This window comes from Malaclemys terrapin, chromosome 3, assembly GCF_027887155.1.
Source record: "Malaclemys terrapin pileata isolate rMalTer1 chromosome 3, rMalTer1.hap1, whole genome shotgun sequence".
Taxonomy (NCBI): domain Eukaryota; kingdom Metazoa; phylum Chordata; order Testudines; family Emydidae; genus Malaclemys; species Malaclemys terrapin.
The window spans coordinates 48,142,885-48,431,242 of record NC_071507.1 but is presented as its reverse complement, the minus strand read 5'-3'; the positions used below and the strand labels follow the sequence as shown (position 1 = coordinate 48,431,242).

Genomic DNA, 288,358 nt, shown 5'->3' with positions numbered 1-288,358 from the left:
ATGTGTTACTGGTTATTCTGCTTGTACATTATAAATGTGATCAAGTCATCATCACGTGTACCTAAGGTAATTTTACATGTAGCGTTTTGAAGAGATTATTAACAATTATAAAGTAAAACATTCAAAGACAGGTTAGAGGGGTCCAGATGGCTCAGGGAATTGGTAACATGGGACACCACCTTTTTGGTTTCACTTTCCGCTTTGCCGTTACTGGTAAACACCCTCATGCTTTGAAAGTAGCTTTTTATGCTTTAAATCTAAGTTCTTCTGCCCCTGGCAGTTTGCCTGAAAAGATAATAAAAGTAGGATCCTGGTTCACTGCTTCATTAGTCTAATATCGTACTAATGTACCTCAGTGAATTGCACCTGGTGTACAGGAGATTAGTCACCAGGACCCAGGAATAGGGGCTAGGAATATGGTTTCTCTTAATAGTACACAAGGACACAGTGTTGCCAGCTCCTGTCATTTTATAACAACATTTAAAGATTTTCTTAAAGCTCCAGCTCCTGGAGTCCTGTGACTACAAGAGAATTTCAGCTTTCATTCAAAAACACCTACTAAGTTTCTAGCCCTTGGGATTGTAGTGAAAAGCTATAAAATGTGACCTGAGGGCACCCTAAAGGCTCAAAATGCAGAAGGCAAATAAAAATAACCCAACACTTATTAATTTTTAAAACTTTCCTGATTTTTAAGCCAATCTCATGATTTGTGGGGGCCTGACTCATGGTTTTTGAATGCTTGGGGTTGGCAATTCTCAGAACATTGCAAATGTGCTGGCTTATTAGTCAGTCTGATACACTTCTTTGTTGACCAATAATTATTTCATATGTCACAAATGGTTATATGAAATTTCTAGTGTAAAAATGGCAGAAATCTAAAGCCCTGATTCAAGCAGGAGGCCCTACAGGGATTTCTGGATCTATCTTGCCAGGCAAACATGGGAGGACCTACATTTTCCATGCAATTCAGGCATATTTCCCATTAGAGTTAATGGGTATTTATGTGCATGCACAGAATGAAGAGTAGACCTCACAGTACTCATCCGTAACATTTAAAAAGCAAAATAAGAATTGAACTAAGCATTGTGCATCATGTAGCATTGTTACAAGCTGCAGTGCTTTATGATACTTCTGTTTCCTGACCAGTTACCAGGGAATCATAGAAATGTAGGTTTGGAAGGGACCTCGAGTGGTCATAAAACCCACCCCTCTGCCCTGAGGCAGAAACAAGTAAACCTAGACCAGTGGTTTTCAACCTTTTTTCATTTGCGGACCCCCTAAAAATTTTGAATAGAGGTACTGGCCCCCTTGGAAAACTTAGACATAGTCTGCGGATCCCCGTGGGTCTGCAGACCGCAGGTTTAAAACTACTGACCTAGACCATCCCTGACAGGTATTATGTTTTTCACAAGATTTGTATAATATTCCCTGGCCAAGTACCACCCCTGCTTTAATTGGAAAAGACATCTGAAAAACTGATATGGAAAAACTGCATTTGACCTTGTTCCCTTGCTTCATGTCAACAATTTCAACCACATCTGCTCTTGCATTGCAAAAATATTGGCATATTCCACTGAGCTCTGCACTGACAGCTGCAGGCACTCTCTCTCTCTGTACAGAATAACTCCACTCCCAAACACTCAGGAAGCAGTGAGTACAAACCTTTCATTGCAAGCTCATTTAACATTAAAGAACTGTAAAGAGAATTCAGAATAAGTTTCCACTGAAGTTCACTTTAGTGCTAGATCCTCAAAGGGAAGAACCTAATATCTCTACTGTCAGACATTCTACTGACACAGGGAGAGTACAGTGACTGTCAGCAGACCAGGAAAAGATGAGGGGAAAATCCAGGCAACCTTGACTCTGCTTTTCCATTCCCTCTCTCAGGAGAATCTCCACCAATCCCTTTTTGTATTTAGAACAGGGTCTCTCTCTCTCTCTCTCACTCATTCTCTCTGACTGTTTTTGTTCCAAAAAGCTTGCATTTTATTGTTTGGATAATAGGCAGGTTAAGGTATCTGGACATCAAAAAAAAAAAAAAGAAACTCTAACATCTGCAAAACACTCAGAGCTTGGTATGTGAGCAAGTCAGTGGAGCTGCTAACATACTTGTACGTGCCACTGGTTCTAACAAGCATTAATGTACTGCAAAGCATAGGGGTGCAATCTGGCCAGGAGTCCAGAGATCTGGGTTCTGTTCTGGGCTGTCTCACAGATTTCCTGTGGACCTAAGGTAAATTACTTCCTCTCTTTGCCTCAGAGTCTTCTTTTGTAAAAGAGGTATATATATAATTGCCTACTTAATAGGGGAATTGTGAGGCTAAGTTAATGAATGTATATAGAGTATATTGACATCTATGAGTGAAAGCCTCAAAAGAGAATATTATTATTATGTGAATACTGCCAAAAAACCCTGAAAATATTCACTTGACTTTCTAGATGGATTCCCTGTGAATGGGTTCACATCCCATGAATGTTCTAGTGAGCAAGCACACTGGTAGGAATGTTCACCAAAGAACTCACTTTAAACAAATATTTCATATTCATGGAAAGGGAATAATGAATTTGTAGTTCACACTGAAGACCTGATTGCAAGATGCATGTTCATCCAAAGGAGGCACAGAAACATACCATATGACCTAAATACCTTGAAATTCAGCTATCAATGCTCACAATTAGCTGCTTGTGAACAAGCTAGTGATGAAGTGGAGAATTATGTTTAGAAAGCATTTTCAGCTAACAAATATATTATAAAATCTGTTGTCTGTTTATGGGCGAGTTAACAGAAAAAGATGTATTAATCTTTTAAAATTAATTATGCTGAATGATTTGTTCAGCTCTGATATCGATTTACAACTAAAGTACTTAACTCAAAACCTAATTTTTTATTCACCATATTCTTGTTGCCCTCATAAAATTTTCTTTTTACAATGAAGTGTGTTTATCACTATGGCACAGAACAGACAAGCTGCTGTAATCCTCTTGTTTTAAAACAAAATATTATAAAAGCTTATATTTATGTTTCCAGACTTCATGGCTAACCTTGGTTAATAACTTTGATATATGATAATCCTTAATCTATTCCTACTGCCATGGAGAAGTATTCAAAATTAAATAAGGTGGATATTCAAACCCCCTGCTGCTACTCAGGGGACTCCTCCCATGTACTGGGACCAATGCCAGCAGCTTCTGCATGCAACAGGAAGCAAAGACAGGGGCTGCACATTTACAAATGTAATCTTAAAAAGAATAGATGTAATAATAAGTAGGGGGGTTAGTAGACCTTAAGTTTAAACATGGTAAGATCTACACTGGGTGTGAGAGCCCCCTTTTTAACTTGGCCACCTGTACTCTGAGTCATTGCAAGCAAATCCGGAAACCCTGTGCCTTGCTGTTTGAATCATAATTTAGAATAGTTAATTCTATTAGCTCCTGATGGAGCTTTTGTTTACAACCCTGCTTTCTCTTTGACCACCCAGATATCCCATCCATATGCAATCAGCCTTTTTTTCCATCTTAGTTAGCCATGTCCCATAATACATATAAGCAAAATCCTATTTCACACGCCACATTTTGATTCTTTTCAGAATCATGCACACAGAATAAGAGGCTATTATAGTGATGGTAAGAAGCACTACCATGTGCACTGAAATCCTGCCTTTGTTTTACCTTCTATATTCTACCTGTTGGTGACTTTGCATTTTATGAAGCAAAACCAACTCAGAAAAAATGTTTGCATCATTAAACATATCATAAAGGCTTGTACAAGGTCAAGTCTATGGTTAGACTGTGTCACTTTCCAACATGTCTGCACCGGGGAGGAAGCACCCCCCCACGCTCCCGCTCTACCCTGGTGTGTGATAACGTAGGACCTACCAGAATCTTTGGCCCACGTGCAGAAGGGAGACCTGAAATTCCCCCACTGCAAGCAAGAGGGCCTGGAGTAGGCAGGAAGGTACAGGAAGCAGATGGAGCCATGATTGCCCGCATCCCACGCGCTGGTCAGTGGAGCTGATTGAGGAGAAGGGCAGATAATCATACACAACAAAAAGGAGTGAAGTAGCTTACTTCTTCCTCCTCCCCAGCATGAGAGGGGAATACGTGGAGGAATTGTGCCTCTTTGAGTTACAGTTTCTTCTTGGGTGCTGCTCCTCATGTGAGGTATCTATAAACTAGGCCATCATCAGGGCCAAGTTGAAAAGCTTAATCTAGCCCAAATTTGGGGTCAAAGAACAGAAATTCAATTGAGTGGGAGCCAGGGGCGGCTCCAGGCACCAGCACAGCAAGCGCGTGCCTGGGACAGCAAGCGCGTGCCTGGGGCGGCAAGCCATGGGGGGCGGCCTGCCGGTCGCTGTGGGGGCAGCAGTCAGGCTGCCTTTGGCAGCATGTCTGCAGGAGGTCCGCCAGTCCTGTGGCTTCTGCAGCAATTCAGCGGCAGGAACGCCGAAGGCGCGGGACCGGCGGACCTCCCGCAGAAACGCTGCCGAATCCGCATTACCAGCAGACCTCCCGCAGGCGCGCCGCCGCCGAAAGCTGCCTGACTGCCATGCTTGGGGCAGCCAAATACATAGAGCTGCCCCTGGTGGGAGCAGAAGGTCAGAGGCCATGCCATGATCCTTCAGAAAATGTGTGATTTTTTTTTAAATGAAAATTGATGGAGTAGCTGATCTTTGGTATTAACATCATAACCTGATCTTCTCAGTGCTCCCTTTGTCTCCTCGCACTTCCAATGCCAGGCCTTTTGAAATGGTGCACTCTATGCATGAACCATGTCCCTGGTCCTCCACTTCTAGTGACAGATTCTTCATCCTTTTCATCTCTCCTGAACATGCTCTGCTTTTCGTTAACCTTCCAGTCCTGATCTTCCCTCTAGTGCTGACTACTCCTACTTTGGTATTTGAACCATATTGATTTCTCTTATAAGTGACTCCATGATTTCTCTTATAAGTACAATCCCTCTGTTGCATTTTTTCCTTGTTTTGCTGTTCATCACTCTCCTTGACCTTGGTAGCTGCTGTCTTATTTGTTTCGTCCTTGAGTAAACAGTCAGGAACCCTCAATGCCCTGGCTATGCAGCAGCGTTAGTCATTTTCAATGGACTGATATTAATGACATCATTACAGTATCATGTTTTGCTGTCTAGTCTACTCCTTAAGATGTATAACTGTGGGGGGATATTGGATACCACAGCAGCAGATGTGACTGGAAACAAAAGGGTATTTAGACTCAGGGATTGAAGATACAAGTTATTGCCAATTGGCCACATGGAACTATATACATTTATACGTGGTATACATTTATACATTTATGGTATTCGACACATATCTAAAGTGGCTGTTAACAATGCAAAATACTAAATAATTGTCTAACGTTTATTTTTAATAACAAACAGTACTGGTTAGTAGCAGGGGAAAAGGGGGAAAAAAGAGGGGCTTACTTGGGCACATAGATGTTTGTATCCAAACTCTGGTCCACACCAAATAAATAGTCTCTGTGCATAGCTTAATTGGTTAATGCAGGAAGTTAACAAGTAAAGTACCACTGATAATGTTGAAATAAAGCCTCTCTGTTCCTGTTCTCTCAGTATCCACAGAGGAAGGATGTTCTTGTGTGTTAGATACTGACCTAAGACTTGGAAACTTAGGTTCAGTTCCTGGCTCTTTCACAGACTTCAGCAAGTCACTGTCTATGTGCCTCAGTTTCCCCATGTGTAGAGTGGGGACAATAACTTTTTCACCTGTCAATGCATTTGGGGCCAAACTGTGGCACAGGGGCATTGTGCCCTTATGCCTCTGTACTTGCTGTCTGCCTCAGAGGTAAGCAGCACAGAAGAGGAAGCAGGCTCCACAAAGTCTCTATATGCTTCTCTCATGCGGGTGGGGATAGAGGACAGGGAATGAGAGGCACCTTGACAGTGCGTCCCCTATCATAAATGCATCAGCCTGAAAAGCTGCACTGGGAAACACAGTGCTGCCAGCTCTTGTGATTGTATTGTGTGTCATGTACTTTTCTGCATGTTTTTAAAAGTCCCAGATCCTGGAAATGTGATTAAGTGAGAATCTCAGCTTTTTTTGTGGGTGAAAACTTGAAAACATGACTCAAATGCACCGTGGCTTATTTTAAGCCAATCGCATGATATCTTGGGCCCGACTCGTGATTTTTGAGCATTTGGGTCTGGCAATACTGAGAATATAAACTGTGCTGGGCATACATTTGTCATGGCTTACTCCCTTCCTGGACCAGTGGGGGAACCAGGAAGGAGAAAGTGACTGAGTTCAAGTCTTCCTCCCAGACTGTGGCTTGGGCAGCACCACAGGGAATTGCCACTAACTGGGATCCTGGCAAAGCCACGGTTGAGCCCTTACTTTGTAAGCTATTTGGAGCAGGGACAATAAGATGAAGCTGGCACTCTCTGGAGGGGGCTGTCGCTGTTCAGGGCAATGGCACCTGTATTTCCCCTCAGTCGTCCAGCAGAGACAACCCATACCTGCAAATAGCTGGGGGTAGGAGGGCAGAGTGAGGGCAGAGGCTTCAGCAGATGTTACTGAGCATGCTCAGTCTGTGTGACCATGCTCAGTACAAGCCAATCAACAACTTGGGGGTGGGGGCATGTGACCCCCACATGTCCTCCTCACGTGTCACCTCTGCTGCACTCTCAGGCTTCCAGCTCCCCAGCCATTGCTTCTCTTTGGGGGAGATCCAAATCTCTCTCCCTTCTGATAGGGATTTTCCCAGGCTGGACAGTCCCCTGCCATCATTGTGTCATTCCCAGAACTGAGAGATTACCTTAGAATACATGCTTGCTTTCTCTTCAGAGACTGATAGTGTAATAGCTACAGATATGAGTTACTGCGCAGCTCTTTCTGAGTTAGCCTACTTTACTCTTAAGGTAAAAACAGTACAGAAAAAAACATATTAAAAACAAAAAAACCTGCATGCATGCTAATAAGCTTACCAGAGTTCATCCCAATGCTCACATGGGTTCTGGAAAGTGCAGTCTTTTAACCAATGCACCTCCTAAGGGACATCAGAGTTTCAGCTCACTCATAACATGTTCATTTCCCTTTTTATAAGGTTCAAGGGTCTTTGAACTGGAGTTTCCAAAAGCAGATAGTATACAAGGGGTCTCGCTCCCCAGGGCATATCTTCAAAAGGCTGGCTTTGAAGGAGGAGAATTTGCATTCCCCTCACCTTAAAGTATTCCCTAAAGAAGTCCACTTCACACATACTATTCTAAAAAGACATTTGAACTTCCTCATACCTTCCAGAGATTGCATTAAACTTGTCTTTCTGCTAAAGCACTTCTGTACAATCACACAATAAACATTTGCATTTGTAATACAATGAACTCCAAAGGACTTAATCCTAATTTAAGTTTATCTTAATTCCATAAGGTTTGTTCAGGATATTGTCAGCCCATCACAGGAGCTTCTTCGCAGATGGGGCCGCTGATGAACAGCTTGCTGCAGATCTTTTAACTACAACTGTTTAACATTAGTTAGTGGCTTTTAAATTTTGCTCATGCCCATGCTGAACAAGTGCACAGAACATCTGCACAATGTCTGTTAAAAGTGTTCCAAGACCACATTTACTAACAATCCTATATTGTTCTCGGTAAATATATATCAGTCCAGATTTTTTCCATGGTTCATCAATCCTGTTCCAGTAGTGAGGAAATTGTGACCTTTCATTGATTCAGGCTGGAATATATAGTCAGAGTATTGAATGGTTATATTTGCTTTGGAAAAGTAATCCTATTGTTCATTTATGTTACAGCTTAAACTAACAGTCAAAGTGGATGTCATCTGGATAAAATGATAGGAAGCTACATTGTCTGATGTAAATAAATGGCTCTGTGCTCAGTGTCTGAACTGGATTGGGGTTGGAAAGATGGAATATAGCCCTTGTGGTTAGGGTATTCTTCCTGTGAATATATTTTTAGAAAATGTAAGTGTGATTGGGTGCAATCAGGTGCATCCCAAAGGCAAATAATTTGTTCTTCAAAAGGACCTTTATGCACGGAGATACACTTTATTTCTGACAGCAGAGGTTATCTGTATCCAGAAAGGGGATAGACCTGCACAAGAGATTGAAAAATCTTTGCCACAATCACCATCAGCAGCTTCACTTTGAACACTGCTCTGAATTTAATGGATTTAGCCAACAATAGAAATATCATCAGAAAACCTGTTCCCACCGGAGCAAAATGCTGCAACGTGCTAAGGTCATTGAAACCTATGGGCCCAATCCTACAAAGTGCTCAGCATCTCATATCATATTGAATTGATTAGGAATCTAGCCAAAAGCTGCAGTTCTAGGAATGGATAATGCCCATTTTATAGGTTAGAGGAGTCCAGGAAAGTCTGCTCAACCTAGAATTATCTAATAGAAGTGGCTGAATCGCTCAATATAATTACCTTGAAAATCCATCTCATTTGTGATCTTAATGACATTTCAGTGTCATAATGAGGGACAATTGAAAAATCAACAGAGGTTAATGTAAAGGACTGGGCCTTGGGCAAACTAGATTCAGTTCCTGGCTCTTCCATAGACTTCCTGTGTGGCCTTGGGCAAGCCATTTAATCTCTCTGAGCCTCCATTCCTGATCTGCAAAATGAGGATACTACTACTTCCTTTCTCTGTTTTGATGGTAAGTTCCTTAGAGCAGAGGCATAACTGGACTATGTGTTTGTACTGCACAATGGAGCCTTGATCTCAGCTGAGGACTATGAACATTAAGATAATCAAAATACTAAATATTAATAAGTGGTATAGAGATGGTTACCAGTCTATATAGATTTGCAGTTACCAGTGGCTGTGCATCTTGCCCTCATGTGATTTTCCAAAACTGAGCTCAGGGTAGGGAACAATTTTGGCTGAAATTCAATAGAAACAGGTCGTGCTACCACCTGCAAGGTCAGTATTAGCTGCTGGGTTTTCTGAAGCTCTTGGTCTTTTCACGGTTCTTTCAATAAGAGGAGGAGGGCTTTTGATAGTGTTCAGCAGTATCACCTTGAAGCTGGTCTTCTCAGGTCAGCTGCGCTGCCCTTGAACATTGTGTGTTTCTGAATGGGTGGACCAAGATGGATCTAGTCTTAATAATATCTATCACTGAACAGCCAAAAAATAGCCCAATAGTATAGGCCAAATATATTCAAAGTGACCTCAATCTAGCCTTCACTGATGCACATGCAAATCACTCGCATAGCTAATTTTCATGGACTCTCTTGTGTACACAAATGATCACATTTACACATCCAAAACTCACATGCACACTGTTTACACATACAAATGGGATCTTTTAAATTTACTCTTTCATGGAAGCTCAAGTGATAGTGCAGAATAAAAAGTGCATGTGCACAAATGGAGGCCAGAAGTTTGGCTCTGGATTTATTTTGGGAGTTACTCTTAGAGGTCCTGGAATAACTGTGCCTGGAGTAACTCCATGATAGTGTGGATTCATTGGAGCTGCACTGCCACAGAGCCATGGAGATCCTAGCCAGGGTCCAGAGCAGAGGCACAGGACAAGGTGCTGACCTCCCACAGCTTGTAGTGGATCTGCTAGATTTGGGGCAAGCTATGAGGCCTATGTAGCAGTGGCAAGCCCAGGACCCCACAGAGGCTATGTCAGAGGGATCTTCATGGAGCTTTCCTCCCCCTCACATGGATTTCCATGGGAGCAAATGATCTAGGACAGTGCAGTAAGGGCTGCTGTCTCAATTGTACAGACGGGGCAATGATAGCGAGATTAAACAACTTGCCCAAAGCTACACAGAGACAGAGCAGTCAGGAATCTGACTCCCAGGTCCATGCCCCAGCCAATCTACTGATTTGCTCTGCTCTCCTTTTAATTCCAAGGTCCAGTCACAGTTATATTTTTCATGTTAGTCTGGAGTGGGTTTCTAATACAAAGATCCGGTTGCTTTCTAGCTAGCAGAATGGATGATAAGCATGACAGGATCCTATCGTAGCAAGGCTTTGGCATTGTACTAACTAGAAATGAAATTGTGATCCACACTATCCAAACATAGTTCATTTGCCAGCAATGGATGTGCCAACTCCTTAACAGGGAAATAAATGATCAGTGGAAATCACTAGTGAGCATACACTACTCATCATAATAAACTAGCACTATAGGCCAGCCTCTGGCCTCAGTTAAACCAGTGGGAAACCAGGATAATTCCACTGAAGCTAGCTTGGATTTAATACTCAAATGAATTTAACTCAAGGTTGGCACAGGGAAGACACAAAGGTGGCTCTCAGCCTTTTGTAACTCCTACCCCAATCCTGGGCCCTGTCCCTGGCATAGGTTAGAGCAGCTTCATGGTTTCTCTAACTTTCATGGTGGTAGCAGTGGTATGGACTGTTCCATTGGCTCAGGGTATCTGGAATGTAGCACACTTCACCCATGGGTCTCATTCCCTCCACAGCCTGGTCTATCTCAGATCCCCCCTGTGTGGAGGAATGGGGAGCAGGTAGCATAAAACCGGCTATGCCAATTTTACGTCACTCATGGATTCCCTTTTAGAGCAGCTTTAAGTTGCCTCTGTGTTGCTGGAGTGATATACCCTGGGATAAGGATCTGGCCCCTGGATTTATTCTGGTGTAACTGAGGCCAGAATCTGCCCTCTACTAAAGGTTTTCTTAAAATTAAGATGTCCGGAGGATCTTGAAAAGCAGATCCATGATCATATACAAACACATGCACGAACACACTCACACACACACACCTACACAAGGTGTCTTGTAAACAGACCGTTATGGATAGATTCAATATATGCCTGAGGTTCATTCATGAACTTTTACAATTGAATGTTATAAAATATCATTCGGATAGCCCCTGCTCCAGCAAAGTGCTGCGTGCCCTCAGCTCTCCTCAAAGCCTTCGGGAATGAAGGACACAACCAGGGCCAGCTCTGGCTTTTTGGCCGCCCCAAGCAAAAAAAAAAAAAAAAAAAAACAGGGCAGCCAGAACGGAAAAGCAAAAAACAAAACAAAAAACACCTGCGGCGCGGCCGGAGCGCGGGTTCAGGGGGACTGGCTGGGGGGGGGGGGGGAGAGAGAGGAGGAGGGAGCGGGCGGGAGAGAGAGAGAAGGGGGCGGCCAGGGCTACAGCAGGGGCGCTGCCACGTGGCCCCTCCCGCTGCGCCGCCTCCTGCCGCCTGCCACGAGGGCTCCGCTCCGGTTGGCAGGGAGGGAAGAAAGAGGACTGCTCTGCAGGGCGCTCTGGTTCTCCGCGCCACCGCCCCCTACAGGGCAGCCAGAGCGGAACAACAACCAAAAAAAAGCGGCTGGGCCGCCTAGGATTGGGCGGAATGCCGCCTCGAACAATTTGCCGCCCCAAGCACCAGCTTGCTCAGCTGGTGCCTGGAGCCGGCCCTGGACACAACACCTTGCTGGATTAGGCCCTAGTCACAAAAAACAATGTATACATTTTCTCATGCATTTTAGAACCTTGCTTGTTTCACAATTTTTTATGAATTTAGCAGGTTGTCTCATCCCTGCTATCATAAGCCATGTCATTCCCTTGCCAGCTGTAATGAGACTGAATTCATTGCTTGCTGTGGGCTACACAGTAAACAAGAACACCAAGATCAAAAGAATCAGGTATGCAGGTGGTGGCTTTGTCCTTGCAATAGAAAGGATGTAATGAGCCATGCTGCTTTATTAAGGAGCTCTTATATATGAAAGGAGTTTCACTCTTATACGCAGTAATATGCAGAAACCATTTCGCTCCGTAAGAGCTCCTTAATAGTGAAGCATGGCTCACTGCACAATCTAGGGTGAAGCACAGAACTTTTTTAATAGTGTAAAGCAACAATACACAGCATCTTAGGGAAGAAAGTGAAGAATGTGTGTTTGCAAGAGGATGGATAAATGAAAGACGTGACTTGAGAAATGTATACAGGCACAATATGGAGGTACATTGATTTTCAATTCTCAGCCTCCTAAATCTGGAGACTTTGTGTGTAAGGAGGAATCATGGTCATTCTGATGTTATTTTATTTTCCTTTACCATTGGAGGAAAGCAATGGTACCCCTATGACCTCTACAGATTTGAGGTAGAGTTGCCATTCTAGAATTGCTTGATGTGTCTTCTGATCCTTTGTTACTCTTTCTCCTTTGGGACTGGATTTCAAAGATAACATTTGCAAGGACTTGTCTTTAAGTACATTTCATGCAAGATTTCCATATTTGACCAACACTAGGCATGGTTAAAAATTATCATATCCTCTAGCTTCAGATGCAAAAACAGCAAACACAGCCAAGAGAGAGCAGAAGTTAGTCTCATGAGACTAAGAGGTCATGCAGTGAAGTTGTCCCAATGTTAGCATATAAATGAAGGCAGCAGAGCTTAATATCTCACCCATCTACGCTTGATTGCAACGATACAAGTGTCACCCACTTGGATGGGAGCTGCTGGAAGCGGTGTGGGACGAGGGACGTACTGGCCGCCGCTTCCAGCAGCTCCTATTGGCCTGGCACAGCGAACCACGGCCACTGGGATCCGCGATTGGCCGAACCTGCGGACGTGGCCGGTAAACAAATCGGCCCAGCCCACCAGGGGCTTTCCCTGCACAAGCAGTGGAACAAGTTTGGGAACCACTGATCTAGGATGTTTTACAGTATCATCTGATTTCCTCTTTCATAGGCATTACAAAGACAAACTGTGACAGGAAAAAATGGTAAATTATTCCTAACACAATATAGGGTTTTGGGGTATGTTTGCCTTTGGGGAGCTGGTTTTGGAAAGGGTAATATTTACTATACATTTTTCCAGACGAATACACCACAGCAAGAGCATGGTGACTTTTTTGACGGAACAAATGAGAATCATACGATATTTAAGAGGATACAGGAATAGGCTCTAAATCTGCTAACTGCAGTAATTCCTTAAACACAGAAGAGCAGAAATTCTGATTTGTAGCAGGAAGGGTAGTGACCAGTTGGCCTAGTGGTCAGCTCGTGGCTTTTCAGGTTCTGCCTGTCTAATCATCCCTGAGGGAGTCCAAGCTATGGCCTCAATCACTAATTGCTCCCCCCAAGCTCATCACTACAAAGGAGCCGTGGGGCAGGTTGGGGGACCAGGCCCACCCACTCCACCAGGTCCCAACCCAGAGTCCTAGGGGTCTCTCAAAGTGCCCAGTCCAGTTACTGAACAACATCAAATTATGTTACCCTCTAGAACACTTCCTATCAGACTGGAGTGCCTCAATTTGGGGCATGATCGCAGTCTTAGCAGCCTCTCTTCAGTCTTTCAGTCTCCAGTTCAGTTAGTCACTCTCTCTCTCAGGGTTTTCAACTCTTAAAGGGAGAGGGAACCCAAATTCCTGCTGTTAGAGCAGCCTTCACAAAGCTGTTGCCACTCCCTGCACAGCTCTCCATATCCACCTTCCTTCCTAGCACCACATGCAGCTCATTCCCCCTTCTCCAGGGCTACCAGTGTCTTCTTAAACTGTTCCTCCACGGGGGACGTGCTTTGCTCTTCTTTCGGGGTGGGGCCTCCCTAGCCCAGTACTGCTCTACTCCCTGCCCTGGTTCAGTGTGGGGCCTGTAGATCCCATCACAGAGTGTGAGACTAATAAAATGGTTTAATCTAATTCAACGAGGTGTATCAAATATATGTTTTCAGTAAAAGGATTATGGAACCATGTCCTGGAGAAAATACCCAGCTGTTTCAAGAACATGTATGATGAGAGTATGACTAATTGTTATGGCAGGGCCCCTTAAAAACTTGCCAATTGCTGTTGATAACTAAGTACATATTTACTACTCAGCAACCTCACACTGTTCATTATTCATCGTGCAGTAGTCCCTGCAGTCAGTACTAGGCAATACTGCAGTAACCAGAGCGATTGAGCTTAGGCAAAATTGGCCATGTTTTTAAAAGTCACCACTATTCAATTTTTTTTAATATATTGGAGAGAATGAATTTAAATACTTTTTTTTTTATAGTCTCTTTGTTAAGGCGGTTTGCTTTGGAGGACTAAGTGCAGTGCTGGGCATCCGCAGAGCAGTAGTTCTAATCCAGATTCCTCCGTTGACTCCCTGTGTGGGGGTGATTAATGTTTCCATTTCCCCCTCTGCAAAATAGGAACAACCATATGGGGTGTTGCAAAGAATAATTAGTTAAGCTCCGATTCAGCAAGGTACTTAAGCTTGTAACTTACTTTAAGTTCTGATGTCAGTGGGGCTATTCACATGTGTGGGTGTCTTGCTGATTTGGGGCCTTAACATCTGACCAGCGCTTTGAACGTACCAAGCACTATATAAATGGTGGGTAGTATTACTACAACCAGTAGCACTGTCAGCCATAACTGACAACGGCAAACATGAGCAGCAGGCACAGTTGGGAACTAGCAATATTTGACACACAAGTCCTATTAAGCAAAGCTGCCATCCTGAATCCACCTCAGCGTTCTTGCACTGTTATTTATGAGTTCCTACAGTGTGTTACAGCTTTTTGATAATATAAAAATGAAATTTAAAAAACTAGAAAAATTTAAAACATCTTAATTAAACTTGAGATATATGGTTCTGATAAGCCTGGCATGTAGCCATTACATTTCAAGATTCTCAAATGGCATAATCTAATTAATTTTTTGTAAAGAACAAAGAAGTCATAAACATACAGTAATTTGAAACATTTAGTACTCTGCCAGCTGGCACCATCTCTTTTCCACTTCTCGGTACTGTAATTTCACTTCCATTTGTGCAGCGCCTGAAATCTCCCCACTCCACTACTAAGCTGTATTATGTTACACTGTATTCAGCTGAGGTATTTTTTAATGAACTAATTACATGTTAGTTAATAATAGAACATTGCTTTAAGTAGTCAACTGCCGAATATAATTCTGTAGGATCTACTGTCGTCTGGGATCTTACAGGAATGGTTGGGAACCGGTTTCAACCGAGAAAGCATTATGATTAGCCTTTAATATGTTATAAATAAATAAAAAAGGACTCAGCAAAACAGCCTGACATTTTATCTTTTCACTGCTGGATCATGCACTGGGAATTGATGTCTTCCCATCCTTGTTAAGCCCATTATTGTCTCAAGCCATTCAAAGAATAATGGAGAGTATTTATTGAGACGTGCCACTCGAAATGCATAATGGGTCCTTCATCTCTCTGATGGCCAAGATATTCCTGCCTCAGTGTTGCAGATCCAGTCTGTGTGCTCATTTCCTGAGCAGTATTCTTGTGCCCAGTATACCCAGCTGCCCCAAGGATCAGGCCCTCTACACGGTTCTCCTGAACCAGGCTACATGATGTCATGCAAATGTTTCAAAATGCTTTGCTCCACACTGCCCATCCAGGAATCATCTGGTTGATGTGGTAGCCAACAACACAGATAGCTCAGCATATTTCTAGTTGTTGAGAGGCAATGCAGAAGAATCTTACAGCTTTAGAACTAGCTTTGCCATTCAAAAATAGTATAATTTCCAAGGACACATTCCCTTAACAGTTAATGTATATCTTATTTTAACCACTTAGCTTAGCTTTGAGTTAATAGGGAACAAGTGAGATAAATATAAATTTTCTTATGATATATTGATATTTTACTATGAGATTATATACCAAGGGTCAACTCCTCAGCTGATGCAAATCAGCATAACTCCATGGAAGACAAAGGTTCTACACTGGTTGATACCAGTGGAGGATCTGGCCCTTTGTCTTTATAGCAGGGTGTGTGTATATACACACTTATACACTTGCCCCCGTATTCTCCCTTCCATATACATGCGTAACTAGCCATAACACTAATGAAAGGCACACATTAAGAGGTTTTGCTTTTGCATTAGTGTATAAAGATTGCCATCAAAGATTTTCTATGCTTGAAGACCAGGATACAGTTACAAAGCAATTCTCTGTCTGGTACTGCCAGCAGCACTGTAAATCACACATATACGCCCCATGTCTAACATACTCAGATCCAGAGGAGGCAAACAGTCATGCCAAGCAGTAAGAAGGAAGGGGAAAAGCCTGGCCAGACGACAGACAACAGAAATGGAAAACAGAAAGCCAGAAGGAACCCCTTACAAACCAGGCGCTGTTCTCCAAAGAAATCCGGAGCCTTAACCCTTAGTATACCAGAAGCTGGATAATAAAAAACCCTAGCAATTCGTAATGAAAATATGATAATGCCTCTTTTGAGCAAGGAGCATATTTTAATGCTGACAATGCCTTTTCAAAATGTTGCACACAAGAGAGAAATATATAGGGCATGATTCTGATCTCACATTGGTGTTAATCAGGAAGGACTTCAAAAGCAATTGAGTAATGCCAGTGTAAAAGTGATGCATAGTAAGTGAAATCAGGGCTAGGCCACAGCTTTTCTAGTCATTAATCCTGTAGAATTTATCTGAACTAAGTTTATCTAACTCCTTTGTAGTTGAAATTCTACTGACTATAGAACTGCAACATACAGGTGACTGGTAATATGATGTAATCTTCAAATTCAGCCTAGCATGATAGTGATTAAATGTTGTGACCATCTGATGGCTGTTTCGTAGTTTAAGTGAAGTGAGTTAGTGAGATGAGCCAATTCCTTTTCTAGTGTGCCAGTACTGACAATGTTTAGTGGTTTCAGTCCAGTTCCTTGTGGCCTGATCTCCACATCAAAACCCACCATCACACTTGGCACTTACTGATACCTTTAAAAATCTGGGACTTCATCAAGAAGTGTATCTAGGAGTTACTCTACTCAAAGAGGTGGAGAGCCCTCTCCACGAGGTCTCCATGAAAGAAATCACAAAGAAGTATTACCGAGTATAACCAAGCAAGCATAGAGTGTGGTTCCCATGTTTATACAAATAAGCATATGAGAACACTCTAATCAACCACCATCCTCTAACTAATCTGTCTCTCCAAAAACCTTATTTCTAATGTACCCATCAATGTGGTATCTGATGCGTGATCCTGCTCCCATTGAAGTGAACAGCAAAAATCCCGTTGACTTCAATTGTGCAGGATCAAAGCCTGAGTGCCCCATGCACAGCTCCCCACACAAAACACTACTAGCTCAGTAGCAAACTTTTTTCAAATTCAAAGGGTTTTTTTTTGTCAAAATGGCCATTTTTTAAACTGAAATTTGTCATGAAAACTTGTCAACATAACCCATGTTTTTAGTTTTTGCAAAAAAAATATGTTTAATCAAAATGGTTGTTGAAATGGTTACCAGATTTCTTTATTTACTGAAAACCCAGTTGTTACAAAAGAAAAATTTTCAAAATCATCATCAAAATGGTTATAAACATTGTTGGTTTTCCAAAAGCCCATCTTTAGGTAAATCAGAAATCCTAATAATCATTTTGATGATTGATTTAAACAATTATAAAAGTATCACCTCAAAAAAATGCCAACAGATCCCCAGAATGCATCCATTTTAAACCCTGCAACTTAGAAAGAAATTTTGAAATGATTCCAGATATGTATGGGGTTTTTTGCCCAGCTTCTGGAAACAGATACAAAAGGTTACATTTTTGGGGGTGTTCACAGCCAGAATACCAACAAATATTAACACTTAGTTTTCCACCACACACAGCTGAGGATCATTAGGCCTTTTTTCAGGGCTGAGAACAAATCTGAATCTATATAGTTTAATAGCACTGAAGCTTTTAGGTAATCAAGCCCAGCAACTTACTAAAAAACTGCTTGCTTTTCTTTTGTGCGGGTCTTCCTGCATGGAAAAATGAACATAAAAGCTCAGTGACCCTATGCCACTAACTGAGGGTGAAGGAGTGAGCAGGTTGTATGTTTTATCTCAAGACCAATGATGCGCTCCTGTAAAATACGTTTCCATTTCAGAAACTAAAAGATATAATTAATGAACATTCTGATTTTTTCCAAATGCCAAAACACTTCCCCTCACTTACTTGGTCCTTTTTAGAAAAAGGCACTGTAGACAATAACATTTCTGCCTGGCTTGTAATGAGGTCTTTGGTATAGTGACTGTGATTCTTGTCCTGCTGGGCAACATTATACCCCCAAGTGCTGGACAACGTGACGTTATTGGCTCTAATCTTTTCTTTTTTTTCCAGTTCTCCAGATTCCTTTGCCCTGTTCTCTGGTTCCCAGAGGTAGGCATTTCTGTAATTTCAATTCACTTCCAAATATCTTTACAAAATGCAAAGGACTCTTGGCTTGGATTTCATACATAATCCCATGCCAAAAACCTGTTTGCATTTTTTCCCTTTTATATCCTAATTCTAAACTTAGTTTTCCTTTTACATTCTACAGTACCAGGCAATCCTGGGGTGGGGGTGGGGGGAGAACTGTTATTCACTGCAGATTTAACCCCATGTGAAATTCATTGTGTGAACTTTATAGCTGCCCACCATGCTGAACAAAATGGCTCTGCAGTTGGGGTCCCCCCCCCCAACATTATTTAAACAAAATCTTTCTTACTTTTAAAAAAAAAAATCATATTCATGTTGCCTAGCCTCTCTTGCAGCCCCTAAACCAGTCAGCAATCCCAGTGCATTTGAAATACCAAACATGCATATGGAATTTACATTTGATATATATTAGAACTACTAAACACAGTTATTATAATCAGTTCAATTGTTAATACATGCCTTCCACCTGTTGCTGCTTATAGTGTGCTCAAGTGGCATCAAGTGCAAAAGTTACGGTGCTATTTATATAGAGCCTTCTTAGAGATGCACAAGGTGCAAGATAAATTAACAAGAACCTTCTTTCATCTCTTTTGTTAGGCACTACAGAGGTCTCGTCTCCTCTCTAGATGCACATGCAACTACCATTGATATTACTGGAAATAACACGGTCCTGGTTAAGAGTGACTAGATTCCAGAGAGATCAGTTCAGGAAGCCTTTTGACCCTTCAGTTTGAGGAAGGGAAAAGTAGAAACACTCTTATCAGCAACTTTGCTAGTTCTAACTTTTACATTGAAGAGGCCTGCTGAATGCCAATGGGGAATGGACAGAGGGAATTATTCTAAAGTACCACATGAAATTATGTTAAGGGCATAACTGGAAGCCCGCTGAAGTTAATGGAATAACTCTCATTGCCTTCAATGGGCTTTGGATCAGACCCTTAACACAAGAAGTATTTTCCAAGTATAAAATACATTTTAGGCAGGGATGAGCCCAAGGCACAAAGGGTGAAATCCTGACCCCATTGAAACCAATGGGAGTTTTGCCATTGGTATCATTGGTGCTAGGATTTCACCCAAAGTTTATGAAATCTGAGGATATTCAGATCCAGAGCTTTAGTTCAGGCCATAACTAAGATCTTCATCCACCTAAACAAGGCTTGATACACGTACATTCTCTAAAGGACCGTACAACCAGTTTTATAAATGAAAATGGCAATTTTAAAAATTGATCATTTGTCTCACAGTTATAAGACAAGGGAAATACAGTCTGTGGAAAAAAGTTTGTCACTTAAATAAACATTTATGGAAAGCATTTATAGGAATTGGCTTTTGTTAAATTTAATATTGCAACCCTTTAGCTCAACAATGTAGATCGAGGTGTTTGTGGGTTGGTTTGGGTTTCTTTTCTTTTCTTTCTGTTGTTGAGGTTTTTAATAAAAGCATCTAGTGTTATTAATGTTTAAAGATGGTTAAAAGATCCATATTACCAATGTGGTGCTAAATACGGAAATAGATACACTGAAGGTTATAATAGGATTCAGGAGCTTCTTTGGTTCATTGTTCATTCTGGAACCATAGGAGTGATTAAAAAAAAATCATCGAAAAACATTACAACTTATTTGTAACAGTCCTGTAGAGCATGTCAAATTTCAGCCCAAAGCTATGAGCATCTCACACCCTACTGCTCCCATAAAATAGGAGCTATTATGAAGATGTGAACAGAACACTAACTATGCTGGTAAGAGTTGCTGCAACTCTCTATTGTAATAACTCATGGAGTACAAGTCTTGTCAATATGATCCTGAGTACCAATTTCCATGAAGCAGCAACAGGCCAGCTAGACCTATTGGGCCAGAGCCTCAGTTGTCAGATTAAAATATCTATATATGCACCAAAAAAAGTGGGCGATTACATGTTTTAAACCCTCTGTAGGCACCAATGCCTAATTGTTGTTCAGTAGTGATATATCATAGCAATAAATAGAGAGATAAAATATTAAAAATCAGTGCTCGGTTATGCCTGCAAACCAATACATAACTGCAGGTACTAATGGGTACTTGACATATAAGCGTTGGATTAGGAGCTACTATAAAGTGGGTGCATAACTGGCTGGAAAACTGTTCCCAAAGAGTAGTTATCAGTGGTTCACAGTTAAACTGGAAGGGCATAATGAGTGGGGTCCCGCAGGGATCAGTTCTGGGTCCAGTTCTGTTCAATATCTTCATCAATGATTTAGATAATGGTATAGAGAGTACACTTATAAAGTTTGCGGATGATACCAAGCTGGGAAGGGTTGCAAGTGCTTTGGAGGATAGGATTCAAAATGATCTAGACAAACTGGAGAAATGGTCTGAAGTAAATAGAATGAAATTCAATAAGGACTAATGCAAAGTACTTCACTTAGGGGAACAATCAGTTGCACACACACAAAATGGAAAGTGACTGCCTAGGAAGGAGAACTGCAGAAAGGGATCTGGGGTCATAGCGGATTACAAGCTAAATAGGAGTCCGCAGTGTAACGTTGTTTACAAAAAAAAGAGCAAAGATCATTCTGGGATGTATTAGCAGGAGTGTTGTAAGCAAGACACAAAATGTAATTCTTCTGTTCCGCTTCACACTGATTAGGCCTCAGCTGGAGTATTGTGTCCAGTTCTGGGTGCCACATTTCAAGAAAGATGTGGAGAAATTGGAGAAAGTACAAAGAAAAGCAACAAAAATGAGTAAAGTTAAAAAAAAACATGACCTATGAGGGAAGACTGAAAAAACTGGGTTTGTTTAGTGTGGAGAAGAGAAGACTGAGGGGAGACATGATAATAGTTTTCAAGTACATAAAAGCTGTTACAAGGAGAAGGGAGAAAAATTAACCTCTGAGTCTAGAACAACAATCAATGAGCTGAAACTGCAGCAAGAGTGGTTGAGGCTGGACATTAGGAAAAACTTCCTAACTGTCAGGGTGGTTAACCACTGGAATAAATTGACTAGGGAGGTTGTAGAATCTCTGTAATTGGAGACTTTTAAGAGCAGGTTAGACAAACACCTGTCAGGGATGGTCTAGATAATACTTAGTCCTGCCATGAGTGCAGGGGATTGGACTAGAAGACCTCTTGAGGTCCCTTCCAGTCCTCTGATTCTATGATTAGAGATACAAATGCATGTTTTGCACACATACAATTGCATGTTTGTGCATATTTTGTAGCTGTAATATAGGAACTGACTTTTAAAGATTCAGTCTAGGCAAATTCAAATTTAATCTAGTCAGAATGATGTGGGGTCGACTTGCGTTCATGGAGGGATGGACGAGGACAAGCCGGACAAAGTAATCTACTCACATAGAGTCATGCTTGAATTTTCTGGGTTTTACCTTAGTTTTCAAATGGACAAAATGAGACACGAGAACCATGCCTTACCAAATCCCATGAACTTTCACTTCCTAACACTGCTGCCTAAACCACACCTTTCATTAAGTTGTGGCATCTGTCTGCTTATCTTTGTATATAGTCTATGGTTAGCATAAAGCCCCTGATCTAGCAGGACACTTATGCACAGGCTTACCTTTAAGCAAGTGAATAATCCCATTTGCTAGCTCAGTGCCATAATGCCTATCATTATGGACCTAAGTACATACAATCTTCCAGGCTGGTCAAAAATGTTCTATCTAATCTGTTTTTGGATGGAAAATTAGGTTTTCTGCTAAACAAAGTTTTCCACACAAGTGTCTGCATTCCATGAAAATATTCAAACATTTTGTTGAAAAACTGAAAAGGTTTTAATAAAATTTTCTTCAGGGAAAAAATATCTGACCAGCTATTTCCATGGCTGAATAAACTCAGCTTGACAAGTTCTTTTTCATGCAGGGACATGTTTTTGAAGTCACAGGGAATTATAGACAGATGGGAGATACAGGTTGCTGCATGAAGATTGTTCAACATGCAGCAATAAACAATAAAATCAACACCACAAACTTATTTTTTTAATGGCCCTGCTCTTTGAAGTGTAATGGGTGTAGCCTGTGTGATTTGCTGTCTTGTTTTCCTATTGAAAACAGCTAATGAGGTAAGCTAATGAGGATGGTCTCAATTGTCCTTTGAAGCACAGGTCCTTAACAGCCAAGAGCACATTAGGGTGAGGAAGAGGAGTAGCTTTATTCCTCTCAGAAACATACAAAGGCTGAGCTCCATCAGACAAGGAAGTGAAATTATAGGGCTCCTCATCAGCAACTAGCCCCCCTTCATCAATACACAGGGTAGGCTGCTGGCCTGGCTCTCCAGCCCAGGAAAGACCTAGTGCCAGGCCCACATCTGTTTCAGCCCCTTTTCTTAATGCTTCAGCTTTATTAGTGGTACCACCAAGCTTCAGCAAAGCCCCCAGACAGTAGAGTAGCTAGGGGAAGAGCAGGGGGAGTGGCTGCTCCCCCACTGAGCACAAGTGGCACCTTGTCAATTTCCTGGCGCCTTTGTACTCACCCAGGGGAGCGATAAAAAAAAAAAAGGCGCCACCTGCTGCAGCGCTTTTATTTTATTCACCCGGCAGCGCTCCGGGTCTTCGGCGGCACTTCAGCGGCAGGACCCTCACTCGCTCCGGGTCTTCGGCGGCACTTCAGCGGCAGGACCTTCACTCGCTCCGGGTCTTCGGCGGCACTTCAGCGACAGGACCTTCACTCGCTCCGGGTCTTCGGCGGCACTTCAGCGGCAGGACCCTCACTCGCTCCGGGTCTTCGGCGGCACTTCAGCGGCAGGACCCTCACTCGCTCCGGGTCTTCGGCGGCACTTCAGCGGCAGGACCCTCACTCGTTCCGGGTCTTCGGCGGCACTTCAGCGGCAGGACCCTCACTCGTTCCGGGTCTTCGGCGGCACTTCAGCGGCGGGACCCTCACTCGCTCCGGTTCTTCGGCGGCACTTCAGCGGTGGGACCCTCACTCGCTCCGGGTCTTCGGCGGCACTTCAGCGGTGGGACCCTCACTCGCTCCGGGTCTTCGGCGGCACTTCGGCGGTAGGACCCTCACTGGCTCCGGGTCCTCGGTGGCATTTTGGCAGCGGGACTTTCAATGCCACCGAAGACACCCGGAGCAAGTGAAGGGGCCGCCGCCGAAGACCCAGAGTGCCACCGGGTGAGTAAAAGCGCCGCACCAGGTGGCGCCTTTTTTTTTTAATTGCTCCTCCTGTTTCCTCCACCTGGCTACATGACTGCCCCCAGACAAACAGTTCAACATGAATCCAAGAGCTAAACTACATCCTTTCCTCTGACCCTGGGGCTTCCCACCAGAGCCGCCCTGCTCCAGGCCCTACTGCAGCTGCCAACATGCTTCCTACAGCTCCTCTCCCAAGCTGAGCTCTTCCAGCCCTTATAGGAATCAGGAGCTCATCAGGCAATCACCGGACCCTTTGCAAACTATCAGGCCCCAACCTGTTTGTAACAGGGCTCCACCTTAGAATAGCACAGTCTGGCCACAGTCCCTCTGGCCCTTAAAGGGGCAGCTCAGCCTGTTACACCTGGCCTCCCTTAATACACTCTCTCTGGCAACCATGTCTGTAACAGCAGGTTCATTTTGTTCCTCAGTCATTTAAATCATCTCCCCAGCCTACAGCACTAGCAAGGAGGTGTTTATTGACTAAAGAAATACAACCACCCAGAAACACCAAAAGGTTTTTAGTATCTTCTGCTCACGTAAGAAATTATAAATTGCGAGTGCCCTGTCTCTGGTTTACTTCAGCCTGGCTGCAGTTTGAAGGAATGCCATGCACGGAAACCACAAGAGGCTTACAGAGTGGAGTAATTGCTGCATCCACATTCTTGGAACTGTCTGATAAGAGAAGAGAGCGTTCCTATGGCTCGATGGCTGGCCGGAGTATGTTGTGAGAGCATGCAGCTTAAATGTGAGTCATAGGCCAGCATAGCGTCCTCAGTGCTTGCACACTGACATCAAGGCCTAAGAACTCCAGGCCTCCCCTGAATGAGCTCAACTGCATTTAAGGAGATTCTGGCAATCAGGCTAAAAAAAGCACATTAGACATGTACAAGGAAGCAGCATACACAATTCCTCTGTTATCTCTGGCATCACCAAAACTATGGAGACGAGATGTATGTTCCCAGGGTGCCAATAAATGAAAGAAGTGGCCTATGAGATTTGTTAGATGCCCTTTGGTGAAATTAAACGATTTTCTGGGTAAAGTCCATTTCTCCTATGCTATTTCAAAAGAGAATGTCTGACATTACAGTTAGACCTTGAATTAGATGCCTATGAAAAGGTCATGTTTCGGATTTGCTGGATAATACAATGACATGGATTTGGAAAGGTTCGATTGAACTGTGATGACATGTGGCTGTTGGGGTTTTTCCTGGTATTACACTTTCCACATGTCTGGAAGTGCACCCCAACACTCTGGAAGCCACTCATTTTATCCCCAAAATATTTTCCAATCACTCCTGCCCACCAGGTACCGGTCATCTCCATCCCATTCACTTACCTCTGATGGAAGTGAAGTCAACCTTCCCCAGAGACAAAATGCATCCACTTCTGTCTCAGCACAGCAGGCCTCCATCAGCAGAGTATTGAACTGAGTCACTCTCCAGACCCCACAGTGCATTCCTTGTCACTCCTGGGCCAGCCATTTTAAAGCCCAGGCAAACTAGTTTTTGATATCCAGTGTTAATGTTTCATATCCTCTTTAATCTCCTCTGATTTTCTTTTCCCCTCCCATTATTGTTAACCCAACAGGGTTACCATCTCAAATGCAGTTTGACACATAAACAGTTTTTCTATATGATAACAATCTCGCTACTTCATACTAATGCCTGGGAGATCTATGGTGAATTACTGAAACGTCTTGTGGTTAAGATACTGGACTGGAACTCTGGTGATCTGCATTCAATTCTTGCCTCTGTGACCTTGAGCAAGCCTCTTAGTCTCTCTCTGTGCCTCAGTTCCCCATAGGTAAAATACTTCTGTTCTCCCACTCTCTGTCTCTCATGTCTGTTTAGAAGATAAATCATTTGGGGGCAGATACTGTTTCTTATTATGTGCCTGTATATAGTACCTAGAACAGTGGAGCCCTAATCTTGGTTAGGGTAATTTATCACTAGTATAATAAATAATACTAAATAACCATAATCTGTGAACCAGCAAATGAACAAACAACAAAAAAACAAAGATACTGTATCAGAACAATGTAGTCTGCTAACATATTTAACAATTCTAGATTGGTTTTAATTATTCATGACAACTCAGAGTGTACTCATAAATTACCATGGTAAGGTCTATAGTCTAAGAACAATTACATCTCAGTGACAAAAGACTTCCCTGAAGCATCCGCTAACAAACCTTTGCTGAAAAATGAGCAGAGATTAAATGTGTGTATCTGACATTGTGAAAATGACCAAGGTTCTTAAAGGAACAGATTAAATGGATTCTTTATGTAACTGATGTGGGGGTAAGAAGTAGGGCAGGAGACACAATACTAAAATAACCAGACTACATAAGCTTTACTGAACAGCTGGTTAGGAGCACTCAGGAGCATTGCAGATTTAAGAACAGATGGGGGAATGTGAGGTTGAAAAAAATGGAAATTCCTTGTAAACATTTTGGAAGATATTGGAATTATTATTTGTTGAGTGATGAAATGCATTGTTTTAGTGCTAGATTTATGGTTTTCACCTGCTGTAGCATATGGCAAGCAACGTGAAGTACAACATTCGTACCATGATATTGTTCATATCAACAGCACAATGATCCAAGAATATATAAGCTTACGTTCCCTTTTTGATTCCCTTGCAATATAGGGGCTATTCCCCCCTTAATGTTTAAGCTGAGCACATGTAACTATTTTTTAAAACTTTTATATTAGAACTGATTCAGATTAAAGAAGGAAAATCAAGTTTTTCCTCAATGGTGCAAATCCCAGAACAACAGATGCCATGCACAGATGCCATCTTTCTTTAGCAATTTTTTGGCCTGCAACTTGTGATTATTTGTAGGTTCTCCAATGTCTCATTGTAACAGTACTATCACACTTCTAATCTGTATATGAATATTTGTACTTTCCTAGCTAGTGACTTGTGAATCTCCCTCTTAGTGCTTGCCTACATGGCAAGTTGTTGTGTGGCAAGCCGGGTGTGAATCTACAGCACCTCAGCTTGCTGTGCAGGAACATCCCATGAGGGCACTGCTACAATGCACTGAAAGTCCCAGAGTGAGTCTTAGCTTACTATGCTTAGAGTGTAAGACGATACGGTCAATTCTAAATTCAATATCTATCTAGGATGTAACTGTTACTTTAGTACCTAAGCAAAATAGCACAATTGAGTAAGCCACATTTCACATCTGAACTCAATTTGTCAAAATTTAGGGTGATGGCTATAATGTTATTTTATTTTTTTTACTTTATTTCACCTGCTTTATATTTCATATATAACATTTGGCACGGTTATTCTTATTAGACCTTTTTTTTTGGTTTTCATCTGAGGAGCCCAATGTGCTTTATATACATTGATGAATTAAACCTCGCAACAGTAAGTAATTATTATCATCTCAATTTTACAGATAGTAAAAATGAAGCATTTAGAAGTTAAGGCCCTAAATCAGCGAGGTGAAACATGTGTAACTTTAAGCTGGTGAGTAATCCCAGTGAAGTCCATGGGACTACTTGTGTAATTAAAGCTATGCATAGGCTCAAGTATCTTGCTGAATCTAGGCCTAAGTAACTTCCCAAGATCAGACAGAAAGCCTATGGTAGATCTGGGGAAAGATCTTCTGACACCCAGTCTTGGGCTGTTTCTACAAGACCATCCTCTCTCTCCTTTAGAGGTCGTTGCTTTATGTTAAATACTTAGATCATAGCACTGTGTCGTTCAAATGGAATTCTGATACCCAATATGCAAGAGTTCCTTGAAAACTGTATATCCTGTACAATATTAAACGTCTGTATTTTGTTTGGTTCAGTTTCTCACACAAGTGTGAAAAGGAATTTGAAGTGATAAATCACTGTCGGTCAGTCTTTACCTAAAGTGCTAACCACATCCCTGAATCAACAATATATTTTCCTTCCTTTCCACAGATGGGTTGACCCTGTAGACTTGCATTATTACACCTAGAAATTGCAACCGTGTTCCCTGCTTGCATCACTAACTGCTATTGACTGCTTAGCCTCAGAACAACTTCTCAGTTGACTTGCAGTCACACAGCTGGGAGTTTTTTACTTCTCTAATAGAGCTTGCTTTTATGAAAAAAATCCTGTTAATATAATCATAACAGTTAAGGTAAACTATTAAAACACTTTCTAATTATTTCCTTCCCGTTTCCTATGGCTTTGCTCTTAATAACATGGATTTTTATTATTGTTACTTGGTTTCAGACTCATTTATTTTCGGTAATAGGTCTGCTCTATTTTCTTGAACTGTGATTATGGGTGACTTGCATGTTACTTGTCGGTTGTTGACTTGTGATGATATGGACAGAAATGATACAGGCAAACAAACCTTTAAAATGTCTTCTTTAATGATGCCACATTTCCACACTAGTTCTGAAATTGAATGTTTCTGCCATACAGATAATCAGTCTCCAGAGAAATGCCATTTTAAAAATGTGTGAATGAGTGCCTCAGAGGAATCAGGGCCAAATACTGATTCATCAGACTACTTCCTGCAGCTCCCAGGGGTTCCACATAGGTTTCCTAGATAAGCACTGGCTCTCCTGATCCCTATATACAAATATTGGGCTGTTCTGCATGTCAGATTTAATGGGGTGATAGCAAAATGTGGAAAAGTAGTAGGAATTTCTCAGGGGAAAAGCTCTTTCATGGGAATGATGATGGTTCAGGAGCAGACTGGGGAATCTTAGGAGGAGAGTGCCTGCTTCCAGGTAGTGGGGCATATACCATTAACATCTACAGCTGGAGGATACCTATAGTTAGGAATGTAGTTGGCCCCCAGCAGCCTCCTCCCTGAGATCTCTACTACTACAATGGAGATTGGTCAATCATTGCCTTCCTCAGAGGTTCTTTGTCCCCAGAGTGCAGAGATAGCAGGATGGATTACTAGTAGTAGCCACTGTCAGCTCCCTGCTACAACACCGCCTGGTATTACATCACTTCATATGTAGCCGGTTAATGCTTTTTCCTTCATGGTTTATTCTGTTGGACAGATCGTTAGCTGGTGTAAATCTGTGTAGTTCCATTGACTTCAATAACCAATTATATCCATCTCAAGATCTGGCTCTGTATGCCTGTTACTGTTTACCTGTTATAGTTCTGCCTGAATTCACTATTTACTCTTTGTTTTCTAATTTTAAGATGGTACCCATAGTTCTGGAATACTTCACCAGACAGGATTGTGTATTTCTATTCTTTCTGTCACTCCCTTTCTTAAAATGGATCACTTTCAGTGAGTCTTCTCAAAGCTTCCTTTCCATTGAGAATGCATCTTACGTCCTTAACCATTCCTTACAGTCTACAGACAGGATCTCATCTTTCTTCCCCTTTCCAAGGCAATAATGTCCTTCCTGTAGCACAATGACCAGTGCGCGAGACAGGGTGCAACAAATGGCTAATACAGAAACAGTATTGCTTTTGCCTTCTTTCCTCTAACTAATACACCCTGGCATCTTGTTTGCCTTTTTTTGTTTTGTTTTACTACAGCTGTGCTGCTGGATTCAATTATTTTCCCACAATAATTCCCAGGTCTTTTTCCAGAGCATTGTGCTGGATGACTATTTAATTTAGCACGTACAATATTCACTGCATCAGTTTCTTGCTTGCAGACAAATTACTTTTTATGTGCTCATATTGAACTGTATTTACCACCTGCTGGCTCAGATCATCTGAAATGATCCAAATCCTCTTTGAGTTCAGTTGCACTGTTCCTCATGTTTTGATTTGCTTCTGCTGTTAGCATTATATTCAGCTCTAAAGACCCTTATTTATACATGTTAGTCACCTTAAAAATCACCTCTTTTCCAATAGCCTTTCCCCCTGGACAAAGTGGGAGCTTCCATGTAGAACACTGAAATGAACTCTACCGTCACAAGACAAATTTAAAAATGAGGAGTCAGTCACACATAGCCTCCTTCCCCTTTGAAAAATTAAAACAGAATGGGACAGATCTTCAAAAGTGCTTAGTACCTGCAATTAGGGCTGGATTTTCAAATGCTCTCAGCTCCCGTGCAGACATTTAAATGAAGGGAGGACAATTAAGAACAATGGGAGTTGCTGGCTTATTGAGGTGCTTAATAGGGAGTTTTGGGCGCTGAACTCTTTTGAAAACCTGGCCCAATGTTCCTGACACCCTGTACCTATAGTCCATGAAGAGAATTGTTGTGTGTATGTTGGCTATCATGTACACAGTATATTTTAGAATAACAATGTAATAGTAATATAGCACCTATCCTCATGAAGGACTATGTAGCTGGACAAATATTTTCATCCACCACTGAAATACAGTTACCTGGGAGTCTGCAACTATTTAACACTGCACCTCGCCTGTCCACAACATTTTACAATTAAATGGTATCCTATCCGACTGAAGCTGTAGGGAGAATTTTAGGGGGTCAAAATGTTTCTTAAATGGAATTAGTCCAGAACACAAGAAGTAAGACTCCCAGTCCCCTTAGAACCTCAGGTGAGCAGGTTCGACCCAAGCTCAAAATGTTGGTTTTATCTCAAAACCAAAAGACAAAAGACAGCTAAAGCTTCTAAAGCAGCAGTGATAAGCATTAGAATTACAAGTAGAATCTCTACATTCCCTTACATGGGAGAATTTTGCCATAATTTACTTAAAATCAAGTGGCCAATAAAATAATGGAACCATGGGCAAAGGTGAAGAAGAGTTATGAAGAAATAGAAAGCTGTGACTTTTAATATCCCAGTCCATGTTAGACCTTTTCTGGCAATGCTGAAGAAAATGTTTCCTACATATTTTCAGCCTTATTATGGAAAGGCAGACAGTGCTTGATCACATGGGTGAGTTTTCAACCAAATAAGAGTCAGAAATGTAAAAGAAAAATACCCTGGGAAAGTTTGCTCATATGTATGAGAGAATATAGTGCATTCCCCTGTCCAGCCTATAATTAAGATGAAAGGCATATTTCCATATAATTTGCCATTTAGTGGCATGGTTTTCATTCCATGTGGACTGCATCATCTCAATTCTTCTACTGAAACAAAAAAAATCCATCTTAATAGTTTAATAGGATGAGTTATTTCAGTTTAGACTATTTTAAACTCACATGAAACAAAACATTTTTAATTACAGCTCCTTTGTAGGAATTAACATATACAGGGCCAGGTTCTGCAAAGCAGTGCGGCCACTTAGTTTCACATCAGCAGTGTTATTTGGCCCTGGTTGGGGAGGGCTCTTACACCACTTCCCCTCCCTACCACTGGCATTCTAGGGGGGGAAGGGTATAGCAGGGAAAAGGGGGCATATGCCTATCCTTGGCTACATTTTCAGTTCTCTGTGGCCATTTGTAGCTCAGCATCAGGATATGTCTACAGTGCAATCTGATGTGTGAGTGCAGCCTGGGTAGCACTAGCGCAGCTAAAAATAGCAGTGTATTGGCAGCTATGTGGGCAGTACAAGCCCACCAAGAACCCTGGATATATACATTGCTATCCCACACTGCAGTCAGTGCCGTCACAGCTAACCTGCTATTTTTAGCTGTGCTGGTGTGGGGAAAGCTAGTGGAGGTATGTTTACCCATGCTGCAATCACACTTCACATTATAGTGTAGACAAACCATTAGAGTAGCCTAGAAGATTCTCTACTGTGGGCCAGTGGAAATAGCCCTGTGCAAAGGCTGCAGCAGGAGCAGTGGAATGCCATGCTGAGCTGTAAGCCATTGTTGCACACACCCCTGACCTAAGCCATGTGTGGTTAGCTGCACCTGGCTCACAATCTCCAGACTGATCAAAGTGAGTATGAATCAGTTCTTTGAGGTTATAAATATATTCAAAAAGGTGAATGGGTGAATAACAAAGATTCAAAGGCTTGGTTGAAAAGCTTAGAGGCCTGATTCTGATCTCATTTTTATCAGATGCATATTGGTGTAATTCCACTGACTTTGTAGGAGAAGTAAGACCTAAACACTTAACCAAATCATAAGTGGTCTAGAAATCTCCCGTAAACAACCTTTTTCATGAATATTTCCTAATTCCAGCAGTGCCAAAAAATGCCACAAGAACAGTCATTCTCATGATAAGGCAGCACTTCCATATTTTGTCTATGTTGGAATGAAGAACTGCAGAGGATACACAAGCATGAACAATTTTAGTTTTTAAGTCAAGAACTTGTTTAAACTCCAATTAAGAACGAGTTTTAGTTCAGTTCAAGTTTTAGGCAAGGATGGGTGCTGGTTCTTGTCTTGTACAAATCTATTTGGCCATCCCTGTTACAGTCACAAAGATAAGGAGATGCATGAATAAAATCAGATGTCTGGCCTTAGATCTATGGGAAATGGAAGGATCAAGGCACATCTGGAAAAAACTACAGCCACTCCAACACAAGTACTTCTATGAAGCTATGACATTTTACACCACGGAACTGAACCAAACCCTGCTGAAGCCAATGGGAAGACTCCCATGGTCTTCAATGGACTTCGGTGGGTTTAGGATCAGGCTTCCGAAGAGGAGTTAGCCTACTGTCCTTTGCTGGGAAATGAAGCAGTATTTTGAGAATGGGAGGTGGGGGAAGAAAATAATCTCTTTCACAGAAGCAGAACACTCAGTGTGGATTTCTTTGCCTGTACAAGCGGGTGTTTCTGAAGCTTTAATGCTCCATTTTGGCTTGGCAATGTATCCCCAGCTAAAAAGATTCTCATACTTTAGCTCTTTACTTGATATTTCTCCATCATTTCCAGAACTTTGCCATTGCTCTGTGTGCTGATGCCGCATTCTCAGAGTCGAGCTATCACCACAAGGGGAAAATGTCACTTCAGTATTGACAGAACAGAAATGTTTATTTAGGGCTAGATCATCAACTTACAGTATACCCTGAGTAAGGGAGTCACGTGGCGCTGCTCCGCTGTAAGAGCAGACCAGAAAATAAATCCTCCCCTTCTCCTTTCTGGATGTGGGGAAGGATGAAGTTACTTCACACCTGGGCACAGAGCAGTTTGCTCCCTCTTGTGTACCCAGACAGACATTCTGGTTGACAAGAACCCTCCTGCTCCTCACCTCTTTCCCCGCCCTCCATGCCTGCACTTGCTTGGAGTGAGAAGTCTTATGCAAGTAACCCCTGCTCTCTTCCCCTGGCCAGAGTAACAATCTGAGCAGAATCAAGCAGGAGAGAAGTTGAAGGGAAGGAAACCTTTAACCATGTGGCCAAGTAGAGGCTGTGACAATCTACATGAAAGGGCATTGTCCCACATGTTGTCACTCCAATACACCTTGCCACTCTGGCACACAGGACCTGATTTTGTTTCCACACCAGTTTCATACCAGTGTAATCCCAATGATCTCCTTGGCATTATTCTTGATTTACAGTGATTTAAGTGAACTTCAATCCAAGAGTCATTCTTCCATGGAAGCTGGTGTATTAGTTCGTTTTGTTTAGATTTCACAGCATTTCAGTATCAGTGCCAGGCAAACCTCAAAAGTTTCAGCCTTCATACTCAGTTTAGTAAGTATCCAAAAGTTTGGATGTTTAGCCGAACCACATCTGAACTATCCAAAGTAACCTCTTGAGTGTGCTCAGTTGGGCTGGAAATGTTGTGAGAACAGACTGTCTCATGACATTTCCAGCCCTCCAGCTTCCTGTCATGGCAATCAAAACAGCCTTCTGCATGGTATATCAACAATTCTTGTTTTAAATGGAAAACAGAAGTGGGGATAAAACACCTTAGATGGTTCAGAACTTTAGAACTCTCCTGCTTGAGATCAATTCTAGAAAAGGTTAACAGTTTAGGGTTCAAAGGACCTTATATTTTCCAAACCTGTACATCTAATAAGACAGAACAAGACAGACAACTAAATAATGTAAAATAATGGTAAAAAGGAGATAAATTGGGTGTTCCTAGCTAGCCTTTCCTATAATGCACCATCTAGGAGACATTCAATGAAACTGAAAGACAGCAAAATTAAAACAAATTAAAAGAAAACATTCTTTTTAACACATAATTAGCTCACGTAACTCGTGGCCATTAAAATATCATTGAGGACAAAAGAATTTAAGAAATGATTGCCCATTTACATAGATAATGAAACCATCCACAGTGACATTGGACAGGATTATATTAATAAATTTGGAAGGGATATAAACTCAACTGCCTCCTGACATAAACCAGCCTCTAACTGAATGGGGTTAGGAAGAAATTTCTTATAGGCAGGTTATTCCAAAATGGCCCACTTTGAGATCATTGCCCATTCATCTGAAACTTCTGGTACTAGTCAATGTTGGAGAAAGGCTACTCAACTAGATGGACTACTGGATTTTTACTGGTCTGATTTCCTAATACCTAACACTCTTATAAGTGCTCAACAACTTGAGTACCTACCTGGGGAATACAAATTTGATAACTGAGGGGCATTCAGTCTAGCAGATGTATAACAAAGGTATAACAAAATCCACTGGCAGGAAGCTGAAACTAGACAAATTTAGACTAGAAGTAAGGTGCAAATTTTTCACAGTGAGGGTAATTACCCATTGGAACAACTTGCCCTGGGCTGTGGTGGATTCTCCATTACTGAAAAAATTGTAATCAGGCTTGGATGTTTTTCTAAATGATATATTTTAGCTCAAACAGGAATTAATTCAGAGAAGTCTATAGCCTTTGTTATGCAAGAAGTCAGATTAGATGAGCAAAGTGGCCCCTTCTAGTCTTAGAATATGTCACTCTTCAGAGTTTTGCAAAACATTAACTGTTTAATCTTCACAATGGTCCTGGGGCATAGGTAAGTATTACTATGCCCATTTTAGAGTTGGGGGAAATTAGATAAAATACTTAAAGTGATTTATGCAATGGCACACAGTGAGAGCTTGTCTGTGCAGTGCATTAATCCACACGAGAGAGGTGTAAATTCTAGTGCATACTAGCATGTCATGCAGCTACTGGCCTGTGTGGACCCTGCTGGCATGCGCTAATGCATTCCCTAGTGCTCATTAATATAGTCCCATTTCCAGTGTTAACGTGCACTAGGGAACTTTTAGTGTGTGCCGGCTGGCTCCACACAGGCCAGTTTGTGCAAGACACATTAGCGCACACTAGAACTTACACCCCTAAGGTTCAGACTAATGCACAATGTAAACAAGCCCTAAGTCAATAAAAGGTCAGGCTTACAATTCAGGAATGCCAGGTTCCCAGACATATATGTACTTCATTACACCTTGTTGCCTCTTTTCTATGTTCATTTTGGGATAAACGTATATCAAAAATTATTCTCAAAGGGTTAATCTAATTGAAAACTACAGCTGGTTGGAAAATAGAATTTACATTCCATGGGAAATGCCAACATTTCAAAATTTGTTTTCATTCCAAATCAGGACAAAAAGGCAAAATTTTGAAGTTTCCTGCAGAATGAAAATTCCCAATTTTTTTTATTCAAAACCATTGAAACATTTTGTTTTTATAATGTCAAACCATTTCATTTCAATAATGTCAAAATGTTTCATTTCAATAAGATAAAACTGTTTTAATAATATTGAAACATTATAATATAATATTAAATATTATGTTCTATATTTGTGAGGCAGGAATAATAATGGTAATAATACCTAGCTCTTGTGGAGCATTTCCCATCATTAGATCTCAAAGCACTTTCCAAACGAGATCAGTAACATAAGAGAAAAAATATAATTCAAAATATTTCAACATTGTCAAAGTGAAATGTTTCTACAGCATTATCGAAATGAAATAAGAAAGTCAAAACCATTCATTTTCACTTTTTTCTTGTCAAAAATTTAGTCAAATTCAATGCGCTCTCACAATATGTTTCCATTTCAATGAAATTGTATTTTTGGACAGAAAGCTGTTCCATCAAAAAAAAAAATTTGACCAGCTCAATTGAAAATTTAAATGTTCTTTAATATATGGTAGTATAATTAATACAATCCAATCAAGGAAAATTACATTGCTATTAGTACAGTAGTATTAATAAAGTGGAGATTTTATCTAATGAAAGAAAAGAAATGAAAACTATAATTAAAAGTAGGTTCAGGTTTTTCTGAGGAAAAACAGCATGGTTGGCTTTAACATAGAAATTGGAAGTGGCAGCTCATCAGCCCAGGCAAGTCAGGCACAGACTAACCAAGAATTCCCAAAAGCTACAAAATAAAATTTTCATGTTCTTTTTATTTAACCGATAAATATATACTAATTAAGGTACAAATTGTGATTTGATTTAAATATCACAGCTCATTCTCTCCAGTAGGGGAAATGCAACACCAAAAAGTTTGAAAAATGTGCTGTGCAAGGCTCAAATCTTGATATAGCTAATAGTGCCCCATGAAGCTGCCTTGTTACCCTGGCAATTTACCACACCCTGGAGTCAAATTATAAGGCTGTTGCTGTGGTAACCACGGACTGGTGAGGCCACAGCAGTTAAGCCTGAGCTGCAAGGGGTTTGCAGGGGGCAGGGATGGGCCTACTCCCTGTGCCTTCCCAGTTCCCTCCCCCACAGGAGGAGCCCATACCTGTAGCCCCAGCTCCCAGGTCTGCCTGCTGCTTCTTCACTATAAATAACGTATGCTTTTAATAGCTATTACATTTCACATTGGGCAGTGGTGGAAATAATTATTTTGTGATTTGTGCCTCGCCTGTCAAAAAAGTCAACAGTGACCGCAGGATATGGGTAAAGTTTTACGGGGTAAACCAAGGAATTGGACCAGCACATGGTATTGTCTGTTTCTTGCTGGCAGTAAACCAGAAATATTCTCAGAAAATAGGATAATAGGAATTTGTTTGGCAGCGCTGCATGTAAAGATGCAAGTTTCTATCAGGATATCAACTGATGCTCTAAGTGCTTTTCTTAGATAAGATTGAGATTCCAGGGTCCCTCTATTAATATGGAAAGAGTGTAAAGTGACGACACAAGAAAAATCCAAGTTGTAGCAAATTACTTCAGAAAATCTCATAGATGGTAGTGAACTATGGAAAGATAATGCGTCCTCCACTTTGATTATTCAAATGGACTATGAACAAGAGAATCTGACACCCTTACTCGTGTTTAGTAGTCCTTAAATAAATGTTTGTAATAATAACAGTTATAATAATAATAATAATAATAACTTATTATTATATAGTAATAATCAAGAACCTGACAGCCACTCATGTTTAGAGCTACCTTACTCCACAAACACTCCCATTGACTATATCAGGGATGGGCAAACTATGGCCCGGGGGCCGCATCCGGCCCTTCAGACATTTTAATCTGGCCCTTGAGCTACTGCTGGGGAACGAGGTCAGGGGCTTGCTCTATGCGGCTCTGCTCCATATGCTGCCCCCGCCCCAAGCACCACCCCCACAGCTCCTGTTGGCCAGCAAATGGGGCCAATGGGAGCTGCAGGGGCAGCGCCTGCGGACAGGGCAGTGTGCAGAGCCACCTGGCCGTGCCGATGCATAGGAGACAGAGGGGGGACATGCCGCTGCTTCCAGGAGCTGCTTGAGGTATGCGCTGCCTGGAGCTTGCACCCCTGACCTCCTCCTGTGTCCCAGCCCTGATCCCCCTCCTGCCCGCCTGCACCCCAGAGCCTACACCCCCACCTGGAGCTCTCACCCACTCCAGCACCCCAACCCCCAATTTCATGAGCATTCATGGCTCACCATATAATTTCCATACCCAGATGTGGCCTTTGGGCCAAAAAGTTTGGCCACCCTTGGGCTATATGGGGCTATAGAGATGCTATAGATACTGCCATCCTTACCTCTTCCAACTGCATTCTATTGTACTGCATAAGAAGGACTAGAATATGCCAGCTCCTCCTCTCCTCCCCACCTGCTGTTGTATCGTGGCTGCTGGAGAGAGAAGTAAAGAACAAGGCAACTGCCACAAAGAGAATTTGCTTGTTTAAAGAAATAAAGGAGAGGTCATTTAATAGATGGGGTTTAGCCCCATTTGCCCCTCAAATGCCTCTTGAAAGGAAGGATGGTTCAGGTTTGGTCATTAACACAGGACTTGAGAAACTTGGGTTCAATTTGCTGCTCTGCCACAGACTTCTTGTGTGACTTTGGGGAAGACACATAGTCTTCCCATGCCTCAGTTCCTCACATGTAAAATTGGGATAATCATAGTACTTCCCTATCTCATGGGATTTTGTGAGGTAAAATTGACAATTGTGATGTGATCAGATGCTATGGTAATGGAGGGGCCATATACATATCTAAGATAGATAGTTCCTTCTCTTTGTGTATGGTCTTTGCTCAAGATACTATGTCTTGACACGGACAATCTAATTATTGACTAGGTTTGAAACTTCCATTTTTGGATACAGTTATTGAGAAGGTTGTGGCCAGATAAATCTCACAATATCTAGACACCTGAACTTGCAAATAGCAGAGGTGCTTGATCTGGAGGCCCCATGGTTTACAGGAGAATGAGCTTCTGAAAGCTTTTAGCTCTGGCTTTTGAATTCATTCCCAATGCTGGTTCAAAGTTATCTGAATAAGTTCACTTTCAGGGCATGCTGAAAAGCCCAACTATTTTCTCTGGCATTTGTGGATGGTTAAGTGTTCCAAATAGATTAGATGTTTTGGAAGAGACGTCCCTGTGAAAAGGATGAAATAGTCTTTGAGTTATTGGCTAGTTTATTGTTACGGGCCTCAGTTACTCGCTGAAGTCACATTTAGCTTGTATTTATTGATTGACAGAGCTTTTTAAAAAAAAGTTTGGTATGGAACTATATAAAGCAATAAATAACACGAATATATAAAGTACATTTAATAGCACTGCCATTACAGAGGCCATTTTACATACCCTTAACCAGGAGCTCTCTATGGCTCCAAAAGAACTTAATTTCCTACTCATCCTGTCATAACTTCCTGCCATCTATCAATCCTTATTGTCCTTTAACTTCAATTTTCCATTTGATTCTTCTCACTGGTGATGTGACTTGAGGAAGTCCTTCATTCCCCAGAATTTAAGTTTAAATATTTTGTTTTCTGTTAAACAACTGTGTCCAGAGGATGACATTTAAATAGATTGATCAGAGAAGTAAATGCCACTGCATGTTTTTATATTTTACATCTCACAGTAAGACTAGTTTGTCTTTGAAAACAAACTCCAGGCTGGATAATCTCAGAAATTGATATATGAACCTCTATGCTGAAGGAAGTGCTGCTTTAGGTCTGAATTTATTTTTGAGGGTAGTTGGATGGAATTAAGTGATGTAATATCAATATCCACAAGGGTAAATTTGCACTCTTTAAATCTACTGCTGTTTAGCATTAGTAAGGGGGGGAAATTGGAATCAATGGAGTTACACCAGGAATTAATTTCTCACTGTACGTCTGTTGTGGTGATGGGAATCTTTGTTTAAATATTTCAGAATGATCAGTCTATAAATTAAAAGACAGTACAATTGCTCCAATTCCAAAGTTTAAAGGGCCTGGATGTTGTTCAAAGTTGATTTTTATTACAAAGGCTCCATAGTTAAGGTTTAGTTGAGATTTGAAATTGAAGCAGGGACTAAACCTCTTTGCTGTGTCTGATAATACAGTATAGCCACACCAAAATTACAGCGCTTATTCTTTGAGTACTGAATGCATTTTTCTGAGAATTTACAAGTAAATCTGCTAATTAGTTATGAGTTATAAATATTTTAAAGGATCTCTTTTATGAAAGCGTTTTAACATTTCTCACCTCTTTTCAGACTTTGCTATAAAACAGATTCCTGATTACCAAGCAATGAAAATAGGCCACTTTTACATGTAGATTAAGTCACCAATCGGAATTTAACAGAGAAAATATTTTTCATCAGTAGGACTGCTTTACAACTCAGGCATTGAAGTGGTTCACTATGTAACTATATGGCATCATAGAACTACATAGCTTTATGCGGCTAATTGGGATTATACAGCTACGTGTCACTATGCATCTTCCACTACTTGATGTTGAATCAAAATGGTAAAGATTCAGAGTCATTAGCCTAACTGAACTGACTTTATTAGAATGAGGCAACATTGTGCTCCCTAAAGCTTCTCTTTCTCAATCTTTCTTTCTTTCTCTCTCTGCTTCTCTGTAAAATTTCCACCTACCATCTTTACCAGCCTTTTCCTGCCGGATGTCATGTTACAGATATAAAGAAACAGTATATCTATTGTCACATGTAGCACTTTGAAATTTGACGGCACCATGCAACTACGTGGTGTCATGGGGAGAATGGACCCTTTAAGGGGAATCAGGGCCCAGTTTGCCCACAGCTGCCTTCTGAAGACCCACCTGGAGGTAACTGACTGCTCCAAGTGGCTGCTTAATGGTAAATTAGTAAATGAGCACCAGGAGCTAGTAAAAAAGAAGCTCTGAAGGAGAGTTGATCAGGAGAGCTCACCAGAATAGGGAGCCAGGAAGGTATGTTCCTGGAGCAGTGAGCCTAGAGTGTGTCCTCCAACAGACAGGTAACCCTCCAGAAAGCCCATCGGAGCAGGGGGTCTAGGAGTTTCTCCTAAAGAGAGGAGATTCCTAACGGGAAAGCTGCAGAAGGCAAGCCTCCAGGAAGGCCTAGTTTCTGCAAAGGAATCTTCCGAACAGTGGCAGGAAACCCAGTGTGTTAGGAATTATGTACCGCCCTGGGAATATACTGTAGTTGACAGATATCTTCAGAACCCTGACTCCAAAGAAGTATTCTACTTCCAGGTAGTGGAAAGAGACCTGACTCCAGGGGAAAGGACCTGAGTTGAGAGAAACCTGCTGGTAAAGGCCCTGGACAGAGACAAACAGTGGACTCAGGAGGGACAGATAAACTAAGACTGGCTCTGTCTCCCAGCTAGGATGCTGGGATGAAGGTTTCTGTTATATTTTGTGTTGGTCCTTTTAGTTTGGCACCTGAAGGTCTGTATGGAGTTGTTTATGTGTGGGTGAAGGAAATCAAGGTAGGGTTCGACTGCAGTGCTACTCCTGACCACAAAGTGGTGTTCCAGGACAACCTGCCCTATAACACGTGGTTTATGCAACTACTGTCATGAGACGTACAATTGGGGACATAATTCAAAACTTCTAATATCAAATACATACATCAAATAATAAAATGTTATATCCTGAAATGTGTGCATCATAGTGAAACTGGCATATCTCACAGTCCAATATGTAAATTACTAGAGCATGTGAGAACATCTTGCATTTTTTCATTAAAATATGCTGTTTAATCGAAGCCAACATGTTTCATGATAACACATTGATTTTCATTACGCTTTCCCCTGTTTATCCTTAGTATGGCAAAGTCCATAATGTTGGCCAGATGCCTTTTCTTAAGCATTTACTAGGCAATGTTTTTGTTCTGCTTGCATAGATATATCATGTAGGCAGCAGCTCTGTACCTATGAAATTATTCAATATGAGACTCAAACCGGGGGGAAGTGGGGGAGGGAGAACGAAGTTTTTAATGCCACAGCATCTAAGAAAGGCACCACAACTAAAAGTAAACATTTCTCCAAGATCTCACTGCTTATATGTTCAGTTAACTAGTCCTTATAGAGTGTCTGTAATATGATCTGCTAATTCTCAAGAATATTAAACTAAGCTAAAATAAACCAATTTCCACCCAAAAGACAAAGTTTCGCCAAAATTATAACCATCAGAAAACTCCTTTTTAGAAATTAAACGCCAGTGCTACCTTAAGTATTGACTCGGGCCATAATTTTTCTAAACATTCATTTCAAGAAAATACCAGCATTTAAAGAGTTAACGAACTTATTTTCCTTTGGAAGTGCTGTGCCTTTCTACCCAAACCACAGAGCTGCTCCTCATTCCAGATTCCCCCTCATCAGTTCATTCTAGATAATGGATATACGTTTGTGCAATGGACACTTTTCATAAGAGTGCTGAAGCAATGAACGGTGTCCTTTGCCTTTAAGGCTCTATAACCAAGTTTGGTTTAAATAACTCATTTCTTTATCTGAAACACTGATCTGAGCAAGTAGTGGCTATCTGTCCTCTAGCAGAGCTCAGTAGTAAAAATAATATGCTGGTGTAAAGATAAAGGGGCTCAGGAAAAGGGATGTGCAAACACAAGTTTGTAGTTTTATTGAGATTTCAGTGAGTCGAAGAGTATTTAGAAATCACAATCTGTTTTCAGTCATAAGTGTCTTGTAAAAGTGGAACAAATGCATGTTAACCACATGCATATGCAGTTGATGATTCTCTGGTGCGCTCTCTCCATGAAAGAATGGAAAACAAACCTGAAGAAGCTAAAATAAGAGATAGTGAAACATGTCACTGGGGGAAAAAATAGCACTACAGCATGCCTAGGCTTAATTTGTCAATTATGCTGAACAGCTGCTTTTCAGTAGCTTTGTCTATCTGATTACATCTGAGAATTTTAAGGAGGATGGATATTTATTATGAAAACACATTTAAAAGGGTCTTCTTTGGGAATATAAAGCTTCATGTTACAAAAAAATGGCTGCACTCTACTCTGTTTAGAATGTTGCTTTAACATGGGGGGTATCTTTCGAACTAAAAGTGCCCAGACCCCAAGAATGCTGATTACAGAATATATTGTACAGACTTGTTAGCAACATTCTCATATGAGTAACTCTGGCCTAATGTGATATTTACTGCAAAACGACATTTCATTTCTGATGTTCATGCAGGAAATAAATAATAAGGTCCCTGATTCACGCATGTGACACAAGGTGTAGAGAAAGTGAAAGGACACCTGGGGCCTGATCCAGTGCCCACTGAAGTCAATGGGAACTTTTCCAGTAACACCAGTGGATCAGGCTCCTTGAGTGCCCCGTGCAAGGGGATGGTACGGCCTGTGCCACACACCCCATGGAGCTTGGAGAGGGATTTTGGCTTCTGGAAGCACAATCCATGCCCAGCCTCCCCAAGGGCTGTGCTAATCCACCACCTACTCAAAGCTGTGGCTACATGACACAGTCTAGACCTTAGTAATATAGGGCCAGAATTTCACCTGGTATAAATCGACATAACTCCACTGAAAACAATGGAACTATGCCAATCTCCATTAGCTGAGGATCTGACTCATAATATATTTTTATGACACAGAAAGTCTAGAGGGTTTGGAGCAGTTAAAAATGTTATGAACAAAATCAAAGAGATCTAAATCCAGAGAGCTGTCTTGAAAAATATTTCTATAACTGTTTAACCACTGATCTCACTTTGTGTCTGTACGGAAAAAAAATCCTGTCTTTCTGTCTACCCATCCATATAGTCATTCATCAGCAGTTCTGAAGAAAACAACTGTACCCGAAATATCTAGACACTCAGCACTCCGGCTGAAGTTCAGTGGTGACAGTATAATGGCATTTTAATGAGCTCCTAAAATATTTGTAAAATATATAATTAAGCTAATTCATTTATGCATTTCTGTGCACATCCCTAGCATTTGGAGCTTGGCCCTATGTTCATTGAAGTCAATTGCAAAGCTCCTATTAACTTTAAATTGTTCAGGATCTGGTGATCATGTAGCTAAGCAGACTAGGTCAGATAGTACAAAGCGTGATTAGCAATCATTTTCACAATTGAATATGCAAGTTCTCAGGGCATTTCCTGAGGATCAAGTACTAGCTGGAAGGAGCTGATACCATAAACTGCAGCATATTCTTCATCCATTTACCTCAAGAGGTCATAATACCCAGTAAATGCCCTGTGCTGGGGTCATTATTGATAATAGAAGAAAGTCAAGGAAAGTGTGGGCCCCTTACTGAATGAGGGAAGCAACCTAGTGACAGAGGATGTGGAAAAAGCTAATGTACTCAATGCTTTTTTTGCCTCTGTCTTCAGGAACAAGGTCAGCTCCCAGATTGCTACACTGGGCAGTACAGCATGGGCAGGAGGTGACCAGCCCTCTGTGGAGAAAGAAGTAGTTCAGGACTATTTAGAAAAGCTGGATGAGCACACGTCCATGGGGCCGGATGCGCTGCATCCGAGGGTGCTAAAGGAGTTGGTGGATGTGATTGCAGAGCCATTGGCCATTATCTTTGAAAACTCATGGCGATCGGGGGAGATCTCGTATGACTGGAAAAAGGCTAATGTAGTGCCCATCTTTAAAAAAGGGAAGGAGGAGGATCTGGGGAACTACAGGCCAGTCAACCTCACCCTGGAAAAATCATGGAGCAGGTCCCCAAGGAATCAATTCTGAAGCACTTAGAGGAGAGGAAAGTGATCAGGAATAGTCAGCATGGATTCACCAAGGGCAAGTCATGCCTGACTAACCTAATTGCCTTCTATGATGAAATAATTGGCTCTGTGGAAGAGGGGAAAGCAGTGGACATGTTATTCCTTGACTTTAGCAAAGCTTTTGATATGGTCTCCAACAGTATTCTTGCCAGCAAGTTAAAGAAGTATGGGCTGGATGAATGGACTATAAGATGGATAGAAAGCTGGCTAGATCGTCGGGCTCAACGGGTAGTGATCAATGACTCCATGTCTAGTTGGCAGCTGGTATCAACCGGAGTGCCTCAGGGGTCAGTCCTGGGGCCAGTTTTGTTCAATAACTTCATTAATGATCTGGAGGATGGCATGGACAGCACCATCAGCAAGTTTGCAGATGACACTACACTGGGAGGAGTGGTAAATACACTGGAGGGTAGGTATAGGATACAGAGGTACCTAGACAAATTAGAGGATTGGGCCAAAAGAAATCTGATGAGGTTCAACAAGGACAAGAGCAGAGTCCTGCACTTAGGACGGAAGACTCCCATGCACTATTACAGACTAGGGACCAAGTGGCTAGGCAGCAGTTCTGCAGAAAAGGACCTAGGGGTTACAGTGGATGAGAAGCTGGATATGAGTCAACAATGTGCCCTTGTTGCCAAGAAGGCTAACGGCATTTTGGGCTGTATAAGTAGGAGCACTGCCAGCAGATCGAGGGACGTGATCATTCCCCTCTATTCGACATTGGTGAGGCCTCATCTGAAGTACTGTGTCCAGTTTTGGGCCCCACACTACAAGAAGGATGTGGAAAAATTGGAAAGAGTCCAGCAGAGGGCAACAAAAATGATTGGGGGCTGGAGCACATGACTTATGAGGAGAGGCTGAGGGAACTGGGATTGTTTAGTCTGCAGAAGAGAAGAATGAGGGGGGATTTGATAGCTGCTTTCAACTACCTGAAAGGGCGTTCCAAAGAGGATGGATCTAGACTGTTCTCAGTGGTACCAGATGACAGAACAAGGAGTAATGGTCTCAAGTTGCAGTGGGGGAGGCTTAGGTTGGATATTAGGAAAAACTTTTTCACTAGGAGGGTGGTGAAGCACTGGAATGGGTTACCTAGGGAGGTGGTGTAATCTCCTTCCTTAGAGGTTTTTAAGGTCAGGCTTGACAAAGGTCCCTTCCAACCCTGATATTCTATGATTCCATGAATATGAACTGAACACACATGTAAATACAGATGCAAATGTTTTGTTGATGTTGTTTATGTCATTTCTGTTGGTCTACAAAAGGCATTTCGGGGCAGGCGGAATACACTGTAGATATGCCAGCAAGTCTTCTTGGGTCATCTGGCAATAATTCATTTAGTTTCTATGTACAGTATTACAATGGGGGGAAGGAGGAGTGGATAGCAGATTTTAGAGCAGCTCAGAAAGGAAAAGCCAGCAGCAGCAACGCCTTGGTACCCTAAGCAACACAAACAACAACAATTGATGAATCTAAGCTAAGCAGGATTTGGATTGTCCAGTGCACTCTCCTGATGTTATTTTTGCACAACAGCCTTAAATACACAAGCAGCAGAAAGGTACTCAAGCAGCATGGGGAGGAAGAGTAGTAACCACTGTTGGTAACCTAAGGGATATAGAGAATTCGTCCTCCCAGGGCGAGGGCTTCAGCTCACCACACCCAGCATCAAGTGTATTGAAACCAACAACAGAAGTCATAAACAACAAAAGAGAACAGTAATAATAAAATAAGAATAGTTTGGCAACTTTCACTTAGATTCTATACACCACGTTACCATGTCAAGCAAACACAATTGTTAAAGTAACTGGTGACAAGAAGTGAGCAAACAACTCACAACACAGCACTTACCTGATTAATGTAGCCCCTTTTTTCTGCTGGTGGCATTTCCAACCACAGATGACAGCTTCCTCGATTTTTTTTTTTTTTTACTGTTTGAATTATTTCTATTTTTGTATTATCATTATTCTAGGAATCAACATACTTGCAAGCCAAGCCATATTGTTCAGCCACCACTGGGCAGATCAGACGTGGTATTATTTCAGTTTCCTAACAAGTACTTCCATTGCAGTTAATTGCACATGCAAATAATGTAAAGTTTGCCTGCCATGAATATTCACCCGTGTGACTTTGGAATACTCTTCTGTCAGTATTTGTGGCCATAAGAACCAGTTGCTTAGATAATCACAGCAAACTATCACAAAAGATATGCAAGGATTGATTGAAAAATTCAAGTGACTGTGACCTCAGCTTAACAGAGTACTTAAGTATGTGTTCAACTTTAATCACATGCTTAAATATTTTGCTGAATAGGGATGGGACTACTCATATTCTTAAAGTTAAGGACATGACTATGTGCTTGTTAAATTGAAGCCTATTTCAAGAGCATATTTTGCTATATTCACCCACATCTACTTATTACAGTTACAATTTCTGTATACTCAGATTTTTATTTTATTTTATTTTTTTAGTTTGGTGGAAAGTAGTGACAGCCCATATAAGAGTTCTTTTGTTTAAAATGCTCTTAGTAGTTACTAGATTGCATGTCCTGCCTTCATGATCAGGCAATGAGCATTTGTTCTGATGTGATGTGATGTTTGTGATTTCCTGTCCTGCTCTGGCGCTTCAGTGAGAGAAGTAATATTTTGGAACTAAGATGAACTGGAATTTTGCCTCACCCACTCATGCAATTTCAGGTCCAGTGAGTTGATTTAATCTCTCACTCTAATAAAAAACAGTTGTTATTATTCTGATTCTCTTCTGGATTTTTAGGCCATATCTACAGCAGTGTAACAACCAAGTTTTAAAAGCTACGCTAAAATACAATTGAAAGTCCATCGGGGACAAGTGGATTTCTAATGTTGTTTGGCCAGCAAAACAAAAACAGTTTTGAAATCTTGTTTCTTATCTATTCAAGGCCTTACATATTATTTCAGCATATAACATATAGTACATAAGAACGGCCATACTGGATCAAACCAAAGGTCCATCAAGCCCAGTATGCGGTCTACTGACAGTGGCCAATGCCAGGTGCCCCAGAGGGAGTGAACCTAACAGGTAATGATCAAATGATCTCTCTCCTACCATCCATCTCCACCCTCTGAAAAACAGACGCTAGGGACACCATTCCTTACCATCCTGGCTAATAGCCATTAATGGACTTAACCTCCATGAATTTATCTAGATCTCTTTTAAACCCTGTTATAGTCCTAGCCTTCACAACCTCCTCAGGTAAGGAGTTCCACAGGTTGACTGGGTGCTGTGTGAAGAAGAACTTCTTTTTATTTGTTTTAAACCTGCTGCCCATTAATTTCATTTGGTGGCCCGTAGTTCTTACATTATGGGAACAAGTAAATAACTTTTCCTTATTCACTTTCTCCACACCACTCATGACTTTATATACCTCTATCATATCCCCCCTTAGTCTCCTCTTTTCCAAGCTGAAAAGTCCTAGCCTCTTTAATCTCTCCCGTTCCAAACCGCTAATCATTTTAGTTGCCCTTTTCTGAACTTTTTCTAATGCCAATATATCTTTTTTGAGATGAGGAGACCACACCTGTACGCAGTATTCAAGATGCGGGTGTACCATGGATTTATATGAGGGCAATAAGATATTCTCTGTCTTATTCTCTATCCCTTTTTTAATGATTCCTAACATCCTGTTTGCTTTTTTGACTGCCGCTTTACACTGCGTGGACGTCTTCAGAGAACTATTCACGATGACTCCAAGATCTCCTTCCTGATTAGTTGTAGTTAAATTAGCCCCCATCATATTGTATGTGTAGTTGGGGTTATTTCTTCCAATGTGCATTACTTTACATTTATCCACATTCAATTTCATTTGCCATTTTGTTGCCCAATCACTTAGTTTTGTGAGATCTTTTTGAAGTTCTTCGCAGTCTGCTTTGGTCTTAACTATCTTGAGCAGTTTAGTGTCATCTGCAGACTTTGCCACCTCACTGTTTACCCCTTTCTCCAGATCATTTATGAATAAGTTGAATAGGATTGGTCCTAGGACTGACCCTTCCCCAAGTTACCCCTCTCCATTCTGAAAATTTACCATTTATTCCTATTCTTTGTTCCCTGTCTTTTAACCAGTGCTCAATCTGTGAAAGGATCTTCCCTCTTATCCCATGACAACTTAATTTATGTAAGAGCCTTTGGTGAGGGACCTTGTCAAAGGCTTTCTAGAAATCTAAGTACACTATGTCCACTGGATCCCCCTTGTCCACATGTTTGTTGACCCCTTCAAAGAACTCTAATAGATTAGTAAGACATGATTTCCCTTTATAGAAACCATGTTGAGTTTTTCCCAAGTTATGTTCTTCTATGTGTCTGACAATTTTATTCTTTACTATTGTTTCAACTAATTTGTCCGGTACTGATGTTAGACTTACCGGTCTGTAATTGCCAGGATCACCTCTGGAGCCCTTTTTAAATATTGGCATTACATTAGCTATCTTCCAGTCATTGGGTACAGAAGCTGATTTAAAGGACAGGTTACAAACCATAGTTAATAGTTCCGCAATTTCACATTTGAGTTCTTTCAGTACTCTTGGGTGAATGCCACTCTGGTCCCGGTGACTTATTACTGTTAAGTTTATCAATTAATTCCAAAACGTCTTCTCGTGACACTTCAATCTGTGACAATTCCTCTGATTTGTCACCTACAAAGGACGCCTCAGGTTTGGGACTCTCCCTAACACCCTCAGCCGTGAAGACTGAAGCAAAAAATTCATTTAGTTTCTCCGCAATGACTTTATCGTCTTTAAGTGCTCCTTTTGTATCTCAAGCATCCAGGGGCCCCACTAGTTGTTTAGCAGGCTTCCTGCTTCCGATGTACTTAAAAAACATTTTGTTATTACCTTTTGAGTTTTTGGCTAGCTGTTCTTCAAACTCCTTTTTGGCATTTCTTATTAAATTTTTACACTTAATTTGGCAGTGTTCATGCTCTTTTCTATTTACCTCACTAGGATTTGACTTCCACTTTTTAAAAGATGTCTTTTTATCTCTCACTGCTTCTTTTACATGGTTGTTAACCCACAGTGGCTCTTTTTGAGTTCTTTTACTGTGTTTTTTTTAATTTGGGGTATACATTTAAGTTGGGCCTCTATTATGGTGTCTTTGAAAAGTGTCCATGCAGCTTGCAGGGATTTCACTCTAGTCACTGTACCTTTTAATTTCTGTTTAACAAAACCTCATTTTTGCATAGTTCCCCTTTCTGAAATTAAATGCCACAGTGTTGGGCTGTTGAGGTGTTCTTCCCACCACAGGAATGTTAAATGTTTTTTTTTTTTTAAATTAATGGAGGTATCCTATCTCCTAGACCTGGAAGGGACCTTGAAAGGTCATCGAGTCCAGCCCCCTGCCTTCACTAGCAGGACCAAGTACTGATTTTTGCCCTAGATCCCTAAGTGGCCCCCTCAAGGATTGAGCTCACAACCCTAGGTTTAGCAGGCCAATGCTTAAACCACTGAGCTATCCCTAGCCACTATTTCCAAGTGGTCCTGTTATGGTTACCTCTTGGACCAGATCCTGCTCTCCACTCAGGACTAAATCGAGAATTGCCTCTCCCCTTGTGGGTTCCTGTACCAGCTGCTCCAAGAAGTAGTCTTTTAAAGTATTGAGAAATTTTGCCTCTGCATTTCATCCTGAGGTGACATGTACCCAGCCAATATGGGGATAATTGAAATCCCCCACTATTATCGAATTCTTTATTTTGGTAGCCTCTCTAATCTCCCTTAGCATTTCATTCAGTACAACTACAAGTAACTCACAATGCAAATGCATTGTTTACTGAATAATCAGTACATTATATTAGAAGAGAGTTAGAAATATGTAACAGAGAGCATTTGCTATTTTGAAATAACAAACAAAACAAATTGGCAACTGGCAGCACTCTAGAGGGTCTGGTTCTAGGGTGCCAGCTACAAAAGCCCCCCTTCAATATTAGCAAAACTTGTTTTAATGAACACTGTAATAAATTTGCAGTCACGGCAGCTGAAGCAAAAAAGATCAAGCAAGAATAAAATTAGTAGCAGCAGGCTTAGTGCCAGCACCTAGGCCAGACTACATAAAATGGATGATGCAATGATGAAAGGCAAATCCTCATTCCATTTCTAAGCCTACAGGAGAAATGAGCAATGTCATCAATATCATCACTATATTCTCCCTCCACAACAGCTGCACTAGCACCGCTGCTAATCACTGGATTTTACCAGGCTGGCTTAGGAGAGGTACAGTATGAGAAAACGGATCCCTGTGGCTCTGAGCCTAGAGTCGCTTGCCAAAACTCGAGCTGTTAATGTGGGGTTTCAGTGCAATTACAAATACTTGCAATGCATTGTGGGGACATATGATACTATTACTGCACCTGTCCCTGCATCAAATATTCTCTCTTTGGTATCTGTCCCTCTCTCACCCTCCTTGGTGTTTTTATAGGGCCTGTTTGTTTGTGGGTTTGTTTATTTGTGGGTTTTTTGCTTCTTTTGTTTGGTTTGTTTCTTCCCTAACCCTTGGAAACCTTATAAATGCTAATAAGAAGAAGAAATAATGCTCTGAGATCAAGATGACTGTAGTCACGTTGAATAGTACCTCACACCACGAAAGCCCCAATGAGGTAAATGATAGTTGTGGAATAAGGCACTTCTCAACATGAGTAAGACAATCTGTCTAGATAAAATAAAATTATTATTATTATTAATAATAATAATAATAATAATAATTAATATAAGGTGTAGGTTGAATTATTAAGTAATATGATCATTATCCAACCTAGATTTTGGTGCACTAAACCCTCTCTTTTTTGATGCAACTCATGCCAGGACTGCCTGTGAAAATAAAATTACAGTATCAATCAATTGGCTTTTTGTAAATACCTGTTGTCACAGCTGACTGTTCTGGGAGTTTCCACTTGTCCCTTTACTCTTCCTAGGCTCTTCCTGACTTTGTCTGTTACACCTTTACCCTTTCCTCTTTCAAATCTTTCCAGAAAACACATTTGTCTCCACTAGCCCCTTTAAACCTTTGCTCTCATCCCTTGACCAAATGTTGTTTATAGTAGGAAGGAAACAGGGAAAATACATCAATCTATCAAAAATTGTGTATCTAACAGGACATACAATAAAAAGCAGATATACATGATAGTGTAATTTGTCTTCTTTCTTTGTCTGCCTGTGTTCCATTTAGGCCATAGGTTCTACTGGGACCCTTTTTTCTTACTTCCTGTAAAGCACCCTAGCATGCTTTTGGCACTACATAAATAATTGTACTATTATCATTATTATTATAACATTCCTATTATTGTACAGGATGCTACTGAATCCAGGGGGTGACCTACTAGGTCTTTTTGTTGCTAACGTTTATAGTTGTTTGCCCAACACTAGTGAGCTCCTTTCCTCTTTGTGCATCTCTGTAGAGCTATCCACATGGAAAGCAACCTAACATTCTACCTCTATTTTCAATAATCATATCAATAATCATGAATCAGGTGGTCAAATTCTCAACTAGTGGAGCACCACTGGCTTCAACAGAATGATTCTAAGTAGAGAATTTGGCCCAGTATATTTTGAATGACATTTATAACTTAAAGATTGCAACAATGTGATAAATTCTGGGGTAACCCTGCAAATGTAACTAGCAGGAGCTAAAGACCCTAGTTTTAGTCTGTACATTTAAACTAGCTGTGTCCTTGATAATTGAATGATTTAAACATTTAAGTGAAAAATCAATTTTATATTAATATTATAAACAGTTGTTTGCCTGCTTGTGTTACTCAAATTCTATCTAAGCAATGCTTTAAGCAATCTAAATCTGTTGTTGGAGACTTGGCACCAAATAAGCTTTACCAATGAATACAGCATTAATCATAAACTATACATATCAAATTGTTTCCATAGCATTTTACAAAACCCTCAGGAGTAATCACAATATACAATTCTAGTCAGCCTATAGGAGGAAAATGTTAAATACAAAGTTCCAGTAACAAGCAGCTTACCTCTTTTTCATCCTTTTAATGAAAATTTAAAAGGTTTTTTTACGTTATTGCTATAACAATTGCTAGAAAAACAATTTCAAGAACAGTTGTACAGCTTTAACTTAACATATATCAATACTTCTAATATGGGTCAATTTAAAATTTCTTTCTTGAAAAAAAATTGAATGCATTGATGAGTATAAAGCACATTCTGACTAGTGCCTGTTGTATGAGGTTATCTCACTAGGTGACTTTAATGCTGTTTTAGATGAACTGTACAGTAAAATATTATAAAGAAAAAGAATTATAATCAAATAATTCAGTACAATTCCACTTTGTTAACTTTATCATTCGTGCCCTTTTCTTCCTTATGTCTCTCCTGCCAGTCTGCATGTCTTAAAAGTCCATTTGCTTCAGAACATAACTGATAACAAAAAAGAATACTCATCTCTTAATCAGCTGTTGGAAATTCAGAACTACAGATCCCTTGAGCCAGATACCACCACACATACTCAGGATCAGCAGTACCTTATTCCGGGACTAGTACCACTGATTTCAATGGAACAACTTGTGGAGTAAGATATTATTCAACCCCGGTACAGGTGGCAGAGTCTGGGCTTTATATAACGACAGTATATAATATATATCACATTTTCATATACACTTAGCTGCTAATGGAAAAGATTTTATCTTTCCCCCTATGGTTTGAAAGGCAGCCTAATATTTAAGTTTTTCATGAAAAAAACAATGAAATTGCAATTAAGGTCCTTTCTCCCTGAACCTCAAGGTCAGCTTTACACTCTGAATAGTTAAATCATCCTTGGCACTAGGCTGAACTTGGCAGAGGTTCTATAATGAGAAATCCAGATTACTAGTATAATTTGTAATGTGAGTGCCCAGCACTTAATCTAGTACCGTTTGTTTTTGTATTGAATAGCAACGCCTTAAAAGCGGTCAGTAGGGATGCCTATACTTTTAACTGCTTTGACACTAGATACTTTCCTAATCTTTAATTGCACCTTTTAATAATCTGTTCGGTTCAATAAACAAGCAATTACAGAGTCTTCCCAATTCAGTTCTGTTTGTTGTATTAATGGGAGGGATACAGTTCAACTGGCTTCTTATATTGGTTAGTAAAAATGCATGAGTTTTCCCTTAAGGCCCTAAAACACATTTCATTGAAGAAAATAGAAACACAAGAGCAGGGCCTCTCCCCTCTCACTCTCATTCTCCTTTAGATTTGCAATGGTTGCCTAATGCATACGTTCAAAAATACAAGTCACATTCTGATACTCTTATTCTGGTTTAATAAAACTTTACTCTGCAAATAACTTTGGTGACCTCAATGGAACAAATTGTGGAGTAAGGTACTGTTGAATGTAAGGACTTCAGAACCTGGTACTACATCTTTGGGGCCAGATTCTGATTCCCTTACTTGTGGTTTTTCCCTTGCTCCACCTGTAGTCCCATTAAAATGAATAGACTCTAGCATGGTTTTTCCACAAACTCTGTTTTTGTCCCAGCACACAATAGATTCACAGATTTCAAGACCAGAAGGGACCATTGTGATCATCTAGTCTGACCTCCTGTATAACAGGCCAGAGAACATCCCCCAGATCATTCCTACAGTATATCTTTTAGAAAAATACTCAAACTTGATTTAAAAATTGCCAGTGATGGCGAATCCACTGCAGCTCATGGTAAATTGATCCAATGATTAATTACCCTCACTGTTCAAAATGTACACCTTATTTCCAGGCTAAATTTGTTTAGCTGCACCTTCCAACCATTGGATCCTTTTATACCTTTCTCTGCTAGATGGACGAACCCGTTATCAAATATTTGTTCCCAATCTGGGTACTTACAGATTGTAATCAAGTCACCCCTTAACCTTCTCTTTGTTAAGCTACATAGATGGAGCTCTTTGAATCTATTACTATAAGAATTGTTTTCTAATCCTTTAATCACCCCCCTGGCTCTTCCCTGAACCCTCTCCAATTTATCAACATCCTTCTTGAATTGTGGGAACCAGACTAGGACACAGTATTCCAGCAATGGTCGCAGCAGTGCCAAATACAGAGGTAAAATAACCTCCCTACTCATTCTTGGGATTTGCATTAGCCCTTTTGGCCAGAGCATCACACTGGGAGCTCATGTTCAGCTGATTATCCACAACCCCCACATCTTTTTCAGAGTCACTGCTTGCCAGGTTAGAGTATCCCATGCTGTAAATGCCATATTAAAACATCTATTGTTTGCTTATGCCCAGTTTACCAAGTGATCCAGATTGCTCTGAATCAGTTATTTACAAGTGCTAGGGGCTGTGTGTTGGACCAGTCCGAGAGGAAGAAGCATTCCAGTCTCCCTCCCAGTCCCCACACTACTCTGGGAAGGGAGAACGCTTTGACAGGTCTACAGCCATCACACACTTCTCTATCAGGTATCAGGTGTCTTGTGTCTGATGAAGTGGGCATTCACCCACGAAAGCTTATGCCCCAATACTTCTGTTAGTCTTAAAGGTGCCACAGGACCCTCTGTTGCTTTTTACACTTCTCTCTGAGGAAGCATAATTATAACACCAGGAATGGGGGGGGGGAGGGCGCCGAAGCCTTGGTTCTACCCGTTCCCTGAGCTTCTTACCCACCTGTGTGTGGACACAACAAAGCGGCTTTGCCAAGCCTGTGTCACCCATCGTGCTGTGGTTAGCTGGTGCAGGGGTGTGCATAGGCGTGGGAACTAGGGAGTGCGGGTGGTGCTGCAGCTCTCCTGGCCCGCGACCAGGGCTTCACTCCTGGCCCCACACCCGGGGCCCTGGCTGCTGTTCTCATGCCCGGGGCTCTGCTCCCAGACACGTGTCCAGGGTCCTGGCTGCCAGCCCTGCACCGGTGCTCTGTTCCTGGCCCCGCACCCACCCCCAGGTGTGGCCCCAGCCTCGGCCCCCTTACTCCTGTTTGTGTCCCCTCCTCCCGGAGCCACAGCTTTGGGGGTTGGGGAGACATGAACAGGGTAAGGGGGGGCACGAGATTGGGGACCACTGCTTTACAGTTTCCTTAGCTGGCCTTCAGCACCCCCACTATAAAAAGTGTTCCAGCGCCACTGGGGGTGTGTGGGGCTGCCTGCTCCCTCTTCCAACACCGCACTACTGTGAGTCCTGGGCCACAATTCATCCCATGCGGGGGACTAGTCATGTAAAATAAAAAAAGCACCACTCAGGTGAAATAACATAGAGCCAATCCTTGAAAGTCCTTCCCACCTCCTGCAAATTACTGAGCGGAGGTACATCTTCCAGAATGGAGCCCTTAATCTAGACAAGTCTCTACTCTGCACAGTACTTTCCCATTGCCATTTGCTTACAATGGGTGACATGTCTATCTCATTAGATAGAAAACATTTTGAAAGACCTGATGCTGCATCACCATGTCCTGTGGTGTCTGTGATTCACTTTTATATTAAATGTAAAAAATTGCTTTTAATGCTACATACTGTGGTTAGACAAGGGGAGGAAATGAAAAAGTGAGGGGTCACATAGAACCATTAACTCACCCACATCACAGACAGCTAAGAGTTTGATGTATCTTGCTGTTATCTATATCTTTATTTGGGTCTCATGCACCACCGCCATATTGTTAGTGCTTAAAAACTAAAATAATGTCTAATTAATATTTTGATAACAACAACAGACTGTTAATGTATGTCTAAAATGCATAGCAGAAGCATTTCCCTCACATCTTTGTGCCTTGCACATTCTTAGCACACTACTTGTACCTAATGAATGAATTCATGAGTAATGCACTAAGTATATGTCTCAAATGTGAAGTCCTTGCAATGTGGATTCCCTAGGAATTGCATGTGCTTGTGGCTTAGTATAGAGCCACTGCAGTACAATCCTCGCTCCCGTGTGGCCTTGGGCATGCCACCTCATCTCTCTGGGCCTCAGTTTCCTATCTGTAAAATGAGGATAATACTTCCTGTCTCCCATTCCATGTGACTCTTGTCTCTTTAGATTGTAAGCTTTTCCAAACACATACTATCTCTTAGAATGTCTAACACAATGGGTTCCTGTAGTGAGTCGGTGTGGCTCCCCTCCTGCCCAGAAGAGGGAGCCCACGTGCCGGCACCAGAGTGGGTGGGACCACCACCGCCTGTCCCCGCCCCCCGGAAGTCAAGGGGCGGGACAGGAAGTATAAAGGCCGGCCGCCAGAGCTCAGTTGGCGGCCAGCCACCACAGGGAGCAGACGTGCGGCCGGGAGCTCCCGGCCAGGAGACCGTCGAAGACCCTAGCTGGCCTGAGCTACCCCGGGCCCGCTACGAGGAGGAGCCGCCGGAGCCCGTTCACGCCCGCCACTGGGAGAACCCCTGGGAACCGAACCCCGCTAACCCTGAGGGTGAGACTGGACCCGAACCCCTCAGCCCCTGCTGCTATCCAGAGGAGCCGCCTGAGGACCATTGGCCGGACTTCCCGGCAGAGCTACCAGACTTGCCGCCGAGCCCGGGCAGAGAGGAGCCCATGCAGGTGGACTGGCCCGATCCCGGCGCAACGACCGAGGTAGGCTGTGAGGGGGATCACGGAAGTAGCCCGGGGGTAGCCGACCCCGGTCCGGCTGCATCTGAGTGTGAGCCTATGTCAGTGTGTTGCGGCCTGGAAACCCCACTGACCAGCAGCGGCAGCAACCGCTGTTAGGGCCCCGGGCTGGAACGCAGTGGAGTGGGTGGGCCTGCGTTCCCCCCTGCCACCCTCCGTACGGGTGGCAGGCTTCCCCCTCACCCAATGCTCGGCTACAGAAGCCTGGGCCTTGAACTATTTGCCTGCTCAGCCCCTGCAACAAGGGCCTGAGCCTAACTGTGTTTGCCCCGCCCTGATCCAGGGCCTGGCCTCTGAACGATTTGCTCGCTCAGCTCCTGCAACAAGGGCCTGAGCTAACTGTGTTTGCCCCGCCCTGATCCAGGGCCTGGGCTCTGAACTATTTGCTCGCTCAGCTCCCTGCAACAAGGGCCTGAGCTAACTGTTTGCCCCGCCCTGATCCAGGGCCTGGGCTCTGAACTATTTGCTCGCTCAGCTCCCTGCAACAAGGGCCTGAGCTTAACTGTGTTTGCCCCGCCCTGATCCAGGGCCTGGCCTCTGAACTATTTGCTCGCTCAGCCCCTGCAAACAAGGGCCTGAGCTTAACTGTGTTTGCCCCGCCCTGATCCAGGGCCTGGGCTCTGAACTATTTGCTCGCTCAGCCCCTGCAAACAAGGGCCTGAGCTTAACTGTGTTTGCCCCGCCCTGATCCAGGGCCTGGGCTTTGAACTGTTTGCTCGCTCAGCCCCTGCAACAAGGGCCTGAGCCTAACTGTGTTTGCCCCGCCCTGATCCAGGGCCTGGGCTTTGAACTATCTACCCGCTCAGCCCCTGCAACAAGGGCCTGAGCCTAACTGTGTTTGCCCCGCCCTGATCCAGGGCCTGGGCTTTGAACTATTTACCCGCTCAGCCCCTGCCATAAGGACCTGAGCCTAACTGTGTTTGCCCCGCCCTGATCCAGGGCCTGGGCTCTGAACTATTTGCCCGCTCAGCCCAGCAAGCAAGGGTCTGAGCTAACTGTGTTTGCCCCGCCCTGATCCAGGGCCTGGGCTCCTGAGCTTTAACTGTGGTTGCTCCGACTCTGCACCAAAGAGCCGGAGTTTCAGGACTAACTGACTGCTTATTCCCAGAGTAGTGAGTCGGTGTGGCTCCCCTCCTGCCCGGAAGGGTCGAGCCCCGGCTAGGACCTACTACATTTGGCGCCCAACGTGGGGCACGAGCCCCTGCCCCTGTGAGAAGGGGCTAGAGGGGGAGTGGCCGTTGCCCCCCCCCCATTCTAAGGAATGGATATGGAGCGGCTGTTTCAGCTGCTCGCGGAGAGCCAGGAGCGGCAGCAGACGGCCCAGCTGCAGCAGCAACAGCAACAGCAGGCCGCTCAGCTCGCACAGCAACAGCAGCGAGATGCCGCCCAACTCCAGTTGCAGCAGGAGCAGCACACAGCCCAGCTCGAGCAACAGCAACAGCTGGTGCGGCAGTTGGGAGTCCAGCTGCAGCAGCTGCTGGTCACGCTCCCTCGCCCCGCACCGGGGCCGGCAGGGGAGGCTGCGGAGATGCCGCGGTTAGCTGCCCCCCTTCGCTTGACTAAGATGAGCCCAGACGACGACCCGGAGGCATTCCTGGTCACGTTCGAGCGGGTAGCCCTCGTCGCCGGGTGGCCCAGGGACCAGTGGGCTACCCTCTTAGCCCCCTACCTGACGGGGGCGGCCCAGGTGGCCTATCGGGGATTGGCGGCTGAGGAAGCACGGGACTACGACCTGGTGAAGGCCGCGATATTGGACGCCCTCGACGTCAGTCCCGAGACCTTCCGGCAAAGGTTTCGGGGCCAGACTTACCCCACCGGGGCCCGACCGCGGGTAGTGGCCCAAACCTTAAAAGAGGCTTGCCGACGGTGGCTACAGCCCGGCACCCGGACGGCGGAGGAGGTAACCGAGCAGGTGGTGTTGGAGCAGTTCGTGCACACCCTACCCTCCCGAGGGCGCGCCTGGGTGCTTCGCCACCGGCCGACGACGCTGGCCCAGGCAGTGTCACTAATGGAGGACTTCCTAGCCGCCGAAGATGCGGTAGGACCCACCTTCCGCCGCCCCGGGCCCGAACCAGCCCGCGGCGAAAAGAAAGGGGAACCCCTGAGCGGACCACGACCCCCCGCACCGAGGCCCGAACCCCGCCGCGAGACCCGGACCCGGCACGCGGACCCGGCTCCTCGGACCGGACCAGTGGCCCCGGGCCAGGGGCCCCCAAGGGCTCGACGAAGCCCCCCCCGGAGCCCAAGCCGGGAAGGCCCCCGGAGCAGACGACCTGAACTTGGACCCTGCTTCAGTTGTGGGAAGATGGGACACCTCCGGCGAGACTGTCCGGAGATGGATTGCAGCTATGGGCAAGTGTGGGCGGGCCACACTCGAGCCAGGCCAGCCATGAACCCCAAGCTGACCGTCCCGGCAGCCGTCGGAGGACGGACTACGCGGGCCTTGATCGATTCGGGTTGTGGCCAGACGTTGGTCCGTAAGGACCTGGTACCGCCGGGTGATAACCGCCTCGGATGTATTCATCTACAATGCATCCATGGGGATGTCCGACCATACCCCAGCGCCCGGGTCCCCCTAACCATCGCGGGGATCACCCGACACCTGGTGGTTGGGGTAGCTCCCCATCTTGCATACCCTGTGATCCTCGGTCGGGACTGGCCGGCCTTTGAGGAAGTCCTACGGTCCACGCCGGCCCTGGAGGCTGATCGGTTGGGGTCCTCCTCCGAGACCCCCGAGCAGGGTCCAGCGACCGAGATAGACAACACGGACGCAGCGGGACCGCCGCCGGAGCCGGCCCCTCAGCCCCGCTTCGATACCGATTTCTGTCGGGACCAGCGAGAGGATCCCACCCTTAGCCGCTTCTACGAGCAGCTCGCGGCAGTAGACGGGAAGGTTGTGGACCCCCAGCGGGCCACCCTGTGGCCCCATTTTGAGCTACGCCGGGACCGGCTCTACCGCCTGGACCGTGACCCCCGCACCCAGGAACCACAAACCCAACTGTTAGTGCCCCTGTGTCACCGGCGGGCGGTAATGAAGTTGGCCCACGATGTGCCAGCCGCCGGGCACCTGGGGCGAGAGAAGACCCTCGCTCGAATCCTGGCGCGCTTCTTTTGGCCAGGAATCTCTCAGGAGGTGAAAGAATATTGCGCCTCCTGCCCAGAGTGTCAGAGGGTCGCCCCGCCCGGGATCCCCAAGGCACCCCTGGTCCCCATGCCAGTGATGGAGACGCCCTTTGAACGGGTCGCCATGGACCTCGTGGGCCCCCTCCCGAAAAGTGCCGCGGGGTTTCAATACATCCTGGTCTTGGTGGACTATGCCTCTCGGTTCCCCGAAGCCATCCCCCTGCGAAGTATTACCGCCCGGTCTATCGCGGGGGAATTGCTGAAAATCTTCGCCCGAGTAGGACTGCCTAGAGAGATACTGACCGACCAAGGAACGAACTTCACGTCCCAATTGTTGCGACAGGTCTGTGCCCTCTTAGGCATCAAACAACTCCGGACGTCCGTGTACCACCCGCAGACGGACGGGTTGGTGGAGCGGTTTAACCGCACTTTGAAAAGCATGTTGCGGAAATTCCCCGCAGAGGACCTCCGCCACTGGGACCAATTCCTTCCACCCTTGCTGCTAGCCATCCGAGAAGTCCCGCAGACCTCAACAAAATTTTCCCCTTTCGAGCTGCTGTACGGACGCAGACCGCGGGGCCTCTTAGACCTGATGAGAGAGACCTGGGAACAGTCAGCGTCCCCAGCCCAGGGCCTCCTGAAATATGTCATCCAGTTACAGGAGTACCTTGCCCAGGCCGGAGCCCTGGCCCGCGAAAATTTAAAGACGGCGCAGGAACGGCAGAAACGGACCTACGATCAGGGAGCCCAAGTCCGGGAGTTCCAACCAGGAGACCGTGTCCTACTCCTCCTCCCGTCTAGTGAGTCAAAATTGTTAGCCCGGTGGCAGGGACCTTACGAAGTCGTGCGTAAGGTCGGTCCCGTCACCTACGAGGTGCGGCAACCGGACAAGCGGAAGGAAACCCAGCGGTATCACGTCAACCTGCTGAAACGGTGGCAGGACCGGGAGGGCCTCTTAATCAACCCATGCCCGCCCGAGCCGGAATTGGGACCCCAGGTACCCTCGACGGATGACCCCCCGGCACCCCAATTAGGACAATCGCTCACGGAAGAGCAATGTAAACAGACTAACTGCCTGCTGCAAACCTTCAAGCGAACCTTCACGGCCGTACCGGGCCACACGTCCCTGGTCAAACACTCCATCCAGACCGAGCCGGGAAAGGTGGTTCGAGAGACGACCCGGCCCCTGCCCTATCGGATGCGGGGTGCGGTCGAGGAGGAAGTAAGAGCCATGCTGGCTCTGGGCGTCATCGAACCGTCCCAGAGCGAGTGGCGTAGTCCGGTGGTCCTGGTGCCCAAGCCGGACGGTACCCGCCGCTTCTGCATCGACTTTCGGAGGGTAAACGCCATCTCGCGCTTCGATGCCTACCCGATGCCCCGTGTAGACGAGTTACTGGGCCGCCTGGGGGAGGCCCAGTATATTACCACCTTAGATCTTAGCAAAGGCTACTGGCAGATCCCCCTCGAGGAGACCTCAAAAGAGAAGACCGCCTTTGCCACTCCAACGGGGCTGTACCAATTCACACGGATGCCATTTGGTCTCCATGGAGCCCCAGCCACCTTCCAGCGGCTGATGGACCAACTTCTGCAGCCCCATCAGGACTATGCGGCGGCGTACATAGACGACGTGGTCATCTATAGCCGCAGCTGGGAGGATCATCTGCCCCGGGTTGCGGCGGTCCTAAGGTCCCTACGACAGGCGGGCCTGACCGCCAACCCCAAAAAGTGCCGGATTGCCTGGCAAGAGACCAACTATCTCGGCTATACCGTCGGGGGCGGGCAGGTCAAGCCCCTCGTCGGGAAAGTCCAGGCCCTCCTGGACTGTCCCACCCCATCAACCAAACGGCACGTTCGGCAGTTCCTGGGCCTCGTTGGGTATTACAGACGGTTCATCCCCCAGTTCGCGACCATCGCAGCACCCTTAACTGGGCTTCTGACGAAGGACAGCCCCCGGCAGGTACGATGGTCCCCCGAATGTGAAGCGGCCTTCCGGACACTGCAGAAGTGCCTCTGCCAGGAGCCGGTTCTCTATAGCCCAGACTTTAAACGCCCATTCATCCTGCAGACCGACGCCTCCGGCGTAGGATTAGGGGCAGTCCTGTCCCAAGAAGTGGAGGGAAAGGACCACCCCGTAGTATATCTCAGCCGGAAGCTGTTCCCCCGGGAGAGGAATTACGCCGTGGTGGAAAAAGAGGCCCTCGCGGTGAAGTGGGCCTGCGATGCCCTGCGCTTCTACCTCCTCGGGGCCCCGTTCACCCTCGTCACAGACCACGCCCCCCTCCGGTGGCTAATGCGAATGAAAGATAATAATGCCCGCATTATGCGGTGGTACCTCGCCTTACAACCCTACGCATTTACGGTCCAGCATCGAGCAGGTAAGGACCATACGAATGCGGACTTCCTATCCCGCATGGGGGAGATGGCAGGACCTGGCCCCGACAGGCGGGAGCCAGTCTTAAGGGGGGGGGTGTGTAGTGAGTCGGTGTGGCTCCCCTCCTGCCCAGAAGAGGGAGCCCACGTGCCGGCACCAGAGTGGGTGGGACCACCACCGCCTGTCCCCGCCCCCCGGAAGTCAAGGGGCGGGACAGGAAGTATAAAGGCCGGCCGCCAGAGCTCAGTTGGCGGCCAGCCACCACAGGGAGCAGACGTGCGGCCGGGAGCTCCCGGCCAGGAGACCGTCGAAGACCCTAGCTGGCCTGAGCTACCCCGGGCCCGCTACGAGGAGGAGCCGCCGGAGCCCGTTCACGCCCGCCACTGGGAGAACCCCTGGGAACCGAACCCCGCTAACCCTGAGGGTGAGACTGGACCCGAACCCCTCAGCCCCTGCTGCTATCCAGAGGAGCCGCCTGAGGACCATTGGCCGGACTTCCCGGCAGAGCTACCAGACTTGCCGCCGAGCCCGGGCAGAGAGGAGCCCATGCAGGTGGACTGGCCCGATCCCGGCGCAACGACCGAGGTAGGCTGTGAGGGGGATCACGGAAGTAGCCCGGGGGTAGCCGACCCCGGTCCGGCTGCATCTGAGTGTGAGCCTATGTCAGTGTGTTGCGGCCTGGAAACCCCACTGACCAGCAGCGGCAGCAACCGCTGTTAGGGCCCCGGGCTGGAACGCAGTGGAGTGGGTGGGCCTGCGTTCCCCCCTGCCACCCTCCGTACGGGTGGCAGGCTTCCCCCTCACCCAACGCTCGGCTACAGAAGCCTGGGCCTTGAACTATTTGCCTGCTCAGCCCCTGCAACAAGGGCCTGAGCCTAACTGTGTTTGCCCCGCCCTGATCCAGGGCCTGGCCTCTGAACGATTTGCTCGCTCAGCTCCTGCAACAAGGGCCTGAGCTAACTGTGTTTGCCCCGCCCTGATCCAGGGCCTGGGCTCTGAACTATTTGCTCGCTCAGCTCCCTGCAACAAGGGCCTGAGCCTAACTGTGTTTGCCCCGCCCTGATCCAGGGCCTGGGCTCTGAACGATTTGCTCGCTCAGCTCCTGCAACAAGGGCCTGAGCTAACTGTGTTTGCCCCGCCCTGATCCAGGGCCTGGGCTCTGAACTATTTGCTCGCTCAGCTCCCTGCAACAAGGGCCTGAGCTAACTGTTTGCCCCGCCCTGATCCAGGGCCTGGGCTCTGAACTATTTGCTCGCTCAGCTCCCTGCAACAAGGGCCTGAGCTTAACTGTGTTTGCCCCGCCCTGATCCAGGGCCTGGCCTCTGAACTATTTGCTCGCTCAGCCCCTGCAAACAAGGGCCTGAGCTTAACTGTGTTTGCCCCGCCCTGATCCAGGGCCTGGGCTTTGAACTGTTTGCTCGCTCAGCCCCTGCAACAAGGGCCTGAGCCTAACTGTGTTTGCCCCGCCCTGATCCAGGGCCTGGGCTTTGAACTATCTACCCGCTCAGCCCCTGCAACAAGGGCCTGAGCCTAACTGTGTTTGCCCCGCCCTGATCCAGGGCCTGGGCTTTGAACTATTTACCCGCTCAGCCCCTGCCATAAGGACCTGAGCCTAACTGTGTTTGCCCCGCCCTGATCCAGGGCCTGGGCTCTGAACTATTTGCCCGCTCAGCCCAGCAAGCAAGGGTCTGAGCTAACTGTGTTTGCCCCGCCCTGATCCAGGGCCTGGGCTCCTGAGCTTTAACTGTGGTTGCTCCGACTCTGCACCAAAGAGCCGGAGTTTCAGGACTAACTGACTGCTTATTCCCAGAGTAGTGAGTCGGTGTGGCTCCCCTCCTGCCCGGAAGGGTCGAGCCCCGGCTAGGACCTACTACAGTTCCCAATCCCAGTTTGGGCCTCTAGATATTACACTTAATAAATAGCTTAATGATGGATAGATAGTGCCACTGCTAAAGCCTTTCAAGGATGCCGATGACTGTGGTGCAGAAAGTAATGTCCATGAGGACAGAATATAAGGTGGAGCAGCCAATTCAGAGGACCCAGGTGGTGGCCTTCAGACCCCACAGCTCATGCTGCTTACTGTACATTAAAGAAGAAACGGATCTTGAGGACTATAAGCTAACAAGAGAGATAGAAAGAGAGGCCTTGTATTTTAAGGGTAGGTCTACACTGCAACTGGACATCCACGGCTGGCCAGTGCCAGCTGACTTGGGCTCACAGGGCTTGCGCTAAGGGGCCATTTAATTGAGGTGTAGACATTCAGGCGCAGGCTGGAGTCTGAGCTCTGGTACCCTCTCCCCGGGCAGGGTCCCAGAGCCCGGCTCCAGCCCAAGCACAAACATCTATACTGCAGTTAAAGCCCTTCAAGCCCAAGTCAGCTGGCACGGGCCAGCCCATGGGTTTTTAATTGCAGTGTAGACGTATCCTAAGACGCACTGCTGAATGACAGGGCGCTGAATGACAGGGCGCACTGCTGAATGACAGTGCCATCCATTCTAGGGAACAGTAAAAACACAACAGAACTGAGAAGGACTCGGTAGTAACAACACCACAGAATGAGAAGAGGAAAAGGAAAACATTTAAGAATTCAAGACCAGTGCTGAGAGACATTTTTTTGATGGAACTTCTTTTTGCTGAAAAAGGCAGATTCAGGTTGACCGAAACATTTAACAAATTCATGTCAAATTCACCAAATTCTTTCTGTCAAAAAAAAATCCAGAAAAAAAGAAAGTGTGTCATTTTTATATTTTCTAAATGAAACATCTTGATTTTTTTTATTCAAAATTATGTTTCGTTTCCAATTTTACTTCAATTTTATTTTGTAGAGCAGGAAAAAGAACTTAACATGAAAAGTTACATTGTATTTTGAGTTAAGGAAATGTTTTATTCAACCCAAAATGATTTTTTTTTTTTTTTTTTTAGTTTTGTTGATTAGGCCACAAAGCTGAATAATCAGCTATTTGCACAGCTCTACTGAAGTCATTAATGTTCTGCTCAACGTGGCAATGCAGACAGTGAGCAAGGTTCTCTTCTGTGCCAGCTATGGAGGCATCAGAGACCTGATCCTGAGGGCTGGTTTGTGCCAGCCCTGGTGATGCTTAGAACACTTTCTAGGCTGCTCTAAGCTGCCCTCTTTCTGTAGTACTGGGCCATATGCCACTAACGAAATGGCATACATCTAGCTCCACTCCTCCACATCTCCCCAATTCTGCATGCTCCCTCCCTCCCCAGACACAACACACACACCCTACCATGAGGGCAGGTGGGGTAGCGGGCAGCTAGAGCAGGACCCAGATCCAGCACATTTATACCAGCAAGGAGTTCCCCTACACCAAGGGAATTTTCTGCTGCCCATCTGCAGCCAGCATCACAATAGAGAATCTGGCCCACTGTTTGCTAGCCTGATCCCAAACAAGATGCATTAGAAGCTTATAGTAAAGACAGTGTGGTTTTAGAAGTGATGACGCTATATATTCTTGATACCACAATTCTCTCCCTGAGACAGATGGTCCAAAAGTGCTGGAAGCACGTAAAAGATCTGTACATGTGTTTTATGGACCCTAAGTACACATACAACTAAGTGTAAAGAGATGGTGTTGTTGAATTATTGACCTCTGTGGAGTAGCTGGAAAGGTAACCACACTGCAGAAGCAGATGGTCTATGCATGCAAGCCCACATTCAGGCTTGCTGAACTGTCACACTTCTCAAATTTTGTGACCACTTTAACTTTTTTCCCTAACTTGACTTTGCAGAAATATTCTATGGAAATATTACTGTGCTTGCGCAGCTCAGGTGTTAGGAAGCTTTTTCATCCTGTAACAACAGGTCTTTTATTGTTTGGAAACAAACACAACCTCTTTAAGTGCTCTGGGTTTAAAGTTTCAAAGTTCAACTGGTTTTGAGGTATCCCTGCAAAAATATCCTGGGTAGAATATTTTTTACTATGGGAAAAATCTATTTTGTTATGTTTCATTCCATTGTAAGTCTGAGATTGCTGAAAGGATTTTGCTCATATATTTTTTGAAAGATTTCACCCTTGGGTAGATATCCAGGCCTTGGTCTTATTACCCCAGATCAGCCTTATGACTATTGTCTGATGTATGGGGCAGAGGAGGGTACAAGGCCCTGGCCTCAGCCAGACATATGACATACCCACTCTAGGGCAATGAGGACCAGAGCCTCCCCCTTGAACTTTAGTAAATCAACCAGCCAAATTATAGCGGTCTCTTCTGCAGAAGAGGTTGAGGGAAAGGAGGTCCCTTTCTTCCCTTCTCCTCCTTGCCCACTGATTCTAAATCAGCCATAAATTGACTGTATATATTTTCTGAAAACCAAGACTGAAACTGAGATCACACAGTAATGTAGTCACACTTACATAGCCTGGAATGCTCCCGGTCACGCAAAGTGGTAGAGTCCATTAATTCCTCCCTCCAGGGCAACTCTGTGGCCACCTGAAGACCAGTGGGTCCTGGGTTCTTTGCTCCTTGTCTCCTTGCCTCAGAGAACAACTGAGCAGCAGTAACTTCCTGCTACTGAAAGCCAACTCCCACTCCCTGACATGTATCAGAGGGGTAGCCGTGTTAGTCTGAATCTGTAAAAAGTAACAGAGGGTCCTGTGGCACCTTTAAGACTAACAGAAGTATTGGGAGCAAAAGCTTTCGTGGGTAAGAAGTGAGGTTCTTATCCACAAAAGCTTATGTTCCTAATATCCCTGACATGGTGCCTCTCTGGGTTTGGGACATGTAAGTGGGCTGTCCCAGCCATGCGCAGAGTATCCTGGGCCTGTAAATTGCCTGGGCATGGCAGTCAGAATCCCATGGCAGTAACTCTTCCTTTACTTCCCTGGCTCAGTCCCCACAGGCTGTCTGCATCTCATACACCCAGGTTACTAGATGAGTGGGGTCCTGCATGTCTGTCTTCTTTCTGGAGCTTTGATAGGCTCCCTGTTCAGTGTCACTGGGCAAACTTTTTCACTTTATCATCGCTCCCAGCTGCTGCTTCTGATCTGATGCCTGTGGGATATTAAAAATGGCAGGAGGGGAGGAATCTAATTCTGTGATTTCCCTGTTCTGACTCACCTACTTGCATTACTTCATATTTCCCTTGCTAACCAGCCTAGGAGCTGGTTATGCTGCTGAATGTCAGTTGGGGCTTCTTCCACATCAGGGAAATTCATATCACAGGACTTATTTGCAGTGTTGTAGCTGTGTTGGTCTCAGGATATTAGAGAGACAAGGTGTGTGAGGTAATATCTTTTATTGGCCCAATTCCTGTTGGTGAGAGATACAAGCTTTCGAGCTTACACAGACCTGAAGAAGAGCTCTGTGTAAGCTGGAATGCTTGTCTCTTTCATCAAAAGAAGTTGATCCAATAACAGATATTAGCTCACCTTGTCTCTCACTACTATCATGGGACTTGTCAGCAATTTTTGCTCCCTTCAGCTGCCCGAGCAGAACTGCTGATTGTAGCCCCTTGCCTTTTGAAATAAGCTGGAAAAGTTGGACACCACTAGTCTATAGTTTTAGCTTGTGTCATGCATGGATACTGCTCAGCACCGGAAGACATGTCATAGTTTTAGACTTCCATTTGGCTTCTAACCCCTTGCTCATATTGTTAATTTAATAAAATGTCTCTAGCTATAAAGGCCCTGTTTTTAACATCTTTCTTTCTGTGTGGCCAAGCTGAAAGCTTGTGGTAGTACAGTGAAATGCTCACATTGCCCCTATTGCTGTAGAATTGAATAGTATTTTTTTTAAATGTTGAGACTATTTTGCCAACAAAAATTTCATTCTGGTGAAATCCTGAGTGTAAGGCCTTTGGGACAAGAGTGTCATTTATAATGTGTGTCTTCAGCACTTCATACCCTGGGGCCCAAACCTGGTTGTGGCTTTTCGGCACTACTCTAAAACATTTAATAATAGCTCACTATCTGAATAACCAGGCTCTGCATTGGGGATCTCTGTTAGGCTAAGTGGGGAAGGATCATCCATTCTAAGCCACAGAACTGTTTTGTTCCCACTACTCCTTAGGGGCAATTGTAGGGTGATCAGACAGCAAATGTGAAAAATCGGGACAGGGGTGGGGGGTAATAGGATCCTATATAAGAAAAAGACCCAAAAATCGTGACTGTCCGTATAAAATAGGGACATCTGGTCACCCTAGGTAATTACTACTGGATCTGCATCATTCCAGATCCACCAGCCATGTCCTTGCTCTGTCTAATCCCATGCCTGCAGGGGTACAGGATGCCTCCGCAGAGCACCAAGGCACACAGTGGTGCCTGGTGTTTCAGGATTCTGGCTTCTTTCTGTCCATGCGGTGGAACTGCCACTGCTGTCAAGGGCCTCCATGGCTGCAGAAGGTGGAGGATGTGATTTGTCTTGAAAAATTCCATATTGTTAATATCAAAAATTAACAAATTTACTTAAACCAAGTATTGCTACTTCCCTAATGTACCCTATGTTGGGTATGTGCCCCATAGGCCCCTTTCACTGACTATCCGAATCCCTGGTCACATCATGATGGAAAGAGCAGGGCTGCTACTCCCTCCCACATAGACAGGCAGGAGTGAGCAGGTATGTATAAGGAAGGAGCAAAATCTCAACTTCATTTCCAACATGTCCCATCTGGAAGAGCAGAATCAGTCTGGAGGGAGAAATAATGTGCTGCTAGCCAAGGGCGTTAGCAGATTACTTCCCCGTGGAGTAAGGGGGAACCACCAATTAACTGTGACTCTCAGAGTGACAATTCACTGCTCATGCTGCCCCTCTCTCAGGTTACTTTTTAGATCTTATTGAAAAGTGATATTGTTTCTACCAGACATGATCCCTTTTTTTTTTTTTTACCCAATTTCATCTACACTACAAGGTCTTCATCTGTGAACTATGTCTTCAGAGAGATCTATCTCAGGGGCAACCTCCAGTCCCATTCCTGACTGTGTAGCCCACCTTCCCTCCACTTCATAATCATACAACAGCCCCATGTCAACTATAACTGTTTATATGAAAAAAGTAATCATAAGGAAATATTTCATAGGTTTTTAGCCTTCTTTTAATATGAATTACCAGCTGGCAATGGGAAAACCAGCATCATGTGACCAACCAGTTCTGTGCAGATCACTTGTGGTTCATGGTCCTCAGCTGGGAATTGCTACTCTAAAATACCCTTAATTCACCCCTGATACCTACGCGCTGTAATTTATGTCCTATGTTAGAGGGTCTCCCAGCACAACAGTAAAAATATTAATATAGGTTAACAGAAATAAGATTACACATATTTGGTGTATCATGTCCAGTGTAGTACTGATATATACTAGTCCTTAAGAAGCTCCCTAATGGGGATTTTTGAAACCACCTATATGGGTTAGAAAATAGGGGAGGAATTATTAAGGGTAGTACAATGTAGTTAGAACCAGGAGTGTGGGTATGAAATGGAACAAAGTAAAATGTAGGCTGGATATCAAGAAAAATTCTGAACAGTAAGGTCTATTAGAGCTGTGGAACAGCCTCCCAGGGGAAGTGGTGGAAGCCCCATTGCCTGAGTCATTTAAAACTAGACTGGAGAAAACATTCAAGAATAACCCTGAATTGGCAGGGACCAATCCTACATTGGCAAGGAGGCGGAAAAGATGATCTAATAGGTCTTTTCCATCTCTAACTTCTATGATTCAACCAAGGTATGTTGCTGACTATTATGTATCGGGGCAAGTCCAGACCATTAACTTCAAGTTCCACTTCAAAGGGCAATGCTTGAAATTTCAGTTTGGCTGAGATTGACATTGTCATTTTAACAGACAGTGGAGGTTTTATGTTCCGAGAGTATTAGCTGGTTTTTAAGGCCTAGAAGACAAAACTGCAATGGATTAACAATGAATTTAGAAAATGTTTTTTAAATGACATGGTATTTTTCGCAAAAAGAAGAACAGGAGTACTTGTGGCACCTTAGAGACTAACAAATTTATTAGAGCATAAGCTTTCGTGGACTACAGCCCACTTCTTCGGATGCATATAGAATGGAACATATAATGAGGAGATATATATACACACATACAGAGAGCATAAACAGGTGGGAGTTGTCTTACCAACTCTGAGAGGCCAATTAATTAAGAGAAAAAAAACTTTTGAAGTGATAATCAAGCTAGCCGAGTACAGACAGTGTGATAAGAAGTGTGAGAGTACTTACAAGGGGAGATAGAGTCAACGTTTGTAATGGCTCAGCCATTCCCAGTCCTTATTCAAACCGGAGTTGATTGTGTCTAGTTTGCATATCAATTCTAGCTCTGCAGTCTCTCTTTGGAGTCTGTTTTTGAAGTTTTTCTGTTGTAATATAGCCACCCGCAGGTCTGTCACTGAATGACCAGACAGGTTAAAGTGTTCTCCCACTGGTTTTTGAGTATTTTGATTCCTGATGTCAGATTTGTGTCCATTAATTCTTTTGCGTAGAGACTGTCCGGTTTGGCCAATGTACATGGCAGAGGGGCATTTCTGGCACATGATGGCATATATCACATTGGTAGATATGCAGGTGAACGAGCCCCTGATGGTATGGCTGATGTGATTAGGTCCTATGATGATGTCACTTGAATAGATATGTGGACAGAGTTGGCATCGGGGTTTGTTACAAGGATAGGTTCCTGGGTTAGTGGTTTTGTTCAGTGATGTGTGGTTGCTGGTGAGTATTTGCTTTAGGTTGGGGGGTTGTCTGTAAGCGAGGACAGGTCTGTCTCCCAAGATCTGTGAGAGTAAAGGATCATCTTTCAGGATAGGTTGTAGATCTCTGATGATGCGCTGGAGAGGTTTTAGTTGGGGGCTGAAGGTGACACTTATCACACTGTCTGTACTCGGCTAGCTTGATTATCACTTCAAAAGTTTTTTTTCTCTTAATTAATTGGCCTCTCAGAGTTGGTAAGACAACTCCCACCTGTTTATGCTCTCTGTATGTGTGTATATATATCTCCTCATTATATGTTCCATTCTATATGCATCCGAAGAAGTGGGCTGTAGTCCACGAAAGCTTATGCTCTTATAAATTTGTTAGTCTCTAAGGTGCCACAAGTACTCCTGTTCTTCTTTTTGCGGATACAGACTAACACGGCTGTTACTCTGAAACATGGTATTTTTCATGACTTGTTCCCTGCTATTTTTTCTTTCCCTATGTGGAGCTAAGGAAGAAAAAGAATTAGAACCTGTTCAAAATGCCTCTGTTTAGCTCCATATACTGTGCCCATGACTGTAGCATCTGACCGCCTGGAGGGTTACGTTCCCGACATTGCATTGTCTAGAATCTTAGTTAGTAGATCAGGCTTAAATCTTGCAATTGGATCAGTGTGGGTATGCTTTGGAGTTCATGGCGAGCCACATTTACTTCAACTTAGACTACACCGACAGTCCTGCTAGTTTAATATACTCAGTGAGCCCAATCCTCAGCTAGTGTAAATCGCTGTAGTTCCACTCACTGAGGATCTGGGCTCAACATGCTTACAGCATACTGTACTGCAATGTGCATTTAAAACACACGGGCCTCTAGTCTGCTAAGTCCACTTTGCACTGCTCGTGTAGCACAGTGTGAATGTAAACTGGCCAGAATGGCCAGCAGACATTTTCCCCTCTCTAGGAGAGCTGTCCACTGCAGAGGCTCTTTAGCTGCTTCCTGATGCCTCTGCTCCCTGACTCTCCAATGCATTCATGTGGGGAGGAGAATCTAGTCAATTCATATTGTTTAAGCTACTATGAATATTATGAGAAATGAGCCATTTTAAATATTTTTATTAGGCCATGGGCCTATGCCCAGTACCCTGGATTGGAATGCCCCTGAACTTTAGGGGTGGGAGAAAATCATAAATGACACACTAATATTCAGCTAATAGAAACTTTTTGCAGAAATGTATCATTTTCATTTAAAATTTTGTTGGGAAAGAGAGCGAGGGAGACCTCCAGAATAGCCAACACCTCAGTGGTAAGGGCAATCACCCAGGACATAGGACATTTAATCTCAAGTCCCTTCTCTGCCTAATTTGGAATGCCCCAACCACCAGGTTATAGAATCAGTCTCTCTCTCTCTCTCTCTCTGACCAATGAATATGTAGTTATTTATATAAAGTAGCACAGTTCTCTCTCTCTCGTTCTCTCTCACACACACATATATGTTTTCATGAAGTATTTTAAAAGGTTTGATTTTTGTTCCAATGCAGAACGAAAACAAATGTCAAAACCTCAAATTTTTTCACAAAACAGAATACTTGTTTTCCAGCCAGCCCTATTCAAAGGCTGGAAGTTGAAGCTAGGCAAATCAAGACTAGAAATAAGTCACATATTTTTAATAGTGAGGGGAATTAACCACTGGAACAATTAACCCAGGGTTGTGGTGGATTCTTGCTCACTGGCAATTTTTAAATCAAGGCTGGATGCGTTTCTAAAAGACATGCCCTAGTTTAGACAGGAATTAATCCATGGAAGTCCAGTGGCCATTCTTATGCAGGAGGTCAGACTAGAGGATCATATTGGTCCCTTCTGGCCTTAGAATCTTTATGAAAGAAATGGGGGTGGGGTGGAGGAAGGGACATTTGGTTCCTCTATTTCCAAGTCTCTGCCAAAGTGTTGTCCTGATGCTGGTCCCTTCAGCATAAACTATTGGTTTACATCAATTTACATTTTCAAGGCCACCTTTGCAAATAAAAGGGATAGAAACTTACTTTGTGTTAACATGAAAGCTAAGTTTCTTCTTTGTATTTTTAATTCCAAGTCACGGACACCAACTTCCTGGTTGCAAAAGTTACCTCTGCTCTCTGTGAAACTGATTTTCACAGGTTCCTAACTTTCAGAACCAGCACATTGCCTAGTTAATCAAGTTACTGGTAGGGCTAGATTCAATTTTTCCCTCCTTTCTACGATGCAAATCACTGATTTTTGGAATAAGTTTATGTATTTGAGGCAACCTCCCACTATTTAATTCTGATCCAATAGAATTCTGTCATCCTCTAAATCAGTGGTTCTCAACCAGGGGTCTGAGGTCCCCTGCGGGGCAGCAAGCAGGTTTCAAGGGGGCCTCCAAGCAGGGCCAGCATTAGACTCATTGGGGCCCAGGGCAGAAAGCCGAAGCCCTGCCGCATGGGATTGAAGCCCAGATCCTGAGCCCCACCACCCAAAGCCGAAGCCGGAGCCTTAGCCCTGGTCTACACTATGAGTTTAGGTCGAATTTAGCAGCATTAGATCGATTTAACCCTGCACCCGTCCATACGACGAAGCCTTTTTGTCGAGGGCTCTTAAAGGGCTCTTAAAATCGATTTCTGTACTCCTCCCTGACGAGGGGATTAGCGCTGAAATCAACATCGCCAGGTCGAATTTGGGGTAGTGTGGATGCAATTCGACGGTATTGGCCTCCAGGAGCTATGGCAGAGTGACCGCTCTGGACAGCACTTTGAACTCAGATGCACAAGCTAGGTACACAGGAAAAGCCACAGGAATTTTTGAATTTCATTTCCTGTTTGGCCAGCGTGGCGAACTCAGCAGCACGGGTGACCATGCAGTCCCCCAGAATGTTTCTACGCTCCCCCTATCATCTCCATCCCTGAGGTTATCACAGATTAGAAGGCGAAAAAAACCACACTCCCGATGACATGTTTTCTGAGCTCCCACACTGATAGAGCACAGCATAATGCATGGAGGCATTCAGTGGCAGAGGCCAGGAAAGAATTGCTGTGTTTGCTTAACAGCAAAAGTACCTGCCTGAGCCAGGTCACTGTGTCAGCCTTGGGCAGGGGCATGACCGCTTTGTGAGCAGGAAGACCATAGATATAGACATTGGATTAGGTAGCTTCTGTAGCTAGAGAAAACATTCCTGTGCATTTAGCAAAGTCTGTGGCAAAAAAAAGAGAAGCCCTGTAGTGTAGTGGTTATCACAGTCACCTAATGCACAAAACATCCCTGGTTCGAAACCGGGTGGAAACAGGTCACTGTTTCTTTTTCTGACTCCCCTCCTGCATTTTTAGTCTTAGAACAGACCACGCTGTGAAATTTTACTTTGAATTATATCAATTATGAGTTAAATAATATGGAAGCTCTCTCTAAGTTATAGTCCCGGGTTCCTTACCTTTTCAGTTGCTCTGATAAATTAACATTTTTGTTAGGGGCGGGGGGAAATTTTCATGAAGCTTTTTATAAAGACTAAATGCTATCTAGGACTCTGAAATAATCTTAATGTGGCCCATAGAGTGCAATCCTTCATTCTGGATTTGTCATTCCACAAGTTGAACTGCTACTTACTACTGTCCAGGCTTCATTAGCCATGGGAGCAAGGGGCAGGCTGGGGTAGGTGTGACCGCACAGTGCTACCAGCTGGGAGAGCAGCCTGAGGCAGAAGTCACCAGCTCGCATGATATTCCAGGCTGGACTGAATCTCCATGAGACGAAACTTAAAGAAGAGAATGACCTGGAGTCACTCCGATTCGGTGTTCTAAGAGGAGGATATCCATGTCTGTCCAGGCACCCCTGATCGACCTCACCGAGGTCTGCCAGCTGAGCAGGGCTGAGCGGGACCCCGGCTGGCAGGAGCTGGCGGATGGAGCCCCAGACCAGCAGCGGGCTGAACCGCTCAGCCCGCTGCTGGTCTGGGGCTCCATCTGCCGGCCCTGCTTCCAATCATCCAGGCAGGCAGCGGGCTGAGCGGGTCCAGTGGATGGGACCCTGGAAAAAAAGCGTGAAACGATTGTCTGCCATTGCTTTCACAGAAGGGGGGGGCTGATGACATGTGCCCAAAACCACCCGCGACAAAGTTTTTGCCCCATCAGGCATTGGGAGCTTAGCCCAGAATTCCAATGGGCAGCAGAGACTGCGGGAGCTTGGGATAGATACCCACAGTTCACCGCTCTGTAAGTCGATGCTAGCCGACTTAATGCGCTTAGTGTAGACATACGCAATAGACTGTATAAAATCGAATTCTAAAAAATCTACTTCTATAAAATCGACCTAATTTTGTAGTATAGACATACCCTTAGCAGTGTAGCTCTGGGAGGGGGGGGTCCTGCGGCATGAGGCCCCAGGCAACTGCCCTGCTACTACCCCCTAACGCCAGCCCCGGCTTTTATATGCAGAAAACCTGTTATTGTGACACAGGTGGGCTGTGGAGTTTGTATAGCATGTTGGGGGGTGGGGGGCAGATCAGAAAGAAAAAGGTTGAGAACCCCTGCTCTAAATCATGCAGCTCTTCAGATTCACGTCTTCCACATTTGTTAAATCACCTTAGGAAACAGGACATGGATTTGGCCAAAACTGGAAGGAGTTAGCACAATCCACAAGTTCATCAAACTGTCGGAAACAGGATTATCTGGATCAGATTTCTTGAGTGAAATTTATTCCATAATCCATACCCTTGCTAGAATAATAGTGCCCGTGAAGACAGATAGTAACTAAGCAGCTGTCTGGCTCTGGTAACATGCTTTTACGAAAGCTTTTCAAAAAAGTATATTTCATTGTCTGCAAAAACTTTTGAAGAAAACAAAAAAATTTCATTTTCATCAGTTTTTCCCAAGACTTTTTTACATTTTTATCAACGACAAAAAAGAAAATCTGAATCTTAAAATTTTTTTATCCAAAACTGAAAATTGTTTAGGTTATTGACAAAAACCCATGAAACTTCAACAAAAACAGAAATTTTGTCACAAAAAAATCCATTGAATCAAAAAGCTATTTTTCATTCCCCCGAAAAACATTTTTTGGATGAAGAACTATGGACCAGTTCTTTCTGCTAAATCAAAGTGCCAAGTGCAAAGTGGAACATTCAGGATGACCTGTGGATGTATAGGACACTCTGAGTAGGACTCTGTGTCCATAAACTAATGCGTGATATCTACCCTGCTCCCCATGTAGTAGTGGTTCCCAAAGGGGATTATAGGCATCCAAGAGCGGGCCTGGGAATGCCATGAAAGGCTAAATGAGATGTTTCATTTGAGATGGACAGGGGGTTGGACAGCTCAAAATACTGCACATTTCTGTCCGTCTGTAGTTGGACTGCTGTTTACAAGGTTATTAATGGCCTTTTATAGATCTTATTAATTTATTATTTATTAAGCAACAGCCACAGGCCCAGCATTGTACAAGGAACTGAATACAGACTACCCTTTACCTTCAAGAGCTAACAGCCTAAACAGTCTTTCTCCTGCTTGTTCTTACAGAGTTCTGACATCTGGAATGTGACCCTGAGGTGGCTCCCAGACCACAGAACCAACCCGGGGTCATTTAATTGTAAACACAGCAACTGACTGGGTTGATGTGCAACGTTAATAGTTTATTGTTCAAATGGCTGACCGCTAGTTAATGCTGCCGACATTTATTAGGAATGTTTTATTTATTTATTTATCATTCCTGGTATGTTCCAGTAGAACAAAGAGTAGTCAACTGATGCTGCGACTGCTGTGGGGACTGCTAGAACCTGGGGAAGAGAAATGGGGGCAGAGAAGTAACTCTCGGAACAGAAGTAAGGTATCATGGCATGCCTCTGGCAATAAGACTGCCTGGCACTAAGGTAACCTACCACACTTTTTTCAAACCTCTGGGCTGTGCATTCACACACAGTCTGGGTCTGCAATCTTGGACACACTTTTGTCAAGCCTATCTGCATCTCATCCTATTTTCAATCTCTGCACGGCTGCTGAGGATAGGTATTACTCGGGTGGCACAGAAAAATATGCACTTTACAAGTGCATTGCATATGTGTAACTGTTTCTTTAAATTTGGCCCATAGTTAGGAGAACTGCTTTTCCTTTAGGAAGCAATCCAAATATAATTGAGTTTAAAATATTTTTTTCAATTATTAGCAAATAATCAATATGAACAGTTGGCAGATAACCCACATGCTGAAAAATGTTAGTCTGGACTATTTGGTGAATACATACAAGGAATTAATATATTTGAAGAAATTCAGATTGATTTGCAAACAGTTCTCAAAAAGAAGACAGGGCTAATGTGTGTATGGGTGCTCCCGTGCACATATAAATATATGCACATGCACACACATGGCTATCATCTGGGTTTCCATATTCATGCTTTTTGCAAATATGGTCTTGAATACCTACATATGTGCTCATATATGGATGGGTCCGCATAGGCTTTGTTCTGTTTGTCCAATCCAGAGCTGACTCCCTCGTCATTTTGTTTCACTAAGCATAACCATCACCAATTTAGCAACCATGATCGACAAATACTAAAGAAAAAATTAAGTAAATATCAACTGAAAGTTCAGCTTAGCCAACATGTCTATGATATATGCCCAATTCTGCCCTCACCCCTGTGGAATCAATGGGTGCTGTGGGGTTGCATGGGTGTGATGACAGAATGTAGTGAGCTTTCTAACTTGGTCTCCTTTTGTATTTTCCCTGCCCTTCTGCTTAACCAATAACCCAAGCCTCAATATTCCCTTTGTCTCCTAAGCACAGAGATATCTCTGCACCTTCTTCCATGCTAATCCTTATGCAGTGGAACACACTCACTGAATCTATCTACAAAGCCAACTCACTCACTACATTTAATGGCCTCTTAAAACATCTCTGCTGCTATTTCATGTAAGAGAAGTCAGGAGAGGGAAGGTCAGACCATAAAAAAGAAAAAACTAAGTAACATAACCATCAATATATGGGAAAGCCTCGCCCACTAACCACATGCTGGCAACCTCCATCACCCTCTGTTTCTCCTCCCGCTCTTTTTTTTAGCCTCTCTATTCAGCTCAGTTGTTGGGTAGACTGCATGGTCTTTAGTACAGTGCTCTCTTTTTATTTGTTTTAAGGGTGTCTGGCACAAACCTAGGCACTCAATAAATGAAGCAGAGGAGGAAGATGGAGCCTTTCACAGAGAAAATGTATATTCCATATCTTGTGCTTGAAGACCCCATAGGGCACCATGTGAAGTGTCATGGCTTATAGCAGGGGTAGGCAACCTGTGGCACGCGAGCTGATTTTCAGTGGCACTCACACTGCCCGGGTCCTGGAGGCTCTGCATTTTAATTTAATTTTAAATGAAGCTTCTTAAACATTTTAAAAACCTTATTTACTTTACATACAACAATAGTTTAGTTATATATTATAGACTTATAGAAAGAGACCTTCTAAAAACATTAAAATGTATTACTGGCACACGAAACCTTAAATTAGAGTGAATAAATAAAGACTCGGCACACCACTTCTGAAAGGTTGCTGACCCCTGGCTTATAGGCAAAATTTAAGAAGTCAGCACAAGCTTTTCTGGACAGCAACTGCAATGCTACGGAAAAATGACCTCTTCCCCCCCACCCCCCCCAACAGATTTTATTAATTATTATTAAGGCAGGAAATTGCAAAAACTGTCAGCACTGGTATTGACACCAGTGGGAACAGAGTTAGGCCAGCATTCAACCCTAATGCAAATCTCACTCTAAGTAACCAAACAGAAATAGGACACGTAGTCTATCACCTGATACAATTCAACATCATTTTCAAATGAATCAAATTCAAGTCCAAACTAGGAAATGTTAATCCGGAACACGGCATACTGTCAGATCACTCTTCAGTGCTAGGTCTTGGTTTGACTTTAGGCACTGGGTCAAGACTGCTAATGCTGTCACATCCAGTTTTTCCTCCTTTCTATAAAACAAGAGCTCCCCGAAGTATAAAATACCACCTTCTGCTAGGCCTGATGTTAGAAATTGTGGCTGTCAATGTTAGAGTTCTAACTTATAGCTTCTGCATGCACTGGGATTAACACACTAGCACTTTGCCTGCAAACAACGCTGATTCTTCAGTGAACTGCATTCAGGGATGAAAGAAGAGTGTAAATAAATGAAATAACTCCTACATCTGGTGGATGGGAAGGGGAAGTCAAGTGTGCATGCATATGACCAGCATCTTTCCAACAATACCACAACACATCCCATGAGGTCTGATTCTGATCTCGCACCATTGTAGCTCCATGGACTATAATATAGTTATTCCTGATTTACATTGGTGTAAATGAAATCAGAATCAGCCCCATAACATGCCTTCTGAAAAATGTTCACGGGAAGTCTTTGTTGCTCAGTGTGATTTTTATCTGAATAATGAAATTATAAATGTACAGGGTTGGATCTCCTCATTTTTAAATGTGATGTTTCATGTTCATTGAAAACTGAATGGTGGTTTTCACACCACTAATTTACAATGGTAGAACCTTTATTAAAATAAAAATATTTCATTGTTCAACAAGAATGTAAATAATTAATTAGCAACTTGGCAAACATTCAGTGTTTGTAGGATCTATTTTATAAAATATTTTATTGCTGAACATGTGTCTAAAGCCTTAGCAATGTGTTTGGCTTTGGTCTCTGGAAGCTGAGAAGCAAAAATCTTAAAGCCAGAAATGTCCCCAGAGCATGCAGAAAAGTACAAGTTTGCATCTATATTCCTGCTGTAGGTCTTCGGAGTTCTTTTTCAGAGGAGTGGAAAAATGTTTCAGTGGCTGTTTTATGATTCGTTGTGATTTGTATATGAGCAAATCTCACATTTCTACTGTCAGATATTCCCATGTTTTACCACATTTCACTTAAATGATTTTCAAGTTGCATTAACTCTTAGAGTGGACAAGAATAAATGTTAGTACAATAAAGTTTTAACGCTGAAATCATAGACATCACAGGCTATTACCTTTCTTTTGTGTTTACTAATGAGATGAAGGGTGAGGAGGAGAGTAAGTAATACTTAAAGTGCATTTTAGGCACAGTTTTTGGAGAATGTCTGAAGACGTGCATACACTGTACTGTGTGTACTAGACCTTTTGGCTCAAACTATAGCCAACATGGCTTCCCAATAGGTACAGTTCCCATACAGCTGTGTGTAGGGCCCACATTTCAACTGTGTGTAGGGCCCAGACTTTAAAAAGCAAGCAGGCTTCCAGTAGCTAAGAAGACACATGGCTGGTGAGTATCTCTGGGGCACTTCTATCTTATTGATATTGATTAACTCTGGGGAGCAAAAGAGGAGCACTGTCTGTGCTGTACTGTACTGGGAAGTGCCGTTGAATTTGGTAGGACTCTGGGCTGGCTGCTGTGTTTTGGAACAACAGTTAGGTGTGTTCGCTCCTGCTTTGTAGCAGGGGCTCCTTTGAAATGAGAGCAGTGCAGCTAGTGATTGGATAAGGCAGTGACTAGGGGGGTTGAGTCACCCACTCCAGCTGTGTGAGAGGTCCGGGCTTTAAAAATCATGCAGGCATCTAGTAACTGGTGAGATGCCTGTTACAGGCATCTAGGAGACTATGGGAGTTAGCCTGCTGAGTTCACCAGCAAACCCAAGCCCCCCACCATTCACACCCTACATACTACTGTAATAATCTTTGTACCAAATATCCCACATGAAGTATCATTTGAAAACTAATATCTCACTGATCATTAATATTCTTGTGTGATGTCTGTACGCAGTGGGTATTAAGAGTTATGGATGTATGCTAGAGTTATGACTAAAGTGTGTTTAAGCCAGGCGTGTAGGGGGGGAGTTGGTAAATGGATCTGCACCAGACAAAGGAATGTGTTTACCATACCAGGCAGTTACTTCAAAGTATTTTGAAAGACAATGAGAATGGATTTACATATCACGTAAACAGATCCATCGAGCAAACAAGGGGTGGAGGCAAACCTCGCACTAACAAGTGGGGGAGAAGACAACAAGGCATCTACACCTAGCAGGAGAAAGAAGCTAGGTCTGAGTTTTACTTTTCAAAGAATACATCGCAAAAGGTTTACTGATCTGTAAAGACAGAGGATGGAACCTCAAGTGATAACCAATTGAATCAACTGGATTATATATTACATTGCTGTATTATCAAAAGTATATAGAGCAGTGGTTCTCAACTGTGGGCATATGGGCCTCAATGTGTTACCTGGGCTGCGGGGGCTGGATGGCAGGGAAACAGCAGCCCCAACCCCAATCGTCACCGCAAAGAGCGGCTGCCCTGGACCCCAGAGCTCATGGAGCCTGGCAGCTGCCTCATACCCCACAGGGCCAGCCAGCTGCCCCGGACTCCAGAGCTCACGTGGCCGGCCGGGTGCCCCGACCCTGCGGGGCCTACCGGCAGCCCCGACCCCTGACCCTGTGGGGCCCATCAGCAGCCCCAACACTGGAGTCCCACCGCTAGGTGGCGGGGCAGCCCAGCTGGACCCTTCCACACCAGGCAGCTGGGAACCCGGGGGACCCCCAGCACGCAGGCTAGCCTTTAGCGCACAGCTGAACTGGGCTGCAGTTGTGTGCTAATTGGGCCACATGCAGGGCACAGGTTGAGAACCACTGATATAGAGTGAGGTCTTATCAGAAAGCTAATGACATAGTGGTGATTAATATAATTGTGAATTGTACATACTAACACTGTGAGGAAATATGGATACTGATATCAAGACAAGTCAGAATAGAAGGCAACTATTTACCTGCCTCCTATATAAATTAAGCCTTATGGAATCAAAACAATGGAAACACCATTTACATACAGGGGGATGGGAAGCTCAGGGGAAGGTACGAACAGCATGAGGTCATCTTGCCTCTTGAAACAAAGTCATTGAGCTTTAGAAGATATAAGCAAAGAGAAATACAAAAGAATAGCACAAGCACGTAGGAACAAAATCAGAAAGACATGAAATGAATTACACATAGCAAGGGGCATAAAAGGCAATAACAAGAGGATCTTTAAATACATTAGGAGCAAGAGAAAGATAAAGGGAAGTGTAAATCCTCTACTTAGACTAGGTCTACACTGGGGGAGGGGGTCAACTTAAGATACTCAATTTCAGTTACGTGAATAGCGTAGCTGAAGTTGAGTATTTTAGGTCGACTTACCTGGCTGTGAGGATGGCGGCGACTCGACCGCTGCTGCGCCGCCGTCGACTCCGCTTCCGCCTCGTGCCACGGTGGATTTCCGGAGTCGACAGCAGAGCGATCAGGGATCGATTTTATCGCATCTTCACTAGATAAGTCAATCCCCAATAGATCGATTGCTACTCGCCGATCCGGTGGGTAGTGAAGACGTGCCCTAAAAGCGGGATGGAAAACTAATAACTGATGACAAGAAAGCTTAGGTGTTTAATGCCTATTTTGTGTAAGCCTTCACTAAAAAGGTTAATGGCAACCCGATATTCAACACAATTAATATTAACAGCAAGGGGGAAGGAATGCAAGCCAAAATAGGAAAAGAACAGGTTAAAGAATATTTAGCTAAGTTAGATGTATGCAAGTTGGCATGCCTTGATGAAATTCATCCTAGGGTACTTGAGGAACTAGCTGAGACAATCTCAGAACTATTAGCAATTTTCTTTGAGAACTCCAAGAGGATGGGTGAGATCCAGAAGACTGAAGAAGGGCAAACATACACCTATCTTTAAAAGGGGGAACAAAGAGGACCCCGGATATTGTAGACCAGTCAGACTAACTTTGATATCTGGGAAGATACAAGAAACATTTATTCCATGATCAGTTTTCAAGTACTTACAGGATAATAGGGTTATAAGGAATAGTCCTCACGGATCTGTCAAGAACAAATCATGCCAGACCAACCTAATTTCCTTCTTTGACAGGGTTATTGGTCTAGTTGATGGGGGGAAGAAATAGATCTGATATATCTTGATTTTAGTAAGGCTTTGATACAGTTCTACGTAACATTCTCATAAGTGAAGTAAAGCAATGTGGTCTAGCTGAAATTACTATAAGGTGGGTGCACATACATTTGAAAGACTGTATTCAAAGAGTTATTATCAATGGTTTGCTGTCCAACTGGGACGATGTATCTTGTGGGGTCTCGCAGGGGTCACTCTTGCATTCGGTACAATTCAATATTTTCATTAATGATTTGGAGAATGGAATGGACCGGATGCTTACAAAATTTGCGGATGACACCAAGCTGGGAGGGGTTGCAAGCACTTTGGATGACAGGATAAGAATTCAAAATGACCTTGAAAAATTAGAGAATTGGTCTGAATTCAGCAAGACGAAACTCAATAAAGACCAGTGCAAAGCACCTTACTTAGGAAGGAAAAATTAAATGCACAACTACAAAATGAGGGATAACTGGCTAGGTGGTAGTACTGCTGGAAAGGATCGGGGGGCGATAGTTTAAAGGTTAGCCATGTTAGTCTGTATCCCCAAAAACAATAAGGAGTCTAGTGGCACCTTAAAGACTAACAGATCTGTTAGTCTTTAAGGTGCTACCGGACTCCTTGTTGTTTTTGTGGGGGCTATAGTGGATCACAAATTGAATATGAGTCAACAGTGTGATGCAGTTGCTAAAAAGGCTAATAATAATTCCCAGATGCATTAACAGGGGTGTTGTATGTAAGAAACGGGAGATAATTGTCCTGCTCTACTTGGCACTGGTGGGGCGTCAGCTGGAGTACTGTGTCCAATCCTGGGCACCACATCAGACTGTAGAAAAGAGGTGGACAATTTGGAAGGAGACCATAGGAGAGCAATAAAAATTATAAAAGTTTAGAAAACCTGACCTATGAGGAAAGATTAAACATCTGGGCATAATTAGTCTTGAGAAAAGAAGACTGAGGGGAGAGCTGATAACAGTTTTCAAATATATTAAGGGCTGTCAGAAAAAGGACAATGATCAATTGCTCTCAGTGTTAATTGAAGGTAGGACAAGAAGTAATGGGCTTAATCTGCAGCAAGGAAGGGTTAGGTTAGATATTAGGAAAAAATTCTAATTATAAAGGTAGTTAAGCTCTGGAATAGACTTTCAAGAGAGATTGTGGAATCGCCCATCACTAGACATTTTTAAAAACAGGTTGTACAAATACCTGTCAGGGATGGTCTAGGTTCACTTGGTCCAGCCAAAGCCTGGGGGGCTGGACTTGATGATTTCTCAAGGTCCCTTCCAGCCCTACATTTCTATGATTTTATGAGATAATGTCTTCAGGAAGCTTCGGAAACACAGTGGAGATACCGATGATTGCTATGAAGGTTTGCTAGAACCATTTATTTTTAACTTACTGTGTCCAAATAACTCAGCTTCTAAAATGAAACCAAGATATGATCATATCTTAATTATTCTTAATATTGGTACCCAGCACTTTCTTAGGTGCTGTTAAACAATATAATAGTAATGCATAATTATAATTAATGCACATACAGGCCCTATGGTGATTGCATATTAAAAGTTTCTTCCCCTTAGAAAGATCCCAGTGGTTTGAGACATTTTACACTGGGGAACATCTGTAGAACTGGTAAAAATCTTCATCTTAAACAAAATGTTTCAAGTACACCCCCTGTTTTAGAAAGTCAAGATAGAGACATAGGCTCAAGGTTCTGGAGCAGCAGCATACTCTGGTGGGTTGTACGCTGGAAGCCAGGAGACATATTGTTTATTATTTGTATTGCTGTAGTGCCAAGGAAACCCAATCATGGATCAAGACCTCATTGTGCTAGGCACTATATAAACAAGACCTGGTTCTATTCCCAGCTTTGTTCCAGCCCTACTGTGTTATGTTGGGCAGGTCACTTCACCTCTGTTTCCCATTCCACCATTTGTCTACCTAATCTATTTAGACTGTAGGCTTGGTGTGAGAAGGGCTGTCTCTCATTATACAGAGCCTATCATAATGGGGTCCCAGTGTTAATGGGTGATTCTAGCTGCTACTATAATACAAGTAACTAAAGCTGATCAAAAAATGTTGTTGAAATATTTTTTGATAAAAAGATGGGACCAAAATGAAACTTTAATGTCAATTTTTTCCATTTTTCAAAGAAAAAACAAATATATTTCAATACGTTTAGGTTTCAATTTTGTTTTCAGTTTCAGATTTTTTGAGTGCTTGGGGGTAGCCATATTGCTTACATCCATAGATTCTGAGACCAGAAGGGACCATTGTGATCATTTAGTCAGACCTTCTGTATAATGCAGGTCATAGAACTTCCCCAAAATAATTCCTAGAGAACATCCAAGGAGTATTCCTGTAAACTTGCAACTTGTAGTCTCATCAGAAAAAGTTTATTTGACAGATTCTATTTTCCATAAACCCACATTGATTGGCATTAACGATTTCAGGATCTCCTTTAATCTCTCTCATGCCCACACCAAACATCCACATCAGGGTATCAAAAGTGTGATGTCTGCCTTCTTGAGAGGAGATGTTAATGAAGTCTCTATAATTAACAAGCAAACTTCTAGCTAATAACATATGTGCCTATCATGACCCTTAGCACTCTATTCTGTGTTTCATCCTTTTCCATTTCTGCTTTTTTCTGTCTCTCTTGTGTTGGATGACAAGCTATCTGGGACAAGGTCTCTGTCTTCCTCTGTGCTCAGAAAGGACATACCACATTTTGGGTACTCCCATAATATACATAATTAATAATCCTGTCAGATGGGCCTTGGCTTTGTGGACCACAAGTATAGAAGTAGCAAAGTTTGTGTGCTGGGGTTGTTGGCATCCCGCAACAGATGTTCTTGCAGCAGCTGAGAAGGAACAAGTAACAAAACAAAGAGACATTATAGTTTTGCACCACGTGTTCTCAGACAATAGAGCCTGGAGGCTTCACGTCTCCAGATACTGACATGCATTTAAGCAAAGCATTCCAAAGGATGCATTACATACAACTGCATGTCAGGCAGGATGATGATACCCAACAGAAAACTTTCCTTCCCTCAAAGCTAAAATAATTAGCTCTCTGTTGTTCATGAAAATGAAACTCTTGAGGTGTGAAATGGCAGGTGGGTGGTGGTTATAGTATCAAGCACAATGTATTACAACTCTTTTTGGATTAGAAAAAAAAGGCCCTAGAAAAACCTTGGGTCTGTGGCAATGTCTTCTGCGCAGCTTATGGCTATCACTTGTAATAGTGGATCATGTATGATACCGGAGGCCCCTTTCTCTTCCTGTGGTAGCTAGGGCATAGGCTCCCCAGTGGTGGAGTTTGAGTGGGCACAAGTTGTCCTTTATTTGTGCTACAACTGGAAACCACGAAGAGGAGATTACCTTTTACAATCTGTTGAAGATAGTCAGATGAAATTTTATAATAGCTCATGAAGTACATTTCACAGAGAAAGCACTCCTTAAGCTCTCTGGGACAGGGATTGTCTCAAGCACAATGAGGCTTTGGCTCCCAGATTGGGATCCCTATGTACTACAATAATTTAGACCTGCCTGCAGAGCTGGTATTGACTGACAGTAGTTTCTTAAGGTTTTGGACCTAACATCATTAGAAAGTCTTCTTACAAGGCCCATGAAAATATAGAAAGTACCATGCCAAGCCTAGATCCCCTAGAAGCAGATTGTTCAAGCTGTTCTTTGGTGTCAAGTAAATTGCTGAAAATGAGTCTATGCTTTATTGTCATGGGGCAGCAGAAGCAGAAGATGGAACAGTGGAAGATAGAGCAGCAAAGGGACTGGCGATATGGCACCCAGAGAACCAGGAGTGGTCTTCATTGGGGTCAAAAATATGTCATTGTCGGGTGTGATTTCATGCTTGGAGGAGGCTATGTACCTGCAAACAACTGCTAACCATCATCAGACTTTTCTCTATTTTTTCCAAATCAGCTACCAAGAAACACTCCCTGCCAGATGGGAAAAGTAAATCTTAGGCTGAGATAGGAGAGTTGTGTTAGCTTCCACTAGCTTGAGTAACTACTTCCATATCTGAGGTCCCTTCATTCAGTTGCCCTGTTGGTAGGGACACAGAGACGGTAATGAAGCAAATAAATAAATAAAAACTCACTGCATATGGCCTAGGTCTGGGAGGAAGTTATGCATTTGATAGTAAGGATGATGCACTAGCAGAAGAGGCATAACTACAGAGCACCGATGAATGTGCCTTCTGTTGTTTCCTGTAAGGGCAAGGACAGCCTTCACAACTGTTTGTTGTGCTAGTGAACTGCCCCTAATTTTTTATGGAAAAACGTCCATAGAGATATATCCTGTGTCCCCTTGGCACACTTCAGACCTATATAGAATAAAGTTAGGCGAGCTGGATGTAAGCCCTATGACCCAAAGTGTGTAAGTGCCTGTGATCTTAGCAACGGCAGGCATATGCTCAAATCCTGCATTTCTCATTAAGGCTGGTCTCCTTTTCTGATACCATCAGGCAACAGCCTCTGAGTAAACTCTCTCCTCTTGTGTCCTTTTCCTCTCAGAATGTGATCAGTTTCACCAATCTTACATCATCACTGTGGGATTTCTCATAAATACCTACAGTACGGCCATGCGCAAAGGAGTGGAGTGGAGTTCTGCAGAAGGCAGAGTGGTCTTGACAAAGTCTGGAAATTCTGTGCTTTGGACCAGGGCTGGGACATTTTCTGTTGCTTCCTGGATGAGAATTTGGCTCTGTCGGAGCCCAGCTGTGGAAGTGTGCATCAGTGCAGAGCCTCTTGCAAATCACAGAAATCTGATTATAGTATGAGCGGGTCCCTGACACAGTTTTTAAACACAAAATCAGGCTGCAAGTCATTCCCCCAAACAGACATTTTGTTAAGAAAGGAACCCCCTGTCATATAAATCATATATAAAGGCACATACTGGGTCATATCTCATTTAATATTTCTTTACAAATACTGCTAATATAATTAAATATATTTTTACTAAACCCATGCATCTAAGAGCCCAGTTTGCTTTAAGGAGATGAAGCATAATTCCCCTTTAAGAGAAGGAAGAGCTTCCCCTCACAGTAAAACTCTGAGCTCATTAGATACCCCCATGATTATAGACTTGAAAAATTCACAGACAGATGAGTTCTGAAGGAAATCTTATCCAGGCTCATGGCTGGAATGATGGTTACTATCACATTATGCCTTCAAGCTGTAGGAGGGGGAGAAGTTAAAACAGAGGAAATGGGAAGATTCTCTCTGTCAAAACCGTGAAGAATACCCACTAGCCCCAGAGGGAAATGGTATTTAAATAGTTAAACATTTCTGGTTAAGTTAAGAAAGCATTCTGTCTTTCTTCCATCATGCATATTTCAGTAATCATGAATCATAATGTTGTGGAACTATAAATCTGGCATTCCTTCTCTAGGTACCAAGTGCCCATATATGTGTGTTTACATGGCACTCCCAGCTTGTCAAAGGTTCTCAAATGTTTTCCTACACTTCAGCTCAGTGACAGCACAATTGGTGAATTGAAAAGCAGACTATAACTAGCAATGGCGTGTGTAATATTTTTTTATGATTGCCCGCTATTAAAATAGGATCTTAAGAAAGCACGACAACACTAACAATCATAATTACCAATTTGGTTAGACACACTACAAATGTCGGACTGGAAAGAGAGATCATTTCCAGGTGCAAAAGGGAATTGCTTGTCTCACTTCATCGGATTGTCAGGCAACTCGGTGAAGAAAATTGAGATTACACGTGCTTCGAAAATGCTGCAACTGAAACGAGAGGCCAGGAGAGGATTTCTAAAATAATAAGTCTGAAAGTCCCTGCAAATCTACATTTTCCAACTGTTGTGAGAAGATGGCAATGGCAAGCACTCATGGCTATGTTGAGTCTTTTGCTCTTTACACAACCAGAGTAACAGGAAGGAACCCCGGGGGCACAATGGGGTCTAAATACCCTGGTTACTAACATGCAAGGCCCAGCCACATATACACACTGCTGTTCTGGCAGGGCTCACATGGCTTCTGAAACACAACGTAGTGAGGGCCACTAGAGGGCTCACAAACTATTTAAAGGGATACTACTCAACTTGGATACTCTGCAGGCTATTACAAGACTTGTGCATGGGACTATTATTTTACCATGGCAGTTCCTAGAGAAAGATACAAAAGCCAGGGCAATATAAAAACATAATAAAAGGGACACAAGGATGTAGTAACAGAGTGAAAGTTCTCAATGGCATATTATTCATAATACCGTTTTATTTATTTAGATTTATTGAATAATACAAATGTACGTGAGTGCCTATAACAACTCTCACTGTCCTAATGCTCTCTCAGATTCAAGATACCTCATAATTCTAGTAAGTAGAATTTTCCTCCCAGTTGCTTTAAGTTAATTTCTTATCATGATTAGGTGCTGTGTGGTGATTCCTTCACAGTTGTTTAGGGACATGTTTGCCTAAACAAAAGAGTCAGCGTGGTCTATTGGATAGGGCTCTGGACTAGGTGTCAGGAGATCTGGATTCTATTCACTGACTCACTAGGAATGTCATTTCTTTTCTTTGTGCCTTTTCTTCCTCTGCTACCCTTTGTCTTGTCTTTTTCGAATGTCTACTCTTTGGGACAAGGGATGAATCATATTATGTGTTTGTACAGTTCCAAGTTCAATTAGACCCCTAGGCACTACTATGATTAGGACCCCACCAAATTCACGGCTGTGAAAAACATGTCACGGATCGTGAAATCTAAATAGTGGAGGAAAGGGGGAGGGGCAGGGCTGGGGACATCCCAGCTGGGGGATTCTACCGTACATTGGGCTCCAGTCCAGGATGTGACTTCCTCTTCCCCTGCATGGCCACTCTCAAGGGAGAGTTCAGACCCACCTCCAGGTACCTCCCCCTGCTACAGGAAGCTCCACCATAGGCACTGACTCCAGGGCTGGAGCACCCACAGCGAAAAATTAGTGGGTCTTAGCACCCACCGGCAGCCAAGCTCCCTCCTCCCCCCACCCCTCCCAGCGCCTCTTCCCCACTGGCAGCCCTGCTGATCACTCCTCCCTCTCCCTCCCAGTGCCTCCTGCCCACCGCAAACAGCTGTTTCGCAGCATGTAGGTCGGCTCTGGGAGGGAGGGGAGGAGTGGGGATGGGGCTTGCTCAGAGGAGGGGGTGGAAAGAGACGGAGAAGAGGCAGGGTGGGGTGTGGAGAAGGGGTGGAGTGGGAGTGTGGGTAGAGCCTGGGGCAGAGGAGGGGGGCGAGCACCTCCGTGGATAGAGAGAAAGTCGGCACCTATGAGCTCAGCAGCTGAAGGCAGCACAGAAGTGAGGGTGGCAATCCCTCGACCCCCATACAACAGCTTTGCGACTCCCCATGACTCCCTTTTGGGTCAGGGCCCCCACAATTACAACACCATGAAATTTCAGATGTAAACATCTGAAACCGTGAAATTGACTAATTAAAAAAACCCTATGGCCATGAAATAGGCGAAAATGGACCATGAATTTGGTAGGACCATAACCATAATACAAGCAATAAAAATTATAACAACACTGTGGGGCTCATAGCTCTCTCTAAAAGTAGAAAGGGATTAGCTTAGCCTGAACTAGAGAATCTCATGTAATAATCATGGCCCACTCACTGACTTCCTGTGATTGTCACAAGTTGAAACTGAGTTCCATCAACTAAAGAGTTCTTATTAAGCTTAGCAGATGTAGGCGGGAGTCAGTCATTGAGATAACTGGGACGTTACCTATTCAGGGCTTTGTAGGTGAGGAAGAAGACTCTTGAAATGGATCCTGACTTCAGCTGGCAGATAATGTAGAGTGTGGAAACCACTTGTAAGCGATGAGTTCCTGCCACTCGGCTCTGCTTAGCGTCTTATTTTAAGGCAAAGTTGATTGGTGTCTGAATATTTTATAACATTAATACAATACAAAAACAACCTGTGGCACGTTCCAGTACCTCAAACAGCTGAAAGATTATCATGCTGTCAGATAATTGGATGATTATCATTTTATTACATAAGGCATCATGGTTTATGTAATGCAGTAAATCACATACAAACAAGATAAGTAAAATTAGACATCTACTGACAAACATACTTGGCATCAATTTCATTTGTAACTTATGGTATTAGCTTTAATTTACAGTCATAAAGCCTAGGTTTCTTAGCCAGTATTTATACTTTGTCCGAAGTAAGTTACTTCCTCTGTTGACAGAATAGATGGATATGCAAAAATATTCAGGGCAGACTACAGAATTTGTGCCCTATATTGTTGCAAGAATATCTTAATCCCCTTTCAACTCCTATTTCTTTAAACATCTGTCATACAAAAATCCTAAGCCAAAATTCCACATAATGTTGGAAATTCTTTGCTTGAAACATACTCAAAAACATGCCAGTTCCCACTGAAAATCATTCTAGACTTAGGAGGTTTTAAGTGAATTTGCCTACATGTAATCAGTGACTGGCCTAAGTCTATTTCTAATGAAAATAGGTTGTGATATGAAGATTAGCTGACTTTCAGAAACCCCTTTCAGAGGGTTTCTAATAAAGAACCTACAGTGGAGTTTTATGTTCAGAAAACTGTGTTTTGGGTCCAAATTAAATCCATTATCTTCAAACTCCTTGTAAAGATTTTCTGAATATGTATGGAAATAGACATATGTATACATATACAAATATACGTATGTATGGATGTATTTTCATCAGAAGTCATCGTAATATTGTAATGAGATGAGTGGTGTGTTTGTGCACCACTTTCCTCTACTGGATACAATTCGAATGGCTCCCCTTTGTGTCATAAGGCCCATACTGCTGACAGCGAATGGAGACTTTCCTTCAATTCCAGCACTAGAGGCCTTAGTTTTTGGAGCAGGATAATCTGAATTCTTTCCCATGTGTTGCTGTGAAGTTGTTATGGTGGATAGCACAATGGCCACTGTGAAATTCCTAGGTACTCAGAGAGGACACTGTACCCTTACTCTTATGAAAAGAGTCATGATCTGCTTAATAACCATTACTGATCAGGACCTAGGATTTACATCTCATCCCCAGCACCTCTCGCAGTATAGTGGCCCCTAATGCCATGCTGGCGCTCATTCAACATTGACTCAGAGAGACGAGTGCCACTTCATGAATCACCAACCAACAACTTCCTGCAGTACCTCCCTATAGGACTCTCAGCCAAGTACTGAACCACCATGATCCACCTTGGGTAACTAGCAGCTATGGCTGCAAGCCATATTATTCTGAACACTGTAGCCGCTACCAGCTTATTTTATGTAAGCCATCAGACAGCTGACATTCATCTACTGCTTTTGAATATGGTCTTTTAATACCTTAAATAATTTAATGACATGCAGAATAATATGAGGCAATCGGCTCTTATAACAAAATGTATATACGGCCCAATTAGTAGGAAAAGTATGTAATTATTATTTTATTAACCACTAAGCTACTTAACCATTTTAAAAACTACTTATAACTCATGAAGAAAGGGTTAATAGTGCAAAACAATTATTTATTAAATGTTATTTGGCTATTTTCCCCCTCATCTTTCGCTAGAATGCCAATCCCTTCAATTGTCTGGCAGATTCTAGACATAGCTCTCTGTGTATATTGTTTTGCACTCTTTAAATATTATAAATTAGCTGTTATGTGCTTAGGCCTTGCAAAAGAATCTATTTGAAAGACAGCCTGGCAACATGAAATGTGATTTGTGAAAAAAAGTTATGAATATTATGATTTTAAACCAGAGACTTCTGGCTTTTCTTTAAAGTCAGATAATCATAACTGACCTGATTGGAAGGATAAATACCATTTGCACTGTTAGTTTGTATGCAACATGCCACCCACTGAAATCAAAGAATGCTATTATACAAATCTATAAGCACAAATCTGAAGTTACATTACAGATTTAGGGTCCAATCTTTAAACTGTTACTTATGTGCAATCTATGCTTGTCTGAGTAGCCCCATTGGCTTAAATAGGACCAGTTGCATGAGTTAGTGTTGTTGGACCAGACCCTAATAAAACAGCCAAAGCATAGCAGTCTTGGACTATAGTGAATATTGAGCAATCTTCTCTTTATTGATTTCTGAGTGCTGTTCATGGACAATATACTATAACAACTTATTATGTTGTGCCTTTCATAAGCATCCTAGGGCAGACTGATTTTGCCATCATATTGGAGGATCTCAAAGCCCCTAACAAACTTTATACATATGTACAGATCACATCACCCACCACTGAAATGCAACTGGAAATACAGATAGTTAAAAAATGGGATGAAAATTTGCCTTGGGATCTTGTAATAATCACAAAAGGTCAAGATCTTAATTTTACATCTCAACCAAGAGATATATTTCCCCTATTTATGCCATTTTGTTGCATGCTTTCAGCATACTTTTTCTAAGGGCATGTTATAGGAGATTAAGTGCTTATTGTATGATTCATGAAACAAAGTGATTTGTGAGTACACAAAGCAGAGATGAGAGGGTGGCCTAAAGGCTGGGACTCTGGTGAATGAAAGAAAAATGGAATCCGCCTCTACCTACCATATGGATTCCTGCAGCTCCCCCAAGCTGTCCCACTGGCTAAAGATTAAAGATAACTACATGGAGGCTGTCTTTGCAGAGCTCATCTCAAATGTTGTTTACGTCTGGCTGTCAGAGATATAGCCGTATCAGACACGGACACAATAGTGTCCAGCTCACTGGCGCCCACAGAATTTCATATAATTCAGAGGTATATACCACTGCATATAATTTTTTGACTTGGAGGCATCATATGGCCTGTGAAGGCAGCAGGGAGTGTGCATATATCTCTATATTTTTACAACATTATTATGAAAATCAAAACTGTTTCTGGACAGTGTAAAAAGTTTCACTTGAAAACCAAAAGTTATTGAATCTAGGCTTTTGGGCTACAGTTCCAAAAACAAGGCGAAAGGTTTCACTGTCGCTCATACATTTTAACTAATGATAAGAAATCCTCCACAGGGTCAGTGTTCAGATCAGATGGGACAAAAGCTGAGAAGTTCACATGCTTATTCCAACTTTATCCAAATGATCTACCGATATATGCTTGATTTGCAAAACTGGGGCGGAAATCTCATAAGAACAGTGTTTCCTTTAGGATTTCTGGTACAATAGCTGCAAAATAAATACTACTAAACTTCTCATAGTATTTTGGGACTTCTGCTTTTATGGAAAGATTTGACTTGGATGGTGGCGGGATCAGGCCCTTCAGTGATCATCGAGTTGCACAAAATGAAAAATTATTTCAGAAAAATTATTCACTCAACTTTTTTTGAACCTCAAATCGTTTCAAGGTAGGGGTAAGACTTGGGCATATTAGCATGAAGGGCAAATGACCTTTCTTGTCTTCCATAACTTCTCCATGCCAAGGCAGACTATAATCCCCCAATAGATGAGCTAGTTGGTTTTCATTTTATGAATATCAGTTCACCCATCCCTAATTTTAACTTCCTTTCACATTAGAAGAAAGACCCTTTTTGCCAGCACTCTGTGTCATATGGGAGAACAGAGCAGTATTAGACTTAAACCAGGGCCGACGGTGGCTTTAATTCTGGTAGTTCCAGAAGGAGCACATGGGAAAGCAGGGCTAGGTAAATGTGGCCCTTCACCTTATCCCCAGTTATAGAAACTGAATGTCAGCCTGGAGGAGGGGTGAAGATCAAACCACTACAAACTATTTTATTATATGAAGAAGGAACCAATCCCTTTGGTATATAAACATCATTGTTTTCTTCCCAACTCAAAGGTGCTCTGATTATGAGCACTTCCTTTCTCCTCAATTGTGCTGTTCTTGCAGTGTATGGTCAGCCATCTTGGCAGCACAACTGTAAAACATTTTCAATCACCAGCTTTTATAGCTCCCTGACATCCTTTGACTGGACCAAGCATGAAGAGTCATTCCCCCAAACGACGAGCGATTGCACCACTCATACTGGCTAACCATTATCTGCCTTGCTACAATCCGGAGATGGTTTTTACAGTGACCAAGTCACTACAAACCGCCAGCTGTTGTCCTGCTTTTCTTCATCCCTTCTTCTGGCTGCCAGATAGTAAGAGTGATCCATCAACAACCAGTTCAAATAATGGCTTTAGTTTAGTTCCAGCACAGCTAGCTGCTTCCCCTAGTGGCTCTTAGGTTTCTTCACTTGAAGAGCAAGCCCAAAGCCGAACCAGTCTTTCTTGCTCACTGTGATGAGAGATAGACTATATGAGGAATGAGAAAGGAAAAAATAGATTCTCCTCATGGAGACAGGCTTTTTGTATTGCTACACAGTTCTCTTGCCAAGTGGGGAACTGCTCTGTGGTACTAGTTTAGCTTTCTCCTGAGGCACAAATCTCTCCAGGTGCTTCTCTGGGGTTCAGTACAAATCCCATGCAGGGGCCTATGCAAATGCCACAAGCTAGCTCTTTGCTGGCCAAGTGACTGCTTCCCTCGGGTCACAGTTCTCTTAATGATTGGATCAAAATCAGCCACAGGGCAAGGGACACGAGACTGGGTGGTGTGTGCTATGTACATTCATTAAAATATATACAAATATGTTAATTGAGCTGAAGAACAGTGAACATTATAGTGATTCAGGGAGCAGCAGGGGCCCAGATTTTCAATTATTTGTAGCACTATATTCGTGTGCATGCACATCTGCTTAGGTTGCGCATTAACAAGCGTGAGTGATGTGAGCACGGATGTGCATGTGTGCAAATCCCAGTTTGTGCATATGCCCATAGATAGACAGACATGTATCTACTCATATTAGCACGCAAATACGTGCCTTACCTCTCAGGATAGGTCTACACAGCAGCTGGGAAGGTGCCTTTCAGGGCAGGTAGATAGACATGGGCTCGAGCTACCATACTAAAAATAGCAGCGTGACTATGGCAGCAAGGGCAGCAGCTCAGACTAGCTACCTGGGTTGGGTGTGTTTGTACTTGGGTGGCTAGCCTGGGCCACTGGCCATGCTGCCCCAGCCACACGGCTATTTTTAGTTCACTACCTTCAGCAGAGCTGGCTCTTGTCTGTCTAGGTGGGCTGGGAAGCACCCTCCCAGCTGCTGTGTAGACATATCCCGAGAGGCAAGGCATGTATTAGACAGACACAAGCATGCAAGCTCTGGGCACATGCACAAACTGGGATTTGCACACAAGCACATCTGGCACAAGAAATCCTTGCCTTAAAGCTTTCTGAAAGCCAATCCTTTCATGAACAGACAAACATGCTGTACTTGCAAGACGGGGCCTATTAATAGTTTGTGAGGTATTAAATAAGGGGAATAATGGGTTAGTAACAGACCAGCCTCTAGATTTTTTAAGATGTACTGTATGATCATTATGAAATTTTAGCCACAACTATTTTCTTTTTGGATACCAACAGAGACCTAGTGACTGAGCTACATTTATTCTCTGTTTGTCAGTTCATATAACCGAGCAAACAGGAAAACATCAATGCTCCTTTCACTCTGGTTCTAAACAAAGATGAATTGCAACTGTTTGTGTGTCCTGACTGGGACACCTTGGTGCAATGAAATACCTCAAAGGAGGTATCTGATACTATCTCAGTATCCAAATAATGTCCTATACTGTCTGCATCCCGGGTTCAATCCCGCAAGGAACTGAACGCTCCTGGGAAGTGCTGAGTGTCCTAAGTTACCCCTGATGTTAGTGGCGGTTGACGGTATGCAGAGCCTCATAGGTAAAGCTGCAAGTCTTTCACAGAGGTCACGGAAGTCACGGATTCCCTGACTTTCCGGGACCTCCATGACTTCTGCAGTGGCTGGTGCGGCTGACCCCACGGCTGCCCAAGCAGCTGGAGCAGCCTTAGGGCCAGCCGCACTGGCCGCTGCTTGGGTGGCCCCAGGCAGCTGGTCCCGGTGCAGTCTGGGAGCAGCAGCAGCGCCACGGGCCGTGGCCCCCTCGGCAGTGGCAGCAGGGCCCCAGGCCACTACCCCCTGGCCAGAGCAGCAGCAGCAGCTGTGGCCTGGGAACTCCGGGCTGCCCCCACCCTAGCAGCGTCAGGGCCCAGAGTAGCATCCCCCTATGATCAGTAGCATCCCTGGAAGCCTCCCACCCCCAACCCCCAGCACCTAAGATTTAGTTAGGGGTATTTTTAGTAAAAGTCATGGACAGGTCACCAGCCCCTGACTTTTTGGTTATTGCCTGTGACCTGTCCATGACTTTTACTAAAAATACCCATGATTAAATCATAGCCTTAATTATAGGATGCTGTATATATAAAGCAGCTGTGGGGGAGGTTGTAATATAATAAGGGGTAAAAGGTTCGAGGAAATTCCAGTCTTTGTACAGTAGGAACAGATCAAACTCTTCTATGTGTTATCTTTTTCTAAGCTTTTTGGCTAGGATTAGAGGTGGTATAGGCTAAGAGTAGATATGTCCTCCCTCCTGCACTTCCTTAAGTCCTACTAGACACATTTTTCCATCTCTGAGATGGGAGATGGGAGGGTTCCAGAGGTGGGCTGCAGTCTGAGCTTGTCTAAACAGCCCCTTACCCTGATGCCCACAAGCCCGAGTCAGTTGGCATGGGCCAGCCACGGGTGTCCCCTGAGTCATACTCTAGCCCTACGAGTTGCTTTAGGTGAAAACTGGAGATTGGTATTCCTTTAAAAAATAAATACATTCAAATAAATTCTGTAAAGTATAGTTATTTCCCTGGGTGTGAATGTGATTCCCAGTGTTGCTGGACAAACAAAAAAACCAAATTCTGAAACATAAATATAAGCAAAAACTACTCCACATGACCTTGCACACAGAAAAATCCAAACCTCTCAATAATCCAACATGCAGGGCAAATCCTGATAAACAGAACTGGGAGCTAGGATTCCACCATCCATTAGCATTAAAGCCAAAGCACTTGATTCTTTCGTGCTGAGCTCTGTGAAGAGATAACTGACATCATTTTCTTTGTGTCTTCACAGTTGTTGTAACCTCATTATTCTTTGAATTATCTTGGCTGTTAGTCATTTTTTAGGTTTAGTTGGTGCCATCTCGTCTGTAAAGCTGTGTCATCAAAATTACAATGCAGAGAAAGGTCGCAGCACAAAAAATAAGTCAGTCTCCATCTTCTAGCACTAGTAGAACTCCTTTTGTTTCCTGAATTATTCATTATTTCTTCTTCTTTTCAGTTCTCGGTAATTGTCTGATATCATCCTGCTCGTGCAACTCAGCAATAACAGTCTATGAATGCTAGAAAAGTTTATTTTCTTCTCCTTTCATGCCAATTGCTTTTACCAGTTCCATTGGAATTCTATAATTGGGGTGAGATAACATGCCAGCACAGTACAAAACAGCTAATCTCTGCAAGCATAATACCCAAGAAGACTAGAATCATATGGTTTATTGCTAGAAGTCAATATTCAGCACAAAACTGACAGAAGATTTAACTAAGTGATCTCCCTCTCCCTCTCTTCCCTTGGAAAAGAAATGCCTGGTTCATACAAAAATAATGGTAATAAAACAATTTGCGCTGCATTGTTGAAAAAGGTCTGCTTGTTCTTCTGAAATAATGGTGCTTTCTCCTGCCTGGACTCTCACTGCTCTGTTTGACGTACTCTAGGGGTTAGCCAGAAATATAGGATTGTATTTGTCAAAATGCAAATGCTAAAATTGCACAAATGGTCAGTCTCTCACAGGCCCTAAAGCTACTGTGAAAGTTAGTAAGTCAGAATAAAAAAGGTTTCCAATGACAGGCATCATTTCCATATTTATGCTGGTCGGCATTAAATATCATCATTTGCCAGCAAAAATTATACAGTGGTATGAGAGAAATCACAGCTTCCCACTCTACTTCGAATAAAAAATAGCTGAGGTATCTCAGCTACACCCATGTCATAAATATGAACAATACTGACCACTGCATGATCATCTAGGGCTACATCGCACGTTTGCTCGGCGTCCTTTGGAATGGGCTGTGCGTAGCTGCACTGCTACTGGAAGAGTCCCCGGAAAGAACTGTGTCTCAGAAAGGCAATTCCAGCCCTGCTGTCCCTTTGTTTCCAAATGTTGCTCCTTTGTTAGATAGAAATAATAATACACATCTCTCAGGGGTGGTAATTCGTTAAGATCTGTGCTGTGTTTTCAGACCATCAGGTGGAAGGAACTATAAAAGTGCAAAGTAAGCCACTGACAGGGTGAGATTCAGGAAAGCACATATGCGTGTGCTTGGACTTAAGCATATGCTTAAAGCTAATTGATTTTAATGAGGCTCATACTTAAGCACTCTTTCTAAATAGAGATGTAGCTGACCCAGCACTCTGATCACATAAGCATTAATTCATTCTCCCAGAAAAGGCCTGATGGAGAAGTGGGGTACTTGATTACCTAATCAGACTAGGGCAGGGGAGCTGATGAGCTAAGGAGCTAAGGCCAGGTCTACACAGACATATATTGGTATAACTACTTCATTCAGGGATGTACAAAATCCACATCCCTGAGCAATGGAGTTATTCCGACCTAACCCCTGGTGTAGACAGCACTATATTGATTGGAGAATGTATAGACCTGCCCAATTATCCCATTTGCTGAGAGTGTAACTAAAAAGCACTGGAAGGAAGTGCAAGGGGGAAGGCTAGCAGGCTAGAGGAAATAAGAGCTCAGGGTGGTGAGATGTCTCCCCAGAGAAAAGGCTTAGGACTAGGGATGGGATCGCAATGCTGCATGGCATTGTGATGGCAGTCTGGGGGAGGTGACAAATAAAAGTCACAAAGGTGCTAACAAAAAGCATCCAAGACCATTTATGTGGGACCTCAGGACAGGAGAGCAGCCTGCTCTGTTACAGGATGGTTTCCTGAATTGAGGACTTACCTACTCGTCTTGCAGAATAGAATTTAATTGATATAGTGTAGTTTAAACCATTTTACATTAGAGAATTAGCTACTGGTTAGATGCACTCCCAACCTTGTAAAGCTCTTTTTGACATTACTTGAATTTCCTCTTTGTATCTACTACTCTGGATTATATTTAATCTCTTTTCATACACTTTAAAGGCTCTGTGGTCAAGTTTAGCCCTGGAGTAAATGGGTGCAACTCTGCTAACTTCACAGCAATTCTGAAATTGACAATTTTTTCCGGCACATAGGTTACCATATTTCCTGTTATTTTATGACATTGATATTTCACTGACATTTTCTCCTGTGCCCATAACATTTTCCATCTGGGGTACTTTTCTAATCCTTTTGTGAACCCCTGGATTTAAATGTCAATCTGCAGTGCTCGTTCTTGGAGACAGAAGATCTTAAGTTTACATCTCGGTCAAGAAACCTATGCTATATGATTTGCTAAAAAAACATATACATCACTGTAGGATGGGGAGGGTTCTACTGCTAAAGTTACCTTCTTATGAAATCATTATCAAATCACTGAACTCCTTACAGCTGAAATCCTTGAAAATTAAGATAGTGATTTTTCCATGTAAAAGATGAAAGAGCAGCTATCACTGGGGTTCTCTTTTGGGGTTAAGAACAGGAACCAGCTACGCCTGTTAGGGGGAAGGAGGGAAACCAGTGTAGACATATTTTTTAACAGCTGAAAAAGTACAAAGCTTATGTTTTTTGTCTCTTCTCCCAAAGGAACAGTGAAGGCTATCCAGCCAGAGTCCATGAAACAAGAACAAAGGCTGAGGCATCATGTGGATAAAGTTACAGACTGATTATAATTCATGTGATGCTATTTTATTACTGATGGAACAAAATGGGAATAATTTCTTTGTGTGGACATTATTTCCTGTGGCTTTATGATACTAGGGTTATTTTCCCCTGAAACAACATGGTAGTTTAATTTGCTTCACATATCATAGGAATCTCTATTTGAAATGTCCTTTAAAATAAGTTATTTATCCTTCTGGATTAAATTTCTTCTTTTTCTTCTCGGTTAGAATATTCCAGTTATTTTGCCATTAAGCTGCAGGACTTTTATGTCATCCCGGGAAAGTTTATTTGGAAAAATATCCTAAGGGTGGTAGATTTATTAGCCAGATATGTTTTAGGGAATTCAGCTAAAGATGAGCCAAGCCAGTTCTTTCTCAAGGATTCAGGTCTTTCTGAATGAGTGAGGCAGTGGAGAGTGAAGGCAGAGAGGCCCCCAGGTTAGGGAGGATGTTTTGTGCTTGAAAGTACAATTTACCATCACTGTGTAAATGCCCTGTTATCTCAGAAAGCTGCAGTGTTGGGAACACCTACTGCCATTGTAGTCATATAAATAATAATATGCTGTACTTACATGGGGCTTTTCACCCTGAAAGATTCCTCTACGCATTTTGGAAACTCTGGGCCTGATTCTGCACACCAGTTTTACAATACTAACTCCATTGCCCTCAGTAAATTAATTCTTAATATACACCAAAGAACAAGAGAGAAGAATAGGTCCCCAGCCTGCACCTCACTCTCTACCTCTCTCATAGTCAACACTAAGGGACATCTTAAGGCCGCAGCTCAGTAAAGCACTTACCCATATGCTTTACAGCATTTGGCCCCCAGAATGTAACTTCTATCCCTCAACTGCTTTGAAGTAACCATATGATAGCCCATGCAGTTATGTTCAACCTGGAACCGAGACTATGTCTATTGGGTAACCAGGTTTCGCTAGTCACTTGGGTAATCACTTAATATGTGCAGACAGATGTTCACACAGAGGAATCACATCCCCCACTACTGAGATGATACCACCTCCAGGGAAGAGGCAGCAGCTGACACTTACGGTGACTAAACTGACACATTCACACCAGAATGGGCAAATCTTTCATTGAAGCCAGTTGAGTTGTGCCCATTTACACCAGCAGATAATTTGTCCCACTGAGTGGCTATTTGTAGCTAAGGTCTCCAAAGGGAATGGAACCTTAGGAGGTGTATGACAACCCTATAAACTTGCTTAACTTTACAAATCCCATATTACCACAAAGTCTCAGACATTGCTGACTCAGCAGGAATGGGGGTGTGGCTGGAGAGAGGGCATGGAGCATAACAGGAGAGTCAGAGGTCTAGGAACAGGATGGATATTTTGCGATTTAAAGTGCTACTCAATGACAGGATAAGGTATCTCGTTTTTCTGAGCAGTCCTTAAAGTAGCTATTTGGGGCTGGGTTTAGCTCTTTTTAATGTTCGTACAGTACCTAGCACACTGGGTACTGTCAGAAACAAATAATAATCATTGTTACTTTTCTCTTAAAACTATAAGCAATGGTCACAGAGCCAGTTCAGCTGAGAAATGAAAAGGCCTCCTGAAGCTGCAGCAACTAGTCTAAATTCAGGAAATTTTCCCAAATTCTGTCTTTTATTGCAGGACAGTAGAAATATATATTTTTTCCTCTGAGACTTTAAATTGTCTCCTGAAGAATATTGTTAACAGAAGGAAAGCATCTGGTGAATGACTTACAGTAAAGCAGCATAATTTGGCTTGTACAGTACGCTAAAAGATTTTCTGAGTTTTTCAATGGAGTGGGAATAGAAATATATTAAAATTGTAATAATGATTTATAAATTAGCAAAGACTGTCATCACACTCTTTTTATAGCTAATCTAAATGGCAGCCACAGTGGAGTCAATTTGTCTCACGTTCTCCCTCTCAGTAAAATCAGGCACAGACACTTTGTTGGATATCCAGGGTGCTTTTATCTTTGCCTACAGAGACCCCCGAGGAATGAAAACAGGAAGAAGGTGTGGCAAGGGGATTTGTATCCCTGGCCTTTTGGAAGGACTTGACGTTGGAGAGCTCCCTTCAAGCGTGGCATTTTAGCCAGTTCTTTTTTCTGTTTAATAGGACATTAGAGTAGGAAAAAAGCTTTAATGTGGCCCAAATCCTGACCCCAAACAGCAGCAGAATGATTTTTACATCTCTCCCAGCCACGGCCAGCGATGAATTTTTCTAACCATAAAATGAACGACGGGAGTCCAAGAATGGATCTCTGCCATGATTGTCTTCAATTTTTTTTTTTAAAAAGGGAAAGATTAGAAAGGACAAACCTCAATACACACAAGTGAATGGATAGGAATGGCAATAAATGTTTGCAGAATCAAACGCTAAATCACTATGGTAGCCACTTCCTCAGACTTGCTGTCCAAAATGCTTGTGATGACATCTGGGGTGAAGAAGATGTTGCCGGGGGGCGGGGGAGGTGTCATTAAATGTCCAGGCCTATTGAGTGGATGCTTTTAAAAATGGAAGCTTAGCCTTTTGCCTAGTAGTGGGCAACCTGCGGCCCACATGTGGCCCATCAGGGTATCTGATTGTGGGCCGCGAGCCATTTTGCTGATGTTGACCGTCCCCAGGCATGGCCCCCCACAGCTCCCAGTGGCCGTGGTTTGTTGTTCCCAGCCCATGGGAGCTGTGGGAAGCAGCTGATTAACATAGTTTGAGCATCTGTATGAATGTGCTCACACTTTGAGATTCAGTTGAGATATACTGACAGCTTGACAGGAATCTAAAGGCTGCATTCAAGTTTGCATAACATGATATATAACACTTATGCAGTGCTTTTCATCTGGCCCATCACTTCCCGCAGCTCCCATTGACTGGGAATGGCAAACTGCGGCCACTGGGAGCTGCGGGGGGCCAGGCCTGCAGACGGTCAATATCAGCAAAATGTCTCAGGGCCCACAATAGATTACCCTGATGGGCCGCAGGTTGCCCACCACTGCTTTTGCCCCTCCACAGTGACTGTGCTACCATGGTATCTACTTAGATTGTAAGCTGTTTGAGGCAGGGACTGTCCTTTTGTTCTTTGTTTGTACAGCACCTGGCACAGTGGGGTCCTGGTCCATGACTAGGCTGCAAGGCATGATAGTAATACAAATGATGCATAATAATGTTCTGAGGTGATTCTCCAGGTACATGGAGTTAGTAAATATTGAGTTTTTAAATGGGGACCACTATAAGTTGTTATATCTTGAACAAACAAGTGTGTTGTCTGAGCCCAAGTCCCCCTTTTACATTACTTAATCCTCTCCTCATTTTGGGAAGAGTCAGATTGAAATCCACAGGATGAAACAGGCAGATCAAAGGGATGGATAAAAATGAGCACATATGCATCCATGTGTTGTGTCCATGTGCTCATGACTGCAAGCAACTCCAGAAGCCTGGTTGACTGGGGTTTGTTTTCAGCAGTTCACGCAGCTAAAGAGCAAAGCTGCATTTTGGGAAGAAAGCTGCCAGATTTCACCCCCACCCTCCCCAAAATCAATGAGATTCAAAACACTGTCATCTTCAGGTAAAAGTGAGGACCTATTAGCATTGTCAGTATCTCTTTCAATCAAGATATGCCCAATGGTTGCAGTATGGTTGTAGGCATGTTGGTCCCAAGGTATTAGAGACTAGATGGGTAAGGTAATATCTTTTATTGGACCAACTTCTGGTGGTGGAAGACAAACTTTTGAGCTTGCACAGGAAGTTGGTCCAATAAAAGATATTACCTCCCTGATCTTGTGTCTTTAAGATATGCCCAAGGCATTTTTAAATGTATGCCTAGCTATACCACATTAACAAACATGTCTTGAAATATCAAAGAAAGAAAAAAGAACAGGAGCACTTGTGGCACCTTAGAGACTAACAAATTTATTAGAGCATAAGCTTTCGTGGACTACAGCCCACTTCTTCGGATGCATATAGAATGGAACATATATTGAGGAGATATATATACACACATACAGAGAGCATAAACAGGTGGGAGTTGTCTTACCAACTCTGAGAGGCCAATTAAGTGAGAGAAAAAAACTTTTGAAGTGATAATCAAGTTAGCCCAGTACAGACAGGTTGATAAGAAGTGTGAGAATACTTACAAGGGGAGATAGATTCAATGTTTGTAATGGCTCAGCCATTCCCAGTCCTTATTCAATCCTTTGTTGATTGTGTCTAGTTTGCATATCAATTCTAGCTCAGCAGTCTCTCGTTGGAGTCTGTTTTTGAAGTTTTTCTGTTGTAATATAGCCACCCGCAGGTCTGTCACTGAATGACCAGACAGGTTAAAGTGTTCTCCCACTGGTTTTTGAGTATTATGATTCCTGATGTCAGATTTGTGTCCATTAATTCTTTTGCGTAGAGACTGTCCGGTTTGGCCAATGTACATGGCAGAGGGGCATTGCTGGCACATGATGGCATATATCACATTGGTAGATATGCAGGTGAACGAGCCCCTGATGGTATGGCTGATGTGATTAGGTCCTATGATGATGTCACTTGAATAGATATTTGGACAGAGTTGGCATCGGGGTTTGTTACAAGAAAGAAAGAAAGAAAGACGCCACATTTTTCCATCTTACCCCTAGTAGGAGCTACAGCTCTTGTAATCAGCTATTTTCTATTCCATGATCTAACTATGACACAACTGAAGATGGTTTAAGTGTCCCACAGATCTGTACTTCGTTCATAACCTCTTCCCACATTGTAACAATTTGTTACAGGAGTGTAAATCTGATACTGCTGGCTTGCAAACAAAGTGTTAGACAATCTGCAAACATGAGCTCATCACTCCAGGCAAGGTGAAAAGGGTCTCTGATGTGGTATCCCATTGCTGGCCCCCAGATAGGAGTCGAAACTCCAAAAGGAAACCAATTTTTAACGTGGTGTCTGTTTTCATTTTGTTATCCTTTGTTCCATCTCTGACTCTTTCACACTTTGATATCTAGCCACTCGCTCTTTTTTTTTTTTTTGTTATGATTCAGTCTTCAAGCATTTATTGTTAAACAGCTGTGTCTCACAACAGTGCTGTCCCTGTGTTAAATTTCTTAGGGGAGCACTTTCATTCCCTTATTCCCCATATGCCATCTCCACCTTTTTTAGCCCTGGTAGTTTTGCTGTAAAAGATTTTAAAACAAACAAACAAAAACAGCCCACCACACCAACCCACAAACAAAATAAACCCACTTTTATGGCTTCTGTGAACAGACAAATTAGGACAGATTAGAGCACATGCAGGCCCTCCTGCCCAGGGCTCCTGTGCAGAAGGCAGCTATATCTTGGCTGTTTGCCCTTTTAGGGAGTCGGCGAAAAGAAGGGGGATCGCTTCTGAACACCCCAAAAGCATGTGTCTGGACAGGCTGGGAGCAGCTACCCCTGGAGTACAGCACTGGTGGAGGTGTGGTAATGGTTCTAGCCACTCTAGTTGTAGGTAGTATACTTGCTTCTTGGTAGGCAATATGCTGCAAGCCACCATGCAGTTGGCATCCCTACACGTCCCTTCTTAACATGGCTCAGGCTCCTTGAGTTGTAAATGAGCCCTCAGTATTCTAACTAAACTGAAAACAACATTTGACACCATACTTTTGCACCACGTATTTTAGCCTAGAATGCTATCAATAACCATGACATCCCTCTGCCATTGTAGGAATAGACCAACTGTCTCCCATAAGCAAAAAAACTAGGAGCTGTGCAAATCTTGTGAATTCTGTTAATGAGGCCTCTTGCAAACCATTGACCCAATTTTGCGCTCGACCTTTGCTTTGTATTTCAGATAACGCAAGGTGAAATGCAACCCAAACCTCTGTAGTATCCATCCTAAAACTGTAAATCTGTCCATTGTTCCTTAAAACTCAGTGCAGTTGGGGAGAGAGGTTCACAAAAACTGAGTGATTCCCAAGGTGGGTTTGGGGTTTCTAATGAAACCCTCAATCTAGCTAGCAAGCAAGCACGCACACACACAAAAACAACTTACCCTCACTTGGGGTTTTGATCTCAAAAATTTCAATAAGCTCTAGAATTGACCTGAGCCTTCAAGCAAAATTTGAACTGAGCTTCAGTTGAGATTTGAAAATAAACATTTGTTTTACATCTAAACTAGTTAGAGTCCTTTTCATTTGCCTTTGCAATTCCTGGTTCCAGACTGGTCTGGAAACAGAGGCACCAAAATACTACAAGAAAGTTTATTCTCATAGTATTTCCAGCACCGATAGAAGGAGACAGACACTACAGTCTGTATTAACCAAACCCTGGGTGAGCAATAGTCCTGGCTATCTGAAGATTGGTTACATTCACTGGGGATTACACTGGACCCTCTTCAGTGCAACCAAGGTTTGCCAAAGTGCAGCCACAGCTGGCTGGACTGTAAGGAAGCCAGCTAGCAAGGTATCTGCTTCACTGTGCTCCAGGTTCTTCATACTCACAGTGGACCATCACCACCATGGCAAGCTGGAATAGAGGAGCACACCAGTGTCATTTAAGTTCATCTCCTGCAATGAATGACACAAGGAGCTCGGGTTATCTGCATTTTAACTTGTCTGAATTTTAGCAAGGTTTCAAATGTCCTGCACCAAGACCTTTGGATAATCAGAGTTGCATGGTGCCAGAAATACTACAAGAAATACCTTGTAAGGATGAGATCTCCAGGCCAGTTGTTAGAGCCAAAAGACTTGGATAGCAGACCTACAGTGGTCACCATCATAAAGTCACCATTCATCAACAGTTGGAACACAGTGGTATCTTATGTGCAAACACTGATTCCCTGTACTTGGAATAGAAAACAGCTATGGTAACTGTATGGTACCTGTTGACTTTTGAAGGGTGACTACTGCAACATTAGTAAGTGACATTGCAACAGGGTGATGTGTCCCCCTTAAGGGCAGTGAGACCCCAGAGTCAGTCAAACCTGCATCATTCCTTCGCGGAAGGATAAACGGGTCAAGATGGGATGGGGGGAGGAGTCAGTTACCTGAGCCCTGTGACTACCTGCTGAGGATTATAAAGGAGTTCTGTTAGCTCAGTCAAGGGGGAGCCTTGAATCAGGAGAGACCTGCAGGGTGGGACTCGTGGGGCAGAACAAGGATAATGATGAGCTGAGGCAGTCTGCCAGGATTGGAGCACAACCCCAAACAACAGGTCTGTGGAGACCCTGCCCCAAGGGAAGAAGGAATTTGAGCCCAAGGACCAGGCTAGGAAGAGACCAGGTCTCATCAGAGAGACTGGAGTGAGACCATCAGAGCTCCCCTACACAGAAGAAACTGGGGTAGCTGAGAGAGAAATGGAACCCAAAGCTCTGAAACAAGGATTAATTGGAAGCACTGAGGAAAGAAGGGTTTGATCCTGGAAAGGCCTGATGAACTGTATTTGTTTTGTGAGAACTTAATAAATTAGATCACAAGAGAGGAAATGTTATTTCAAAACTCCCATGAAGTATGAACAGATTTGGGAATGGAGTAGAAGTGTCTATAGTTCCATTCCATGGGGTGGCATGTTCTGGGACCCCACCCTGCAACAGGCATTGAACAAACACAGTTTGAACAAAATTATTTCGATAATAAGAAATTTCTAGTATTTCCACTAGCAAATAAAACAACTAACTAAAATTTCAGGGCAGTTCACAGGATTTGTCTGTCTTGCAGTCCACTTGCCTCAAACAAGAACCAATTTTTACAACCCACCACATATCCAAGTGCAGAATATCCTCTCACTGAATCACCTCAGTTGTGACTTTCACACTTGCTGTCTCCTTGACTGAAAACTTAATCCTTATGCCCTTGGGAAGTGTCTCATTTTATATCAGTACTTCTTGTGCTTGCAATTACCTACCTTGGACTGTTTTTCACATTTCAGTCTGTCATCTTTCTAGCCCTCTTTAGTGCCTGATATTTTATACCTCCTCCTCCAGTCACCTTTTTTTAGTTCTGGTCTCATGAACATTTGAACTTATGAACATAAACAAATTTAAACACTTGTGTCTCTAGTCTATATGGTCCTTTTCCTTTTCTTTTTAATTTAGTTCAATTTCAACCAAAATTTGATGTAAAATTTTAGAAACTTATTTTTCCATCTCGTTTTCCATCTCATTTCAGACCCGAGTGCTGATCCTTATTAATGAGGTGCCTTTTTATAGCGCAAATATTTTTTCAGTGTATCATTCAAAACAAAGTCAAGAATAACTTCCAGGGCTGGCCTGGTTGCAAAGGAACAGGACAGTATGTCAGTCATGTTAGGGATCCAAGCTCTGTATCAGAGGAGCTTCTTTACTCACCCGGGGCACAATCCTATAAGGCAGTTGTTCTCAACCAGGGATATGTGAACTGTGGGTATGCAGAGGTCTTCCAGGGGGCACATCAGCTCATCTAGATATTTGCCTAGTTTTACAACAGGCTACATAAAAAGCACTAGTGAAGTCAGTACAAACTAAAATTTCATTCAGACAATGACTTGTTTTTACTGTTCTATATACGATACACTTAAATATAAGTACAATATTAAATTCCAATTGATTTATTTTGTAATTACACAGTAAAAATGAGAAAGTTAGCAATGTTTCACTAATTTGTTCTGTGACACTTTTGTATTTTTATGTCTGATTTTGTAAGAAAGTAGTTTTTACGTGAGGTGAAACTTGGGGTCCGCAAGACAAATCAGATTCCTGAAAGAGGTACAGTAGTCTGGAAAGGTTGAGAGCCACTGCTATAAGGGACTAAACAGGAGCTGGGGGCATTCAGCAGCACATCTTAAGTTCAGGATCCAGGTTATTACAGGTCTATGAGTACTACAAAGGCAGCATACTCAGCCCCAATGATATCTTACTGGTCTCAGTTCAGATCACAGTAGACCAGTGTCCACATCAGAAAACTTTGCAACTATGGCAGTACAGCAGCTAAGCAATGAACAGGCCTTGAAGTGAACAATTCTCTGATCCCTGAGGTGTGGGCTCAGCTTTCAGCACATTGGTAGGTCAGTGTAAGGTAGTTTGCTGTGTGTGTTTGAAAGAAAAAAAGAGAGACAGCTGTAGAGCCGGTACCTTTTGGCAGCTCTAAGTTCACACACAAAATATTTTTCAAAATGCGATAAAGAGAAATACTTTTCATTGGTTTAAACGTCTCACTTTTCTTTTTAACAGCCTCTTAGGGGATTTGTGAAAATGTTTACATGAAATATTGGGCGACAATTACTAGGTGGAGTAACCATCAAGTAGGAACAGGCAGCGGCTATTACAGTGTCTCTCTGCAGCCCTAACTCATGTTGAATAATACTTACGCTCATGAGAGTTAGTCTCTTTGAAGCCAATGTGAATCCAAAGTACACTGAATATACTGAGGGCCGAGATGATGTGTCGTGTATCAGCATTGTGGAATCAGCACCCAGCACGTGCATTCAAGCGTACCTTCAATTTGAAGCCCAAAACAAATATAATTGGTTCACTTTAAACATCATTTGTGAGCATCTAGTTTGCAGGCTTTGTTTGCCCGTCCTTTCTCAATGCACCGAAATTTTAAACATTTTCATAGCTTTCAGGGGTGCTAATTAAAGCATTTAGCAGCTTTCCAGTTTGGGCAGTGGGAATCTGATGTAAAAGAAAATTAGAGCATTCACACACACACATGCATGCTTGTTCATTGTAGCTATAAAATATAGCTGCAGGGACTGGCAAGAGTACCAGCCTCTTACTCTTCGATACAAGTTATTCAGCAAAAAAAATTAGACAATGAATTCTAGTTTGGAAGGGGTTTTAATTAGGTTCGTTTGTTTTCTCCTTCCAATACCACATTTGGCTACCTTTTTCCTGGTTTGTGATGCTGGTCATTCAAAGGAGTTTTTGAAATGGATTAAAAGCTGATTTGAAACAAAATCTTTTTTTCAGTCTCCCTGGGTCACAGTCCACACACATGGTCTCCCCCCGCCCCCCTATCAGCACCTGTTGTGTGGTGAGCCAGGGTCTCTCTGTTACAGAATGAATCAATTTAAATATCAGTGACAAGGCTGTGGCCAGAAAGGAGATGGCATGTGGGGGTATTTTATTTTCCAGCGTGGGCTGATGTTCCAGTCTGGGATTCTAAAGAATACATAGTGGCTTATTATTTTTACTCCAGAGAAAGGAGCTTTTTGATCACGGGAAGCTGAGTCACCCCTTGTTAGTTTTATTAGGTTTGCTGGAAGTGAATGTTGATGCTTGATCTTTTGCTGACCTCTTATTTTGATTTTCTATCAAGCCCCATCCCAATGTATTTCCTTTAATCACGGCTTTTTGATATGCAGGGGAACTGAATACTTCTTCATTTGGCCTTACATGATGTCATAGGCAAAAAGCAATACAAATCCCACGAGGTTCCCCTCCATTTGAAATGGTTCACTTAGAGGATGAGACTCAGCCCTAGAGCTGTTTCCAGGTTCTGAGTTATTTTCAGTTTTTTTTCCCACAGCCATCATAAGAAAAATAGACCATGGGTCAGGTAATGTAAGCAGCAGACGACAAAACTGTTGCCAAAAAAATGTAACCACCCAATAGGCTCGAAAGGAAAAAATTCATTAAAGTGACACATGTTAATAGTATTGAATTCAAAACACTTGTTTTGACATCCAGATGTTGGAAAGCACCATATCCTGATTAACAAAAATATTCTCTGGTCTTTCAGTTCTTCCTTCCTTATTTTGATTACACGTCAAGTTTTGGAGAAATTCTTTCCCACTACTGTCCACTGATCACATCCCCAAAGTATTTCAAAATTTTAACTTGGTTCCTATAAGGAAAAAATGGAAAGCATAAACCACAAATATTTATGTTAATGTCACTGTTTATTATTGGAAGCTTAGTTCAGTCTGCTACAGTGCTACAGCAGCATACCAGCAGATATGCAATCCAACTCCTCAAGGCATTCAACAACACACACACACACACACACACACACACACACACACACACACACACACACACACACAACTGTTATAACATGGAAATAAAGTGACAGTATGCCAAACATTAAAAACTTCAAATACAATTTGTTTAAATGGAGAGTTTTGAAAAAGAATATAAATATTACAGACTGAAAGCAAGTCAGAAATGCATCCAGTTCAGCCTTGTAGATCAACCATTCATTGGGAATAAATGTTAAAAAATGAAACCTGCAAGTTCTTAACAGTGAAGCCTCAAAATGCCCCTATATACTAGAAACATATTCTTCTTATTCCTCTTTTACAACTGGGTAATTATTTGTAAGATGGGGGATAATAGCACTGATTTCCCTTGTAAAGCACTTTGAGATCTGCAGATGAAAGGTGCTACATGAGAACTAGCTATTAAAACAACAACGGTAATAAGTAAATATAGCCATTATATGCCTTACCCAAGGTCACACGGGGAATGTGGCAGTGTCAAGAATAGAACTCAAATCTCTTGTGTCCAGTTTTGTGCCTTAACCACTTCCCTATTTAATGGATGGTTACAGTATACATATCCTGTATTGCCAAAGCTGCTCAGTTTGTCAGCATCTGAATGTTTATTGCCTACTTCGGTGTCTTATTTTGTTCAATGGGAAACAGATCTAAGCAACCGTATTACAAATATTGGGCAAGATTATGCCCTGACCTAACTTGACTGTGCAGTGTGAGAGGAGGAAGCAATGACTTTCCCCTGCCCTGCAAACCAATATAAAGGCAGAGAGAATCACGGTCTCTTTGCTTGAAGGAGCACAGGGCCAGCTCTTCAGAGGGGAGACAGCAGGAGCTGAGAGTAGGCAGGGCTCTGGCTCTACCCCATCCTGGGCTCCATGCAGCAGAGGAGAACACTACTTAAAAGGAAGTAGTAAATTCCTCCCCAATCTTTCTCCCAGCAGGCTCTGTGCCTCTGAAGGGTGCCTCAGTGGCAGAATGCCTGCTGGTCCTCTTCCTGGGATGGAATGGATCTGTTATGCCCCCCAACACAGAGCAGTGTATAAAATGCTTAGCCTAGCCTCGTCCATCTGGAAAAGGGAACCGTTTTCCTGCATGGGAAGGAAGACAGAGCTCGTCTACGAGGATGGAGTTTCAAAACATAACACAAATAAAATATAACATTATTCCAGAACTTCTAGATTCTCATTCTAAAGACTGGTTATAAAAATTCTTCCTGATCGGAACAAAATGTTAGCATTTCCCTCTGCTCTGATTACAGCTCACTTCCCTTTTAAGACCTCTTACACTGCCATGAACTATTTGTATAAGAAAGCTTATGTTTGAACTGGAATTGGCACAAATACTCACCCATTGGATATTCCTTTTCTGCAGTAATCTGATCTCTTTCAGTGCTTCACAAATCACACTATCCACTGAGGACAGAAGCCTGTGTTTTCTTATTCTCCAAAGAGAATAAAAAATCGTCAATAACCCTGACAGCTTCCTGTAGTGCAGCTCTCACAGCTTATTCCAGATGAGCTGAGCAGTAAATTTGCCATAAAAATGTTATGATGTATGTATCTCCCACAGTATTCAGAGATTAGTTAGTGAGTTATATACCTTCATCTGCAATTAGCTCACAGTCAGATGGCCTACACCACTTTGAGACATGATAATGGTAAAGGTAAATTGAAGAAAAGACGGACCAATAAGCAGCAAAGCCCATGAAAATTTCTGCGTGAATGGCTATTTTGTAGTATCTTTCCAAGGTAATCTTTAGGATCACATGACCTTGCACCTTTCTCCACCTAACTGAGCATAAGTCATGACTTATAATGGCGCCTTATTACAAGGTTTCAGCCAGTTACACATTGAAAATGAATTTAGCTGGCGAGCTGGCAGAACGGTGGGGTGGGGTGTCATCTAGTCATTATAACAAGAGGCTGGAAGCCTCAGTTCTATTCCTAGCTTGCTACTTTGTGACCTTAAGTACTCAATTAACCCCTCTATATCACCCCTGCTTCCTTATCCTGGAAAATAGACACTAATCCTCTGCCCACGCCACCCCAATTACAATAATGGATGAAAAGTACTATTGAAATATACCATTATTATTGACCAGCAGGCCGTTCCATAACTGTTGTAAATAGTCCTAACTCCATTGATTTGGGCAGTTGACACCAGCTGAAGTTCTTCTCACTGAGTAACTGCTGCTGGGTTTTTTGTTTTGTTTTGTTTTGGTTTGGGTTTTTTTTTTTTTTTAAGTCTATTACGTCATTGCTAGTTTTTAGAACTAGGGACAAGAGAACTCTCAAGAGTTCTGGAATTTCTCAAAAAATGGATGTTTCTCAACCCTCCCTCTCCTTCCCCTTCTGAAAAGGTTTTAGAAATGTGGAATGTTGTGGGAAATTACTCAAAATGTCATAAAAATGTACATGGAAAAAAAACCTTCTCTAACTTACAGTTTCCTTGGCTAGAGTGATGTCCCAGGGTTGGATCCAGCCTTTCTCTAGCTTTCTCTTTCCAGGACCACGTCTCTCATTCATTCTTTGCTTCCAGGATCCTATCTCTCACCCACACACAGCATATAAATATACAGACACATTCAGTACACACACACACACCCTTTCGGTGCAGCAGGATGACCCCAAAGCCTGTCTTTTCCTTCTCTGTTTTAAAAGGCCCATGCTGTTCTTAATCACAGCATCTCCATTCTCCTATCTTTGTTCTCCAGACAAGTATTGATAGACCAACACACAGTTTATTTGCTGGATCTGTTGTTCTTTTCCCTGGCATCCCTATCCTATGAATAGCAAGAAGGACACTGCCTGAAAGGAACTGCTGTTACAGTTGTGTGGCATTTTACAAAGCTGCTTTGCAGTGAGTTCTCCCCACCTCCCACACTATTAGAGCTGATCACCATTTTTTAAAGAGAAACCTTTTCTTTGAAAAAATGGCCATTTTTGTCCAAAACTTGCCCCTTTTTTTTTTGAAGAAAAACAAAACAAAACAAAACAAAACCTTGCCTTTTTCAAAGTATGTCATTTTTCATAAATTTGTTGGCAACTTTATTTATCAAAATGTTTATTGAAATCATCATCATCACCACTACTTCTCTTTTTTGTTTGTTTGTTTGATTACCAAAATCATTTTTCGGCAAAATATTTACTGGAAACCCACTTTTTCCACAAGTGAAAAATGTTGATAATCACTTTGCAAGTGGTCTTGATCGTGTTTTCCATAAACATTTCTACTAAATAAAATTGTGAATATATTGAAAGAAAAATAAAATAGGGATTGTTTAAAAATCCCTTTGAAAGGGAAACAACTGCCACATTTCAAACTCTAGCCACTATCTAGTCAAGGAGTCTCAAATGTACAGCACTAGATTTAGCTATATCAGAGAGCAACTCTCTCTCCACTTTTCCCATCTCTCCCTTCCATTATCCCCTTTGACACTGAATTATTATTTTCTCTTGCCTTCTCCAGACAAGAGGACTCATTAAAAATTAAAAGGCAAACTGGAATGATTATTTCTAGTACACGCAAGTGTTCCACCCCTGATCCTGCTCTTATTAAAGTCAGTGGCATAACTCACCTTGAGTTCAATGTACAGGCCTTTCAAGAGTACGTACACAAGCATCAGTTCAGCAGAGCATTTAAGCATTTACTCAGCTTTAAGGATGTAAGTAGTCTCACTGAAGCTGATAGACTACTTGCATGCTTAAAGTTAGGCATGTGCATAAGTGCTTTGGTGGGCTGAGCCATAAATCAGGATACCTTAGATAGTTACCTTAAAAGAAAACACTGCATCCACTGAAAATAACTTTCCAAGCTTTAGAAATATTTGTTTCAGTTGCTCCCAAGCAAAACGGTGCACCCCTCACTGGGTGAAAGTCACCCTGCGTATAAGAACTATGCACCACTGAAGACCCTGCTGAGCCCTAGTTTTGACAGTTTATGTGGGACTTAAGTAATGCACCAGTCCCATGCTGGCCTTTTGCACAGGAATGAATTTCACCCAGGGAGAGCTTCCGCTTTGCCAATACAGTGTTTCAAAGCGCAAATTCCACTCTGATGTTGTCTGAGTCCCAGGAAACAGAGCTCAATATCTGAGAAAGGCAACAGGCACTCGATGAATGATAAGATAGGGTACGTTCTATTGTTTATATTGATTAGCATTTCGGATGATCGAAACACTGTGTCAATGAGCACAATCATTGCTAGACCCCCTCACAATGACTTTGAAAATCTCCAGCCTTCGTGAGAACAGAAAGGCAGCCCTAACCGCTCAGAACTAGAATAGTTTTTTCCAGGTTGACAGCCAGCACTGACCTATCCTGTTTTCCAGGATAGTTGTTCTTTAGATGAACGACAGTTCCCCAGTGACACTGGGGAGGATACGAGCAGCAGCAGCACGGAGAGCGGACTGTAGTATGTCTAGTCTCATCATCCATATCATGGCTCTGATGTATTTATAAAGGTATAACACTACAGCTTAAGAGCAAGACCAAAACACTACCAATCACACTGCTCGGCTGCAGCAAGCTGTCGCCAGACAAGCGGGAGCCAGTGAGAGCTTGGCTGAACACGGTGTGGGGAGAAAGCCCGATTCTCAACACATGGGATCTGGCTAGAGTTCAGACAATTGGGTATAGCGTGCAGGCTTTGAGGGTCAAGGGTCACTTCCTCTGCTGCCTCCAATATTCTTTGCAATGTTTTTAAATGGATAAATCCATCATAAAGGGACATGTGAATGGGGAAAATCCATCCATCACCACATAGTGTACAGTCAACAGCTTCTACAAAGGGTTTATTTTTCACATGAAATGTGACAAAGCGACCAGGAAGAGACTGTATTCAGCGCTCATCAATATTGGCGTTTTTTTTTTTTGTTTTTCCCCCCTCCTCCTCTAAACCTATGTGAAAATGTCCCCATTGAAGTAAATGTTCAGTGGGACAGGGGTAGACTCCTAGATGGAGACTCACAGGAGGTATATTTTACACTCTGGGACTGGATTGTCAATATAAGGACCTGCCCCTAGGAGGAACTGAGTGCCCTCCATTCACACTAGACAAAAGTGTTCTCTAACTTACACTAGAGTAAACCAAGGGTAACTACATTGGGCAAGACCATTGGCTATGGCTGAGGAACATTTGGCATAGCTGAGGCATGAAGGTGCCCTTTGCACTCCCCAATCCCAGGGCCTCTCTGCATTAGCCTCATTCCTGGGCACAGGTTATAACAGTTGGCAATCAGTGCGGTGTGGGGGAAGCCCTTACTGTGGCATCTTGGTATCCAACACTTTTCCTGTACAAGGGAGATCCAGTCAGGGCCAGATTCACCTGGTTTAGGGCCACTGTGGCCTAGTGCCAAGGCACAAAGCAACTGGAGTGTAGTCCAGGAGCAGATGCATTGATTTCAGGGGAGTTAGTCCAGATTTACCTGTGTAATTGAGAGCAGAAGTTGGCCCATGGACTTCAGAAGGTGTGGTAGGCACTTGGGCCCTAGCGGTAAACAGCACCTTACAAGGTCAGACCCCAAAAGTCCTGTATCTACCCTGTAACAGAATGAGGCTGGGATTTTGAAATGAGCCTAAGGCATCCAAATCCTATCACCTTCCAATGGTTGCTGGAAGCCCTTAGGCACCTTTGAAATCCCAGCCTAGAAGAACATGTGCAGACATTGTGGGGCAGTTTCAACAAGTTGTCCGCAGAGTATGGAAATTAAATAAATGCCCAGACTGTTGCTTGGAGCCATGCTACCATTGCTAGGTTACACTGTTTCCTATGTGCTGTGGTGCTCACATGTTGTGCAAACACCACTTCTCAGAAATCATTTTTTGGTCGCTCATGTGACTAAAATGCTTTTTAAAAAATCTTGTTGAGGTGAGGGTGCATCTATGAGATTTTTTTCTCCTTAGCTTTGCTACAGCTCAGTCTACACAACCAAGGGTTTGCTGGTTTACTATGACCCTGCCTGGGGTGTGATGACAGGTAATCAAAGCCAAGATATTCCCACAAAAATTTCAGGTTTGACAAATCTTTTCTGTCAAAACTCTCTTTCACTGGAAGATTCCCAACCAGCTCTAGTCAATAGGATATTTTCCTATGGGTCAAATTCCTGAAGCCCTAGAAAGGGCTGATGAATGTCCTGTATGCAGTCGTTCTAGCATGCATGCGGAGCAGCAGGATTTGGGAAGATCACACAGGGAGTGTGCAGCCCATCCATGTCACAAAGCACTGTTCTTTAAGGACTTCCTGCATCTCAGGCTTCAGCAGGGAGGTTTGGGAGGCAATGGCTACGTGGAGCCACTGGACATTTCCCCTGTGGAAGGGGAAAAGAATGTATGCAGCAACCAAAGAGGTCACTACAGTTCTAAATGTGTAGCAGTGGCTGTGGGGTTGCTCCATGGCCTGGAGGAGGATTCCATTCCCTCCTTCCCCGGAGACCCATAGCCAGTTTAGCTGGACTTGACACTGGAGACGGCATTTGAGAATAGTTTGGTGGAGCTAAGCTGCTCATTGTTGACTGTTATTAGCAGCACAGCGGGAGCGCACAGAGGCCCCAGTCAGGGATCAGGGCTCTACTGTGCTAGGTGCTGTATATACATGGAATAAACAAACAAACAATCCCCGTCCCAAAGACTTGGCAATCTAAGGATAGATTGGAAAGCATATTTACATTGACATGCTTTCAAGTTTGTGTAAACAGATGGCTGCCCAGGTGCCCAGGAAGGTGTGATGCTTGTGCAAAGCTCCAAACCTTTTGTCCATGGAAGGACTGATCACATCCAATAATCTAATCTCAGTTGAAATGCATGCAGGATCTTGTTAAGCCGAACATGATCGGACATTGTAGTGTGGGACAAGACACAAAAATATACTCAGAAATACTCCTGTACCCTGTACACAAGGGTAGCAACTCTCAAATGCTGGGCAAATCTAAAAAGATAGGTAAAACATATCTGATTATACAGGCATATTTTGGAAAAAGCAACTAACGGAATTGCTAAAATAGTCTAAGTGCCAATATTTAAACTATACCCAGATTATTTTGCTTTCAACATTAATGACATCGGAGAAGCCAGCAACACCAATTATCATTCATACCATAGCCTAACCAATCAGTGAACACACTTGCCCTGCATGAAAAACAATGTTCCGTATGCAATAAAATGATCTCTAAAGTAAATGTAGGCAAAAATTACATTAGTCTATTTGCATGTTCGAGATACTTGCTCCACATGACACAACCTGCACTGTTAAGTTGGTTATTAGTACTCTGGCACTTGAATTTTACAGAGGTTAGCAGGCAATCCCATGAATAATTAAGCAAAGACCTATTCTTCCACTCAGCTTTAAATGGTGACTATATTCCAAAGCTGAAAGTGTGGAAATGCATTTAGATACGATTTGCAGAAAGAATTACAAGAAATCTCACTGCACACATAAGGAATATGTTGACAAGGAAGAATAGCTAACCATTAGTCTGAGTAAACTATTACATAACAGCTAAGCTATAATAAAACCCCGATTCCAAATCAAATAAGTCTCCCAGACTGCTTAAAAATGAGTCACCAACACCTTTATAAACATACAAAATACTTGACAAGGAAGTCTCTGATAATTTTTTAGTAATTATGTCTGTGAATTGTTCTCTGTTGACATCACTATTAGAAATAGTTTCCCATAAGTTTGTATTGCCTGTTAACATCTGCTCATTAATCACTAAATCTTTGAATATTTCCTTCATTACAAATTTATTAGAGAGTTTACATGATTTTGAAACTGGCTGTTCAGAGATTTTTAATTAGCACAAATAATGGTACAGGACAATAGTTAGTTTTTTCATGTTCTTTAGAGGGGGATGGGTTTTTTTGAGTAGATTCGACATGGTTTGAATAGCTTCATATCAGAACATGAGTTCACAAAACAAAGACAACACAACTTCTGTTTGTCTCAGATATATGTAGGGAACAAAAAGCTATTGGATTTTTACTTTTTTTTGGTTGAAAGACATTTTAAAGCCATGTGTATAATTTATCTATGTCTTGGATGAGATTTTCAAAGTTTTGCCCTAGTGTATGATTCAGAAGGAAATCCAGAGCCAAACTTGAATGTCGAACAGTGGTTTCTTAATATGGTCTGGCCAAACTGATGCAACTGATAAAGAAGTAAAATGAGCCAGACGATGAGTGCAATAAAGAGAATAATCAGGACCTGAGAAAATCTCATCATGGGAGATGTGGATTTGAGGAACGTGTGGCCTGTTACAGCACAATGCCTGGGAAGCAGGAAGGTCCTGTGTTCAAATGAAGACAAGTATCACCTCAGGCAAGTCACTTGACTTTTTTGTGCCTCAATCAGTCCAGCTGTAAGACTGGATTCCATTGAAAACCAGATATTGCCTCTGAATTGAGCTATGCTGAATAAATAAGTCACAAGAAAAATGGTGTATTTGAAAAATGTTTTAGCCAGGGATTACCATAGGCTGCTACTAGCGACAGACAGAGCGTTAGAGGCTGTGGTGGTTGTAGATATTTCAGCCACCGATGAAATATGTAAATTATTTTGCTTCCTATGTAAATATTAGGAGGGAAATAAAGAATGAATTGCATGGTAATTTGAAGTACCAAAAAAAAAAAGCTATGTTGAAAAGATGCAAAGTAACATGATGCAAGGTAGAAATAAAATACGCTTTTAAATTAAGAAATTATTACAGTGATACTAGTGAGTTGCATTGACTAAGAGCTCTTACGATACAGAAGTAAATGAAATACCGTACAGTCTGTCCACAATATGCAGGACTAGAGTGACTCATTAACACTATAAAGAAATTTTTTCAACAAACGCCCACTGAAGGCTCACACTGCACTGACCTGTCTGTGAAGAGGCAGATGCCAGCCTGTTCAGAAAGATCAAAAGGAATCACTGGAAAGAATCTGTGAGGAGCCATATGCAAAACAATACTAACCGTGCCAAGAGCTAGGACCACACCCTGGTGTGCCTTAGTGCAATTAGAGTACATTTAAATCTCTGTACAAAAGACAGCTTGTGTTATATGCTGATATTCCACTTGGCTTTGCATTTCATTGTCCACTTTCAGAGTTCACCCTAAAAGCTATGGGATGACAGCCGCCATTTTATGACTTTTTCTGCAGAGAAATGCAATAGGAGGATTATTGCTTTCCTGCAGGTAGAACTTTGGGTCTTTACACTGCAATTTATGTTCTTTCTGTACAAACTGCTCAATCTCCCTGTGTTCTAAACTCCACTGGTGGCATCATGGCGGAGTCACGGCCATCCTCCTTACCACAGTTCAGTTTGGCACTGAAATAGACACTCAAATGATGCAGCAGCTACAAGTCAGTAACAAACTCTTGTAGAAAGATTTCAACCCATGACTTTATAGGCAAATTATTTAGATGAACAAATTGTACCATGCAGAGCTATAGAGAATACCAAATATGTAACCATCCGGTTTTTAAAATAATGAGTGAAATCCTGGCCTTATAAAATCCAAGGGCAAAACTACCATTGGCTTCAATAGGGCTAGAATTTTACCCAATGTGTTGTGTTGGCTAGATAGTGCTCGGCTATAATGCACCCTAATGGTGGGGTGGGGGGAAGAAGGGAACAAGGACCTCCCTCCCTTTCCCCACAAACTCCTTGGATAGACATGCTAGACCTGCCAGGAACACAGCACCAGGTTGGGGTGGGGGGGGGGGGGGGGAAGGGGAAGGGTCACCTGACTAGGTGATCCTTCTGGGGAGCAATTTTGCAGGAAGGGATGGGAGTAGATGGTACTGGCTGGCTGCAAGGTAGAGGGGGCATGGTGTGCCCTTTAAATAGCTGTAGACGTTTATGCCCACCCTCTCCAGAGCAAGAGGGAATCTCCTGGAGAACTGAGCCTCAGAAGAGTGGCTGTGAGGCACAGGAACTGCCTGGGGCAGCGATGCTTATGCACCACCTTTTGCTGAGGGCTGTGCCTCAGGGCTCAATCTTGCCCTGTGATGGAACTCAGATATAACACTTACAGAAGGGACAAACTGCAGGGGGAAGAAAAAGCACTGAATGCTCCTGCTCCCCCTGAACTCAATGGGAGTTTTGTCACAAAGCAAATGGGAACAGAACTGGGCTCTTACAAATGTACTTTTCAAGCACCGGCATTTACTCAAGACCAGATTCTGCCTCCCTAGTTCATGCTGAATAATACCTTACTCTCAGAGTAGCACTTCTGACTAGCCTTTATTGTCAGTCAGCCACTGTTCAATGTGAATCTGGCCTATGCAGTTTTCACCTTTCTTCCTCCCCACCCCCACTTCACCTCTCCTTACTTTCAAAGTAGTTTTGGCGCAGTAAGCAAAATAGCTGTGGCTCCATCCAGGATAGGTTGCTACACCTTGGCTTAGGACTGACTACTCTTTGCACCTCAGTTACACAAGCAGGTTTGGTTTGAAAGCCTTCTGTCGAAATGAAGAGGGAGGTTTGCCCTTTTTATTTCCTGCAAAATGCTAGGAATGTTTGAAAGCTACAGTAACCAACGAAACAGAATAGGAAATGAGAGAGACGTTTATCCTCTTAGAAACAGCTTTATTCCCTTCAGATTTCCAAAGGAGCATAGACATATTGTGTCTGTTTTGGCACCAAAAGATATTAAAACAACTTCTTCAAACATCAGGATTTTTTCTGCCTTTTATAAGGGTTGCAACCACTGGACATCAGAGCAAGAACACAGAGTTCAGCTTTAAAGACATTTTACTGCAGCTATCAGCAGGAAGCTAACATGTTTAAAGTTCTCTCAGAATATACGGATTAATCAGGAAGAATATAAAGCCACATCTCCCTCCAAAAACCTATTTTCTCTGAGTAAAAAAGTCCACACCTCATAATAGCCTGTCTTCTAATAGCCACCGTCAAAGCTGTTGAAAATTACTGAGTAGCTCTAAGATGAGCATAAAGGCCACTTGTGCTCCCTTTTGTCAGGGATAGTTACTTTTCAGCTTTGGAAAACAGAACTTTAGTTATGACAGTGGTTTAGTAGATTAATAAAACCAGTCACTAGAAGTCTGATTCAAAGCCTACTAAGGTCAGTGGGAGTCATACCACTGACTTCAATGGGCTTTGGATAGGGCCTAGCTCAGGGGTAGTCATTAGGCAGACTGGGGATCAAAGCTAGACTACCAGATGCTTTTGAACAGATTGCAAAATCTAGGAGCTGTATCTGGGGATTAGCTCTCATCCAGACTGATGCCCCCTCCTTCAGTTGCTTGCCCTGTCTCTCTCCCTTTGGGCTTGATTACTCCCTCTCCAAGGCTTAGTCCTCCAGCCAGGTCCCTATAGTTCCCCCCTTCTAGAGAATCAAAGTCCCACTGGATGAATTCTTTCAGGCAGCCTTCTGATCCACTTCCCAGACTGTGCTGTTTCCCCAGTGGAAGATAGGGGAACCCAGGCCCACCTTCTACTGCAGGTTCCAGCCCAGGGACCCTATACCTCAGCAACTAGTCTACCCTACCACTGTTCTCCTACATTCTTTCCTACCCTCCTTTCTCCATCTTCTGGCCCAGCCCTGGAACCTCCTCTATTCCCTGTAGGTACTTTACTCTTTCTCAGCTTCTTATTATTCCTAGGTAGCATCCCAGAATTTACTTCCCCTCTCCCCACCACTTCTTTGCCCCGCCCCTCCAGGAAGTGACTGTAGAGTTCCTCCCTGTAGCCCTTTCTTCTCAACACTTTATGGTTTTATACCAGCTCAGCCTGCCCCTGCCCAGCTGGGCTTCATCATCAATTAGAGCTCATCAGCCCTCATTCTCCTCCAGGTGTTAATTGGCCCTTTCTTGGGGTTAATTGGCCCTTTCTACCTACTCAGGCTTTGTGTAGGGGTGGACACCTCATCACAGGGATGGATAACCTTGTGAGCAGCAGTAACAACTGTAATTACAATTTAGGCCCTGTAGCGAGGCGGTGGGATACCCCACAGCCCCGCTGAGGGCCGAACCTCCCCTACTACCAATGTGGGCGGAGCCACCGGGTCCGGCGCCCACCCCTCCGAGGTCACGGCCCCGACCCAGAAGTATAAAAGCCCGCCTGCAGAGCTCAGTGGAGCCTGGTCTGGCGGAGAGAGCAGACGTCCCTGGCCGAGCTCCCGCTTGGGAAACAGCCGCAGGCCGCGAGCAGCCTGCTGACTCACCGGGCCGGTCGAGCCTACCTCTCGCCAGGTACCCTGAGGAGGACTGGCCAAGCCTGCCCCGTGCCAGCTACCCCGAGAAGGAGCCAAGCCTGCCCTTCGCTACCTACCCAGAGGAGCCAATGCTGGTGGAGAGCACCGACGACACTAAGACGGCCCAGGTACCGTACGAGGGGGAGTGTGGAAGTAGCCCGGTCTGACCCCAGTCTGGCTGCTGCACTGCCAGAGCCGATGTCAGTGTGTTGCGGCCAGAATCCCCACTGACAGCAGCGAACGTCCGTCGCTGCTAGGGCCCCGGGCTGGGATGCAGTGGAGTGGGAGGGCCTGCATCCCCCCTGCCACCCACTCCTTGGGTGGCAGACTCCCCCTTTTACCCCTGACCTAGGGCCTGGGCTGCCACAAACTGACCCAGACCCTGCTTAAAGGCCTGGGTACCTGATTGACAATTGGCTTGCTGCCCGGCCCTGACTTAGAGCCTGGGCTGCTACAAACTGACTCAGCCCCTGCCCAAGGGCCTGGGTTTCTGATTGCCTATTTAATTGCTGTCCCGCCATGACCTAGGGCCTGGCCGGCTATAGACTTTGCCTCAGCCCTTGCTTAAGGGCCTGGGTTCTGACCTCTTGGCTCCGCACCTGCTTACGGGCCTGAGCCCTAACTGTGTGTCTCTTGTCCCAGACTGCCGCTGGACCCGGACGGACGGCGACTGTAGCGAGGCGGTGGAATACCCCACAGCCCCGCTGAGGGCTGAACCTCGGCCAACTCTACGACACGTGGTACCAGAAGTGGGGACCTCTTGCCCAGAATGTGGGCACGAGCCCTAGACCCCTGTGAGAAGGGGTCCGGGGGGGAGCGGTCCCCCACAGGAGACATGGATTTAACTAAGCTTTTCATGCTCCTGACGGAGAGCCAGGAGCAACAGCAGGCGGCCCAGCTTCAGCAGCAGCAGGCTGCCCAGCTCCAACAGCACCAGCAGCTCGTCCAGCAGCTGGGAGCCCAGCAGCAACAGTTGATACAGGACCTGACGGTGCAAAACCGGGAGTTCCAGCAACAGTGTTTACAGCAGTTGGCAACCACTCTGCCCCAGCCCGCAGGGCCCCAGCCAGGAGACCCGGACGGGGCTCCCCGTTTCACCCTGCCTGTAAGACTGACTAAGATGGGACCACAGGATGACCCTGAGGCCTTCCTAGTGACCTTCGAAAGAGGCGCACACGTTGCCGGGTGGGCGCCAGACCAGTGGGCTACCCTCCTGGCACCATACCTGATGGGGACGGCGCAAACGGTCTACCGGGGGTTGTCCACGGGGGATGCACGAGACTATGTCCGGGTAAAGGCGGCCATTTTAGACGCCTTAGACATCAGCCCCAAAACCTTCCGGCAGCGGTTCCGGGCCCTGTCCTACACCCCGGGCACCTGACCCCGGCTGGTAGCCCAGGAGCTGAGAGACCTGTGTCGGCAATGGCTACAACCTGACAGGCGGAACCCCGAGGAGCTCACCGAGCAAATCCTGCTGGAACAGTTGGTCCACATCCTCCCGTCACGGGGGAGGGCTTGGGTCCTCCGCCACTGGCCTCCCACTGTAGCGGCTGCCGTCACCCTCATGGAGGACTTCCTGGCGGCGGAAACCTCGGTCGGGCTGGGTATGCGGGGCCACCCTCCAGGGCTCGATTGCCCTAACCCCGAGAGACGGGCGAGCCCCTGAGTCAAACCACGGAATCCCCCGCAGAGTCAGGAGCCCCGGTATAGACGTCCTGAGGGTCCCCCTCAGCCTGCCCCAATGGGGCCCGAGATTGGGACTGGCCGTGGCCCGCGAAGTCCCCCTAGGAACCAGGGGGAGGCTCAGCCCGACCCAGGCGACCCGAAATCGGACCCTGTTTCTCTGTGGAAAGCATGGGCATCTCCAACGCGACTGCACTGACATGGACTGCAGCTTTTTTTTATTCATTTGCGCCGGAGAGAACCGTGCCCGACCACCGCAGGCTGCCAAGGTCACCATGCCCGTCGTTGTCGGAGACTGCCAGACGCAGTCCCTGGTTGACTCTGGCTGTGGACAAACCCTAGTCCACCAAAGCCTGGGCTTCCCTGAAGACCCCCAGCTGGGGAACATCCTATTGCAGTGCATCCATGGGGACGTTCGACCGTACGCCAGTGCCCGAGTCCCACTGACCGTCGACAGAGTCATGCGGACCATGGTGGTTGGCCTGGCCCCGCAACTCGCCTACCCTGTGATCTTGGGGCAAGACTGGCTAGAGTTCCCGTGCATGCTGGGCTGCCATGCGCAGGAGAGCCCCGATATCACCCCAGCCTTGGAGGGGGACTGCCGCGAGGATCCCGCCGAGGAGGCTGAAGAAGCGGGACATCGGAGCCAGGGGGGCGTGCCTAAAGACCTCCCACTAATATCGACCGATGACCCTCAGATCGGTACGGACTTCTGCCGAGACCAGAGGGAGGATCCCACCCTGGGGCGGGCGTATGAACAGTTGGCAGCCGTAGACGATGCTCTGATTGATCCCGTCTGGGCCAAGGTCTGGCCCCAGTTCGAGCTACGATACAACCGCCTCTATCGGGTGGACCGAGATGCCTGTACTGGGGAGGTCCAGAGACAACTGATGGTGCCTCGCTGTCACCGACGAGCGGTGATGAAGCTCGCCCACAACGTCCCCGCGGCCAGGCACCTGGGTCAAGAAAAGAGCCTCGCCTGGATTCTGTCCTGGTTTTTCTGGTCTGGGGTGCACCAAGAAGTACGAAATTATTGTAGCTCCTGTCCGGAGTGCCAGCTCGCTGCTTCCCCGCGGACGGCCCCGGCCCCACTAGTCCCCATGCCCATTATGGAGACCCCGTTCGAGCGGGTGGCCATGGACTTGGTGGGACCCCTCCCGAAGAGCTGGGCCGGGTTTCTTTACGTCCTGGTCATAGTGGACTACGTGACCTGCTTCCCCGAAGCTGTCCCGCTCCGGAGCATCACCGCAAGGATCATTGCCGAAGAACTCCTCAAGGTCTTTGCCCGCGTGGGCTTGCCCCAGGAGATCCTCACCGACCAGGGTACCAACTTTACCTCTCGGTTACAGCAGCAGGTCTGCAGACTCCTTGGGATTAAGCAGCTGCGCACCTCGGTATACCACCCGCAAACCAACGGCCTGGTCGAGCGGTTCAACCGCACCCTGAAAGACATGTTGCGCAAGTTCTCCCCTGAGGACCTGCGCCGATGGGACCAGTTGATCCCACCATTACTCTTGGCTGTCCACGAAGTACCCCAGGCCTCCACCAAATTCTCTCTCTTCGAGCTGTTGTATGGCTGTCGTCCAAGGGGACTGCTGGATCTCATGAAAGAGACCTGGGAACAAGCCCTGTCACCCACTCAGGGCCTGCTCCAGTATGTCCTCCAGCTGCAGGGACGCCTAGCACAAGCTGGAACTCTCGCTCGAGAGAATCTGAAGGCCGCGCAGGAAGCTCAGGCCCAAACATATAACTGAGAGGCCCGACTCCGCGAGTTCCAACTTGGCGACCGGGTTCTACTTCTCTTACCCTCCAGTGAATCCAAACTACTGGCTCGGTGGCAGGGGCCATATGAGGTGATCCGGAAGATCGGGCCGGTCACCTACGAGATCAACCAGCCAGATCGCCGGAAAAAAGTCCAGCGGTACCACGTCAACCTCCTGAAACCCTGGCAGGAACGGGAAGGCCTCTTAATCAATCCCTGTCCCCCAGAGCCTGAGTTAGGGCCCCGGGTTACACCGACTGAAAACGTCACCACGCCTCAGCTTGAAGAGTCCTTAACAGTCGAACAACGGAAACAGACCGGGTACCTCCTGCAGGTGTTCCGTGGGATGTTCACCGCCCAGCCAGGCTACACGACCCTTGTGTATCATACTATTCAGACGGAGCCGGGGGTGGTGATCCGAGAGTCAACTAGGCCCCTACCCTATCGTATGTGGCAGGTCGTCGAGGAGGAAGTCCGAGCGATGCTAGAGCTGGGGGTCATTGAACCATCCCAAAGCGAGTGGCGCAGCCCAGTAGTCCTGGTTCCCAAACCAGACGGCACACAGCGCTTTTGCATCGATTTCCATCGTGTGAATTCCATCTCGAAGTTTGACGCCTACCCAATGCCTCGGGTAGATGAGCTGCTGGACCGTTTAGGCAAGGCCTGCTGCTTCACGACCCTTGACCTAAGCAAAGCGTACTGGCAGATTCCCCTTGACCCCACGTCACAGGAGAAAACTGCTTTCGCCACCGCCACGGGCCTCTACCAATTCACTCGGATGCCCTTCGGTCTCCATGGTGCCCCCGTGACGTTCCAGAGGCTCATAGACCGCCTCCTTCTTCCTCACCACGAGTACGCGGCCGCATACCTGGACGATGTCGTCATCTATAGCGACCGGTGGGAGAACCACTTAAAGCGGGTAGCGGCTGTCCTGAGGTCCTTACGAGCCGCAGGGTTAACCGCCAACCCAAAGAAATGTCGTATCGGGTGGCAGGAGACCACCTACCTGGGCTACACGGTTGGAGGGGGACAAGTGAAACCCCTTGTGGGAAAGGTCCAAGCCCTAGCGGCGTGCCCACCACCCACTACGAAGCGCCATGTACGCCAATTTCTGGGACTTGTGGGCTATTACCTGAGGTTCATCCCCGATTTTGCCTCCATTGCAGCCCCCTTAACAGAGCTCCTTGTCAAAACCAGTCCCAGACGAGTGGAATGGATCCCGGAGTGCGACAGCGCCTTCCGGGCTCTCAAAGACTGTCTCTGCCGCGAACCCGTCCTGTACAGCCCCGACTTTGACCAAGGGTTCGTCCTACAGACCGACATCTCGGAGGTAGGACTAGGGGCAGTCCTGTCTCAGGAGGTGGATGGGGAGGAGCACCCAGTTATATATCTCAGCTGGAAATTATTCCCACGAGAGAGACACTATGCTGTAATAGAGAAGGAGGCCCTAGCAGTAAAATGGGCCTGTGACGCCCTTCGTTATTACATCCTAGGGGCCCCCTTCATTCTAGTTACTGACCACACCATGCTTTGGTGGTTGGCCCGGATGAAGAATAATAGTATGAGGTTAACGCGGTGGTACCTGACGTTACAACCCTATGCTTATACCATCCGCCATAGGGCTGGTAAGGACCACGCGAACGCGGACTTCTTGTCCCACCTGGGAGAGTTGGACGGGTCTGGCCCCGAGGGATGGGAGCCAGCCTTGAGGGGGGGAGGGGGGGTTGGAGGCAGTGGGATACCCCACAGCCCCGCTGAGGGCCAAACCTCCCCTACTACCAATGTGGGCGGAGCCACCAGGTCCGGCGCCCGCCCCTCCGAGGTCACGGCCCCAACCCGGAAGTATAAAAGCCCGCCTGCAGAGCTCAGTGGAGCCCAGGCTGGCGGAGAGAGCGGATGTCCCTGGCCGAGCTCCCGCTTGGGAAACAGCCGCAGGCCGCAAGCGGCCTGCTGACTCACCGGGCCGGTCAAGCCTACCTCTCGCCAGCTACCCCGAGGAGGACTGGCCAAGCCTGCCCCCGTGCCATGTACCCCGAGGAGGACTGGCCAAGCCTGCCCCCGTGCCATGTACCCTGAGGAGGACTGGCCAAGCCTGCCCCGTGCCAGCTACCCCGAGGAGGAGCTGAGCCTGCCCTTCGCTACCTACCCAGAGGAGTCAATGCTGGTGGAGAGCACTGACGACACTAAGACGGCCCAGGCACCGTACGAGGGAGAGTGTGGAAGTAGCCATGGGGCAGCCGACCCCAGTCTGGCTGCTACACTGCCAGAGCCGATGTCAGTGTGTTGCGGCCAGGATCCCCACTGACAGCAGCGAACGTCCGTTGCTGCTAGGGACCCGGGCTGGGATGCAGTGGAGTGGGAGGGCCTGCGTCCCCCCTGCCACCCACTCCTTGGGTGACAGACTCCCCCTTTTACCCCTGACCTAGGGCCTGGGCTGCCACAAACTGACTCAGCCCCTACCCAAGGGCCTGGGTTTCTGATTGCCTATTTAATTGCTGCCCCGCCCTGACCTACGGCCTGGCCTGCTATAGACTTTGCCTCAGCCCTTGCTTAAGGGCCTGGGTTCCAACCTCTTGGCTCAGCCCCTGCTTATAGGCCTGAGCCCTAACTGTGTGTCTCTTGTCCCAGACTGCCGCCGGACTCGGACGGACGGCGGACTGTAGCGAGGCGGTGGGATACCCCACAGCCGCGCTGAGGGCCGAACCTCGGCCAACTCTACTACACGCCCAAAACCTGTGTAAAATTAAGCCCAAGTTTTTGCAGCATCAGAGTTTTAGATTACAAATTCCTTGGGATAGGAACATGTATTTATAATTATCTGTAAATCATCATGCACATGGTGCTAGAGAAATATAATAAAGATATTGTGTTAATGCTCTCAGCCAGGGGTTCTCAAACTTCATTGCACCGCAACCCCCTTTTGACAAAAAAAATTATTTCACCGTCAGGAGGGGAGACCGAAGCTTGAGCCCGCCCAAGCCCCACTGCCCTGGGTGGGAGGGGCCAAAGCCAGAGCCCCACCGCTCTGGGCAGGGGGGCTAAAACAGAAGCTCAAGGGCTTCAGCCCCAGGCAAGGGGCCTGCCTTCAGCACTGGGCCCCAGAAAGTCTAAGCCAGCCCTGGCAACCCCATTCAAAGAGGATCACGATCCACTTTGGAGTCCTGAACCACAGTTTGAGAACTGCTGCTCTCAGCAAAAGTTAAAGACCCAAAGGAGAGTGGCAGTGGTCTGCCAACCTCAGGGTGAATCCCTCTCCTAGGGCATGGGGGGTTTCACTTAGTGAACAAAGATGCAATTTACCCCACCCTCTGGCACTTTTTCTGAATTTAGCCCAATGTGGAGAATCTAGAACCAGTTCTCAAGGTGAACAAAGCGCAATACTATCATCTGAAGTTGGGGGTTTAATGCAGATGCACTTCTTTATATGTCAAAAGGTGGGCAACCATTTTCTGTACCTTTTGAAATGTGGAGAGATGGGATGAGGGTTGCTGTACAGAAGTGTGATGCAATACAAACTGGGACCAGATCCATAGCCCACTGAAGCTGATGGAAAGACTCCCAATGAGTTTTGGATCTGGTCCTTGACTTGTAACTGAACTCCCTGGAGAAGAAAGAACCCATCTTCAGCAGCCGAAAATGTAAAATAGCCTTGAGGTAAGTGCTGGCCTAAACAATGCTGAGACTTTGTTATTATTATTATTTATTATTGAAAGGACCATTTTCACAGCAGCTAAGGCCAGCTACAAATGATGACTCACTTGCACCACTGATCTACACAAATAGCATGTGCTAAGATTACCATCTGGTATAACAATCTACATCACAAGGCTCCACATTTCCTGTTACCCAGGGTAAGTAAATTTCAAGCGTGAGGGAAAATTTTAGCAAGTACCTTTGCAGAGAGAATAATGTGTCTTACACAGAGGGGGGAAAAGAAAGGGAAATTATGAGGTAAATGTTATTCCCCTCCTTCTGCCCCCTCACCGCATAAGAAGAAAAACATATTAAGTTTGCAGTTCTCATTTCTATCGTATTTAAAAAGTCAAATCTATGTAATGAATACCTGCCTGGAGGGATTCCAACAGGATGTGGACAGGCTTTCTGGACACTGTTTGAAATGGATGGTGAACATTTCATTCTCCCTTTTTTTTAACGGTGGGATCATATCATATACAACAATGATATAAGGTGCTTTAGACCCTGAAAAAATGTGATTATGTCCTACTCTCTTTCACAAGGCTAGACTATGCCTCTATGGCACAGCCTGCCCCAAGGGGCTGAGGAGCCCCCCTGTAGCTGAGCCATCCTTTAAATGGGTGCAGCGTCTGCTCCTTGCAGCACCCCAACACCTTACACATCCTCAGTCTGTCTCTGTGTACATGTTGGATGGCAGCTCTAGATGTGGGTGATAGACAGAGAGTTATAAGTACATAGGTGTAGCTATAGATGATACAGATAGGGCCAGCTGGTGTAATTCAGCATACCTCCATTCACTTTAATAGCTCTGCACTGATTAATGGTAGCAGAGGACCTGGGCCTATCTAGATCTGCATCACCAATATTATACACATCTAAGTAAACCGGTGCAGCTATAGATATAAAAGGCATTGTTTATAATTAGAGCCAACATGCAGTGCACTTTTGGGGTCACCCTGAATTCTGGCAAAGCGTCTCAAAGTCCCACAAAACTGTCCTTTTGTTTCCTTCTGTGATACATTCCCCACCACCTCCAGAGAGCAGGGTCCTTTTGGGGAACAGAATCCAGGGCCAACAGTGGTTGGAAAGCTTTGACTAGGCAGTTTTATGAGCTGCCTAGAAGTTACACCATTAAACCTCTCCTCACTCTCAGCAAGGAACACTTCTGCACGTTAGGCCCAGCACTTGCCACCTCTAGCAGGTGCACCGATGGTATCTGGCCAGTTGTCTGGCCAGCTTCTTTCAGCTAAAAGACAGGAACCAGCTCCTCACCTAATCAAACCAGTGTTTTCTACTGGACCAGTGCTTTGACATTTGGCAGGAGCTGGAGAGAAGACCTGGATTTGTGAAGAGAAGCAGAGAGTCTCCCAGACAAAAGAGGTAAATAATAAAAATAAAAAAGAACAAGTTACTGAATGCCAGACAAGGGACTCGTTGGTCTCAGGAGGTCAATGACATATTCCACTGTGTTGCAACAAGGGAGATAATATAGCTCAATATAGACAAGCCTCTGCAAAGACCATAGAGCTTCTTCCTCCATTCACATCTTACCCAGAATCTGATGTTAAAAGAGAACTGTTGTTTGTTGGTCTAAGGGCTGCCATGGCTGCTTTGAAGTCTGGTGTGCCTGATGGAAACATCAGAATGAGGCCAGCAGCTGTGAGAAAGCAGCATTTCATCACAATCAGAGGTCTCTCACCTTAGTGCATTCTTCCGCGCAGTCCTTGGTATCTGAAACTGCCCTTCATCCTAGAGTGCTAGTTGCCTAGATACTCCTCCTTCAAATTCCTCCTCCTCCAAACTCATTTCTTCATGCAGTCCCAAACCATTAGCCCACCTCAGCGAAAATGCTGGCACCCAACCATGTTGTGAAGAGAGAAAATGAATGTATACAGGCAGATCCGCAATTGGTGTAAATTGTCATAGCTCCATTGAAGTTTCAATACTCCAAGGCAATTTCATTCCTGAAATCAGTGGACAGTTTGCACTAGTTGAGGATCTACCCAGTCCCAAGTTAGAACCTTGCTCTTGGTTTCTTCATGCAGTTTATTCTGTCCATCTATTTTGAAGTGAAAACTTCTTAAGGTGAGGTGCCTATCTTCCTCTGTGCTTTGTACAGTGCAAAGTACTTTGTCAATGCTTAGCAAATAATAAATAACTAATAGCCTCGGTGTGCCTCATGGGCTGATATTTAGAAGGTCATGGAGTCGAAATCCTGTCTAACCTACTTGTTGGCCACTTTAATCAACTCTATTGTAGATGTGCATCTAACAATGTTAGCATCAGTCTGAAAATGTTATATATACATACACAGAGACAAACATAGCTGCTCTATAACACTGGGGAGAGATTTCTCTCACTACCCAATACTTCGCTACTCTCACTTCCCAGCTACTCAGGCCAGATGCTAGGTGCAAGATGTGGGCCTTAAAGAAAATAGTAAATCAGTGAGTGAATGTGGAAAAAGAATAGGCTAGTTCACTGGTGGGCAACCTGCAGCCTGCGGACCGCACACAGCCCATCAGGGTAATCCGCTGGCAGGCCGCAAGACAGTTTGTTGACATTGACCGTCTGCAGGCATGGCTGCCTACAGCTCCCAGTGGCTGCAGTTCACCGTTCCTGGCCAATGGGAGCCTGCAGATGGTCAATGTAAACAAACTGTCTCGTGGCCCGTCAGTGGATTACCTTGACGGGCAGCAGGTTGCCCACCACTGGGCTAGATTGTAGAGGGACATACTATTTCCACCCTCTGAGTTAAGACCATCTTTAAGAAGATTTAAATGGGCCCAGGAGGCAGCAAGATATGCAGAACGTTACACTGTTTTCCTGTGATATTTATCAGCTACTAAATTTATGCTGAAATACAAGAACAAGATTATTGACCCAGAAGTTAATATGGGCTGAGGCTAAGCTAAGGTCATTCTTATTTGTTGGGCTGGCTCAGTAAGGCCTAAATCAGCATTCATTGTGGGGATGGTGCAAATCAAGAGTTACTCCACAGACATTACTGGAGTTACACTGGTGTAACTGATGGAGAATCAGGCCCAAATCATAGTCCACAAAACATTTTGACATATTTTGTCCATTTTGAAAGTTCTTTACTTTTTGAGCTTTTGCTTTAAGTCACTGATACCCAAACTTTCCTTTTTCAACTTTAAAGGATTAGGCATTGAATGCAACAGCTTCCAAGAAGTTCAATTATGTTTACCTATAGGGATGCTACCAATGTTAGGCCCAGATTTTGACCTTCTTTTGTCTTATATCTTTGTAACAGCCATATAATTCATTGGTATGACATAAAAAAACCCACATACAGTTTCACTGATGATTTTTCCTAAACTCTCTTCAGAACACAAGAACCACCTGAAGGCCAGGAGCCCAGCACGTCTTATCAGCCCTACAATAACAACACACTGTGCCCGAGCTCAAAGCTCATGAGTCACTCTACAACAAACCCGCCATTGTGCAGAGCCCGAGAACCCATGAGCAACCTGCTGACAAACCACCAGTGACAGAATGAAAAAAACACCACTGAGTCAAACAAAATTCCATTTCAAGCTTCTAAGCAAATATTTTATATTTAAAAAGCAGGGGGTGAGGGGAAGGAATGCTCTGAAATTCTGTACATAAGTTCTGAAATATAATATTTCCCTGGCACATTTTTATTGTTTCTCAGCAAAATAAATAAATAAAATAAAATTTACAACCGCCCCCAACTGTCTCACAATCTTCCAGGCTCTGGCAAGACAAAGTATGACCGGACTCACAGCACTGCTCCCACATTGTATATATCACCAGTACATCAAGCACTTTTTTATCTTATATGTCCATGTAATATTTCAGTCAAGAGCCTTTGGGATGGAGGGGCCAATTGATTGTGTTGTTTATTTTTGCTAAGCTATCTTTCTGACTTGATTCATCCAGGGTTAGGGCCATGAAATTATTACTTTAGGGCCTGATCCTGTACCATTGGAGTCAACAGGAGTCTTACCACCCACATTAGTAGGAGCATACCCATGGACCTGTCTGTTATAGCTGTCCCCCTGCTGCATTCGTTTTCCCCCTCTCCTTTCTGTTTGTCCTGTGTGGCCGCCCCTCCCGGCCATTGTGCTAACTAAAATCACAGCCCTATTCCTAGGAATGGCTTGTACAGACTAACTGGAGCCATTGCTCTGCCTAGGGAGGGGGCTTCTTGCTTCTTTGTTTGGTTCCTTTGTTCAGACCCGCGCTCGGTGTGGGGGGCGCTGCCCAGAATTGCAAGACCTGAAGTGGCCAACTAATTAAGCATATGAGTCATACCTGTGGCCCAGAACATGCCCAGGCATGCCTATGCTTCCCTGCAGCCTTTCCTTGCCTTCTCTCCTCCCCTGTATCAAGAGGAGCCAATCAAAAGTACTGGTGGGAAACTGCCTGAGTTTGCCTTTAAAGCCGGACATTTTCTGATCAGACCTCGGAGAAGGTCCTTGCTTTGCCACCTGGTCTGATCAGCTAGGGGTCTTTGGGGGGCCCTCTCCCCGCTCTCGTTTGTTTTTGAGCGTACCCTTGTTTTTAAACTCCCCTCCCATGAACAACAAATTTGTGCCTGGAGATCTCCTGATTATTGTAAGCGAATCGAGTCCTCTCTCCATCCTCCGATGCTACTGCCGTTCCTGTCTCTGTGCTTGCTGCTGTCCTGGGGATTGGTAAGAACTCCCTCTTGCAAACTCCCCCTGTCCTAGCTGCTGGCCTTGTTACCCCAGCAGACAGACCCAAGCTAACTCCTTGGTCTGTATCTGTAATCTGTTTCTTGCTCCGCAGCGCCTTTGCTGCTGGAAATAAGTCTGTGCCGCTGCTAGGCTGTGCCTTCCTGGACTGTATCCTGGGCTGCCGGCTTGCAGCCACCCCAGTGCTGCAGCCACCACTAGTTAACCCCCCCCCCCCGCCCCCGGGGCTGTACCCTGGGCACACACCACTCTGCCCTCCAGAACTGCTCCCCCTCCCGATCAAAGAAGTGGCATAGTGTAAGGTGCACCTATTAGAATCAGGTTCTTAGTCTAGATAAGTTGTAATTTCATTTTGCATAGCTGTGATTAAGTTAGCTTTAAAGAATTGTTTGTATTGTGCTCTGTAAATTAGGTTTTAAAAAAATTGTTGCATTGTGTTCTGTTACTTGCTAATTTGTGTAGTCTTGGTTAAGTTAGATCATAGATAAGATTTTACTGTGTTCTGTATAATTGTGGTTAAGTCTGTCTTCCCGCTGCCCTAAACCCTCCCCCCTGAGCTTGCCTGTGTCTCCCCCCGAGCTCCCCAGTCACTCATTGCAGTCTCTCTGCTGTTTAAACTTGCAGCCTGTCTGCTCTCTGTGACGCCCTGAGTTTAAATCTCCCTCCGCAGCGCCTCTGTCTTTGGTCTCTGCTCCACTACGTGCTCCTCTTCCCCCATCCCCCAACCTCACTCCTCTACCACTGCCTTTCTCTCTCTCTCTCTCTCTCTTTTTATCCCTTCCCCCACGTGTTCACCCCACTCCTACTGCTGCCAAACCTCAATTGTATTACTGAAGTCTAGCATAAAACCCCATTGGTTACACTTTTTCTCTCTAACACACCTCACATTTTACATTTACCCCACTGTGACATATTTTTACCTAGAGTTGTTGGTTATTTAACACATTTTAGCCATAACTGTTAGTTGGTTATATGCTGCTGTGACACACCCTTTACATAGGAACTGTTAGCTACCTGTTACATTTATACTTCAGTGTTAATTGGTTACCAACTGTATTGGACCCCACTGTGTTGTACCCCACTATTGAAACCCCCTATACTATTTACTAAAAGAAACCCCTCCCCAATTGTCTACCTTAAACCCCGTACCCCTCACTATTGAATTTTCCCTGTTTTTGCATTTTCTTAATAAAGTTTATTTTGCACCCCACCAGTGCAGTAGTTGTCCCCCAAGATTCCCTACCTGCTGGCAGGGTCAGGACCAAGATTTTCAAAGGTGACCAGTGATTTCGGGTGCCTCAGTTTTGGGCATTAAGTTTCTGCGAAGTTTTTGAAAGGCACCTGATTTTCAAAAAATGTCAACCATTCTCTCTCTGAAAAATCAAGCTTTTTGAAAGTGTTTCAAGTTGGGTGCCCCAGAATCGTGAGTCAGTTTTGGAAATCTTAGCTTTAGGTCTTCAGGTATTGCTAGACACTCTGAAAGGTATGCTGGGAACCTCTAGATATTGAGTTAGTATAAAGCAGCATCATCAACTGAGCTTTAGCCTTTAAAATGCTTGTATAGACTGAATAAATATGCTACTGCTATCGATGTCATTTTGAATGAGAAAGAGCAGGAATTTTTTTGCATACAAATATCCATTCCTAGATGGGACAAATGTTAAAGCTCTCAAGTTGGCTTGTGAATAATCAGAATTATCCACAAATGCACTCGACTAGAAAACAAACTAAGAAACAGAGTCCAACAATTCTGCCAGTTATCTTATTCCTTTATGGTCACCAGTCCTATCTGTGATTCCAGACCCCTCCGTTTTCTGAGGTTTTTTGCAAAAACACATCAGTCTCAATATGAAATCTTTGATTCCCACAAAGAATGACATTTCAGAATGATGCTCCATGCTAGTAATTTTTTCCCTGGCCTTCCACATATGGCAATATTTATCTTCAAAGTTTTCCTCTTTGGCTCGTAGGCTGGTTTGTAAACCAGATGATCTTGTGTGGCCTAATTGTAAGATGATTTGTTGTGTGATTCAGTAGCATTGTTTATTTGTACAGTGGTTTGATGGAATTTGTAAACTGCATAATATTGTTTTACAGTGTTTTCTGTTATGAAAGAGTCACATTTTGCTCTAGTATTTGCAGAGGCAATAATAATTAGATGTAATTCTCAAGATACTTTGATCTCTGCTCTTTTGCTGTATAAACTAGTGAGATTAAAGCAGAAAAGTTGTCTTTTAAGTGGGGCACTGACACTGAGTTTGAAGACGGAGTGACAATAATATACCAGGTTTTAAATTACAAAAATATTTATTATCAGACAAATAAGATGTAAAGCTGAATGGTAGAAATCTGATGGATGTTCAGCATCCCTAACAGTCTCCATGTTTTACTATGTTTTGGAATAGCATTTTAGCTCTCCTTTCCACAAATATCTTTTGTATTATGACTTCAGAGATGTGTTATTTGCCATTCAGGACAATGGTAGCTTTGTTCTATTTGACCATTGCATATTGTTTAGTTATGACTATATAGAGGCTGCCAGGCCTATAAAATGTTCTAAGGGCTTTCTGACCTTCCCATTTAGTTTCCGTCATTAAAGACGCCTTCGGGAGTCTATTTGGTGTTCTATGGGCAGATTTCTGAAGGGGTGTCATGAATGTAAATCCAGAAATTTTTTTGAAAAACTTGGATTCCAAAGCCTTGCTCAGGAGATTGGTAATGGGCCTTTCACTTCTAGGCCACTGATTTGAATCCAATCCACTCCACCTAAAGTCATTGTATCTCATGGCTATTAGTTGGTCTATGTGAAGAAGTGATGGTCTCAGTCCAATTCCTTGTGGACAAACATCCACATCAAACACAAAATTCCCATTGTTACAACTGGTAAGCTTGTGGACAATCTCAGCATAGCGGCCATCGATTGACTAGACATAAGGACTGGTTACCCTCTTAGCCTCTAGAAGTGTTTCTCCGTGAAGAGGGTTCAACCGCATTGACAAAGTGTTGCGTATGGGAGGTGGCTACGCTGCTGACCACATAGATAAAAGAGTGACATCTGTTTCAAAGACTGTTGGCTTTTTTCCTTTTACCCTCACTACATTTTTCACATGTAAAAAGTAAAGCACAGTTAGCCACTGGACCCCACCAGCAGTATGTGGGACCCAGGGAATTCTCCACTGAAGATTAATGTTGAGCACAGAGCACAGTGTCCCCTTTGAAATGTTATCCTTGTTGTGTATTCCTTTGCTGTGAAGTGTTTGTGGGGAAGAGAAGGGAAGTGATAAAGGGCCAGATTAATTCGTACAGATGGGGAATTGCCACTGTGTGTGATACATGAACCTCCAGTGTCTGATGAGTGTATTATAACATAATTGGGTACAAGCAGTAGAATCACTGTCTCCCAGATTCATTCACTAATGATTCCAGCAGGAAATACAGATGTGCTAGTGATTCATACAGAAAGGCTGCTAAAGAGGTTGGCTGACCTTTCGTTTTTATTTAGACATTAGCTGTTTTTCATCTCAGTGTACAAGCAGGTACTGTGAGAGATTATCTCTGGCAGAGTTTCAAAGGAATATATCAAGACGAAGGGACAGGAGTGCATTGTAACAGAGGAGAGTAACCCAAATTCATACTGCAGTTTTACCCGGACTATGCAATTAAATTATTTCTCCACAATTCACGGCCAGGTTATCCTAGCAGAAACAGGTCTTGTCATCCTTTACCGCCTTGACAAAAATATGTCTTGTTCTACATTTCTCTACAAAGATGCTTTTCTTAAAACGCGGCATTTTTTTCCTTGGCAATCGTTATAATGAAACTCATTTCATTAACAACAATCTGGCCCCTGATTTGGGATTCAAGAGAGCTTGGTTCTATTCCTAGCTCTGCCACTCACCTACTGTGTGGAAGCGACTTTTCTCTGTCTCAGTTACCCGATCTATAAAAGGGGGACAGTAAAGACCTTCGTGAAGCCCTTTGAGAGCTAGAGTTTAAAAAAAAGGCTCCATAAGAGCTACGTATTGTTATTAGGAGTGGTCAGAGAGATGGGCCCAAGCCACAAAGGTTGGGTCCAGATTTAGATCCAAACTTTCCTAAAATTCAAGATGTGTTTGATTCTGAGGTTTCGATCTGGTGCAGGAGTGTTGTAAAACACTGGGCCTTATTTCCTGGCCTCACTCACATGACATGGCTCAGAGTTAAAGCGCTTGCTCCTGTCACAGGCAGAAGCCAATGTCCACTGTTAATTTTTTTTTTTAAATCACATGCAGATAAAACATTAACACATCCCAATCCCCACAGACAAATACAGCCAGTGAATAAAACATGCCAATGGAGATGTCTAGGATGCAGGTCAGGGTAGATGTCCTGGATGCGGGTGATGGATGAGAGGATTATGTTCCTGATGTGACTCAGCTAGCAGCAATTATTATCTCTGCGCCCCAAGAGCTTTCTGATCACACGGCAGGTTCTCGGAGCTAGGCACACAAATGAAATGCGCTAAGGAAATCTATGTCACTCTACTCCTGCAAAGCTTAACGACTAAAAAAGTAAAAGCTGATCATCTACACGCGAGAGCTGAGCCTGAGCCAGACCGTTTCCCTAGAGTTCGGGGGTGCTCCCACCTGGAGTCTGAGTTTGCCCATCAAGGAGTTATGGATCAACTGCTAAATTCACTTCCCCAAAGTTTGAGTCTGGGGTGCAGGCTGGTTGGGGGAGTCCCCACCCCACGTGGCAGCTGCAGTGTGGTAAAGAGGCTGGCCCTATCCCCTGAGCCCAGTTTGGTTTGTGGGGAAGATAGAGGGGAGGAGCTGGCTTCTGTGCATCCCAGAGCCCTGATCAGTTGCCAGCCCATCTGCTGTTGGGTGATGAGGATGCCACTGCAAAGGAGGAGCTCAGCCCTGCAAAAGAGAGCACAGGCCACTGGCCACCTGATCAGCTCTGGGCCTGATGCTGCTGAGAAGGGGCCTGCAGGGCAGGGCTGGGAGGAGACTGCATAGTATGGCTTGCAGGCAGTGGGATATGCTGTGACAGTCTGAGCTCATGGCAGAGTTAAGCCCAGAGAACAGCCTACAACAGGCCCACCCCAGTAGGTCTGGCTGCCTATAAACAAATGGAGCCCAAAGGTCAGGGTAATTAGGAGAAAGTACTATAATTTGGCCTGACACTGAAGGAGCCCGAGGGTGACCATATTTCCCAAAGGGGAACTAACTCAAGCCCTCCTCCTCCCCCGCCGCCCCGCGCAGGGTTGGCCTAAGCCACTCACCCAAGCCCACGACCACCGCCTCCCACGTGAGGCTGGCGTCACTATTCACCCAAGCCCTGCCTCCCGCGCTGCACGGGGCTGGCATCACTGCTCCCCCTCCACCACACATTCCACCACACCCGACTTTTTGACAAAAATGGACATTTGTCCCATTTGCTCTTCCCAACTGATCAAGTTGGCAAGAGCAAATGGGACAAGTGCCCACTTTAGCCAAAAACATTGGGACGGCCAAGACAGGGCTTAAAAAAGGGACCGTCCCAGCCAAAACGGGACGTACGGTCACCCTAAGCCCAGACAGGATGAGCACAGTTAGCTGGCAGCCAGCACAGCTGCAGGGGTAATGCAGTGCAGCCAGCGGGGATGGGGTGACTGCAGGCAAGGGAAGCCTGTGTGTGAAGCTGGAGCCAAAGACAATGGCATCACAACTAGTTCAGCCAATCAGGCTGAGCTATCCAGCTTCCAGGAGGAAGCTCTGACCAGTATGTGGATTAAAAGGATAGGCCCCTGAAGATGGTGTGGAGACCAGGACCTGGCCACTGCATACTTGTGCCAAATGCAAGTGTAACCCACTCATGAGTGTGTGTTACAAATCCCCCTCTGTGCCCAGTCTACAGAGGATATGAGTCTGCTACAGCACCACTTAGAGAGCCCTGGCTGACCTGCTCAAGCTGTAGTAACTCATGCTTTTAGGTCTGAAGGTCCACAGGCTAATTCCCAGTGTGTTTGCTAAGCTGACAGCACCATATAACCATCATCTGCTACCCAAAAGAGAAGGAGGTCCTCCTAATCTGGGACTAAGAGACTGAGGCTGGAAGAGCAATTTAGTTGCTGGCGAAGCTTCTTTGTTACCTGTCTGGGATTTTGTGCACAGTATAATTGCTGTGGTTAATTAACCACATGTGAGTCTTGTTAATTGTTCCTTTTAATTGCCCTAGGATTCTGTCCATGCACTAAGTGGCTGATAAAGATGCTGGACTATATCTATGATTGCAGATATTGCTAGGTAAATTCCGACCTGCTAAAAGATTTCTCTATGCCAAGACAAAGGAGTAGGAATTTAGGAACAGTAGGAACCAGTTGCAAGTTTGATAAATACTATAACGAAGACCAAAGTAAAAACAAATACAATTTACTTGTGTCTCTGTTCAGCTTACAGTGCTTTATGTTCACACAATCCATCCTCTATCCACATACTCCTTGCACACGTTCAGTGCTCCTGATTTATGTGCACCTGTCTCCTCATATGTGAATTGGCTTTAGTTCAGACCAGACATCTGCAATGATTCATCTCCTACATTGCACATATAGTAGTTTGGGTTTGCTAAAAAATGCTCATTTATTATATTTTGAAAACTTATTTAACTTTTCTCACCAAACCGATGGAAGCAACATATTTTATTACATCTCTGAACACAGATGCAGCTCCCAAATCTTCTTAAATTGATCCAGACCACCTCTAAGATAGCAGGTTACACACTGCAATGGAATGCATAACTTGACCGTGAACTGCTGCATATTTTGTACTTCATATTTACATTTTTCCAAATGGGGGTTGGGGGAGCCATTTTCTTCCAGATAAAGACACTTTCTGCTTTTGCTGGATGAGATAAATCTGTATATCCTTGGACTCTCTGCTGAGATTGCCAACAAGTTTACACTACGAATTGGACTGAGGCCACCAATTCATTCACACAGGTTCCATCAGCTGGCAACGACATTGTCAGATCAATACCATACTGCTGGAATTTCAGTCACTAGGTGACAGAGACTTCCCTGAGGGTCATCTTGATTTGTAGAGATACAGTCCTGTAACTACTATTTTAGCAAATGGCAATTCAGATGATTAGATCCCTAGGTGAGATGTGGAGCTGGAATGCTGGCAGTTATGCAAGCATAAGAGCTCATGGCACCATGGCCAAAGAGTCTAGAGGCTAAATTCACTCTAGTCACTCACTTTTGAGTGCATAGGCCTTGGGTGAGCATGAGCCCTCTGCGCAGGGGCAAATTTCACCCTGCTAGTGTAAGTGGGTTCAACTAAAGTCAATGGAGCTGTCTTTGCATACTCCAGCAGTGAATTTGGCCATAAAAACTCTCATTATAGATCAGCCTCAGAACCAAATCCCCCAAACTTTGGTAAAACTGTGGATCCAAATTTGAACATTATAGCTTGGCTCTAGGTCCCTGACCTCAGAATCTGAAAAAATGTGGACCTTTTTTTTGGCCTGCACCCACCACTAATTAGCTGCATGAAAATGATGTATAAGAACAATCTTCTGAATCCCACAGTGTGTTTCAAAGCATAAAAAGCACTTTAAGTCCTATTTGCCACTTGCATCTAGTTCCCTTTCTTATGAGTAAACAATCCATGCAACTCACACCTAAAAAGTTTTATTGGGCTCAGCCTATAGCATGTGCAAACATTACAGAAACCCAATGATCACTGACCCCTTCCCGACTCCTGCCAACATTTTGGTTTGGATTAAAACAACAAAAAAGGCAATGTTAGTTTCTTGGACCACCACAATATGTTTTAAGAAGGCTTTATGCCTATGGGGCTCAGTATTAGATTCCAACAGGTTACTTCATTAAACGAGCATATCAAATTTGATTGGGAGTTCTCATCAGCTCTCTGTTCCGTTTAATTTTATTTTTAAACAGATGAAGAAATTATTGTTACACCCATGCCTACTGACAAGCCAACTACATTACTTCACATCTACTTTATAACCACATATAATTACATAACCTCTTGGTTTATTTTCTCCCAGAACTCATGGCTCCTCATAGAATCTATTCCGTCTGATCTAAGAGGCAGATTTTGGCCTAAAAACTGGTTTTCAAGACAGTTACAGAGTTTGGGGTTTTATTCCTATATTGAATATTCTATATTTATTAACCACATTTTGATTCAAGCACTGTAGCACGAGTGTCTCTGTTCAAGTCTGGGTAAGCTGTATTAGTAAAGGGAAAAGACAAGCCCAACACACAGAAATATTCTGCACAAATAGTCTACCTTTAATTATGCATAGCTGTTTGATTACATCTCTTTATGAAGAGGCAGTTCTCATTTTTCAGCCCCACATCATAAAAGCTTTTCTCAGGACATTCTGTTCTCTCTACTTTGTTTCTTTCTAATTATATGCACCGTAATTATTTTTCTAACTAAAAATCCCCATCAACCCCCCATGAAACATTCTTCACTTGTAGAAATAGAAAAACCAGAACTTCAAAGTGTTTTGACAAACAGGTGCTCTGTAAGAATGTGTATGGATCACTTTTGGTAAGAATGTGATTGGAAAGTCCTATCATTGGCAATTTTACATCAAAAGCAGCATCTTTCAGCAGAACTTCATTTAAATGGAAATTAAAGGCCTAATAATTTTACTTTACTGCAGTTTTATGCCAGTGTAACACCACTGAAATTAATGAAGATCAACCAGTGTAAAACTAGACTAACCCTGGTGAACTGAGTCCTAAGATTATTTTAATGTTCATCCCAAACCTAATTGTTTAAAAAGATATTTACAGTCCTTGGGGTCCATTTGTTATTATTAGCAAAATATGCTAAATAACCAGGTACAAACAGATGGTTTTTTTCTTCAGCACCCAAGGTGTGCATAGTATTTCTTGGATAGTCCCTTAACTTCCACTGAAATCAACAGGAATTGCACTTGCTTTGCACTTCTTGCCATCAGCGTCTATGTTTGAAAACACTTTTTAATATACAGTATTCATAAATTCATCTTCAAACGTTGTGGTCTAGTCCTGTGACCATCTCTCACTTGAGTTACGTTTACTCATGTGACTAAGGCTACTGATGATCCAGCAAGTAAAAGTTGTGGTATTGGGCCCCTTGATTCTTAATTGCTCAGATGATGTGATTGTAAATTGCGGAATGGGGTGGGAAAGACTCTTCTCATAACAAACAGTAGAATCAAATTACTTGTCAAGAGAAATAGAACCATGTAACTATTTCTCTGCTATGAACAAACCACTATAAACACAGTGGTTTGCAAGTAGAGTATAACACACACACTTAGCCAACACATGACAGAACTAAGGGGAGGCAGAATTGTGACCTCTTATGAGACTGTGTGGGAAACAGCACAAGACAAGAGCTCACAATGACTATGTAGCTCATCAATGTGAATACTGTACAATTTCAACGAGTTCTATCTAGAGGGCTGAGCTGGCCGAGAGCCTTTGTCATGTGGATCAAGAACTGGACTCAGATCACCCACTCATTTCACCTAGCACAACTGAACAGACAGAAGTAGAAATTATTTTGTCACTGCCAGGTTGACCTGGTCTGGATTCAAACCCGTGACCTAGCAGGGAAATCCCCACACACAATTGGTAAGAGACTGATGGCAGTCTCTGTAGAGAGGTTCTAGGCTGATTGTGTGTGGCGCAGATCAGGGTCTGGCCTCAGCGATGAGGAGGTGTAACAGAGGTTTGCAATCCCACTGCCTATGTTGTAACTATGAATACAGAAGACTTTACTCTCCAGGACTGTCAATCCAGAACATCTTTTGCTGGCACTACATTTACCTGGAACAATTTGCTGTCAATCAATATCCCTGTATTTATACTGCAATGAAAGGAAAAAAGCACTGCATGGATTATGTAATCTTTGCACTAAAACAGAGCAAAGAAGCGATCCATCCATACAGAGAACAGTTTTTGTTAGATTCAGGCCACAGAATACAATTTGAAGAGCAAGTATGCAAAAATTACTTCCCACATTAGGCTGAGACATATAGTACTGAACTGAGGGATTTCTTATGTCAGAAGAAGACTGCCATATGAATGCGACATAAGCATATAATTGAAATAATTTATTTACCACTAGAGCACCACAAAAACAGACATACACTGTGTTAAAATACAAGGTAATCGGTCATCAAAATACAACACAGCTGTTTTTATGTTCCTTTTTTTTTTAAACCGTGCCGTCCATACAACTGTATTGCTGCTAAACACACAAAAAATGCTATCCTAACCCAACCAGCTGAGTGCTAAGATTTGTCCCTCAGCCCCACCTCTTCCCTTTGAGGCTGATCCTGTGAGGTACTGAGTATCTCCTGCCCAGTGCTGAGTATCCTTAATTCCCACTGTCTTCATTGCAAGCTGAGGAAATCAGCACCTCACAGAGGGGCGCCATAGTATGCCCCTCTGTGCCTCTTTATTTCCATTTACACCTCATTCTGAGGCTTTGCGCTGAACTTAAACAGCCCAGGACCTCCCTCGCGCTGCCCCTCTCCACAGGGGTGAGTTTCACCCCAAAGGAGCTCTGGCTGCACTTTGTAGGATCAGGCCCAATGTCCTTTTTATTCACTAACAGGAAATATATGTCTAAAAATAAACCAAAAAATGAAAGATTTAGGAGCTGTAAAATAGAACATTTCAAATACTGTCAGTGCATTTCTGAGGAAAAAATAGAAAACAAAACTTCATCCAATTTGGGGAAAATGACCTAACGCAATTATAAGGCGTTATACACAGATTTTTTAAAAACATCCCCACCTCCCAGGCCCAAACTTCTGGCTGCGTCCAGCAGATAGGGAGTGTAGTTGACATTAATGACATCTCAGATCCTGCTATTTCAAATCATCAAGCTTCAATACCAGGTTTTTGCCACATTTAAATTGATAATGGCAAGTTGGGTTTTTTTTTAATTTGCCCAACCCTTGTCTCCTCCTCCCCACATATAGAATTCTGATATTGAAGCTAATAAAACAGATTAAGGCTAAATGCTGCAAACGCCAGCAATCACAGTGCTCAAAGAGTTTCGTTTATTTCCATTGGTCTCTTCAGGATAGTAAACATGGCTCCTGCAAGTGTTTGGAGGATTGGACCCTTCATTTGTTAATTTCAATTTGCAAAATAATAATACTAGAAGAACCACACACACATACAAACCCTCATATACCTCCTCTGCACTGAGACAATGGGCAGGGTCAGATTATTCATTATTCATTATGGGCAGGGCTACATTATGATCTCAGCAATGAGCACGGGCTCCCAATGAAGTTAATGGGAACTGTCTGTGCAAATCAAAGGGGTAGAATCCAGACCTTGAGCTTGATTCGCCACTATGTTACTTCAGTTTTACAGCAATGTTGCTCCACTAAAGTCAAGGGAGTTACACTATCCTAAATTCAAGTTAACACAGTGGAGGATCAGGCCACTAATGTTTTGCTTTAAAGCTTCAGGGGTGAAATCCTGGCCCCATTTCAGTCAATGGCAAAACTCCCATCAATTTAAATGGAGCCAGGATCTCACCCTAGGTCCTGTTCCTGTATTGTATTTGAGGGAATGTGCCCTTTACATCCAATTGTCATGTTTCCTTGCACAATCTTCAAGCTTTGCCATTCAGAACAATTTATAATGTGAAATCAATTGAACTATTCCTTTTCATGGTTTTACACATCTTTGTCTAGCTTAGGGATCTGTTGCTATTCATTTATATTTCGTTTTACTCCCTCTGGAATACGATGAAGATTGTTAGGGCCCAAAGGAGTTTGCTAGATTTATGTTCCTTTTTTTTTTTTTTTTTTTAGAAAGAGGGGAAAGAAAAGGTGTTATCTGAAGGAAAAAAAAAAAAAAGATTAAACAAAGACACAGAGCCCGATCCTCCAAATCCTTCCACATGCCAATACTCTCACTAGGCCTCATTTGATGCCACAGAAGTCAATGGCAAAACTTCTGCTGACCTTTGTGGGTGAAGGATCACTCCCATAGACTAACTGCAGGTGAAAAATCACTGCTGTGCAAAAGGCCAACGCAAGGCCTCTAAACTGATTCAGTCCCACTCAAGCCTGGTTTTTAGGGCTTCAGTGATGCACATGCTTTGTCCTGGCTCTCTGCACAGTAGAGAATTTCCCTGTGTGTAAGGGTTTGTAGGGCGGGGCCCTAGCCTCGTAGCTCTTAGGCTGTGAAATCTTTTCTTAAAAATCTTGCTCCTTTATCCATCTGTTTGACTGTCTTTAGCCGAGAAAATAAAACAAAACAAAACTGGGTTTAAAACTCTGAGTCGCATTGCGATTCACTGCTACAAATGTGGATGAACTAGGATGTGGGGGAGGGGAAGAGGATACTATTTTAATCCATCCTTTTTGTAAAACAAAAGACAAATGGAGTCAGGTAGCTTATGTCATAATGATGAACAATATACAAAGCACATGTATAGCATTATTATAAAACATGTATTTGTAGTGCAAGTCAAAATATAGGGACTCTACTCATACTGGCCAGCTAGAGGGAAACACATGACTGAGTGATCAAAAAGAGCCCCAAATTCAAATTCAAACTCATGAGAGTTGACAGTATTACAGAATACAAAAATATGGTGAAAATTTACACATTACACATAAAGTACTTAATTTTTTTAATAGTTTACAATAGAGATCTACAGATATGTTTCCAATTAAGCTGGCTTTTACTACCCACCTATTGTAATACTATAGGTATGGTTACATATACCAAAAGAACAAAACATCCCATAGCATAGCTATACAGCAACATATTAAGGTCTGAAGATTAGACCAGTACATGTTAAATATTTCACTGGTTTACTAAACTGACATTTTAATCATTTACAGTAAAAAAAAAATCTTATAGACTTGTCTTTGAGACTGAAACAGAGTGTCCTTTATTAGTAAGTTTTTCAGTATTTAAAACAAGGGTTTGAGACCTTACAAGAAGCCTCCCTAGGCCGCTGGCATATAAAATAAGGCATTTTTAAGGCAGATTTTCTCAATAGTGTATTAACTGACTTCTGTTTTAATTGAACTAAACTAACCATTATTTTCAGGATCTTTTGAGCTTGAGTTCCCCTAAGCATTAAACATATTTCTGGCAGTTTATTTGGTCTCCACTTTGTCCACATTTGTTTCTTTTTTTCCAATGGTGAAGAAATGTTCATGTGATAGTTTTTACATACAAATAAATAATGCACTGTTAACACTAAAACTAAAAAGAATGGGTAGGATGTCTATCGCATAACAATACAGAGAGATCAAGTAAGGCATGGGACAGATACAGCAACTCCACTTAATGGGATTTTCCTGTTTTTTCCTTTCACATAGTAACACTAACACATTCTTCCAGTGTTTATTTTTTAAAAGGTGTGGTTCTTTTTGTTTTTGTTGTTGTTGTTTTTGGTTTTTGTTTGCTTCTTGTCTATCTCACTAACTGAGTAGGTGAAATGTAGGATAAAGGCCTTCAATGTTTTGTTTCAGATGCCAGTTTTAAAAAAACAAAACAAACAAACTTTCAAACAGTTCGGACTAGTACCGCTTTTCTTCTTCTTCTTTTTAGTTTTTTTTTATTTTATTTTTTATTTTTTTAACACTGATGAACTTAGGTTTTCTTTTTTCTTTCTTAATCTCTTTTTCTTTCTTCCTTGGTTATTTTTACGCATTTGTTTATTGCTGTTTCAGGGACATCTTTTAGCTGCATTTGCAAGATTTTACGACCATGTTGGAAAGTTGTTCAATTTTGGGTGTTTTGCCAATGTAGTACAGGATGGTGAGGGGTTCTAAATCCTGGGACACGCAGCATGGAGAGGCAGACGCTTCTGGATTTATGGTGTTATACAAACTGAGTACCTAGAAGAAGAAAGAAAAAAACTGTGATGAAAACATTTATCATTGTGTCCACAAATCAATGCCTATCTCCGTCTCTGGCATCACTTGCTCCTATAGGGTTTGAGCCAAAGTCCAGTGAAGTCAATGGAAAGGCTCCCATTGACTTCTATACTCTTTGGATCAGGCCTGTAGTCCTGGTCACACTTTACACTTTAACAATACATCTCATCCCATTTGTCTCCCTTGCCAAATACAACTTTGTGCCTTCTACCTCACTCACCCTGTGCCCATCATCAATAGATGCCAACATACACCAAGATATCCTTTCCTGCTTCAACAGACTTCTAAAAACCTGGTCCATACCACTTTCCATCTAGAAATATCATTCCAAACTCTATTCGGTTTTGTATTGTGTTGTGCCAGCTTGTAAACCGTCAGGGGTACGGCCACTGGCACAGATAATTCACTGTACAACACTGTGTGTGACTGCAGGCTTCACAAATTATAACAAATAACACATTTGGTGCTGATGCTCAGCATTCTTTTGCTTTGGGGATCTCTTATACCCTTGAGGTGCTGTCCCCTTTATTTAGATTGTTAGCTTCTTGGGACACAGGCCTTGTCCTCTTACTTGGCTGCAAAACACCATGCAATAAAATGATATAAGTAAATAATGTGTGTGCAAAACTTCCATTAATGGTAAATAAGCATAGTCAGAGTTGAACGGAAAGGTTTTTTATCTGCCAAGAACTGAGTTAAGTTCACTTTCTACAATGCTTTAAAGTGTCAGTGATATACAGTAATCAATTGCTGGAGGAGAAGGCACAACACTAAACTCAGGTCTTGGCAGGTGAGTAAAAGAGGAAATTATTTTTAAACTCTTATTTGCACATACATCGATCTGATTTGTGCACAGATATGGGGGTTTGAGGGAACAATGGACTTACGGGTATTTCTCTAGGGACATCCATGGAGACTGGATCCATGTCTCTGGCCGCCGGGGGCTCGCCGCCGGGGAGAGTGGAGAGCCCCGGCCGGGCTCTCCGCCCTCCTCCCGGCGCTCTGGCCGCCGGAGGCTCTCCGCCCTCTCCCCAGCACTCTGGCCGCCGGGGAGAGCGGAGAGTCTCGGCCAGGCTCTCCGCCCTGCTCCTGGCACTCTGGCCGTCAGGGATTGCGGGCCCGCGGCCAGGCTCGGCACCCTCCCCTGCCGCACGGGGGGAAGGGGAGGGCGGTGGGTGGCTTTTTTGCCTAGGGCGGCAAAAAAGCCAGAGCCGGCCCTGTCTATATGTTACATTCTGTTAATGTGGTGGACACTGAAAGAGCCATATTTATGCTTTCAGATTTTAGTTGACTGTTAACTGATGTTGGTTTTGCAAGTGCATCAAAGGGAGAAGCGAACCCTTCACTGAGTTAGGCATTGCTTTGTTTTTCTCCCATGCTGCTACGTCCATTATTGTTGCTATGGATTAATTGTGACTTTGATAGCAAAACTCTTGCCTGGAACCAACTACGGCCAAGTTAGCAGCTTTCATGCCACATTAGATTCACATGCAGAATGGTTTTCTCTAAGGGAAGTATGTAGGTTACCCACTGATGATACACAGGTATTTCCAAGGATGCCATTAATGTGTTAGTTAAACACTAAGTGACCTTTTCCCAGAGTTTCAGCACAGCGTTCGCAGCTGAGACAGAAGTCCTGTTCAGTGCAGCAACACTAACTACTTTATTAAACAACCTCTAACTTGTTGGGTAACTGTCCAAACCACATATTTGTGACCATGACAGTTATTCTTCCTTCTTCCTTAAAAAACAAGTGCTGCTCCAAACTTTGCATACTACTTCTGTGTATCAGAGGGAATTTATACTCTCTTGCATCTGAGCCTGTTGACACCGCTGGACTACACTGATGCAGCCAGCCAGCCAGCCACACATATGCAGTGCATATATACTGAATTGTTTATATTCAAGATCAACACAGGCCTGGACTATAAGATTTTCTCATACTAGAGAAAGCAAGATTACTGTTCAATGGGCTGTAATCCAATTGCTTGCTAATACTAATCTGATATTTTAAAGAAGGCTTGAGGAATGGGAGCCATCATTCTTGGTTTGAATCCAGCTGCAGATTCCATGGCACAATCAGGAGACAAGTTTAACTTTTCACATTTACTGAATCTTAAAAGTAGAACGAAAAATAGGGAATAAATCACATCTATTCAGTTTTCATGAAATGTGTGAAAGGTGGCAGATCAACAGTGGAAACCAAATCCCTCCATTTATCCAAACAAGAGGTAAGGTCCAGGCAGTGGCAGCGAAAGCTTCCCCACGCAGATACCATGCTTTTGCAACTTTGTAGGTGGAAGAAAGAGAATCCTTAGCGGAAGCTCCATTTTCTTGGGTAACCTAGCAAAACTAGAACATGTTAACCTCCAGAGACAGCAAGGCAAGGCCCAGTTTGTCAAATGGGCCAGTGGTGAAGATAAGGCACTCTCTCCTTGATGTTTATGACATACGTGATGCATCCATATGTCACAGCGATGGGCTCACTATTAAGATGAAATTCACTCCCATGCAGAGGGCCAGCACAAGGTCACATAAATCCCACGTAATCTCTAAATGGAGGCCTTCACTGGTCTGCTCTACAAGGCTGAATTTCACCCTAAGAAAGTCATTAAAATAATATATGTTTTGCACTGTTAACTGTTAAAGTTTTTGGCATTTGGTGGCAATGATAATACAATTCCACCCAAGGTTTTAACATAGATGTTCTAATACAAGTCACATGAATCGAAGTTCTCAAAAGGCAGGACTTACTCTGCTGTGCTGAGTATCTGAGCTCCATAAATATGGACAGGCTCCTGCACAAAAATTAGCATGATACCCTTTAGGTTCATGAATCCATTTCCAGCCAAGATCCCTCTTGAAGTCAATATAAAGTTGACGCAGGCAGCAATTATCCTGCACATTTCTGGAAATAAAAATACAGACAAATGCATTGGTCAGAACCACAATGTGTGTGTGTGTGCGGGGGACAGGGGGAAGGTAGAGTGGGAGGGAGAATCCATTTAATTGCTTCCTTCATAATGCTTTACAGGTGAGCTCAACCCTGACTCTCATATTAATTCAAACCGTAAGATTCCATACAGTGCCCAAGCAATGATTTCAATTCCAAGTACAAAGGACCAAATCCTGGTCTCACTGAAATTAGACCCATAGATGCCTCACTACTGATGGTAAACTACGATTTGACAGGTTATCCCATGTACAGGGGAAGCACTAATCAGTCACTAGTCTACCAGTGTTGAATCAGAGGCATATATTTGAGAAACTAATCTATAGTTGTCTATAGTTGTCTCCTGTGTGGAAACAACAGTGCCTGGGAGACTTAAGATTTTGTGGCTCTGCAATGGGGAAATGTGCAGGGCAACTGACCAACCCCTATAGAATTATGTGACTCAGCTGTAATTCTTTAAACCATGAGCTACTGGCAGAATCTACACTCATGGGATTCAAGAAGAAAAAGAAACAATTTCTTGGAAACCAATAGTAGCTCAGAGTATACTGAAATCCAATGCTTAGCCACAATTATTTTTGCTCGCATATACAACTGTTTGCCAGACTTAACATTAGGAAGGTCATACAGGTACAGACTCTGTCAAGGTGAACTTCCTCTGAGGAGGTTAGCATCCTCACATGAACTATTTCCTGTGATTACATGACTGGTGTGACTGGGGACTAGTACTGGTGGATCTTGATTTCCTGTTTTCTAAAGGTCATGAGTGCTCTCAACTCTCATTAACTTCAATAGGAATTGAGGGTACTCATCTCCTATTAGATTCAGATTCCACATGGACAGGTCAGTTTTGCTATAGACTGACCTAACCTGTCTGAGACCACGGGGCAGAGTTTTGTGTTAACACCTAGTAAAAAGAAATTTATCAAATCATGTTAGAAACAACCCAAGTTACACTTTTAGGCATCTAGGAGTAAATATAAGTAAGCTGACTTTATACGTATATTTACCTAAAACAATAGGCAGCATCTAAAGCACGCTTCTTCCGCCGACTGGGCTGTTGCGACTCAAGTCTGTAGGAGGGTAATAACATTAGCAGAAGATGTGGGGTCTTCCCACTGTATTTTTTCCTATTGGACCTGAAAGCTTTCTCATCACTGGAGGAGCCATCAATACCTTCAAAAAATACATTTTGGTGATAAACATTGTGTTGCTTTTTCTTCACAAATTATATAAACCATCTCTTTAAAAAAATCTCTTTCTTAGAAAACTGGTGGTGAGGACATCAGCTGGGTGTGTCATGGGGGCAGGGAATCACAACCTGAGATCTCTGCATTAAGGTATATATAGCGTCATGTACCCTCAAGTTTGACATATTGGCCTTCCCCCAATTTTAGTCTATATAAATGGCTTTTTGAAAGCAATTAATGGATCTATCAAAATCAGTGATGGAAAAGACTTATTGGATCACCTACCCATGTGGGAAAGTCCACTTTGTCTAAGCTAGTTTTAAATGACCTGCATGATGATGCTTTTGCCACTTTATGTGGGAGTCCAATCCAATGGAATCTCTCTCTTTTCAGATTCATAGCTTTTAAGGTCAGAAGGCACCATTAGATTATCTCTTGACATTTCACCTACACTTTTCTTTGCTTAATTTCATTCCATTATTCCTATTTTACCCCACTGTGCCATCTGAGCAATTCCTCTTCGTTCTTCATTTTTACATCTTTCAAATGCTTGTACACTCTTCTCCTATCTTCCACAGTCTTCCATATTACTAACCAATACATATTATTCTGTTCTGCTAATCTTCCTTCATAAATCAATCCTTCCAGCCCCATAATCTGGTACATATCTGGCAATAGGGACTTTAAAGTAATTTTACTGGAACTAGAGATCACTGATACTGGGATTAATTAAATTTTTTTGGAAGCCATTGACAATGGTCTTAGATCACTACTAGTCTTATTCAGTAGGACAAAGGACTTCAATAGATACAACAGAACTTTGGCGAATACAACGTTGTAGGTCATTTATACAACTTTGGCACATACTGTATAGTTTTTCCCCACATGATCTATGCTACAGTTAGAGTTCATGCATATTGAAACGTTACATCAGAGATATAACCAAGTGAAAAAACCTAGGAGCAAAAGGAGCTTGGGAAGATTCGGGAGTCCATTTGCAGGTACTCACAAACAGCAAGGCCTGATATGGTTTTACGTCAGTGGCAAAATAATTATCCTTCCAAAAATGGTATCTTGTGATCAGCCAAACAGTGTTTGGCACCAGGACATTCTTCACGTTATGTGAATGGCTCTTCTGTCCTCCAAATTCAAGATGACATTACTCATTTGTTTGGGGAAATGGAAACAAACACCTGACTACTGCCTTGCCTATACTAGAGAAATTTACCATGCTCAGAACTGCTTAGTCCCTCTTGCACACTTGTAAAACACATCATGTTCACAGACAAAAGTGCTGTAAACAGTTTGCATGTGCTCTAAACACTGTCTGGATTAGACCTGCCTACACCAGGGCTAATCAATGGTTTAGTCTGCACTATTGTAGCCTGCACCATTTTAGTGCCAGTGTGGACAGCAATAAAATAGTTCAGACTGAAATAGTTCAGTCAATACTGTCAGCTCAGTTATGTCCCACTGGTGATTTCAAGATCTCCCCAAATCCACTCCTTTGGGATCTGTGCGATAGATTGTGAGATAGATACCAATAGGGCATTGAAGGTAAAATGGTTTGGAACAGGCTAGCATGGATGCACTGAACCATTTGTGCTTATGGCAGTGCAATCTCCTTGATTCAGTTGTGGAATAGTTACATTTTATAGTGTTTACATGGCTTTACCCATGTGTCCTCAATCATCCCATTCCCCCCAACAAAGAGTCAAAGCTCTCTAGTTCATCATCCTCAGGCCCCCAAATCAGTTGTATTTTATATTTTACAGAGACCATAAAAAGTTCTTTATTTCTATCTTTTAATCCGCAAACATGACTGCCCTTTGTACACCCTCCCTCCCCTCCCCCGTTTTTTGTTGTTGTTTTGTTACCTGCAAATCTTGCTTCTAGCTCTTCACTTTTATTTGGGATGATAAAATTATTTGAAGGCACGAAGGTGCAGCATGGACAATGTAAACTTATCTTAAATCCAAAGTTCCTCTCTGCAAAACATGAAAGTGAGGGGGATCATTTTTACATCTGGAGTGACCCTGAAATAATTCAGGTAATGGAGGAAGAGTTGGGGTGGGAAGGCAAGAGAGAAGAGAATTTCTCATCACCTTTGTGATGGAGCCATTCATGTACAGCTTCAGTGACATCAAAAGACAGCCATTCTCCTTCAGCTCTTGTTTTAACTACCTTGCTATCAATGTAGCGCTGTCCTGGCGAAGGTAGTTCTTTGGATTTAACAACCTGAAAGAAACAGTGAACATGTCAAGACTCTGTAGATTACAGTTTTGAAGACTTATCAAAATGGACACTCTATAAGAGCTTAACATAACACAGTGGTATACTAATAAATAACATAACAGCAATCTACACATACACAGGGTAGACAGACATTCAGGCATTTTGACACAAAAATGTATGCTAAGTAATGGTGCAGGAGAAGGCTCTATCAATGGGAGGCTTGCTGTTGACTTCAGAGAACACAAGAGCAGGGACTAAGTCATCTGCACATTGTGGTAAAAGTGACATGAAAGATACTGGCAAATGCGGTCTTTTCATCTCAATTTCTATTATTCTGCTCCAGAACCAGTAGTGCATATGGTCCACCACCAGTTACTCTATAGTTCTGTTTAGTCATAGGGACATGGGAGTTGCCAAGCTGCAGTTCATATCTATCCCTAATGCAATATATCTTACCTCTAATATACTTGATGCTTCAAAAAAGGGTGAGGAATCCCCATATTTGCACCTAGACTTACAAAGTATTTTCCTGGGTAGACTTGGGGAAACCACTTAAGTAATCAGCTTATATCCAGAAACAAAAGCACTTCCACATAGTTCTCCAAGGGAAATCTAGAGAAATGACAGCAACAAAATGCTGCTCTGCACTACAATACTGCAGAAGTGGTGGAGCAATGGGAATAAACTCCAACATTCAAGTTAGCGAGGACAGTCCACCATTGGCCATAATACATCTGTTGGGTAAATTAACACATGCACACCTCAGGCTAAAAGAAAGCCTGTTGGTGCTTTGTACATTGATGATACTGTTATATTCTTACTGTGACGGGTTGGATCACAGAAACCCCCCTGGGAGCTGCCAATTGATGTGCCAAGACTACCCCTGCTCCTATTTTCCCTGCCAGCTCAGGATTCCAGCACCCTGTCTTGCTGAGCCAGACACTCCCGTCTGCTCCAACACAGACCCAGGGTCTGAATTACTTGCCCCAAAGCTGCAGGTTAATCTGAAAACAGCTCCCAGAAGTGTGCTTGTCTTTAGCACTCTGATGCCCAACTCCCAATGGGGTCTAAACCCAAATAAATCCATTTTACCCTATATAAAGCTTATACAGGGTAAACTCATAAATTGTTCACCCTCTATAACACTGATAGGGAGATATGCACAATTGTTTGCTCCCCCAGGTATTAATACATACTCTGAGTTAATTAATAAGGAAAAAAGTGATTTTATTAAATACAGAAAGTAGGATTTAAGTGGTTCCAAGTAGTAACAGACAGAACAAAGTAAGTTACCAAGCAAAATAAAATAAAATGCGCAAATCTATGTCTAATCAAACTGAATACAGATAATCTCACCCTCATAAATGCTTCAATACGTTTTTTCTCAGACTGGAAACCTTCCAGGCCTGGGCACAATTCTTTCCCCTGGTACAGCTCTTGTTCCAGCTCAGGTGATAGCTAGGGGATTCTTCATGATGGCTCCTCTCCCCCTCTGTTCTCTTCCACCCCTTTAATATATCTTTTGCATAAGGTGGGAACCCTTTGTCCCTCTGGGTTTCCACACACCCCCCCCCCCCACTGGAAAAGCACCAGGTTAAAGATGGATTCCAGGTCAGGTGACATGATCACATGTCACTGCAAGACTTCATTACCCACTTGCCAGCACACACATATACAGGAAGACTCACAGGTAAACACAACCATCTGCAGACAATGGGAAACATCAAGATTCCAAACCACCATTAATGGCCCACACTTTGCATAATTACAATAGGCCCTCAGAGTTATATTTAATATTTCTAGTTTCAGATACAAGAGTGGTACATTTATACAAATCGGATGATCACACTCAGTAGATTATAAGCTTTGTAATGATACCTTACAAGAGACCTTTTGCATGAAGCATATTCCAGTTGCATTATATTCACTTATTATCATGTTTTTATAAAACCATATAGACTGCACAATGTCACAACATCTGTTGGGTAAATTAACACATGCACACCTCAGGCTAAAAGAAAGCCTGTTGGTGCTTTGTACATTGATGATACTGTTATATTCTTCAAGAGCAGTTCATCTGTACATAAAAATTACCTTGTTAGAGCTACTAATGTACTGACTCAGGGTTACTGGCCACAGGAATGCTCATTGTATTACAGACAACTGCAAGAAGATGTAGCTTATGCAGCTGTTTGTAGAGGATGCAGCAATATAAAGCAGTGTAAATCCTAGTTGAATATCACCTTTTATTTGTACTGTTTAGGATGCTTTTTTTAATCCAAATTTTCATTCCAATTTAGTTTGTATTTTATGCCAACAGGTTTATCACAACCTGGTACTGAGCACACACCTCATTAGAAACCCCCTTTTCCCACCTATATACGATGTTGCAGCACATTTCCAGATTCTCAAGTGCAACAAATTCTTCCCCTTATTTCCAAACAACTGAGCAATCACCGCATTGCATACAATCACAGATTCCCTCCATATCTAGGAAGGAAAACTTGGGCTTATGGCTGTCTGTCAACTGACCAGTTCCCCGGCATTACTACACTGATGGTTTTTTTGATTCAGGAAGCTGGAATGTCATGCCATGTTAAGTACATTTTAATCAAGAACTAATGATAACATCAGTTTGCACCCATTGGTATGCCAGCTCCATGACTTCATGGATTTTTTTGCCACAGTCTGAGTCCATCTCTAAAATGAATGAGTGACAGACATATTCATTTTTCCATCCTGTGTTCTCAACCCCAAGTCAGCACTTTGTTGGTACATAATCAGCAAATGAGATGGTAAAATTCACCTGAAAAATTCATGGACAACAGGCACGAAAATAGGCCATGTGATTGAAGTAGGTTCTTCATCGTGAAACAATGGGAATTTGTCTACTCTCTAAGGGTCTGATACTGCCCCAGATACAGTATTTCTCCACTGACTTCATTGGAGCCTCTGTATGGATCAGAGAATTGTATTTGAATCTCTCCTCTCAGAGAGCAGCCCTGGCACTGAACTTGTCTCTTGACAAGAACAACAGTATGATAAGTTCTTACTCCAAGGAAGGAGCATTTCTTCCTCCCCCAGACTTCTATTGAAGGACTGGGAGAGAAGGGATACACAAGATGCTATTGGTCCAATCCTACAAGCTGCTGAGCCCCTCTTTCAATGGGCACTGAGGGCATTCGGCACCTCTCAGAACTGGGGCCTATTTTTTCACAATGCATTCTTCAAACTAAGCAGTCACAAAACTCTACAGCAAGAGAATGAAGGCAGCAAAGAGGTTCCCATTCCTCAGCTGTGCCCGAGGGCTGAGTGAATCAGTATTTACAGCTGCGAAAATCCAATGGTGGCACAGATATAACTTTGGGTTCCCTTTGAATTTTACTGGGTCACTTCCAGTGTTCCTAAGAAGAAAACACAGCTGTCACGCTGCATGGATTGATGGATGCTTCTCAGAAGAGAGCTGAAGAGGACCCAGCACTTCTCATCTCCGCCCTTCTGTGCAGTCACACCTCACAGCAGGTTTGACTCTTCATATCATCATATGTCTCTAAAGTACGAAACATGCAAAAAGCCATTTGCTAATGCAAGTAGATTTGATATGGTTGCCCTGAGACAAGTTAAGGATCTTCCGGTGGGCCCTGAGAGAGTAGAGGGGACTGGCCAAGAGAGAGAACCAGTCCCCAAAGAGCATGTCTTCCTACCCCTTTCCTTCCCCCTCCCCATGACAACCTGCTGGCAAGAGGAACACTGTGAAAGGCATGTGTCAGAGACTATCAGTATTCACCAGGCATAAGAGACAGAGCATATTTCACTCACCCTGCTTACATGGTGGTGCATTGAAAGCCAATCTTGCTCTCAGAACTGAAAGTGTTATGAGAAAAGTGTAGAAACGCTAGAATGGGAATAATTCAGTGTGAAGGTTACATGACTATTATTACATTATTTGATCAGGAGACTTATCTCCTCATTCCATTCACAGCATCTGCAGGAAGAACAGAAAGCTATGGCACCTCAGGCCAGGTTATTAATTTGCAAGCTAAGCAGTGCTCAGCTAACCTAAGTTATCAGTATCACTGATCAGTATCAGTCAGGCTTGAGCAGTACTTGGATGGGAGCAGGGCCGGCGCAACCCATTAGGCGACCTAGGCAGTCGCCTAGGGTGCTACAATTTGGGGGGCGGCGACCGCAGTGGTATTTCGGGGGCGGGACCTTCCGCCGCCTCTGTGGGGGGCGGCATTTTGGGGCGGGGCCTTCTGCCGCCTAGGGTGGCAGAAAAGCTGGCGGCGCTCCTGGATGGGAGGCCTCCAATCACTATAGGTGCTGCATTGAGTGATATTGGTGAATCAGCAGGAGTGTTCCTCTCTTCCCTCTAGGTTGAATCAGCACCCCCATATGGTGTTAGGAAGATACATAAAATCAGTGCCCTGACTGCTGGTGATCAAGAAAGACCCCATGACATTTTCTTCCCCGAGAGGTAAGGGCATACTAGCCCCACTGTGCAGGCCAAATACCAGTATGGATCGTTACAATCTACTGATCAAAATTCCTCCTGCACTTTCAATTAGATAAAGTATTCTTCACTTCCTTTCCTACACTGCAGCACAGTATTGTTGTGCACTCTGACACAGCCACCCAGTAGGAGACAAAGTGACTCCTCTTTCTAGACAGTGTTTTGGAATCCTTACAGGAAAAAGGTGTTCTATAACTGAATAGAGATGATAACATTCCACATCCTCTCTCCTATCTTCCCCTGTTGTCCTTCTCTCATACTTTTTGCTGTGCACTTTATTTCTGGTCATACTCCGTACTGGCAACAACCTCTCCACTTCTTGTTCACTAGGACCTGCCATCTCTGTCACATACTCTTTAAAGCCCATTCCTTTTGGGAAGCTTTTCTTTCTATGCTGCTCTCCCCTCTGACAACGTCTCAGCACCTTCTCTGACCTGAAATATTGTCTTGTGACTTGCATTTGCATGAGTTAGACGATGAGTCTTTGGGGCAGGGACCCTGCTTGTTTAAATTATCTGCAAAGCACCATGTAGTTCCACATACTAGTGGAGAATAGAAAAAAATAAGTGGAGTGAGAAAGAAAAGACATAAATGACTCCAGGGGTGCAGAGAGGGGCATTGAGGTAAAATCCCCACTTCACAAAGCAATCACTTCAGATGTCCCTCTGGCATCTCCTCTAATCCCTCCCTTTGAACAGCTACAAAGAGTCTGATTTTCATTTGGATCCCAACCTTTTTTTGTGCATTATCACCTGCATGTGAAGGTGACAGATTCAATCATGTGCAGGCTTAGGAGAGAGAATTTACATGTACAAAACCCCATCAGCCACATGTACCAGTGATACATTTGATCACATGGGTAGGTGATAATGCTCAAAAGGATCCATGCACAGGTCTGTGCATACACAGCTTTATCGGTGTATGAGTGAAGGTCACCTTTGAAAATCAGACCCAAGCTATGCAAAAGGAGAGTGAAAGTTCTGTGAAATACCTGCAGCGTATAAAGATGTGTGTGAATGATCTTGTGTGTGTGTATAAAGTGCTTTTTTGGTCTAGCTTTCATGTGGGCTCGCACAATCGTGATTTTAAAAAGGGTTACTGCACAATAGCATGGTATGCAAGTGCAAGTGGTCACATGATGGAAAGATTACCCAGGTAAGAGGACTGTATCCAGTAAAGTTCTGGACAATTACACACAGTATCACTTTTATTTGGTAGTATTGCTTTGACGTCTGAGAGCAATTTCTTGTTTTTTCCCTGCTCTCCTTTTGTGTACGGTACCCCTCTGTAAAGGCAATGGCTGGGAGAAATGTCTTTGTTAATCTCTTCAAGATCCCCATTACTGTTGTATCTGAGCGCCTTATAATCTTTAATGTATTTATCCTTAAGGGATGGGATTATTCTAGACCAGAGTTTCCCAAACTTGGGCCATGCCTTCAAGGGCTCGTTTTCGATAGCACTGCTAAAAAAAAAAAAATATTCTGGACCAAGTTTCTTTTTACAAACTCATGAATTGAAGGCACCTTAACAAAACTCACAGGTGGTTTCTTGCCCCGTTGCCTATGCTTTACATCGGGTATGATCATGTACTATCAGAACCCTGTGAAAGAAACACACATATACTGTAGTTCATTTGGAGAGGCTGATGAAGCAGCGTAGACAGAAACATGCATAAGACCTCATCTACCTGCACATGTTTAATGAACCCTAACTCATGCTGATGAGCACTCGCAGGACTAGTCGCAGGGATTGCAAAGGGGCTACTCACAGGAATAAATCCTCATGGATGCAAGTAAGGGTTCCACAGTCTAGTCCTTTGCAGATTACATTAGCACATCTTTGCAGAATACACCCAAGGCACTGTAAACAAATGGGGCATTCACATTTTTGCTGCTTATTGCCTACAAGACCCCAAAGTATTATATCTTATGCTGAAATTTTCTCCTGGTGGTAGCATAAGGACCAAAAAAAACCACCTCTCTCTGCCATTCCCCATTCTGTTCTCGTTCCCACCAAACATGCTGCTCTTTACTAATTCTTTAAAGGGACTCACTATAAAGTTTGAACAGTTATGAAGTAACCCTGAAGCTCAAAGGGGTGCATTCACTGCTCAGCAAGGAGGAATATATGTTTGCATCTCCCCATCTACTGTGAAGACAGTAGACTTTTCTGAGACTCTGGAATTACGAAGCGTAGGGTCACTATATTCGATGGTGAAGGAGGTTCAGATTCCATCACAGATAGAAGTTAGAGGAAACTACAAATGCATTTCTAGTATAGGCTGTATTCTCAATTGCTGTTGCCACTCGTTCCGCTTTATTTTTAATAGACACTACAGTGAATTAGCTTTTAAAAAGACTTTTTAAAAAAAAAAATCTAGGAGAACAAGACAATTAGCTGAAATCATTAAAATCTTGGAAGATAAACCTACTTAGTTTGTGTATGAGTACTCACTCCCAAGAAAGTACTGCATTTTTCAGTAAATAACTAGGCAAAACGTATCAGCTGCCAATGTAAAAACTGAAGACAAGGATTGTTATTCTGTGTTTTGTAAAGCACTGGGTACACTTACACTGCTATTTATATGATAATAAACAATAATGGAGAGTTTCTGAAACTAGTAGAAACTCAGCTTTTTTTTCCAAGCTAGACCAGATCTTAAGGTGGTGTAAGGCAGTGCGGCTCTGTTTCACTTCAATGGCGTTATGCTGATTTCCACCAGCTGAGGATCTGAACGTGCAAATACAGAAATGCTCTGTTTTAACCTTTTCATTGGCCTTTTCACATAACAAGCGGCGAAAATAGGGGATGAATGAATGACTTCTAAAACAATAACCATCTAAAACAGCATATTCCCTTCCCCACACCCAGAAAAAGGTAAGAATCCCACAGAGAGACAGACAGAATGTCTCTTCAAATAATTAGAAACTCTCTTCAAATAACTAGAACTCCAAAACCAACTTTCTTAGAGTAAATATAGTTAAGCTGCAAATTAGACCCTGATCCTGCAAACACTCACTCACCTGAATAACTGTTCATACATAGATAGTCCTATTAAATTCAGTTGGACTATTCAACTGCACAGTTATCCAGAGGCATAAGGGCTTCCAGGATCAGGACTATAGTGTAATCCAGGTACGGTGGGTTGGCCAACAGCTGCTGGTATTCAGCCACTACATTAAAAAAATGAAAGAACAGAAAAACTATAAACACGTGTTCCAGGAACCTTGTAATTTATTACTAGGTAATTTTGGCTAATAAATCCATCACCTCCTTAAAAAACAAACAAAATCCCAACTGCAGTTCAGCAATGACTATATACAAATGCAGGCTGATACTGCACTTTTTTACATCAATAAAGCCTAGAAAACTCTGCTCAGCCATCAAAGGCCAAGCTTTAACAATAATGGGGGTATTTGATATCTGAGGCTGAGTATTAGTGTCACTATAAGGCAATTTACCCTTCCTTTAAAAAAATTGCTGAATAATTTTCAAAACACAAAAATCAAATGGCAACCTTAAAATAACTATCTTGTCTGTTACGTTACCACCTTAAATAGGGTTGCAATTATAATCAATTAAGGTGGGTCTTAGCTCTTTTTTTTGAAATAGCAATGAGGGTATTCTCTTGTAAAAACCTGTCAATAATCTGTTTTCCCCTCTCCTGATGTCCTCCTTCCAGATACTGTTGGCTCACTTATAACTTCCTTCCTTCTGTCCTCTCCTCTCAGACTGTTTTCTATTACAGCATCTCGGCAGACTCACTAATTCTTCCCTTACTCATCAGTCAGTGCCCTTTACTTCATGGTCCCTTAGCAATAATGCAAATAACCTTCTTTCAACTTTTTATCCCTTGTACTGAACTGCCCTAAACAATGACCAATTATGTACTGATATTGGTCAAGGGAAGAGCACGAGAGATGAGATCACTATGCACAACACCATGGCTGTAAATGGTCACTCAGGATAACAGCTTTTACAGTTCACACTGTGACCTCAGGTAAGATGCCAAGAGTCACCAGATGCTATCTCATCCTGTACAATATACGTGAAAAGGTTTCCAAGTTCTGACATATGCAGCTTTTGGTTCTTCTGAAGTGTGTGCCACTTGCTCTAGTGAGTAAGAGACTCATTCCCTGTCAGATCCCAGATTTCACTGATATTCTCAGACAGTCCTCTGACTTCACCCCACCCTTTCTAAGGAGTAAGGGTGAGAAATCAACTTTCACATTCGTCCTCAATTTCTCCTCACTCTACTGCCGAATTCAGGAACTGGGATCAAAATCTTGCACTCTAGCAAGAAACAAACCTATATGTTTGTTGTAAACCACTTTCATCTCTTAATTGCTCTTCTTCAATGATTCTGTGTGAAAGTTCATGTGGTAAATTAGCTGTGAAAAGCTTTTGCAGCACATTTCACAAGATACCAACTATCTGATAAAACTGATCTAAAAGTATTTGCTTGTTTAGTGGTTCTCACCATTGGCACAAGAGATCAACCATTTATTTGCTATAAGATTTGCTGCATCAATTTTCAAGATTTTTCTGGAACAGGTTTTGCAAATCATTCAGAATCAGAGTCTGCTCTGATCCATACAACCCTAGGCAATATTAGACCCTACGAGGGTCTATGACCCTGATCCAAAACCTCACTTGAAGTCAATGAGGATCTTTCCACTGACTTAGTGGGCTTTGGATAGGCTCTAACTGAGGGCAGAATCTGGTCCTTAGAAACTAACACACGAGGTGCAGAGTTCTTGCCAAAATACAAAAGTACAAAGTACTTGCCAAAATGTTTTGAAAATCTATAGCGCTGTGATACATTTGCTTGAAACTTGCCAGACACGTTCTTCATGCAAGCTTCCAAATAAAGAGAACATATTGCACACAGACCCAAATCCACTTTATATCTAGGTGCAATGCAGCTGCGCTGAGCACAATAACTGCCTAGCACAGTGGTTCCCAAACTTGTTCCGCCGCTTGTACAGGGAAAGCCCCTGGCGGGCTGGGCCGATTTGTTTACCTGCTGCATCCGCAGGTTCGGCCGATCGCGGCTTCCAGTGGCCACGGTTCACTGCTCCAGGCCAATGGGAGCTGCTGGAAGCAGAGTGGGCTGAGGGACGTACTGGCCGCCGCTTCCAGCAGCTCCCATTGGCCTGGAGCAGTGAACCACGGCCACTGGGAGCCGTGATTGGACGGACCTGCGGACGCGGCAGGTAAACAAACCGGCCTGGCCCACCAGGGGCTTTCCCTACACAAGCGGCGGAACAAGTTTGGGAACCACTGACCTAGCAGCATTGGCCTGCTAGTTGCTTTGAAGGTATGGAGGAGGGATGGGGGAGTGGTTAAAGCAGATCAAAAAGGAAGTTGACCAGCAGTTCAGGTGGTCATCGTAGACAGGTCTCTAAATGTGATGATACAGCACTGCATCATCTTGTGGTGATGGGACGAGCCATGCAGAAGGCATCCCTATCCTCCAAGGAAGGGCCTAGCCAGCCAAATGAAGGTTATGCCTGGGTGGGTACAATGTGTGGCGCTGGGGAGACATCCCTGGTTTTCCTCAGCCTCTTTTCTACAAATGCATGTTTTACACTTCACCAGGAGGGAAGACTCTGCCTTGTGTAAGCAACAAACCAGAAAGGATGACCGGGAATCCTTCTCCCAGAGGGTTTTGAAATACTCAATGCAATTTCCTGCAGTTTAGAAGATTTTAAGATAGCTCAGAAGCAAGATCAAAATGAATCAAAACAAAAAAAATCCTGTACATTTATCTAGCCATTTAACAGTAACTTGCCAGAGGCAAGTTATGTTTTATTAAAGTACCAACAACTAGGAGCCAAAGAGAGAATGGGTTTTCCACTCTCCTATCCCTACCCTCAGAGTCCTGTGCGATCATGAGCTCATCTCCCATCTAAAATTAGGTCTCTCCTGCTCCTCCTACAGTCATGTCCCCTGACATCTACAGCTCACATTCATGTGCATTTTATTGCAATACTTTAGCACCATACTTACTATCCATTTTAAAATGTTTTGACTTACTACATCTCCCAAGATCCTGTCCGGCTCCATAAGTCATTCCTCTTTGTTCCTTTCCATCTCTCAGTTTGCCTTGTTTTCCTTAAACTCCAGTTTTCCCTTATGATTAACTTCCCTCCAATCCAAATCTTTACTCTGTCCCATGCCAATTTTCTTTCAACCTTTTTTCTCCACTGTCCTCCACACTCAAATCTTTTCTACTCACTTATCTGCCCCCTTTACTGATTACTGCTTCCCTGTGCATACACAATGGAGTGCTAGCAGTAATGTGGAACCTAAGGGGCAACAGAGCCATGTTGTTGCCCTGGGATCTTCTATTCCAAGATGGGAGGGGAAGCTCATTAACGGACCATCTCCTCTTCAATCCTTTTTATTTTATGAAGGGGAGGGAGGAGTCTTATATTCATGGGGTCATCTCTTCTTCTCTATCAAGCACTGATGCTGCTCCATCTACAGGTAGGAAGACTAGAACTCCACCAAACTCTTCCTACCAGGCACCTGCTCTTTCCACTGCAACTTCTTCAGATTTCCCTGCCAAGGGAGTTCTTATTTCATGGGAGAAGGGGATCTGTGTTCCTGCACAACAGTGAAAGAAGGGGGTACCGTTCTCTCTTCTTTTAGCAGAGAAGGGGTCCCTGTGCTCTGCTTCACTCTTCCCTTATTTTTGCTCATGCCTGGGTCCCTTTTTACAAATTATTCTAGCTCCCAAGACGGAGCTGTGTGGCAGAAGCCCTTTCTCTTTAGAGTGGCAAAGGAGTCCTGTATGAATAATAATCAGAGCGAAGTATCAGCTCCTTTTGCCAAGGAACCCCCATGCTCTTGTCAGTGCCCAAAAGGCACTGTAATACCATGGTGGTCTTTCTTCTGACCCAGGATTTATTAAACTCTCTTTCTAACTTGTCATCTCTCTTCTTTCATCAGCCAAAAGGATGACTTTCAACAGCTCAAGGTTCTTTATCACTCCTGAAATTCTGCTCAAAATGGAGGCTAAAGCTTTTCCCTCCATAACACTCCCAACTCCTGCTTGTTTGGGGGTAGGAACCCAGCCCAACCCTCTATCCTACAGGGTATCAACTACTAGGCCCTAAGATGTACCCAAATACTATACTGCACCTCTGCATTTAGTTGCTCTGACACTCTTTTGCTGTAATAAGGTATACTTGCCACTAACTGTAAATAATCTGTCAGTCAATGGTCTATATTTCTATGTGCAGTGATGTATAGCTGTGAATATATATTCACCTGTGTGAATTTCTAATAGGATATGGATTGGTTCCCAGACCCTGTTTCCAACAGTTGCTGCATTCCAGCCAGGAGATAGCTGCACTTCAGTAGGTGAGGTGAGTTTCCAAAAGCACAATATATAGTTATATATAAAGTTTTTAAAAAATGAGACTCTTTCTAATCAACTGATATGCATTATCAACTGATATGCCAGAGATACTCTATATAAGGTCTGGTGTGTGCTAGACTTCGCAGGACAAGTAGTAGTTGGACAAAAGGGAATTATAGTACAAATAGAAAACGGTTAGGCAGAAATATACCCCACATACCCAGACATACACTTCATACTGACCCGCCACACCTCACCAATTAATGTTTTCCTTTTGCAAGGAAGAAAACTGTTATGCCCACATATCCTACAAAGTTTATAGTTTCACAGCATACAGTGTATTTGCCATAGTGAAGGCTAAATTTCAGATTGCAGGAGTATAATTTCTGGAAAATATCATATAAATTGTGATAACTATCAAAATAAGCTGCTTTATATGTAGTCCATCACAAAACCAGCCAAGTGAAGTCAAATATCTCAGGTGAGGTTTATAATACAGATAGATTGTCCTGGTTCAGATTCCCAAATCCAGTTTCTCTGACCAGTATTTCCCATAGCATGAAAAAAGCATTATTTAGCAAGCCCATTGAATCAATTGGAATTCTCGTTCAAAAGAGAAATGAGGCCTCCCCGTTCTGTTCTCAATTACAGTAAGGTTAATCTGGGGTTGCTCCACTGAAGTCAATGTAATTACTTCAAATTTACACGAGTGTAACTTGGCCCAAGCTTTTAGTATCTCGTTCTAACTGTACTCCCTAACTGAAAACAAGACAAAAGGCTGTCTGAATTGTAAGTGTGGTATTTGGAACACTGGCTGTGGCTTACATTTAAATCTGACTTATAATGGGGTGATATATTCCATGGCATCGTCATTCTACACCTCAAAAGGGGGCCCTTAAAATTTTTGAGGTAACTTTGTCTGAAGTGTACTCTACTGTTCAGCTCTTAGGGGCTTATCCAATGCCACTGAAGTCTAGGATTGGGCCCTGAGACACAAAGGCTAAAATTCTGCTCCCAGTTTCTTCAAATTCTTCATTGTAATCTGATGTCCCCCTTGGGCTCTACCCTGGTGCTGCCTGCTTATTTCAGCTTGACTATTTCTTCCTCTAATGTTTCATGTGGTGCATTCCTCTCTTCTACCAGCCTATCAGGTACCCATATATATAGCAGCCTCAGATAGCAGCCACAGTAAGACCAGCGTTTCAACTGCATGCTTCACGATGCTTTATGATGTGTTACCAAAACATGGCGCCGGTTCCACGGGAAGTCATTTTAACATGTTATTGTTTGACAGTCTGTACCTAATAAAGCTACCTTAAAAACAATACTCTCAGAACTAGAGTGGATAGGAGTCTGCCCTGCTGCGCTTTTCACTTCTCCAGCTTTGCTAAGGTGCCTATTTATTTTTGGAATGCTTATTCATAAAAGTCGGCCCTTTTCAGAAGAGTGCAGAGGCTTTATTCATAAATACAGAAGCACCTTAATAAAAGAAAGATGTGCTGAAGTCTTCAAAGCACTGATGAACAAAGATATTCCCATAACATCCGAGCTTTATCTGATCAACTTCTAATAAAGCCGGCATTTGGCATAAATCTTTAAAAACATAGCAAGGGCCACTGGAGGATGCTAGGACTTGTTTATTTAATCTTATTCCTCCTCCAAAAGTACGTTAGCCTCCTAATAGTCTCTAAAGTCTTCATGTACATTCAAAAGTGCATCACGTGAATGCTCTTGAGCCGATAGCTAGTGGGGGAGCAGGAAAGATCATTCTCTGGTGTTTGTCGCTGTGCTGTTTTATTTCTTTCCAGCTTCCCACTCTCCAGAGTGCTGATGTTCAGCAGCCACCGTGAACTGATTAAAGGGAGGATTCAGGGAGGATAAGGGACAGAAATTATAGCTCTTTTGACAAGTTTAAATCTCTGTCCACCTGTTACAGTCTTGGAAAGACAGTAGCATCTGTGTAATACAGAAGAAATTTGGTTCTTGCGCCTGAGAGCCTTCCTTTGATGATAAGGATGAAATAGTTAGCACCTATACAGCACTTCATATCTGCATAAGGCTTTTCACTGATCCTGAGAATGCCACCGTGCGGTAAGTAAGTGTTATTATACCTCTTTGACAGATGGAGAAACAAAGGCACACGGGGTCTTGTGCAGATCTGAGTTATGCTACTCAGGCATTGATTTCAGTGGAAGTACACCAAATTTACACTGATGTAAAAGACACCAGAATCTGGTACAAAGGACACCAAGTGACTTGCTCATGGTCACACAGCAAGTCAGTGGAAGAGCCAGAACGAGAACAAATCAGCTGGTACCTACAGTAGCCCTACAATGTGCAGAAGAGGGAATATCATTGACAGATAGCTAAGTGGTTTGAGCATTGGCCTGCTAAACCCAGGGTTGTGAGTTCAATCCTTGAGGAGGCCGTTTAGGGATCTGGGGCAAAAATCTGTCTGGGGATTGGCCCTGCTTTGAGCAGGGGGTTGGACTAGATGACCTCCTGAGGTCCCTTCCAACCCTGATATTCTATGACAGAATAGAGCCAGATTAAGGCATAGGTACTATAAGTGCATGTCTGAGACCAGCTTGTGGAGTCATGTCATTACCTCAGAAATAAGCTTTCATTTTAAGTTTTTAGCCATCGTGGCGGTAAAGAAAATCTTGAATATATGTCCCTGATGTAATCAATGCAGTCATGTCTGCCTGAGTCCACAGGGAAACAGAAACAATAGCTCTGAGAAGTGTAAATTCCTTGTGCATCTCAATGGGGTGTTAACTCTGAGATCTATTATGTGACAGGCAGGGCCGGCGAGAGCGGGTTCGGGCCCCGGTGAAAAAAAATTTTCGGGCCCCCCAGCAAGGGCGGACCAGCTAAATAGGGCCAACGAGGTGGGGGGAGAAGCCAGGCCTGGAATTTTTTCACACCCCCCAGCAAGGGCGGACCAGCTAAACGGGGCCGACGAGGGAGGGGGAAGCTGGGCCCTGGGCCCCCTTCTGGACTGCCAGGCCCCAGTAATTTGTACCAGCTTCCCCCACATCTCGTTGGCTCTGGTGACAGGAGGAGAAGAGTGTAGAAGGCCTGGGCCAACCTCTCAAACAGCTACACTGTGACTACTGGGGTAGATATAAGGAGGCCTCCTTGCTGCCAACCCTGCCTCTCTGGGAGTGGGGAGAGGGGACCCTTCTGCCACCCCTAAGGGGAGGAAGGCCCTTGTTACTGCTCCTGGAGTAAGAATGGGGCTGCATGCCACTACCCCACCTCTCTGGGAAAGAAGACATTGGCACCATCGCACCAAATGGGGGGCTGGAGACCTGGGTGATTTGTGTTCTGGTGCATCTAGGCCTTTGATTGTCTTAATAGAGTCTTGAAGTAAGTGCCTTTATTGGGCCTTAGCAAAAAGCAGTGCACCCATTTTCTGATGAGGCCTCAAAGGAATGGGTGAGTACTGTCAATAGAAGATCTTAGAGAAGCAAAGATGCTGCCTTCTATCTTTTTCAGCTTGAAGGGATGGTTCTGTAAGGTGAGGGACCCAGGTACGTGGAGAACTAGAAGGAGAATGCAAGGAATGTTTATCATTGTGATAGCTGTCACAGGCTAATTTCCTAGTTTTTCTCTTTCCCACCTTTATATTGTTGACTGCAATTGTTCCCAAGATAAGACTATGACACTAACTCCAAATACTAGGACCCAGTCCTTCCATGCATGCTCCATTCACTTCTATCTAACCAGGTTAGGAAGAACACCAACTGGTCCCAGCCCCGGGTGCACACACTCAAATCATAGCCTCTCTGACTATGAGGTGAAATCTGCTACAGGGCAAAAGTTAACCAGGTCTCTTTGTTTCCATGGAGCGCTCACCCCTTATATCATCCTTGCACATACCATATTGGGGAACACCTCCTTTCCCTTGAAGTGGCTCCTGCCCCTCCCAACCCCCTGAATTCAGCTCCAAAGAGGTAGGTAGAGGACTCACATGCACACTCATTCCTTGAAACTGGTGGATGTGGAAGTCCTTTTAAAACTAATGAATAGGATCTCATTAATGAAATGCAACTCTGACACATAATGCAAATACCCACCCCTGAACTCAGAGGGAGTCGGAAGCTAATAATCAAATTATATATTCCCCATGTGGGCTGCAAAACCACATTGTCCCTTCCAGGCTCACTAGTACTAGCAAGCCTAGCACAAGCAGTCCCTCCACATCTCCCACAGAGAAGCAGGAAGTTAGGGTTGTATTTATGCATGGAAGGGGAATATGGAATGTACAGGCCAACCCTACTAGCAGCCCTGCTGCTCTTGTGTGAGACTCGCTGTCCGTGCATGGGATTGTGTACTAGAAGCAGTGACGGGAGCTGGCTGTGAACGTCTCTGCAGATAGTAACTTTCTTTTATTATTCCTCTCTCCTTCCTGCCTCTACCAACCCAGTGGACTTAAGAACCTGCCTCAACACTCCTTGCTTTACCTCCTATATGCAGGTTCTCCTCTCCACTTCTGAAGCTTCTAGCTCTAGTTTCAATCTCATCCTAGCCCCATGCTTCTATTCAAGCTCTCCTCCATTCCCAAGACATCTGGTCTTTTTTAATCCCCTCTCTCCCACCCACCTTCCTTGATTTTCCCTTCCTCCCCAGCTCCAACTCTTCATGTTGGACAACAATTCATCTTTGAGCCAACTGAGGCACTTCAAAGAACTGGTCTTCTGAAGACCCTACCAAGTCCCTCTTCTTTTGCTGCCTCCTATTCGGCCTGCAGGTCTTGGGGTGGTCAGAAAGAGAATTTAGCAGTACTTAGAGATGGTGGTGCTCATGTAGGCAGAACCACTAGTGAAGGTACTTTATAGCACAGATTCACCATTACAGAGCTAGCTGAATGATTGAAGTCAACCCTTTTATTGAGAGCTGTATATAAGGATTTAAGATTGATAACGAGGCCTCAGTGAAAAGGAAAATAAAAACCACTAGCCATAAGAATGTCCCAGAGTTTCAGGAGCCTTTAAGAAATGAATCAGAGTGTCTCACTTCAGTACCCAGTGAACAGGTGGCCACACAAACCCATCACTCCAATAAGTGTGCTGCAGAGGAAATGTTGCAAACAAATTCAGTTTATCACACTGGGGACCTAAGACTGTATTATAGTCCCAGGCTTGGTGTCTTTAATAAGTAAGTAAGAGCAAAATAATAAGCACAACCCATTATTCTTATACAAGAATACACCCAGCTAGCTGGCTTTAGCCTTCTGTTTCTTTGGGGAAGTCTGATTTGATTTCACTCTAGTCTAGATTCATTACTGATATAAAACCTTCCCTCATTACCCCCTGCCCAACACAAAAAAGTAGGCAGCTCTCACCAATAACTGTATATATAAGGTCAAGGTACCTGCCTTTTCCCAGGTGTCTATACTTTACCTAGGGCACAAGCTTGCTCAAGCGCATACCCTCAATAATGAGCTCCAGCTGGCCCTCATTACCAGTCAGGTACTCAGTTAAGAAAAGGCACTTTTTTTTTTTAACCCTCATGTCCCTCACTGCCCAAATGAAGAAATTCAATGGGTTTAACTCAGGCTGCCCCAAATACACACCTTTCAGATGCTGATTAGCTACCACAGAAGCACTGTGACCATAACTCCTGTTGATGGGAGCCAGGTGCCTAAATACCATTGAGGAGCTGGGCCCTTAGAGGAAGTCTCTCAGTAGGGAGACGAAGTCAGTACACAGACTGAACTACCCTCAGGTAGGGAGACACACATCAGTGTGCTAGCATAGTGAGCTTGCAATGTCACTCCCCTATGATCTGCCTATCTTGTTTATAAATAGAGGGTTTCAGTCACCTTCATCAAAGACTCACTTTAATTATTTCTTTTAATGAATGTTACAGAAACTTCCAAATCATATCATATATATTTGAACTTATCTCCCACTCCATCGTGGGTATCAAATAAAGCCAGGTTCCAGTCCACAACCAGCTGCAGATCTGAACTCTAGCACTCCTGCTGCTGATTTCTAAGAGGATTCTGAGATCCTTTGTTTTGCAAGCTGGGCACCTGAAACAGAATTCCACATATCCCTGGCCTAAATGATGACTGCAGTGCATACTTCTCATGGCAGCTTCTCAGGGATGATAGCAGCAGAGCTCCAGTTTCAAGAAAGCAGCACAAACTCTTAAAGCAAATGGTAATACCCTTATTCCACTGAGCTGTACTTTACTCCACAAATAGTCTCACTGAAGTCAATGATACTGCCCAGAGTCTCCCCTGTGGACTTTACTGGGGTTTAACAGGTGTGATCCAGGGCAGAATGCCTAGCAGAGAGGCAATGCTACACAAGTATCACATGTGGTTCCTGTAATACCCATATGATAACCAACATACTTCTTTGGTGAGAACTCCCGGAAGCTGAGCTCATAAGTCGCCATATGTTATTAGCTGAAATGCCTAGTGAACTTTCAGAGTAACCAACAAAAATACATTTTATTAAAATATAAAGAAGTCTCACCAGGACGGACCTATGGAAGAGAGGCAAGAGCATATAACTCTTCGTCTCTCTGTTTCTGCTTCCTCCTTTCCCTTTGATCTATGTGGCTATCATACAGAAACAGTACCACAAATAAAGCCTCAAATTGTAATCTTACTTTGAAATGCTATAATGATAATTTTTGGTAAAGAAGAGTAAACAGCTCTGATACAGTCCAGCTGGGGATTAGGCCTGAGAACAACAGTCCCATTTCTCATATGTAAACTAGTGATTAGATCAAGAGATGGAGAGTTAGGATCCTGGATTCTGTTCCTTGCTCTTGCCACTGACTCAGTGTGTTATTTGGGGGCAGATCATGTAGGGTCAAGTTTCATAAGCACCCTCCAATGTTGCATGCCCAAATTTAGACATCTGAGGTCTAATTTTCAACGGTGCTGAGCACATTACAGCTCCCACTGACTTCAACTGAAGTTGCTGGCCACCCAAAATTAGAGGGTGCTTTTGAAAATTGGGTCTTAACCTCTTTCTGCCTCATTTTGTTCCATCTGTTTAATTGGGGATAATAATATTTTTTTACTTCAGAAAGGTGCTGTAAGACCTAATTAATGAATTAATATTTGTAGAGCACGTTGAGATTTTGCAATGAAAGGAGATGTAGAAGTGCAAAGTATTATTATTATTATTAATTTACTAGCTTGAACTGTGAAGACACTTGAAATTAGTTTTTCAATTTAAGATTTTGAGCACATGAAGCCTGATTCTCTCCTCGCTTACATAAGTGTAATCTGGGAGTCACTCCACTGAAATCAATGGGGTCATTTGAGGGTAAACCAAAGTAAGACAGCAGAGAATCAGACACAGGGAACGTTATCATAAGGACTTAGTACAATAATCCGCAGTAATAGTCAGAGCTTTACCTGATACAGTTCTATTCGTTGTTCAGATACCCGTGCCCTTGAATTCTGCATACGAAAAACTCTAAACTCTGCCTTCACCAAGTTGGAAGCATTTTTCTCCATCGCTGAGACGTCAAATCTTACGATTCTGTAGTAAAGGCTGTAATAGTTTGGTGGGATGGCATCTGCAAGAAGTTAGTGTAATCTTTTAAAATGATAAAATACATTGTTCTTTCAAAGACCGCAACATACGATAGCCTCAAGAAACAGTAAGGGAAATGTGTGCAGCACGATTCAGTTTCCAACGGCCAATTTAATATCATTAACAATTTAACCAGAAAAATAAACACATGTGTTTGACTAGAGGAATAGCAGATTAATAGAGATTAACAAACCATTTCAAACTCTATTTCAGGGCATGCATTTAACCCTGTTCTTTGAAAGTAACAGTGGAAAATCCTGGATGCTTATAAATTGGAGCATGTTCATGACAGTTGATATCTGGCGAATGACTTCAGACTTGCATAGGCTTAATTGTATTTTCCAAGAAAACAGAATTTAATGGCAAGCACTTTGCCCCATATAGGTTTCATTTTTTCAAAGCCTACAGTAAAAATATTCAGCCCTGTACAATGTGTTTTCTGTTTTAAATATTTTGATTGTATTAAACTGCAAAAAATAATTAGAAGGGAAAGGGAATAGACCAGCTTGTACAAAAAGAGAACTACATATCCAGTGACCAACTATCAATGATAACTGATCAGATATATATTAAAATGAACTCTTGCTGTGCACTGAAGATGATCAGGCAAAAGCACAGGCACAATTTTAATATTTAGAAAAGCTGAATCAAAATCTTAAAAGACAGCATTACAAAAATCATCAGTTTAAATTCCAAAAGGCTTCCTCTCCTAAACCTTATCTGATGTTAACATGGCAAGCACTTACACCCAATTCCATGTAACTTAATGGGTTCAGTGATCATCGTAAGCTGTTCTACCTAATTTTGTCCATGAGCACAAGCAGCAAACCATGCATAATGCTACTCCTGGGGGAATACTGCACATGCACAGAATTTATGTCCCCAGCAGATTTCTTTGCTTCCCTGCAGAAAAATGACAGGGAAGCCACAAGAGCAGTGAGCTACCCTCCCCAGCAGTATGTTTCGGGTGCCCAGGGCAGCCGCCAGAGAGGTAAATCACTGTGGGGCAAAGGACGGGACTGGGGAAGACCCGGCTAGTGGCTTCTATCCTGCACCAGGCTCAGCTGCTAGTCCCGGCTGGGCTGGGGAGGACGGGACTTCCTCTTCCCTTGCACAGCATCTGGAGCCAAGTCAGACCCACCCCCAGATTTCTCCCCCAGCTGCAGGAAGCTCTGCAAACTCCTCCTCCCCTCCTGTGCTTCCTGCACCGATTGCTCCTCAGGTGCAGGGGGAGGGATCCCTGTATAGGGAGCTGCCCACACACCCAGACCCCCCTGCTGAGTTCAGTCCCCCGTACACCCACACCCCTCCCCCTGCTGATCCCAAACTACCTTCACCAGGACTCCCCTGGACCTAGAAACCCCCCAACAAAACCCTGTGCATCTAGATCCCCCGCATTCGGATCCCCTACTGAGCTGCCCGCACCCAGATTGCCCCACACAGAACCCTCTCAACCCACACCTGGATCCCCCATACTAAGCCCCTCCACACTTGGATCCTGACTTGCTAAGCCTGCCTGCCCACACCTGGCCTGGAGGGGCAGAGCCCTGGGGTGTTTCTGGGGCAGGCCCAGTCCTTGCGCTATGTCAGGGTTGGGTGTAGCCTCACTGCTAAGTCCATGTCTCAGGGGGGAGCTGCACAGAGGTGTGATCTCCCACCTCTGTGCAGCTAGTGGCCTGTGCTCCCCAATGCCATGCTGGAGCCTCCATATATATTTGATTAATAAAATTTGCAGAATTTTAAAATATTGTGTGCAGAATTTTTATTTTTTTGGTGCAGAATTTTTAATTTTTTGGTGCAAAAGTAATAGTGTTGCTGAAAACGCTCTGCATGTGTGACATTCTTCACACTGCTGTTTGGCAAAAGGTCCTCCAGTTGCAGAGTGGGTACAGTGAGCCAAATTCAGAGATGAGTCTAAGTGAAGCTAGGGGCCTGATACAATTCCCACTAAAGCTAAGGGGAAGTCTGACTTTTCTTTTACATTTTTTTAAATTGAAAACTGTATAGAAGAGCAACAAAGATGAAAAACACATAATTGGGGGGGGAGCATTACAAATTGACAAAGTGGGCCAAATCCTCTGTCCATGTAACTCTGCGGGCTTCATCAGGGTTATGCCAGCAGAAAATTTGGGCCACCGTCTTTAAAACACAACATTCTCCCCACTCTTCACACATCTCAATACTTGTCATGCTGTGGAAGCAGTTGGCACTCAGCACATTATAGGATTGGGCCTATATTGTTAAAAACCCAAGTGTGACTCTTGAGCTTTCTTAAACATCCTGGAGGAGACTCTTGCTCAATCCCTTTTCCTGTAATATACTGACTCTAGGGCATTAATACATTCTCCTACTGATGGAATAGAGTTCTTTCTTCTGTGAGGCATTATACAATTCCTAGCTATAGAAAAGACAACTCCAATAAGTTTGAGTCTATTTCTAAACTACTAGAGGATGATTGGGACAGATCATTAATAATGGAAACCCACAGACAAAGAACATGTTGCATGTCTACAATGTATTTAAGATATTTTTCCACTGCTATCTGAACTTTTGAACAACCCAGCAGTTCTAGATAATTTTCAAAAAGGCACCAGCCTCACTTTTACATTTAGTACACCTGTCACTGTTCATTGCATCTGTTTTATACATTCTGTCTGGATTTGAATACAGTAAAGAACAAATACAAGGCAAGTACCAATGCAGTAAAGAGAAGGGCCCCATCAGCAAAAAATGAAATCATATATTTCTACTGTCCTTATGCCCTTTACAAGGGCATCTCCTCTAGACATATGGCCCAAAATCTCATTAAAACCTGGAAAATGGATAATCTTGAAAAGTAATTCTTAATAAGAGGAAAATTTCAGATGATAAAGAACTGATCTAGACCATAGTTTGGCTTCACTATACATAGTAGATAACCAATTCTCAGAATACGTACCAAAGCCCACATAAAAGAGGATTTCCAAAATAAAGTTCCACTCAACATGGTCAAATGCCTTCCTCACACCTAGTGCAGTTAGCACGTTGACTTATCAGTCTTTCTTACTGGTCCCATCAATTAAAAAATCTTCTCAAATTAGCAAATATACCACATCCTAAAACAACCCCCAACTGATCACTATGCTGGGCAACATCCTTGCCACCCAGCTGGCTAAAATGTTTGCTATAATCTTAAATTCAGAATTTGGTCTATAAAGCCTTGGTAACAGAAAGTCCTTATCTTGAGTAATACAATGGTTGTGGGCCTCTCTCAAAGTACTAGGGAATTGCCTTCTTCCCTTTACATACCAAACAAAATTTAGTCTCAATACTTTTGAGAAATTCGATCAGAAAGGTGTCTGAACCAGGGGGTATATCCCCATTTAGAGCAGAAATAACCTTCTTGATTTCTTTTTCTGTTATAGGGAACTCCAAGATTACTACCTGTGCCTGGTTCAAATCTTGTCCTACTAGGAAAAGAAATTTTTCAATAGAACCCTCAGATTTCACATCATGGGAGGAATATAATTTTGGCTAATAATGCATAAATATATGATTGATGTCTTTAGGATTAATTGTAAATTGTCCTTCCTTGTCAATTATTTAAGGTATCAGCCTACGATTTTATTCCCTGTGGATAAACCAGGTTAGGAAAGGGCTACTCCTCCCGTACACACAGGCAAATGCACACGCATGCACAAACACACACATCCTGTTCATATGCTTTTATTTGAGGTACATAAGATCCCATTCATCCCTCTGTGTCAGAATTAAATTAAGTTCTACTGTATGTCCACATATTTATTCCTCTATTTCTACTGAATAAGATCTAGCAAGGGTCTCCTCTAGGTTGCTCAATGTTGTTTATAGAAATTATACTTCCTTGTCCCTTTTCTGTTTTTTGTTTTAGATACAGCCTATTATTAATCCATGAATGCATTTTTGAAGGATCTGCCAATAATTTTCTTGACGCACCTCTCCAATATATTTTTTCTGATCAAACAAAATCAATATTTTTATCTATTTATTTTACCATTTTTTCGTTGCCAAATAAAATAGAATTCAATCTCCATTACACGAAAGGTGTGGGGATATCAAAGATTTGAAAATAACTGAGGACGGGTTACTTAACTTACAAAATCTTCACAAATAACTGCAAAATTGGGGCTTCAGAAATCTATCCATCCTATTGTATCAACATTAAGTCTGTGTATTGTAGCCATCTTTAAGACAGTAGAAAGACTCCCACTGACTTTAAAAAAAGTTGGATTTGGCCCCAAGTGACTCTAAGATGCTGTAATTTGTATCTTCTTCTGACCCCTCCCTAGCATACAAATTGTATCAAATTAGGCACAGTTGGACTCCCTTCAACTCCCCTTTGACTCTGGCCCAAGAATTTCAATGCATTTACACCAGGGATGAGTCCGTCCCATTTAGTTTCCAAGCACAGTTTCATTGTTAGAGAGCAGAAGCCTTAAACATTCTTTGAAAGAGCATCACGAATGAGTGGAACTAATTCAATATGTTTCCTGTTGTTAGGAAATGTAAACAACTTTTCTTTTCTCATTGGTAGAAACCATAAGGACTGACTTCACACATCCACCCACACTGGAAAGGCTGAGAGCTTCAATCTAATCCTTCCATCAAGGGCTGGTAATAAATGCTTGAAAGATTTATTTTTATTCCCTTTTGTGTTTATTAAACTTTGGAGGGTTTTCTTTGCTTTTTATTTTCCCCTCCTTCTCCTCTTCTTTCTGGTGTTCTGCCCGTTCTTCATTATGACAGTTACAAAACATGGGGTCCCTTTTTTCCCCCTCTCTGTCTCTCCTTTTTATTCGTCCTAACTGAATTATATGAATGGCCATGTACTAGGCTTTGAAGAAGCATATGCAAATATTTATAAGAGTAGCTTGATTGTTATTAAATGCAGTTGTTATGCTTTCTATGCTCTGGCAGAGGTCCCTAGCCCTCTGACTATTAGAACCATTTCGGCTGTTTAGATTGCAACTCACTGATAGCAATAGCCTACTTTTTTTTTTTTTTTTTTAAATAGGCAGCAGTCACTTTTGCATAACATGACATTGTTTCTTCCCACCTCCTGTTTAGATTTCATTCCTGGCCCTACATATGGATTCTTGTCCAGAGCAGCCCTCCTTTAACAACAATGGCATGTGACAACTGAAGCTGTATGTACTAGGAGGTGGAGGGAAAGGCAACTTGTAAGCTATCACTGAATATCTTTCCAGCAGGATCCTATCCTTGCTGTCAGGCACCCTCTTCCAGTGAAAACCTCTCCAAGGAATGAGACAGTTGTCTAACACATCTGGATTCCAAAAGCTCACGGCTAATTATTCTGCTCACCCCTTGTGACTCCAACGTGACTGCAGAATTCTGTGGGAAGCAGTCTCCAGAATGCAATCAGATGCCTATATACAGATGAGCCAAATCATGCCTATGGGCTTCATTCATGTTTTCAGGGGTCCATCATTCAAGTATTCAGAGGCCCAAATGGACAGCTCAGATGTACACCCCCACAGTAAGCTTTTCCCTCTGTGATAAAGGCTTCTGAAGACATCCATCTGCTATTCCAATGCCTTGGACCTAGATGGATCATACTGTGGCTGCAGTGTGGAGCTTGATGCAGATATCTATTCAACTTCCTGCAGTGATGCCACAAAGTCAGAAAGTCAGCTCTGCACTGGCTTCCTGTCTGGATCCGCTTTAACATCCCAGTTTTTAATCTTCAAAGTTGTCAATGTTGTCAAAGTTGTCAAAGTTACCTGACTCCTTGAGCAACCACTTCTCTATCCACAGTCCCCTGCTAACACTACCATCCAACAGGGACACTGTGGCTGATGGAGCGAAGGGTGACATTCTTGGGAGTGTACAGCAGGGAGTTTTCAGCTGAGGGCTCCCGGCAATGATATTCCCTTCCACCACAGATCAGGATACATTTGTGTCTTGCCTCTTTCAGAGCATAATGCAAGAAACATCTGTTTGTAGCTTCTGTTATTGAAGGAGGCTCAGATTTGTAAAGGCATTAAGTATTGCTGCACTCCACGCTGCAATCCATCACTTATTTAGGAATCTGAGTCTCATTTTCAAAAGGGATTTAGGCACCCAGGAGCCCAAATTCCATTGATTTTTCAGTGGGATTTTGGTTCCTAAGTGCCTAAATCCCTTTTGAAAATGAGATAAGGCTCCTAACAAAGTCAGAAGTTGCAACACGGAGTGCAGCAATGCCTAGATATCTTTAAAAATCTGTTCTGGAGGGCCAAAGCAAAATGGTAGGTAACTTGATCTATTCCACAGAATAATCCGTAGTAATAAATCCTAATCACAGTGGGCAGAGGGGAGGGAAGAGAAGTGGAGTACAAGGTTCACAATCTCATATCCCTGGTACTTCTTTGAATTTGTGTGTTTGGTATCTACATATCATGACAATGGACATAATATATCTGGATATACAGAGAGAGAGAGAGAAAGAAAGGAAGAGATATTTCCTTAACATAAAGGCAGTAAGAAAGAGAATAGGTTTGGGACCCAATTGCTGACTACTCTTCTGAAGCCGTGGGAAAACTGAGGATTGATGACAACTGAAATCAAATCAGTTGCTGTACCACTGATACTGGCTGCTAGAACAGTCAACCCAGCAGAATGGTAAAGGGCCAATATGCCACCATTAAGAACATGGATTGTCAAGTCCAAATCCTTGCTATGAAAAAACCCAAACCCAAAACCTTAGCCCTAGACAGGACTCCTACTCTAGTTACCCAAAATGCTGACTTTTCCTCCAATCAGTTATATTTCCACAAATCAATACTGATGAGGTCTCTTTATTTAATTAACTTCTTTCCATATTAGCTCATGAACTTTTAAGAGTCATTATGGTCAATGCATACCCAGAAGGGAATCTATCTGTGTAATTTTCTCTTTATATTTTCATGAACTGCCTATCAGGACTCAATGTACATCACAGGCCCTGTTCTGCTGATAACTAATAGATTATGATCTATGCTGAAATGGTACAAGTATTACAACAGGAGGAGGTGACGCTGTGTCTGTGAAGCTCCATGTAGCCACGCAGTGCACAGCCAACTACAGCCATACAGTTCTAGGGGGTCATGGATTTACAAGATGATAATTATCCAACTTTGTGCTTAATGTTCCACTGTTGAACTGCTGTTCCTCTGTAAAAATCTACAATACAATAAGAAAATTAATATGTTTATCTGCTTGGAAAGTTGGCCACAGTTAGAAAAAGATGTAATCTTCTAACAGAGATGACGCATAACTGTTGATAGTAGGAGGGCACAATTTAAAGGTTCGACTGCCCTCCTTCCCCCACTTCCCCAAACAGCTCAGGTCACACACCCGGGCAGGCCTCCCCCTTGCCCTCAGTCTCCCCTCCCGGAAAGCAGCAGCCCTTCCCTGCAGCACCCAGCTGTTGCTCCTGCCTCTCCCCGCAGGGTGCAGCTTGCAGCGCAGCTCGCCTGGCCTCCGCGGTCACTTGCCTGGGTTGGCTCCGCCAGCTGCCGCGCAGGGCTGGGGCCCAGCAGCACCACGTGACTGAGTCAACAGGAAATCCAAGTGCGGGAGTGGGGCAGCCCTGGCCATGCCCCGAGCCCCTGGAGGCTGGGTGGTTTCCTTCCAGCCATGGTTTCCAAGGTACCCCCCCCTCCCGGAGGGGGCTCCTGTGCATCAGCCACCCTATGGCCCTGGTTAAATCACCCACAGGTCCCGGTGCGAGACCCAAACAAATACTGGGACAGTTGCCCAGCGGTGACCCTGCAGCAGGCCTGGCAGAAATCTAGGGGGGGTCACATGACTCTGTGTCCCTGCCCCGCCACGTGTTGCCTCTGACTGTGCATGTTCTCTTGGTCTCCCTTCAACTCCCATTCCCATGAAGCTACTAATCTTTGCAGTCTCAGCTTAAAACATAATTCCATCTGGAAAACAAACAAACAAGGCAGTAAATGGCTATACACCCACTCCACCTATGCAGCCCTCTCACCTGCTGCTCTGCAGGCCCTGCAAGTTCTTTACCCAAATCTGAGCTAGCAGAGCATGACTCAACAGCTTACTGCTGCTATTCTGTGCAATGCCACCCCATACCACCAATACAGGCTACAAACCGGTTACCCTACTGAACCGAGTCAGTTCTGGCTCTTCCTTCTCCCTCTCTCATTGACTCTGTGCCACCGGGTGGAGAAGGGCTGCTGTGCAAGACAGCAAGAGTGAATGCATGTCCATCTTCTGTGCTACATGGCAATAACAGCTAGCCACGCTGCCAAAACACATCCAGTCCCTGAAGCTGAGGAGGCCAGGAGAAAGGATAACAGCTACTTCACTCCCTCAAAACGTGGGGGAGGATGGTGAAACTTAACAAAGTTACAGGGACATGTGGGTGCACTGCTGGTTTATCTGAAAAGATGTGTCTGGTGATGGCCAAAGGCCATAGTCGACATTATCATTATCATCCCTTTATCAGGCACATACAGCCACTGCTTTCTGATAGACTGTAGCTGCAAGGAAACTGAGTTAATTCAGGCTTGGAACCCACCCTGGTGCAAAGAGACCCAGGGTCCACTTGCAAACTGGGAAACTAGTGCTAACGTATTTTTGACAGACACCTCTTCCGGTGCTTTAAGCCAAGACAAGAAAGACCAGATTTTCTGGATGCTCAGCACCCATACTTCGGGATAGGTTTTCAAAGTTGCTCAGCTCCCACAGAGATTCCTAAATAAGGGTCAGATTTTCCAAAGACCATAGCAACCAGTAGTTGCTACTGTGACACTTGTGGCCTGATTTTCAAAAGCACTCAGCAGATGCTATGCTCTTTTGAAAATCTGGCATGTACTCTGGTGCTGAAATGGGAACCGAGTGCTCCTGAATACCTGGCTCCAATTGTGGGTGGTGAGACCTACTGAAAATCTGACCTAAATCTTCGCCAACCCCTGGCTCCCTTCTCCAAAAGGCATAAAGCAAAAAACTTTCTCCCAGTCCCTGCTAGTTGCCTAGGATAATGGTGTCAAACGTGTGATAAGCAGACCAACTACAAAAACACGCAAACAATTGTTGAACACAAGTGTCTGCGTGATTGTGTGATCAAAAAGCCACACAGTGGGCTATAAAGTAACACACTGGGCATGGCCTAAATGAAAAGGCAAAAATGTTATGAAAAAACATGTGTATCCTCTCTTTACCTCTCTCTTTTTCTTGATATTGCCTATTATTTGCTATTAACAAACCCAACATTAATATGTCACTGGATGCTGTACAGCATCATGGGCACCCATTCCTTCTTCCTTTCCTGCAGATGAATGAACTATGAAAAAAAACAAGACCAAACGCTAAGTGCTGTCAAAGTAGAGACAGCAAGAGCTAAATAGTTTGGAGAAAGAGATACTACGCATGCCTGCTTCATTCCAGCCCACACACACTGCCCACCCGCTGCAGGAGAATTTTACCAAAATAGAAAGCGATAGTGAAAGAGTCTGGATGGCTGGTGGGTGAGGTGAGAGGAAAAGGCTTTTATAGAGAAGGGTGACCATATTTAATGTCAGTGGATAACAAAAGCTGGTTTTTTTCAACAGCTACTATTCCCTTTCAAAAGAAGGCCTGCTGTAAAACAATTACCTGTATGTCAGTGTGCTCTTACTAACCCATTCTTCCTGCATTGCACAACACATGCCAATGACATTATGTGGGATCTAAGAGGCTCCCATAAAGAGAAACAGGCCACAGAACAAATTACAACACACTTATTTTTGGAGACAGAGAGACCTTGTTGAATTTAGCCTAAACGAAGTATTGCAGGGTCACCCATTTGCAAAACAGAATGGGGGATCCGATTGCGACTCAGGGCTAGGAGGAAAGTGAGAGTAAAACCTTAAAATACATACACACCATCACAAAGTCTTTCCACGCACAAAACCCATTGATTGGAAAGGGAGTTGTATGTGTGCATCTAACATCTGCTTAGATTGAAAAGGAAATGACTATGGAAATCTAGTGGTAGAGACAGGAGAACGAAGACTAGATACTGTGCAGTTAGACTTACATGTTTAAATATATGTTAGAGTAAATTATCATACAGACTGTGAGGACCTTTTGTTATTAGTACTTCGTAGTCAGGCACTGCTATTCAGTCAAACACAAGACATGATCCTGGCCCTTTAAAATTCCTCCTGTCTTGAGAGTGCATTCCACTGAATAAGTCTGAGTTCCTGTAAAAATGACACTTCTCCCCCCACCAAGAGAAGTGGAATTGTAAAGGGCCAGGACTGTATAGAAGTGCAGTTCCACTATAGAAGAAACATTACTAGTATTGGGGGAAATATTTTAGTGTGGTAGGACTAAGCACAAAGCCCTGAATCAAAATCCTGATCCAAATATCTCTGAACTACAGAGGTGTTTGAAAGCTATATTCAAATGGTTGAAACCTCTGACTAGAGAAAGAAGGTCTGTGGCCTTCCCTAGAAAAACTTTCTTTCTCTTTTTTCCAATGTACACTCAGAGCTCATCTTTCTTCATGGCTGTGCTAGACTATTATATTTGCTGCGTGAGTGCTGTGTAACATTACATCTCTAGGATTATAAAATGATAAATGAAGTTATATATTCCTGCCCAGAGCACAGAGAATCCAGATGGGACAAAGCAATCACTGCTGATGGCACAGTGACAGACCAAAGAAAGACTTAGTGTGACCAGTGTTGAATGCTTCACTTTCTTAGAAATGAATATGGAACCCTTCCCAGATTATGAATCTGCCCCTCTAAATTACACTTCTCAGGATGAAGCAGAACAAGCAGCACTGGAGTGGGAAAGACTAGTAATTATTCCCCCTCTCTTTCTCTCTCTGGAAGATCAGAAAGTCACCCCTTTGCAAAAAAAAAAAAATCAGGCCAGCCAGCAACCTGCATGTAAACACCTGCAAGTTTTTCACAGATGTGTTCTGCTTTACTATATGCATTCTGCTGCTGCCTCTAGGATTGCTCGGAAATGAATCAATTGAAAAGAAATTCCACGGCACACATTCACTCGTCTCGTTCCTTCCCTCTGCTTTATTTATATCTTTTGGTGCTGCTGTGTTGCTTTTCCTCTCCCGTGCTGAAACACAGGGACTGAGCACTGATGATAACACTTGGTGCACATCAAGAGAGCTATTTTCAGGTCATATTTTGGGCTGCTCAACAATTATCTTGGTCTACTTAAAAGGGGAACCAAGTTCCCCAAGAGTACTTTGGTGGTACCAGTTGGCTTTCCATCCTGGACCATCTTTAAGACATACACAAACTAAAATGATTAAAAGCTATGAAACTGAACCTCATTCACACTAAGGCCCCTTTACATCACTCTGCTAGTGTAAAGGGGCCTTTAAAAGAATGTAAATGTGAATCAGGCCCTTTAACTATTTTTTTAAATTAGTAATTGACACACACGGCTCAAGGCTTAATGGTGGCTGCACATCAGAATGTTCTACAATTATGACCCAAAGGCAAAAAGACCAATATAATTCTATAGCTAAACGTACAGTGAAGCTTTGCTTGCTCTACTCTAGAATCTCGTATCATTACTGCAGTCACATGGTCTCATGATTTTCTACTCCTGGTGAGATTTGGCAGAACCGAGCCAGAAAACCAACACTGCTATCTTTAGCATGCTGGCTCGACCCTTTCCACCAGCGCAAGTCTTTCCACCAGGGCCGTCAGCCTCGCTTTAACGCTCTGGGGTAAAATTCTGGCCCTACTGAAGTCAATCCCATTGACTTCAATAGGGCCAGAATTTCACCCTGCATGCACAGCAGTCTAGTGTAACAATGGAAGAGGGTTTTTTCGGCACAAGATGACAGTCTTCACGCTCTCTGCCTCATGTTTTCTCCTGATTAAGGTTGCCAACAAACGGTCCTTCAGCTTTCGCCAGCTATTTTCTGAACGTCTGAGGAAGGAGAACCCTTCCAAATCGCCATCGGTATCCTTTGAATGAAATCCCAGGTTATCATGTATCACCACTGAAATCAAATATGTAAATAGATGTGTGTTGTGTTTGGAAAATTCTCAGGTATGCACTTTGCTATTCTGCTTATACTGGAATGTAAGAAAAATACCCAAAGTGTCTTTCATCTCTTTCCATGGAGTGCCGCTCCTTTTTCAGCTAGGATTTATAAGCAAGAATCACAGGCGCTAGCTCCCATCTCCATTTAAGAAACTGATCGGGGAACACAAGCTGACCCTCTTAACTGGTAAAGTTGAGGCCCTCTGAATTTGTTGTATTGGGTAAGCTGAGCGTGCTGATGCCTAAAACGTATCAGATTCAACTCCTTCAATGTTTGCAAGATTGACCACAGGCTACTTCATAACAAAGGCCTTTTCTTCCTTTCTTTCCCCACCTCTTTTCTTGGTTGCAGACTACTTAAATGAAGTTTTCAGAAGGGATCTGTAACAAGAGACATCCCCATTGGCAGAGTGAACATGCAGATACAATGAAAAGCCTGGCTACATTACTTGTAACTATACTGCTTTATACGCAGACTTCTTGAGGGTCGTAGTAAAAAATAAAATAATAATTATAATAAAAAAACCCAAGAATGTTTTTTTATGAAAGACAGTGTTTTTCATTCTCTTATCAACAGGAGATTAAGTATTGGGCTGGGTTTGCGTGTGCGTTTATTATTATTAAATCTGTCCTCTTTTTGGCACCTGCCTCATAAATTTCATTTATACTGACAGCAGAATTAAACCTGGCTCTGGGATGTTATCTCAGTGCCAATTTACTAATGAGCCATATTTTTTAAAAAAAATATTGTCCAGACATAGTTTTACTGAATCCATCAGACTTATTGCAAACGTTACTTCTGTTACAAATCTATTCTTCTCTTCAGCATATGAGACTCTTGGCATAGCTACGTCGCTGCACCTGCTGTGCATATCCCTCTTTTCACGGCTCTAAGATTTCTCAAGGTATTGGAACCGAGGCGTAAGGTCAGAGAGAGGCACATGGGAATTGTGGAATCTTAACAACTTCAAGGGGAACCTGCCGCAGATGGACAGGATGCACCTGCACTTGGAGACAGGGGTCTGATGCCAATATGGCTGCTCAGGCCAGCTCTGAGGCAGCAAGAATGCAGTTTTCAATACACTGCGCCAAGTGCAAAAAGATTTGTCATCATTGTTTGTTAATAAACTAAACATACTATACATATAAGTTAGAAAAAGAAAGTAACCTTATTTCAGCTATGTTTAAAGCCCTGAGTGGGCATACTGGACAGCTGGTGATATTTCTCAATGACTCCAATGGACTCCTTAGTATTTGACACTTTCAGAAATGGCCTGAATATTTTTAGGGTCTATGGAGCCACTTTTCTATCCTCTTTCCCTACCCCTTACCAAATATAAATAACTCCTCTCCGCTGTGATCACAGCACCATTCTCAGGGCCAGGCTGAGGAGTTTAGGGTGGGTTAAAATGGTGGTTCTGTGGGGAATCTCAAACTTAACAGGTTCATTTTATGTAAAAAGGTTCTGGAGCAAAATGTTATGCTCTCTTCCACTGCAGAAGTGGAGGCTAGGGTTGTAATATTTAGAAATGTTTAATTTCAAGGGGGACATTCTCCAAATGAGACTGGAGTCTGGGGGTCTGGGCCTCAGTCCCTGTGAGGACGAGCGTGTGCAATCTGGAGAGTTCTAGCACACGCATAACAGTGCTCTACAAACATCAATTCACTATTTAATCCCAGACACTGGGACTGGGTGACAGGGGATGGATCACTTGATGATTACCTGTTCTGTTCATTCCCTCTGAGGCACCTGGCATTGGCCACTGTCAGAAGACAAGAGACTGGGTTAGATGGACCTTTGGTTTGACCCAGTATGGCCGTTCTTATCACCCTAGGGTTGCCAAATCTCCAGGATTGTCCTGAAGTCTCCAGGAATTAAAGATTAATCTTTAATTAAAGATTATGTCATGTGATGAAACCTCCAGGAATACATCCAACCAAAACTGGCAACACTACATATGTTAAGTAGGTATGGAGATATGTATTATTGCCTCCATCTTACATATGGATACACAGAAACAAAGAGTGGCTAAGTGATTTGACTAGCCCCCAGAAAGAATTCACTGTCTGTCAGATTAGAATGTAGGAAGCCTCAGGTCTTAGTTCCAGGCTAAATCCATTTAATAATATAGCCTTCCATGCTGGGTACTCAGGGAGCCAGCCAGCAGGCTGAGAGGAGGCCTGTTGCTGCCTTGTCAGCAGCAGCAGCCCATGAGGCACTAGCCCCCTCAGACACAAATTGGTTTGCAGTCCCCTTGATTTGGAGGATTCATGGCTGTGTGTTTTTTGGGGTACCAGAGGCCAGTCCTGGGTGACTGTAAAACAGATTGTGATTAGCCCATTATCTTTGGAGTAAAGCACAGGCACAAACTTTCAACACCAAAAACTGGTTTAGTACACTTTCAAGACTATCCCCTGCACATATTTACTCTTCTTTTAATGTAAACTAAACTGGCCTTGATATTTCTATGTCCCTAAAATCAGACCGGGCCCAAAACACCGGTTCTGTAAACCTTACAACTTCCACAATACACACAGCCATCACAAATTCTCTTAGCAGCTGAGTTAAGCTTTTCAATGCTAAATTACCAGGACAATGTTTTACTTCTCTGAACACACATCTACATTTTAATCGTCTGTGGGAAAAGACTTGTAACTGCAAGTGTTGTTGTACAACCCAGTACAATGGTTGGAACCCCCAAGGTTACCTCCCAGTTATACACTGACACCATGACTCAGTGCTAACAGACTATTCATACAATACATAAACATGCCACTGCTGAAACAAGCTGTGCTGGAGGGGGGACGGGGGAGAAACGGGGAGGGGGGGATTGGAAACATTCTGAATTACTTAAAGAACTACTAAGTAAGCTTTCCCTAAATCCAATTTTCTACAACAGTGTCACAACAACCACAAAGCCGTCATACATGACAAACTTAGTGGTGTTGAAATCAAGGAAATGGCAGTGAAAATACATTCTCAGGCTATTTCACAATTCAATTTGAGCTGTTCAGACTGTTGTGTTTATGTGTCTCTACCTTACAGCGGGGGAATCCAACTGTAATCATTTTGCTCTTGTTTCACAGCATCGTTGTTTTCATGTAAAACATTTTCTTTTCCTTTATTAATCTGCAGAGAGTTTCAACCAATTGGAAAAGAATATGTGTGGGAAAAATGATAAAATCAGTTTGAATCTTCTATAGTGCAGTGGTATAAAAGGTCTTTGGCTCTGATTAAGGAAAGCACTTAAGCCTGTGCTTAACTTTAAACTTATGTCCCACTCAAGTCAGTTTAAGAGCTTTCCTGAACGGGCATCGATTTAAGCATGTGCTTAAGAACTCTCCTGAGTTACAGTCTGTAACCGTAAGAGCAAATGGTGTGAATTTTGTGTTGGATGGATAGCCCTAATGATTTAATCCCTCTATTTATCTATGATGGTGGCAATGTGAGTTCCCCCTAGTGCCCTGCCAATGTACTTGACTCCTGTCTCGAAAAGACCATCTCTAAGAGTGTAGTTCAATCTTCATGACCATTCCATTCTTGCCCTCCCGTGTGAGGCTCCCAATCAGGGCTGACAATTAGTGTCAACCATGGATGGGAAATCTGTGAAGCAGACATTTACATACTGGAGTGAGATTCACCTGGACTGGATGTCAGTCTAGACAGAGCCATCCAGTCCCACAAAAGCATCTAACTTTGAAATATGAAGTTTGGCTTTTAAAACTCAACAAGCAAGTGTTGTTTTAATTGTCAAGAGAACTAGCTTATATGGACAATTCTCTCCATAGAGATCCCATTAAAAGTGGGCACTGCACCCATTAGTGATTTAGTGTTGAATTGCTGCCATCTGAATGAATCATGATCCTTCGGTGTTGTCCCTTCCAAACTATCCCTCCATCTCTCAGTCTACTTGTATGGCTCCACCACGAGAGATGCTGAGTGCCTCTCAAACATGACTCTCCACAGTTGGTGGTGGCTCCATCACTCTTGCTGCCGCATCTCAGTTGGAACTCTCCCATAATTTTCTTCCTTCAAGCCACTGAGTCATTTCCCATCTTTAATTATTCCCTTAAAACTTTCCTTTCTCTTTAAGCTCATAAATTATTCTTTCAGAGAAGCATTTTGCAATGCCCTCCATGAAAGACAACATTGTTTTTTTTTTAAAAAAGGCCTAATTGTGCTGTCATGTTCTGTACAGTACAATTCTGTACATGTAAGAAGGAGAACAGATGCATATATTGATAATTAAGGTAAGATTGTCAAGTTTCAGCATCTTTTGGAATTGAAAGGCAGTCAAATTAAATGCATAATTGTAAGACATGTGAAGTTAAGTAGGCTTCTGCAATTGAAAGTTGCCGATGAAAGCAGTTCCCAGTGCTGTGGTTTTAATTACTACATAAAATGAATGGAAAATAGGATTAAGGATTTTGCACAATTGTAACACATTGTATTAGGAATTGGAGCATTTTTTTTCAATCTGGAGAGGCATGAAAAAAAACAATAGAATGAAGTCCAGTTGGATCCAGCTTCTTTTTAATATTTCAGTTTACTAGACAACATTTGAAATCATTCTTCACTGGCATGTAGAGGGGATTATTGGGACACAAATTATGTAGGTGATTTTGCAAATCAATCTTGTTTCTTCTCAGATTCTGGATTTTATTATTTGCTCAGCAGAAAAATGTTTATGGGACTCTGTCCCTGCAACCATTTAGCTTTATTTCATTGACTAGCTCTGTTTATAAACAAGAAGTTTTCCAGCATTGATTGAGAAATTGACCGAAATCCCCTCTGACTGAGTGGAGTCTCGTGGCTAGACAAATTCTGGCTTGGCACAAAAGTAAAGCTATGTAGGGATGAAAGTCTTAAAACTGCTATTGTGTCATCGTAATAACCAGTCCACATGTGCAAATGCAATAAAACTCAAAGCTTGCTAAGAGGTTAGCCACCTCCAACAAAGCCTAGAGAGCTTTACATCCACAGCTAGAGTGGTTCTTTCAATTTTTCCCTTCCCTTTCTTGCACAGTGATTTTAGCCTGAATAAACTGCCCAGTGAGTGACTCTGTTCTTTACAATGTCTTCACCTAAGTCAATTACCCAATAAGAATTTAGCAAGCTGTACCAATTCATTCAAGCTTTTCCTTCTCAAGCTCAAATTCTCCCTAGCTCCCCCTCCTCCACAGGCCTGCTCTTCATCTCCAGCTGAACTGAAATCTGGTAAATATTACACTTACAAGGTAACTGGTTTGGAATGTAAAGCATCTCAAGCACAGCAGAGTCTCTCCTTGGCACCTAAATGTATATGCTTTGTTGCCTAGTGCCAAACTGCATTCAACTGGCTTTATGCAATTCAAATAAAGGTATTAAAATCTTGGGATATATAAACAGTCAGACTGTTTACCAATCAAAGTGACAGTTAAAAGAAATGCCTTCCTAAGGGAAACAGACAAGTGCTACTTGTCTTTTTAGTTAGAAAGCTTAAAGAGTGCCGGGTCTTGAATAAACCTTTCAACTTTGGATAGAGGAACAAAATGTTTACATTTTTTGGTATGATCTTCATAAATATAGAACAATGGAAGGAAGATCAGGGCCGATTTGTTATGCTCTTCACCTCCCATAGAATCTTTCCCCACATCATCACACATAGCCATGGTCATCAGCAAGTGCAGGAGTTCCTGGCATTTTACAACAAAGCTCAGGGGGCAGTATTTTAAACCAAGTAAAAGCTTTTCCTGCATGCAGGATTTTAAAATCATTTGACCACCATTCTGCTAGTACAGAATTAGTCATAGATGTTTGCAAAGTGTGGTACTTAATGACTTAGGAGAGCCAGGTTGGAGACATTTGCTTACAGTATCTCCCAGTAGCTGAAAATGCCTATTTGGATGCATTAAACAGGCCTCTGCCTGCTGCCTAGGAGACAATGTTGATGCTAAAGGGTAAAAATATAATCACAGTGCAGTAGGGAGATTCAAATGTCTTCTCTTTATAAGCAAGCATTACTGAGTGGCAAAAATAAATATCATGGCAACTACCTTCTGTATCACAAAGTATGCTGTCAAATGTGCTGTCAAAAAGCACATTTCTTATCTGCTAATTTAGGGGCAAGTCTTGAGAGGTACTAAGCAAATGCAGCTCCCATGGGCTTCAGCTGGAATTGCAGGTGCTTCAAAAGTGTTCAGAACAGCTCTGAAATTTGGCCTTTCAATTCTTAGCATTTTCACTTTCTAGTCCTCATGCTTGGGTTAAGATTCCTTACATCCAACACACTGAAATAGAAAACAGATAGGATTTCCAGCTCATAGCACATCCCGGAATGCTTTAGTTGGACGTATTCCGCATGCTCCTAAAATACTGAAAGATTGAAGAAATATTTTAGATGGGGTGAGGAGAAATCTAGAATTGGACAGAACTCAAACAACAGGTAAGAAATATACTATCCTTTCTTAATCTGCCATATCAGTCAACAGTCTCAGGACTTTCTTACTGGTACGGTACACTAACCTAACTATAAGAGGATTATCCTTTTATTATGACTTATAGAACCTCCTCACTAAATACTCCTGAGGGAATTCTACACCAAAAAATTTAAAATTTTGCACCAAAAAAAATAAAAATTATACACACAATGTTTTAAAATTCTGCAAAACTCTGCAAATTTTATTTGTCAATAAATAAATGTAGCTCCAGCATGGTAGTGGGGAGCACAGGCCACTGGCTGCATTGAAGTGGGAGATCACCCTGAAGCCCCCATCTCCCCTGGTACAGGGACTTGGCAGTGAGGCTGCACTCGACCCAGACACAGGGCAAGGGTCGGGCCTGCCCCAGAAATACCCCGAGGCTTTGCCCTTCTGCGCCAGGCGCACCAGTGGGTGGGCAGGCTCAGCCCAGCAGGATCCAAGTGCGGAGGGGCTTAGGGTGGGGGTTCCAGGTGTGGAGTGAGAGATCTCTGTGTGGGCCAGTCTGGGTGCGGACAGCTGAGTGGGAGAGGTGGATGAACAGGGGCTCATTGGGGGGGTTCCAGGTGCAGGGGCAATAGGACTCTGCAGAGGATCCAGGTAAAGATGGTTGGGGCTCAGCGGGAGGGCTGGGTGTGGTGAGATGGGGCTTGGCAGGGGGTCTGGTGTGGGAGTCTTAGTGGGGGGTCCCGGTGCTGGGGGAATGGGACTTGATGGGATGAGGTAGCAGGTGCAACTGGTTGAGGATCAGTGGGGTGTGGTCTTGGTGTGGGGGGCTCGTTAGTGGGGTCCAGGTGTAGGGGGTAGGACTTGTCAGGGTGAGGATTTAATGGGCCTGCTTAATGGGAGAGCCCCAGCTGCTGCTGAAGGGATGCCGCATGCCAGGCTCCCGCTTCCCCCTGCAATTCCCCTATCCCCTTTTCTTTCCCATCTCATCCCCCTCCCCCACTGCCCCATGTTCCAACCCCTCTCCCCTCACTCCGACATTCCCCTCCCCTGCCCTATTCCACCCTCTTCCTTCCTTCCCCACTGCCTCTTCCCCCACCCCATTTCCCCCATCCACCCCCCTTACCCAGCCCCACCATGGGCACTACTGTTGCACAGAAAACAGGAAGGCTCAGAGCATACAGAAGGGGAGCTCAACTGGCACTAGGACCCAGGAGGTGGTGTCCAGCGGCAGAGTCAGCAGAGCAGAGACAGCCTCCTTCAGCTGGGCAGCTCTGTGTTTGCAGAAATGGGGGCGGGGATGGGAGAGTGGCATGTAACCCCATGTGCCTCACCTCTATTGGGGGGGGAATCCCCCCCAAAACTGCACCTATGGTCTACCCCCTCCCCCACTAAATGGTTCACCTGGAGAAAACTGGAACACTGTATCCTGCTGGTAGCATTTGCTTGTGGAACAGAAGGAGACTCAAATAAGGGACTTACACTATTACCCGAGTTTAGAAGTCTCTGGTATTTCCACTCGAAAGGTAATGATGACAGAAATGGAATGTATCCCCACTGCTCACTCACTGAAGGAACTATCTTCATATAAGATTTTACACATCCAGCTATAGCGGGAATGGATTATATGGTAGCCACAAAAAATTCTAATCATATTAAAACTTTAGAGCTTTCTCAACATACCTTAAACCTAACCTTACCTCAAAAAAAAGTATTATGAACACACCTCTTCTTATCATCTGCTCACTTGGGACGGAAAAAGGGAAGGAGGTGTGTTTCTTTATCAAGATTGAAGGAAGAAGAGACCATCCTGTAGAGGTGCATGTGTGAGAAGCAGACTTACTGTATGTATTGTTCTGTCTAATGGAATACTAAACAGGAATCTTTGCACCATTAGGCTTGAATGTCCAAAGAGGTCACATGTAGCACAAGGTTCTCAAAGCAATTACAGATGGGCTGCCACGTATCCAAGAAGTCTGAGACAGAATCATGCTGTGGCCTGCTGTGACCATCAGTGTGAAACAGTGCAAAAGGATTCCTGGGTACTCCTTGTACTATAGGGAAGAATTTTTTAAAACAGCTGAAGGGAGTATTGTACTATGTATTTCTAGCCTACACAACTAGAGTAGTCTGGCTATCTGGTAGGTTTTTCCATGGTATCTATCCTGAGCAGGCTTCTGTCAAAAGATGGATAAGCAAGTCTGCTTCCAGACCATCACTGCAAAACCCACCAGGATTTTGACAAAGGTATAAAACAAACACAAGGCCAGTCAGCCTGTACTAAGAGCTTCAATTCAGGGAAATATGGGAACACCTTTAATTGATTGCTCTGCTTCATTCTACCCTCACCTGCAGCAGTAGATCCACAATAGTGTTGCCCAGGTATAAGTGAGCACAGAATTCAGCACTTAATATACAAAATAGAAACAAATGAAATCACTTGGAATCAAAAAAGGAAAAACTCCTACATTTATTTAATAGTTCCATGACTAAGGGCAGGATCTAACAATTGTTCCTCAGGCACTACTGTTTCATATTTCTTGGTATTCCAAACTATCCTTGGAAATGCTGTAATCATTGGTATAAATAAAAGATTCATGGTTTTTTTTTGGTTTCTACTAAAACAACATATCTTTTACATATTTTGAGCTAAGCCATTCCTCAGATTCAGAAGTAGATCTGGAAATGGCTGACTGTGTCCAGAAATCTAAGAAATGGATCGCTGACATGGTCAAAAGTTTTAATGTATTCTCGGATTGCAATGAACGTGAGATTTATATTGAAACATAAGATCATTTGGTAGGCAACCGTCTAGCTGCTACCAGGAAGGTCTTTTGTGTACAACAGAGAGCTTCCCCAATACAATTTAAAATGGGAAGAAGTTAGTAAAAAAGGGCATATTGCCAAAATACTTGGATTATAAGTTTTCAAATTACACTACAGTTGTTATTTCTATTACAAAACTTGGCTAGTCGCTATTTTTTATTTGAAAAAATAGATCATTTTTCTGAAAGATTTCAGCCTAGCATAATCTACTGTGCCCTAGACAGTCTTCTGAACCTTAAAATGGACTTATTTCTAATACTGGTTATTGTAGATCTAGACAGATGCCTTGCCTGGAGCAAAATCATAAACAGACTGAAAAAGGATTAATATTTGATACAGTAAATGTGCACTTATGATATTTTAACTCTTCAGTGGCTGGAATGGAAGAAGTGCAAAACCTAACAAAATCACTGAGCAGCACAGATTACTATAGCACTACAGACCACGGGATGTGTCTCCAGAAGTCTTTGCAGCAAACACAAGGTAGTAGAGTGCCAGTGTGGAGACAGGGCATAACAGCAGCGCAGCTGTTATTCTGCAGTCTGGCTGCTCTCCCTGGTGATAAGGAAGTAACTCAAGGGTAATCACATGAGTTAACTCGGGAGTGAAGACATAAGTCTTGTGTGTATTGCATCTGGTGTTTTCAAAATCGATTGAGCTTCCTATTTTACAAGGCAAGCTTTGGTTTTCCTGGATGCGACTGCAACAGCTAAATGGAGCTAGTTGGATCTAACTGAAGGATATGACAAATGTCTTTGATTGAGACATACTCATTTCCATCAGTCACAGAGATGGCAGCTACCTGTGTCATGTTCATCAGCAAAGTATTGGTTTCAAAGAGCACATTCTGCTAAATTGTCAAGGGGTTGGTTTCTTTTTTTCTTGGTGAGTTTCAGATTTTCTTTTAAGTCAGCTCTTCCACATACCAAAAGAGGTGTCAAAAACTTTGAAAGCATGACAGAAAACCTGCACTTCAGAATGACCCTACCATGCTGAAAGCTATGGAGCTGTATCAGTAGCAATGGGTATGACTGCAAGCTACAAACCGCATTAGTGGGTACTCAGAATTCCACAGATACTGAAATGATGTCCATGCTCACCAACAGATCAAAGTAAAAGGCCCTATTTCTGCAAGTTTTGATTGATGCTTTTAGTCCATTAATTGTCCCTGAAGTTTCACCCGTTTTGTTTTTGTTACTTAGTCTGTTCTTTTCCTAACAATAACACCAGAACAAATGATCCTTGAAGCAATACTTGCGTCATTTTTGTAGGAGCTCCCTTCCCGGTCTCCTGGACAAACATAAATGGTTGAGGTGAAGTGGGGAAACAGGAGACAGACAGACAGAAAGAATCCAAAACTAACCCAGACTTTGAACTGAGTTATATTCTACAGATTGCTTCATATAATAGGATGATTCAGAAAACACAGATGTACAGCACTCTGAGAAACAATACCTTTAAAGATCAAAACAGACTAGCAAAGCATCTGCTCTTGCTAAGAGCAGACTATGGAGCCGATTACTTATGAACACACTAGTATAAAGCAACAGAGCAACCAAGAGGGCCTTTCAGAACAAGTTGTCGGCTTTGTGTCGTATATACATTATAGATATATTTTATTGATTACAGTTGTTATCAGTAGGATAGTGCAGGTATTTAACTGATTAAAGCTAAAGAAGCATAACTGCAAGTAATCTTCTTGATTTAATTTAGTCATATGATTCTGTTTCAAGTTACACAGGATACTGAGGGCTATTAAGTACAGTATATAGTGTTTAAATTGGCAAGGGATTTACAGAAAATAGGGAACACCCTTCTGCAAACTAGGATGTGAAACATGGAGCGGACCCAGAAATTAGAAAACCAAGTAGCTATGCTCCATTTGGGCAAACCGTCCTGAATTTGTAAACTCTGAAATGGAGTTACATGGAATGTTTTTATTGCGAAGCATCATGCATATTTAGATGTGTTTCAGGGGTGCCCATACTTTGCCCAAGGGGAGGTTGCTCTGGTAAGCTGCAAACTCCCTACGTTGAGGGTGGTTGCAGAATTGTACCGCAGAATTCCAACACGTGCATTTGGTTGTGGAATGCACTTTACCCAGCTTGATACATATGACAGGAATCACGTAACACTGTAGAATGACACTTACATACAGGCCATTGAGACACCTCATCTAATGCCACTGGGATTCTTGAAATACAACACATGAAGAAGATTTTTTTCAGTATGCATAAACATTTCAAGAGGTTCTCCCATGTGCCCCTGCATATAAAAAGCTTTATGGAAACCTAGAGAAAGTAAAAACAGAGTAATTAACAATGAAGTTTAAACTGAAGGAGAAATAACCCAAAATACCGGTGTTCTGCTGGAGGGAGAGACCTGGGAAGTAGTGAGAGAGAGAGTTGACAATGGATATAGCAGATTAGAGATGAATTCCCAATCTGACATGGCAGCAGAAAAAAATATGTGCTTTTGGACTGCGTGCCCAGAGGCATCCCATCACAGAGCAGGGAGGCTGTTTCTATGGGCAAGTCTACACTCAAGTGCTACATTGGCACAGCAGCACTGATGCAGCTGCGCCATGGTAGCGCATCTGGCGAAGATGCGCTATGCCAATGGCAGAGCGCTCTCCCATCGGCTTGATTATTCCACCTCCACGAGAGGCTGAAGCTATGTCGGCGGGAGAGCGTCTCCCGCTGACACAGCTCCGGTGTGGACAATGCTTAGGTTGCTGTAACTTGTGTCGCTCGGGGCTTTTTCACACCCCTGAGCAACATAAGTTACATCGACTTAAGCGGTAGTGTAGACCAGCCCTACGTGAATCAAGTGTGGCCACATCAAGAATATTGCATTCAGTTCCGGGCATCTCTTACAAGAAAGTTACCGGCTAATTGGAAAGACTTCAGAGAAAAGCAACAAAATGATTAGAGGGCAGGAGGATCTGACTCATGAGGAAAAATGACAAGAGCTAAATACTGGGTCACAATAACTTTTGACAAACCTCTGAAGCATCTAAACACCAAGAAAAGAGCTTATTTAGGACAGTATTAACATTACCCTGGAACATAACTTGTTTGTTAGAATAATTTCTGGCACTGTCATGTGAATGCTAACAAGGTGCCAAAAACATTATCAGGTGTTTTTAAGCACTCAGATACAATGGTGGTAAGTACAGAATAGACAGATCAGTTAGGCAGAAGGAAGAGAAGCTAAAAGCACTGGGTTAAGGTTGAATATCAGGTGCATCTGAAGAAGTGAGGTTTTTACCCACGAAAACTTATGCCCAAATAAATCTTAGTCTTTAAGGTGCCACCAGACTCCTTGTTGTTTTTTTAGGAAAACCTAATATCTCCAGACAGTGAGATATTAGGAACAATTTTCAAAAGCACTTAAGTGACATAGAAGCCTAAGTCCCATTAACTTTCGATGAGTGCCTAAGTCACTTTTGAAAATGGGACTTAAGCTCCTAAGTCACCAAGCTGATTTTGAAAATTTTAATCATAGTCCCTCAGGAAAAGTTAGCCTATCGGTTCAGACAGTTACCGCCAGACTGGACTGAACTGAACACACATGAGCATTGGCAGGGAGACGGCCTACCTGTCCTATTAGATCTTTTCCATACCTAACTTCTCTGATCTATATGTTCTGTTACATATATATTTTGAATTCTGCTCTGCTTTAAAAAACAAGAGGGATATTCAGTGCCTTCTAGAAGCAAAGTGATGAACAACTTGCACCTACATCACTCAACACTCCCGCCCCCACAAAAGTTTAACATTTGTAGTTTCCCTGCCCCATCTTGGTCCTGATTAAGGATCTATTATGAACAGCAGGAAACAGAAGACAATCTGCAAATAATATCTTATAGCAGTCTCTCAGTTTGAGAAGTCAAACCAGATACAGAAGAAAGTGTACGACGGAACTTAGGAAAGTTGGTTCTTGTATTGATGTGTCTAGGATTATAAAAGGTGCTAAATTCTTTCCTAATAAGGCAATTTGCTGTTTATAAGCATTCCAAGAAAACTATACAAACCAGTCCAAAAAAACTTTAAATGGGCTCTTTTCATGATTTATCTATAAACATTGGTTGCCACCTACGTCTCAGACATTTCAAGTAAATCAATGCAAATTTTGTCAGAAGTGGCCAAATCATCTCCTGCTTGCATGTTACTCAATGCTAAAAGAATTATTGACAGGCATTCCTGATTTGCCAGGAGGAACTATATATCCTTTGTAAAGAAAGATATGATCTTAATAATAGAAACAGAAAAAGGAAACAAAACCTCCATTAAAGTGAAAAAGTGAAGGCAAACTATAGCAGGGCCCAAATCTGGCAGTAGTAACATGCTCAGAGAAGAGACGCAAAAGAACGCATATGCCCCTTCCTGTGGGTGATGCAATGTTAATATTTCAGGCCTACACTTACGGGATCATGATTAGTTCAAGGCCGGTTCTGACATTCTGTTAGAGACTACTGAGTTAACAGCTGGCACTTTAAACAGCTGCTGAATTCAGCATGATCTCCTTGAAATAGTATCAAAGCAACATTGTTGCTGATTCCATAAGAGTAAATTGGGCCCTTGGATTCAAAGGAAAGTTACACACACTTATCTGAAGGATGAATTTGGCCCCAAGTTAGAGGTTAACACTTCCTTTATAAATCCCTGTCCTCCAGGTATTAGGACTATGTCACAAACATTTGGCTTCAGAATTAAATATGATGCCCCATGCCAATTTACACCAGCTAAGGATCTGCATGCAATTCATTAAAAAAACAAAATATAAATTTATAGTTAATATCAATTAACACGAACAGATCAGATACACAACAGATGCTTAGGAAAATGCCAGTTCTATATATGCTCCCTTGCCTAAACCATTCCAAATATATAGAACCATTCTCCCCTATCATCCACCTGAAGAGTCCGGGAGGCTAGATAATGCCTAGGTTCAGCAGTGACAGGTGCATTAGATGGAGACAAAGAGATGGAGGCTGAGATGAAGGGAAGCACAGAAGAGGTGAAGGAGGGAGGTTCATTAGCGAAGCAATATACTCATGGCACCACATGTAGAGCACTAGTGAGATGGTGTTTTGAAAATCATAATAAAATAATCATAATAATGATGGTGGTGCTTCCAGATCCGCACCCCATTGGGTGAGGCACTGTACAAACATAACTGAAATAGTCCCTGTCCAAAGAACAAATCTGAGAAGATGGCATTTTCTGCTAAACCCTACTGATAGTATGGCAACCCTTGCCAGCACTGCACAGCACTGATTGAATAAGGTCAGGAAGATGATACTACTTGGCTTTGACTTCTTGAAGATGAATGAAAATTAATTACTTTAGAAACTCTTTTGCTCATTTTGAGGTCAGAGGCAGAAAAAAAAAGGAATTCTTTGAGTTTATGTTTTATCTTATTTACCAACCCTATCATTCCGAAATAGCTTCAGTTTTTTGAGAGAACATTTATTAGATCCTTAGCCCTTAACAAAGAGGAAACAATTATAAAATCACAAGGCTGGCAGTCAGAGCAGAGTTATACTGCTCCCACTGTCTCATAATTTCCCATGTGCATTTGTAAAGTGCTTTGAGATCCTTGGATGAAAGATACTAAAGAACTGCTAAGTGTTGTACTACAGACAGCCATTTAAAACAAAACAAAAGTGATGGTCAAGCTGTTCACGTTCGAAAATCAGATGCTACACATGCTTAGCAACATCTTCTTCCAAGTCACTGTTTGCTACATATTTCTATTAGGGGGAATCCGGATACCTGTCTTCCTCTTTCATGCAGACACAGATGGGCCAAGAGGTGTCAGAACCAATGGAGTTCACCTGTATGTAGGGACAGCAGGCCGAGAGCCCATGTACTGCAGCTGTTCTTTGAAAGAGAGGAGAGCAGGCACAGCCAGGGAATCTGCAGCTATGAATTACACCAACCAGACCTTCCTGTCTTGGAGCATATGCAGCCACTGTGGATGAGCCTGAAGCTATAGTTGTTAGACACACCTAACTCCCATTACAGTCACGTTGAATGACAGGGTTATACCAATGTGCTATTTAATAGTCACATAAGTAGGTAATAAATGAAAGATGGCAATATTTCTTTGAAGCATCCACAGTTTACTGGATAAATAACCCATTTAAAATAAAATTTGCTAGTACAGTACTAGAGCTAGCTCTCTAATCAACAATAACAGCTCCTCAGGTTAAAAACGATATGCTTTGGTAACAAAATATGCTCTCTCTCTCTCTCTCCCAGGTAAATATATATATTACCTGGGAAACCATGATATATAGTTTTGTTATTTGGATGAATAATGTGATATCTTTATATATAACTTCTATTAATGCAGAGAAATAAAGAACTCCAATATAAATTAAATAGAAAAACTATTTTGCAATAATGTAAATTTGTGATAAAAGCAAATCAATTCCAAATTCTTGCAGACATCCCATTCTCAAGCCCAGAATTTACCACCCTCCCCTTACTAGGTTGAGTAGTACTTTATTCCATGAGTAATCCTATTGATTTCATTGGAATAACTCATAGAATAAGTATCAGGGGGGTAGCCGTGTTAGTCTGAATCTGTAAAAAGCAACAGAGGGTCCTGTGGCACCTTTAAGACTAACAGAAGTATTGGGAGCATAAGCTTTCGTGGGTAAGAACCTCACTTCTTCAGATGCAAGTAATGGACATTTCCATTACTTGCATCTGAAGAAGTGAGGTTCTTACCCACGAAAGCTTATGCTCCCAATACTTCTGTTAGTCTTAAAGGTGCCACAGGACTCATAGAATAAGGTTATTCTCAACACAAGTAGGGTGGCAGAGTTTTAGTGAGTTCATTATACTGTGTGTTTTTTGGAGTCATTGGAGGTATTTCATCCTTAATTTTGAACTTCCTGCTTTTGCTGGTCTGCAGTAAAAGCCTAAAGCGAAACAGTCTAACAATTGGAGCCAGAAGTTTGACCTACATTGCAACTGCTATAGTCTGATGAGGAAATATACTCTAGATTCTAAATTCTCTTTGCAAACCTCACACTTGGCTGACAAGAAATAACAATCACTAGAAGCTATCTGGCCACTGTTAAAGAAATAGTAAAAAGCAGGCCCTGCAAAAAGCAGTAACATTGAATGATAAGTGACATTTCTAACACATAATTCCCTGTTTCTACTGTAGGATCGGTCTCTAGATAAGTACTAGTATATTGGACTAGTACAGCTGCAGGATGACGAATACTGCCAGCACGAAGAAATCTTTGAGCTGGTATGAAAGTCTCCAGTTTAGAGCAGGCTCGTTTCTTCTTCAGCATAACTAATTAAATCATGGAGCATCCACTGGCTCATCAATTTAAACTGCTAGCCTGTCAGGGCAGGAACTGTTTCTTACTATGAATATGAGAGTGCCTAGCACAACAGAGGCCTGATCTCAGCTGGGGCTTCTGTACTGCATATATTAAGGTATCCATCACTTTGCCTCCTATCTCTTGGATAGTGTTGTTAGCAACAGATGGATGCAGCATATTTCTACCAAGGAGTTGGCTGCATTTAGGTTTGGAGTGAAATGATCCCTGTAAATACATGGCCAAATTCTGGTTGGCATGTGGTTCCACGCACCAGAAAATCCTCAGCCAGCAGCTGCAATACAGAGTAGAAAGTGGTTCCTCCCATTTTGGCCCCTCCACAGCATCAAAGAAGAGGGAATCTGCAGGGCCTCTGTGACAAGAACTATGGAGGAGTGGATGCATATTTAACACCAGCTGACCCTCGTCAGTGGGTAGGATCAAACCTGAGACCTCTGGAGCTAAATGCACGAGCCTCTACTGCATGAGCTAAAAGCCACATGGCCCTTAACTTAGGCTGTAGCAGACTCATTAATCTCTAAGTGGTCTCGGTGACACTAGCGGGGACAGAGCACCACACCCAGGAGATGTGTGGACACATACTCCCTGATCTGGCAATAGCTGATAGAAATAATCTGCAGAGGGAGGCTGTACCTATCTATATTACTATCTGTTTGTTTGTTTTTTGGAGGGGAGGTTATATAACCACTATTACTGGGGTATCTTTAAAAAGTTAAGAAGAATAAAAGTCCAGAATATAAATGGTTTTGTCTCCATTTTTCTGGAGCACAGTGTTACTGCTTGTGTAGAGGTTTGGATTATTTTCTCTGGGGCACTATTAGGAATAGCAATTCCTTATCAAAAAAGTGTACCTTGATCTAAACACTATCTGGTTTGTACTTTGTCTGACCTCTTCTGCCACGAAGTTTTACAGCCAAAGCCCTGCCACCAAGAATGCTTTCTTGCTAACTGGCTGACTGTTGGAATCTGGGCCTATCCAGTTACATGGTCCTGTAAAGTGAGGGTAGATGTCTTGGGATCTCCTGGAGGGTAAGGCAGTCTCTAAAACAAACAGATTTCAGCCTATTAAGTGCCTTCTAGATTAGAACTAGGCATTTGAGCTTTACACTGAAGCAAATGGGGGAAGCCAGTGAAATTGGCAAAGCATAGATGTGATGTGTTTGCATTGGGTATTTCTACCAGCCAGACATGCTCTACCAGCTTTGGCCTTTTTGAAGGAGTTGTGTCCAAACAAAGTAGAGTGAGTTGCAATATTCCAACCTGGGCAAGTTTAAAGCCTGGATCACTTTGGCTAGGTCCTCACTCGAAAGGAGTGAACACAGCTGACTGGTCAAGTGAAGGTCAAAGAAGGTGTTTCTTGGCACTGTGGCAAACTGCATGTCGAGGGAGAGTAAGGCTTCTAGCAAGACTCTGAGGCTTTGCACCACCTTGATGATCTGTGATGTTCTGGATCACTGATAATTTTAATGACTCGTTAGTTCCTTAAAAGTATTTTCCACTCCCTACCAGCACTGGTTCTGTCTTTCCTAAATTGAGATTAAGCTAACAATTCTTCATCCTTTTGCTGATTTCATATAGACATTGGGGCACCTGTCCTGGTGATGGCAGAGGCTGAGTCATTGGAGAAGACATTCAGATGAGTTGGGTGACCGCTGAGTCTATGGCATCTCAAGATCTCTCTGAGTGGTCTCAGGAAGAAGTTAAAGAGCAAGGGAGCAATTATTGAGACACAGAGATCTAGCAGACAGATAATAGGCCTGGAGAAGCTTCTCCATCAGGGCCATTTTTGTATTATGCCCTGATCTGAAACCTGATTATGATGAATCAAGGAGTCTAGCAGAAGACAGATGCTGCTGGATGCCCCCACCTTCTCAATACTTATGTTAGCAGCAGAATGTTCCCAACTACAGTGCAGGTATACAGTAGTGGTTTTTTTGCACTATGTACCTGTTTAGTGGGTGGGACACAACACCTGATACTGACCCTGTCCTGTGTCAGGGGGACTAAGCCATGTAAACCTGACATAGGTCAGGTGAGTGACATTAGGAAACAAAGTTCTGTTGTCTCTTACCAGCAGTCCTGCAAGTCACACTTTTATTACTCTGTACCTCATTAATCAGTAGTCTGTAAATATATCATATTTGTAAAGTTGTTACTGATATAATATGCTTGCAATTTGCAAAGGACTATAAGAATCTTGAAGCATCATCACTATCCAATACACTATTTCCAACAGAAGGGTTCACTCTGAGCATTGATATTTTTACACTGCAAACCAGTGATGGGCCAAACCAAAACAACAGATCCAAATTTCCCCTGAATTTTGGAAAAAAGCTGATGTGAATCTGAGCTTTAGGGCTTGTCCCTGCCTCTAAATACAGTATGTTGAAATGGAGGGGAAAATACAGGCCCTATTCTCCCTAGAACAATTCTGAGCATGTGTGTATCTGAGAACAGAGGCAGTTCATGGAAGGTGACGGTGAGGATGGCTCCAGCTGCATAGGATGGCCCATTTTCCCTTACCAAGTGTTCAAAATCACAATCAGCATGCAGTAACTCACTCTTACACTAGATGCCTCCCTTCCACCCCCACCCCCCAACCCCTGCACAGAGCATCCGAAGAAGTGGGCTGTAGTCCACGAAAGCTTATGCTCTAATAAATTTGTTAGTCTCTAAGGTGCCACAAGTACTCCTGTTTTTTTTTTTTTTTTTTTTTTTTTGCGGATACAGACTAACACGGCTGCTACTCTGAGACTAATTACAGTATCTTTTTACTCAATTACTATCTATCAGAGTAGGTTGTTTTACTTTAAACAGAGGGCCCCAATGGACCATCGATCCAGCCTGGAAGATTTAAAAGTAGTAGTCAGCAAATTTCTACATTGGTCTGTAGAGAGGAGATGAAAGTGAGTCTCACGGTTTAGATCCTGTTCCTCTAGCCCCACCTCTGCCAGGAACAACTCCTGCTCCTTTGGCAAGCCCTGAAGCTGGCTGCTGACACTTAGCCCGGGGCCCAGAGAACAGAATTTCTAAACTATTTCCTGGCTGTAGAAGGAAATGAAAGCAAGTCATTTTCAAGAAAAGCAGGTTGGGTAGTCCAACCTTTTGCTCTAGAGACAAAAAAAAAACCAAAAACAGGAAATATACAGAGAGAAAAAGTGCAATAAAGAAGGGAGGGGAAAGAAAGTAAAAAGAAAATTGGACATTTTGATTTGTATTGCAATCGAATGGAAATTCACAGATTCTAATCTCAGCCAATACAATTTAAAATAGTTAAGATAAAGATACTCCAGCTAATGGATAATAGATGAATGGCAGAGACAGAAAAAATAGCAAGTGTTTAACTGAATTGGAATTCTGATGTCTTTTCTGTCTCGCATCAATCATTAAAGTGAAAGCAATGCTTGCAAATTAGGACTGGAAATGCACAGAATGATTTTGCATTGTCAACCAGGAAGAAACCTCAGAATAAACTACTGGGTAATACTAATGATATTAACTCCTAGAGTGGTGAGATTACTCTTTATAAAATTTCAGAGTGAGGTATCTGAATGAACTGGCCCTAAGCTGTGACTAACAGACCTTTCAAGTCTAATGCCTTCAAGTACAAATTTAGTAACCACAAAATTTCAAGTAGGCACTCGTCTATTATTTAATGCTAGTGTAATAAGCAGCCATTTGATCCATCAGTGAAAAAAATGTTTGTAGCGTTGTTGTAGCCATGTTGGTCCCCAGATACAAGAGAGACAAGGTAGGTGAGGCAATACGTTTTATTGGAAAGAGACAAGCTTTTGAGTCCATCAGAGCTCTTCTTCAGGTCAAATAATGAACAAATAAGGATCAAATCCGACCAGTATGCCGCTAGGATTCATGAAGCACAGGACTTATGGTTATTTGTGATGTCCAAGCAGCTGTGAGTGGGGAAAGTATTCTGGGTGTTGGTTTCTTTCCACCCTGGTAGAATGGCTACTGGGAGATACAGAGCCAGCCTGCAAGCTGATGAATCAGCACAGTACAGCCCGGGTGAGGTATAGGGATGTGACTTATGTGGTCACCTGCATTACTTGGCCTAAGGTCAAACCTGAGGAGGAACCAACACATAGTAACTAGAAACAAAACTAAATCCCAACTTTTAGCCAATGTTAAATATTTTTTACACTGTTAATATGTGAGACTCAGGCCAAACCCGCCCTTCATTGGCAAGTTCTATAAATGTGAATGGGGTGAAACCAATCTGGCCTGTGATCTTAAAGGCATTCTTTTAGGCACCTTTGAAAATCCTAGCAATAAACAATACTCTGAAAACCTATAGATATTAAAAAGGAATAAGACCCTAACTACAGGATTTTGAAACCAACCTGTAGAATTCTAACCCTGTAGCAATTGATGCTGCAGTCATTATACAGACCAAAGTCCCACTGGAGGTAATGGAAGTTTTCCCTGCTCCCAGACTGCACTCTGAGCCTATAACTAGGAGTCAAATTTGATTCACCCTGCCACACTTATCTTTCATTCTGTACTGCAAATATACTGGAGGGCAGCATGTCTCTGATCATATCTATTCTTTAACAACAGTTTTGGATACCGACATTGGGTCCTTCCATATTACACTGGACACATCACTAGCAACTGTTCTGTAAGAAATAATGTTACATTGGCAGGCAGATGAGCAAGATGAGCTAATGAACCAAATTTTCAAAATTAGCCTCCATAACGATACCCACTAATAATAAGCCAAAAGAACTTAGGCTCTGAAGTGCCTATGTCGCTTTTGAAACCAGGATTTAGGCTCCTAAGTCATTTGGACACTTTTCAATATTTTACCCATGGAAAATAGTATAAGCCCAATAAATTCATAATTACTGTAATTATGGGGGGGAGGGATAGCTCAGTGGTTTGAGCATTGGCCTGCTAAACCCAGGGTTGTGAGTTCAATCCTTGAGGGGGCCACCTAGGGATCTGGGGCAAAATCAGTACTTGGTCCTGCTAGTGAAGGCAGGGGGCTGGACTCGATAACCTTTCAAGGTCCCTTCCAGTTCTAGGAGATAGGATAGGATATCTCCATTAATATATGCTAGGCTCTAAACCTAGGTCAATGCATTTAACCCTACTGGATCCTGGGTTAACACACAGCCACTCGCCAATTACCACACAGTCAAGTTATCAGTTAGTTATTAGTTAAAAGTGCAGCCAGATCTGGAAATGTATGCTCTGTGCAGAATCTCATGTCTCTGCTCCTCTCAGTGGCACCTGCACAAATCAGGAGGCATTATGGCTCCATTAGTAAGCAAGCCTTTGAAATAGAAGATTGTGGGTCTGATTGTCATGTACACCAAAGCCCCTGCACACCACTCTGACAATGTAAAGGAGTAAATGAGAATCAGGCCCTTTGGCTTTAATTCCTACTCCAGGGTATTTGGGCACATACTCCAGGCTGACCCTGATCAGGCACGGGGAGTATTGCAGTAGTGGGGGCTTCCTTTGGACAAGCGGTTATACCAAGCCCCCTTCTTTTTTCCTCTGAAGGCTGCTGAGCTCTCACTGATTTTGTTTGTGTTTTTAAGAAAGCAGGATAAACTCTTAGTAAAGCGGGTTCCTCTGTCGATCTATCATCTGAACAGGGGACTACTATTTACAAAGGGGGCCTAAGGGACCAAATCTCATTGCAATTTGATGGGAACTAGATAGCTAACTCCCTTAGGCTCCTTTGAAAATCCCATCCACCCTGACTGCTCCATTTGCCGAATCAGTCACTCAACAAACTCCGATCTCCACGACTCCAGTGAAAATCTGGATTAACTTCCTTGGTTTCAATGGATTTACTCCAAGTTTTCATCTGTGTAACTGAGATCAGAATGTACCTCCAAATATTTAACTCATCACTTTGTGACACATCAAGCAAGAGGCACTATATAAAACCACATTAACTTCCATCCCATTAGCACAGTTTCTGTTCCCAAACTCCTTTGCTTTCCAGCTTGTAAATTCAGCATATATCATTGCAGCTAGTTGACTCAAAAACTTGTGCTTTTAGCAGTCGCTCTGCTGGTTCCAGCTCTATTCATGATTGACTTTAAGATTTTGCAGATAACATAAAAGGACCTTGTTGGCTTAGCCCTGGCCTTTCTTTCTGGGTTGCTTGCTGGGTAACTAGATTCTTATTTGCAGCCTTTAGAATCTCTCTTGCTATGTGTATTAAGGTTTGATTTTTACAGTTGTCTGTAGAGAGACTTTTAGATATGGAGTCCTTAGCTTCTAGACTAGAAGTGGCTTTAGAGAGGATGATAGTAAGGTATTGCAGCATGTTTATTGGCAAGGTCTTCATGGTCAGATTGTCATTTCTTTTAGGGAGGGGCAGTGGAATATCTGAGAGGTACAGGACAGAAACTCATGCCTAATATTCTGTATTCTATAATCATCTGCTCTTGCCATATTGCTGCCATATGCTGCTACCAGATGACATCTGCTATCAAATGCTGCTACCAATAAGCTACAATGTAGTTTATTTTTGAAGCTTTTTACAAAGCCTTATACAGAAGAACATCTTGGATGGCAATTCATCAAAGGCAAGGAGCCACATTACAAAAATGTCCAAAAATACCTTGAAAATACGGTCATTTTTTTAAACCAAGGGTAAAGCATCATAGACCTGATGCAAAGCCCTTTGTAGTCAATGGAAAGACTCTCACTGATTTCAGTGGGCTTTGGATCAGGCCCTGAACCATTAGTACAAACTCTCAACAGTCAGGTAGAAACAGAAAGTTCAGGGACTTAGCTGCATCACATGTGCAGCTGGTCTTGTGGTAAGTGTGGATTAGACAGCCCTACCATAATAAATACCCTACCACCAGGAGGAAGAGAACTTTCCTAATAAAGTGGATTAAGAATTTGGAAGGGTGTAATGTTCCCTTAGACATGTGATACTTGTTGTGACTTGGCCATCTATTTAAAGATCTCTTTTTCTGCATTCTTTTAGGGTCTTCTTTTCACAAGAAAGGAGGGGTGTGTGAAAATTCCAACTGACACTCCCAGACATAAACCTGCCATGTTTGGATCCAGATTCAACTTTTGAGAGAGCTCGGACCCAGGTTTTGGTACAAGTCCATTGTAAAGACATCTAACTGCTAGTTTAGATATCCAGCCACCCAAAATGTAGATCCTGAATTTAAGCCTCTTGGTTGGTAACACCACCAGATCAGTGGATTTCTTCAAGGAAGGTGGCACTTATTATCAGGCTGACATACCTAGTGCTCTACATGCTGTTTGTTGAAATATTCTGTCACTCTATATTACGTCAATATGCAACAGGAGGGACAAAGAAAATGTGCAAGCATCTTTCTGCATATCTTAATGCTGAGATGCGGCTACTCTGTATCTAAAGAGCACATCGCAAAGAACTTGAGCTCAGGGAAGGGAAGCAATGGTGCAAGCCACCTATACCCCTACTCTGCTAGGAGTCTGGAGCCAGTACAGCAGCTCACAAACTGGGCAGAATCAGCTGGTGAGGGCGTGGGACCCGAGCACCCAGGATATGCACTGATCCAATACATCTCCTAGGCAACAGCCACTGGCAGAGCTCCTATGCAGCCCCAGTTTAAAAGTGCCCATCCTGATGAAGGATGGCAGTAATATAGCTGCCTTTCTTTCCCCAAGGGTGAATGCCTCCTGTTGAAGCTGCTCCGGCCGACATGTGGTCAAGGGGTGCAAATTGTCACCTTCACATGGAACTAGCTCCTAGTCGCTAAAGATTTCATTGACTATATGTTCATTAAATATGAGGTTGCGCAAGGTTAGCTGGAGTTGACTCCAGTATGAAAAACCTCATAAACGTGGAAGTCTGCAATTAAGATCCAAGAGAAATAGCTGGTGCTATGTTCACTATGCTCACAGGAGTGTTTCTCAGCCTTGTTGGTCTGCCTCATTCTTATGAGCAAGTAGGGTTTGAAAATGGACAAGCAGCTTCCTATATTCTCTAATGACCAGCCGTGACTTAGATCCTTCTCTCACCCTTCCAAGCTTGCCAGCCACTTCTAGCCAGTATTTCAACTCCTCTGTACCTAAAGAGGGGAAATTTGTGCCTTAATATTTACATGACACTCTGAAGACTTAAACTGCTATAAAATTGCTACGTATTACTCTTCGTATTAGAACTCTTGGCAATTTCAGCTAGTCCTTAGTGCCTGTTTTTCCAGAGCACAAAACCACCAATCCGTACAGCACACTGGGCAGCATCTGCTCAGGAGCAGCCAAGCTTTGAAATAACAAGGGCTATTGTAGGTCAGGTTTGGGATGCATTAGCAGACATGTGCAGGCTGGAGAGCTTAAAACAGCATCTACTCACTGAATGTTGGGCTCATTATTATTGTTTAACACTCATATGGCAGGATCAGGGCCCACTGTGCCAGGAGCTGTACAAACAAACAACAAGACACGGGGCTATCAGTTTTTCACCTTCACAAAGTTCACTCCCAATTTTTTTTAAAGGAAAAAAACCCATATTTGATTCCTCAATCATCTCTATGATTGAACCAACACTCTGCTTTAGCTGAGCTAGCTACTGAATTGCAAAGGCTGAATGTAAACAAAAACAAATAAGAAAAGGAAGCTTCAGCAGCACTTAGCTTGCCTTTTAAAATTCAAGGCAAGGGTTTGAATGAGATGCAGCCAGTGAAAACACAAGACACCGACACCGGCCAAATGAGGAAAAATAACGAATTTATACAAGTAAAGAACTAAAATGGAAAGAATGACAGATCTACTGCTGCATTTCGTGTGCATATAATAATCACTGATAGACTTTCCCCAGGAAGTGTTGAAATTACCATCACTGAAATGAGTCCAGCAGTTTAAAATTAAATTATCTTTCCCAGAACATTCCAATTTGGGCTTTGGCAACAATAGATGTTTTAATGCTCTTTATATATATATATATATATATAAAGCGAAGTATCCTCTTTCAAGCAAGACCTCCCTCTTAGTTTTTGCGAAGTCAGACTGGACTTGTGGTCATTTTGCAGGGTCCTTTTTTCAAAGCCAATGTTCAAATTCAGTCGTCAGATTAAGCAACAAACAGGGATTCTTACAACAGCCCTGAGTTATGAATGGATGGTTATTTGTGAACTAGCCTGTCAAGACAGATGCAGTATTTGTCAGAGTAGTGTGGGTTAGATATGGTGGGAAGGAGCCAAACAAACAGAGCCAAGGTCAAAGTCACAACATTTTCTTTCTCTCTCCTTCCCCCCCCCCCCCAGTTTTGTTTTGTTTGCTGAAGTATAATGCACTAGTCGATATTTTCACTCAGCCTGCCCTATATTTTTGTCTGAAAAGCAATATCTTCTCCATGCAAGGAAAGCAGATGAACAAATGAGTAATAGTTTTATAATACAAGGAAAATATAACATATTGGGCCTGATCCAAAGCTCACTGAAGTCAGTGGAACGATTCCTATTGATTTCAATGACTTTTGGGTCTTAGGGAATTTGGATATGTGGTGCAATCTTGTCCAGATTAAAACTATTATTGTTATTTATTTGTATTGCAGTACTTACTAGGAGGCCCAGTCATGGACCAGGACCCACTGTGCTAAGTGCTCTACAAACACAGAGCAAAGAGACAGGCCCTGCCCCAAAGAACTCAGCCTGGTGGCAAAACTTCCATTGACTTCAATAGGAGTAAGATGAGGTCTGTAGTGAAAATCCAGAATAGTTTCAATGCACCTCACTGTGCATCATGCAACCACAATCATAGGAAAGTTCTGTTTCTCGGGACATACCTTCCCCTCTTGCAGGAAAACGTGCATGATGGGAAAAGATATTTTGAAAATCCCACCAATTCAAACTCACAGGATTGCTACAGGGTTTTCTTCCCCAGGGTGGGAACATGGGATAGTATCCACAAGATGGCATTCAGGGTGCAAACTTCACACTGCATGGGAATCCACAGGGAAATCCAGGTGTCTCCCTGGGCCTTGAGGTATGAGAGAATCCATCTGCACTGCTTGCCAGATCCTTCTCCTCAGATACATTATATGGCTCACGCAACAGCCACAGGTTTCTTCCCCTGGGGGAAGTCAATACTGTACTTCAACAAGCAGTGAGAAAGCCCAAGCAGATTTCCACTTGGAACTCCACTGGGTTTGGAGGCCATCGCACAGAGAACGTGCTTTCCATTTCAGAACCAACTTGCAGAGCTCCTGCTGTATGTAACAAAAAAACTCAACCATTACCTCCTAGAGGTATACACCTAGTCGTTCAGATCCAAAAGCCCAGCCCACTGTCATATGAGCTAAAGCAGAACTCCTGTAGTAATTATAATAGTAGGTCCCTTCTCCTCTCTGCCAGCCACTAGAGGGCACCATCATTCACTCATTCATTCACACAGAGCCTGCAGCTTACATTGGGAGGAAGGGGGATATGACGCCAGGTGTTGAATGTGCTCCCTGACCCCTTATGCAGAGTTATGGCCTTTGAACCCTTTCCCCCTCTCCTTTACTCCCTTCTTCACCATTCAGCTGTATTTTTGCACTGCTGGGTTTTCCCTCAGTTATTATAGAACAGCAAGGACGGTATAGATGGTTTTGGAGGAGTTGTTTCAAGAGGAAATGTAGCTGCTTTAGCCAGACCATTCCAGGAAGCAAATTGATAGTAATGTTGCAGTTAGGCACCTACTTGTGGATATCATAGATTTAAAAAGAAACACACAACAGTTTGTGGTTGTAGGCAGGATGCAAATGTACTCTGTACAAATGACTGAAGCAAACTTTTTAGTCTAAACAAATCTGTTCAGTATCCATAACATATTATTAAATTAAAATAATACCTGGAGAACATATAATTCCCAGGCTAAAAACTGCCTGTTTAAATGTATAGCATATGGTTTCACAATGGGAATGGAAACATTTGTGCATCTTCACTAATGACTTGTTTTGTCAAGATGTGCTGGGAGTTTCCTCTTAATCTGTAATGTGGAAGCATTTCTAGCATAGAGACACTTGCATAAGCAAAGAAAACATGCTGTCCAACTGGAGAAGGGACTCTTCAGGATAACAAAGATAATGAACAGAGAACTTTTTTTTTTTTTTTTTTTTTTTCTGAAAAAGACTTCAAGTCTTGCCTCTGCTACTGGTCCTGATGTTTAGCAATACATTTTCTAAGCGCTGTGAGGGATTTCAGCTGCATGGCTTCAAAACTCTGTTCATACCTCTGCTAATGTCCCACAAAATCAGGTCCCAGTTCAGCAAGCTACTTAAGCTTTAATTGTTAATGGGACTATTCACATCCTTAAAGCTGCACATGTGTTTCTTGCTGAATAGGGACCTCACTGAAGAACAAATCCTAGCGTCCTTGTTTAGCTTTTGCTCAGTTCTTATACATGCAAGAGTCCTAAATTTAAAGTGATAACATCAGCCTATGAAAATATTTTATCGATTGTCCTTACAAGTAACACCTAAAATGACTAGGACTGACAGAGGTTAGTGAAAGCAAATAGTTTGTCTTCATTTTTTTCAGTTTATTTACATTGTGTGTTTGACAGCACTTTGAGAATAGTCAGTTCTGCTCTCTTCCCTCTGTAGCCATTTGTCCCTTGATCCTATAACAGACTGAAGCCAAAGGAACTTCATGTGGGTATAGGGTTCCATCTACACAGTCATTTTCAGAGTTGGCACTTTAGTCAGTCAGTTTCCTCCTTTATTTATGTGGGTCTTTCACACAGAAGCAGAAGACAGAAAAACATCTAAAAATTGTCACCTGTGACTGTAAAACACCAAACTGGCAGAGGAGTAGGGGCTGAGTGGAGTACCAGAAAATTTACTTTTTTAAAAACTTGACTAGATTCCAAGATGATGGTATCTCTTTAAGACAGATGTCAATGGGAGTTTTGTTTGAGTAGTCACTGAGACAGGGATTCAGGATTTTGGTCCTAGGGTTGTTTTTGTTGTTCCGAACCCCACTAAGAGCCTAAGGTGTTCCTTCCATATTTCTTTTCTTTAGTCTCCCTCTCCTGAAGTCACATAGTAACAGGATTTACCATGCCAGATCAGATTACTGAGCTCCCAAATCTGGAACTCTACTATTGGCTGTGGCCAATACCTGATGGTTCAGAAGAAAGGGAAAAACACCCAGAATGCACTTTGCCGTTTGTATGATGAGGGTACATGTGGGAGGAGTGATTCCTTCCTGACTCCTATGGTGATCAGCTTATGCAGTGAAGCAAGACATTTGATTACCCCACTCAGTATGTATAATTACAAATGATACCATTGTTCATAATATTATCGTGCCCCTTTTAAAATTCATCAGCAACTTCTTGGCTCTAAAGAGCAGAGGAGGACTCAAGAATGCTACTCATGTGTAAGCCACATGGCATCATTCCCACCACCTTCCCTCTACCCTACTGGAAGCCTCCAGCAGTACTCCAAATTCCTTACAAGAGACTATGGGGAATCAAACTCTAAGGAGGTGCTAAGCACCACAGCTAGGCCACTGGGTCAACACAGTTGGGAGGTTTAAAATAATATACTCCTTTTGAGAATGCATCCATATTTTTAACGAAATAGAAAATCCTGAAAGATTAAGTTCTGGGCTCTGCTAAATGCGAAACACACGTGAGCTGCACATCGGTAGCTGTTAACATTTGGTAATGATGCAATCAGTGAAGGGGAGGCATACAGTGTAGCCACTGCTGTACTAGTAACTCAATTATTCTGAAGACAAGAAGTCCACATGCATATAATCACTGGTAAATCAACTCCTTGTTCATAAAACAGAAGCATGGCCTTGTATCCAGCCAGTTTATATAGTTTTTTTCTTTTTCATTAGGCAAATATTCAGCAGAATGACAGTCTATATAATGCAATATTCATGCTATAGAGTTCATTGAAAGATAAGTCATATCAATAACTCCCATAAAATTGATGTACAGGCAAGAGCTTGGCTTCATGGTGGGGAATGGGGTCTGTATAATATTAGTATAACATTAATGTGAAACAACTATCAAGAAAAGAAATCATAATTTTTCAGGGTTTTGTATATTTTTAGCCCCAAAGATGATAGAATACTCAAAGTGATCACTTACTTTCATAGGGCCCAATCCATCAGTTTTTACTGACTCACTGACTGTAATGGGAATTTTAGATGAATAAGGAATACCGAATTGGGCCTTTATATGTTTACCACAAATAAGCCTTCCAAGTCCCTGAAAACATGCCTTGTTAATTATATGTATGTATAATAAATGTCCCAGATATGTCAGATTATTATTATTTGCAATCTGTAACTGTACTGATATTACATATCTGCAGATTAACAATGCAATGTTTGCCATCATTAAGTTGAAATAAACATTCAATTTAAATATCAGAACCTTTCTAGTCAGCGATGTTATCACAGAGACAAAATTATCTTCTAATATGACCCCATTTTAATAAAACCAGGACTTTGGAACTCGAAAGATAATTGTTTCTAGACTTTTTTTCAAGCATTCTATCATCTACTGTCTTTAGATTTCACATTCAATCTCTGTAAAACAACTCAATTACTGATTGTTTGGACTTTTATTACCTAACCCAAAACAAGATACATAGGAATTCCTGCACAAACCAAAGCTCAACTGCTTTTTGAGTTTCCAAAGCTTCTTGATATTATTTTCATGACACTAATTTTGCAATCTATTGTCTACATGGGTCTATTATTCTTTGACTCTCTGAATTTCCACATATATTCTGGCTACAAGTGTCTTTAACCTCAAATGGACTGTCAAGCAGACGCCAGATGCCCCCTTATTCCCTCAGTGCAAACTATCAGTAAACCTTAGCATAACTTTACTTTGAGCCTTAAACTAACAGCATGTGAAAAGATTAATATGAATAAATTCAAAACTAATCAGATCCCTTCTTTAAATGTTGACACAGTATTATTTATATCCCATAAATACCTTCTTGACTAAAATTCATCCCAGGAGATTGGCATCTCGCCAGTTCTATTCATATTTACTGTATTTATATAGTACAGTTGGCCAAGGATAATATTTAAGACAAAATATGCCTTAGGGTATATACAATATCTCTTATAGTTTTCCTTTTACATCTCCTCATTGCTAAAAATATTTAGTCTGAACTGTATAAAATGCCTCACAAAGACCTATCAGCAATCTGCAGTGATATATAGCTGACTATGAGTATAATTAGAGCATATTTGTAATACTTGGGCTGTAGTCAGTTACTGAACGCTAACAACTTTGTGGTTAAAAACTCAACCACTGATCTTTCCCATGCCTTCATCTCAGCAGCTTTTGACCTTCAGTGCATTCATATTGATCTCCTTCTCCTTCCTCATCACTGTCCCGCGGGATCAGGAACTGCAGAGTTATGAAAATTATTCAGTGAAGTCTAGGAGAAAGTGTATATAGCAACCAATCCTGCACTTTCAATTTGTTTGTTTAAAATATGGTGGAGCAATTCCTTCCTTTCTGTCTTTTTTGGAAAGGTTCCCTCAATCCAGTATAACTAAAGAGCAGTGGAAAAACAGTTAACCTACTTACTATGATGTTAGCCACGGCACTTGCACAGTAGTATTGGATCTGTTGCTAAATGGCCTTCTGATCCCAAACTTCTGATGCACTCTGTTGGTAGATACCTGAAGTCTTCTTTACGCTGCCAAAACCCCTGCTGATACTTTAGTACCGCTCTGGCTTTTGACAATATTTTAAAAATAGACCCTCTTTTGTCAACTTTGATGTCACACACTTCAGATATTTTAATGTTCTGACAAGTATACGGCTGGATTTTATAGTAGTAGCTCTTTGTGTGATTTTCTTTGGGTGGATAAGGAGGCAAATCTGTAGTCAGGATCAATGCCTTCAAAAACCCTCTATTACAAGTTCATATCCATATATCAAGTAGTTGCTACTATTTTCTATGGCCTTTGTTAATAAATACTTGCTACCAGGCTCAGGGCATGAGGTGTTGGGTCTCAAAACAAAATTCTGACCAAAATACCAGCAAGGGTGGCATGGCAATGAGGGTGTGGGTGTGTGTTTTGAAGGAAAATTGCCATAATTTCTACGTTCTGTCTGAATGTCATTGCTACAAATTACATTAAACCTTTTGCGTATACCCACTTGGCAGCAATATACATAAAAAAAATCTTCCTTCACCGAGGGTAAGAAGGGTGGAGTATATTTATCCTAGCTGTTATTGTAATTACAATAATAAAATGGCTTTGACTGCAAGGGTGTCCTGTACCTGATGGTGTCATTTAACAGTAAAAGAAGAAAAAGGCAGCTGCAAAGAGAGGGGTTCGGACACTTTGACTGGCATCATGGGACTATCACATGCAAGACACAGCAAGCCCTAAAGCTACAACTTGTTAAACTAAAAATAAATAAAAGAAAATGCAATTAGAAACTCTTGGATAAAGTTACCAAGATGGCTACATTATCTATTTAAGCAAGAGGTATGTACTTTTCAAAAACAGACAGCAAATATATAGGGCATCAAGTGGAGGGTGGGGGAACAGGGAGGGAAATGAAAAGATTAGGCACTGGAGTTTTGGATACCCTGATGGTGAAGTTTTTTTTTTTTTTTCTCTCTCTCTGGTATTTAACCTTCCTTGGCATGAGCAGCTAGCTTTTACTTTTTTTTTAAGGAGTTTTATGCTTTTTCTGCACACCCACTGCCACCACCAAAACAAAGAGGCATGTTATGATGATTTGTATTCATTATAGGTGGGATCTGATGAGATATCAGCACAGAACATTTTTCCCTTTTATTGTTCAGAATGAGATGTGTATCATCAGTGTCATTCAAAAAAAAATAGCAAAGGGCAGAAAAATGAGAGGGGTTCCAGGAACCTGACACTAAACAGAAGGGAGAACTTCTTTGTACCTAAAATTAAAGGCACCATTCATTGGAACAGAGGCTATTAAACTGAAAACAGAAGGGAGAGGTCTCTCCAGTTGTCCTCTGTTAGGGTACCAATTTAAGTAGAGATCTTGAGAATGATGTTCTGCAGATCGAGGAGTTTGGGAGGGGAGAAGCCTGTGATTCTTTTTTCTACCTTTTTTTTAGCAGGGATAGACTGAGGCAAGTCGAGGGAAAGCGCAGCTGTGGAAAGAGATAGGGTCGTTTGAGAGAGAGAGAGAGTGTGTGTGTGTCGCCCAGATCCCTGGGGGACACACGGTGACTTCTGTGATGAGTTTGAGGGAGAGAGTGAGAGGAGATCAAACACAGCAGATCTGCAAGCAACCACCCCTTTCCCCCCTCCAACAAGTATGAAAAACGAACTAAGAAGGAGTTAAATTAACAGATGGGGGGGGGTACGATACATGGGGCAGGTATTTCACGGCACTGGGCACTGCCAAGGCTTGGGGGGTGAAATCACACACACACACAGGACTTACTTTCGGGGAAAACGGGCAGCATGTCTATTTTGTAAACCTCTTTGGCATAATACTCCTCATCGCTCCTCTCCCTTTCGCAAGTGGCGGCTCTGTGGTTGGCTTTCTCCTGCAGCAGATCCCTGGTGCTGTTGTAGATGGAGATGACCTCCGGGGGGACCTCCTCGGGCTCGGGGTACTCTTCGGGAGGGCTGGTGAGCTTCAGCTTGCTCAGGATCTGTCCTCGGATCGCCTCGATCCTCTTGCGCATAAACTGATCCATGTCTAGGGTGCTGCAGGTAGACAGGCTGAGCGCCACCGTGGCCAGATCCAGGGTGAGCACCACGCTCAGGAGATAGCAGTGCATTTTCGGGTTTAAACCCAGCGTCCCCAAAAAATTGACTTGAAAAAGAAGGGGACGAGCGGGGTGCAAAGGAGGGGAAGCAGCTGCGGTTGGAAATGCAACCGGGCTGCCAGGAAAAGGCAACGGGGGTGCAAATGAAAACGCCCCCGGGTTATACAGGCGAGCTGCAAAGAAAGCGGGTCGCTACCTCTGCATCAGCCTCCAAACTGAACAAACTCAGGGGGTATTTCAACCAGCCCCCACCGCGGCGCAAGGCACTAGAGGAGTTTCCCTAGCGAGCCGGCGTGGCGGGGCTGGCCAGTGAGCAGCGCGCCTGAAGCCGGAGGGCGAGCGGGTGGCAGCCGGGGCGCTCAGCTCCGGGCTTCTGCTCTGGGCTCCTCCAGCGCCACGCACAGGACGGGACGGGACGGGACCGGAGAGGGGCGATGTCAGGGGCGGGCTGGCTGGCGGCGCGCGCTGAGCTCCTGGCCCCGCGCTGCGGAGCTGCAACAACACACGCAACTGCTAGCGGAGCGAGCCGCCCCGCAGGCGAGAGGGCGCCCACGTGCGTGTGTGTGCGCGAGGGGAGAGCCCGGGGCTGGGTGCACAGGGGGTGCGCGGGTGAGCTCTGCTCTGCTCTTCGCTCCTTCCTCCGGTGCTGATCCTGCCGCCGGCACACCGGGCTGCATGCACCGACCAGCCCCCCTCTCTTGCGGTGCAGCTTCCCCGGCGCCCTCCTCTTCCTCCAAAAAAAAAAAAAAAAAAGCCAACCCAAGCCACAGTCAACAAGCCGGCGCTGTTGCTGCTGCTGCAGCCTCCTGTGGGTCGCGAGCCCCGGCGTTCAAAAGGTGCTTTGCCCCTTTCTCCCTTGGGGGCACCTCTCCCCTCTTGCTTGGTTTCAGTGCTTGCCACGCACGGCCCGATCCGCAGGGCTTCCCCCGGCCCGAAACGCGTAGCTCCTGCTTTACTTTATCTGCAGCCCCGTTAGTCTCTCTCTCTCTCTCGCTTTCTCCTCCTGCCTGCCTCCCTCCCTCGCTGAGCCCCGTTGCTTTCCTTGCGAAGAGGGAAACTTTGCCAGCAGATAACATCACGCTCTTGCAGGGAGAGGGAGATTTATAAGGTCTCCCTGCACCACGTGTTTGCCTCCCAACAAAATGACGTGGTGGGATTGCATGGAAGAGGATTCCTCCAGCTTTTCCCTCACCCCGGCTCCTTAGTCCCTCTGTGCAGCAGGCGGGGGCCCCGCGAGCCCGCATTAGCAGTGCATACGCTTCAAGGTGCCGCACGGTGCGGGGTGGGAGAGAAGCGGGAGAAGGGAAGACTGGGGGGACTCTTGTCAGGCTTGCTTGGGGTTTACTGTTTCTTGAGCCTGTTATTACCGTCATGGAGCCAAATCACATCGCTGCTTTCAACTCTATTGCAGGCAATTGACCGGCACCCGCGATAGGGTCACTGTCATGCCTGCCCCACCTTTTGTGGAGCTCTGTGAGATACACCTCTACCTCGATATAACGTTGTCCTCAGGAGCCAAAAAATCTTACCACCTTATAGGTGAAACCACCTTATAGCGAACTTGCTTTGATCCATGGGAGTGCACAGCCCTGCACTGCTTTACAGTGTTATATCCGGTCCCGTTATATCGAGGTAGAGGTGTATTTCTGTTAGAAGAATATGTGCAAATAATTACAATTCATTATTATATTATGCAGCAAATTTGGCCCATTGTTTTAATAGTCAGCAGAAGGCAGTCTGGCTTTGCTCAGTCCACTCCCCTGTACTTAAGTTGGATTTCCATACACATTCTGTGGCCTTGTCATCTCCCTCTGAAGCGTTACCTGGTTATCATTATACTCATTAGGACTGTGATGATGATTCTCTCCTGCCTCCTCTTTGGTGTCCTTTGTGCACATTGTCATTTGTACTAGGCCACTCAATTGCTCACTCCAGGAGCTTTTTAATTTCTGTCTCTCTAATTTGCTCTCTCAGTTACTTCTTATATCCACCACAGTCTCCTAGATGTTATATATAGAAAAACCTATTGGGTTTACCTTGTCCATCTTGGTGCCAATGCATGATCATTCCCTTTTTATACATAGGGAATTGCTAGTGGTTTGACCTAAATGCATTGTGCCCATACTGCATTCTGGCTCTGCTCTTGAGAAATTATTCTACAGTCAAATAGATCTCATTCTTAACTTCATCCCCTATGTGTTTTCTTTCTCTGTCACAGTCCATTTATCACATCTGTACATCAGCATGAACTTCATGAAATGATCAAGTAGCCTTTGTTCCCTTAACACCCGCCATTCTATCCCTAAATTCCCTTAAGCATTAAGTTGTCATAATTTTTCACTGGATGTGTTAAGAGAGAGAATCATTTGGAGCCTCTATTAAGTCATCTAGCCCACTCTCTTCCATAGTGACAAGATTGTTTCTAAACCTCCTATTATGGTATAAGATGGGGTATAGGAGTATTCATTGCAGCATGATGACATAAGGGGCATAAAGGGTTAGGACCACAGCTATACCATTCCTAATTATATTACAAAAAATGTACAGAGGAAGCCAGATAGGATGGCTCAAATATCCCAAAAGATATAGGCCCAGATCCTTAGATGGTATAAATCAACACAGAACCATTGAAGTCAAAAGAGTTACACCAATTTACAACAGCTGATGATCTAGCCTTAAAAGTACAATCTACTGTTTCTAGGAAGTATTAAAAAGATTTCTAAGACTTGCTAGTCACTTGAAAGTGGTAGCTCCTAGATTAAAAGCAAGATTTTACTTCTCAGTATGTCTGCAAGGAAAACAGCTTCCTTAAAACAGTTATAGTGGGGGGATGGGGAGGGGAGATAAAGGGGCCTAGCAGTACTGAACTACTGCATGTTGTTCGCAATGGCAGGGCTCCACTGTAGGGAAAGCAGTGTTGCCAACTAATCCAGCACTGCTGCGGATACAAGCAAAGAAGAGCCTTCCTACTGGATAAAGGACATGAGAATTAAAATTTTTATTAAAGTTAATGTTTAAGATGAAATATACACCAGTTAAGAGGCAAGGTACTGTACATCTGGGGTCAGGCTTGGGTTATGGGGGGTTACAGGTATCGTTTGCAAGGATGAGAATATACATACATATCGCATAACCTTCATTGACTCAGATTGGGGTGCAAGGATTTTTAAAGTGTCAGTGGATAAGTGGGCTCGGGTACGTCACCCATGGAGTGAGTAAGGAGTCCAAGTCAGTATCGGTGTCGTGGATAAGTACATGGGTGGGGCGCGTCCCTTGGTCCTTCAGGGAAGGAAGTGGGTTATTTCCCTGGTCGGCGGTCTTGGTTACTCAACACGGTATTGATGGTGTCCTGTGATGTGTTCCGTATAAATGTCTCTGGACCACCAGTATATAGTTGAAAACAACAAGGAGTCTGGTGGCACCTTAAAGACTAACAGATTTATTTGGGCATAAGCTTTCATGGGTAAAAAACCTCACTTCCTCAGATGCATGGAGTGAAAGTTACAGATGCAGGCATTATATAATGACACATGAAGAGAAGGGAGTTACCTCACAAGTGGAGAACCAGTGTTTACAAGGCTAATTTGATCAGGGTGGATGTAGTCTACTCCCAATAATAGATGAGGAGGTGTCAATTCCAGGAGAGGCAAAGATGCTTTTGTAATGAGCCAGCCACTCCCAGTCCCTATTCAAGCCCAAATTAATGGTGTTAAATTTACAAATGAATTTTAGTTCTGCTGTTTCTCTTTGAAGTCTGTTTCTGAAGTTTTTTTGTTCAAGAATAGTTACTTTTAAATCTGTTATAGAATGTCCAGGGAGAGTGAAGTGTTCACCTACTGGCTTTTGTATGTTACCATTCCAGTGGTATGTTACCATGTCCAATTTGTGTCCATTTATTCTTTTACGTAGGGACTGTCCGATTTGGCCAATGTACATGGCAAAGGGGCATTGCTGGCACACGATGGCATATATAACATTAGTAGATGTGCAGGTGAATGAGCCCTTGATGGTGTGGCTGATGTGGTTGGGTCTTCTGATGGTGTCGCTAGATATGGGGACAGAGTAGGCAATGAGGTTTGCTACAGGGATTGGTTCCTGGGTTGGTGTTTCTGTGGTGTGGTGTGTAGTTGCTGGTGAGTATTTGCTTCAGGTTGGGGGGTTGTCTGTAAGCGAGGACTGGCCTGCCTCCCAAGGTCTGTGAGCATGAGGGATCATTTTCCAGGATAGGTTGTACAAGATTCCTGTTTAAAAACAAAATGCCATTTCCTCAGCTAGTATAAATTGGTATAACTCCATTGACTTCACTGACCAGCTAAAGATCTGGCCCTGCCACCGGTTGTAACTAAGATGTGAATGTTTCTGAACATAAGTTTGTGAAATTAATGTATTTCCTCCCAAAACTTTACCTGAAACCATGAAGAAATAATACATCCATGGCCACGTAAGAATTTACAATTGTTACTAGGCTGTACCTCATGCCGATCCGGAACTTCACAGCGACAACACGGCTAGAACTCAGATCCTCCTACTCAAGCACTAGCCCATACCATGTGAGCATTTAGAAACTCTTCACTAGCGGTCGGCAGTGATAGGTAGAGCTGGGCAGAGAAAGATAATTCTCCTTCAGGATTTTGATATTTTGAAACTTGCTTTTGTTGCAGTTAGGAATAAATACCTAAAATTTCAAAATTCTCTGTGGACCCTGGAATCCCTAGGGTCTCAGACTCTCAGGCAATCTGTCCGGAGGGCTGCTCCAGAACTGTAGACCCTTCCAGGTGAGCTGGGGAGTGAGGCAAATGAGCTGGCAGGAAACCAGGCAGGTTTCAAAACCTGGCTGGTTTTCTGCTAAATGTCAGCGAAATCAAATGGTCTCCAGGAAACATTTTGATTTTGCCAAATCAGCAAATTCCAAAAGAAAAATGTTCTGCCAGAACTTTTCCGATCAACTCTCGTTATAAGTCTTATAACCTACAGCAGAGCAGTTCTTATGCTGTCCAGTAGAGAGGCCAATAATGGTACACATACACACTACCAGTTCATTACACACTTTCTTAGTTTGACAAATGTCAACTTCAAGCGTCTGGCATTCACTATAGTTCAGCTCTCAGTTTGACATCAGTGTAACAAATCTGTTGCTACCTAAGGCTTCTTGGTATCACTATGGTGCAAATTATTGCCATTCAGAAGCTCCCAGGAGCAGCAGGGATAGAATGTAGACTCCTGTTCCAAAAGCATAGACCAATACCTACCACTTGAGCTAAGCCCCTACCACCTGTAACATAGGGCCTGATACACACAGCTCAGCCATTTTGAGTCTCCTTAGTAGAGGACAATGGCACACATACATACTAGCCAGTTCATTACAATATATACCAAAATACACAAGCACCAGGTTTCCATTTTGAAATATGGCATTCTCTCTCTCATGACACATTGTTTAAGCTTACTTTCTATGTGCACCCAAAACTCTTGGTTCCACAAATGTTCTTGTGGATATACAAGCAATGCAGAATTGGACCCCAAAGAAATTATGGCCCAACCTCTGTTTATCATGGTCACGTGAGCAATTGCATTGAGTAAGGCAATCAAAATTTGGCCATGTAACTTTTGCCATTTTATGTGCATGGTCCAATGCAATTCTGCTGGATAAAGTGCCATAAACTAAACATACTTTCAGAATTAAACAACCACATGCCTTTCAGTACAGGTAATTCAGTTTTTGAGTTATAACTTTATTTTCACTCTGCACATATCTAATAGGCTAAACTATCATAATTAACCCCTTGCATTTTATTTTGGGAAGGTATCCATTGTATTTATTAAATTCTAAAGAGTGAATTAGAGTGAAAAACTACTGTGGAAAACATTTACTAAATACAAATGCAGTTAAACTTGATTTGATCTATATACATTTTTTTTTAAATGGACCCCATCCTGAATTCCTTGGGCACCCAACTGTGAGTAAAGAAAGCACAGAGGAAGAACAGGACTTATCTGTTCTTGCGCTTTCAATTCAGTACAATGCTGTCTTTTTATATGTTGATTTTTTTTAATAAACAGTAACTGTTTATTACAAAAACAGGGACACCTGGAAAGTTACTTCACTTACTGAATTTAAGGCTTTCATGTTTCCTGTTAACTTAAAAATTATGTGGTCAGGATTTTACAATTTGTGGTTTCTTTTTTAGATTGTTTTGGTTATACACAAATGTGCTGTGCAAAATACAATGGCAATAATCTTTCTCAAACTGCTGACGACCAGGTCATTAAGTAAGGTGGTTGGCCACATTTCATAAAGTAGAGAACATTGTTGGAGAAGGAATAACTTTTAAAATTTAAGAGGCACATTTCATAAGCTTCACATTGATGACGAGCGTCTGACAATTGCACAATTAATTCTTTGTGGCATACACAGAACTTTGCAGGATGTTACTCTGCTCATGTTGAATCTTAGCTGTTCTGATGCAGTCTGCCAGTCAAGAAACTTTCAAATTCTCCTTTCTATAAAACAAGCACACACAATCATTCAATTTCTAGAGCAGAGGTGGCACCTTATAATGGTGAGATGAGATGACAAATAGAGGAAAACTGTACAGTAATAAAACGCTTGATTTTACCATTTAATACCTTTGGTGTAGCTGGAAGCATCAGTCCTCTACACTTCTGTATTGTACTTTTCATTAGTGAGCATAGTGATTCCTATGTGTTTTTGACACATCCTATTGAGCTTACTTATTATGCAAGTGGCCACCAGGATGTGTCTCTTATTTCATACAGGACTCTGTCCTGCAGCCCTTACGTTTCAAAGACATTGACTAATTTGTATCTCTGGCTCTTTAACATAAAATTAAAATGATCTTATGTTAACATAGTGATTTTCATTTTAGAGGCCAAAAGTTCTTTGGAAACTTTATAAAGTGAAGGTCTGATCCTGCAACCTTTCCTCACAAGTAGTTTCAGCTCATGCAAACAGACCTCTTGGCTTCATTAGGAGTGTTCATGTGAGAAAGAACAACAGAATTTGGTCCGAATAACTTTTTCCACTTATACAGTGCCAGCACCTCTAAGTAAAGGTGGGAACTGTTTTCCAGTTCACAACACAACAATTTAAGGCAGGAAACAAAGAACAATACCATAAGCAACTGAAGCTATAGTGCACATTTAGCATGGATTATGACCAGCATTAAGACACCTAAGGCCAGATCAACCACAGATTTCCCTAACTGTAGGAGCATGCAGTCCCCAGTAGATGCTGAGCTGACATAGCTATCTCTTGGACCACTCCTTCCGGCAGCTCCAACTGTTGGAGTAATTATGGGGGTATGGCCAGATTGCACAATACTCTAGTTTAGGAACTGTTACTAGCTGACATGGATTAGACCCTGACAATCTGGAAGCCACAACAGCACCTTTGGGGCACAACCCTCCACTACTCAGTGGAGACTGGATGCTGCAGAAAATCGGGAGCACTAGTCTTATGAAAATTTTCAGGGAATATATAAAGACCACAGTGGTCAGGACCTCTAATCTAAACTATTATAAATTCATAGACCACTCCTTTATATGGAGTGTGTGTGTATTTCTTTCATAATATTTCAAGGCCTGAAAGGTTATTGCATGTTATTTTAGAATTGCATAGAGACAGTGTTGGTTGTGCTCCAATAAATAAGACAAATGATAATCGTAGAAATTGTTAGTAGTTCTAGCAGAACATCTATATGACAATATTCAGGAAATTCAATTGTACAACTTCAGTGAAAACATGCGTCCAAGCGGTACTTGTGGTGGTTTTTTAAGAAGAGGATTGTTTATAAAGCAATATTAAGTAAGTGGCGGCAGCCTCAAAAATGGGCCTTTAGTAATGTAATATCTTAAGCCATGTATTGCAGCTGCACAGGAACAGAGTTATTCTTTAGTTCACAAAGACTGTAGGGTTCTTGCTTCTCCGGCAGCCCGTTGGTGCAGCTTACACAAAGAAAAGCCTTAAATAAAACAAAGTGGATTCTTAAGAATGTAACATCTTCAAACATCTTCAAAGTGGCTCATTTTCAAGGGCAGTGGGGAAGAAAAACTCTAGACAGTTAGATTTCAATTTACTATTTCAGACTGTCCCAGTAGAAAGTCCACGCTGATCTACTTCGGGAAGTAGGAAGGGGGGGAGAGGGGTGGAACAACTTCTAGTTTTTTTCCCCTGGCCAGAGATTGATATCCTCTTCAAATTTATAAAACAAACACATTTTCAAGTCCACTGTCCATGGACCACTGAAATCAACTGGAGCTCTGCACAAGAAGGGCTTGCAGGATTGGGTCCCTTTAGAATGAGCTGATGTAAATGAGGAAACTGCAGTCATTTGTCAAACTGAAGAGACAGCCCTAGACCAAGTAGGATCAGATTTGCCTCTGTACAGAGTGCCTACAAAAAGCCTATGCATTTAGCCATCCTTAATGCTTTTAAGTGTTATGTAAGCCTTGTGTGGTTGCTCTGCACAGGAGTGAATTTCACCCCGGTGAGCAAATGTATCCATAATAAAGTGTAATAAACTTTGTGTCTCACTATTTTTACTGGCTTTCACTGTGACAATGGGCATCCTTGGTCTATCATGTCATAACCCAGGCTTCATTGGATTATCTCATTCATACATAAGTCATTCTAGTTTGCTTTGGTATGGGTTTTGTTTGATTGTTTTAGTCAATGCAGTGAGAGGAATTGACATCCTTGGAAGCTGGAAACCTGCATTTGTCTACAGCATGATACTGCTAACACAGCTCATCCCCTGACTAGAACAGGTCAGAGGGCAGCTCAATTTTAAAATTTTATTAAGATGATGTTAAAAAAAATTGTGAACAGAGTTTGAGCATAGAAGTTTCTGGTTATCAGGGAATAACATACAGATTATCGAGGGTGCAAAGTTTGGCTTAAGATCACATGACATGAGGAATACATAATCTGCAATATCCTGGGGGTAAAAGGTTGATGGGTCAAAGTACAGACATTGAGTTATGAAGTTCATAGAGTGGTTGTGTTCGGGTGTGGAGTATAATGAGTGGATATGATGATGAGGATGGATTGACCCTCATTTGGTGAGATTTAATGTTTAGGGAGTTTATGGTTCCAGTTCATATGATCCAATGGAGAAGGTCACTTGGTCCCTTTCTTGTAGTGGGAGAACGATGTCACTCTGGCTCACGCCTCCTGATACTGTCGGTGGCCGGTGATGTGCTCGATGTAGATGTCCCTGGACCATCGGATGGCGTCTGAGACCATGAGGCGCTGCATGAGACGTGCGTAGCGTCGACCGATCCCACAGGTCCGCAGCATCTATACTCCTTCATTGGTCTCTCAGCTGAGACTGCCATCAAGAGCGTCAACCATGCTGGTATTTTTCTGCTGTGGGTACAGTGGCACCTCAGAGTTACGGACACCTTGGGAATGGAAGTTGTCCATAACTCTGAAATGTTCCGTAACTCTGAAGAAGAGGTTATGGACTTCGGGGGTGTGGGTGGGGCATTGGGACTGCAGCTGGATCCAGGTTGCGGGGAGAGGAGAGTCAGGGCTTCTGTCCCACGGAAGCACCGGAGCTCAGTGCTTTAGACATGGGGGGAGCACTGGGGCTTGGGGCTTCAGCCCCATGGCTCTGCTCCCAGTTTCAGCCTTGCAGGGGGCATCGGGACTCAGGGCTTCAGCCCTGGGCGGGAGGCGCCGAGGCTCAGAGCTCCCCAGGGCTCCACTCCTGGCTTCGGGAGTGGGGAGGGGGAGGGAGGTTGCATTAGGGCTCGGGGCTTTAGCTATGGGGGGAGCATTGGGGCTGAAACCAGCACTCCCCTCTTAGCTAAAGTCTCGAGCTCCAGCGCTCCCCCCGGTCTAAAGCCCTGCGCCTCGGTGCTCCTGAGGATAAGAAGCTCCGAGCCCCCCTACCCTGTGGCTGCAGCCCCAACCCACCGTGGCTGAAGCCCTGAGCCTCAGGCCTAAAGCCTTGAGGCAGTACATATTTGCTGGTGGCTTTTTTTTTTGTCTGCGCTGCTGCCTCATTGAGGACTTCCAGGGTGTCTGGTTGAGCGGTAAGTCCGTAACTCTGGTGTTCATATCTTTGAACTGTACATTCCCACTACAAACCAGTCTGAGTCCAAACAGATTTCACATCGGCTACTAGATAGCCACTTTTGGTCACTACTCCACCTGCGCTAGTGACCTAGAGGTACAGAGCTCTGATCACTAGTCTCCTGAGCCATCCAGGCTCCCTGCTCACATCCAGTATGCATTCTTCAGAATCTGCAGTAGTATTACTACATTGAGTAAGGGCTGTAGGACCTCCACCACAAACAGTCTCAGACAGCAGCTTTGGATCTGGTTGATCCATGGGTCTTTCAGCTGAGGCCTAGTATGTCAATGCCAGATGTACCCTCAACCTGGACTATACCTTACACGTGCGTGGGGTGGGGATAGACTCTGACATTGGAGGCCTTTTCCAATCATGCATAGATGATCCTGCTTGCATTTCTATAAACTCTCTCAAACTGGATTCCTTTAGTATGCAGTTTTGGAGGCTTCCTATAAAGCACTTCCAGTCAGCTGTTCCATTTATTCACTTAGAGCCAATCCCTTGACCCTGTAAGGTCTATAAAGGCAATTCTATAGCATTCCAAATGAAGCTCCATGTAGGATGGATTAGCAGCTGCAAAGGCCACACACACACAGGGCTGTAACTCTCAGCTGTCCTTGTTTCTAAACTCACATTTGCCCCACTCCCATGCAAATTTGGTGCCGCCTCTTTTATTACAGTAAATCTATTCCATCATAAATGCAGAATCAAGGAACAGAGGTTACAGAAAATGTTATTGCCTCATCAGTGCAAACTTTAAGGGCCTCCAAGGTCTAGCTATTCCATCTCCCATTGACTTCAATAAGAGCTGGACCGTCCCACCTATTGCTTCCGCCTTGCCTTCTCTGTGTCCTTCATTGTATTCTATTTTGGTGTTGCAGCAGGTGGAGACAATAACATGGAGCTTTCTTCCAGTTTTTGAGGCCTGCAGAAGCTGGCAGCTCAGGAGACCTACATAGCAATTAGGCTGTCTGGTCACAGAGCACTTCCTAGTACAGCACCCTAGGAATCCATTAATTTAAATGAAGAGCACCCACAGGGCAAGATGGTGGCCATTCTTACATGGGTGCCCACAATTGGGGTATAGAGGGAAGAAAACAGGGCACTAGGAAGTCACTACTGCACACCTGTCAGCCACAATCTGTCCCTGAGACCATGACGATTTTGCTCTGTTGTCCACCCTCCATCCCCAGTGGAGGGGAACAAGCATGGGGGAGAGTACATACAGCACCCTGTAAAAAGATGGTGGAGTTCCCACAGCAGAGCATATACACACTCTGCCCCAAGGGCACTGAAACTGAGTCAGATAAAATGCCCTTGGGAGCTCCAGCTTTGCCCATGCCCCTCTTCCTGCTAACCAGGCTGTGGATTAGAGACCCCCCAGGTTTTTACATCCATAAGGAAGACCAAAATAATTGCAGCATATTTTGCAAATCTTTGAAGCCTACATTTCTCAGCACCTATTGCAAAATATATATATATATATATATATATATATATATATATATAATTATGTGGAGTCAAATAGGAGTTTGTGTAACCTGGATTTCTATACCACTGGGATCCAGGACTCAGAATACCATGAAAAGGACCCTCTCTTTGTGCTAATAAATATTAAATTATCTGCCATTTGGCCATTATCTAATTATAGGAACTTATCTCCTAACCATCTTGAGCATTCCTGATCCAATTTATGGAAAGTTTAGACTTAAGAGGAATTTGTCTGACAGACCTCCTTGTACAGACATTTCCTCCTTATAGCTTTCCCTTTCCTTTTTGCATCTTTCCTATTGGGCCATTCAACATTGTACACAGCTGCCAGACTGAAGTGGCACAGAGTGTTTTCTTTTAATTTTATTAATTTCATTCAAATCTTGGCCCAAACTCTGTTCAATTGTTTTTTCCTTCCTTTTCCCCCTAGTGCTGACCGGTAGATTTTTATTATCTTGCTGGAAAATCTGGCTAAAACTTAATTATAAAACATGTATTAAAGTGAGAAACAGATGGAACTGAATTATATGTATGCAGCAAGTTGGATAACTTTGTTACGGTGATGAAAAAAGATTAATTAGGAGGACATCAGTTGGAATTGATATCTTATATTGCATCAATGTGTATGCTTCCAAGTATTTTTCATCATGTTTGAAAATATTGGGTAGCTAGTTAAGATGGACTTTTAGCCACCTGGATTAAATGCAACACATGTTGCTAGTATTATTAACTGCTAATAGTTGTTTGAACATCCTGGGTGTAATAACTTAATGGTCTGAGTGCACAGATCTCCACCTCACAGAGCTACCTATCATACGTACACACGCGTTAGTTGTCTGAGCAGAGCAGCCAAGGATTGAATGCGGCATGGAGATCAAATGGCAAGGCAGTGTGGCAGAAACCTCTTCTGGCCCTGTGAGTGTCAATGAACAGACTTCCGTCAACAGACCTTCTGCTCTAGCATCTTTCACGAGCTAAATTCTTTCCCTTTCAGACACCTGTCCCCCTTCACTCTAAAACAGAGCTGGAAGCAGCAATTCAAAAAACCTCTTCATTATATTTTAATTTTTAATAAATGTTTTGGGCCTCAGCTGCTGTAGATCCGTGTAATTCCTTACTGCTTTATAAACGGGGCCAAGTATTAACTGCATGCTACAGCTGGGGGAAATTAAGGCAGAGAGATGAAGTGACTTTGCCTGTGTCACCTTGGGTGTCATTTCCAGAGCTCGGGTCACAGCTCATCTGTCCCATAAAGCTCTATTTGCCAGCGTAGATCACTGGCAGACTGTATCGTGGTTTGGCCCTACGCTTGGCCTACTGAATCATCAGCAGCTCAGCCAGGTTGTGTGTGTTCAAGGCTCAAGAGGCCAGTCTATGGTTTTTATTCTCAAGTAGCTAGCCAGAATCATACACCCAGCTGCCAAAATTCAACCTGCAGGAAGGAGAGTGCTATATACAGGCACAAAGAAGTTCCCAAAGTCAGTCTTGCTATCAATTTACCATGACTAATTGCCCCCTTGATAATATTGGCCACCCCTATCACAAGCCCTGGAGCCCATCTATCAGTACTATACGTAGCATGACATAGGAAGGATACAAATCATCCTTTGGATTTGGTATGGCACTGTACGGGAGGCCAAAAATTGAGTCTGTGACCCTATAAAGGAAAACAACATCTCCTGGACCAAGTCTAGATTATGTGTGTAGTACCCAATCCTGCAGAATGCTTCAACACCCACTCAAACCAATAAGTCTGCGGGTACCGTGTATCTACCAGCATCAAGCCTTATGGATGTCATACGGACATCCGATCATCTTTTACCTCACAAAAAGCAAACTTTAAAGGAACTTTAATTTAAAAGGACACAGCCAGTAGGTTGAATTTCCTATTTGATCTACTTAAAAACTGTTACACTCCAGTGAGAAATGTTCTTCACATACCAAATACATTTCACTTAATTTATTTTTTAATCCTTCATTTTGGCACCAAAAACTTAAAAACAAAAAAATCCCCAGGCAATTAAATAATATCACAGAAAACATAGTCTTTATTACACGGTTAAATTCTGTTGAGCTGATGTGGAGATGACAAACAGGTGTGGAGTTGGCAGGTTCACACACGATCCTGCAAGGTGCTGCAATGGGAGAGAAGGGTACCTTGCAAGAACTCAGGCCTTCGCTACCCAAACCGCCAAGACTGAATTTCCATGTATTACTTCACTGTTGTCTGTTTTTAAATATTATTTGATGTGTGTGCTTACACTCTGTGGGTCTGACACATTGTACTGGCACTGTTAAGAGACCTGAATGTATCTAAGAATCAGACCCTTTATTCTTGTCACTAGCATTAGCATGGTCCTACTGTGATACGATGCTAATCAATAGCACCACTTGCAAGCTACTAGCCTAAAGGAATTTTCTGAAACCACATGTTTTATAAAGAAATATTCAGTCATGTGCCTGCAAAATAAAAAGTAGCACAGAGATTAACAGGGTGTTACTGAATTTTTCATTCATTCAGTCTTAAAAAAATGTATTATACAAAGCATACCAGGCACACTTTCTGAATGTTAACAACATCTTGGTGTTACAGTGTCTTTTATCCTTGAATCTAAAAGCACTTTAGAAATATTTATTAAGGCTCTTATCATGGAAAAGCTCTGCACAGGTGCAGGGATCTGCTCATGTGGCCGATAACAGAATGGGGAAATCTCGTGTCTCTAAAAATTCCTTGGAGGTGTTTGGGAAGGTCATTTAATCAGTGGCAGAGTTGTGAATAAAAGCTAGAATTCCTGGATCCTCATGCCTTGTTCTAAAACCTAGTTTGCACTTTTCTATTAGATTATATGACATATACATATTTTACATGTATTTAACATCTACATTGCATACAAAAAAAAGGAATTACTTCTCTCATGTAAAGAAATGACTTTATAAGACATATGCTAACTAAAATTCATTATGTGGTTACAGGCACGGATATGCCAGGCAATAACCAGTAACATTAATTGAATTAATGACACTATCTCCTGCCCATCCCAGGCAAGATTATGGCAAAGGAAATACTTCAGAAACCTTCAAATTAAGAACTGCACTGTCTTTCTTCAGATGGGGATAACAGAATTGCAGTTGACAAGGAGATAAACTCACTCACCAAACTAACTACATCAGTCACACGTAATATTAAAATGACATTTATAAGAGTTTATAACGGGTTAACAGATGTTTTCAATGCATTTTACAGATTCGGTTAGGTCAAGATGATGTTTACAACCATGGTATACAATCATAGACAACACCTTCTACTGATGTGCTTGTAACCATCTATGACACACACTACTCACGTTTGTAACATGTTTATAACATCTATTGATCATGTATTAACCATTTATAAATGGAATCTTAATATCAAATGTTAAAAGTTATTAGAGCTACAAGCCTGCAAAGACTTATGTATGCAATTTACAGAATGAGACCTCTCTGGTGTAAGTTTTTGCAGGATGCAAACCTATTTAGCAATTTTACAATCAATAGAAATGCTGAAAATAGAACTTTAAGATTATTACTGAAAAGCTGCATGCTGGTGCTTGAGAATCTCCGCCATTCAGTGGAGTGAGGGAAGAGGCTATTGGTCATTTCACTGGAATGGATGAACTATGATACTATAATGATATATTGTTGATTTATCGGAAGATTTCCAAAAGCACTGAAAGGATTTAGAATCCCATTGAAAGTAATGCCATGCTAAATCCCTTAGGAGCTTTTGAAAATGCCCCCTTTAAACTTATTAAAGCATTTGGCAGCACACAAGTTATATACGTGTTAGGGGGACTGAACTCATTCTGAAGATTGAAATGTTGCACGAGGATAAAAGCAAGAATTTTATTCAGTGTTGAAGCTGCACATTTTGAGTCAAGCTCTGTTCAGTCAATGTGTACCCAAAGATAAGAGCGATAAGAAACAACTGCCTTTGAAAACAAACACCTGTTGTAAGACAGCTCAGGAAGCTAGCCCATACCCCCTCATTCCCCAAATGTAATCTTTACTACAGTATTTGACCTGTGGTATTATTATCTTATTCAGAACATTCTGCTTCAAGCATCTCCAGTATATCAGAAAGCAGGGGAGTGAAGTCACCAAGTTTTCAACTGCCTTTTTGGAAAACCACCATTCACAATCCTCCCATCTACTGCAGAATGCAAAACCCATGGCTAAGGTTGTAAACATCTGTTCGTTGTCTGTATGTTTAATGTGCATCTTGTTTGGCTTTAGGATCTCTGCACATTTGCTCCAAGTATGATCAAAATTTAACAAAATCTCAAGGCTTCCTGACATTTCAGGTCTTCCCCTGCCTCTATCTTGCAGCAAGTCCCGGATAAGTCATTGATCGGTTTGCAAGGGCTGGAAGAAAGCAAAGTTGATGACTGCTCAGTCTGGTTATTAAGGATGCCAGGACCCATTTTATAAAAGAGTTAAGGGTTTGTCCTTCTAACCATCAAAGTGCTAGATGTGAGATGGTGGTGACTGCAGAGATAACTCAAGGGACATGCAGGTCATGCAGCTACACAGGTCAGCCTGTTCTAGGAGCACCATCCTACCCAGAACAGTTTCATTCTTTCTAAAAAGAAATCCCCTTTCCAGTAGGAAACAGGCAGGGCCCCCAATCAGCACTAATGGAATGCTTGGTTCACATTACTCATCTTGGTCAGAGCATAGAACTTCAGAAGGGAGACGCTCCTCAGCCCCGAACCAAGAGATCACCAGCCAGAGAGGCACCACAGGCAGGAGCTCTCCCGACTCAAGCAGCCATGGCAGGGAAGTTCCCGGAGCCTCTCTGTGTCCCAGTAAAATTAGTATAGAATATAAAACAGACCCCAAGAACACCCCACCAAAGGTTCTCTCACAGGGGCAGACCCCAGGGGAAGATGGTCCTTTCCTCACAGAAAGAGAAGCCTAAGATGATCAGAAGAAGAAGGCAAAATTAATCAATAGATTAAGGTGAACTGCTCCTCTCCCCAGTGAAAATGTATTGTCTGCAATCCATGCAGCAAAGAATCCTTTTCCAGATGTGCATATTATGGAGTCTACCTGGTGCCTTGCACATCTGGAACCAGTCCTAGGTCTCTTTGTTTCTATGGATGTAAAAAGACACCATATAATGGTAAGTAGGATCATGAACTCCTCCCTTTAGGCAGTAGCACAGCTCTTCTGAAGCCTGGAAACTCATGGGAGCAGGAGACTGAGCTTGAGAACCAAGTTCTGCTCTCTCTGCGATGATAGAGGAAGAGAGCACTGCTAGGGAGGGTGGGCTGAGTGACTCTGTGGGAAAGGGGTAGGGCTGGGAGTCAGCAGACGTGGGTTCTAGCTCTGTCTCTGCCACACTATTCCAGAGGTGTTGAGCATCTGCGGAGCCCATGGTTCTGATCATCCTTCCCCTCTTGCGAAAGGAAAATCAGTCTCAGAGTTGCTTCTATACAACAGGAATCTACTTTTACTACACATTTAAATCCTCAGCTTAAAACCACAATACCAAGGCAGGATTTGTGTTCATGGAAATGGTTCAGGTGCAGAGAGAGTAGAAGGCAGTTGGGTTAAGCTAAGTGGACCATTTCTCTGCCTTGAAATAAGTTTCAGAATTGCTTTGGATGGAGAAGGTAGTGGTGGGAGAAAGATTTGTTTTTGATGAAATATTACAATATTTGCATGTCCCTCAAACACTTTTTCCAAAAAAAAAAAAAAAAAAAATCTATTGACCAGTGAAGTTGCAGGATTGAAGTTCACATATACGTACTTCACTGAAAGTTAGACAATAATGCTGTCAATAACGTAGCAATTCAAACAGCACACGGATGTGCTGATGCTTTGTAGATTTCAGTCCAAGTAAAGTACCTATTTAAGATTAATTTAAAACAATCAGGGCTCAGATTTAGATTTTAATTATTCATAAGCATATTGTATGCAACCCAAAAGAAAAAGCAAGGAGGCTTTATAGGGTGAGAGGGTTGGTTAGGCAGTCTGAAGTAGTACATAAAAAAGGTCAGTTATGAATGTTAAGGGATTTGAAAGGCAATACATGTGGCCTACACACTCACCCCCCCCCCCCCATAACACTCAGGTGCTGATGTGCAATCTAAAATTATAGTTTAAGACATTATCTTTTATGTCTAATCTCTCCGTGTTTTTCTTAAAAACATTTATAAATGGCAACTCAATGCTTTGGTCACTTACAACTTTACTGCAAAAACCTAAGTGCATACAAACAAGTTCTGAAAACTTAAAAGATTATGGAAATGTTTGCTAAAAATGATTTTATAAAATTTAGTCATTTCAAAATATACTATTGTTTCTCAAGCAACTTTCTGGTAGGAAAAATCATCTTTTTAAAGTAGCTGATCTCAATGAGCCACTGGTCAGAGCCAGATACTGCTGATATCAAACAGGACTTACATGTTGGATGTAAGTCAGTACCACGCCTTAAGATCAAACCACAGAGAAAATTCAAATCAGCATCATCAACTCTTTGTTCAGTAAAGTTATAGATTTAAGGCTGTCCATGTAGGTTTTATTCAAAGTAATTAAACTCTGCAGAAACCAAGAAATGTGATGTGAGACTATAATGGTACATTATAAGATTCAAACTATATTACCTTATTTTAAAAATATTTGTTTACACTGCAATAATGAGATGCCAATTCTACTAATTTAATAACTATACAGATGTCAAATCCTCAGAAGTTGGAATAAACGTACATCAAACTTTTGTGGTTTTGCCACTCTATATTTTGGGTACATGCCTTCATTTGTGATAATAATCATGAGGCCACAAGCTAATGTCTCCTTAGATATCGAATACACTTAACACTCAAACCAGTTTGAAAACGTAAACATTTCTGCTGTTAACTTCGAGTTCTCCTCGAAGAATTATGCTACAATATATACCAGATGCATGAACAGGCTACAGTATAACAGAACTACTGCCAGCTGTTAGGGGCTGGTTTTATGAATTATATATGTATATTATATTTACATGGTATAATATATACAAATCCCTCCACTCATCTTATTTAAGAAATTTAAATCCAATTTAACATTTATAGTTTGTCTCTATTACATCAATGAAGTCCTTTATAATTTCACTTAGATGCTGAATAAGGGAATACTTAGAATATTTTTTTAAATTAGTGAAGATACTTCTTAGTGCTCTGCACATAATAAGATACAAAGGTGCATGAGAAATCCATAGCAGCAAGAATACTTGGCAGTTTTGTAACAACTTCCAGATCATCACAATGTGGTTTAAAATATCAATGAATTATGCCTTAAAACCCATGAAGTATCTTCATTTTACAATTGGGGAACTGAGGTACTGACCTACACAAGATCTCACAGCAAGCCTATGGATGGGCGGAGAGAGAATTCAGTCCCCTGGTTCTTACTTTTCTTCCTTATCCACACAACTATCCCTTCTTTACATGTATATGTATTGTACCCATTGTACTTTAAGGACTGGATTACCAACTGGGGTAAATTGGTTAGGTCCAATGATGCCAACAGAGTGACACTTGTTTACTCCAGCTGAGAATCTTACCCTCATACTAAAAGCAATTCAGAGCAGTGACCCTTCCTTGACACAATTCAACACTATGTACAGACAGCACTTTATAAAACCATTAATTAATCAAGCTGTACAGTTGTCACAGCAGTTATGCCATGGACCTCGCAGGTGAGGTTCCTTTCTGAATCTGGAATATCCAAATCTCAACATTGCCCCCTGAAGTTTTATTTATGGTAAAAAAATAAAATAAAAAGCGAGAGCTCCTTTCCTCTCCCACTAGTCTCGTACTGAGATTAACTTAAGACTTGCAAAAAAAATAAAGGGACAATATAAAGAGATGACATCAGTCATAGGCCTCAGTTTCTTTTTTTTAAAATTAAGTTTCTAAGACTGTCTCCCACCAAATCAATGCTCAGAGACCAGTATTATGACACTAGTGGTTAGTTTTCTTTATTATCTACAAAATCTTTCTTGGCCAAAGGACTGCAGACTCTACAAGAGACCAATAACTTTACAAGGTGATGGAATTTTTATGTTTATTGTAAGTCATTTCTTTTACAAATTGCTGACACCTTTTCAAGATGCAACCTAGCTTTGGAAATGCAGGCACAATAATACGTCAATAGCCATGACCAATGTATTCACTTTTAATGACCTTGGCAAAACATATCTTTCATTGGGCAGGTGCCACTATTTTGACTGTACAAAATGTTTTGGAAATATGTTGAAAATTATACATGTTTTGGAAAATATTTCAGGATTTCAGTATAGGGAGTGAAGTTTTGGTAAATAAAAGTTTGAAGCTAATGAGGAAAGAAGCCACACCCAAACCTAGGAAAGTCTTTGCTTTCCTTAAAATAGGCATATCTACAATCCCCAAAAGCTGTGCATTCACAGAATGTAGAGCTTTTTATTCAAGTAAACTAATATTTTATCTTGAATGTTCTTTCATTTCCTCCATCAGTCACTTTCACTATCCTGCCTTAGTCCATCATCTTGTCCAGTGTGGCTTTCCCGGTCACTCTCTTTATCCCAGTCTTTCATAGACGCTCCCATCATGAAATCGTCACGGAGTATGTTCCATGCTGGCTCATCAGATTTCACTTCACCCTGAATAGGATAAAACAAAAACCGAAAAGGTGAATGTGGAAATCAGACAGTATGAAGGTTTCTGATCCTCCACAATACCCCCTCCCATTCCCCAAACCCACGTTTACAATGTATGCAAAGACACAGACAAACTGAGGGCTGACTTCATTTGCTTTCAGTGCAAACAAGCATGCAAGTGAATTATAAAGAACTTGACAAAGCAATAAAAGAAATATGGAAACAAAACAATTATTTTTCATGGACTAAACACGGTCAACCCTGGGCATGGCTTCCTTTAGTAAAATCATTTTTGGCAATCAAAATGGACTCATGATATCATTTATTAACCCCCAGGTGCTGCTTCATTAGGACATTTTTGGCACATTTCTGCAATACAAATATGGATTTAATAAAGGCTTTGTAAAAAACAAATTTAACATTTAACATATTTTGTGATTTGTGAACCAAATCCCCTTTATGTGGGTTATTATTGCCTCACTACCTGGGCCTGCATATGGTACAAAGATGCTTCCAAAAGAAATGGAAATTTGATCTATGGTCAGCAAGCCAACAGCACCTTGATTCCAAATTTGCTTCTGCATGAAAATGGTTTAACTGAGGCAATATTTAAAGGCTCAGGGGTTAATAAAAAGAAGGGTGACAAAGAGCTTTGGTTAGCTTATCATTTAATGTATTGCAAGGCAGCAGATCGCCAAAGATTACGTGGTAAAACACAGATGGTGCAACAGCACCACCCTGTGGAAATAATTTAAGCAACACAGTTCATACAAATTTGTACCTATATCCTATTATTGAAGATAATCACTCAAAACTGTTCCATGTACTAGAGCGGTGGTTTAGTGATCTAAGCCTCCAGTGTGAAATATTTCAAGGAACAACATGGCTCAATATCTGCTTGGAGTAATGGAGTAACATACAATTTACCATTGAAGGGTTATTGAGATGAGATTGTATAGACAAACATAAAAAGTAGGGGTTTTCCCTGCTGTCCCTGGCTAAAAATATCCTCTCCCCCTGCACTGCTATCACTGACTAGTAAACGGTCATCCCAGAAGCGCTTGCACTTCCGTGATGCTGTACGGTGTGTACAGAGCGTACACATAACATTGTTGTAACGTGCTTTGGGATACGTCAGGATTGATACTAGCTTATTAAAGGAATCTTGTCACAAGGAATTAATTGAAATGAGAATACTATGAGATGGTGGTTGCTCTGCCTACTGCACATAGTCAGTCTCTTCAAATTTATGCATGCTTTCCCTTGATCTAGTGCATTTCTAGATGCTATATATTAAGAGTACAGAACACAATATGCGTAAGCCTACTTTCATGTGATCTCAGGGAGAGAGCAAATGGAGATTATAAGGATTTAGTGCCCTGGGAAAAAGAGACTGGAGAACTCAGGTCAGTTAATAAAGAGCAAACATATAAAGAGACTAGCAAGAAAGCCTTTCTGCATAATGAACACAAGTTATGGGAACACAAATCTGTCCCAGAAAGAGTGAGATCTTTAAGCTAATGGATGTCAAAAAACAGAAGCATTCATCTAGAATTACAACTTGTCCTGCACCTGTATTAAAAAGATGCCTCTCATAAGCTTGGTTATTTTATTATTTTACACCCATCTCAAAAAATAGTTTCCAAAAGCCCATCCAGAAAAAAGTACCCTCTGCAGCTGCTGCTTAGACTCCTTATGGGTTGCCTGGCCTTTACATCTACTTCTGCAACTTCCTATTCTAAGGAGTAGTTCTCCCATCTCTAGCCACCATGGAATCAGCAACATCCTCTTCTCCAACAGCAGTATCTCCGATTCCACCTACTCTTATGGCAACTGGCCTCAAGATTAACTCCACAGAGAGCTTGGCTACACACAGAAGTTGCACTACAGTAACTACATTGCAGTATGGAATCGGTAACACCTGCTTCCCCCACAGCATGGGCTCAGTTATCGGTATAAATTATTCCCATATGGGAAGGGGAATAGGCCCCTTTATCCCAACATAACTAGGGATTGTACTAGGTATAACTAGATCAGTAAAAGAATCATCCTCTTAACTGAACAGTTATACTAATACAAAAACTGTGTGCAGACCAGACCTGACCTCCACCTACTGCAGCGTTTGTCTACATTAGGCTTTTTCACCTTGCCTTAATGATTTCCAATTAACTCAAAGCAGTTAACATGTTTGTAAAGGCTAATGTGGATATGTCGCAAATGTTTGTTCCAGGATACAAACATCAATGAACTCTGGGTAATAAAAGTCTCAAGTAGCCATACCAGGAGTCTCTTTTGTCTGCATGCAGGGTGGGCTCCTCTACGGCTGCTTGCAGAAGAGCTCTGCCCAGAAGACAGAGTGGTGTTCGCTTTGGCCGATAGCCAGAATGCACAAGAACAGTAACTGTTGCCGAGATAATTTGGGGCTTGACTGGGCCCCAGCTGTTTTATATCTCATCATCTACCCTGTCAGGAATGAGAGGCTAAAATGATGAAAGAAAACACTCACAAACCCTTCTTTGCTAAACCCATTTAATAATCACCACAGTCTGGATATAGCACTGAAGTAAAACTCTAAATACTCAACTGAAAAAAAATCCAGCTTGTTTTTCCAATAAGCTGCTTTTGCTAAAGAAAAATGCAACAGAAAAAGAGTACTACATTTTAATCCACACAGTGCGTTTAAAAAGATAAAGGACAAGAGGTAGCAGCAGTGAGTTCTAGGGGATTAGAGAAGTGCTAGGAACCAGAAAAGCCCTAGATTCAAATCCAGTATCATCTGACCTTCAGCAAGCCAGTGGGCCTCCTTTTGGCTCAGCCAACTGAACGGCAACACCTGGGTGAAAACAGGACTTCAACAAAGCTACCATCTCTTGTGTAAATGAATTACATGTAAAGTTTGATTAGAGACTTGCACAAGCATTAACTAAAGAGTTAGAAAGCGGTAGCAGGTCTCAATCTGGAAGATGAACATTTACGTTCAGGTGGTTTATCAATTTTGAATATATTACCACTAGGAGAAAACCCATGTTCATCCCACTTAATGGTGGGGCACTTCTACTGCAGGAAGGAAAAAATGAAGGGGTCAATGAATTAAGACTGAAGAAAATACAAGACTGACCTATTTGCTGTTGTAATATCAAACAAGCAAACTTAAGTTCTAGGAAAATGTGCAGTAAATCTGTGTGTATAATTAGCAGTTAGTTCAAGTTTAATTTTACCACATGCTTTATCTATGCAAGAATGTTCATGTCTTAGGGTTTTTAATACCATAATCTAGTTTCATCGAAGTAAAAACAAACTGATTCTTGGCACTTGCCAAGTAAACCAGCTTTCATTCCACATGATTGCTTTGAGCTTTCTCTCAGCTGTTTGTCCACATCTTCCAGATTTTACTACGGTATTGAAGTCCCTTCTGAACATCCCCAAATGAAAACAAAAAACTGTGTGTAAACATTAGCGTGTAGTGCTACACAAAAGGACTGTTTTGGAAAGGCAAGAGTAAAGCGCCAAGGGCTTCACATGTGTAGAGCAAACTGTTCTTCGAACAGGTTATGACATTCAGGAGACTAGAACAATGTGTATATATACAGTAATATGTTTGAAGAGGAGCGGTTTCCTAGTGATGTTCAAGTTATTTTGTTTTATTCCAGTTTCAACAGGGGCCCGATGGCTAATTCCATTTAAAAGATGGAAGAGGCTGGAGAACATTTCATATATGGCTTCTTATATTTTCACCAATAATATTCAGAAGTATTGCATGAATTAATTGATATAGGCAATCTAATCCACAGCATCTCTTGGAAACTTGCTTGCTTGCACGACACGGGCACATTATAAAAGATATCGGACATGCAAACAAGATAAATGTTCACACTGGCTTGAAGCGTTGAGAACCATATATCTGGGCAGCCAATACCACACTGGACACAAGCTAAGTCAGCAGTTCTTAGTGCACTGGGATGACCTCTATCCACCAGAGCACCCAGACTAACCCTATTCTGTTCGCAAAACCAGATATGTTTCTGTATCAGGACAGCAGCTGCACTTATGGTCAACTGAAAAACACTAAAAGACAGCCAACCCCCTCCACATCTTTCCTTCTTTCCGAGAGCCTCTCATCCGTGAGCACACTACTAGTGTGGATGCAACCAAACGGGTCTGGCATGGGTACGCTTTGCAGAGAGGATGCTCCACCTGGGCTAGGCTAAGTCTGAGGGAATGCCCACACAAACCGCTACAACAGCATAGCTGCAGTGCAGCAGCTGAGTCACTGTAGCGCTTCAGTGTAGATGGTGCCTAGGTCAGCGAAGTTAATCCACCGCCCCGAGAGGCAGTAGCTAGGTTGATGGAAGAATTCTTCTGTCTACCCAGCTCTGTTAACACCTGGGGTTAGGGCAGCACGTCTCTCAGGGGTGTGGATTTTTCACACCTGAGGGACGCAGCTATGCTGACGTAAGTTCCCAGCGTGGACCCGCCGTGAGCACCGATCACCTGAGCTCAGACTCACCCACGGTGAGCTGAATCTTGCCAGCCAAATCTTGAAAAATGAGTAAAGTCAGGGTCCAATAGACTAGGAGGACAACACAGCAATATGGCCGTTGCATCTAATTTTTGGGGGTGTCGTGGGGCCAGTGCAGTAACAAACCCTGTGCAGCCTCCAGGCCACCACAGCTTCATCTGTATATTTGTGATGAAGTAATTTTGGAATTTAGAACTGAGCATCCCTCTCTGCTTTTAACCCTTGTTTTTACTGCTTGTACCAATACGTATTATGTAACTCGCTCTTGGCAAACGCGATTAGAATAACTAGTGTGCCAGAAACTAAGTTTAAGTGAATGAGGAAAGCACAGTCATTCAACTGATACAGTATTTTTAAAGGCGAAAGAAAGGAAAGATTCTAAACCTTGTAGGGTGAGACAACATCAGCAAAAGTATAGTTCTTGGTGGGAATGAACTCCTGTAGTGAGAACCCATGACAGAGTAGGAATATTGGTTCTACTCCCTGCTCTTCCATTAACTCATTGAAACTTTTGGCAAGTCACTTAACTTCTATCTGCCTCAGTGTCCCTCAGTATTGCAAAAACAATAACCTATCTCACATGGAAGTTGTGAGGCTGTGTGTGTAAAGCAGGGGTGGGCAACCTGCAGCCCGCGGGGGGTGCGAAGGCTTGGGGCTTCCCCCATGTGGTAGGGCGAGCCAGTGCTCATGGCTCCAGCCCCATGGTGTGTGGGTGTGCGTGCGCAGAGGCTTGGGGCTTCCCACCCGCGGGGTTGGAGCCGCGAGCGGCAGCTCGCTGGAAGCCCCAAGTCTCTGCGCCCCCTCCCCCTCCCCCGGGCAGGTAAGTTGAATGTGTGTGGCCTGCCATTTATTTTTTCGGTGTGTCAATGGCCCCTGACACAAAAAAGGTTCCCCACCCCTGGTGTAAAGTACACTGACACCCTTATCTGGAAGTGTAGAACATTAACAGATACGTTTGCAGGCATTTTGAAAGCCTGGGAATTATAACCAACATACTGGGTTTCCCTTGCCTTCACTTTATACTCAAAGATGAACTACCAGACAACGCACTGACATCCCTCTCGCATTACCTTTCACCTACAGTAAGTGTTTATTTGTACCTGTCAAGGAAAGAATTTCTAATCTAAACATTTTTAAGCAACAGCTTTACATCTAGAGAATTTTTTTTTTTACATTTTTGTCTTAAAGTGTAATTAGTTCAGACTACATCTCCAATTGCACCCATTAAGCTCAAGACTAGCAGTCTGAAAGCTTGAAACATAGGAGACACTGACTGCCATGAAAGAACTGTGAAATGTAATTGACAAAAGTCATTTGATACGTTTGACATTTCTGAATCCACTACTGGAATTAGCTGTCTGACCATAGTCTTGTGTTGTCTGGGGTCCTGGTAGAATAGGAATGCTGGAGAGAAGCTTGCAGATAATTTTCTACCCAGCCAGCTCAGCGCCTACCTTTGGGACTCGGACCCGCTCCTTCACTGCTGCTGGTGGAGTGTCGATGCAGGCTAGCTGGTCCGGCAGGGAGGCTGCCGTCCGCGAGACCTCGCCTCCCTCCTCCTCCAAGGCTGGTGCCACTGAGGCCTCCACCTCCCAGGCCAGGACACTCCTGAAGTTTCCCTTTTGGAGGCTGGGAGCATCTCCGAGGCCTGCACTTCTCAGGGCGGGGCGGGCAATTCCAAGGAGAGCAGCGAGAGTGGGGAAGCAGCCGGCGAGGCGAATTCCGTTGCTAGTACCATGCTGGACATATTCGGCTCCATCCCCACCCAGATGGGCTACAAGAGTCAAAAACTAGCAGAACAGATTTTTCGAGGGATCATTCTTGTTTCTGCGGTAATTGGTTTTATCTATGGCTACGTCGCTGAACAGTTCGGTTGGGCTGTCTATATAGATATGGCTGGGTTTGCTTTATCGTGCCTGCTTACATTCCCTCCATGGCCTATGTACCGCCGTAATCCTCTGAAATGGCTACCTGTCCAAGAGTCGGGAACAGAAGATAAGAAACCAGCAGAGAGAACTGAAAAGGCATACTCAAAGTTGAAGAATATGAACCCTCATGATGTAACACTGGAGAATTTTACTTCATTAAAAGTTTCTAGAATGATAAAAAAAACTGGCACCCTGTTGACAGTATAAGACAGGCAAAATTTTGAATGGTGAAGGAGACTGGAACTTCTCTTCCCCCCTCTAGGAGTAACTGCTCCTGGACAGGAACAAGGGACATCAACAGTGCAGTGTGAGAAAGTCTGCACTGACACTACCTGTGCCATGTTGCTTAATACATACAAAGAAAGCCCTATGTTTTAAGAAAATTAAGGTTGCAAAGTCAAGCACTCTAAAGTTAGGCAATGCCAGTACTATGGTTGTCTATGTCAGTGCTTCTCAAAGTTGGGCCGCCGCTTGTTCAGGGAAAGCCCTAAAAAAACCCCTTCCACTTCAGCTAAAGGAGTGCCTGAAGCAGCAGTAGGGTGTTAACCTCTGTATGGACCTGTCACTTGAGGGGAACATAACACATTTTGCTAGATAGCAGCAGAATGCTGGAAATCATAAATACTGGGATCCACTCCTGGCTCTAGTGAATAGGTCTAGCAGTTAGCAACAGCACACCTAAGCATATAAATTCAGGCCAGCTGTTTTGAAAAGCCATGTGTGGATGAGTAGATAAGGCTTGGGTAGCTATAGTGGAGATCACATTCTATTAAAGCTCTGTTCAAAGTGACCTTCTGAGGCATCTCAGTTACACCATCTGTAAAATGCGAGGAATTAGAACTACCTGACTTTCAAGATAGAGATCTGAGACTTTGCTCAATACGAAGAGATGAAAGTACATGGAATTATGAACACCAATAAGTAGAAGATCTGAGAGTACAGCCTGGTCTACACTAGAAAATTAGGGCAGCATAACAACATTGCTGGGGGTGTGAAAAATCCACACCCCTGGATGGCGTAGCTAAGTCAGCCTCCGTCCCCATATAGACCGCACTAGGTGGATGGAAGAATTTTTCCATCCACCTAGCTACCTCCTCTCCGAGAGGTGGATTACCTCTGCCGATAAAAGAATCCCTCCCGTCGGCATAGGTAGTGTCTATACCAAAGTGCTGCTGCTGTAGCATTTTAAGTATAAACAAGCCCTAGAATTCATCTCTTCTTGACTCCTGGCCCAGCACTCCTTCCCATAAGCAAAAAGGGTTGGTTGATGCTGCCGCTTCTGTGTAGAAGTCAAACTCTGGGGTAGGCGAATATGCCCCATGTGGATAGAATGTTCAGTGATTTTAGCAGTCAACTTCGAATAAGCTCTACTGAACAAGTGCAAATGGGTATTTTCAGATGCTTGTAACTTGGGATAAATCTGGATGGATTTCTAAGGAAATAATAAAAGGCTCTTCTGATTCTGACAACAATTTCCCTGCTAAATTTCAAGTTCCTGCTCCCAACGTCTAAAGTGCTAAAGCTCTTCAAAAAACACAGTTGGAAACTTAAAAAAAAAAAAAAAAAAAAAAAAACATTGCCAAAACTATCTACTCTTTCTAACCTTATTCTCTGGAATATCTAAGCTTTTTCTCTGAAGCTTTAAAAAAATTCTCCTGAGGCAGAGAACATGTAAGGAAAATTGCAGCCCAAGCAGTTAAAAATTGGCAATATAAGAAGCGATTGAAAACAGAGGCTTATAATGGAAAAATATTGGTGTTGATACCAACTTCATCTATAATAAAGCATCATAAATATGCATGACCCTGAACAGACACAGAAGTAACATCCCTGCTCTGAAGACTTTATAAACTATGTTTTATGTTATTCTGTCCTGTTAGCATCTGGACATTCAAGCTGGCAACTTTCACAAACACTCCCTTCACACAAAAATTGTCGTAACAGGATAAATTACATTCTCTGAACAACACACTTCATATTAATTTGGTTTAGGAAAGTATTTTAAAGTGAAAGCTTGTAGAACATGCCGATTGTACAACAGGTGCCTGTTCTGCTCCAGGGTAATTTCACAAACACTTACTCCTAATGATAAGCATGTCATTCAACACACATTCACACTTCCCCTGGACTTCAAGTTAGAGTGACTAAACTGAAATGCAACTGAATATTTGAGATAGATCTATGCTGTTGACTTTAGGAGCAATACACAATCTCATTTATTCACAGCTCTACCCAGGAGTCTTGTGTTGGAGGCCATTTCCAGTTAACAACCATTACTATCAATTGTTTACAGCATTTGGATTCCAGTCGTTAATTTTCAAACTTCTACATGGGTAAAACATTGGAGTTACTGTACAGAGGGGCAACTCGGGCTCAACAAACATTGGTTTGCATTTTGGGCACAACTGGAAGAGCAATCCACAGTTTAGCAATCTGAGTGAGTAATCCCCCTATCCCTACATCCTTTTCTTGGGTTTATTGTGAAGGTGGATGTGTGAATGAGAAGGAATGCTTGGGTTGGCATGCACAGAGGTTTGAATACACACTAACCTAATAAAGCCCAGAATTGAATTACATAAATTCTGAAAATAAACAAACATTCACCTGGGCTTTAGTGAAAAAAAGAAATTAACAGCAACCTCATTCTCTAATACCATTACTTAACACTTGACTGTAAAGAGACGTAATAGAAGTCATTTATATTTTAAGCTATTTACATGGTGGGGGGGGAGGGGAGCTTTGTTTAGGCCTGGTAAAAGAAACCCAATGAGTTTCAAGAGCATTTGTACCACAAGATGTAAAAGACATTAAAAGAAAAAAATAGAGTTAGGAGGGGTCTGGTTTTTGGCTGGAAGTTTTGGTGCTTTGCAGAGTTTGGGGCATTCCATTTCCGATAGCAGCCATCTGGGAATTCTTTCCACTGCAAGAAGAATTTTACCACATGCTGCTGCAAGACAACATACAGACATGTTGGCAAAGAGATTCACATATACCTGTTGAAAGTAGTGGGGAAAGATATGGGAGTATTATAACTAAGAGCTCCCAGGAAAAAACATAAATTTGGGTTCCAGATTATACTATGCACAATATACATGTATTTTGGAAAGCATATGACTTTTAAAAGGAACATAATCAACATGAAATCTAATCTGTTATTAAAAAAAAGCATTCAAAGCAGTTTCAGGTAATAAACCTTCTGAAAATTTGCGATTTTACAGTCACTTTTCCTATTTTAAACATGGTTTTCTCCCCTGTGTTGCTGCTGAAAACCCCCACACAAACTTGCTGTAATGAGGAAGGGAAGGTACTATGAAAAGAGAAAAGGGGAGCAGATATTGTGAAACTGACCATATACAAAGTTAGTAAAATATATGCTAAAGAAATTGGACAGATGCTGTTCTCTCAATCTCTTTCAATTATAGTCATTGTAGGTGTTACATGGAACAATACTGGATACAAAGAATTAAGAAGAGTTTTTGAAGCTGATACCCCTTTAAATTATATTTTTAGGTTGAATATTCTTGTCATTCTCATTTCTTCCATGCCAAACCATTTTACTTACAAACACAACAGCCCACAAGACATTTGAAAGTTGTCTAGCAAAATGTAATCAGGCTCTTTTTATATTAATCTCATGTACCCAATGCAGAAACACCTGAAAACAAGCCTGACTTAGTGAAATGCAATGTGATATTTTATAGGTATACAAGATGCATTACAGGTATAAGGGGTCCTATTTTATGTTAATGTTTTAAACTAATGCTCTGTGAGATACAGTAACATACTCATGAAATTACTGCGTACCCAAGTGTCATGGGATCAAATGATACAGGATTATAGTGACAGTTAAAATCAGGCCAGAATTAGAATTCAAGGACCAACACTGAAACCAAACTTTATACAGCATCCCGCATGTGACCTCCCAATGCAGATTGCTGCATAAAGATAGATCGGGGGGAGGGGAGGAGGGAGAATGCTGAGCAAAAAGGGGTCCTGGTCCATGACTGGGGCTTCCAGTCGCTCACATATACAAATAATAAGTATTACTGCTTTTAATAAATCTTATTTAGATAAACATTCTAGAGTCAGATTAGAATTTTGTCATATGTTTTGTCAAACTTTGCAATTCAAGCATCATCGGATTGGTTTGGGTGCCAAGAAATTTCTGGAAACTATAAGGCTTTGTATGAAAAAGGGAGTCAGCCAGGAACACGGTCAAGAAGAGCATTATCCAGATCCAACTGAGAGTAAACACACAAGCTGCAGAGTTTCAGACAATTTGAGGGTGATGAATTTAACCAGTGGAAATTAAAGTAACCTAAAAGTTTAAAAAAAAAAAAAAAAAAAAAAAAAAAAACTAATTTAAGTTCATGGGTAGAGACTATTAGAGTGTATAGTAGTTTCCATTCCCTATGAAGATGACAAATTAATAACTTTAATTATCAAAACATTACATCTAAGATATCCACTGCTTGAAATGGTAGCTGTTGGAAACTGAGGATCTACTCCCAAAGTGAGAATATTGCACGGATTGAAGGCCTCATCCAACTACCAGTGAAGTCCACATGAGTTTTTCCACTGATTTCAACAGAAGCAAGATCAGGAGCTGACCAAGCATATCAGTTCTGCAGTGAAAACTCTAAACAGTCAGCCAGATATTTGTAAAAACAGACAAAAAATACCTTTCATATCTGAGGGAACTCAAATTGTAAGGCAAGCAATCTGTCTTGTAGAGGAACTGAAAAACTGATTGAAATTCATAAATCTGATAACACAAGTTAGTTGTTAAAATTGAATGGCTACAGCTTTAATGATCATAGCTCAGTTAGGTTAGAAACAGTCCAATTATCATTTAGAAATGAGATCTCTTTTAAAAATGCAGTTCCCATAATATATTCCCCCTCCCCCCAAAAGTGAATTAATGTTAAGTCTGAAGAGTTTTACTATAAATATGAATGTTTAATGTTGGGGGGGAGGAACCCCAAAGAAACACTAAAACCTCTCTGCAAATGATAATCAAATACCAACTGCCATTCTTATCAAGGCTGATCAATAAACACAAAAGAGTCAATCCCAGACAGACTTGCTAAATAAATGAAGGCTAAAGTAATGATAGTTCCTTTGGCATTTCAAGTAAGGAAGTGACCTGACAAAGCAATCAAATGGGTCCCAGTTTGGAAAAGGTCCTCCTTTCTGATCACCAGTCCAGGGCAAATGCTTAAGTTTATGGATCCTGAAATGAGATTACTGGTCTACCAAAGTTATAAAATAGTGGAATTTCAAGAGTGAAAATCACCCAATTTATTGTTTCAAAATCTTTGTTAGTGAATAACTTGGAAACTTCTTGATAGCTGTGCAAATCTTTTCCACCCAAAACCCCATCTGGTCCCTCCTCCTACACATAGCTTTGGCAGGATGTCTTGAAGGTCTGCAAATTGAGGCCTTTTTGGACTATCACTGTAATTCCTTCTCCCAACAAAGCTTGTCTGTCTATTTCAGTCCTATGCTGCTGCTATCATCATAAAAGCAGTCAGTGCCTCCACCTGCAGGAGTTATAAGTGCTAAGTTAAGTGGAAAATATGGGACTTTTTCAGATGATGCACAGTACTCATTTTAGCTCTTACAATCCTCAAGATGGCAACCATTAAAATCAGTTTGGAATGGAAATGTAGAAAAAATTAAAGTATTAATATCATGAATTTTTCAAGGTTCACAATTCAAAAAATAACCACATTTCTAAATAATTAAGTATGTCTAGCCCTGGTGTTTTGTGAGATAATGGGCCTTAAAACTGGCATTGAGCAGAAGTGCTATTTTTGCAATGGCCCAGCATCTAAAACAGCAAGCCTTAGACCAATGTAATTTTTAATCCCAGGCACATAGCTAATAAAGACAAGTCTCCTTTAAAGAAAAGTGTCTGGCTAGTGCAGGACTTTGATTTGTTTAAAAGGAATGCAATTAATTTGAAATTCAGTCAGTTTTTAGAAACAAGTTACAAAGTTTCAGGCACTACACCTTGTCCCCGAATCCCCCACTTATCTATCTGAGAATATACCCCCTACTTATTGTACCCATTAACAAAGTATATGAGTGCCGCACATATCTTCAGTATATTTATCCTCAGAACACACTTGCAAAGTAGGAATTATCCATTATTATCCCCGTTTTATGAGGAGGGAACAGAGGCACTGTGAGACTATGTGACTTACTCAAGGTCACACAGGAAGTCTGGAGCAGAACAAGGAATTTAAGCCTGGTCTTCTGAGTTCCAGGCTACCACCCAGGCAGTGGACCATCCTCCCTCTCTTTTGTTGCCGCCAGTTGTTCCACTCTTCCACCCCATTCTCATGGGTTGATTTTTGGGGGGGGGAAGGGGGTGTTCTTTCTTGTGTGGGTCTTTTACCCTGCAAAGAGGGGAAAGCCAACTGGCTATTAAGGGGGAAATTAAACTGACTATACACAGAATAGTGTCACATCTCAAACAAACTGGAAAAAGGTTAACTGCTCTCTAATCTTTCAGTTAAAAATATTTGGTGTTTTCTGTAACAACAGTTGTTTTAAAAAAGATCTCAATTATGTGATTTATTTTTTAATCGCCAGTGTCCTTTCAGAAACCATCATTAAAAATTGGTCAAATTCTTTGATGAAAGAAAAAGTTTAGCTCAGTCTTCCAACTGTTCTTCCAGTTCATACTGCAGAGCTCTTCTATTTACCCACATAAATAAACAAAGAGTAGGTGCACAGAGAAGTCATACTTACAAAAGAGCATATCTGTATTATGGTAAACAGAAATCAGAACACATCACACCGAAAAAACCTAAGGAATACTGAGCTGAGGAAATTGCTCCCCAAGATAATCTGTGAAAGACAGCACTCAGATGGGGTAAATCAAACTAGTTCAGATAAAAGACCTACACCAAATCTTCAGTTATTTCCAGAACAAAATCTTTCTATAAAAGGTTCTGAAGTGTTTATATATATATATTCTTCTCTACATACATTGTCCTGCCAATAACTGCTATGAACAAAGACAGAAACCTCTCAAGGAAAGTCTGTTTTTGGGAAACTTTCAGATCAATATTGCAGAAGTGAATCCTTCATGCAAGCAGCCCAGATTTTGTTTTTTAACCAAAACGAAATCCATACTCCAAACTTTTCAAGATTTGCTTACTGCTAGAGTTTGAGCCAATATGTTGAACTTCCTTGGCTTCAAACTGATTCAGTGATAAAAGCATATAAGCCGTGACCAGAAAAACTTAATTACCAATTAGTGTTTAGCCAATGGTCAGAAGATCATTTGATGCAATCAAAGAGAAGGCGCTATTTGACAGTTTAGAAAGTCTGTAAACAAACATAACTGAAAGAATTGGAATTTAGAAAGAGACAGTCAAACATCCTAAAAAGGACCTAGAGAACTAACCGTGATCTCAGTGATTTATCCACAAAGGAACAAATGTCTGCTATCCCATACAATGCTATCCCATACAACAAAAAAGGAACATTGGGAAAAAAGGGTCCAAATTAAAAGGACAAGCTTCAACAAGCCAATCATGACACCATGAGCTATTAAAGCCACAGCCAACACAACTAGACATCCAATTTGAGTTCAAGACATATTTCCCATTAAAATAGCTTTGGAGATCATAGTTTGAGAGTTCAATAAAGCAGTCTTAATAGGATTAGACATTTTGGATGTCTATGCATTGTGCATTTACAGAAGATCAAAAGAAGATGTATACCGCAAATTGTTCAAATGTACCCCCTCCCTGTGACTGTTTTAGACACAATTTCATTGAAAACCAGGTTGGCAGCAACATCTGGGAAAATAAAGTTACATTGGAGCCCCCTTTGCATTACTAATGAACGTGTAACAAGGCATATAATTCTCAAATACTTTATTTTTATATTATGGGTGGAGCTGATAGCACTGCCCATAGTTAAAGTCGCCCAACATTACCCATTATAAGACCCTGTTTTTAGTTGCTTATAACTTTGCCAAACAAACCCTTTGGGCTGAAATTTTCTATGCTAGGTGTCTCCCAAAAAAATCCAACTTGAAGCATAGTTTCAGTTAAAACCGTTCTGCTATTATCGAGAGTGAGATTAGAGAAAAATGTTGTTTTGCCCATGATAAAAAAATTTCTTACAACCACCTTGTTAAGAAGCTCAGACTCCCTCATGCTTTGGAGCAGAGGCTTGTAATTTGCCAGGGGGTCACCCTGATGCCAGAGATTTGCCTTTTGATGTTCTCATGAAGATTCATTCTAATTTGGCCAAGTTATAAACCTTTGGGGGAAAAAATCTCAGTTTGCACATGCTAATAGAGACTTGTTAAATTTTGGCAGATAAAAATTCCAAATAGTCGGTCTTCATTGATCATGCTCTGATCCCTCACAGCTCTCATATGAGATCAGACTGCACAGGTACCATCCCCACAAGGCAACTAATTAAGCATGCTCAATCCCACAGCTGCAGGACTTTCCCTCCAATTCCTTCTCCCAGCAGCTGGGGTCATTTTGGTGTTAGGAATCAGAACTGAGAGCAAGAAGACTCTCTCTCATACTCTGAATGCTCCCTCTGTTGGTGCCCAGACAGCATAGAAAGGAAGAAATAGCTTGACTGTAAAGCAGAGGGGGGGGGGGGAGGAGCAGGAGCCAGGAAGGGGGAAAAGATAGCGGAAAGGGGGTGGGGACAGTGGCAGAACTGTTTGTAACCAGTCGAACACATGCTCCTCCAGAATCTGGAACTGAACTCAGGATGCTGAGTCTCAACATTCCTTTGTTGTCTAGCAAATAATTACAAAACTAAGTTGATCTCTCCCCCTGTCTAGTGGCTGGTTCACACAGAAGAAAACAGCCTTCTACTGCTGCCAATTACTCCATTTGCTCAAGCGCCAGACAACCGTACTATGGATGTAAATATCCCAATCTTGCCAATAACCCAAGGTGGAGATGATGGTCTCACAGGATAGAATTTTGCTTTTTTCCAGTTTGCTTAAAAAAAAAAAATAATTATGAAATTACACACAAAGAAAGCCTACATTAAAAGATCATTAAAGTTGCAAAGTCAAGCACTCAGAAGTTAGAAAATGCCAGAATTAAGATTGCACAGGTACACAACCTTAATTCAGCCCTATTGTGCCTATGCAGTATAATACAGTATTTAATTATATGATCACATTCCATTGTAACAAAAACCTAGACTAAAAATATAAGTGAGCTTCAAACATGATCCAGCAGGTGGGCTGGCAATAATAAAAGATATGTACAGCTAGAGAAATTGATATAAATAAAAGGATTTATACAATAACCTAAACTAAAATTGATATGGAAAAATCCTCACGTATTGATGCTGGAACCATCACTATGGACTAGGATGGTGAGAGAGATTTTCACTTTACTCCAGGGCCTTGGCTACACTTACCAGGTAGTTCGACGGCTGGAAATCGAAGTTCTGGGTTCGACTTATCGCGTCTAGTCTGGACGCGATAAGTCGAACCCGGAAGTGCTCGCCGTCGACTGCGGTACTCCAGCTCGGCGAGAGGAGTACGCGGAGTCGACGGGGGAGCCTGCCTGCCGCGTGTGGACCAAGGTAAGTTCGAACTAAGGTACTTCGACTTCAGCTACGTTATTCACGGAGCTGAAGTTGCGTACCTTAGTTCGAATTGGGGGGGGTGAGTGTAGACCAAGCCCAGGAATTTGCCAAACCAGATTACTCCAGGTTTGCTGCAACTATCAGCATAGTCAAGTGGGCTAAAGGGGACTGTTCAGTGCCTGGACAAGTTGCATACTCTGTAACTTTACCTGAACATTAAACACTCTAAAATGTAGGTGCATTCCTCCAAAAAAGCAATGGTTTACTATGTTACAGTACTGGACTTTACCATGGTATTTCCTACCTGAAGCATAAGAAATAGCGTCAATACCACACTAAAGTCAAAACACTCAATGTGTTAACTCCTGCTATTTTTTTTTTCAAGTGGCATCCACTGTACACTGTTATCTCCTCTCAAAATACTAGTCTTTTGCAATAAATTCCTGCTGCTGTCACTCCTGACATTACGTTGCAGAAAATCCAGCCAAATTATTTGTCCCTAACTAATTCCTATCACTTTGGATTTATATTTAAGTGCTTTCTGTAAGAGCAGCGTACTACATGCTGACAGTTACGGTACGCTCACACCACACTCGCAGAAAACCGACAGTGGCTGTGGCACTGAAAACAAATGCCAGTAAGAACATCTGCAGCAGTGATCTGGCACCATACTCTACTCTGCAATATTTTTGCCTTCCTGTTGCAATAAGCAACTGCTTTTTAAAGGTCAAAACAGGTTTCAAACGACCCCAGATTGCTAGCACAGTTCTAGGCCTTTATAAGAGCGGCTATACTAGGTCAAACCAAAGGTCCATCTAGCCCAGTATCCTGTCTTCTGACAGTGGCCAATGCCACGTGCCCCAGAGGGAATGAACAGAACAGGTAATCCATCAAGTGATCCATCCCCTGTTGTCCATTCCCAGCTTCTGGCAAACAAAGGCTAGGGACACCATCCCTGCCCATCCTGGCTAATAGCCATTGATGGACCTATCCTCCATGAATTTAACCTTGTTCTTTTTTGAACCCTGTTATGATCCTCCTGATCCTACGTGACCCAAAAAGCCCTAGAGATTCTTGTGACTTCAACAAGTTGTCTGGATGTGGAGCTTATTTTCATATCTGTACCCTCAGGACCCTGAACAAGGCAATGTGACTTGTCAAAGCCCATAAAGCTATGTAACTAAACAAAAACAACCAAAAAATATCCCCAAAACAAAAAACACCACAAAAAATTTTGCACCTATTTAAAAAATATTTGACTTTTCACCTGAAAAATGTTTTTCTGTTGTGTCATGTGATTTTGTTTTCCTCAAACCTGATTAGAAAAACAAACAACCCAAAATACTGCATCTATTTGTGATCCAGCATCTGATGCACTCATGGTAACAGAGTCAAACTAACATTCTCAGAAGCAAAAGAAAATACTAATGGCAAGCTATTGTCAGAACTTCCACATTTATTGATTAAAACTTTTCAAAAACCAGGACACGGCAAACAAACAAAAACAAAGCTTGTGCTTTTTAGACTCCCCAGCCAATCTGCTCCTGCAATCATCTGCACTTGTGATTTGCTTACTAAATACCAGGAGCATTCATAAAATGAACCTTAGTTTCAAAAAAGTAAGAGGGAAGAAGAAACCTTGGTAGCAAAGCTCTTCCGTCTCCTGAGGCCCATGATACAACTCCAGACCAAGGACTTAGAATTACACTTAGGGCCAAAAGGTGGCTGAAAATAGCACCTTGGTTTTTCACTTTTTTTGTATGCCATTGCAAATTTACTCTGTTTAGAAGCCAAAGGGATTTTTCTAGCTGTCACCATGGGAAAGTCAATTTGGTCTAAGAATCAAATTATGCTTTTTACTGATTTGTATAGTCACCAATGAAGCTTCTAGAATAACAATTTAAAATAGTTTAGTTCACTATAAACAGGGCAGAAGAGAGTCCTTCTCACACCTCACCATTGTAACAGCTCTGCAATAAAAACTATAGTAAAAGTATAGTTTTGTTGGATAAAGCAAGCAGCTGAGACCTCGAAGATCACACTCAGGAGACCACTGACTAACTCAAAATAAGGCTGACAAATACAGACTAAGCTTGTTACAAAGTATATTTCTAAATAACTCCCATGTAAATTACATACCACTGGGATACCTCTTATCACTTAAGACAATCTTACCTGTGAGTAGTACAAATGCAAAAAATCAGAGAAATTAGAGGCCATCAAGTCCAGTCCTTGTGCTGAGGCAGGACCAAGTTAACCTTAGACTAAAGGTTTGTCCAACCTTTTATTAAAGTCTCCAATGATGGGGATTCTACAACAATGTCCCCTGGAAGCCTATTCCAGAGCTTAACTACCCTTATAATTAGAAAGCTCTCCTTAACCTCGAATCATAGAATTGTAGGACAGGAAGGGACTTCGAGAAGTCTTCTAGTCCAGTACTCTGCACTTAAGGCAGGACTGAAGTATTATCTCCATCCCTGACAGGAGTTTGGAGAGTTTTAAGAGCAGGGTTAGACAATGATGGAGATTCCACAACCTCTCTAGGCAATTCTGTATCCCATTACCGTCACCTCCAGATCATCACTTCTAATCTGGGCCAGGTCCCTAATAATCAAAGTTATCACAGTTGTGGTCTGGGGGCCTCTGGGAAATGCATCTGTAGCTCAGAGCACCTGTGGGTTGTTTTATGACAGACACTAGTTCACTACCTAAATCGACTCCCTTGAGGTCAATCTCAGAGGTCAAGTACTCAATGGACATGTAAGACAAGTTGCTTTTCCCACCCTAAAGGCTGTCCTTCCAATTTACAGTTGAGGCATATCTGGAGAGCAGTGCCCGCTTCCCTGCACTGCCACCATCCATGTTGTACCTGTTCCGTGGATTCACAGAGGATTTCTGTCCCCAGAGCTGGCAATATGGCACCTTTCACAGGCACTATTTTTTTTTTTTTAAGACTGTCGATACTGTAGATTATGTTATTGTTTTGGTGGGGTCAGGAGGGAAGGAAGGGGGGCAGAAGAGAAGCAATGCACTGTACAGAAAGCTGTTCTAGTAGGACTTTAAACCAAAATACATCTCATTGTAAAATAAATGCTCAAAAACTGGAGTACTTTTCAATGACTACATTCTTCTCCCACATAGAAAGGCTTTCAGATAAGGTGGAGGATCTTGCCCAGAAATAAGTATTGTGCACAGTACCTTGGGAAAAAAACAAGGAAAAATATTCCACAAGCTAGCTGGCTCAGCCAGGATTAAGAAATACCTTGATAAACAGTTAATGATATGAAAGGCAAAGCCTTTGGCTTCAATTCAGAAAAGTAATTACTCCCATCTGGGCGCACACAACCTGCAAAAGGGCTACAGTTTTAAATTGTATGAGCAAATATTTTACAGAAGCCCATGGATCCTCTGTTTGTAGCTGTATTAGGGAAAAAAGAAACACTGAAAAGATTTTAAGCTCACGGATATAAAGCAAGTCTACAAGACCATATACAACAAATACAGTTCTAGGAAAGGTACAAGTAATCCCTCCTGTAAGTAAGATACCAAGTTGTAAGGGTAAAGAAGGAACACATCAAACCCGATTAGAAGGGTGCCTATGCTACTGAAATAAATCCCAATTCCACAGGTGGACTTCTGTGTCTCAAAAATGTTCACATGCACAGATCTATACACAGATGCTTTAATAAGCAAATCACAGCAAAAAGCAGATACTAATGGTCCCTGAAAGTTCCCATCAATGCCTCTCCAAAGAACAGCTACCAGGATATTGGAGTGGAGGAGAAAAATTAGCATCCCCTCAAGACATGGCAGTTCATGAGTACACGGTTCGCTGCATTTGCAACTTACAGCAGATACACTCCTAGCCTGCCTATCTGCATAGCAAAAGGATTGGTTTAAGAAAGGTTCACTTTCACAGGGAGATTTTGTTCTGCTATGTTCTTCTTGCTGACTGGTTGTTTTATGTGGGTGGGGTGGTCGTGGTGGTTAATTGTTATGAACTGTATTCTACTTGATGGCAGGGTGCCCATAGCGTGGGATTGGCATCTTTTAGAATTGTTTGTTGAAATAAACACATTCACATTTCTTAAAAAGTAAAAACCAAACACTCCAATGCTGAAATGTACAGCAACTTGCTACCAAAACCTGCCTACAGACCTTCCACACAAGCTAAAAACCTCCTGCTCAGTGGTTTGAGCATTGGCCTGCTAAACCCAGGGTTGTGAGTTCAATCTTTGAGGGGGCCACTTAGGGATCTGGGGCAAAATCAGTACTTGGTCCTGCTAGTGAAGGCAGGGGGCTGGACCTTTCAAGGTCCCTTCCAGTTCTAGAAGATAGGATATCTCAATTAATTAATTAATACAAAATCCCACAAAAGATCCACAGACTCCAAACAGCAAGGTATGATGTGCGAAAAGATACAAGTCCTGCTCAGTGGCAGAATGTTTGTGTTATACTAAGGAGAAAACCTAGATTTAGATACCTGCCTTAGTCTCGCTCACCAAGGTTCGAACTGGGAGTGTCCATAACTAGTGAGCTATGAGAGAGATAAGTTGCCAAGAGAAAACAAGCCTTGATTAAGAGCAGCTTGAACAAAGTTCCTGACTTGGTTCAGTCCTGGCTGTAGGACTGTGGTGACAAAAGGAAATGATGGGAAGAGTAGAACTGGGGTATCTACAGAGAAGATATGACTGTTATAAAAGGGCAAATTTGGCCCCAAATCCAAGCTGCACAACCCCCAAATTTCATGCCCCAGGCCCCACCTCAGGAAGTCCTGGACTTTGTAAATTTGTTCAGATAGGGAAAAAGAAGACATCAGCTATAAAGCTAGAAAAAAGACAAACCACCATTCAGCATCCAAAGAGTTATATTTGATTTTCCAAAGCACCAGAAAACAAACACGCCCATGCTGACTCCTCCAAAATCAGTCATTCTAGTGTATATAAGGACACAAAGAGGCACTCGAAACCAACATTTTGTGACCTTGTCACTAGAAGAAAACTGCCGCTCCACAATTTGATAGCTATAAACAAAAAAACAATAGTTTCTCAACTACTGACCCAATCTCAGCCTGCCATATTTTTGCAGGTGATGTACAATCTCCCCTGATCACAGAGTTATAAATACTGTCAGATCCTTAACCACAGCAGCACTAGTGGGCATTGCTGTTATACCAGTTTTTTTTTTTTTTTTGCTATTTGATATCAAGCAAGCTACACAGATTTTAAGAAAAATAAAGCGTCAGCACCAAACTAACTTGCTCTAATTACCCAAAGAGTTTTAAAAATACTTTATTACTACACTTGAGTGAAATTTCTAAGTGCTCTTCATGCCATGGAGTGTTTCAACATGCTGCCTAAATGCACACAAACAAAAAACATATGACAAACTGTTGTCTCCCAACTGATTAAAGTATTTCTTCCTGGCACACAAAAGCACTTAGTTAGCTCGTGTGGATCTGGGCCAAGAGAAGTATTCCACCCACTACCAAGCATAAAGTTCAAACAAGCACAAATATGCTTAAAAATGGGGCAGCTTCTGAAATTTCAGAGAGCAAGAGAAAAGTCTGAGCAACTTGTTATTAAACCCTAGATACTTGAAGGGTTCACAGGATTGGTCCAAGGGTTGGCAGACCCAAAAAAATCTGTGTCACTCCAGTATCTGTTTGTAATGACCATGTGATTTTGTTTGATAACTCTTGGAAAGAGAAATGTATAATGTCCTAACCAACTCTGCAACCCGGCTAGCATGCACACAATTAAGTGAACAACCCCCCCCCCCATCTGATCTTTAATAAAGTCTCTAAATACCCTATATTGCCTGCCAATATAGTACATCTTTCCATAATAATAATCACCCTCACACCTGTGTCAAAGCCCTTCAATTTCAGGTTCGATAATCATTTCAGAGCAAGAGAGCACAAAGAGATTACCTGTGTGAATGCATAAGTTGAACAGGCCAATGCCACATGTTATCACAGGAAAGTCCCAGCCATTTACCACTGTATGAGACTTCAAATCGAGTTACAAGCCATTAAAATCCAATGGTTTCTATTACGGTCTCCGATTATGTACCAAGTATAAGTCCAACTTTTACATATCACTAAAGCAAAATGATCAATGGATCACCAAAGTCTACCTTGAGCTTCACAGAATGGACTAAAGATTAGGATGGGAGGGGAGATGGGTCTAGCGAGGCTCACTCTCTAAGTAGTCCACCCAAAAATTCAGACTCTGAGAACCACTGTGCTAAAGGGCAGAAGTATTTACGCACCATCAAATAAAACCAGGATAAACAACTACACTAAGAGAACCCCTTGTGTAAATTCAGCAAGACCATACCTACCTGTTTGCTTTTCAGGGTCTTCCCAGAAGTACTTTGTTCGCTTTTAGCTCCTTCACTCCCTCTGAGCATACTGATGAAGTCTTTCTTCGAAACAGACGACATCAGTTTAGCTCGTTTCCTATTGGAATTCCCTGCTTCTTTCACTTTCTCATCGACAGTCTTTTGGTGTTTCCGGACAGCGTTAAATAATTGCACAACACCCCTAAGGTTAAAGGGAAAGAAAATATTGCATTTTGCATCAGGTTGTCATTATAGAAACACACACACCAAAAAACATTGGGCTGGTACAAATGCTAAAAAGACCATTAGCTACTGTTCTCAAAAACAGTGACTTAAGGTTCTCACACAGCTAAAGAATAAGTAATCATAATGCACCTCAGACTTCCAGCATTCAACTCTTTCTTCACACCTGCTGCTATGAACCAGATAGACATCTACCGCTATAGGACCCAATTCAGCAAGGTACTTAAGCACATGAACAGTCCCAATGAAATCAATGGGGCTACTCACATGCATAACTGAACTAGAGCCAGAGTTCTTAACAGGTTATTCAGCAGCCACATTAAGTTGCTGAAGGATGGTACAAAGTGCTGGAGTCAACCACAGGACAATGCTCCATCCCCCCAAAATCTATCACCTGCCACTCCCACCTATCAAGATGGAAAGGGGAAGGAGCATCAGAGTGACCCCAGCAAAATAAAAGTAAGTATAGAGAGAACACCAGCAATGCGTTATGCAAAGACATGTGGTACCGCACTAGGGTAACGCGAAACAGTAATCTGACCACAAGAACAATGAATTTGGTGAACTCTCTGAAGATGGGGAAAAAAAAAGTGGTAGATGTGATTGATCTATATATTTTTAAGTACAGAATTAACAAAACGATGAGCTCAGGCACAGCACTCATGCTGGGCAAACACTTAACATATTATATTCTTGTCTAAATTCTGATGTTCTTATAAGACTTCTGAAATCTTTTTTGAACTCAATACTGTACAAGGCAAACCTGGGTATAAATCACTTGGCTCCCACTAGTCACTTCTTAAGAGTTCAATCTGATTGGAAACAGATTACCCACACATGCTTTTATATCTGTTTATTTAAAAAAAAAAAAAAAAAAAAAAGGGGGGGGGGGGGGGACAAAAACACTTTCTTACCTCGTGGCAATTCTCTGAAAATTTCTTTCCATTTCTCTGTCTTTGGCAACATCTGGCTTCACTCTGCACATCATTTCCCACTCCCGCTTTTTATCAAGCTGTGGTATAAATATTGTTATGTGAAAAAACATTAGGCATTTTAAAATGTAACATACTTTGATAGGATATTTTGTAAGACGACAAAAATGATAAACCATTTGGACTCAGTTTGGATGAGGGTAAGGGGAACTTTTAAATATTACTTTTATTGGGCTGGACAACAGGTCCTGGGGTAAGTTTGCCACACTCACACAAGGATGCCAATCAGATTCTCAAACAGCCTCTTATCCCCACAGGAGGTAAAAAGCCTGAGAGTCCCCCTGCAGAAAGTCTTCTGGGTGACCCAGAAGGATTAATGGATTCTGGGAGGAAACTCAGACCACCCCTTTTCAGGAGAGAGTGACCAACTAGGAGAAAATTATTCAAAAAGGAATCCTCCTCGCTCTCCCCCACCCCCCAAAAATCATAGTGTAGGAACTGCATAGTAGTCAAAAAATTTAAGTTAAATATTCAGGGCCTGTCTGACACATTTTGGGCCTACACTACTTGATGTTCTCCACTGAACAGACTATCATACAACGTACTGTATTTTGTAATAAGCAATGACACAGCAAAAAGAAAGCTATAAAGGAAAGAATTTGGACCAAAGAGGGAGAACATTGTGTCCACTGCAAAAGAGCTGAGATATAAAATATTTCAGTTTTCTTTTGAAGCTCGCTGTTTTAAAATCCAACCCAACCATATTTTCTGCCTCCATCATCAGCCACAGTAAATAGTGTTTTTATTTCCACTATGATAGTGGAAAGTTGTATTCCCCACCCCTGTTTCAGGGAAAAGTTAGCAGCATTTTTTTAAGGTATTTAACAATGTTATAGTCATAGGGATCTTACATTAAGTCTGCATCATACAAAAACTCTTACATGAAATTATAGAGTCCTTATCTTTATCATTGCAGGCAGACTACTAAGAATTTATGAGTTTATGAGCATGCTCTGGCCTTTGATCAAAGGATTTACCCTATTCTAGCATGGAATTAATAAAAGGCAGACTGTTTTCAAGTTTATCCAGGGGTGAACAAATCAGTTTACAGCCTCACAGCCCACCACTAATTTGTGGTACCCCACATATTTATTGGATAAAACCAGGTATTCAATGAGAACAGTAACTGATTAGATTCCTTACTATAATACTCTGTATTCAAAAGGTGGGCTGCGCCACCACGGTATGTCCCAGCTAACCAAACTGCTGACTGGGTTATCCCATTAAAACAGTATTGTTAGGCTGAGGCATTTAAAGTGTTTCTATTCTGTACTTTTAATACCAAGGTAAATCAATTTTCTATTTTTAAATCACAATTCTTCATAGGAAAAGCTTAATTAGCTATACAATTTTGTTTTATTCACCTGACAATTTCAAAACTGCATACAACCTGGGATGTTTAAAATGACCATAGACAGAACATGAGAAAAAATACTCATTGGGAAAGAAATTGAACTGGCAGCATGATCCACTAGACCAGGTAATCAAGCTCTGCTCTGATTTATACCCAGAAGTTAAGACACAGCAGAATTTAGCCCAAGACAACTTTTTTTGTCTCTAGCTTCTATGATACTAAGACATTGGAACTTTACATTTATTTCCGTTTGTAACACTCCAAAGCACACCTATACCATATATTAAAAATAGTCTTAAGAAAAGTGAACCAGCAGATGCTTTTCACCCCCACAACACATACTTAATCCAAAATGAGAGCAAAATCCAATCACAATACTCCCATTGCCAAACACCAAACCTTATTGTGACCCGAAAGCCTGTGTGGATAAAGAGACAGGTCTTCAGCATGCCCTGAAGGTCAGCAGATTCAGGCTATTTCAGATCAAAGAGTGAATGCATCCCGAAGGTGAGGCAGGGCCATAACTAGGGCAGGGTAAGTGGGGCAGCCACTAGGGCACATAGCTACAGGGGTGGAAAAATGGGGCGGAGAAATGAAGGGGGGGGGGAAACAGTTGGGGATGCAAATAGGTTTGCTCACCCTGGGTGCAAAAATGCCCTTGTAATGGCTCTGAATTGAGGAGTCTGCATGGAGAACACTACCAGCAGCTTCCCCATCTTTACCAGGGTGCTCCAGCTCAGGAACCCCCACTAAGTGCTGGTGTGGCAGTACTGCACAGGGATATCACAGACTGTCTCCTTCTCACCTGCCTCTTTTTCTCTAGCTTCTCTTGTTTTTCTTTCTCTCTTTCTTTCTCCAGCTCTTTACTTTTAACCAATATGGTGGATTGACTTTTGGGAATCTTTTTGTTAAGCACTTTGGCCATGGCCTCCGCCCAACCCGCACTTGGGCCAGCCTGGGATTCTGCTTCATTTTCATCCATGTTGCCGTGGACCATCGCCTCATCCTCATCATCACCGTCTAACGCTTCGCCCTCTGAAGAGAAACCGTCTTCTGGGAGCTCTGAACTCCACTCAGAACCTGAAGAAAGAGGGAAGATGTCAGATTCCCTGCTTCTGAATACCCTACCACTAAGAGAATTCCTCTCAAGCTGAAATGTTACAAGAGTTCAGGACCATACACCATTTCCTGTTACAACTAATTCCTCAAGAAGATGTCTAACTGGGCATACATCACTATAATGAATTTATTACAAAGTACATTGTGTAAGCATTTGCTCCTCTGAGTGATGATTTAAGAAGTTGGGTGGGAGGGAAGAGAAGAGAGCCGTGATAATTTATTATGGGATTAATGAACATTTTGATGATTAAAAGCGGCAGATTTCTGAGAAAAAGCTTTTCTGGTAAAATATTAAAACCGCAACACTGACACCTAGTGTTTAAATAAATAGAACCAGGCAGATTAGCTTAATGGTTGTGTGACATTTACCCACAAATACACAAAGCTAATTCAGATTAGTGCGCAAGACAAATTAAAGTGCTTTGAGGATCTTTTACAATTTCCTAGGCAGATAGAAAGTATCCAGAGGGCTATGTTTTGTGGCTCTAGGATCCAAAACACTTGGTCAAACTTTCCCAGAACATTGAGCTCCTATGTCACAAAGAGATGCTCAGGTCTCCCCTGAGACATATGGGGAAACACCTATTTCTTTCTTTTTAACAAAGTAAGACTGGATTTTGAAAACAAATAGCAGGAGTATGTGAGAAAAGGGGGGAGAGAGAAAGGGCCACCAGCCCCCCATGTACATCCTTCAACTACCGAAGCAGACTGATGAAGCCTGCTTTGAGGGCATCATGTGGGGCAGCAACTCTATTGCTACCTCTTGGTCTGCCCTTAATGGGTTTCAATTCTCCCCAGATGCAATCAGATTTGAAGCTTGACCTGGGAACAAGGAGAGATCTTTCATTGCATAGATAACCAACCCTTTCACACTGACTCTGGTAACAGCTGCTTCAAGCACTCTAGTTCTCATATCATGCTTGACCCCTCAGAAAAAGGACTGCCTTGTGGTTAATGAACTGGTCTGCAACTCAGAACTAATTCCTCTCTGACATAAACTTTCTGTGTGACCGTGGGCAAGTCGCTTAGGGCCAGATACTTGTTACCCTTACTCATATTGGGTAGCAACTCAATAAAGTTAATGGGACTATTTGAGGAATAAGACACAACCGAGTAGGAGTAAAGGTCTCTCTGTGTGCCTCAGTTCTCCATCTATACAACTAAGACAATACTTCACTATTGTACAAGGACATGGTTTCATAGATTGATAGAGTTTCAGGCCAGAAGGAACAATTAGATCATCTAGTCTGACCACCTGTATATCACAGGCAATTGAATTTCATCCACTTAGCTCTGTACTGAGCCTGATAACTTGTGTTGGGCTAAAGCACAACTTGCAGAGAGTCATCCAGTCTTGATTAAAAGATATCAAGCTATTGAGAATAAGCCACTTCCCTGGGTAGCTTGTTCCAGTAGTTAATCATCCTCAAGATTAAAAATTGTGCCTTCTTTCCAATTCAAATGTGCCTGACTTCAGCTGCCAGTCCTTGGTTCTTGTTATGCCTTTCCCTGCTAGATTAAAGAACTCTTTACCTTCATGTGGAAATACCGGGTCCTACTTACACACTAATTAAGCCACTTCTCAAAATTCCTTCTGAAAAACTAAACAGACTGTGCTCTTTAAGTCTCTCTAGGGCTGGAGAAAACACCTTATAGTGCGTCATTTTTGTGGCTCTTTTCTGCAGTCTCTCCAATTTTACAACATCCTTTATAAAATGTAGACACCAGAACTGGACACACTATCCCAGCACTGGTCTCACCAATGCCATATATAGAGGTAAACAATCTCCCCACTCCTCCTCACTACTCAAGTCTATGCATCTAAGGATCACATTGACCCTTCTTCCCCCACAGTTTCGCTCTAGGAGCTCATGTTCAGTGGCTTGCCCACTACTACCCCTAAATCCCCTACTGAGTCACTGCTTTATAGCATACAGTCCCTCGTTCTGTACATATGGCCTGGAAACACTGTTACTACATCTATGACCTTCAATTTGGCTGTATTACTTCAATGGGCCAAGCTTACAAGTGATCCAGATCATTCTGTATGACTGCCCTCTCCTGATCACTATCTACCAATCTTTGTGTCATCCACAAATTTTATAAGCAGTGATTTTATATTTACTTTCAGATCATTGATGAAATTGTTGAATGGCATCAAGCTTAGGACTAGCCCCTGCAGAACTCCACTAGAGACACCTGGGACGTTAACAGAACCCCAATATTAGCTGGCACACTGTTGTGGCACATAATAAATAACATGACCTTTTCGGTGTATCACTGGAAAATGATCACTGATCATTAATATTCTTGCACGATGCATGTACAGTAAAACCCAGAAAGGGATTTATAGAGATGTGCTGCAAATATGTTTTTAAAATGTACTTGGTAAGCAGTGCTTAGGCCATGCCTGTTCCACACCAAGGAATGTGCATCTCAGGTAAATTAAGCAAGCTGTGACCAAAGACCAAAAAAAAAAAAAAAAGCATATTTATGCAAGGTAAACAGAGGCATCAGGAGAGCAAGTAGGGAGAGATGACTAATAAACAATCTTGGAGGGAATGGAAACTGTGCTCCGATGAAGCATTTGTGCCTCTTGAAGCAAGGTCAGCGAACTCTGGAAAGATCTAAGGAGGGGAAAAGGCCATTTTGGCATCCATCTCTTGAGGGACTAAAGAGGCCAGAGCTCTTGAAATCACAGAACGTTGTGTCCTTCAACCAAGGGGTTGAAGACTCTGGGAATTCAGGATAAGTGAGACACCTGCTTAGACAAAGATTATTTGCTGAAATTAAGCTTTAGTTTTAGAAGTGTATTTTTGTTTGTTTCTAATCTTTTCTCTCCTTACACCTGTTATCATTTAAACCCATGACTCTTTGTTTAATAAACTTGTTTTATTTTTACTATAAACCAATTTGCTGCTTTGATTAAAATAGAGTATTTGTTAACCCGAGTTAAGATAAGTCGCTGGGTAATTTCTCTTTAAGGAAACAGCAAACCTAATAACGTCTTTAAATGGGCAGGAATAGGGCTGGACACTAAACAGCATACAATTTGGGGGAAATTTGGGATTGGGAGAGTGTTGGGGTCACTCTGAAAAAAAGGAGCCTGGCAGTAAAAGCCAGCATGAATACGGCTATATAGCAAAGAGAAACCCATGGCTGACCTATGCCAGCTGACTTGAGCTCGCGAGGCTTGGGTTGTGGGGCTGTCTCATTGCTGTGTAGACTTCCGGGCTTGAGCCCAAGCTCTGGACCCCTCCTAGCATGCAGGGTCCTAGAGCCCAGCACGGGCCACCTGCAGGTTTTCTTTGCTGCGTAGACATACCCGGTGTGACTTGCAAACTTATATGCTGGTTCTTGGTGTCAGGGCTGTGAGCCACAGCAGGATAGCATTTAAGGTACCCAGAGTTGCAGGGCAGGCAGTAACACAACCCCTTACCAGTCTGGGTTGAACCCCAAAGCATCACAACACCCCAATTCAAAGAAGATGCCCTATCAATTACTTCTTAGAGATCTGAGTTAGCCAGATCTCAATGCATTTAACATGTGCATTATAGATACTGCATAGTGTTGGGTTTTTTTAACCAGAATATGATGCAGTACTAAATCAAACACCTTACAAAATCTGAGTATATTACATCTACACAATTACCTGTATCAACCAAACTGGTCATCTCCTCAAAGAATGAAATCAGGTGTGTTTGACAAAATCTATTTTCCATAAAATCATGTTAACTGGCATTAATTATATTCCCATACTATAATTCTTATCCCCTGACTCTCATATCAGCACTTCCATTATTTTGCCTGGAACTGATGTAAGGCTAACTGGCCTATAATTACCTAGGTCTTCCTACTTGCCCTGTTTGAATATAGGCACAACATTAACACTCTTCCAGTCTTCTGGAATTTCCCTGGTATTCCAAGATTTACTAAATATTAATGCCAACAGGTCAGACATCCCCCCAGCCAGCTCTTTTAGGACTCTTTGGTACAAGTTCTCCAGGCTTGCTGACTTAAAAAAAAAAAGTTGATCATGTTTAACGTCATTCTTGGTTAGAGATTACTAATGAAATGGAAAGTCCTTAGGATATGAGTATGTCATCTTGCTTCTATCTAAATAAAAAAACGAAATGTGTATTGAACACTTCTGCCTTCTCTCCATCATTAATAATTTTATCACCTCCATCTATTAATGGGCCTTTACTATTACTATGATTTTTGTTCCTAGTATATTTTAAAACTCCTTATTGTCCTTAGCCCTGAAAGCCATGGATCTTCCCCTGCTGTCTAGCTTCCCTGACAAGTTTCATCATTTCATAACGTCTCATTAATATTGACTGCTATCAATATCCCCCTTTTTTCCATTTGTAAATATACAGCTTTTTTATTTCTGATTGCAGCCTTCACAAGATGAGCTTTTAGCCAAAGTTGTCCTCTCTCTTGATATACAAAAATACTTCCTAAAGAACGTCCAATTTTCATTCACATTTTTCTGTCTAAATTTTTCCTCCCAGTCAATTTCACTCATAATTTTCCTCAGCTTTGGAAAGCTACCCTTTTTGAAGCAGCAAATATATTTATGTTGATTAAGATGGTCTTCTGTTTGCCTTTATTGGATATAATCAGGACAGGATAACTGGGCCCTAAGTAACTACCAACTTTCAGTCCAGTGATTTATTCCCTACAGTGAGATGCAAAGTAGAGTTACTTCATGTTGGGTGCACTACCTTTTGTCTATAATTTTAAGAAACTAATGATATTTTACTGCTGGCTTCATGAGACCTCCAGCAGATGTTTTCCAGACGGAAGACACCCCCCCACACACACACACACAGAGCACAATTTTTCTTCCACACATTATAGACAGATGCTACGGCAAGGAGAACCAAAGAAAAGACTATTCATAAAACTGTGCCCAGCATGCATTTTCCCTTCACCTTCCTCCTCCCTTCCCAAATCTCATCTCCTCTTTCACTCTCCATTTGCCCAACCTACAATCCCCACCACCACACCACGTCCCCAACTATACGGTTCTCAAAATGTTCCATTTGGACAGCAATAAAAGGGGTCATGCCTAAGGGAGAAAACACAGTCAGAACCGAGGCTCACAAAGCTTGCAAATGGAATTTTTGTACATGCACTTTTAAAGAAAGCAAATCCTTAACCCATTTAGTTAATTGTACAGAATACCTAGCTGAAGCAGGGGAAAAAAGATTTTGAAGAACTGAACTATTTCATCCCAGAGTCAGAATCAGCCCATCCCACTCCTGAGAGGGTAATTTCTTATTTGCACAGAGCCAAGTGGCGAGTGAATTTTACTAGCCCAGCGAATGGGTAAGTTAAGTTAGTTGTCCAAGATCACCCAGCAAAGCAAGATGGAGCCATGAACAGAATCTAAGAGACTTGAGTCCCAGGCTCTTAATTTAAGCACAAAACCATGCTGCCCCTCAGTAACCCAGACCAAACTGCAGTACCATTGCACACCCTGGATACCTTACTCCATGAGTAGTCTCATTGTCTTCAATGGAATGGCTCACGGTGCAAGGTACTATGCAACACAAGTAAGGGTATCATGATCTGGCTCTGTTATGCTTATATGAACACTATTGTGAACAGTCAGCATTTGGATCGAATAAAACTACAGTGTTCTCAGAAGTATATTTATTTAAACCACAAAATACAAATTTCATTAGTATTCTGTGTCCATGTCATGATGCTGTATGCCCCACATGGCCCATCATGAGAGGAGGAAGGAGAACTTCATGAGTGCTGATCCTGGAGTTAGCGCAATGATAAAATGGAAGACTCATTTAGATGCTTATTCTGCCATCATCCCATCTTATTTAGTAATTTCTAAAAGCTGCTCTGTCCTTATACTACCAAGACATCTTCACACACCCTGCTTCCGTGAGTCACCAGCAGGTTTTTTGGACATGTGAGAATGGGTAATCACACAGCAGTTGTCTATTGCCTACTAACACAACGAATTTGCCAATTATTCAGCAATCCACTCTAGACCTCATCTATACCACAAAATTGACCAGATTAATTTATATGGGTTTTTTAAACCAATGTGGTTCAATCAGTGCAAACCCCAATGTTGAGATTTATTTTGGTTTAAGAGTGCTCACACAGCCTTTTGAACTGGTTCAACTAAATCAGTTTTAAAATCACACCTTTAATTAAACCAGTGCGACTTTCTCATGTACACAGGATCTTCAAGTAATAGCACAGCTCTGAATTTGCCCTTCTACAGGACCTTTAGTCTGAGGATCTCTTTACTAGCATTAGCTAAACTAGGCTCGTATTATTCCTAGCTTAAAGATGGGGAAACTGAGACACAGATGTAAATCTATTTACCGCAGGTCAGAGTGAGTCAGCAGTACTGTCATGAGCAAAACTCAGGAGTCCTACACACCACCTTAATGTTGCCAACTCTTGCAACTTGATCACAAATCTGGTGAGAGACATCTGATGTAAAGTTCTAGCTTCTGGATTCATGTGATTATGTGAGAATTTCAACTTTCATTAAAAAAATCTTCTGGCCTTCCTGGTTATGAAGAAAAGCTTGAAAACATCATACAAGTGTACCCTAAAGGCTCAGAATCCAGAAGACAGACAAAATGAAGCCAAAATGTATTATTTTTAAATCTCAGGATTTTTTGTCTTTGGGGTTGGCAACAGTGCTCTATTGACTTTAAAAAACACTAGTTCTACAAGAGCCAAATCAAAGCAGAGCCAAGCTGATTGTGAAGTCAGGAAAAAATAAAACCAACAATGGATCTACTCTTGCAGCTTCCAATTTGTAATTTAATTTACAGCTTTCTGGAGTCAACTCCAAACACTACACATTGCTTAGATTAGTTTGAGAACAAAGTTTTATCTTCAGACAAATGCCAGTTCCACCGTAAGAGACGCATACAAAGCACCGTTGAACTAGGGTCTGACTCAGCATTTGGAATGGCAGAGAGCTATGACTTAGTGCAGGGTTTCCCGAACTGTGGTCTGTGTAGATGAGCTTGATGTTCTATCATTCACTTCAAAACAATTTTTGAAGGTGGTTGTACACGAACCAATAAAGTCTGGAAACTGCTGATTTTGTGACATTTTCCTTTGCTCCCAATCATGAAGTTACAGTCTTGGGGCTGGTCAACACTACCGGGGGGGGGGGGGGGGGGGGGGGATATCGATCTAAGTTACGCAACTTCAGCTACATGAATAACGTAGCTGAAGTCGACGTACTTAGATCTACTTACCACGGTATCTGCACTGCAGTGTGGCAACGAGAGACGCTTTTCTGTCAGTTCCCCTTGCGCTTTTTGTTGAGGTGGAGTACCGGAGGCAACACTAGAGCAATCAGCAGTCGATTTATCGCATCTATACTAGACATGATAAATCGACCCCCGCTGGATCAATCGCTGCCCGTTGATCCGGCCGGTAGTGTAGACAAGCCCTTGGTCTATACTTAAAAGTTTTACAGGCAGAGCTATATCATTCAGGGATGTGAAAAAAAAAACAACACCCCTGACCAACACAGCTATGCCAACAAAACCCCCAGCGTAGACACAGCAATGCCAATGGATGAGTGCTTCTGTCAACATAGCTAACGAATTTCAGGGAGGTGGTGTTCCTACACTGACAGAAAAACTCCTTCAGCATCTACACAAGCAGGCTATGCCAACACAGGCTCCACAGTACAGGCCTAACCAAAGACTTTACTACAGAAATTGTAAATTGCCAAAGGGAATGGTATAGCTAAAAATCACGTGGTACCATGAAAGTTCAAGTGAAGTTTCTGCTTTAGATAATTTAGAGACATTTCCATTGCCCACAGTAGTAACAAGAGAGGCTAGTCCTACTTACCAGACAAGTTTTGCATACTAAACAAATTTTTTCAACCAAGCATATTAATTGTGTGCATCTTGAAACATCTCTTAAAAATGCAGGATAAAGCATAGGTAGCTCAGACTAAATTAAAGTGGAGTGCTTAGTTTTAGCAATTGACTTTTATTGAGAGGTATTTGGGGCTCTATCCTGAACTACAAGAGCTCTAACCTGGCATAATTTCAAATCCATGGTAGTAGTACTGTAACCACATATGCACAGACTTTAAACAGGAATCAAACTCTCTCAGGATCTAGTTGTGCCTCTCTTAAAATACCTCTCTCTGTCTGAAACAAACAAGACCACCCTGGAGCAGGGCTCTGACATGGCTACCTTGACATTTACAGGACACTTTATCTTGTGACATATTACCTCTTCCCAGACTGAACAGAAGACAATTTTTCATTGGAAGAAAACTTTTTTTCCTTGCCCTTCTTTTTAAGAGAAACATTAATCAGGTAAATTAGTATTTGAGTGCTGCCAACAACACGTTAGAGGATGAAGATAATCACTGGAGGATTAAATGTACATCACTAAGGCATATTAGCAAACACCAGTTAATCTATATTGGTTGCTTCTATGTGCATTTGTATTCTGTGCTGCCTCAAGTGGATTTCTGTTGATCGTGCAGCAGATGGAGATGTTTAATGTATTTTTATTGACAATAATAAATAAAAATAAAACTTATTTCGGGAAAAAAGAAACGGCAGTACACAGTTTATATACACTATCAAGTACTGCAGTTCTCAGAGCACAAAAGTGTTCTCTCAGAGGGGTTTACACATCCAGGAATCAGCAAAGACTAGAGCTACTGTAGTGCCAGGCAAATTAGATGGGGAGAAGATGAGGGAGGGACCACACAAAAGCCCATACAGGAACAGCAGGAGGCAACCACAAAGCCTAAATGGAGGATCTCAGGCTACATGTACACTAGAAGCGCTACATACAGCGCAACTGTAGCGTTTCTGGTGAAGACGCTCTAAGCATACCGGAGAGAGCTCTCCCATCGGCTTTATTACTATGCCTCCCATAAGGTGCGGAAGCTATGTCGACGCGAGAAGCTCGCCTGCCCACATAGCACCGTCTACTCCGGCACTTAGGTTGGTATAACTCACATTGCTCTGGGTGTGACGTAAGTTATACTGAAGTAAGTTCTAGTGTAGATAGGATCGCAAATGTTATTTGCGCCCTAGCTAGGCCTGATCTACTCTAGACAATTAAGTCAGCCTAACTATATCACTCAGATTTGGAAAATTCACACCCCTAAGCAACGTAGTTAAGCCAACTTAATTTTCTAGTTTAGACAGCACTAAATCGATGGAAGAATTCTTCCCAGCTACCGCCTCTCAGGGTAGTGGAGAACTGCTCCTGTCAGCATAGGTAGTGTCTACACTGAAGCACTACACCTCATGTGGACTTTGCCAAAAAACAAAACCAAAAATGTTGCACTCCCCATCCCCCATCATGCTCAAAAACCATATAAAAAACCAAGGTTCCTGCAACTCCACAAGGGATATTTCTCACATGAAAAGAAATCACTACACTTGCAGATTTAGAGCGCTGGGAGTTAAACCAGCTTTCGGAGACCGCAGCAGGGAAAACGCTGCCGAGCGTCTACACCCTCAGCTGGAAGCGCTCTGGCATGGCCACTAGGGTGACCAGCCGCAAGTGTGAAAAATCGGGACTGGGTGGGGGGGAATAAGAACCTATATAAGAAAAAGCCCCAAATATCGGGGCTGTCCCTATAAAATCGGGACATCTGGTCACCCTAGTGGCCACATTAGCAGCTCTTGCAAGGCCACAAAGAGCAGTGCATTGTGGTAGCTATCCCAGTGTGCAAGTGTCTGCAACATGAATTTCAAATGCGGGGGGTGGGGCGGAGTGCGACAGGGAGTGTGTTGTGTGTACGTGAGGGGAAGAGAGAGTGGGTTTTTGGGGCACTGAGAGTGTGTCAGCATGCTGTCTTGTAAATTCAGACACCCCCCCCCCACTCCGCATCTCTCCCACACACTCACAGCAAGCAAGATTCCACACTAATGGCTTGTTTTGTCCCGGAGCAGATAAGCATGCTGGCCCTCAGAAATGGAGCTTTGAAAGGGGATATCCACATTCCAAAACAATGACAAGAGTGGCCACTTGACTTAAGGGGATTATGGGATGTTTCTGGAGGCCCATCAGAGTGCAGTAATGCAACACCTCGTTCACACTGAGGCTGGGGTGTTTCAGCCAAGGTGCAACAAGCCTTAGGCTTCTCCTGGAGGTGGATTACCAGGAGCACTCCAGCTGCAGAGTCCAGGAGCTCTAAGTGCCTTGCCAGTGTGAACAGGCCAGGAGTTAGGGCGCCCAGGGCTGCTTTAATGTGCTCTAACGTGCAAGAGTAGCCAAGCCCTAAGCTCCCACATGTGGCTTTCCGTGAGCCTTGGGTACATACAGGCTATGACAACAGAGAGTCCTGTGGCACCTTATAGATTAACAGATGTATTGGAGCCTTGGGTACACACAGGCTATGACAGGCCTTCTCCACCACAGGCTAAGCCTATTCACACCCCTTGGGGGGCCACGTAGGGAAGATAAATGACTATTATTCCACAAGATGCAGCACAACAAACCCCCCCCCCCCACACACACACACACACAGTAGATCAGTTACTGCCTACCTCCCCTTGCATCCTACTGTTGTTTTTTTCCTGGTGCTCTCCTAGGCAACAGGGAGCCGAAAACGAAGATATCTTTAGGGGCAGCAGCAGGGATTGGGCACAGGGCAGATTGAGGAGGAAAACGGGAACATGGCAGACTGGAGCGGAGGCTCTGGGGGGGTGGGAGGGGGATCAGAGCACGGGAAGGTTGAGGAGCAAAAACAGAAGAGGGTCAGGGGGTGGGGAGGGACAAAGAGAGGTTATGAAAAACCTATGGGGGGTGGGGAGGAGCCTGGAGGATGGAAGTGGGAACATTAGCAGCCTGCAGCAGCGAGGAACGAAAGAGGGGAAGAGATGTGGACACCGAAAGGTGGTTTGGGGAGAAAACACCGGCGGGTTTGCAGATGCTCACGCAGAGCCCCTGGGCTGCAGATGTCCGCACCGCACAGAGCCCCTGGCCAGGCTGCGGGGTGCCCGCGCTCTCACAAGGCCGCAGCGAAACCGCAGTTAGTTTTACTACATCCCCAAGCCCAGGCCTCTACCCGGTGCCCCCGGCCCCTCCCAGGGTCAGGAGCCATCAGCCCTTTACCGCTCTCCTCTGCTGAGTCGGCGGCGGCGTCTGCAGCACCGACCCCACGTGGGCCCTCCATGGCGGCCGCCATCTTGACCGCAGCGTGTCCCGCTAATCCCGCCCGGGCGCCGCCGCTGGCGCTGTGAACACGGGTTCCGCGGCCCCACTTCCTGAAGCTGCCTTCGCGGGGAGAAGCCGGGCCTCAGGCGCGCAGGGTGAGAGCCGCCGCCGCCGTCCCCTGGGGGACTGTAAACAGGGGGACACCCGCTTCCCGCACGGCGGCGCTGGGCCCTTGCGCGGGTGGGGCGCGGTGTCGGCGTTTCAAAGGGGGCGGGACTCTGGTAGGAGTGGGGCGGGGCGGGGCGGGGCAGGAACACGGGCGGGGGCAGCAGCACCGGGAGGGGGGGACTTTATGGGACTAATCCAGGTTCGCATGGAGCTAGAGTTTGATTCCTCAATAAACTTCTTTTGAAATACATTCCAGGCGGCAACTTTCCTTTTCCTCCTAAAAACCTGCAGACCTTGCTCGCAGGCCACTCTGCCATAAGCTGTGTGACACTGGTAATCATATTATTTCTGTCCGGACTGTGTTCTTTGTATTAAAAGTAGCATCTAATTTTCATGGCCGCCTTGAAACAAGAAACATTCTAGTAAACGAGAGAGGGCTAGATTACATGATCTGGTTGATATTGAGCAACGTGAATGTTGGCAAGACTAATACATTTTATTTGATTTGAACAAATTATACTTGGACTCCCAGGCTCAAAGCCTACAATAGTGAGATGGCTACTGTCATGCATCAAGGAGATATATCCCACCTTGCATAAAACCTTTCCATTAAGAATCCTCGCCTTTCGATGGGAGTTGCAACCTCTCACACAGAATTCATCAAGGTTGACAAGATTTGCCAAGATGTTTCGAAGGAACAGGCAAGAGAGAAAAAAAAAAGTGGGGAGTTACTTGTCATAGCAGAAGTCTTTTTTATGGTACTGAGAATGACTCTTCAAGCCCATGCAATTGCACCCATTGCGGCAGCTACACTGTGGCTCCCCAGGCCTCTTTTCCCACATTTATGACATTTAAGATCTGTGACCCCTTGGGTTCAGTATATTTGTGTCTTGATGGTGTTTATACTGAAGTTGACCAGCTACAACAATCTGGTAGCTAAAACAGCCAGGAGTTTTTCTGCCGCTCAGGCAAAAATGACCAATGAAACCTTGCAAAAGGACCACTTCGGTATCCAAAGGTCCGGACGCCATGATCCTTTGGCTTTGTCGTAATGATGATATTAGGATCATGCATTGTTTTAAAACTTATGTAGTCCTGCAGATCTGAACCTCTCAGTTTAGGCTCTTTTCCTAGTCAGTATCTCCTGCGCAGGAAGTGTATGCTTCCACTTAGTACTATGATCCCTATAGACCTTGTGAATTTCTTCAGGAATCAATTCTGAGCTACAAAAACAGACACATTTAAGTGTTGTGTTCAATGGCTCACAAAAAAAAAAAAAATCAATACTTTAGACTCCTGAGAAATACTAAGCAAACACCGTGATAGTGATCAGCTTAGAATTGCTGCTCTTGTTCCCGTACTAGACAACATTTTTTTATTCTTTGTTTTGGAGTACCTCCATCCAAAGGTAGGTGTTCCTGCCCTATCCAGTTCTCATCTAGCTGTGGGAAAAGATTCAGACCTTGCAGGTTCAGACAATTTGGTGCAGGCTGATATAATCTGGCCCATTCCTGAAATACATGGCAGCTGGGCAGGGCCGGCTATAGGCCAATTCCACCAATTCCCCCGAATCGGGCCCCGCGCTTAAGAGGGCCCCGCGCCCAGAGGCAGGGTCGCCCAGAGTGGGGGGCAAGTGGCAGAGAATCCCTTCCCTGGCTAGAGGCACCTTTTTAATTTTTACTCACCCGGCGGCGCTCCAGGTCTTTGGCAGCGGGTCCTTCACTCGCTCCGGGTCTTTGGCGGCACTTTGGCGGCGGGTCCTTCAGTGCCGCCAAAGACCCGGAGCGAGTGAAGGACCCGCCACCAAAGACTAGGAGTGCAGCCCGGTGAGTACAAGCCCCACGTGTTTTTGTTTTTGTTTTTTTTAAAGTCGTCCCTGTCGGGGCCCCGTCGAAACTGTTCGAATCGGGCCCTGCACTTCCTAAAGCCGGCCCTGCAGCTGGGGATCCATGTTTAAATGTCACTGTCATGAAAGCCTTAGGTTTCCCTGTACACTGCAAGAAATTCGACAATCAGCATTTACTGTGCCAGAGTATTTGACTTTACCATGGTATTTGCTGTTTGCCTTTTACCAGAAAGGTTAAAGCCAAAAATATTATGGCCATTGGTGATATAATATTGCTTTCTTAATTCAACCAATTTATCTTCCCTTCCCTGTCTTTATACAAGTCTCATGTCAATTTGATCTGGGAAGCTGAACTGTGCTCCATTCCTGATTAACCAGCAGGGGTTGATGCTAAGAACACCAAACTCACCATCTTTCTGATGAAATCAAAATGCCATCTTACTAGCAGCCTATAGGGTGACCAGACAGCAAATGTGAAAAATCAGGACGGGGTGGGGGTGGGGGGGTAATAGGAGCCTATATAAAAAAAAGACCCCAAAATCGTGACTGTCCCTATAAAATCGGGACATCTGGTCACCCTAGCAGCCTAGCATTTCCATCCAGAAACACAGGGCCCAGTCATTCTCCCATTTCCAGTGTGGAGGGGAGGAAGGAGAAGGGTTCACCCCCCTCTCAGTAGGGGGAGCCATGGCTGAAGAAAGAACTCAACAGGGCCAGTGGGATGTACACTGGCTTCCTGAGACAACAAGGGAAAGTTTTTTTCAGAAATTGCAGCCTGAGGATGTAATAACTATGACATGGAACCCTCTGCATTAGAAAAACCCTCTTGAGGAGTATCCCAAAGGCAGCAGCTAAAGGAAGCTTAAGCAAAGCTATCATAGTCAAAGGGCTCTGTGTGGGTTTTCCCTGGCCTCCTTCTGGTTCTGGGGGTTCTGCAAGTTCTCTGTATGGAACAAAGGACTATATTTTAATTCCAGCTAGAAAAGCTTTAAGAGTGGGAGGGGTTCTGTGGCCCTGCACAGGGCCGGCTTTAGCAAGTGCGGGGCCCGATTCATGGGGCTTGTCTCACTGGGCGGCTCTCATACGCTCACATAAATCTGTTAGTCTCTAAGGTGCCAGAAGTACTCCTGTTCTTTTTGCAGATACAGACTAACATGGCTGCTACTCTGAAACCTATGTTTTTAATCTGATTTCTATATGTGTATGCTGTGAACATATCAGAAACCCACTGCATCAGGATCCTATGACACAGTAGTAAAAAGACTTAATCCCTGAGTACATTACAATCTCCACTGATGCTACCACTGCTGAAGCTGCCTGGTAGGGAATTGTGGGTCCCAGTTTTCCTAATGTAGACAGAGCCACTGAGACAAGGAGCATGTCTTAATCTAAGCAATATAGGTGCATCTACACTGCAAAAATTGAAAACCATTATTCACCACCTATGCAACCCCTACCAGTGCTAGCTATGGTGGAAGTTATATTGGTAAAAATGCCTGCCCCCTGTCTACACTATGGCCTCCTCTGTTGCAATGACTAGTGTAGCTGCAACCAGGGAGAATCCTGGGTCCCAATTTTTCCATTGTAGATGCACCCTAGAAGGCTTAAACACAGTTTCATGCATTCTTTCAAGCCCCAGTAACAAGACAGAAGTTAGCTGAGATACTTCAAAGCATATTCATAGTTCTAGTTATTCAAACCATACAGAATGTAAAGGGTGATTCAGATTTCTGGGCCAGATTCTCAGCTGATGTATATTGGTGTTAGCTCCACTAACATCAATAAAGCTATGGCAATTTACACTGATTGAGGAGCTGGCCCTCCAATCTGATTTGCAGTTTGGCATCAGACTATTTTTGTGTCATAACCTCTGCATTTTATACCTTCCAGATATCTACTAAAATAGTAGGGTCTTTTTTTAATTAATATTATATTTCCTAATTGCAAAACAAGCCAATTTAGCCAGGAAACCGTTTGTTTTATACAGCAGATTATTGGGAAATGTGACTTCAGGGTCAGTGTACTTACATTTTCAAGAGGCTGCTATGCCACAAATGCAATAAATATAATACTAACATGCCATAGTGCGCTGCATGCTAATTTCCATATTCACTATGCAAAAACGTCATGAGCCAAAGTCCTCTTTGGTGTAAATCCATAATAGTCTGTGGAGTTACACTAGAGATGAATTTAGCCCCGTGTTAGGCTCACTTCAGTTTAAAAGACATCCATTGCATGGGAAAGAATGAGAAATTGAAATTATTATTCTGTTTGCTGTTCACTCAGAGAATCAACTATAAAAAGATGGATAAAACATTTATTGCCTCCTCTTCAAAATATAAAGATGTACCATTTTAGTCATGATGTGTCCATGTGCTATTTTGAATAGGGTTTTTTTTCCTACTTACATCAGAAATATCCTGTAAAAAGAAAATAGGCCTCAGTGTTATAGAAAGGTAAATCAGAAAAGGAATAGATACGTGGCTATTGGACAGTTCTTTAGCCCCACTCCAGTTCCTTTCTCCCACTCCAGCAGTGCAAAGGAACTAGAAAGCTGGCCTAAACAGCCAGTGGAGGATTCCCTTTATAAAAGGGTAGCATAGAACCAGTGTAGCAAAGACTTTCCCTCTTGTTCCTGCCTGCTCCCCCACATCACAGAGGTCAGGGAGGAAGCAGGGCCAGAACACACTGCACTCTGGCTATCCTGGGCTGGCAGAATAGCCCCTTGGGGAGCTGTGTTACTGACACAAACTCAAGCAGTCCTGAGGCTATTCCAGCTTGGGCTGGGGACTGAAACAGGATTGAGGAGGTGGTATGAAGAGTGGCAGAAAACCATATATGCTCCCCCTCCTCCCACCTCCCCGCACTCTTTCAGTGCAGCAAGCACAGCTCTGGTGCACTTGAGGATCTGGCCCTAAATATTTAAATTGTATACATGTCATGATAGCCATGGAAAAATGGCTTTTATTTCTGTGTCCATTAAATAAACTGCAGAACTAAGGAATAAACTGCATGTATTCAGCAACTTTGACCTTCTCACCTGCACTTTCACCATCCTCCCGGGTTATTATGACATTCCAAATATCTTAAAGGCTTTCAAACAGCTTCCCTTTTTAATAAAAGGAACCTGTCACAAAAAATTCTTCCCAAATGAGAAATATCCTCCTCACATCCCCAAATTACACTGGTCTCAGATTTAGGATGGATAAATTTTAGTCCTGGACCAGTAACAGTTTTAATATACAATATCTGGCAGACTAGAAATGGGGCCTTTGTTTGGCACAAGGACTGGGATCCCTTCCTTTTAATAGTAATAGGCATTTGCTTTTTGTTCTGGTGGTTCATGATTGAGCTGACATAAAACACTATTCCTACATCATTTTTAGAGGGTCGCATTAGTTTATTAGTACTTTTAGTCACTCCAAGGCCATCATATCAATTCATAGAGTTAAGGCCAGAGGGGACTGTTATGATCATGTCCTCTAGGCTGACCTCCTGCATAATGCAGCCCATAGAATACAGGAACTATGGCGACTTGGCTTTGTAAGAGGAGTGACATAAAGAGTACCAATTAAAACATGTTGAATTAAAAAAGGTTCTCAAGTAACTTTCTCCTAAAATATGCCCTAAACAAAACACATGAAGGCTTGTTATTATTAATAATTGTTACTATTATAGTGGTAGCCAGAGGTTCCTGTATGTATTGGAGCCCCATATGTGCTATGCAAACACTTGTCAAGACATGGTCTCTGCTTATAAAGCTTACAAGCTATGGTCCTAATACTACAGCTTGAACATGGGATGAACCCCTTCCACAGTGTGGCTCATCATTGACTTAAATGGGACTCAGTGTGGGTTATGGATCCACCAGAGCAGATTTTCAGCAGGACCTAGTTTCAGATAAGATGCAACATGTGGGTGTTACTGATCTCAGACTGGAAGATTGATTTTAAGATGGTAAAGTTCAAATATCATAGAATCATAGAAGTATAGGATTGGAAGGGACGTCAATAGGTCATCTAGTCCAGTCCCCTGCACTTAAGGCAGGACAAAACAACTAGACCATCCTGTCAGGTGTTTGTCTAACCTGTTCTTAAAAATCCATCATGCTGTTGGTTGCCTTAGAAATAGCAGTAGATAGGTCTACCAATGTTACATTTTGAACAATGTTAATAGTTGGAGTTTTTAACTAATTATTACACTATGTATTTTATAAATGAGACTTTTTAGTTTCTGCTAATTTTCTACTTCCATTATTTTATGCTTTGCTCTGCATAGATGATGTTCTAACATTCCTTCCCCCCCCACCCCCTCCAATCATGTGGGTTGCACTGGAGATAGAAAATTCAGTTTGGGCACCTCAATATCAGAAAAAAACTGATAAAGTGGAGGGAGTTCAGAAAAGAGCAACAGACGTGATTATGGGGCTGGAGAGATTGATTTATGAGGAAAGATTAAAAGAGCTAAATATGTACCACTTGGTTAAGTGCCAAGCAAGTGCAAACATTACTAGGCTTGTAGCTTCTACTGCGAACGATCCTGCTGACGAATTCAATGGGACTACTTCTGATAGTAAGTGCTACACCCAGAATGGTTTGCATGACACCTACGATAATTCTCTATACATATTGGAAAGAGGTAAATATCAATAATGAAGCATTAGGTCCTGATCCTACAAAAAAGATCAACTTGTCTATACCCTTAGACCTGTGTGGAATTCTGTGGGACTCCGCTCAGGCACAGAAGCCTTTTTTTAAAATGAAAGCTCAGAGAGTGAGGTGATGACATCACTTCAGGAGCTGGGGCCCAAGCCTATATCTTAATCCAATCCCATGCAGGACTGTTTTGCAGTGTGCTATGGACTCTGTTATGTGACTTAACCATAGAGCAGGGGTTCTCAAATTGTACTGCACCATGACCCCCTTCTGACAACAAAAATTACTACATGACCCCAGCAGGGGGACCGAAGCCTGAGCCCTGCCGCCCCTGAGCCCCATCATCCTGGGCAGGGGGAGGGCAAAGCCAAAGCCCAAGGGCTTCAGCCCCAAGCGGGGTAGGGGCGGAGGCTGTAACCTGAGCACCGCCACCCAGGGCTGAAGCCCTCAAGCTTCAGCTTCAGCCCCGGGCACCCAGCAAGTCTAATGCCAGGCCTGGTGACCCCATTAAAATGGGGTCACAACTCACTTTGGGGTCCTGACCCACACTTTGAGAACCACTGCCATAGAGTTTACCACCTGCTATTGTGTTGCGGGAAGGAGACCTGGAAAAGAGAGGTAAGATCCAGAAGAAATGACAGAAAATAAAGTGAGGAGGCCACACAAGGCTAGAGAAGACTGGGAAAAGAAAACAAAGTAAAGAGAAGTAGGAGAGGAGACAGAGAGAAGACAGGAGAATATTTAAAGAGGAAAAGAGGTGATTCCCTTGGGTTTTTTGCTTTTGTTTTTCTTTACTTTTTAGCAATACAAGCACAGATCTGTAATCCTGCTACAGCACAGGGGGATGGACAAGATGATCTCTTAAGGTTCCTTCTAGCCCTACATTTCTATGATTGTTTTTCTAGATAATACAGAGGCTAAGATTCCTTGTGTGCTCAGAGACCATATTTCTTGTAACTACCTAAATTAATCCACAATTTATGTCAGGAACAAAAATATATATATGAAAATGAAATCCACAATCCAAAACTAACTTTTCATTGTCTTTGGTGGTTTTGGGTTAGGTGTCTTATGCACACAACTTGAGAAGTGTTTGTGTGTATTATTTTCCCCTAATCATTCTAGCTAAAAAAAGGTTCTAACACAGCAGTAGCTTTTTTCACAAAAATCCGGTTGTATTAGTGTCCAGTTGGCTCAGGGGCTCCGCTTTCAGGAAGGTCCTTTTCTTTGTGGAAGCAGCCACTGCTTTATCAAAGTTTCCCCTCGACAACACAACTTTAATGCTGCTGGGCTTGAAAAACCCACTTCTCCTCTGCTGGGATAGGCCCCAGATTTGGATGGAGGGCATTTTACTGAGGCAATATTGTACTGCTCCCCTAAAGTAATCAACATTTTGCTAAACCAACACTTTTTGCTTTCCTTTGTGAAAATGAAATTTTTTCGTGTTCTTTATTAGCTTGTCATTGTACCTGAGGAATGCAGTATTACACATAATGCTTACATAGGGACCTCAGACACAGCAGTGATTCCTTTCACAAAGGACGAGAGCTGCTTCTCTACCAGCTGGGTTTGTTCACAAAAATCCTAGTGTTTATCAAAGTAGCAGTTGCCTGGTCACAGACCCTATTAGTTCACTCTGCTCCTAAACTGGCTTAACAGTTGATGAAGAACAGGATCTTTGACACTAGTAGTCATTTTCTTCACTAAGAGCAGGAGCTCCTGAGCTGCTGTGCAGTTTCACGAAGAACAGGATCATTGACACAGTCGCTTTTGTTCTGTTTTGATGCTTTCCTAATGTTTTGCTTTGGTACTGTTCTCTGTGAAACTGTTCAGGAAAGCTCTTGCACTAGCTAAAGTTTCATGGCGCTCCTAGACTTTGCTGAACCAGCAGCCACGGCTTCAGAGGACCCTAGTCATCATGAGCCTTGTTCTCTGCTGGCTAGCTGTAGTGCATAAGGGTTCATTTATGGCCAATAACAGTAATTGTTTTCAATTCTTTTTGTTAAATAATAAAATTATATAGCCCCAGCAAGCCCATCAAATGCTCACTATGTACATTTAAAAAAAACTTTCTTCAGTTTCAGAGGGGTAACCATGTTAGTCTGAATCTGTAAAAAGCAACAGAGGGTCCTGTGGCACCTTTAAGACTAACAGAAGTATTGGGAGCATAAGCTTTCGTGGGTAAGAACCTCTGAAGAAGTGAGGTTCTTACCCACAAAAGCTTATGCTCCCAATACTTCTATTAGTCTTAAAGGTGCCACAGGACCCTCTGTTGCTTTCTTCAGTTTGTAGTTTATATTGGAGAGCCCCCCCCCCCCACGCAAAACTCATGAGACTCAGAATACGAACGCTAGAATTCAAATGAATGAGCCTATTTTTTAAGCTCCCAAGAAAAATCCATGCTATACTCAGAGATTATGTACTGAAAAATTGGGACAGATCTACCCATTTTTTTCCCTGTCAAAAAACAGGATGGACTTCCTCTTTAAGTGCAAAACAGAACACAGGTTTAATGATGGTGTTCCAATGGGGTGTAACATGGCCACAGCTATGGAGTCCTATATTTTTGTGTCTGATCCAAAGTCCATTGAAATCAGCTCCTTTATGGGCTTTGGATCAGACCCTTTAGCCTGAATTTTCGTAAGATGAGAGATATAACACAATTTATAAATAATTAAGAAGACATATATAGGGATATATTTAGGGGGGAGGGATAGCTCAGTGGTTTGAGCATTAGCCTGCTAAACCCAGGGTTGTGAGTTCAATCCTTGAGGGGGCCACTTGGGGATCTGGGGCAAAATCAGTACTTGGTCCTGCTAGTGAAGGCAGGGGGCTGGACTTGATGACCTTTCAAGGTCCCTTCCAGTTCTAGGAGATAGGATATCTCTATTTATTTATATATAGTCCCTTGTTCTATTAGAAGAATTCTTACTGATATCCATCAGAAATGAGCATGAGGACATTCCTCATAGGCTTCTATGGTATTATCATACACTTACAGTATGTAGAAGACTTGAACATTATTCAAAATAAACAATGGTGTTTTGGTTTGGGGGTTTGTTTGTTTGTTTGTTTGTTTTTCTCCTCACTTTCCCCTATTGCTTCTATCACTCGCCTCTCCTTCACTTTGTGAACAAATTGCCTTGAATCACACATATCCCCAGAACAATTGCCCTTTCAGTTCCAGTGAAGGCTGAATCCCTGGCCAATATGAGAAAGTTCAAAATGTTTGCCACCTTCATAAGTCATATTCACGGCCTGATTCCCATACTACAAAAGATCAATAACAGCAGATAGAAGATGAGCATGCTAAAGCTCTCCATTGGCCCTAGACTTCACCATGTTTGTTTCCATTTTCATTTCTGTGAGTTAGCTGGTCCCAAGTTATCCCTAAGCATTTCAGATCATTTACCATTGAAGAGAGAAGAACTAGCAGTGAGCAAGTCAGTTAACTATATTGCACCTACATCCAATAGCCAGTGTTCTAGCAATACTTGCCCAATCTTTTATTAATAAATAACAATAAAAGCCTATATATTCCTTTACAAACATTTTAGCTACTGAAAGGGAGGTGACAGGGGTGGATGGGAGCAGAGGGGAACGGAGACAGGCTGGGAGCAGAAGTGTTTATAATCACTAGAACACACTCCGCCCCCCACCCCAAACCTGGAATGGAGGGAGGAAAGAGTCCTGAGTCTCTACATTCCTCTGAGGTCTGCATGTATCTGTGAAACCTACTGGCAAAGTATGTGTCTCATCACTTGCTAGTGGCTGGTCCATATAGATAACAACAGCCTTCTAGTGTTACTGGTAACTTCATCAGCTCAAATGGTAGAGGTCTGTGTTGTGGATCCCAAACCTGCTGGTGACCCAAACTGGGGGTCAGTGTGGGTCCACATAATGAAATTTCTGTTTTCAGGGGTTTGGGGATATCACATCCCAAAGTACTACATTAAAAGAACATTATTAAGGTTGCAAAGTCAAGCATTCAAAGGTTAGGAAATGCCAGAATTCATATTGCCTGTGCATTATGGATGAACATAATCCATAATGGATGCATTATGATAAAGTTGTTAATTACATGAACATATATTATTTTTTCCACACGGTGGGTCTCTGTCTCTCCTGTTGAAGCTGTTCCACTTTGTATAACTACTTAGAGTCATTAGGCCAGAGCAAGAGTCTGACTCTCTAGCCTGGTCATTTAGGCACCCCCACGGGAGACAAAGAGTCCAGTGCCCTCACTCCGATGACTAATAATTTATCCAAAATGGAACAGCTTCAACAGGAAAGACTGAGAGAAATTCATATCAGACTATCTCATAGCCCACTGGTTAATGCACTCATCTGAGAGGTGGGAAATCCCTATTTAAATCCCCTCTCCCCACAAGGCAGAGGGTAGAA

The 288,358-nt window shown here is 43.0% G+C and overlaps 3 protein-coding genes across 3 annotated transcripts; 1 reads left to right on the top strand and 2 right to left on the bottom strand.

Moving 5' to 3' along the window:
• Window positions 1-147,307: 147,307 nt before the first annotated feature.
• Window positions 147,308-220,525, bottom strand: TGFB2 (transforming growth factor beta 2). Its single transcript, XM_054024008.1, has 7 exons — window positions 219,454-220,525; window positions 174,236-174,399; window positions 154,834-154,966; window positions 154,606-154,716; window positions 152,549-152,714; window positions 151,340-151,493; window positions 147,308-148,546 (listed from the first exon to the last, which is right to left on the bottom strand). Exons 1-7 carry the CDS (start codon window positions 219,794-219,796, stop codon window positions 148,388-148,390), a joined length of 1,230 nt encoding a protein of 409 aa, XP_053879983.1. The 5' UTR covers window positions 219,797-220,525; the 3' UTR covers window positions 147,308-148,387.
• Window positions 220,526-234,553: 14,028 nt separating this feature from the next.
• Window positions 234,554-277,536, bottom strand: RRP15 (ribosomal RNA processing 15 homolog). Its single transcript, XM_054023942.1, has 5 exons — window positions 277,244-277,536; window positions 265,818-266,092; window positions 263,581-263,678; window positions 262,424-262,625; window positions 234,554-240,040 (listed from the first exon to the last, which is right to left on the bottom strand). Exons 1-5 carry the CDS (start codon window positions 277,314-277,316, stop codon window positions 239,891-239,893), a joined length of 798 nt encoding a protein of 265 aa, XP_053879917.1. The 5' UTR covers window positions 277,317-277,536; the 3' UTR covers window positions 234,554-239,890.
• On the top strand, window positions 246,016-246,844 carry LOC128834822 (signal peptidase complex subunit 1-like). Its single transcript, XM_054023944.1, has one exon. The coding sequence runs from the start codon at window positions 246,293-246,295 to the stop codon at window positions 246,689-246,691; it is 399 nt and encodes a 132-aa protein (XP_053879919.1). The 5' UTR covers window positions 246,016-246,292; the 3' UTR covers window positions 246,692-246,844.
• Window positions 277,537-288,358: the final 10,822 nt, after the last annotated feature.

Excerpts from the sequence above, each read along its gene's own strand:
- TGFB2 (XM_054024008.1), bottom strand. The coding sequence starts at position 219,796 with ATGCACTGCTATCTCCTGAGCGTGGTGCTCACCCTGGATCTGGCCACG. Across the intron at positions 174,400-219,453 it reads GCTGCCCGTTTTCCCCGAAA|ATGCCATCCCACCAAACTAT; the intron begins GTAAGTCCTGTG and ends AACTTCTTGCAG. Across the intron at positions 152,715-154,605 it reads GCTAGAAGCAAGATTTGCAG|GTATTGATGGCTCCTCCAGT; the intron begins GTAACAAAACAA and ends TATTTTTTGAAG.
- RRP15 (XM_054023942.1), bottom strand. The coding sequence starts at position 277,316 with ATGGCGGCCGCCATGGAGGGCCCACGTGGGGTCGGTGCTGCAGACGCC. Across the intron at positions 263,679-265,817 it reads AGCTAGAGAAAAAGAGGCAG|CTTGATAAAAAGCGGGAGTG; the intron begins GTGAGAAGGAGA and ends TTTATACCACAG. Across the intron at positions 262,626-263,580 it reads TTTCAGAGAATTGCCACGAG|GGGTGTTGTGCAATTATTTA; the intron begins GTAAGAAAGTGT and ends CTTTAACCTTAG.
- LOC128834822 (XM_054023944.1), top strand. The coding sequence starts at position 246,293 with ATGCTGGACATATTCGGCTCCATCCCCACCCAGATGGGCTACAAGAGT.